Here is a 288358-nt window from a genome sequence, read left to right as displayed (position 1 = left end):
GTGTGAGCACTGAGACAAGAATAAGTCCAGTATCTTTGGGTTTTTAGGTTTATTGAGAACTTGGATGGGAGAAGGGATGAGTGGGATACTCTTCTGGCTCAACTATGCACAATATTAGGGGGACAACTGAAAAAATGCCTGCTGATGCTGACTTGATGCTGGCTGAATGCCGGTCAACGCTGGATAGCGCTTATGAATGCTGACTTACGGTCTGTTAGCACTGAACTGACTCCTGTCACTTTCTTGTGGCACAAAGTCCATGTAGAAGCTCCCTTATCACGTTCCTTTGAGGTAGCTACTTGTACATCTGCTGCAACGCTTAACACTTCAGGGCCCGCACTGGCACCCTCTTTACACACACACTTCTCTTCAAGGCTTAGACTCTGGTATCCCCCCTTCTAAGCCTCCTCCTGGTTAGCTGGCTCCTGGATCCCTCTGACCTTCTGGAGTGGTCCCCTATCCTAGGCAGACCCCTGAGCAGTTTACAGTACTTACGACACTGCTTTCCTGGAAACTTCTGCCCCAGCAGCTCCACTTGGTCCACAGCACACTGGATCCCTCTCTGCAGCTCAGCTCAACCTTCTGTCCTCTAGGCCAACTGCCAAGGACACTTTCCTGACGCTGACAGGAGAAGAGACAGCTGTCACCCTCCTCCTGGGACTCTGCTTTCTGCCAAAGACACCCTGTCATGTGCTCCCCTCAGACTTATACCCCATCCCAGGATGCATTGTGGCATATTCTGCCCTCTGGGATGGATACAAGCCCTGGTGTGCTATTGGTCCGGTTTCCTCCACTGTCCAATGAGAGCCCTCATTAGAAACAGTGGGGAGACTCTCCAAGCTCAACAGGCACACCTGAGAACACATGACAGCCTAGCTGAACAATAAAGGCCCCCCCTGATAAGCAGACAGGGCCACCCATATACTTTTCCTAGCACCCACCTAGGAGGGTGCTACATGGGTATAATAGGGAATGTGCCACGAGGGCATACTAACAAGCTGCCCAGAAAACAAAACATGATTTACCGTTTGGGTCCACTAAACGTGATTATCATCCTATCCTCTGCCTGGAGGAGTATTGTCTGCTAGCTAATTATCTTGTGCTTCCATAGTACCACATCTGCATATCATCTGACTTAATTATTGTAAGTAATATGTAATATAATAATAATAATAATAATAATAATAATAATAATAATATGTAATAAAATGTGCAATAATAACCACCTTGCAACTGGAACCTTGATACCCCATGTGGCATAAAACTATTCACCTCAGAAGAGAGAGTACTGGCCTTATGCAAAGGCATTTATGTGTGAATTATATATGGTTATTATCATAGCACAGTACCATTCATGAGCAATTTGTTATGTGTTACTTTATATTGCTGTATTTTTATTAGCTTGTAAATACGGACCCATGAATTGTATTCTAAACAGATTGGAATGTGTATATGTTAACAACCTAAAAATCAATTTTTTTTTTCTTAAAGTGTTACTAAACCCAGGACCCTGCATTCCCTATATCTGGTCTCCCACAGTACACGGAACATGGAAATGCAATTATTTTAGTAAATATAAACTGCTAAATACCTTTTCTCATCCATAGCATATAGCAGTCTTGTGACTTCTATTGATGTCTGGTTAAAGCTTGTAGGAGGAGTTTTTTTATTCTCCTCCTACTGTCCTATGATGTTTTAGGACCCCTGACCCTCTGTCTGGACAGTGCTGATTGGCCCTGTGCTTATCACCTGCACCCTCCCAAGAAAAAAAACAAACTCTCTACCAATACACATCAAACTGAGACTGTACAGAGTGCCTCCTAGGGCTCTGTTCTATCAGAAGAGGGATTGGGGACGGTAAAAGAAGGCATCAAACAGCCTTTTTACACAATGTGGAGGATCAATCCCTTAGGTTCCACAGTGAGTATAACAAGCATGCTTTACTGCACACAGTTGGGTCCATATATATTTGGACACAGGCACAATTTTCATACTTTTGGCTCTGTATGCCACCAGAATAAAATAAAACGAAACAATCCAAATGAATTTGAAGTGCAAACTTTCAGCTTTATTTGAAGGGGTTGAACATAAATATCAAGTACACATTTTAGGAACTGCAACCATTTTATACACAGTCCCCCCATTTTCAGGGGCTCAAATGTAATTGGACAAATTAATATAATCATAAATAAAATGTTTATTTTTAAAACTTTGTTGAGAATCCTTTACTGACAATGACTGCCTGAAGTCTGGAACCCATGGACATTACCAAAGACTGGGGTTCCTCCTTTCTGATGCTTTGCCAGGCCCTAACTGCAGCTGCCTTCAGTTATTCTTTGTTTGTGTCTTTCTGACTTTAGTTTTGCTTTCAGCAGGTGAAATGCTTGCTCAATTGGGTTGAAATTAGGTGATTGACTCAGCCATTGCGGAATATTCCACTTCTTTTCCTTCAAAAGTTCCTAGGTTGCTTTTGCAGTGTGTTTCGGGTCATTATCCATCTGTACTGTGAAGCGCTGTCCAATCAACTTTGCTGCATTTGGCTGAATCTGGGCTGACAGTATATCTCTAAACATTGCAGAATTCATCCGGCTGCTTCTGTCTTCTGTCACATCATAAATAAACACCATTGACCCAGGGCCGCTGGAATCCATGCATGCCCATGCCATCACCCTGCCTCCACCATGTTTTACAGATTACGTTGTGTGCTTTGGATAATGAGCTGTTGCAAGCCTCCTCCACACTTTTTTTATTCCCGTCATTCTGTTACAGATTAATCTTAGTTTCATCTGTCCAAAGAATGCTTTTCCAGAACTGGTCTTGCTTTTTCAGATGTTTTTTGGCAAAGTGTAATCTGGCTTTTCTATTCTACAGGCTCATGAATGGTTTACACTTTGTGGTGAATCCTCCGTATTTTCTCTCGGGAATTCTTCTCTTGATTGTAAACTTTAACCACTTTACGACTGCTCACAGTAATATTACTGCGGCAGAGTGGCTCGTTATCGTCTGACGACGTAGTACTACGTCGTCAGACACTCCCCCTTCTGGGCGGCGCTTGCGCACCGCCGGAGGCTCGCTCCCGCTGTTTTCATTCACAGCGGGAGTCGGGCCAGGGGAGGAGCAGCGGCGATCGCCGCTGCTCTTACCCGATCGTCGGGGATCGAGTCTGGAGATCCGCCCGCTGTGTGTAAACACAGCGGCCGGATCTCCATAGTGACAGGGAGTGACAGATCGGACTGTTCAGCATAGCTGGAAATCCGATCTGTCCATGACTCACTCAGTCACCTCCCCCCCTACACGTCAGTAAGCACCAGGCATACATTAACCCCTCCCTCTCCAATAAATTTAACCCCTTCCCTGCCAGTGTCATTTTTACAGTAACAGTGCATATATATAGCACTGATTACTGCAGTAATATCACTGGTACCCCCAAAATTGTCAAAAATGTCAGTCAAGGGTCCGATCTGTCCGCCGCAATGTCGCAGTCCCGCAAAAAAAATCGCAGATCGCCGCCATTACGCGTTAAAAAAAAAACACCAAAAATGACAGGAATCTTTCCCTTTGTTAGTAAACGCAATAACTTTTGCGCAAACCAATCAAAATACGCTTATTGCGATTTTTTTTTACCAAACATATGTAGCATAAAACAAATTGGCCAAAATTTTTTAAAAAAATTGTTTTTTACATCTTTTTTGGGGGGAATTTCATATAAAAAAATGTTAAAAATATTGTTATTTTTTAAAAATAAACGCTCTTTTTTTGTTTATAGCGCAAAAAGTAAAAATCGCACAGGTGATCAAATACCACCAAAAGAAAGCTCTGTTTGTGGGGAAAAAAGGACGTAAATTTCATTTGGGTACGGCGTCGCACGACCGCGCAATTGTCAGTTGAAGTCTCACAGCGCCGAATCGCAAAAAGTGTCCTGGACGGAAGACAGCAAAATCCTCCGGTGGTAAAGTGGTTAACAATGATTCACCCACATCTTGGAGGGTTTCCTTCACTTGTCTGGATGTTGTGAATGGGTTTTTCTTTACCATATAGAGGATCCTGTGATTATCTGCCACTGTTGTCTTCCGTGGACGTCCAGGCCTTTTTAAGTTGTTGAGCTCACCAGTGCGTTCTTCTTTCCTCAGAATGTACCAGACTGTTGATTTGGCCACTCCTAATGTTGCTGCTCTCTGGAATTGTTTAATTTTTGAAGCCTTACAATGGCCTGTTTCACTTGCATGGACAGCTCCTTTGAACGCATGATGCAGGTTCACAGCAAGAGATTCCAAATGCAAATACCACACTTAGAATCAACTCTAGACCTTTTACCTGCTTAATTGATGAAGAAATAATGAAGGAGTAGCCCACATCTGACCATGAAACAGCTTTTGATTCTATTGTCCAATGACTTTTGGTCCCTAAACAAAAAGGGGGGTGGCTATTTTTAAGAGCTGTAATTCCTAAACACTTCCTCTGATTTGGATGTACATAAACTCAAATTAAAACTGAGAGTGTGCACTTTCAGCCCACATGCGTTATATAACTTGAATATGTTTTGGTAAAGACCTGAAAAATATAAAATAGTGTCTGTGTCCAAATATACTTGGACCTATACATATAGACTAATTTTACTGTTGTGGGTTTAGTAACGCTTTAACCTCTTGCCGACCGCCCACCATAGTATTACTGCGGCAGGGCGGCTCCACTGCGAAAAAAAGCATGTAGTACTACGTGATTTTGTGCGGCAGCGTGAGCTGCCAGAGCCGCGCTCCCGCTGTGTTTAGACACAGCGGGAGGCGGGCCACGGGAGGAGTGACGGCGATTGCCGCTGCCCTCCCACGATCATCTGATAAACTGACAGAAGACCTGCCTGCTTATGTAAACCAAGCAGGCGAGTCTTCTGTCAGACAGGCAGGGAGAGATCAGAGGTTTCAGCTAAGCTGAATCGGCGATCTCTCTGTGCCTGTCACAGATCATCCCCCCCCCCCCACAGTGAGCAAGCATATTTAGGCACGCATTAACCCCTTAGATCACCCCCAGTATTAACCCCTTCCCTGCCAGTGTCATTTATACAGTAACAGTGCATAATATTTAGCACTGATTAATGTATTAATGTCACCGGTCCCCAAAAAGTGTCAAAAATGTCAGTTAGGGGTCAAATCTGTCTGCTGCAATGTCGCAGTCCCGCTAAAAAACGCTGATCGCCGCCATTACTAATGAAAAAAATAAAATAAAAAGTCCAAAAATCTATCCCGTAGTTTGTAAACGCTATAACTTTTGCGCAAACCAATTATAATACACTTTTTGGGATATGTTTTACCAAAAATATGTAGCAGAATACAAATTGGCCTAAACTGATAAAAAAAAACTAGTTTGTGGGAAAGAAGGACATCAATTTTATTTGGGTACAGCGTTGCACGACCATGCAATTTTTAGTTAAAAAGGTTGTAAACCGAAAAAAATATATATATTTTTTTTCTTTCCATCCTGAAAGAGAAAGACATAATGAGCTAGTATGCATCGCATACTAGCTCATTATCAGATACTTACCTTAGAACAAGCCCCCGCTGTGCCGCTCGCTTACCTCTATGACGGGCGACATGTCCAGTCGCCCGTCTTCCGGGATCGCGGCATCCGGCCATCTGATTGGCCGGAGCCGCGGTGACGTCACTCCCGCGCACGCGCGCGGGAGCCGACGGTCACGGCACGGGGCTCTGAAGGAACGGCACGAGCGTCCGTTCCTTCAGAGCGCATGCGCCAGTGACGTCACTGGCTGCATGTAAGGTAAATATCTCCTAAACGGTGCATGTTTAGGAGATATTTACAGTACCTATAGGTAAGCCTTATTATAGGCTTACCTATAGGTAAAAGTGTCAGAGGAGGGTTTACTTCCTCTTTAAAGTAACACAGTGCCGAATTGCAAAAAAAGGCCTGGTCATTAAGGGGGTAAAGCCTTTAGGCTTTATCCATTAAAGATGAATTGGTGGGCAGCCAGCATTTGCTATAATGTAGAAGTATGCACAGCAAGACTTTGCATGACTATTGCTCTACTTTTCAAGCTGTTGGTAATCTGGCTGTCTCGCAGAATGTCCCACCAAGCCGGGGATTGCAGAAACGTCGCTGTGGTAGGTAACACATAAAGTGCATGGCCATTTTTTTTTCTTATCAAAAGAGATTCATCAGACACTTGTTTACTTAACTTGTTTGTTATCTTAGTCCTGGGTTAACGAATGTGTGCCCTGCTAATGTTGAAACATTTTTGGAATTTGGCGATTTGGAGCAGGCTAATAGTTAGGAATACATACGTACAGTTTTTCTTTTAAACCAGAATTCAGTGTAACTTTAATTCCCACACATGTGATGGCCACGTGTCGCAGTGCTTCCAAATATCTCACTTTATATAGTCACCCTAATATAATCTTAGGTTTTTTTATGATTCTTTCACAGAGCAAGTTCAAAGTGATGTAAATATTTTACATTTTCTATTGGCAAAATGGTCAACTTTTTGTGGCTGTTAGTAAACTTTATATTTATCAGGAAAATCACCACCCAAATGGTTATGTAATATGTGCCTCCTGGGGTGTCAGGGATAAATTCCAGTTCCATTTGCTGCCAAGAACCCTTCCATATAACTGTTAATGCACGACCTCCCTGGCGAATAAGATGTGTTAAAGTATTTCTTTTCATTATGTTATAATAGTGAAATATTGGTGCCAAATGTATGACATCACAGTACAGCTATAGTCATTGCATGCTGTAAAATCTCTAAGTAGGAAAGGGATACCACAGAAATACGGCTGTATAGTCGTTGTTGAAACCTGCTAATTGCATGGACCATACACAAGAATAAGGTAGCAGCGGTATTTTTGCTGAGTCATGTTAAGCTGAATATGGACTACAATAATTGTCTAAGTTGATGTATTAGCTGTCATTCATGCCAGGGAAAACAATGAGCTTGTGCAAATTATATGGTACATTTTAAATTTTATTTAAAGTGTTACTAAACTCAGGACCCTGCATTCATTATATCTGGTCTCCTACAGTACACAGAACATGGAAATGCAATAATACCTTTTCTCATCAGCAGTATATAGCAGTCTTGTGACTTCTATCAGTGTCTGGTTAAAGCTTGTAGGAGGAGTTTTCATTCTCCCCTGATTGTCCTATTAGCCTGCAGGACCCCCGACCCTCTGTCTGGACAGTGCTGATTGGCCCTGTGCTAATCACATGCACCCTCCCACCAAACTGAGCATGTGCCGCTAGTCCCCTAGCCTCTGTATTATCCAGAGATGGATTGGGGACTGTGCAAGAAGGTGAGGATTAGAGAAGACAGGATCAAACAGCCTTTTTTACACAATGCAGAAGATTAACCCTTTAGGTTCCACAGTGAGTATAACAAGCATATGTAAAAAGAGAAAAAGTGCGCTGGTCTGTGATAAAGCTGCTACCAGATAGTAATGAATAAATGATGTATAAGGTGAATGGTGCGCTAAATCCAAGTGAATATGAACAATTCAACGTGCATAAATTATATACATAAAAGTATAAAAAGTATAAATACAGATGTGCATAAATCAAATACACAAATTAATAGTGAACTAGAACATAAAAGTCCCTCTCATAGAGGCTCATAGAGGCTCAGCAGCCAGGCAGGCAAGAAAAATCAGAGGAGCTTTCCCGACCTACTGCAGAGACCCCCTGAGTGAGCCCCAGCTTAGCTGTGCAACAGCTGATAAGATTAACCCTGCTGAATCCTGCCAATTGACCGCACTGATTCACCTGGACAGAGACAGTTGGACTATCTCCAGGAGTTTGCAGAGTGCCTTTTATATATACCGTTCTGGTAAGAGGCTGAGCTGGCTTTTGCATGCACGGTGAAGAGCACTAGTTTTCTTTTGTGTGGGTACAGGAATTGATTTTGGAATATTACAATGATCAGCACTTACTTTATAGCCGTCCGGTAAGGAGGAATTTCACCAGGTGGAGGGATTTCAAAGTCACCTTTTGAATTTAGCACCATCTGGCAACATTTGTGATCACTTGAACATTTATTTAGAAGTTGCATCACGTTGTGTTTGGGACTTTTACGTTCTAGTTCACTACTAATTTGTGTATTTGATTTATGCACATCTGTATTTATACTTTTTATACTTTTATGTATATAATTTATGCACATTGAATTGCTCATATTCACTTGGATTTAGCGCACCATTCACAGTATAACAAGCATGCTTTGCTGGAAATACAGACTGAATTTAGGCTGCATTCACACTTGAGCGTAGCGTTTTTTACCGCGATTTTACCGCGATTTTTACCGCGATTTTACCGCGATTTTTTCAGGGGTTTTTCATTGACATCTATCAAAAACGCTGGTAATCAGCCCAAAAAGAAGCTCATGTACTTTTTTCAGCTACAGGCGTTTTGCAAAACGCTCAGATGTGAACAGGGGCCATTTAAATGAATGGGGTTTTACTTGTTGGGCGTTTTGGAAGTGTTTCTTTTGAGCGTTTTTGGAGCTGAAAACGCCCAGGTGTGAATGGAGCCTTAGGCTGCATTCACATGTCAGCGTTTGGATCGCGGGCAGAACCGCCGCGGTTCCGCCCGCGATCCGGAGATTATTGCAAATCGCGGGATGCCCAGCGTTGCCCGTTGATTTGCAATAGCCCCCCAAACGCCAAGCGATGTTGCCGCGATTTCCGCCTGCCGAATCGCGGCAACATCGCGCAAACAAAATCGCGGGACGCAATACGCTCCAAAGAAGCTCTTGTACTTCTTTGGAGCGTATTGCGTCCTGCGATTTTGTTTGCGCGATGTTGCCGCGATTCGGCAGGCGGAAATCGCGGCAACATCTCTCGGCGTTTGGGGGGCTATTGCAAATCAACGGGCAACGCTAGGCGTCCCGCGATTTGCAATAAATCTCCGGATCGCGGGCGGAACCGCGGCGGTTCTGCCCGCGATCCATACGCTCACATGTGAACGGAGCCTTACTGTTGTAAGTTTTTGTAACATTTTAAAGCAAAAACATTTGTTTTTGTTTTCTATAATGTGATAAGGGGTTCAACTGCTGTCAAGTTTTTATTGCTGTTTGTGTTCCCATTAGCCAGGCTACCTTCCTATCTTTCCTGATGACCACTGTCATTGGGTTAGAAAGTGGGGGAGAATCAAACATTTTGAGTGGTCACTAGAACAGAAATAGAGGGTAAAAATTCCAAATGGGGACTATGGTCTAAGAGGGCATTTCCCTTACTCTGGATTGTTTGCTTCTTACATGCTGCTTACAGAACAGATAGTGAAGGTAAATCTCCACAAGACACTCTTAGGGCTATTTCACACGGTCCGCCTCCGTAGGCGGATCCGTGCTGCTCAGCGGGGATCGATCCGCGATCCCCGCTGAGCCGGCGGATGACAGCTCCGTCTCCGCTTGCAGTGCGGAGAGGGAGGTGTCACAGCCCCCGCTGCTCTCTATGGGGAATCGGATGAGAGCGGACCGCCTGTCCGCTCTCATCCGATCCCATCCGATCCCATCCCCAGGACGGATGGAAAATAGGGTTTCCATCCGTCCGGATTTCACGGACAGGATCGGATGCGGATGTCAGCAGTTGTCAGCGGACATGTCACCGCTGACATCCGCTGCTCCATAGGGCTGAATGGGGCATCCGATCAGATCCGCCTAAAAAACTGACAGGCGGATCTGATCAGACCGCCCGTATGAAAGAGCCCTTACAGTACCTCCAGCAACCACACTTGTTCATCTTAAGCCCCGTACACACGTACCGATCGTCGTCATACAAACGTTCGTCTTTTCTCCCCGGGATGTCGTTGTCTGTTGAAAAGTGCAAAGACAGCACAAGAATTTTGTCCGCCGACTTCAGCTGACTGCAGAAGTGATGTCATGTAATTGTTAACTTTCCCTGTGTTTTTTCTTTTCTGAGCATGCCCAGTCTTGCAAATCTGCGGTCTGTCGGCTGATTTCTGTACTGACTGGCGAACAATCGTCCGTTCTGGTGTCGGCATACAAAAATTTTTATGTTTGCAAGAAAGACTCTTGTCCGCAGAATGTGCGCAGACAGCTGTCGGAGGCACCATACTAACAAGCGTACAATCGGCAGATCTTTCGTCCACCGACGTTTGTATGACGACGATCGGTACGTGTGTACGGGCCTTTAGGGCCTGGTCTGTCCTGTATGTGTGCGGTGTGTCATGTTCTGAATCTGCTATGGCCGTTTGCTTGCATAGGCATGAGCATGACAGGGTTCGTTAATCAGTGTGCATTGGTGCATGTGCATTAGCATGCATTGTGTGGATCTCTGGCACTAAACATAAATACTGTAGACTGTTCACTTTGCAAGGGAATTTTCCCCAGAGCTTAGTTAATGAGGTGAAGCTCTTCTGACTTTCATCATTCAGTCATGACCAAACAAAAATGCATGTTTTTTTTCTTTCCTTGCATGGGATTGGGTATTCTTTGTAAAATGAAAAATTAAAATTTCTTTGCAGAGTACCTTGACCTCTGCTGAGACTTCTTGCTATAACACTATCTGTCTCCACAGCATAACCACCTTGTTTCTGCAACCCTTTAGTCCATTTCCCCCCTCTGCTTGATCTGCAAAAACAGTTGCAACTGATTACAGTTTTCTTTCTTTTTTTTCTTTTTTTAAGTGTTTTCTAAGGCCAGAAGGTTGAACTGGAAAATGAAAAAAATAGTTTTGAGGCATGTCTGTGATAGTTTTTTTTTTTCTACACAATTAAACAATTGAATGAACATTTTCCAAGAGTGGTGATTCCGTACTTTTTGCCAGGGGTTGTAGCAATAAAAAACCCAAGAGTGGTTTTGATTCATCCTAAACTATTAAACTATACGAAATGAATAAAAAGTGTCTTTAGATATATTTTAACAAGCTTTAACAGGTAGGCATGTGCATGTTTTTTTGGTTATCACTTTTAATGAGAGACTGGCCACCAATGGTAATGGATATTGTTAGGGGTGCTAAATAAGCCACTGTCCACCAATGTCTATAGCTATTATCAGGCATTCTATATAGGCCATCAGTGTTAACATGGGCTCCAATTAATTTTTAAAAAGTGGTCACTGGGCACCAATGCAACAAGCTGGGTGCTACAGAGAAAGGTTAATAAATTTGGGGACCCAATTAAATATTTGCTATGGAGCTCCTGACTGAACCATACATATGTCTTATACCAAAGAAACATATACTTTTTGTTGCATATGTAGCACTGCCCCTTTGAGAACTGCTGGATAATACACTCTCGGGCCCCCCTGGGTTACCGTTAGAAACACTGGCATTCACAGATTAGCACTTTACTTCTTGGCTCAGTCAATGATCAGTCCAGGGGTATGTAGTTGTTTTTGGTGTTTTATTTTAAATAGGGATGGGAGAAGGGAAGAGCGGGATACTTCAGATGAAACTATTCACAATGGATGAGGACTCCTGTCTGAAGATGCAGCCAGGCTACAGATTCACCTTGCCACTAGATGAATTTAGGTTAAGTCTCTTTACAGACGACTCAGTTGGGTAGATTATCTTCAGGATACCTGTGGCGGCTGGTGCGCTCAAAATTTTTTTTAGGGGGGGGGGGGCGCAAACAGAAAAATGTAATAGGCATGGCTTTGTGGAAAAAAACGCTGTAAAAAATTGCGTGACTTTGAGGTCGCAAAAGTGTGAAAGGGGCCTTCAGTAAATAAGGTATAGTGTGCCCCCTTTCAATGCAGAGAGACCAGCGTGCCCCCTTTCAAAGCAGAGTGACCAGCGTGCCCCCCTTCAATGCAAAGAGACCAGCGTGCCCCCTTTCAATGCAGAGAGACCAGCGTGCCCCCTTTCAATGCACAGTGACCAGCGTGCCCCCTTTCAATGCACAGTGACCAGCATGCCCCCTTTCAATGCAGTGACCAGCGTACATGCCCCCTTTCAATGCAGTGACCAGCGTACATGCCCCCTTCAATGCAGTGACCAGCGTACATGCCCCCTTCAATGCAGTGACCAGCATACATGCCCCCTTTCAATGCAGTGACCAGCGTACATGCCCCCTTTCAATGCAGTGACCAGCGTACATGACCCCTTTCAATGCAGTGACCAGCATACATGCCCACTTTCAATGCAGTGACCAGCGTACATGCCCCCTTTCAATGCAGTGACCAGCGTACATGCCCCCAATGCAGTGACCAGCATACATGCCCCCAATGCAGAGATCAGCGTGCGTGCCCCCTTCAATGCAGTGACCAGCATACATGCCCCCTTTCAATGCAGTGACCAGCGTACATTCCCCCAATGCAGAGATCAGCGTGCGTGCCCCCTTCAATGCAGTGACCCGCATACATGCCCCCTTTCAATGCAGTGACCAGCGTACATGCCCCCAATGCAGTGACCAGTGTAGATGCCCCCTTCAATGCAGTGACCAGCGTACATGCCCCCAATGCAGTGACCAGCGTACATGCTTCCAATGCAGTGACCAGCATGCATGCCCCCAATGCAGAGATCAGCGTGCGTGCCCCCTTCAATGCAGCGACCAGCATACATGCCCCCTTTCAATGCAGTGACCAGCGTACATGCCCCCAATGCAGTGACCAGCGTAGATGCCCCCTTCAATGCAGTGACCAGCGTACATGCCCCCAATGCAGTGACCAGCGTACATGCTTCCAATGCAGTGACCAGCATGCATGCCCCCAATGCAGAGATCAGCGTGCGTGCCCCCTTCAATGCAGTGACCAGCATACATGCCCCCAATGCAGAGATCAGCGTGCACTGCTCTGCGCCCCGGCTCCACCCTTTGCATCACCCTATTAGAGCCTCTGGCTCTAATCAGGTGATTAAAAAAAAAAAACCCATTAAGCTCCATGCGTCCGGCGCCCCTGCATGCAGATTAGGGGGCCGGACGCATGGATGGGGGGGTGGTGCCCCTGCACCCTCAATAGACCGGCTGCCACTGCTAGTATCTCCTTTCACTCCACAGACTGACACCCGTCCTCTGACTATCGTCACTGTGGTGGCCCCCCTCCGGTCATGCCCCCAGACACCATCCCTTGTATTCACGATACTGTTTTTCGAGGGTCTCCAGTGTCTCTACAGCTCCAGTCAGTTCTCCTGGACCTCTGGGTTCAGTTCCTTTCCTCTGGTCCCCAGGCCGACTGCCTGTAACCAAAACCACTGCTACAGATTTGGTGGCAGCCACCACCCTCCATCCAGGACTCTGCTCACCAGCCAAAGACCCCGCAGCACATGTGCTCCTGGCTTTTATACAGTATCCCATAATGCACTGAGACAGCCAGTCTCTACCAATCACTGGGACTGTATCAAGGCCTGTGTACTCATTGGTCAGGTTTCCTCCCACTGTCCAACATGCCTCCCTATTGGACCAGTGTGAAAACACTATCTAGACCCAATGAATCACAAACTGAGCACACTGAGCAGACCTAACTTACAGATCCTACTCTCTGGTAGGCAGAAAGCAATATAGATTTCCCTGCTGCTCCTCTGATAGGCGGACAGGGCCAAAAACTATACTAACTCACTAGCACCTACCTAGGAGGGTGCTACACATATCATTCATATAGGGTATGAATAATGTTTTATGGTCCAATTTGTAGAGGTGGGGGACTCGAGTCACATGACTTGACTTAAGTCAGACTTAAGTCACCAGTTTGAGGACTTGAGACTTGCTTGACTAAAATAAAAAAAAAAAAAGACTCGACTTGACTTTGACTTGGTATTCATGAATTGAGACTTGACTTTGACTTGAGACATATGACTCGAAATGACTTTACTTTTTTAAGTTATTAAATATTTGCATTTTCTCAAGATGTGTTAAAGCAAAATGAATGTGCCTGTTATGTTTCTGACACCACAGTCACTTAAAACCCCTCAGTGTGTTCTGATTGTTTGTTTAACAATGGAAATACTTAACATGTTTTTAGTGACTGTGGTGTTGAAACATGACCGGACGAAGGATTTTGAGCTGTTTGGGCATTCAAAGTGTTTCTTTAATATGCCAAGCAAAAAGCACTAAGCTGTTTTGTTAATGTTGAAAATAAAACAAAATCTTTCCTAACCACTGACTTTTAACCAATTTAAAGGTGAAAATTGGGGTAGATCAGTATTTTGACTTGATCTGTGACTTGACCAAAATAAATGACTTGACTTGACTTGCTTGACTTCTAGCAGGGACTCGACTTGACTTGCTTGCTTTTCGCCACAGTAACTTGGGACTTGCTTGAGACTTGAAGGTTAAGACTTGAGACTTGCTTGTGACTTGCACATGTGTGACTTACTCCCATGTCTGCCAATTTGTCCAAGATTGACTGACATTGTGCCTCACTTTGGCAAAACACAGGTTTGTTTTATTGCTGATAACTGTTTCTTTTGGTATGTAGTTTACCATGGTGTGTCTAAAGTTAATGGTATTTTCTTTCTATTCATTTAATCCATAAAACATCTGTGCAATAAAGTTTACAATACATGTTTTGAGTAGGCATACTGATTCATTGCCATGTCTTTTGCAATTCATGCCGTAAATCCCAACTGATTCTGCATGGAAATATTATAAAGATTAGCAGGATAATGTGTGTGACAGGTGTATAGTGGGGGAATACAGGTTTACTTTCCAGATGCAGCTATGGATCTCTGCACACCAATTAGTCTTTTTCCTGCTGAGTCATAGACTGTGTAAGAACAGCCTGCAAAGGATAAAGGGTCAATGATACCAGCACAGTACACTGACGGACAGCTGCTTACAATCACCAAAATCCCTTTGGTTTTAAAAACATTGATGAATCATTAGGAACATTTTTATTATTTGCAGTAAACTTTAACAATATAATCAGGTATATACAGTATCTTACAAAAGTGAGTACACCAATCACATTTTTGTAAATATTTTATTATACCTTTTCATGTGACAACACTGAAGAAATGACACTTTGCTACAATGTAAAATAGTGAGTGTACAGCTTGTATAACAGTGTAAATTTGCCGTCCACTCAAAATAACTCAAAACACAGCCATTAATGTCTAAACTGCTGGCAACAAAAGTGAGTACACCCCTAAGTGAAAATGTCCTAATTGGGGCCAAAGTGTCAATATTTTATGTGTCCACCTCTATTTTCCAGCACTGCCTTAAACCTCTTGGGTGTGGAGTTCATCAGAGCTTCACAGGTTGCCACTGGAGTCCTCTTCCACTCCTCCATGACGACATCACAGAGCTGGTGGATGTAAGAGATCTTGCGGTTCTTTCACACCGGCGCTCCGTATGCCTGTATATCATCCCATCCGTTTTCGGGTGATATACGGACATAATGCATGTCAGTGGGATTGCGGATGTCAGCAGATAACCATCCGCTGACATCCGATTTGCGTCCTTTCAGTTCTGTTCCATTTTTTGGAATGGAACAGAACCCTATTTTTCTTCCGTTTAAAAAATGGAAGGGACGCAAAATCGGATGTCAGCGGTGTCATCCGCTGACATCCCACAACAGAAACTTTAATAATAAAATAGGTTGAGATTTTTTTAGTAAACCCATACATCTTCTTAAAGCACATCTCTTAGGAGTTTCTGCCTATGCGTGTGCCTCATGCCAACTAGCATTACGCACCATAGGCCCTTTCCCCTATCTGAGCAATGATGTTGTTAGAGACTTCTTATACAGTGTATATAATCACATTTATTACTAATGTAGATAGATAGATAGATAGATAGATAGATAGATAGATAGATAGATAGATAGATAGATAGATAGATAGATAGATAGATAGATAGATAGATAGATAGATAGATAGATAGATAGATAGATAGATAGATAGATAGATAGATAGATAGATAGATAGATAGATAGATTAAAGTCAAGGTCAAAAGATGTGATTCATTAGACTCCCCCAGATTTTCTTTTTATTCATTCTTAAGTGGTGAGTCTTGCAGAATACCAACATCCCCCTGTGGTGTGAACAGAGGTTTTAATGTAAGAACAGCTAAGCTTTAGGCGTTTAAACATGCAGATCTTCTGAATGAGGTCCCAGAGGTCTACAATAAAATAACATATTCAAACAGCAGGCCAGCTATATATTTGAATCACCCAGGAATCCAACACATTTAACACATAAATCTTTCCAGATCAATACTGATTGTGACTTAATTCTTCTTACCAAAATATTTGTCCTTCTATTCATTCAAACAGAAAATATATTGTGTGTGGGAGCGAAGTGTTTAAGACAATCATAACTCTTTGGAGGTATCATCTCTTATATAATATATACAAAAACTACAAGGAAAGTTGGACTTTGTATATTAAACTTCTTAGGTGTGATACAAACAGAAAATGTGATAGTATACAAAATCTTAACACTTTATTGAGTGAATAACAAACATTTAAAAGTTATTCAAATCATATGCGCAGGTTAGCCATCATAAGTCTGTGTTCGTATGGCCTTAGGATCAGCTCTATAGGGTTGACGCGTTTCACAGGAAACCCACAAAAATTCATCAGGGCCTCAGATCTCAGTACAAGGATACTGTAACAATACACATAGACATGGAATCATTAAATAACTTCTCAAAGAAAAATCTCATATATCACATATCAAATATCAAGCAAATATGAAGCAATTTCATGTGTCATAGAAAAAGGATTTAAAATGACACAAATAAAGTAAGGTAATACATCTATACATAGCATAGTAGGGACAAAAAATATATATCTATTTATCATCTTTGACTATGTTCATAAAGAAATTGGTGGTATAAGGCTTCCGGGCCCGTTGGGAGAAAACAAATCCCAAAGCCGCTCCACATCCAACAAGAAATCTGTATAATAAAATCCAATTTTTATATATAAAAATAAGAAAAAGGAGAGAAAAACAAACACACACACAAAAACACAAATAAAACTTGAAACACAAATGGAAAACCGACAGCACAAGAGGCAAACCAGACAAACAAGAAGGGGGAGGGGGATGGGCCCTTGGCATTCTCACTTACAATGTAGGACTGCTGGTCCTGCATTTTGTGTGATAATGTAGGAGTTATATTTATCTAAACAATAATATATATATTTTTTTCATTTTTATTAGTTTTGTTTGTTAATTATCTTGGTCTCACATTAAAAAGATGTGCAAAGAAATTTACAATGCTTTGCATCAGAATTATAATTTTAGTGTCATTTTACAGGACTGTAATACCATTATTTTTAACACCAATCAAAGTAGAAAAAAGTAATTTTTTTTTGGTTTTGTCACTCATTGCCAATGTATTGCATCATAAATAAAACATTATTTTTGCAAGGCAATATCACAAAAAAAGCCTGCATTATTCTGTTATTGCAACAAAACAGAGCCTTAGCATAAATTGCTCTAGTCCGTGGCTGAAGTATACAGAAATGTATTTTATAAAAATAGGTTTTTGTTTTTTCACAAGTAATGCAGCTTTTTACTACTCACAGACTGTGAAAATGGATAGACAACTCCTGGGACTATAACAGTAAAATCTTTTTATGGAAACAGGCCTATATTTAGCACAGCATAGCTTTTTGAAAACAGCAACATCATTTGTTCACATAAAATTCTATTTTTGGCCCCCAAAAGTGTATTTTTTTTTCTAGAAAAATGTTGCTTGACATTGATGGTCAACTTACGAATTTATGTGCTTTTATTCAGCCTGCCTAAAGCTGGCCATACATTATACAAATTTACTTTAGATTTACCAAAACCATATAATATGAGTTCAAACCTAAACACTTTCAATTTGTATGCAATCAGGCAGGCCCTTGCACCACATAGTTAAAAGGTCAATCTAAAGGAAATTGAATATAAAAATTGAATAATGTATGGCTAGCTTAACACACATTGCCCTCTCCATCTTCCGATATTAGACATGAAATGCAGTCTGAACCGTACTGGGTTTGTATTTGAGAGACGTACCCTTTACTCATGCTAATTGGCTGTTGCAGGAGGAGGCAAACTGTTTTCTGGGTCAGAGATGATGTTAGGGTTTATGAAGCTGTCCACCAAAGTGACACCAAATAAACATGTACACCTGCCATGAGTCACAGAACCACAGACCTCTTACAGCTGTGACAAAGCATAGACAAGATACCCTCTGGTGGGATTTTAAGGGGCATAAATATAATCAAAATGTAAAAAGTTTACATAATACTTTATTATCAATTGAACAAAAAAATAAAAACACAGAACATGTCATACATCATAAAACATGAGCGGTTCAACAAGATAATGTGACAATATCAATGAGAGCAACCTTATGCCACTGCGAAAGATACTTATGACAGAAGAGAACCCAACGCGTTTCGAAAGTTTATGTTATTTTCTTCTTCAGGGGTAGATGGTTACTATACAAAGTTCATCTACAAATGTAGAAAAATTACAATTAGATAAGGTGACATTTTGGTCAAAAAGATATAGACGTTACATAAGCATAAAAATACTGATAGGTCACATTCATAGGAACCGCATTAATTAAAAACATCACAGTGAGATTGCCGCTGCATGCCACCAAAAGTCCCACCGACAATGGTGCTTGAACCCCTGTCGTTCCACCCACAAGGGGCTACAGGGAAAAGAACCAGATGATGAATAAACAAACAGGTGCCTTCCCAGGGATGATCCTGTTGTGTATGCCTTTTTTTTAATCTATCTATGGGTTCCCTTGATTGACCTTTGATAGCACATATCTGTTCAGGTTTGCAAAATAGTTTAAGGTATAAGCCCCCAGCATGGCACCTGTTTGTTTATTATTACTATTTATTATTAATACATAAGTGATACTGACCAATCTGCCTAATTTTGGCAGACTGGTTTGTTGGAGGCCAATGGTCATCACTGGTTCTTTTCCCTGTAGCCCCTTGTGGGTGGAACGACGGGGGGGTTTGAGTACCATTGTTCGGGGGACTTTTGGTGGCATGCAGCGGCAATCTCACTGTGATGTTTTTAATTAACGCGGTTCCTATGAATGTGACCTATCAGTACAGGGTCAGTATTTTTATCCTTATGTAATGTCTATATCTTTTTGACCAGAATGTCGCCTTATCTTACTGTAATTTGTCTACATTTGTAGATGAATTTTTTATAGTAACCATCAACCCCTGAAGAAGAAAATAACGTAAACTTTTGAAACGCGTTGGGTTCTCCTCTGTCATAAGTATCTTTGACATTGGAATATGGTTGCTCTCATTGATATTGTCACATTATCTTGTTGAGCCGCTCATGTTTTATGATGTATAATATGTTCTGTGTTTTTCTTTGTTTTGTTCTTTTGATAATAAAATATTATGTAAACTTTTTAAATTTTGATTATATATTTTGCCCCCTAAAACCCAGAGGTGGGGGACTCGAGTCACATGACTTGACTTAAGTCACCAGTTTGAGGACTTGAGACTTGCTTGACTAAAATTTAATAAAAGACTCGACTTGACTTTGACTTGGTATTTATGACTTGAGACGTGACTTTGACTTGAGACATATGACTCGAAATGACTTTACTTTTTTAAGTTATTAAATATTTGCATTTTCTCAAGATGTGTTAAAGCAAAATGAATGTGCCTGTTATGTTTCTGACACCACAGTCACTTAAAACACCTCAGTGTGTTCTGATTTTTAGGACACTGGCTGTTTAACAATGGAAATACTTAACATGTTTTTAGTGACTGTGGTGTTGAAACATGACCGGAAAAAGGATTTTGAGCTGTTTGGGCATTCAAAGTGTTTCTTTAATATGCCAAGAAAAAAGCACTAAGCAGTTTTGTTAATGTTGAAAATAAAACAAAACCTTTCCTGACCACTGACTTTTAACTGATTTAAAGGTGAAAATTGTGGTAGATCAGTATTTTGACTTGATTTGTGACTTGACCAAAATAAATGACTTGACTTGACTTGCTTGACTTCTAGCAGGGACTCGACTTGACTTGCTTGCTTTTCGCCACAGTAACTTGGGACTTGCTTGAGACTTGAAGGGTAAGACTTGAGACTTGCTTGTGACTTGCACACGTGTGACTTACTCCCATGTCTGCTAAAACCCCACCAGAGGGTATCTTGTCTATGCTTTGTAGCTATCAGGGATGTGGGCATTTTTTTTAGACCTTTTAATGGCTAAACTAATTTACTTATTACAGCTGTGACTTGCACAAGTTGATTTACTCAGTATTACTAAGCACCCCAAATACAGTAAGAGCGTCATTCATTTATTTGTGTCTATAGACCCTAAGTTCTACAAATCACATATCCAGCTGACAGTTTCAAGGGGTGATTGATATTGATATTTAGAAAGGAACTTCTTACAATGAATGTCTTTTTCATTAAATGGAAATTGTGACATACTTTCATTGAGCAATTTATTTCGTTTTTTTTTTTTTCAGTGTTTACCTTTATTTTTTTAATCACTTTAATTTTACATATTTGATCTTCCATATTTAGCCACTAGAGTGAGCAAACCTCATTCTACACTCAGTAGAACTCATAATGAATAATGAGTCAGTGCTTACCCAGAAAAAAAAGCAACAATAGTGTCAAAAAATGTATCAACAAAGTATAACACTGTTAAGACCCCGCTGAGACAGGGGCGACGCTACTTGCTGGGGCGACCTCGGCGCGACATGCACGGACTTCATATCATTGTAGTCAATGCAGGTCGCCTCCAGGTCGCCCCAAAGTAGTACAGGACCCTTTTTCTAAGTCGGAACGACTTGTGTCGCTCCTATTAGAACGGGTCCTGTGCTAATCAATGGCAGGCGACCCACCGCGACTTGTCAGGCGACCAAGTAGACTGACAAGTTGCGCTAGTGTGAATGGGGACTAAAACCTTTGTAACAGAAAATATATACTGTTAAAATTAAAGTGTAGCACAGTCCACATTTGATGAATTAACCAAGGATAAAAAAATCTTATTGTACCTTTACTCGTTCCTCTGTGCATGACATCTTGCAGTTAGATAGCCATAACATTTTCCATCTTGGTGAGCGTCCTGTTGGCAACTGTCCAGCACAGTTAACATAAGTAGAACAAGAATGTTGGTGGTGATGAAATTGTAAAAGCCACTAAACCTGCAGAGAGCGCTCAATGTGACAGCTGTTTGCGTCTCTTCGAATATAATGACAATCTTTGTCACTCAATATACCCTTCTTCATAGAAACTGTTGGGATACTGGGGTTATTTTACTAAAAGCAAAGGGACTGGTTACTTTGCAAGGGAATTTGCCCCAGAGTTCAGTGAATGAGGTGAAATTCTGCCGACTTCCATAATTTAATCGTATGCAGGCAAAAAAAGTTATATTTTTTTATTTTCCTTGCACTTGATGGGTAGGGTTGCCACCTCCTCCCTTTAATCCAGGACACACATTAATTACACAGGTTCTGTGGCTGATTAAGGTGGTAATTAAACTCGCTTAGTGCCTTATGTGCATTATATCAGCCTCAGAACCTGTGTAATTCATATGTGTCCTGGTTTAAAGGGATGAGGTGCCAACCCTAATGATGGGGTATTCTTTGCAAAGTAAAACTTGATCACATTCACTAGTCTCTGGGACAAGTTTCCTTGCAAAATAAATAGCCTATTTACCTTTAGTAAATCAACCCCAATATATCAACCACACTGGAAGTGCACTGTTTTATTAGGGTTGGCTGACTCACATGGGTTGATTTACTAAAGGCAAATAAGACTGTGCACTTTGTAAAGTGTAGTTACTCCAGAGCTTAGTAAATGGGGTAAAGCTTCACTTTGGAAAGAAAACCCAATCACATGCAAGGAAAATAAACAAAAAATATATATTTTTGCTTGCGCATAATTGGATGATGGAAGTAAGCAGAACTTCTGCCCCGAAGCTCTGGAGCAACTGCACTTGCTGCGACTTGATGATGTGATCGTTTCCATTGCCAGCAATGGGGTGCAACCTGTCATGAGATTCTGTCAGAAATGCTTGGCAAATTGCACCAGTGTGAACCAGGGCTAACTGAACAAGGTGAAGTTAAAAGCTGATTGGTTACTATGCACAGCTGCACCAGTTTTAGTAAATCTCCCCCATTGATAACCTAACTTAGAGCAAGCTGATCTCTTTTGCATGCTGATAGATTACTTCAGGCTGGCCCCTTTTACAGGTATACCTATGTAAAACATTAAAAATGTGCCCATACTGTTTAAAATCCAGTAATGCGTGGACTCATTCTGCTCTGCACAGCCTCAGTTGTTTTCAATTCTCAGCACTGTGCCGAAAAACTAGAGCCACTAGAGCAGGGATCTCAAACTGGCAGCCCTCCAGCTGTTGCGGAACTACATGTCCCATCATGCCTCTGCCTATGGGAGTCATGCTTGTAACTGTCAGCCTTGCAATGCCTCATGGGAATTGTAGTTCTGCAACAGCTGGAGGGCCACTAGTTTGAGATTCCTGCACTAGAGGCAGATTTGCTGACAGACTAAAGCTTTACTGCTGCTCAGGGTCTCTGGGTTTTAGCAAAATAGCAGCTTTCAGCAACTAGAAGCAGAAACAATGCTGGAAGCAATTTACAGCATGCACTTATTTTGGTCGCAATATTAATAATGTGGAATGTATGTTCCTTGATAAAGAACATTATATTTATCAAGTGGCTCTGAGCTTTAGCAAAATGGCAGCCTCCAGTAAAAAGAAACAGGAACAATACGAGACAATTAACAACACACACTAATTTTGATAGCTTTTTTATTGATGTGGAATGTATTTTACCTACTAAAGAATCCTTCTTGGCTGGTGGACATCTTTTCTGATCTGGCAATTATCCTGACATTCTCTTATGCCAGCTAAGCCACCTTCCTTCTTGGTTTTTCTGTGTTCCTTTATCATGGACAGTCCAGTCCATCACACAGCTCCTGGCCTGGACTGACATTGCTAGGTGGTGCTTTCCTGTCACATTCCATGTATTTGAGCTAGCATCATTTTGTTACCCGATCTTTGTTGTTATCACTTACTTTACACTGCACTTACAAGTTCTCCCGTCTCCTAAGGAAGTGAACGTTGTTTCATGAAATGCATTGAGATTTATCAAAGATTTTGACTATTTTAATGTGTTGAATATGGTAGATTGTATTTGTTATTGTTCCCATTTCTATACACACTGAACGTGGTATGTCTGTCTAGTATAATTTGCATACTGACTTTCAATGATTTTAATATGTTCATGTTTGAATAAAAAAGAATATTTTTAACTATTGTATGCGTGACTTCTAAAGTATCTTGGGCATTTCTCCTTTTTTTTGTATAAATTGTATTTTTGGGACGAGCCACGCTTATGTTCACACATACCAGCCAAAAAAGTTTTCATTTACCTGTTTCCTACTAAAGAATATATTTTCATCAAGTTGTTATGGGTAAAGTTCCACTTTAAGATGTCCACAGGAAGGGGATTGTGGTAAAAGGATTTGACTATGGAATATTTGTCTTTTTATAATATGGGTCTTTAAATTACTGGACCTCTAAAATGGAAAATATTGTATATTTTAGGTGAGCAAGTATTTTGGACTGGTATTATTATTATAGAGTTTACCCCAAATTCATTTTTTATGTGACTTTTACATTTATTCATGCTCACTCCATATTTTTGCTGCTGTACTAAATATTCAACGTTTTACAGTTGTCACTGGAACAAGCGATGAGAGTAAAACAATTTACAGAGGTTCCAATGACTTCCTACTCTACCCAAAATTAAACCATAGGGCAGGTCTATAACACCCTGGGCCCACAGCAAGTACTGTAGTTTGAATGATGCTAACTGGCGTTCAGCCCAGAAGATCAGTGGCATCTAAAGGCAGAGAAGAAGCACTGTTGGAAAAGCTTGCTGGGAAACAGACTTAGGCCCCTTTCACATGGGCTGTCCTATCAGGTCCGCCTGTCAGTTTTTGGACCCTCCATTAACTCCTTTGGAGTGGAGGATATCTGTGGTGATATGTCGGCTATCCTATTTTCCATCCGTTTGGCAGATCTGATATAATCGGATGGAAACGGACAGGCGGTTCGTTTTTACCCAATCTCCCTATAGAGGAGAGTGGGACTCTGCACAGTGAGCGGAGACGGTCCTGTCATCCACCTGCTCAGCTGGGATCAGCAAAGCGATTACCCCGCTGAGCAACAGAGTCCGTCTAACGTAGGGTGACCAGATGTCCCAGTATCCCCAGACTGAGGACACTGTCCCCGGGCCATGTCTGCCCCCAGTTTTGTCCCCTGATTGGATTTGAATTTTGCCGCCCCATCCCTCATACCTCCCTTTTCAGCCTCACCACAATGGCGCCCACTGTCACAGGGATCAGAGCCTTGCTTGCAGTGCAGGGTCCTCTTTTGCGGCAGGGAGCAGGCCGGCTGTAACTTTAAGGGAGGAGAGCTGAATCCTGGTCCTCCTGACTCTGACACACGCTACGTTTCCACGTGATGATGCTCAGTAGTAGCGGGAAAGTAGTAAGTGAGAGAGTGAGAGGAAATAAGCTGCCTGTCAAGTGTTTGTCAATCACCGACCCGTACCTATTCCAGAGGTTAGTAGTCTGCAGAGCTGTTAGCTGACGCTCTAAGCCATTCAGTGACTCCCATTCATAAAACAGTGTCAGCTGACTGCTTTCAGCCAATTAGAGGCGCCGCTGGGAGATCGACGTTGGAACACAGACTTTGCGGTTAAACCATTCGAGAGCGGTTTAATCCCATGAGGTAAGACAGCGCTCAGGGACCTCCTGACACCATAAAAACTTCATTTTGATGAAGTTGTTGTGGTGCCTAACTGTTCCTTTAACATTTGTAGTCTTATAACAGTTAGCTATTAATATTTGATCAATTATGTTCGAAGGTATCCTATGTGTTGCAATCTTTTACTGTTCTGAATTGTTAATTTATATTGTTACTAGAAATTAAGCCCGTTAAATTAACGGGCGCTAGAACTTGTGTATGTATGTATGTATGTATGTATGTATTTTCAACTGCCAGGCACTGGCATTTATTAAGTATTTTTTTTTTTAATCTTTCCATTTAAATAAGTAGTTAAATATCTATCAGTAGTGTTAACCATGCTGCCGATTTTATTTTTTTAAAATCCTTTATGTATATAAGCTCCAAATTCGGGCGCTACATCTTGCCGAAAACTCCAACTATATGCACCTGTGCACGAACATTGAAGAACGTGTGGAAGTGACGTGTGTGGTTGAAACTTTCGGCAGGGCGCTGGGTGGGCGTGTACAGGAGCGGATACCCGCCCACCTTTCAGCATCCTATTCAGGATTGGCTGGCGTTCCGATCCAGCTGGGGAAGGAGATGTACTTCACCTCGGTGGCGGAGAAGAGCGCGGCTCCGGAGGAAGAGGCCTGCCGGATGATGCCTCTGTCATGTCGGATAATGCCTTCGAGGCATCATCCGACAGGCCTTTTCCTCCGGAGCCGCGCTCTTCTCCGTCACCGAGGTGAAGTACTTCTCCTTCCCCAGCTGGATCGCAATGCCAGCCAATCCTGAGGAGGAGGTGAAGTGGGCAGGGATCCGCTCCTGTGTAACACGCCCACCCAGCGCTGCCCCGAAGTCTCTCTGCGTCCCAACGGCTGTCCGTGGGGCACATGCGCAGTAGCGCAATCCCACAGACACAGGGACGGACGCAGAGACACATGGGTTTTATTAATATAGATAGGTACTTTGTATGATTACAGAGGTAGGTGTACACCGTATTATTATAGTGATAGGTACTTTGTATGATTACAGAGGTAGGTGTACACTGTATTATTATAGTGATAGGTACTTTGTATGATTACAGAGGTAGGTGTACACTGTATTATTATAGTGATAGGTACTTTGTATGATTACAGAGGTAGGTGTACACAGTATTATTATAGTGATAGGTACTTTTTATGATACTTTGTATGATTACAGAGGTAGGTGTACACTGTATGTTTACAGAGGTAGGTACTTTGTATGATTACAGAGGTAGGTGTACACTGTATCATTATAGCGATAGGTATTTTGTATTTTGTACACGGTATTATTATAGTGATAGGTACTTTGTATGATTACAGAGGTAGATGTACACAGTATTATTATAGTGATAGGTACTTTGTATGATTACAGAGGTAGGTACTTTGTATGATTACAGAGGTAGGTGTACACAGTAGATGACGGTAGGTAGGCTGCAGGGCTGCTGTTAGAAATCGTGGGGCCCCATACAGACTACCTGGCAGGGGCCCCCCAAGAAAATATTAAAGATATATTTAGCTAAAATTACAACAAAATCACTATTAGCAGACACAAATATAACATAACTCACATAATTCCTGCTAAATCTAAAAAAAAAAAAAAAAAAAAACTATGTTAATAAATAAAAATGAAGATGAGATGAAAAAAATATACAGGCTGGGCAGTTGGAGCTCCTGGATCAGAGAGACAGAGGGAGAGAAACAAAGTTACAAATAAACTCCTGAGCAGAGATAACATTAGAGCCAGTGCTGGGAGGGGGGCCACACAGGAAGGGGGATTAGTGAGGGACAAATGTCTTTCTCAGCAGATAAAAGCTGATAGCAGGGAGAGGGACAGAGATCATATTCAGGTGCTGAAGGAAGATTTCTGTATTTGTTGTCCATCACTAACCCCCTCTGTGTGTGGGCCCCCCTGTGTACTCGGGCCCCCTACAAGAGGGCTGGTGGTCCCCCCCTATCAGCGGCCCTGGTAGGCTGTACACTACTCTATCATCTATGACTGGAAGGCTCAGCTGACCACCCTGTGGTCACATGACTGGGTGCTGACAGTCTGGGCTGGCCGCGGTGGATGCCGGGATTGTATTTCGCTGGGCCCGCTCTGCTCCTTGTGCAGTGAAGGGAGGGGGAGAGTGGACTACATTTCCCAGCATACTCTGCGGCCCCTGCACTGAGAGTACAGAGAGCTGAGCACAGCACGTGAGCACCCGGGACACTGTCTGCACTGTATGGTGTCCGGGATTGTAGTTCGCTGGGCTCGCTCTGCTCCTTGTGCAGTGAAGGGAGGGGGAGAGCGGACTACATTTCCCAGCATTTTCCGCAGCCCCTGCACTGAGAGTACAGAGAGCTGAGTACAGCACGCGAGCACCCGGGACACTGTCTGCACTGTATGGTGTCCGGAATTGTAGTTCGCTGGGCTCGCTCTGCTCCTCATGCAGTGAAGGGAGGGGGAGAGTGGACTACATTTCCCAGCATCCTCCGCGGCCCCGGCACTGAGAGTACAGAGTGCTGAGCACAGCACGCGAGCACCTGGGACACTGTCTGCACTGTATGGTGTCCGGGATTGTAGTTCGCTGGGCTCGCTCTGCTCTTTGTGCAGTGAAGGGAGGGGGAGAGCGGACTACATTTCTCAGCATCCTCCGCGGCACGCGAGCACCCGGGACACTGTCTGCACTGTATGGTGTCGGATGATGCCTCTGTCATGTCGGATAATGCCTTCAAGGCATCATCCTGCAGGCCTCTTCCTCCGGAGCCACGCTCTTCTCCGCCACCGAGGTGAAGTACTTCTCCTTCCCCAGCTGGATCGGAACGCCAGCCAATCCTGAGGAGGAAGTGAAGTGGGCGGGGACGCTCCTGTGCATCACGCCCACCCAGCGCCGGCCGACCGCCCGAAGTCTCTCTGCGTCCCATTGGCTGTCCGTGCGGCACATGCGCAGTAGCGCATTTCCACGGACACAGGGAAAGCGGACGCAGAGACACATGGCTTTTATTAATATAGATTGTTGAACCTAAATTCTTTGGTAAGAAAAAAAAGAAAATATGCATTGAAAAGTTTTTTCTCTGTCTTATCTTCTTAGTATTTGGTTATATCCCAAAAAATTCTAAGAAGTATAATTTTCTTTTTTTTTTATCTCATGGATGAAATGTGAGAAATAATGTGTATATCATACAATCATTCCATAAACACATACCACATACACTACATATATTAATTGAGGAATACATGCTTGAAAAATAGTTTACCATTTGCAAATAAAAAAAAAAAATATTTAAAACCTGGTCACCTTAGTCTAACGGAGGCGCCCGTGTGAAAGGGGCAAGTAAGTGTTTGTTACCCCGACATTTCTTATTTCTGATATAAATATCACTTTGCAGCACAGCTATCCATTACCACACCCACTTCACCGAAGCTCCGCCCACTCTGCATAATTAATTTCGCCTACTTATCAGATTATAGAGTCTACTCAATATGGAGAGAATTACAGGAAATTAAAAAGGGAATTTTAAAATTTAAGGCCACAGTAGCAGAGTTGGAACAATTCTTTTATTCAGCTGCACTACTTCTGTGTAACCTTTATGTGCAGCCCGATTAACGGGCGCTTCCAGGGACAATATAAATTACCTGGGACAGGCTCCTATTTGCAGGGACTATCCCAGGAAAAAAGGGACAGTTGGCAAGTATGTATGTGTCTGCTGTACCCTGTACTTGTATGATAAAGTATACTGTTCTTTTTGTATTGCTTCATTTGTGTGAAACCCCTGTTGTTCCTGCCCGTCCCTCTGCTTACCTATTAAAAAATGACCACACCAAGCAGGGGAGCACACCATGCTCTCCTCCAATGATCAGACTTGTCCTGACATGCCCCCGCTGCACAGCCATTCACTGGGAAGCTCAGTGTGATGTTGCTTCTCCTCCCTCCAGCTCTTATGCAGCTGGGAACAGAGGGAGTGTGATCACTTAGAAATGCAAAACATTTTTGTACAGGTAAAAAAAAAAAAATATATATATGTATAAATACCTTTTTATATTTTAAACTGAATGCGTTGTTTTACAAGGTGATCATTTACAATCACTTTAAATATAAAAAAAAAAAAGAGTTCTGCTTTAAAGTGCACACAGAAAACTGATCTCTCTCATGGGCACAGTTAAAATCATTGAGAAGACTACACTTTCCTCTAAGGAGGAGGGAAGGATTCATTCAAGCATTGGCATTCATGCTGATGAGTCATTGTCTCTGTCACCTGTAATTGTATTTAGTTCTGACTAATAAACAAAGGAAATGTTACCCTAACAGTTTAAAGTAGTCTATCACATTAGGGCCTTTAACAGTTTATTCCAAACAAGTCTTGACTTGCTGCACGTTGAGTTTTGAGCTTTCTGTCATCAGACTGGAGTGAGAAACATAGAACTTTTACATTTTGCAATGTCTACCAATTCTCAGCTAAACACAGACAGAGCTGGAGTTCCCGAAATCCCAGGTGTGTGTGGCCTTAAAAGGACGCTCTTTTCTCTGGCAGACATAAGACGTGGATTTTCCACCACATGCTAGAACCATCCAGATTATTAAAGAAAGGCTAACTCACCTTCAGTGACGCTGGCCCCTTTATAGGCGGAAATCTCTCCTGTAGGATGGAAAAGTCATTATTTTTGCTGGCTGTGGGGCACATGTTATGTGCCGATTATTATTGTGGAGCTCCAATCTAATCTAACCTTGTTCATAAGACATATGGATCTATAATGTTCAGCATGTATTAGCATAACCGGGTCAAAACTTATTTTGAGACTTCTGTGAAATATTTCAAAGTTTTCATAATTTATTTATTTTGGTTACATAGTTGGTAAGGCAGAAAAAAGACACTGATCCATCCAGTTCAACCTGTGCTGTGTGAGTGTGCTTGTGTTTATGTTAATAGTACATTGTAAATCCCTGTATGTTGTGATCATTAAGATGCCCATCTAATAGTTTTTTTTTTTAAACTATCCACGCTCTCTGCTGATACCACTGCATGTAGTAAAGAATTTCACATCCTTACCGCTATGACAGTAATAAACCCTCTACGTTTAAACTTATACCTCTTCTCTTCCAATTTCAGTGAATGGCCATATATCTTTTTAAACTCCCTTTTACTGTAAAGTTTTTTCCCTATGCTAAGGTCACCAGTACGGTATTTGTACATCGCTATCATATCCCCCTCTCGGGCTTCTCTTCTCTAGCCACTTAAGCCCCGGAGGATTTGGCTGCTAAACGACCAGGGGTTATTTTGCGATTCGGCACTGCGTGACTTTAACGGACAATTGCGCGGTCGTGCGACGCTGTATCTAAACGAATTTGGCGTCTTTTTTTTCCCACAAACAGAGATTTCTTTTGGTGGTATTTGATCACCTGTGCGATATTTTGATCATGCGCTATAAACAAAAAAAGAGCGTCAATTTTCCAAAAATAACAATATTTTTTACATTTTTTTATATGAAATTCCCCCCCAAAGAAATGTAAAAATCAAAATTTTTTAACATTTTCGGCCAATTTGTTTTATGCTACCTATGTTTGGTAAAACAAATCGCAAAAAGCGTATTTTGATTGGTTTGCGCAAAAGTTATCGCGTTTACTAACAAAGGGAAAGATTTTTGTAATTTTTGTTGTTTTTTTTTTAACGCGTAATGGCGGCGATCTGCGTTTTTTTTGCGGTACTGCGACATTGCGGCGGACAGATCGGACCCTTGACTGACATTTTTGACACTTTTGGGGTTACCAGTGACATTTCTACAGTAATCAGTGCTATACATATGCACTGTTACTGTAAAAATACACTGGCAGTGAAGGGGTTAACTTTTTTTGAAAGGGAGGGGCTATGTGTGTCCCTAGGGGCGTGCTTTCTACTGTGATTGGCTGTGGCTTCAGATGTATGAAGAGTGATCAACGGTTCTACATAGTAGAACCGTATGATCATCCTTCATACACAGGGGAGAATGACAGGCAGCTTGTTTACACAAGCCGCCTGACTTTCTCCCTCTCCCCCGCCGATCGCAGAGTGACCAGCGGACATCGGGTCCGCCGGTCACATGCGCGGGGGGGTCCGTGACCTCGCTCCCTAGACCCTCACAAGCTAGTGACGTAGCCCTACGTCACTTTGCCTGTGAGGGGCTGACTGCCGACGTAGATCGGCGTTAGGCAGTCGGCAAGTGGCTAGAGAGAATAAGTTCAATGATTGTAGTCTTTCCCCATAGCTGAGATCCTCCAGCTCCTTTAGTTATTTATTTTTTTCCAAAACTCCAGCTCCTTTAGGCTCCGTTCACATGTGGGCGTTTTTGGGCGTTTTTGGAGCGTTTTTCTGCTCACTAATCAGCTCTCAAAACGCCCAACAAGACAAATCCCATTCATTGCAATGACCCCTGTTCACATCTGAGCGTTTTGACGCCCTAAGGAAAACGCCCAACGCTCAAAAAAGTACTTGAGCTTCTTTTTGGGCAGATCACAGGCGTTTTGTCCCATAGACCTCAATGTAAAGTGATATTTGGCATTTCACAGGCGTTTTACAAGCGTTTAGTTGCTCCTGATCAGCTCAAACAGCACAACTCTCCACCCAGCTCTCCACCCAGCTCTCCACCCAGGTCTCCACCCCCTTGGCATGCCTCTGCTGTGAGCACATTTTCCTGAAACATGGAGAACAGCAGTTAGGCAGTTTAGGTGACCAGACCCTGCCATACCAAGGTGACCGTAGCCTGCTGCCATACCAGGGTGACCGTAATGTAGTTTAGGTGAACTGACTCTGCTATGCCAGGCTGACCAAACTCTTCCATGCCAAGGTGACCGTAACGAAGTTAAGGTGAACTGACTCTGCTATGCCAGGCTGACCAAACTCTTCCATGCCAAGGTGACCGTAACAAAGTTTAGGTGAACTGACTCTACTATGCCAGGCTGACCAAACTCTTCCATGCCAAGGTGACCGTAACGAAGTTTAGGTGAACTGACTCTACTATGCCAGGCTGACCAAACTCTTCCATGCCAAGGTGACCGTAACGAAGTTTAGGTGAACTGATCTGGATTTAGTTTTAATTTTAGTGTCTGGGGGGTCTAAAAAGTGTACCTGTGAAGTTTCAGCTCTGTAGCATGTCCAGAACCATAAAAAAAAAAGATCATGCAGAAGAGGAGGTCCCTGGGAGGTCCAATGCAGAGGAGGAGGTCCCTGGGAGGTTCCTTTGCAAATGTTGTAAAAAAAACACTCTGCTTTTCCATTGGTCACCAAAAACACCTGTTAAAAACGCCTGTAAAACGCCTGTAAAACGCTTGCAAAAACGCCTGTAAAACGCCTGAAAAACGATAAACAAATGCCTGAAAAACGCCAACGCCTACATGTGAACGGAGCCTAATTAGCTTTGTTGCTCTTCTCTGGACTCTCACCAGTTCCAGCACATCCTTGAGGACTGGTGCCCAGAAATGGATGCCATACACAAAATTCGGGCCGGACCAGAATCTTGTAGAGTGGGAAAATGATCGCTTTATGTCATTTAATTTGCTTGCTTCACCAAAAATATATTTTAACAAGATTTATGATTCTGATTGGATGCAGGTGCTGTTTGACTAACAATTTTCAACCCAGCTCCTTTAATTAAAGATGATTGATTAATCAACTTTTGCCAAGGCAAGTGGTGCTGACAGGGGGACCTACGACTCGAATTTCAGTCAATTAGGCATGAATTGGCTAAATTTTGGCCATGTATGGCGGCCTTTACTTCATGTACTGGGGACAGTTATACAATTTTGTATTGCCCAACACTTTCTTTTCTAGAGACAATGATCCCAAAACACTAAGAGAGGGCAATTCTCCTTAGTGGGTACCAGGGAGGGGACAAGGGGTGGGCAGGAAGGATGGCTGCCCTGGGCGCTGTGGTATCATGTGAGGTGGGGGGATGCCACAAGGAGATTGGGTCAAGGGGATTTGTGTTGGAAGCATTGCTCTAGGAGGGGAAATTTGGGGGGTTATAAGGATGCTAAATCATTAGGGGGATTTGTGCTGGGAGGGGGGCAACGATTTGTGCTAGGAGGGGGATTTTGATTTTGGGAAAGCATTTAAACTGGGGGGATTTGGGGGATGAGGGTACCAAAGATTTGTGCTGGGAGGGGGGATTTCAGCATGGGGGCAGATTGGTACTGGGAGGAGGGGGAATTTATGCATAGGGAGTAAGCATGCAGATTATTGCTCAGTATTTTTGTGGGGGGATTTTTACTGACACATAATGTTCATCCATCTTTGGGGGGGGGGGGGCGCAGTTTGGTATGTTTACCCCAGGATCTAGGTGACCTTGTCCCGGCACTGGTGGATACAATGATAGAAGTAAAAACCTGACGAGGAAATCTAACCTTTCCCTACTCTATGCAAAATGAAAAAAGTTGGCTTTGGATATACTTTATGTAGCAGGTTTTTCAGGCCTATGGCCTGCTGTGGGTCTGCCATTGTTACCGGTTACCTTTCCATGTGTGCTGCGGCCCTGGGTGTTAAGATTAGACATGAACAACTCCAGCATCTTTGTTTTGTTGTTTTATTGTAGATAAAAGGGGATGGGAGAAGGGAATGAGTGGGATACTCCTTTAGACTTCAACTATGTACACTTGGGACTTTGTTTCTGAAAAATGCCTGTTGGCGCTTCCTTGACGCCAGCCAGCGCCAGCCAACGCTCACTAACTTTGTGAACACTCCGTAAGTTAATAGAAGTGCTGAATCCTCGACTTGTAGTCAAAGAGAGCCAGAACTGTGAAATTGTAGATCCACTGACACAGTTATACTGCAACAAGTCACTGAATACTTCCCTCCCGCCTTGCTCTGGCTTGAGGTAGTATGTCGTAGAATCCTAGAAAGCTGTAAATCCCTACTGGCGCACTCTGTATAATTCAGGGCCCAACTGCAGGCGCCTCCTTTAACCTTGAACTCTTCGGGGTTCCCGGTCTATGCACCCCCATCCGTAACTTCAGGGTCCTCAACCTAGGTACCCCCTTTCAGCTAGCTGGCACTGGATTCCAGAACCTCTTCCGGAGTGGTCCCCTTTAACTCTGGAAGACCCCCAGGGGCAATCCTCAGTACTCAGACACCCGCTTTCATCAGACAGGAGGAGAGACAGCCACACTCTCCTTCCTGGGACTCTGCTCCCGCCAAAGACACCGTGCCACGCACTTCCCACCAAACTTATACCCACTCCCAGAATCCTTAGCAGCATAATCTACCTTCTGGGGTACTTACAAGCTTGGATGTGTCCCCTGATTGGGCTTCCCACACTGCCCTATGAGAAGCCTCTCGCAGGAGCCAGTGAGGATATTTTTCCCCTCAGCAGGCACATCTGGAAGCCCTGACACCCTAACTAAATAAATCACAGCCCTGCTGTTAGGCAGACAAGGCCCACTATACTTTACCTAGCACCTACCTGTAGGGTGCTACATTTAATTAACTGATTAACTTTAATTAACTCTATATTGTTTCACCTAGGTTGGAAATAGATTCTATACAAACATTTTGTGTTAATAAAGTTTTCACAAAAGGCTACTTGAAGTACTTAAGCTCGATTTACACCTTTGCATGTTGCTTTTGAGCATTTCAGCAGTGCTTTTTGCTGTGCTTTCCGTTTTTTTGGACACGTGTTTTCGGTGTGTTTTAGATGCATTTTTCGTATTTGATATGCTTCTTCATTAAAATCTATTGAAACAAAAAACCCAGCGTTTTGCATTTAAAAAAGCCCCTGACCCTTTCCAAAAATGCAGAAGCACAACAATGCATTGATGTGAGCGTGTTCCATAGAAACCCATGTTAAAAATAATGTCCTGCATTTCTGAAAAAGCAAAAAGCAGGAAAAAATGCTTTTGTGTAAACCAAGCCTTAGATACACGTGTAGGCCTGGTTCACACCTATGCAGGTAGCAGTTTGCATATTCCAGGTGCATTTTGCATTTTTCAATACAAGTTTTTGATCAATTGAAGTCTATGGAACCAAAAACACAACCTGCTGGTCCCTGGCACTTTCCATGAAATGCACAGATGTGAACAAAACCAATAGGAAACCATGCTAAATGGGCTGTAGTGTGTTTCTGCAAAACTGAAAAAGCACTAAAAATGCATAGGTGTGAACCAGGCCTTGAATAGGGTTTTAAATATGGTGTATTGATATTCAGACTAGTAAATTGGTGTCAAGATTTGTTTTCACAAGTAAGATTTGCGTGCAGTGTTACACCCGCACCCTGCTAGCATCCACTCCAGTCCAAACAGACATCTGTCCCGCATGTTGAGACAAAGGAATTTAAATCCATTAGAATGTAAATACTATTAGACAGTGGAACACCTCAATTAGCTAATGTTTCAGCACATTAGGAGCCATTGAGAAGTACTCTACCAGACCCACAATTCTACTTATCTACTCCCTGCAAATGGCTAATCCCCTGAATCTCTTGACAAGTCTCAACCAAAAGCTGTTATCACAGCAGCACCCACAGCCGCTGGAGAACTAACGTCTTTATGTAAACAGTGGTTTCCTCACATATTTATGCTAGCAGCATTGTAACCATACTGCAGCCTGTTCCAAAGATCTAATTGGAGCCTATTCCAAGCCTGGTCATTGTTGATGCCACTTTTCCTCAAAAGAAAAGTCTTGTAATGCGTCTGCCAGTGTTTCTGTTGGCCATTATGTGTGTGAATGGGATTGTACTGTTGCCAAGAAAGTTTGGAGAGCAAAAGAGAAGTTATTGCATGTTATTATTAATTGCATGGAAGCCTCCATTATTATGTTTAACATTATATAGAAAGTTATTTCACTATAAAAATTGTATTAGTTGGTTTTTTAGTATTTTTGGTTAACTTATGAAACTTTTCCATTTAAATCAACTTTTTTACCAAAAAACAGAAATGTCAGGGAGATGTTAGAACTCCAACATTTGAATGTGGTGAGAAAATATGTAGGTGGGGCCAGTTGATTGGTACCCGAGATTAACCACTTTACCACCGGAGGATTTTGCTGTCTTACGTCCAGGCCACTTTTTGCGATTCGGCACTGTGCGAATTTACTGACAATTGCACGGTCGAGCGATGCCGTACCCAAACTAAATTTACGTCCTTTTTTTCCCACAAACAGAGCTTTCTTTTGGTGGTATTTGATCACCTGTGCGATTTTTACTTTTTGCGCTATAAGCAAAAAAAAGCGTAAATTTTGAAAAATAACAATATTTTTCACATTTTTTTTTATATGAAATTCCCCCCCCCCCAAAAAAAAATGTAAAAATCAAAATTTTTTTAAATTTTTGTCCAATTTGTTTTCTGCTACCTATGTTTGGTAAAAAAAAAATCACAATAAGCGTATTTTGATTGGTTTGCGCAAAAGTTATTGCGTTTACTAAGGGAAAGATTTCTGTCATTTTTGGTGTTTTTTTTTTTAACTAATAATGGCGGCGATCTGCAATTTTTTTTTGTGGGACTGTGACATTGCGGCAGACAGATCGGACCCTTGACTGACATTTGTGACACTTTTGGGGGTGCCAGTGACATTGCTACAGTAATCAGTGCTATAAATATGCACTGTTACTGTAAAAATGACACTGGCAGGGAAGGGGTTAATTTTATTGGAGAGGGAGGGGTTAATGTATGCCTGGTGCTTACTAACGTGTGTGGGGGGAGGTGACTGTGTGACTCAGGGACAGATCGCAGGTTCAGCTATGCTGAACCCTGCAATCTGACCCTGCCTGTCACTTAGGAGATCCGGCCGCTTTGTTTACACAAGCAGGCGGATCTCCAAACTCGATTCCCCAACTGGCCCGACTCCCGCTGTGACTGAATACAGCAGGAGCGAGCCTCCGGCGGTGCGCGTGCGCCGCCCACAAGGGGAGGAGTCCAGGTCTACGTCGCTGGACGGGAACTAACCACTTTGCCGCAGTAGAGCTCCAGTGAGCGGTCGGCAAGTGGTTAAAGGCACACAGAGACCAAGGAAGGTGATACAATTATTATTTAGTAAAGTAGAAGTAACAATTAACATGTGGAAGACAATGGCAAGGGGCTCACTTACAGTTCCAAACACTATGGCAACGGAGCCACAATATGACGGGTACCTGGGTATAACATCTCTTAAGGAATATGTAAACCTAATGTTTCATATTCCTGATATGTGCCTGATGTACCATTTACTTTCATGAAAAAATATCCTGTTCTCTTTGTATTGCTTTCTTTGTGTGAAATCCCTGGTGTTCCTACCAGTCTCTCTGCTTTCCTATTAAAAACTGACCACACTAAGCAGGTAAGCACATTGTGGTCTGTTGTCTAGCTATGCTAGGAACTCAGTGTACTCTCCTCCAATAATCAGACTTGTCCTGACACCCGCCTGCCTGCACAGCCTTTTACTGGGAAGATTAGTGTGTTGCTGTTTTTCCTCCCCAGCTCTTATGCAGCTAAAAACAGAGGGAATGTGATTACTTATAAAAAAGGAATAAAAGGTATTTAAAATGTGTTTTTTATTTTTTATAACTATACACAAAGTTTTTGCATTTCATTTCTATTTTAAACTGTAAGGGTTGTTTTACAGGGTTAGAGTTTACAATCACTTTAGCAACAGTGGTGGTACTCTAACACAGTCTTTATACTTGAGAGTGTACATGTTCGCCAGCACACCGTGGATCTTGCATAGCAGTCCAAAAAACTTTTTATTGCAAAAGGATCACATCACATCAAGGGAAGTGCAACGTTTCGGAGCCATGCAGGACCCCTTCGTCAGGCATGTGATGATCTTGATGTGATGTGATCCTTTCCCAATAAAATGTTTTTTGGACTGATATGCAAGATCCATGGTGTGCTGGCGAAGATGTACACTTTTCTATGATACATCCAGTGTCTAGCTGGTAATGGCTGCAGTACCCATAACAGATGTGAACGTGTGCAATGGGAATATGAACTATTCTTCATACTTGAGAGGACACTTTTGTGGGCTACGTAAGCAGAACAGTGGTGCAGGTGCCTTTAGTAACCAGATAGGAAGGTCTTCATTCCAACTCTAAAGGGTTCCCAGATGGCGTACTATACCTCCGTTATCCCTTCTTGACAGGAATCTCCCCTAGTGCTTAGTGCATTGTCTCTAGCTAGCCAGTATCCTTACCCTACACACTACCCAATTGGCAAATGCTCCAACTGTGGTTTTACATTACAGATAATACAGCAGGTGAAGTGACAGTGGCAAAAGGGGACAGATCCTGGAACAATAAAATAGAAGTCTTATTGTGGGGGTTCCCAAGAGTGGAAAGGGGGCGATTAATAACTAAGATTGGCCATACATGGCTAAAATTTTGATTGAACCCCATGAATCGAGCAACATTTGAGCTATGGATGGCCCTGCTCACATTACCAGACTCAACAAATTTTGATTGAGAAATCAAAGGTGCCAGATGGAAAAATGTTGACCAAACAGTGGCTGTAGCCGATCAGCTGCAGTCACTGTTCAGGTATTCTGACAACCGCGAGGGCTGGCTGCCAGAGTACAATAACCATCAGCAAAATATTAATTTAGCATAGATGGGATTATCTATGAATTTCGTGTTCAGCCTGCTGGACTGAATGAGAGAAATATTTACATGTTACACCTCAAACCTTCTAACTAATAAAAAAAAAAAAATGTTCATTATGACAGACACCACACTGGACATTTAAATTAACTTTACTTCATCAGATCATAACCACTTAGTACTAAAGGTGGCCATACATGGATTGAAATTTGGTCAGTTCAGCAGCGACTGGCCAAATTTTGATCCATGTATGGGCACTACTGATTGACTTCTGCTTAACCAGCCTGTTGGAAAATTTCCACTCATTCAATGCTGATCAATGTATTCTGACAGCTGGGAAGTCTCCCCTCGAATTTGAAAGTGTGGATGGGGAATAGGATCAGTTTTTCATTCAACCAGCTAGTAGACTAATGTGTGGCCAGCTAGAGTACCTTGTGTACCAATACACACCAAGCACTCGCTGGTGGGAAAATCAGTCTGGCAGTGGTACTGAATACTAATGGGCCGTTTGGTAAAGTAAACCTGTTACAGTATGGTCAAAACAGTGTTTTATTTTAAGCTTGACATTTATCTTAAGGTAAACCTGTAATCTCATTCAACATTTTAAATTGACATATACCAAAAAAAAGAAAGCACATACCAAGGATGTATCATTCTTATCTTCCAGAGTGTCATGGCAGCCTCTGAACCAGGTTCTCTCAATATCCAAACAATGTCTTCCAGCTCCAAAGTCAGAGTTTTTCACACGGGTCCACGGCTGCGGTAAAGACCATCCCACGATCTAGTTCAGGATCCTTCACACAGCCCTCCCTGGCACTGACAGTCTTCAATTTAAACTCTGTGAGTTCAACCTGTAATTTTGTTTTTTCATGTTTACTCATTAAATAGTTTTACACAATTGGTTGCTTGGCGCATTTCTCTCCTACCCCTCTAGAGTTTTGCACACACCCCATGGTCCCAATTACCGAGTGCCATGTTTCTAAAACTTCAAGTAAATTGGAGCACCAATGTAAGGCGAGAAGAAAGTCTGTGCTCCAACCTTAGATCTGGAAGTCATTGTGACCCAAAAACCTGCACCGTGTTCTGCTCAGGTTCACTGGAAGAGGTTAAAGTCCTAAACGTCCACTGCTGGGAGTGTTGGTTTCGGGAGGGAGCTTGTGCCGGCTCCTGCAATGGCTTGAAGTGAAGAAACGTCTCCCTATGGCTGTACATCCATACTAACCCTAAGATATGTGTGAGTGGAAACCTCAGCCTGAACTCCAGCCAGGCCACGCCCCAACACATTTTGCTCCTCCACTTAGAAGCTTAGACATGGGGATTCCCAGGGGCAAAGAAAAACGCATTGGGAGTGTGGCCTGGCTGGAGTCCAAGCTGAGGATGCCACTTACACCTATCTTAGGGATGGTATGGATGTGTGGCAGGGCCGGTGCTAGACTATTTTACGCCCTAGGCAAGACCAGCTACCTGCGCCCCCCCCAAAAAAATAAAAATAAAAAGGGAATGCTCCTCTATGTTATGCTGTCATACACAGTGACCCCCACATTCCTCCATGTCACACCTGGGGACCGTAATGTCCCTCTATGCCACACCAAGGGACCCCGATGATCCTCCATGTCACACCAGGGGCACCTGATGTTCCTCCATGTCATACCCAGAGACCCTGATGTTTTTCCATGTCACACCTGGGGACCCTGATGTTCCTCCATTGCACACCTGGGGACCTCAGTCCCCCATGGCACACCCAGGGACCCCAATTTCTCATGGCACACCTGGTGACCCCGAAACCCTGTTACACCCGGTGACCCCTATCCCCCATGGCACACCTGGTGACCCTGATTCCCTTTCACAACAGGGTACCTCCATGTCACACCCAGGGACCCTGATCCCCTGTTCTGGGGACACTCACTGGGCGGTATGAAGAGAGTGGCCTGCACTCTGCCCTCCTTCACCGTGATCCTGCTGATTCCTTCTCCTAGGATGCTCCTCTTTTGGACCACAGTGCTCATCACAGCTCCAACCGGCTCCTGGTGAAGGGAGAAGCAGCAGTCAGAGAACTCCACACGTCCCTAATCCCCAACCTCCTCAGACCATTCCGGTGCCTCGTCGTTTCTGCTCCAGTAAAGGTGCCGCCCTCCAGTGCCAAGCTTCGGGTCAGGTTCAGCTCTACTCTGCTCCCTGCTTAATACTGACCCAGGGAAATGAACGGCTGCCCACCAGCTCAGTGCAGAGAGTCACTTCCTGCCCAGGGTTTACACCACTCAGCTCCAGCCAAAGAGGATCATCATGCAGGCAGCACTCCTGTGGGCTCCCTTCCTGCCTCTTGGGCCCCCCCCCCCCCAACAGTGGTGGAAAGCCAGGGCCTGGTAGTTCAGCCACTGCTGCCCCAGACACCTGGAATCTTCCTCTGTCCATTCTTCCTCCACCACTGCCACCCCCTCCCCTCAGCTCACAAGGATCATTCATGATGGACAGAGAGTGCCGACTCATGGCTGCGCCCCTAGGTTGCAATGCGCCCTAGGCGGCTGCCTAGTTTGCCTAGTGGAAGCACCGGCCCTGATGTGTGGCCATAGGGAGACTTTTCTTCACTTCAAGCTGGGAGTCATTATTTACATATTAATCACTCAGCATCTGAATGCTCCTAATCCATTTTGGAAAATGAAGAGAGGTAAAAACACCTCTACCTGCCTACACCTGTCTATAGAGAACATAGAATCTCAATACAATCCTCCTTTTGAAAATTCTAATTGCCTGTCTATCATGCCAATGCTCTGGCTTCAGTATTTTCTAAGATAGTTACCAAGGACAGCTCAGCTATTCGATTTTACTTGCTGCATAGTTGTTCCATGTCAGTGACTCAGAATTGATGAAAGCCAGAATATCTGAATGTCAGCCAGGCAGCTTGAATCCCTAAATACAACTATATAATTATAGGTTCAGGTTTTGACAGTAGAGGGATTCTAGTAACTATAGGAAATGTTGTATGTAGAAGATGATGGCCTAAATGAACATGAAAGTTGTTTAACCAGGCAGAGGCAAAACTAGAACCTTAAGGACCATGGTGCAAGAAACCATGAAGGGCCCCCCAAACCCCCCCCCCTTCCATCCAAGCTCTGGGCTTCCAGTTCTTGGAAGGCGTCCATGAACATCCCTCCAGAATCCCACATGCCCACTGGGTTCGCATCCAGCATGCTCTGTGACTGCTGTGTTCTTAGAAAAATCACAGTAGCCTTTTACCATGTGATCAGCTGATCACATGTAAACAGACTTGTCGGTTATCAGCATTCCTTTCTTCCCACGCTGTGTCTGTGTGAGAAAAGGAGAGCCATTAACCAGCAAGACTGTCAGTACATTGTTTAGACTGATAATCAGGGCTCTGATCATCAATGTCCTGATTATCAGTGCAGCCCCATCAGTGCTGCCTATCAGCGCTACCGATCAGTGCTCATGAATGCCATCTATCAATGCTCATCAATGCCGTCTATCAGTGCCCGTTAGTGCTTCCTATCAGTGCTCATAATTACCGTCTATCAGTGCTCATAATTACCACCTATCAGTGCTGCCTATAAGTGCTCATCAATGCTGCCTATCAGTGCCCATCAGCGCTGCCTATCAGTTCCAGCTATCAGTGCTCATCAGTTCCGCCTATCAGTGACGCCTATCAGTGCTCATCAATGCTGCCTATCAGTGCCCATCAGTGCTGCCTATCAGTGCTCATTAGTCTTGCCTATCAGTGCTGCCCATCAGTGCCACTTATCAGTGCTCATCAATTTGGTCTATTAGTGCCACTTGGTGCTCATCCATGCCGCCTATCAGTGCCCATCATTTCCGCCTATCAGTGCCCATCAATGCTGCCTATCAGTGGTTATCAATGCCGCCGATAAGTGCTCATCAATGCTGCCTATCAGTGCTCATTAGTCTTGCCTATCAGTGCTGCCCATCAGTACCACTCATCAGTGCTCATCAATTTGGTCTATTAGTGCCACTTGGTGCTCATCAATGCCGCCTATCAGTGCCCATCATTGCCGCCTATCAGTGCCCATCAATGCTGCCTATCAGTGCCACTTATCAGTACATATCAATGCTGCCTATCCGTGCTCATCAGTGCTGTCCATCAGTGCCCATCAGCAGTACTCTGAGCTGAGAGTGTCTCTCTCATACAGCGCAGACTCAGAGCCTGTACTGACAGTCCCTCCTACCTTGCACAGATAGAAGACAGCCAATCTGCTCCTTCTCCTTCTGCCCCTCTCCTGTGTGCACTGAGGGAAGGGTAAGGCTAAGCAGCTGAATGTGATCATTCAGGTGCCGGGCTTCACACTTCCCACGGTGTACCCAGGAGAGGGGCGGAAGGAGAAGATCGGTTGTCTACTAACCGTGCGAGGTAGGAGATACTGTCATTACAGGCTCTGAGCCACTGACAGAATGGGCTTGCAGGGACGACCCCCTCCTCTCTCAGTGACCGCCCCCTCCCCTTGCAGTGACAGAATGGACCAGCAGGCAGAGTGGGTCCTCTCCTCTCGCAGTGACCGCCCCCTCCCCTCACAGTGACAGAATGGCAGGCCCCCCCAAACAGAGGCTGAACTCAAGTGTGACTGTTGGGACCCTGGTAATTCCACCACTGAAACAATAGGCTTAACTCTAGGCAGGTATAAAGGACATAAACTGATGCTGGTCTGTAATCATTATTACAAAATCACATGTATTTTCTTTAATGTGATTGTTTTTTGTAATCCTTGTATGTACCTGTATTTGACCTGGTATCAGCCTCTTGCAGCCTCCATACAGCAGAGCTAGGGTAAGGGGAGGAAGAAGCAGAACAAGGTGCCAATCACTTCATGTGATGACAGGAAGCATTCTGATAGGATGAGAAAGCAGAGTGACAGAAAGATGAGCTATGTGTGTTGATTAATGCTGGCCATCTGACTGAGGACATTTAGTGGCAGGAAAAATATACTTTTAAAAAATCATGGGACTGAATGTGAATTTTGCAGTAAAAGCTAGTTTTTACTTTATCAATTAACAGTTTTAGATTTTTGTGTTTGTTATTTTTGGCTGGAGTTTTGCTCCACTTTCATGGGGAAAAAAAAAGTTTGCAAAAAAAAAATAGAGTGTATACAATTGCGACACAAGTCATATTGTAATTGAATGTTATAAACAAATTACCTTTTATATTAACTCTGCACTATAATCTTCTGTAAAATGCAATACAATATGGCTACATGGAGATGTTCTGTACACAGATGGTGTACAGAACGCATCCCAGATATGTAATTTCCTGTTTGCGTGATTGGCTCACTGATTTTCTAAGAAGTCTACACTAAGATACATATTAGATTTTGTGCATCCCCTGCAACAAAAATTAAATTTTTGGTGAGATAGGCTGGCCATACATGTTCAATTCTCTTGCACAATTTTCCTTTAGATTTAGCAAAAACCATATAATACGAGGTAAAAACTAAACAACTTTTAATTGTATCCAATTAGACAGGCCCTTGCACTACATATTTTAAGGTAAAGCTAAAAGAAAATCGTACAAGATAATTGAACATGTATGGCCAGCCATACTCTCAATGGTAAATCACGTCTAAAGGGAGACAGACCTTGCGCGTTTCCTCATTAGAGCCCTGCAGGTGCAGCAGCTGATTGAATTATAAAACCACTCCCATTAGATTTACTGTGCACATGGACACAGACAAACAAACAGTTATTTCTTCAGAATAACAAACGGTAGGAATCTGCAACGGAGTTTGTTAAAATCCTTGCAATGTACAGAGATCGCCCAGAGGGGAATGCTTTTTCCTCAACAAAAGTGGAGTTCTTATTTAAGGAGAACCTACTGATGGCATGAATTGGTTTTGCTTTGACTGTTAGTGGTTACACTGTGTATGTTGCTGATGCGTGACAACTAATTTGCCTAGATAAGTTAGTGACAGGGTACATCTCTGTAATAAGCAGGTTCTACCTTATAGATGTATCATTATGTGTATGTTAGCAGCCTTTGTACATCCTAGACATCACATTCATATCTCAAACAGACATACACTAAACTCATGTGGGTCTGTGATGCTGTAACTGCTGCTGGTGGAGGAAGAACAAGAGTAGAAACAAAGACAAATAGTGTCTGAGCCATATAGATTCAAGCAGAGCCCTGGCTCATTTCAGACAACGTGTGGAGTGAGACGTCTCATTGGCCCAAAGGTACACAGCCCTAAGTGTGTTTTTTTGGTGACAGTGCTGACAAGGGCTAGTTTATGTGACACTTGTTTATTGCTTTCCAGTGCTTGCAAAAGTAAGAGCTTTGCTGCTGGAACTATTTAACTTGGATTATGTTCTAAAGCAGCCTCTGCAGTCCGTATTCTGGAGAACTGTCACAGAGGTGTAACGTTTTTGGCTGGAGTATAATATTATTTCAGGTAAACACAAAATTAAATATTAAACCTTGAGAGTAGCTGAGTAGTATCTGCTCAGAAGACAGTTTGAGTTTGGCATGGACAGTAAACAGTTTGACTGCACAGTTTGATTTTGGCGCATTGTTTTTAATGTTGATCAATGTAAAGTTATGCACTTGGGGGCTAAGAATATGCATGCATCATACATACTAGGGGGAGTACAACTGGGGGAATTCATAGTGGGGAAGGATCTGGGTGTCCTTGTGGATCATAAGCTCAATAATGGCATGCAGTGCCAAGCTGTGGTTTCCAAGGCAAGTACAGTCCTTTCTTGTATTAGCAGAAGCATGGACTCCAGAGAGAGAGATATCATTTTGCCCCTGTACAAATCATTAGTAAGACCTCCTCTGGAATATGCAGTTCAGTTTTGGGCACCAGTTCTCAAAAAGGATATGGGGGAACTGGAGAAAGTGCAGAGAAGAGCAACCAAACTGATAAGAGGCATGGAGGAGCTCAGCTATGAGGAACAATTAGAGGAACTGAATGTATTCTCTCTTGAGAAGAGGAGATTAAGGGGGGATTTGATCAACATTTATAAATACATAAGGGGTCCATATAGTGAACTTGGTGTTGAGTTATTTACTTTAAAACGGAGCTCCAGTCCCTCAAACACTTTTTTTTTTCTCAAAGACTCCTCTGTATTTGTCTAGTATATTAATATATATTAGACAAATATATTAACATTTGCAACAAGTCATATGTGTGGTAGTTTATTTAAAAATATTTTATTACTAACCAGATCTCGGAAGCAGGCAAGTTCCATGTTAGCTGTGGGCATCTGAAGCCCTCCTGTCGTCATTTCTGTGATTTCCGTGCAGTGGCTACCCAGCATGCACCTCCTGATCTCGATTCTGCGCAGTAATGTCACTGCACAGCTCTCCCTCTTCCTGACAGGTTGCTATAGCAAAGTTGGCGTCGGTTGAAGTTCCCGCTCCATTGCTATAGCAACCTTGTCAATCAGAGGACAGGAGACGAAGATAATGGAAGTCTGTTAACGTGAGATTTCGTCGGTAGGCGATTCTCAAGGACTCCTGGGATACATGACGCCGCTATCCCAGGTGCCCTTGTGAATCGCCTAGTGACGCAATCGCCTAGGCGGCCGCTTCTGTACTATGGATGAAATGGGAAGAAAAAAGGTATTTACATACCAAAAAAAAAAAAAATTACACTGGGAAAAGCATGCTCAAAGGGGAAAAGATAGAAAGTGACTACATAAAATGGGTGGAACTCCGCTTTAAGGTCATCATAGAGACCAAGGCACTCTTTATGTCTGGAGGAAAAGAGATTTCATCTCCATATATGGAAAGATTTTTTCACTGTAAGAGCTGTGAAAATGTGGAATAGTCTCCCTCCAGAGGTGGTCCTGGCTAGCTCAGGAGATTGCTTGGAAAAAGGCTTGGATTGTTTCCTAGGTGTACATAATATAAATGGGTACTAATATTTATATGTAAAGTTAATCCAGGGAATATCCGATTGCTTCTCGGGAGATCGGGAAGGAATATTTTCTCCTGCTGTAGCAAATTGCAACATGCTTTGCTGGGGTTTTTTGCCTTCCTCTGGATCAACTGTGGGTATAGGATTGTGTATATGGGATTTTTTCAACCTGACTAACTATGTAACTATGTTCCATTTTCTGGATAGCATTTGTTTCTCCCCATATATTTTCACTTTAATAATTGTCTTTAATAATGTCTTTTTATGTGTTTGTCCTGTCTGTATTATCAACCTTTGTAACGCTTACGCTGGCCTGAGATGGACAAAAATTTGGCCTGTTCCGTGTGTGACCCTCCCTGTTTAAAAGAATTTGGTTGGTAGATCAACTTCTGTCGAACTGACATGTTGGCTGCAGCCACTGATCGGTGTATTCTGACAGTGCTGGGTCCCACTGTCAGAATACCAGAATGTCAGAAATGTCCAGTGGAGGGAGGATTCCTCCATCCACCCTGCTTGTGGGGTACAGGGATCTGTTCATATTTTTTTTGTTCAGCCTACTGGCTGAATGAGAAAAACACATCTCATTTATGGCCAGCTTAAGGCCCCTTTCACACACGGAGTCTGTCAGGTCTCCATTCTTCTCTATGGGGGAATCGGATGGGAACGGACCGTCTGTCCGTTCTCATCCGATCTGATCTGCCAGATGGATGGAAAATAGGGTTTTGACGGATCGGATCGGATGTCAGCGGACATGTCTCCACTGACATCCGATGCCCCATAGAGATGCATGGGGCGTCCGTTCAGATCCCCCGAAAAAACTGACAGGCGGCTCTGAACGGACTCCGTGTGTGAAAAGAGCCTAACTTTGTAAAGTGCCATAGGGGATAATAACAATTTTTTTAATTGTGCCCCGCTGTAGTGATCTGTGTATGTAGTGCTAATGAATAGTAAAAACAATAAATAAAAAAATATATACAGTATATCTATATATATATATATATATATATATATATATATATATATATATATGTGTGTGTGTGTGTGTTTAAGTAAATGTGTCACTTACCACAACCCAAATATTACACGTGACAAAGAGATAATTACATAAAATAACACTTATTAAATGCAATTCCAGTGCTTATACTTATAAATATATTAATCAAAACGTGCAATTCAAAAAGTACAGTCCATGAAAGCTGTGATACAGCCCTGTTAGCCAGTCACCATCCACATAAAGTGCTTCTTACTCTTGCTTCTTAATAAAACTCCAATAGTGGTTATACCTCTAAAAACTTTTGCTTTATTGTAAAACACAAAAAATGGTGATTGCCTAAATAAATAAGCCTGTAAGTCTGCACGTCCAATAGAAATCCCCCTGAGGAAGACACGTGACCCTGTGTCGACATGCGTTGCCACCCGGAACCAAGTGTGGAGCAAGCAGCCCGCAGGGTGCCTTTGTGGCTTGTGCGAACTAACGGAGACATTGAATGGAGTTCTTAGCGTGTATAGCCTGAAGCGCTGGAAGCACCAGGGAAATGTGAGTATCCAATCTTTATACAAAGGGACAGAGGGGGAGTTTGCTGCACTGACATCATTTGTGTTAGTTCGGGCAATCTCTCTCTTTTTTTGCTCAGCCCACTGAGTTGAATGAAAATAAAACTTCTAGTGTGTACCAGGCTTTATCAATGTCCATACAATGGTTAGGGAAAGAGGGGGAGAAAGGTTCTACTTTACCAGGGGCCCCAATCGGCCCAAATCTGTCTCTGTGTTCATGTGGCAAAATCGTCTGAACACTCTGATTGCCTGAGTGTGAACGTTAATGCCTGTGGAGGAGAAAAGGGGTAGACAGAAACTCAGGGGCCAACCTTATACTAAGTGAAATTATACCGGTTGCTGAAAAAAAAATTCAACATAACTGATGACTACTCTCTGCTAGAACAATAGGCTGGGGGCTGTCTCCTCTTACTCATAAATAAAATAAAAATGTTGTGTCATCTTTCCACAGTCTGCGGGGATGGTTAATAGTCATCTTGTGTCTATGGACCCTTCACAACTCTGAGCCACAAAAGTAGATCATTACAGTATAAAAATGGAATTCTACAGAGATATGCAAAAAAAAGCATGTCCACTTTCAATAGTTATTTTATTGGGATTTACAGTGTAATGGAGTAAATTTCAAACAAGAAAAAATACTGTATAGGGTAACATCACACATAGAGAGCCATAGGATATACACTGAAGTAGTATTGAATTGGTTCTGAAATTCCTGAAAGGGAAAAGAAGGGTTGGAGTCTTCTGGGTGGTTTGGCTAAGTGCATCCAGTAAACTCTGGGTAAGATTGGTGTTAGTGTTAAAACCGCAGCATTAAAAAAACAAAAAACAAATTATCCCCTACAAGGCAATGGTATGCATAACATACTAGCACATCATGAAATACTTACCTTAGAACTAAGCCATCCAGCAGTGCTCTGTCGCCATGATAGGGCTTCGATCTTCACCCGGTCTTTCTTCCGGGTTTGTGAGCTTGAATGGCTGAGCAGCAATGACATCACAGTGATGGCAATGCACTCTGAAGGAACGGCATGGGTATGCCATTCCTTCAGAGCGCATGTACCGGTGACGTCAGTGGCTGCCAAAAGAGCAAATGTCTCCTAAATAGAGCATGTTTAGGAGATGTTTATTTTACCTACAGAAAAAGCTTTATTATAAGCTTACCTGTAGGTAAAAAAATCACAAAGTGGACTTTCGACTGCTTTAAAGTGTTACTAAACCCACACAAGTAAAATCTAACTATAGATGCAGAATAGCATGCTTGGTATACTCACTGTGTAATCTAAGTGATTAATCCTCTGGATTGTGTAAAAAGGCTGTGTGATCCTCAATGCACAGATCCTCCCCCTCCTGAGAGTTCACTCTTGACAAGTCCAGATAAGCACAGTAAGTGTAGTTCAGCTGCACATGCTGTTTGGTCTCTATTGCTCAGAGAACAGTTCCTGGATTGAGCTGAGTTATTCAGGTCACATGGTATTGACATCACACATGTTGGCATGTCAATTGCCCAAATGAGGAAAAAGGGAGGTGCCAGGCTTGCCCAAAGCACAACAGACTATAGGTGTTCTATCTTGTAATAAAGCAGCATGTATCATGTGCAGGTTTGTCCTATTGGCATCCCCCATGGCTCCAGCTGCAATTGATATTAATATACAGCATCAATTGATATTAATATACAGCATTTTCCTTCTATGGCTGCTTGAGTACCAAAAATGTCAATAGTAACAACTCTAAATTAGAAGTAAGGACTCTTATTGATAGACAAGGACCAAGCTTATATATTAAAGATTTGGGCAACACCTCTCCTGAAGAAGCCGCTGTTGGTGAAACATGTAGAGGAACAACAGTGTAGTCTATACGGAAGAAACAACTAACTGTAATGTTTTGCTGTATGTGGATAATGTACTTTTAACATGTTTTTAATGTGTGTAAAATAAAATTCATATTTTTGTTTAAAGGAAAAATTGTGTTTTGGCACCATAAAAATACCAATATGTTATTATTAGAATGAAATGTGAATACTTTCATTAATGTATTTAATTATTTAACCTAGCAATAGCTATATATATATATATATATATATATATATATATATATATATATATATATATATATATATATATATATACAGTATCTCACGAAAGTGAGTACACCCCTCATTTTTGTAAATATTTTATTATATCTTTTCATGTGACAACACTGAAGAAATGACACTTTGCTGCAATGGCAAAGAACTCTCTGAAGATCTGAAAAAAAAGAATTGTTGCTCTACATAAAGATGGCCTATAAGAAGGCTATAGAAGATTGCTAAGACCCCGAAACTGAGCTGCAGCATGGTGGCCAAGACTATACAGGGGTTTAACGGGACAGGTTCCAATCAGAACAGGCCTCACCATGGTCGACCAAAGGAGTTGAGTGCACGTGCTCAGCGTCATATCCAGAGGTTGTCTTTGGGAAATAGACGTATGAGTGCTGCCAGCATTGGTGCAGCATTTAAAGGGGTGGAGGGTCAGCCTGTCAGACCTCAGACTATATGCTGCACAATGCATCATATTGGTCTGCATGGCTGTCGTCCCAGAAGGAAGCCTCTTCTAAGGATCATGTACAAGAAAGCCAGCAAACAGTTTGCTGAAGACAAGCAGACTAAGGACATGGATTACTGGAAGCATGTCCTGTGGTCTGATGAGACCAAGATAAACTTATTTGGTTCAGATGGTGTCAAGCGTGTGTGGTAGCAACCAGGTGAGTGCAAGTACAAAGACAAGCGTGTCTTGCCTACAGTCAAGCATGGTGGTGGGAGTGTCAAGGTCTGGGGCTGCATGAGTGCTGCCGACACTGGGAAGCTACAGTTCATTGAGGGAACCATGAATGCCAACATGTACTGTGACATACTGAAGACGAGCATGATCCCCTCCCTTCAGAGACTGGGCCGCAATGCAGTATTCCAACATGATAATGACCCTAAACACACCTCCAAGACGACCAATGCCTTGCTAAAGAAGTTGAGGGTAAAGGTGACAGGCCAAGCATGTCTTCAGACCTAAACCCTATTGAGCATCAGTGGGGCATCTTCAAACAGAAGGTGAAGGAGCTGAAGGTCTCTAACAACCACAAGCTCCGTGATGTCACCATGGAGCAGTGGAAGAGGACTCCAATGGCAATCTGTGAAGCTCAGTGAATTCCATGCCCAAGTGGGTTAAGGCAGTGCTGGAAAAAAAAGGTGGCCACAAAAAATATTGACACTTTGGGCCCAATTTGGACATTGTCACTTAGGGGTGTACTCACTTTTGTTGCCAGCGGTTTAGACATTAATGGCTGTGTGTTTAGTTATTTTGAGGGAGACAGCCAATTTACATTGTTATACAAGTTGTACACTCACTACTTTACATTGTAGCAAAGTGTCATTTCATCAGTGTTGTCACATGAAAAGATATAATACAATATTTACAAAAATGTGAGGGGTGTACTCGCTTTTGTGAGATACTATATATATTATATAAGTGAAGCTTTGGAATAATCCAGTAGGCTGGAAAATCTTCACAGATTCTCAATTGTTCTATGCTTACACTGCCAGTACCTGAAAGGTACTGAAAATGGATTTGCCTGAAGGATGAAAAGAGTCCAATCGTCTGAAAATAAATAATCAGATGAGCCCAGGATAACTATACTTTGTATATACAAAACCATAACAAAGCAATGACACATTAATCACAATCAGTACAAAGATATACAGTCCTTTTGTTGATTTAGCTATGTCTCGACAGAAGAAATCATGTCATTTGTATATATCTCACATTAGGATGGCAGAAACAAAGCTTTTCTGTCCACAAACTGCTGCCAAAGGATTTTGCTTTGTATTTAGCTAGGAACTCCCTTAAAAAGTTACACAGCAGCCACATGAAGACCCCACGTGATGCCTAACAATACATAGGCATTAGCTTGTCAAAATCAAAAGGCTTAGTCCTTGGATCATCATTATGAACTTCTATAAACAATTCTAATCCCAAGTACTTTTCTGAAGCAGCTCCTAACCATCCACAAATGTGATTCATGAAAGAAAATAATATTCACACAACGCTTTGCAGTATGATTTATGTAGTGTAGGAAAGAATAAGAAATAAAATAAGCGTGGGCTGGTTCAGTAAATTAGGAATGTTTCTAGATATTGACCAATTATTTGGACTGTAAGCAGAGTTAGGGTTTGGGAATTTGACTGGTTTCTCAGGAGCTACCATTGCTGGCACAGAGGTAAGTGCAGGCACATCCAGCACTGAATGTATGTAATGGCAAAAGGTGCTGGGGTGCGCTGGAGGCTCCATTGAAGCTGGCTCCTGGGGGATCTAGTGTTCCTGGAAGAGATCTATTTTTGCATGGCAATCTATTGTTGTTGGGGAGGTCTATTATTATTGTTGCTGGTGGGGGATCTATTGTTGCTGGGGAGCTTATGTTGCTGGGGGGGGGGGGGCAATTGTTGCATTTGGTGGAGGGTAGATTATGGTGTGGGGTTGTTTTTTCAGGGGTTGGGCTTGGCCCCTTAAGAGGTCAGCATACCAAGACATTTGGGACAGTTTCATGCTCCCAACTTTGTGGGAACAGTTTAGGGGTGGCCCCGTCCTGTTCCAACATGACTGCGTACTAGTGCACAAACCAAGGTTCATAAAGACATGGATGAGTTTGGGGGGGAGGAATTTGACTGGCCTGCAAAGAGTCCTGACCTCAACCCGATAGAAAACCTTTGGGATGAATTAGAATGGAGACTGCGAGCCAGGTCTTCTCATCCGACATCAGTGCCGGACTTTGCAAAGGCACTTCTGGAAGAATGGTCAAACATTCCCATTGACACACTCCTAAACCTTGTGGACAGCCTCAACTCAATATTGAACCTTACGGACTAAGACTGTGATGCCATTAAAGTTCATGTGCGTGTAAAGGCAGGAGTCCCAATACATTTGGTAATATCTGCAGTCCTCTACTGCAATTCAAATACACAGGTCAAATGATATTTCCCAGCTCCAGAAGGCAGGGGGTGGGGATCTGATGTCACACACTGCACAGAATAGAGCAGGGAGCTGGGTATAATCTGAGACCTGAGTGGACACACCCCTAAATGGAAACATTTAGAACTAAATGAAAAATTAAATGTGTATAATACACAAATAAAAACAAATCTAAATATAAAAGTAGGTGCTGGTTCAATAATATCAACCTAAAATAAATATATAAATCCTAATTTCTTTGAATTAATTCAATAATACATGGTATGTGAGATTATGTGCAATAAATCAATAATTAATAATCGGTGATCACTCAAAACTATTTGTTTTTATAGGAAAACATGCACAGCTCTGGCCGTCAATCACCTTCTATGTGCTGGGGGGGGGGGGGGGGGGATTAGGCAGAGCCAAAACCTGGATTCTGTGATGTTGAGAGAGCTGAAATGAACCATACTAAGGGCTTATGCACACTGCATCTCAAAGAAGCTCAAAGAAGTGGCTCCTATGGGCTTTTGAGCTCTCATTTTTTTCTGCCTGGAATCTTCCCTCCATGTTAGCCAATGTGTCCATGCACATTATGGCTCTTTTAGGAGTTTACAGGCATATGCTCTCACAGGCAGAAAACCTCCCCACCAAACTCACATTTTTAAAAAAGTGTAAAAAAGCACAAAAAAGTGTGAAAAAGCTCAAAGAAGTTCGAAAACACACACAAAAAAATGAAAAATGGGCTGAGGGGCGGGTTTGTGAAAAAAAAAATGGTTATGCTCAAAAAAGCCCAAAGGAGCTCAATAAATCACAAGTTTCTTCAAGCATTTAGGCAGAAAAATAAAAGTCTAAATGCCTGTAAAACAGCTTTTTTTTGAGCTGCAGTTTGCATGAGCCCTAAGTATTTGGATTGAGGCTAGTACACACTTTAGGTGGATATGTAAACCCTTTAACGTGGAATAAAAATAGGCCTTGAGCACTCCCACACAGGACGCTCAGCCCAAACTTTTAATACCACACTGGCCAGTGGAAAGGGTTTTTCAAAGACTCAAGGTTTCTAGGCAAGTGCTGCTTTTAGTTAGAACCCTCCCTTAATATTTAAGCATGGCCACCCTTTGCCATCAAACCAGCATCAATTCTTCTAGGTACACTTGCACACAGTTTTTGAAGGAAACCTGCAGGCTGCTCCAAACATCTTGGAGAACTAATCACTTCTGTGAATGTAGACTGCCTCAAATCCTTCTTTCTCTTCATGTTCTCCCAGGCAGACTAAATGATTTTAAGATCAGGGCTCTTTGGGGGCAAAACCATCACTTTCAGGGCTCCTTGTTCTTCTTTACGCTGAAGATAGTTCCTAATGCTATTGGCTGTATGTTTGGGGTTCTTGTCCTGCTGCAGAATTAATTTGGAGCCAATCACACGCCTTCCTGATAGTATGACATGATGGATAAGTATCTGCCTGTATTTCTTACCATTGATCGGGCAATGATAAGGACCATAGATGTAGCGGGCGGCCAAGGAAACTTAATGCAGCAGAGGAAAGACACATTACACTCACTTCCCTAGTGCCTTCAGCACAGAACTGACGTAAACCAGTGGGACCCAAGTACACCCATCTATTATCCAGAGATGTCTGACCAGAAGTGATCATTATGGAAGAATTGTTGCCAAAAACCATACCTCCCATTCGGAAACAAGGCTAAGCGACTCAACTATGCACAAAAACATAGGAACTGGGGTGCAGAAAAATGGCAGCAGGTGCTCTGGACTGATGAGAGCGGTGCAATAATGAGTGTTTGCAGGCAACAGGGAAGCATGGTGGAGGTTCCTTGCAAGTTTGGGACTACATTTCTGCAAATGGAGATGAAGATTTGGTCAGAATCAATGGTGTTCTCAATGCTGAGAAATACAGGCAGATATTTCTCCATCATGCCATACCAATAGGGAGGTTTGTGATTGGCTCCAAATTTATTCTGCAGCATTACAAAAACCCCAAACATACAGTCAATGTCATTAGGAACTATCTTAAGCGTAAAGAAGAAGAAGGAGTCCTGGAAGTGATGATTCCCCCCCCAGAGCCCTGATCTCAACATCTTTTTCTGGAAATAGTTGAGGATAAAGAAGAATTTGAGGCAACCTACATCAACAGTAGATCTGTGGTTAGTTCTCCAAGATGTTTGGAACAACTTACCAGCTGAGTTCCTTCAAAAACTGTGTGTGAGTGGAAGTGTATCTAGAATAGGGATGGACTGTATGTTCAAATCGAATGTAAGTTTGACTCGAACATCAGCTGTTGGTGTGTTCGCTGAACACACGAACAAATGCGGCGCTCAGCAGGAAGTACGTAATTATGTGCACGCGATTTCATTGGCGTGCACACACCGCCGGGGCCTCGCTCCCACTGTGATTAGACACCTCACGCAATCTTCCGCAAAACTGACAGAAGAGCCGCCAGGAATGTAAACAATGTAAGACGGCTCTCCTGTCAGAGAGGCAGGGAAAGATCGTGAAAACCGAAGAGCGGGCATGCGCGAAACGTTTTTTGCAAATTTTATTTTTTCGGGTCGGCGGGCGTCGTGTTTGACGATGGATTTACATAGAGGGACACTATATTTTTTCTTTTTATTAAAAGATTTGTCAAAAACTGTTTCCTGTGGTTTTCACTTTTTTACACTTTTTTGGTGGGGGGGCCGGGATCTGGGGGCCCACTTGTTAAAGGGGGCTTCCAGATTCTAAAAGGCAACCATTTGCAGACCTTGACAACCACAGCCCAGGGTTGTTGGGAAGAGGCCACTGTCCCCATCAAAATCGGAACAAGGTGCTTTGGGGCAGGGGGGGCAGAGCCCCCCTGCCCCAAAGCACCCACTCCCCCATGTTGAGAGCATATGGCCTGGTATGGTTCAGGGGGGGCACTTGCTTGTCCCCCCCTTTCCTGACCTGCCAGGCTGCATACTTGGATAGGGGTCTGGTATGGCCTTTGGGGGGGACTCCACACCGTTTTTTTTTTCAAATTTTGGCATGGGGTTCCCCTTAAAAACCATCCTGGTATGAACTTGGGGGCCCCCATGCCCTTTTTTCATTTTTTTATCTGTATTATCGGGAGCTGGCAATACATTACAGCCACGAGCAAGTTTAAATTACATTTTTTCCTTTAGAAACGTCAGTATTGCTGCAGCAGACTCCATATATCGTACAGATGCGCCACTTTACAGGCACATTAAGTGGACCCCCCAGGCACGATATTTAAAGGAATTTTTCATTTTTATTTTTCACTTTAAGCATCAATAAAATCACTGCTCCTTTAAAAACGATAATTTAAAAAAATGTTTTTTGCATTGATACATGTCCCCCAGGGAAGGACCCAGGTCCCCATACACTTTTTTTTTTTCAATAACTTGCATATAAGCCTTTAAAATGAGGACTTTTGATTTTTTATGTTTGTGCCCCATAGACTTTAATAGAGTTTGCATGTTCGCTAGAACTTTTTTCCTGTTCGAGATGTTCTGGTGTGAACCGAACAGGGGGCTGTTTGGCCCATCACTAACCTAAAAGAATCAATGCTCTTTTGAAGGCAAAGGGTGGTGACACTGAGTATTAATTTGATTTGGATTTCTCTTCTGTTCTTTAACTTTCCATTTTGTTAAAGAGGTTGTAAACTCAAAATTTTTTTTTTTTTTAACCTGAAAGAGAAACACATAATGAGCTAGTATGCATCGCATACTAGCTCATTATGAAATACTTACCTTAGAACGAGCCCCCGCCCTGCCGCCCGCTTAACTCTATGACGGGCGACATGTTCAGTTGCCCGTCTTCCGTGATCGCGGCATCCGGCCATCTGATTGGCCGGAGCCGCGGTGACGTCACTCCCGCGCACGTGCGGGAGTCGACGGTCATGGCACGGGGCTCTGAAGGAACGGCACCAGCGGCAGTTCCTTCAGAGCGCATGCGCCAGTGATGTCACTGGCTGCATGTAAGGTAAATATCTCCTAAACGGTACAAGTTTAGGAGATATTTACAGTACCTATAGGTAAGCCTTATCATAGGCTTACCCAGTGGCGTAGCGTGGGTTTTCAGCACCCGGGGGAAGGCAAGTAATTTGCGCCCGCTAACCCGTGGGATTTTAGCACTCTAGTCTCTTCCATTAGATTAGTTAAATAAACCCTTACCACCTAAGCACATGTATTGTTTATTATGAAAATATTGATGTAATTAAAGTAAAATGCATCTAAATACAAGTTTGAATGACCAGCGTGCCCCCTTTCAATGCAGAGTGACCAGCGGGCCCCCTTTCAATGCAGAGAGACCAGCGTGCCCCCTTTCAATGCAGAATGACCAGCGTGCCCCCTTTCAGTGCAGAATGACCAGAGTGCCCCCTTTCAGTGCAGAATGACCAGCGTGCCCCCTTTCAATGCAGACAGACCAGCATGCCCCCTTCAGTGCAGACAGACCAGCGTGCCCCCTTCAGTGCAGACAGACCAGCGTGCCCCCTTCAGTGCAGACAGACCAGCGTGCCCCCTTCAATGCAGACAGACCAGCGTGCCCCCTTCAATGCAGAGAGACTTACCTGCAGCGGCGGCTTCCCCTCAGTTCCCCGCGTCTCTTCGAGTCCTCCGGCCTCCTCCTCGGCCAATGGCATGCTTTTGCCTTTGGGCCAATCAGGAAGCGGGTCTCGGACCCGCTTCCTGATTGGCCAGGAGGAGGATCCATGTGACAATAGCAAATTTTCATTCGCTATTGTCACACAATGGGTGGGCTCGGGGCGCAGAGCAGTGCGCCCTGGGTCCACCCTTTTTTGAAGCCTATTAGAGCCTCTGGCTCTAATCAGGTGATTAAAAAAAAAACCCCATTCTGTGACAGCGCCAGGCTGCTGACTCACTCGCTGCTAAGCTGACTGAGCAGTGAGGAGAGGGGGCATAGGCGGGGCTTGGCTTGCAATGCCACCCCACCCTAAACCAATGGACAGGTGAGGCACAGTACAGCCCTGCCCCGACCTGCCATTTTCAGCCATAGGTAGGCCGCGCTGGACATCTCCCAGCCTAAAGATGGAGGCAGCCGCAGACAGTGTGTTAACTGTGTATGTCAGAGTCAGACATACAGAGTGACACTGCGGATGCGCCCCCCCAGATGTTGCGCCCGGTGCGGCCGGCCCCCCCTGCACCCCCACGCTACGCCACTGGGCTTACCTATAGGTAAAAGTTGCAGAGGAGGATTTACTTCCTCTTTAATTGATAAAAAAACTATTAACAATTCTATTTCTGAAAACAATCTTAATTTGCAGTATTTTTCACACCTGCCTATAACATTTGTACAGTACTGTATGCAAACGCACTTTTATTTTATTTTAAACAGATCAAAAGGAAGAAGAAAAGTTCATTGTTTGGGTAACATACACTTTGAATGTGAGTCTGTATTCCAGAAACAAAGATAAAAGGAATCCCCACCAATAAATCAGCATTCCTGTGCTGCATGCTGTACATGTGTTCAGATTTACAGGCCTGAACATCTAGTACGTATAGAAGAAAACAATTTGCACTTTACGTAACTCTGATCTTGAATGTTCTGGAAATGCACAGATCTCTGTTGTGCATAACTGGAATGATAAAAGCTCTGGTTATATGTGCGGATCTGTAACAGGGGTCAGATGTGTAAAGAAGAGACTGCTTCATCCTTTCTCCAAACAATAGAAGCGGTAGGCTCAGTTTATCTTATTTAGAGAATATGATCCCTGAGTAGGGGGTTTCACAGACTAGCCAGACTATGACTTCATCTTTCTTCTTACAGCCAAGATTTTTTTAACCCTACTTTTAGTCTAGCATACAGAAATCTATATAAAATTCCCTTAGGCGATTGTGGGGACAGAAGTCTGGGTTGGCTTGGCACTCTTAAAATTCATCAAAGAAGATCACTGAATGATAATTTTTGCCTCACATGAAGCAAAAGAGAATAAATAGGAACTTATATATTTGCAGTTTACAGTGGAGTAACTACTATTGGAACAATGACTGTGGTCTGATCTACTGAACTGAGCAAGGTCCTAACTTGTGCTGCGTTATGTGAGAAGCCACTCAAAAAATCTTTAGTATTTCCACTTTTGCAGATAAGCTGGAATAACACCTACTTTATATTTGTTACATTATAGTTGTCCCCATTCCCATACAGAGGAGGACTGGGCCAGGGGGCAGGGGGGCAAACTCCCCCCGGGCCACTCTGATGCCCTGTAAAAAGGCTGCACCCCTTCTGCCACAGACATGCCTAAATGATTCCTGGTGAAGAGAAGTAAAAAGTCCCCACCGCTGACCTACTGAGTGCGGGATAAAGACAACGACAGCACGCAGGCCTCCCCCCTAACATGGATGGTGTAAACTGTGTCTGAGTTGAGGCCGGTTCCATGCCCCATTGGAGACTCTCCTGCCCTGGCCAACTCCGACCGAGCTGTCCCAGCTCTACCCTGGTGGCCAGGTCAGGAACCTGGATTCGGCCAGTGAGTAGAGAGTACCTGAGGGGAACTTCAGCCTGGAATGGGGGTCAGGAGGAGGCCAGGAAGAGGCACCATGGGCCTCTAGTTTGTACTTGCCCCCTGGGCTGAAAGTTGCCAGTCAGCCCCTTTTCCCATAGCATAACCTAAAAAAAAAATTAAAATTGCAGCTTACCCCTTTTAGATGCTCTATCCTGGCCCTCCAGTGTAAAATCCTACAAAGTTATCTTTTTTCATGAGGGGACTAGGCAGATTTATTGATTAACCATTTGCCAACCGCCTACCGCATATTTACTGTGGCAGGTCGCCTGTAATGCACAAAACGTCGTACCCATACGTCATTTCGTGCAATAACCACTGGGGGGGGGGGGGGGGCGCGCACCGACAGCGGCGCGATCACTCACTGATTGGACACAGGGGATGCCAATCAGTGGGTCTGGCAGACCTGATGTCCGTCAGCCACCCGCGATCATTCCCGGGAAAGGCAGAACTGCAATATGCCTATGCAAACAAGGCAAATCGCCGTTTTGACAGGGGAGAAGATGGAGATTTTGTGTTCCTGCTAAGCAGGAACACATATCTCTGTCTTCCCCCAGTCAGAGCAACCCCCCTCCACAGTTAGCAAGTCCCCCTAGGGACACATTTAACCCTTTGATTACCTCTGATGTTAACCCCCTTCCCTTGCCAGTGTCATATATCTATGTAAAAAAGGCAGATTGCCATTCTGTCAGTATGCAAGGCATTGATCCTTTGCTCATGCAAAGACATGGACACGGATCTATGCCATCCATTAGTAAAAGCACCTCCCCCAAGTAAGAAAACACAGGCTAGGCACATATTTAACCCTATTGATCGCCCCTAAAGTTAACCCCTTACAAGCCAGTGTCATTAGTATAGCAACAGTACATATTTTTAGCACTGATCACTGTATTAGTGTCACTGGTCACCAAAAAAGTGTCAAAAGTCAGTTAGGCGTCCGATTTGTCCGCCACAATGTCGCAGTCTCCCTAAAAATTGCTGATCGCTGCCATCACTAGTAAAAAAATAAATAAATAAAAATTCCATAAAAATATCCCATCGTTTGTAGACGCTAAAACTTTTGCGCAAACCAATCAATATACACTTATTGTGATTTTTTTTTTTACCAAAAATATGTAGCAGAATACATTTTGGCCTAAATTGATAACCAAATTATTTTTCAATATTTTAATGCTTTATAGCAGAGAGTAAAAAATATATATTTTTTTCAAAATGTCCGCTATTTGTTTGTTTATAGCACAAAAAATAGAAACCCCAGAGTGATCAAATACCACCAAAAGAAAGCTCTATTTGTGGGGGAAAAAGGACATCAATTTTATTTGGGTACAGCATTGCACGGCCGCGCAATTGTCAGTTAAAGCAACGCAGTGCCATGTTGCAAAAAATGGGCTGGTCATTAAGGGGGTAAAACCTTCCAGGGCTGAAGTGATTAACCATGTCTGTACTGTGCAGGCAGATCTTCATTATCCGTTGTAACTAGATTTGAACACTGTCTGTCCCAACATAGGCTTCTTGTATTCTAGGTTAGAACAGACTTGGGACAGACTCGCTTTGACAAAAAACTTACAGTCAGCCATGACACCTTCTCCAAAGAAACTAGAGAAAGGTGTTATAAAATGAATATATTAATTTAAAAATATTATAATAAAAAGTAATATTAAAAAATAGGCATGTTGTGTGAATAGGGAACACAAAACAAACATATAGTGGGGTTTTCTCAAATTTGACTGCAATAGTGGAGGGTCTTATTCTCTACCTACCTAGAAGAAGATCTAAGGAAAGGACCTCATCCCCTACCTGAAAATTACTGCTCTCAGTGATTTGCCCTTATGAAGAAGACCCAGAGAAAGTGAGGGTCTGATTCCTTACCTGACAATTACTAATCTCAGTGACCTTTCCCTATGAGGGGGTTCTAAGAATAGGGTCTCATCCCCTACCAGACATTTACTGCTCCTAGTGACCCTTTCCTATGAAGAGAAACTGAGGAGAAGGTCTCATCCCCTACAAGACATGGACTTCTCCTAATGCCCCTTCACTATGAAGAAGATCTGGGTTGTTGGAATTGATTATGTATTTTGTGCAACAACCACATCAACCGGTAGATAGCAGTGTTCATAAGTTTGTCGCTGCTCTATTGTAAACTCTATGTCTTTTCTCTATAATCAAGTTTCCTATTTCCCTTTCCTCCAATCAGCTATCACACAGTGTATAAAGGCTATAACTGCAGCTCTCTGCTCCTGACAGATGTAGAAGGATTTTATTACAAATCTGCACATTTTTGAAGGAATGTAGTGAAGAGATGGCTGCAGATAAACAAGTAAAACTTATGTGGGAGGATTTGTTTAATCTCTGTGTATCACCTGAGGCTATTTACTTTCGCCGGCCATATGTAAGGGTTTACAACCACTTTAAGGGGCAAAGCCTCAACTGGATGTTCTGGTCAAAAGTAGCTCACAGTAAGCTTTTTAACCTTGTGGCTTGCTAAGTAAACAGTTTAAAGTGTTTATTACCCCAACACTTTATATTCCTGAAATGTGCCTGCTGTACCATGTACTTGTATGAAAGGGTATTCTGTCCTCTTTGTATTGCTTCTTTATGTGAAATCCATGGTGTTCCTGCTTGTCCCTCTGCTTTCCTATTAAAAACTGACCACACTAAACAGAAGAGCACAGCGTGATCAGCTCTCTAGCTATGCTGGGAACTCAGTGTGCTCTCCTTCAATGATCACACTAGTCCTGACACTCCCCTGCTGCACAGCCATTCACTGGGAAGCTCAGTGTGCTCCTGTTTCTCTTCCCCTTAGCGCATAAGAAGCTAAGAATGTGATCACTTATAAAACATGAAAAAAGGTATTTATAATGTTTTTTTTATAAATGTTTTACATTTAATTTCTATTTTAAACCAAATGGGTTGTTATAAAGTACAAGGGGATCATTAGCAATCACTTTAATCTGAAAATTTCTGACTATGCTACCCCATTGTATAATACTGGCAGATGCACGAAGCTCTACAAGGATATATTTTTTTTTAATTTCTGAACTGGACGTCTATGACACAAAATTGTCATAGTCCAAATATCTTTTAGTTTTTTCTAAAAAGTTGCAATAAAATGTCTTGAAGTAAGCAAGTGCTGCAACTTTCTTTTCCCTTTATGCTGCATCATCTATGATGTACAAAGGAATAGTCACACATATCACACTTCTATGTTACTGTTAGAGTCACTTGGAGTCCATGAAAAATAACTGCTTTTCGCACAACGCATTTTGCCTTATGAAACTGCAGTAGGGTTGTGTTATGTGAATAGTTTATATACAATGAAAAGGCCAATAATTCAGTGTAGGTACTGTAAGAATATATACAATCCTATTCAAATGCTAGATGCAATTCACCAGACATGGGAGTAAGTCACACATGTGCAAGTCACAAGCAAGTCTCAAGTCTTAACCTTCAAGTCTCAAGCAAGTCCCAAGTTACTGTGGCGAAAAGCAAGCAAGTCAAGTCGAGTCCCTGCTAGAAGTCAAGCAAGTCAAGTCAAGTCATTTATTTTGGTCAAGTCACAAATCAAGTCAAAATACTGATCTACCCCAATTTTCACCTTTAACCACTTTACAACCGGAGGATTTTGCTGTCTTCCGTCCAGGCCACTTTTTGCGATTCGGCGCTGTGCGACTTCAACTGACAATTGCGCGGTCGTGCGACGCCGTACCCAAACGAAATTTACGTCCTTTTTCTCCCACAAACAGAGCTTTCTTTTGGTGGTATTTGATCACCTGTGCGATTTTTACTTTTTGCGCTATAAACAAAAAAAGAGCGTTTATTTTGAAAAAATAACAATATTTTTCACATTTTTTTATATGAAATTCCCCCCAAAAAAGATGTAAAAACCAATTTTTTTAAAAGTTTTTGGCCAATTTGTTTTATGCTACATATGTTTGGTAAAAAAAATCGCAATAAGCGTATTTTGATTGGTTTGCGCAAAAGTTATTGCGTTTACTAACAAAGGGAAAGATTTCTGTCATTTTTGGTGTTTTTTTTTTTAACGCGTAATGGCGGCGATCTGCGATTTTTTTTGCGGGACTGCGACATTGCGGCGGACAGACCGGACCCCTGACTGACATTTTTGACACTTTTGGGGGTACCAGTGACATTACTGCAGTAATCAGTGCTATATATATGCACTGTTACTGTAAAAATGACACTGGCAGGGAAGGGGTTAATTTTATTGGAGAGGGAGGGGTTAATGTATGCCTGGTGCTTACTGACGTGTAGGGGGGGAGGTGACTATGTGATTCATGGACAGATCGGATGTCCAGCTATGCTGAACAGTCCGATCTGTCACTCCCTGTCACTATGGAGATCCGCCCGCTGTGTTTACACACAGCGGGCGGATCTCCAGACTCGATCCCCGACGATCGGGTAAGAGCAGCGGCGATCGCCGCTGCTCCTCCCCTGGCCCGACTCCCGCTGTGAATGAAAACAGCGGGAGCGAGCCTCCGGCGGCGCGCAAGCGCCGCCCAGAAGGGGAGGAGTCCAGTCACGTTAATACTACGTGACTGGACGGGAACGAGCCACTCTGCCGCAGTACTATTACCGTGAGCGGTAGTAGAGTGGTTAAATCAGTTAACAGTCAGTGGTCAGGAAAGGTTTTGTTTTATTTTCAACATTAACAAAACTGCTTAGTGCTTCTTTCTTGGCATATTAAAGAAACACTTTAAATGCCCAAACAGTTCAAAATCCTTCGTCCAGTCATGTTTCAACACCACAGTCACTAAAAACATGTTAAGTATTTCCATTGTTAAACAGCCAGTGTCCTAAAAATCAGAACACACTGAGGGGTTTTAAGTGACTGTGGTGTCAGAAACATAACAGGCACATTCATTTTGCTTTAACACATCTTGAGAAAATGCAAATATTTAATAACTTAAAAAAAAGTAAAGTCATTTTGAGTCATATGTCTCAAGTCAAAGTCAAGTCTCAAGTCATGAATACCAAGTCAAAGTCAAGTCGAGTCTTTTATTAATTTTAGTCAAGCAAGTCTCAAGTCCTCAAACTGGTGACTTAAGTCTGACTTAAGTCAAGTCATGTGACTCAAGTCCCCCACCTCTGCAATTCACAATAGTTAGACCAAAACTAATATCTAGGGTTGTTATTGACACTATCTCTATAAAACAGAGAAAGCTGAGCAGATCTTCACATGAGTCATCACATTGTTTGTCAAATTGACATAATGATGAGGCGTGGGGGCAACTGAAGTTGAGAGCACCCTGAGGGGAATCCTGGCGCTGAGACGCAGCTCTCATGTGATTGGAAACTACCAAGCAAGACCATAGCTTTGGGTAACCCAATGAGGAGGAACTTTGGAAGGTCTATGGGCATTCCATGTCATTATAGCAAATCTTTTGGCAGTCAGCTAACTCTGACTGCATACAGGCAAAGTAAGGACAGCCTTCCCATTTGTTTGCTCCTCTTGTGTTAAGTGGATCTTGCTGTGCCATTATGGTGGGTAGTTTTGCTCAGATGTGCTAATGCATTGGCTCAGCCAGTCATAAAGCTGTCTCAGCCAATGCATTGACAGTATTTAATAATGTTTTGTTTTAGTGTCATTCTTTTTGCTTGAATTTTGTTGTCCACTACAGTTGTCCCTTTAGCTCATCCTGGAGTACCATATCATTAGTGAGTGAAAAATGACACCAACCTGGTGTTGTACAGGTTTTAGTACCTCTCTGCCAAGCCTCCGCCACTAAAGGACCGTACACATGGGCCAAATATCAGACAGCATCGACCAGTTCAATAGAAACTGGCCGAAATTCGGCCCATGTGTACGGCAGTGCCGGCCAATTGACTGGCTTCAGTCGAAGGGTCAAGACCAAAAAAGGTCTGTCGATCGGCATCCGATCAACACTCTCAGCCAATGGCTGAGAGCGCTGACTGGTGTGTTCTGGTGGTGTGGGGGGGGGGGGGGGACGGGGTCCGTCGCCTTGTCAGAACACAATAATGCAAAGTTAGAACAGTGGCTCCTCCCGAGCACTTCCGCTTTTTTTTTTTTTTTTCGTTCAGCCTGCTGGGTTGACAAAAAAAACAAACAAATAGTGTGTACTAGGCTTACGGCTACTCCTGGTAAGATAAATCCCCATTTTGTAAAACAACTGACACAGCTCAGTTTCTGACCATAGACCGCTCACCTTTCGCCGTGTGCACGCTCTTCAATGCCCAGGACCAGATGGGGACTGCCACCATGTGAGAATCAAACATTAAGGCAGTCCCCCTACTTAGAGATGAGCAGTGTCACAGTGTGCAGTAATAAAAGTACGGAGTTCCCCTGAAAAGTACTGTCCCGTGTCACTGCATACTGTTGTCTGATGTATGTTGCATTTAGGAGGGACGCTGCCAACGAACCTCTGTCACCCCACTCTCAATGACAGAATGGGGTTGCGCCATGCACTTACCATGGACGTCATTTGTGCACTTGTCAACTCTTTCCTTCCCATACCATGTGGCCAGATTATGGGTCTCTGTAACGCAAGTTCAGTCCTGATTGCGTTGGAAAACTGACCACTGGGGAGGGAGCCAGTACACAGAACCATTGGCTACCGGAGGACCCCGTACAATGCCAGGTACCACACATCATGCCTGGCTGCAATGTACCTTGCACTAGTCCTTGGTTACTCATAGCAACTGTAATGGCTTTGCTTCATACCCCACATGTGCTTTACTGACCTTAGTTCTTTCATACGCCCGGTACCATCATGCAATGCAATCAGGCACCATCAAGAACTTCAAACCAGGCTTAGAACAGTTCATACAACTTTTACTGTCCCTTAACTATCTCTATTTGGCTGCCCAGGCATACCTCCATAAGCTATGTATATTAAAAAAGAATAGCGCGCAAATGCAAAAGAAATTACTACCAAATCTGAAGAGAGTCCATAAATAAAAATGGGGGTTTGGTCCCAGCATATGGCCATATCGTGCTCAAGCCCACTACTGCATCAAAGTACCCCATTATCAGTGGGTCCTACACTATCCATGAAAAAAGAGATGAATCCAGCCTTTCTAACCCTTGGAGATAATACTCCTTGCTGGGAGAGATGTGCAAATGCACTACAGGGGACTCCTCCTATATCTACTTGATGGTGGACACTGATTGAGTACAGGTGTGTGTGGGGGGTGGGGAGGGCTGCTCAACCTCGATAGTCTGGTCAGACCGAATACATAATAAACAGGCAAAAAATTTGGGGGAGCATACCCATGTATTTCCAAAGCTGCTGCAGCTATGAACCAAAAGACATGTATATTAAAAAAGAATAGCGCGCAAATGCAAAAGAAATTACTACCAAATCTGAAGAGAGTCCATAAATTTTTAATATACATGTCTTTTGGTTCATAGCTGCAGCAGCTTTGGAAATACATGGGTATGCTCCCCCAAATTTTTTGCCTGTTTATTATGTATTCGGTCTGACCAGACTATCGAGGTTGAGCAGCCCTCCCCACCCCCCACACACACCTGTACTCAATCAGTGTCCACCATCAAGTGGATATAGGAGGAGTCCCCTGTAGTGCATTTGCACATCTCTCCCAGCAAGGAGTATTATCTCCAAGGGTTAGAAAGGCTGGATTCATCTCTTTTTCATGGATAGTGTAGGACCCACTGATAATGGGGTACTTTGACGCAGTAGTGGGCTTGAGCACGATATGGCCATATGGTGGGACCAAACCCCCATTTTTATTTATGGACTCTCTTCAGATTTGGTAGTAATTTCCTTTGCATTTGCGCGCTATTCTTTTTTATTATACATGTCTTTTGGTTCATAGCTGCAGCAGCTTTGGAAATACATGGGTATGCTCCCCCAAATTTTTTGCCTGTTTATACCTCCATAAGCTAATAGTCTATGTTTGGTGTTCCCCAGGGACTGGCAGATCTCTGGACCCCTGGTGATCTCTTATGGACTGCAAGGTGCAGCAGTCCTTCACTGCAGTAGTCATGACATTCTCATGAGCAGGAACTCTTGGATCCCAGCATTCCCCCTTTTATAATACTGAGTGGATAGGCTTGGCCCAAAAGCCTGGGAACAGCAAAGTCCAGCATTAACTCTTTCCCAGCCTGGGTCAGCCACTGTCCAAATACCCCGTAGACAACCTGCCTACACTTTCCTTGACCAAAAACCTGCTTTTGTGAAGGAAGTGTGCCTGGCAAAGTCTTGAGGCTTTACACCGATATATCATGAGCACCAAAGCAGTCAGTTTGCTGTACTACTAAATAGAAGGCAGAATAAAGATATGTCATCAGCAAATATCGCTGCCTCCGTATTTAACATGTGCTTATAATTTATTTTTCGTCAAGAACTCTGTTTAGTCAAGGAATCAGTCAAGTATGAGAAAAAGAAAAATTTGTGGCCATGAAGTGATACAACACATACAAATCAGATTTATTTACAATAAAAAAAAAAAAAGAAAACACTGTAAACCTTGGCTGTCCCTTCTAAACTGACCGATCTGTGTACATTGGCAACATATCTTTAGATTGCCTTCCTGTTGCTTTCCAATATTTTATCTGTAGAGTGTCAAACTCCAGAGACCAGGCAGATGAATTTACAGCTATACTAAACCACCTAATATGGCTTTTAGCAGCATTGTTACTGGGCCCAGGCATTGTGTGGGTGGGTGAACCTAACTCCCTTACAAGAACCCACCAGATGTAATAAATAACTGGAAAATCTCAGACTTCATGTAACAGAAACCTCTGTGAGTCAGTGGCTGGAACTATATCCTGCAGTTTGGAGACAGGCCAAGCTCACGTCACTGGACATTTTCAAGCAACGTCTGAGATATGCAACTACAGCAATGTGTATTTCTCTCTGAAAACAGAAGATGTTGTTGTCTGATATATTATTTTGAAATCATTGTGGATTTCCTTTGGATCCAGTGAATTCTTAGAGAATGTATTGTGCTTAGACACATCATTTTGTCCCATAAAAACAGATGATGCAAATCTCATCATCATTACTGATTACATCAGCAAAACTGTGTGGGTATGCGCATTTCCGTTAAAATGTGGGCTTTAATGAAAAAGCCATATGGGACAGTTAAACAAAAACTCCATACGGCTGACATAGACTCACATATTTTTTTCTTACCTCTTTGTCATCTTATACTATATAGTAATGACGTAAATTGGCCCTACTGTGTTATGTATGTGAGTTAGGGACCTTAGATTGTAAGCTCCTTGAGGGCAGGGACTGATGTGAATGTACAATGTATATATAAAGCGCTGCGTAAATTGACAGCGCTATATAAGTACCTAAAATAAATAAATAAATAAATAAATAATAGATACGTTTATTTATTATCAGTGTATATTTATCAAAAAGTAAAAAAAAAGTTTCTTAGGAGGTCAGCAGACCTTTACTGACCAATGATCCGACCTTAGGAAATTTCCTTTTTTGGCGAGTTTGCTGACCAATCAAGCACAGTGATACATTGATCATTAAACCAGGTATTGGTACTTGAAATCAGCATCTCCATAAAGCTGGTCAGCAGAGGGAAGCATGAAGTGCTCTAGAATTTCCTGCAAGAGGGCTGCACTGACTTTGGACTTGATAAAACACAGTGGACCAACACACCAGCAGATGACATGGCTCCCCAAATCATCACTGACTGTGTAAACTTCGCACTGGACCTCATACAACTTAGATTCTGTGCCTCTCCACTCTTCCTCCAGACTCTCGGACCTTGATTTCCAAATGAAATGCAACATTTTACACAGTTCGTGACGATTTGGGAGCCATGTCATCTTCTGGTGTTGGTCCACTGTGTTTTATCAAGTCCAAAGTCAGTGCAACCCTCTAAAAGAAAATTCTAGAGCACTCCATGCTTCCCTCTGCTGACCAGCTCCATGGAGATGCTGATTTCATTCTCCAGCAGGACTTGGCACCTTCCCACACTGCCAAAAGTACCAATACCTGGTTTAATAATCATAGTATCACTGTGCCTGATTGGCCAGCAAACTCACCTGACCCAAACCCCACAGAGAATCTGTGGGGTATTGTCAAGAGGAAGATGAGAGACACCAGACCCAACAATGCAGATGAGCTGAAGGCTGCTATAAAGCAACCTGGGCTTCCATAACACCTCAGCAGTGCCACAGGCTGATCGCCTCCATGCCACGTCGCATTGATGCAGTAATTCCTTCAAAAGGAGCCTTGACCAAATATTGAGTGCATACTATACTGTACATGGACATACATTTCCGTAAGCCAACATTTCTGTATTAAAAATCCTTTTTTTTTTTTGGTCTTATGTGATATTCTAATTTTCTAAGATACTGAATTTTTTTTCACTAGCCGTAGGCCATAATCATCAACATTAAAAGAAAGAAATGCTTGAAATATATCACTCTGTGTCTAACGCATCTATATAAAAATGTCACTTTTTGATTTGAATTACTGAAATAAATTCACTTTTGATGATATTGTAATTGTATGACATGCACCTGTACACGTGAAAAAGTGCTGTGTAAATTGATGGCACTATATAATCACCTGTAATACATAAATAAGACAGCAGGTAAGTGTATGCCGCCCACTTTTAGCAGATTAAAAGTTGAACTATAATGAGAAGGCACAAATGGAAGCTATAAGAGAAAATGTAATAGAACCGCGCTGAAAGCTAAAAAGGAAAGCAGCAGCTTTACAGTGAGACAACACCAAGCACAAATGTAGATAGAAAAAAGCTGCGCTAATGAGAACCAATTGTCAATTATGATATTGTGCAATCCACCAATCTCAATAATGTTATGTGACTACTTGTTAAATAACATGGATGCTCATTGTGACAACTAGAAAAATGTACAAAAGCTAATCAAATATATATAAATAAATGAATTAAAAATAGTCCATGAGTGATTAAGACATATAATAAAGTCCCAAAGTTGAAAAATCCAAAATAGGAAATGAGTGAAGTGAAGGAAGATATGAAGCCAATATCTGTTGTCACCACGGTGCTCCAACGAAAGTGACATACATGTCTTCTTACCAGATTCTGGTGTACAAATAGCCTGTATGTATAGTTCCTCACAACGCCACTCTAAATAAGGAAATCCTTACTTCAGTAAGCCCCCATGAATGGCCAGAGAAGGATGAACTGTTCCTGGTGTACACAAGTGGGAACTCCAGCGGTATCATACAAAGAAAAGATGGGCTCGATAGTGTAATATCATCAAGACCATTTATTAAAGGAATAAAAAATTACACTCACATAAATATGAAGAAATACGCTCAAGAATCAAAGAAGCCGGACGGCTCTCATGTATCCCGTCCTCCGGGCAGCGCGGTGACGTGAGCACGCCGTACCTTACGCGCTCCTCTACAAAGACTTCTGATGGGGAAGCTGCCATTCTCTAAATTGTGGGCTGAATTTTCAAATTGAAGTAAGGGTATTTTGTTTTACCACCTACTGCCATGGACATGCTATGGAATTATCCATTTCATCAGGTGATTACAGTCTAGTCATTTTGCTTGTCACCAGTAGTGAATTGGAGAGGCCTGCACTAGCCTCCCCCATCTAGTATGCGTTGACCATTTGGCCTTATTGTGGATGTCATTTTGTTATGTCCTTGTGGCCACTTATGCAAACTACTAATCTTTTGCAGTTACTTTTATATACACACTTTTCTGAGTTCAACAAAGGATCATTCAACATTATGATAGTTGCACTTGCTTTTAACAAACCTAAATACAGCATGCAATTATGGTAAATGCATATTGATTATATATTGATACCCAGCTAAACCTTTTTTTAATAGAATCGGGAAGTAGAAGAAAGCGGTATTAAACTCAAAAGCAAACATTTATTGTATTGCAGCTTACTAATTCTTAGATGTGATTTCTGCATTCATTTTCTTTTTTAGGCTTTCTTTCTGCTATTTTCACCTGGTGGTAAGTCGCTAAATAGAGATGGGCTCAGGTAAGTATTAGGGGGGCTACTGCACACAGAACATAGAATGCATTAAGACAAAACCTTCTGACTTTACAACTCCTTTAAGTCAATGTGGGATTCACCAAATGACACAACCTTGCCATGCCTCCAGTAACATGGACCATAAAGATTAATGCGCAAAAAATGATAGTTTTAAACCAGTTTTTTCTCACTCCTCTTTCTGGTTGACTTTTTCAAAATAACAAGTAAAAAAGTTAAATAAAAAGCTTAGTACAGTCAAAAAAAAGTTTGGATTAAAATAAATAATACACTTTGTTACAGGGATCCTTTATCAGGCAAAAAGGAGGAACAACTGAGAAAGAAAGAGGGACTTGGTTCCAAAAGAGGGACAGTTCTTCCTAATGAGGGACAGTGGTGACAGGGCCAGTGCTACCACTAGGCAAACTAGGCTCCCGCTTAGGGCGCACTGTCGCCTAGGTCCAGACTTGTATAAAGTACTCAAAATTTCTACTTGAGTAAAAGTACAAGTGCTCGATCAAAAAGTGACTTGAGTAGAAGTGGAAGTGCTCGCAGAAAAAGTTACTTAAGTAGAAGTACTAAAGTATTCAACATTTTTTTTACTTAAGTATTGCAAGTAGTTTTTTCAAAAAATTTGCTACTTAAGTACTAAAAGTAAAAAGTACCAGTAGTTTTGAAAAAAAATTTCTACTCAAGTACTGAAAGTAGAAGTACAAGTACTGTGTTATGTAGTTATTAAAGAAAGAAGTCAAAAGTTTGAACATCATATTGTTTTTTATTATTTCAAATGATTTATTCAAATGATTAACCTGTGTTTGTTAGTAGCTTCTTGATGCACTTTAAGCGCTGTAGCACCATTTATTTGTTTGTTTCATATTTTCTTTTTATTGGAAAGATTTGGTATAGCAGCTTTTATTATACACAGCCTTTATTTTCGTATGCGCTGATTTACAAATGACATTATACACATTTTTTTGAGCTTTATGCAACCTGCCATCTACTGTTCTGGCAGTGGTAATTTTTTTAAAAGTAACGAGTAACTATGCAGCACAAAAAAAAAATACTTCAGTAGAAGTATCGAAATCATCGAAAAAATGTAGTGAAGTAAAAGTAGAAGTAGGAGAAAAAAATTCTACTCTAGGAAAGTACAGATACCGCATTTCGGTACTTAAGTACAGTACTTAAGTAGTTCTCCTTCGTTACTATACATCTCTGCCTAGGTCGCAGCGACAGCCACCTGGCAGGGGCTGATTGGGCCGGCCACCACAGACCTGCCTTAAAGCAGGACGTGCCAGCATAGTAGGAGGTGCAGATGGAATTCGGGAAAGATTTCTCTAGTGACACACAGGAAGCGCTGCCTGCAGGGGACACACACCTCCCGGGCAGACCGCTGGAAACACAGCTGCACTGAAGGAACACAGTTGGCTCTCTCCTTCATAACACCGGCTGGAACACCATGACAGCTGCACTGGGGTAGAGAGGGCCCGCTGTCACGCAGGAAGGAAGGTGAGTGCACTGAACCCTACACTGATCAAGTGTCACAGCCAAACAGTTCTGCTCTGTAGCAGCGGTGCATGGCTGCTGGATTAGGATGTCTCTTTGCTGGATTTGGCTGTCTCTTTTCTGTATTAGAATGTCTCTTTGCTGGAGTGGGATATCTCTTTGCTGGATTTGGCTTTCTCTTTTCTGTTTTGGAATGTCTCTTTGCTGGATTTTTCTGCCTCTTTGCTGGATTGGGATGTCTCTTTTCTAAATGGAGATGCTTTTTTGCCAAATGGGGATGTCCCTTTGCTGGACTGGGCTGTTTCTTTTCTGGATTGGGATGCCACTTTTGCTATATGGGGATGTCTCTTTGCTGGATTGGGCTGTCTCTTTGCTATATGGAGATGTCTCTTTGCTGGGTTAGGCTGTCTCTTTGCTGGATTGGGGTGTCTCTTTGCTGGATGGGGCTGCATCTTTGCTAAATTGGGCTGTCTCTTTGCTATATGGGATGTCTCTTTGCTGGATTTGGATGTTTCTTTGCTGAATGGGGATGTCTCTTTGCTAAATGATGGTGTCTCTTTGCTGGATTTGGGCTGTCCCTTTGCTGGATCGAATGTCTCTTTGCTGGATTTGACTGTCCCTTTGCTATATGGAGATGTCTCTTTGCTGGATTGGGCTGTCTCTTTGCTGCATTGGGATGTCTCTTTGCTGGATTCAGCTGGCTCTTTGCTATACTGGGATGCCTCTTTGCTGGATTAGGCTGTCTCTTTGCTTTTGGTGGATGTCTCTTTGCTGGATTGGGCTGTCTCTTTGCAGGATTGGGATGTCCCTTTGCTAGATTTCACTGTCTTTTTGCTATATGGAGATTTCTCTTTGCTGGATTGTGCTGTCTCTTTTGATTGGGCTTTCTCTTTGCTGGATTAGGGTGTCTCTTTGCTGCATTGGGATGTCTTTTTTCTGGATTGGGCTTTCTCTTTGGCATTTTTTGCCACTTATTTTTGCAAATTAGCACTTTCATGTTTAGATATTTTAATATTTTCTCCTGTTTTTAAAAATATAGAAGTTTACATTTTTTTTTCTTTTGGGTGGGGGGTATAATTAGCTGGTCTTGCCTAGGGCGCAAAATAGTCTAGCAACAGCCCTCATTTGGAATGTATGCAAATGAGGTCCTGCATATTAATGAAGTATAACAGCACATCTTTATTGACAACTAGAACTTACATGCCAAGTAAACTTGAATTTTTAATCCTTCTAAACAGTTATGTGGTAAATAAATGTCTTTTCCTACAAATGTTGTATTTACATGTCTGGCACACTAATAATATAGTCAGCAAACCATAATATTCTGCAGCCAAAATTTCCACTTTAAAATGGCCGCTTGTGGTTTCCATATATAGGTAAGGTGCTGTAGCAGTGATGTATCCAAAAAAGAGTGAATTCAGAAAAAATATCTATTAACTCTTAACCTTTGGAAAAATCATGTAACTTTTCCTGAAAATATTGCCAGAGTAAGCGGCATGGTTTTTATACTCTTTAACAGTTGTATGTACTTTAGTCCCTACTTGTCCAACCTGGAGGCCTAACTGATAGTCAAAACAGTTTCATTCCTTCACGTCCATCCTGTCTCTACCTTCCCGCAAGCTATTCCAGTCTGACTCTCAGTTATGTTAATGACCACGCTGTATAGAATGTTAACGCGATTTGCTGTTCCCAGAATGTTTTATGCAGCAGACGACGGTATACACTAACCTCTCCCTAAAATTCAACATCCACCTTCTTCTGCTGCTGTGAGTCAGGCCCTCGCATGGAGCGACAAGACAAGAGCGTCATTGTCCCAGTCCGTCTTATTTATTTTTGCTCTTTTTTAGAAAACAAATCACCGCAATGCTGAAAATAAAAGCCAACCTTTCCAGAGAGATATCCATAGAGGGAAACATCTCTAATAGCATTTGCAGGAAGGTGAGAGATGGAGGTGGGGGTTAGTAATATCCTGGCAGATGCGTAGGGAAAAACATTGTTTCCCAGCATTGAGTGATTAAGTGTTGAAACTTATTTGCCTCCTAACTCTTTCTCTTTATGACATTTCTATGAAGGAGATTCAGCCTGTCACTTTCACTCCGTTCCCCGTGGGAAGGATTTAGGTCATTTTCATTCTTTATCTTTGCCTCCTGCACTGACTCACACCCTTGGAATCTCCCATTTGTTTTCTATTTCACACTACAGTAATATCAATAAATGAAAAATATTCCAGTAAGACCCCGTTCAGACAGGGGCGACGCGACTTGCTGGGGCGACCTGTGAAGTCGCAGTGCACAGCGTGCACCGCGACCTCGGCGCGACATGCAAGGACTTCATATCATTGAAGTCAATGCAAGTCGCCTCCAGGTCGCCCCAAAGTAGTACAGGACCCTTTTTCTAAGTCGGAGCGACTTGTCTCGCTCCTATTAGAACGGGTCCTGTGCTAATCAATGGCAGGCAACCCACCGCGACTTGGTGTCCTAAGTGTCCATTCACACTGGTACGACTTGTCAGGCGACTTGGTCAGCCTGACAAGTCGTGCACCGTCGCTCCCACTGTGTAGTACAGGAGCCGTTCTAATAGGAATGACACAAGTCGCTCCGACTTAGAAAAAGGGTCCTATACTACTTCGGGGCGACTTGGAGGCGACCTGCATTAACTTCCATTATGTGAAGTCCGTGCAAGACGCGCCGAAGTCGTGCTGCACGCGACTTCACAGGTCGCCCCCTAAGTCAGAGCGACCTAATGTGAACGGGGACTAAGGCTTTCCTGAGTGTTTATTTATGCTGTGTTCCCAATTCATCCAGTTCTAACCTCATGCACGCCATGTCAGGGGTGCACCAACGGGGGGGGGGGGGGGGGGCGTCCCGGAAGCCACACATTGGGGAGGTGTCAGTGGCAATGCTATAAGGGATGCATTCCGCACCCGGTTCGGGTGACAACAGAGTTGTATAAAGTACTCGAAACCCATACTTGAGTAAAAGTGCTTGATCAAAAAGTGACTTGAGTAGAAGTGGAAGTGCTCGATCAAAAAGTGACTTGAGTAGAAGTACTAAAGTATTCAACATTTTTTGTACTTAAGTATTGCAAGTAGTTGTTTTAAAAATTTTGCTACTCAAGTACTGAAAGTAAAAGTACCAGAAGTTTTGAAAAAAAAATTGCTACTTAAGTACTGAAAGTAAAAGTACAAGTACTGTGTTATGTAGTTATTAAAGAAATAAGTCAAAAGTTTGAACATCATATTGTTTTTTATTATTTCAAATGCAGCTTTTATTTATACATACAGTAGCTTTTATTTTCGTATGCGCTGATAATACACATGTTTTGAGCTTCATGAAACCTGCCATCTACTGTTCTGGCAGTGGTAATTTTTATAATAGTAACGAGTAACTATGCAGCACAAAAAAAAATATCGGAGTAGAAGTATTGAAATCATTGAAAAAATGTAGTGAAGTAAAAGTGGAAGTAGGAGAATAAAATTATACTTTAGGAAAGTACAGATACCGCCTTTCGATACTTAAGTACAGTAGTGAAGTAGTTCTACTTAGTTACTATACATCTCTGGGTGACACCCCCCAGAGATGGGTGCTGGCTGCTTCCTTTGGCAGTTTTTTTTAGCCGGGACACCCCTGGCGCCGCGGCCGAATTAGCCTGGTCTGGTCTGTGTTTTCCTCCTCACTCCTCCCACCGCTGCTGCGCTGCTGAGCCAGGCCGGTCACTATTCGGGACGTTTTTATAGCGGCTGTTTTTGGCATCAGACATTTTTTTCTACAGCCAGTAAACTCCCCAACATGTTAATCTATGTGTCCATCAGTGGTGGCCCATCCATTTGGGGCGCAGGGGTGCTGCCCCCCCCCATCCATGCGTCTGGCCCCCTAATCTACATGCAGGGCGCGGGAGGCATGGATTCCAATAGGGGATTTTTTTACTGTATAATAGGGGAATATTTACTGTAAGGCAGGCTATACATGGTGCAAATTTCTTTCCTGCAACCATCGGTTGCAGGAAAAAGATTTGCAGGATTGCCCCATCAACACAGACAGTTCTGACAGGGGAATCCCTCCTGTCGAGCAATTGTCTGCTCCGATGCGGGGGCGGTTGGGGAAAGCCGTCCCAGCCAGGAGAAGACACTGAATATTGCTAGCAGCTATAGCAGCTACTAGTGATAATCACAAGGGAATCCGGCAGGCTTGTTGTACCCAAGTTGATCGATTGATCAACTTGGCATATTCAGCCTGCCCATTAACAGTTCAAAACTCGGACGGTTCAGCAGGGTTCAAACTGTGTATGGCTGGCCTAAGATCTTTTGCTTCCATTTAGAATGCATGTGCTCCCACTGTGGAGACTCTCATAAATTTGGAAGGGTTAGGACTGCAAGTGATACAGGGTGCTGTGAAGGGGCCTTGCAGTTTACGCATGAGTTTGCAAATGTGTGCCAACTAAACCCCTGTTTTTAACGCATACTGATGGACAGGTTAATTTGGTTGGCAAGCAGATTGGTTGGTGAGTTGAGCTGGGAATTTTCTCTGGTTTTGTCTTTCATGTGTTGCCCTTCCATGTGCTCCTTGCTGTGAAGGCCAGTTATAGATGGGGGCAGGGGACATTTCTCTGTTACTGACCTTAGATCTCTTCCTTCTTTTACAGACTTCTCATTGCTAGGTATGTGGAATCCTTTTACAGAATTTTCTTTCTATTATTTTCAATGTCTACTGTTACAGGCATTATAATAGTACTTGCCATTGCCATATTAAGATGATATACTTGGCAGATGATGGAAAGGGAATGAGAAGTTTTTTTACCCTGTACAGTGATCTTTATCTCATCTCAAGTTTTTTCTTTCAACATTTTTATTGTGTAGCACCCTCCTAGGTAGGTGCTAGAGAGAGAGAGTATAGTTTTTGGCTCTGTCTGCCTATCAGAGGAGCAGCAGGCAAATTCTATATTGCTTTCTGCTTAACAGAGAGCAGGATTTGTGAGTTAGGTCTGCTCATGGTGCTCAGTGTGTGATTCATCTAGTCTGGGGAGTGTTTCACACCAGTCCAATAGGGAGGCATATTGGACAGTGGAGGAAACCAGGCCAATGGGTAAACAAGTTTTGATACAGCCTCAGTGATTGACACAGACTGGTTGCCTCAGTGCATTCTGGGGATTGGTATAAAAGCCATGAGAACATGTGCTCTGGGTCTTTGGCTGGTGAACAGACTCCCGGGAGGAGGGGGGCGGCTTCCTCCTCCTCTGTAGCAGTTTGTGCGTGGTCGCAGACGGTCGGAGTGGTGGATCAGAAGGAAGTAGCTGAACCCAGAGGTCCAGGGGAACTGACTGGAGAGGTTTGAGACACTGGAGACCCTGGAAAAACAGTATCGTGAGTACAGGGGATCGTGTCTAAGGGCCTGACCCGAGATGGGGCCCCCCCTGGGTTCGAATAATCAGAGGTTGGGTGTCAGTTGGTGGAATGAAAGCGGGTGCTAGGCGAGTACCCTGAAGATAGTTACTCAATCAAGTCATCTACTCAGAAACGTAATCCTATAATTCATCTAGTGGCAAGGTGAATCCGCAGCTTGGCTGTATGTACAGACAGGAGTCCTCATCCACTTGTGAATATTTCAATTGTGGAGTATCCCACTTTTCCCTTCTCCTATCTCTAATTTAAATAAAACCACAAAAACAACTACATCCCCTAAACCAGTGATGGTGAATCTTGCCACCCCAGATGTTTTGGAACTACATTTCCATGATGTTCAACAACACTGCAGAGTGCCTGAGCATCATGGGAAATGTGGTTTCAAAACATCTGGGGTGTCAAGGTTCGTCGTCACTGCCCTAGACTGTTTATTGACTGAGCCAAGGAGTAAAGAGTTATATGTGCATGTTGCAGTTGCTAACGGTAACCAAGGGGGATCCCAGGGTAAATAATCCAGCAGTCCTCAATGGGGCAGTGCTACAGTTGAACAAGATTTTACAGAAAAAATGAGGTAACATTTAGTAAAACAATCCAAATAATGAACTGTGGGTATTTGTTAACAACAAACAGTGTACATACAGTATCTCACAAAAGTGAGCACACCCCTCACCCCCACCCCCCTTTTGTAAATATTTTATTATATCTTTTCATGTGACAGCACTGAAGAAATTACACTTTGCTACATTGTAAAGTAGTGAGTATACAGCTTGTATAACAGTGTAAATTTGCTGCCCCCTCAAAATAACCCAACACACAGCCATTAATGTCTAAACCGCTGGCAACAAAAAGGAGCACACCCCTAGGTGAAAATCTAAAAATTGGGCCCAAAGTGTCAATAGTTTTTGTGGCCACCATTATTTTCCAGCACTGCCTTAACCCTCTTGGGCATGGAGTTCACCAGAGCTTCACAGGTTGCCACTGGAGTCCTCTTCCACTCCTCCGTGACGACATCACGAAGCTGGTGGACGTTAGACAACTTGCGCTCCTCCACCTTCCGTTTGAGGATGCCCCACAGATGATCAATAGGGTTTAGGTCTGGAGACATGCTTGGCCAGTCTATCACTTTTATCCTCAGCTTCTTTAGCAAGGCAGTGGTCATCTTGGAGGTGTGTTTGGGGTCGTTATCATGTTTGAAAGCTGCCGTGCGGTCCTGTCTCTGAAGCAAGGGGATCATGCTCTGCTTCAGTATGTCACAGTACATGTTGGCAATTATGGTTTCCTCAATGAACTGTACCCACCTCAGTGCCGGCAGCACTCATGCAGCCCCAGATCATGACACTCCCACCACCATGCTTGACTGTAGGTAAGAAACACTTGTCTTTGTACTCCTCACCTGGTTGCTGCCACATACGCTTGACACCACCTGAACCAAATAGATTTATCTTGGTCTCATCAGACCACAAGACATGATTCCAGTAATCCATGTCCTTAGTCTGCTTTTTTTCAGCAAACTGTTTACGGGCTTTCTTGTGCATCATCTTTAGAAGAGGCTTCCTTCTGGGACAACAGCCATGCAGACCAATTTGATGCAGTGTGCGGCGTATGGTCTGAGCACTGACAGGCTGGCACCCCACCCCTTCAATCTCTGCAGCAATGCTGGCAGCACTCATACATCTATTTCCCAAAGAAAACCTCTGGATATGACTCTGAGCACGTGCACTCGACCTCTTTGGTCGACCATGGCGAGGCCTGTTTTGAGTGGAACCTGTTTTGTTAAACCACTGTATGGTCTTGGCCATTGTGCTGCATCTCAGTTTCAGGGTCTTGGCAATCTTCCTATAGCCTAGGCCATCTTTATGTAGAGCAACAATTCTTTTTTTCAGATCTTTAGAGAGTTCTTTGCCATGAGGTGCCAAGGGTGTAGACAGTGTTCTGCTTCACACCCCCATACTGAGGGAAGATAGTGACACTGTGTTATGCTTAGTATAATCACACAGAAAACAGTGAACTTCAATAGTAGTATTACCAGGAGCAACAAAGGAGAAGGAAAGGGAGAGAGAAAGGAAATTATCCAATCCTGAATTTCACGTTAAATCTATTAAGTACAACATCAAGTTTTCAGGAGGGGAGAGTGTAAGAAGAAAAAGGAAGGAGCAGTTAGCATGAAGCGGATAGAAGAGAAATGAAGTAGAATACCGATGTAAAAAATAGAGCGAGATGCAAGTGAAGGAGACCAGGGGGGATTAGGCCTTTTTGGAAAGGAAGGAAGGAAGTACTTATGGGGAAAAGTTCAAAAATCTTGCCCATTGCTCCCAAATTGCTTCAAACTTGTCCGAGGAGTTTTCAAGCTTGTTGATCATCTTCTCCTGGGTCATAATCCATGAATACTTTCTTTTAGCTCTAGTAAAGGACACGGGGGGCCGGATTTAAAGAAACTGCAGCTTCAAACATCTATGACGTGTTTCAGTTTCGCCGCGTTCAAATCAATTAACTGGCGCTGCGGCGAATTGGCTAGTGAAACAGCAATAATGAATTCCGCCGTCAGCGGGATTCACTTACGATCGCGGCTTCGCCAATTCGCAAACTTATGTCTTCGTGCTTATAGCAGTTTCACATAGCGATGTGGATTAGTGCACACATCACACGTCTGTAATTCATCTCCCTCTGCTGTAGGTTCGAGGCTTACCATCTCCACCTACTTTTTTTATTTTCTTTTTTTGTTTATATTGCTAAAATGTAACGGATTACATCATATATATTGCTAAATAATGTTACACTCAGAAGCGCTTGCAAGCTTACACCATTTTAAGTGTTTTTTTGATCTTGTCTGTGTGTCAAATCGATCTTATGATTGAAAGTACCAAAGGCAAGTGACCAAACCCCTACCCTACTTCAGGGCAAGATGAAACCTCACAATTTTACCATGGTCTTCTTCCCACATTCCATACAATGTTTAGTTCTTTAGCTATATGTGCTTTTTAGCCTTAACACACTCCTTTTTTTCCACCATACAGCTTTATTCTGCACAATAGCTAAGTGGTTTGCAACTTCACTGCAGTTAACAACGTCATGGGTTCAAATCACATCACTACACTTGGGATCTCTTTTCACTCTCATTTTTTTTAACAGTTTTTTTTAACTATCTTGAATTTTGGGGGGGGGGGGTGTCCTACCCAAATTTCAAGCACATCAATGGAAACAACACAATTTTGATTTTATGAGTGTGGTCCTAGTTTTATCGAGATGCAATTCTTTACATATTTACCATGGTTCTTACAATTTCTTGACCAATAAACATAGGTGTCTGATATTGGACTCTCTCCATATTTCAACAACACAGACCCTCATAGTCCAACACTACATTTGCCTCACACCTCAACACAACACTGTCACATCCCTACTCTACATTACAACCCCTCACATCACCAGTACAAGCAGCATGCAAAGTGCAAAACTCCGGCCTTGGCAGCTTAATGGGCCATACACTAACAATTTGTCTAGACTTTTTCCTGTAGACTTAACCAAACCATATAATATAAGCTCAAACCTCAACACTTTCAATTTGGATGCAATCAGGCAGGCCCTTGCACTACATAGAAAATGTCAATCTGAAGGATAAAGTCTTCTCTAAATCTTACAGTGTGGATGGCCCTTTTGTCTGTAGGCACCCACACAAAACAAAAAAACACATGTTCAATTCTAATGTCTTTATTTATTTGAGAATGACAGCAGAAGGAGGGATGCAGCAAAATAATATTGTCACTCTCCAGTCCGTGTGCCTTTACAGCGCCAGACCACGATCTTTGCTCCATGGCTACGGGATTCTGATGTCTTCCACAACTTCCGGCAGAGTTCAGAATCCATTCTGCACCTCTACCAGCTCATAGGGGACAGGCATGGCCAGGTTGCTGGTCAGCTTCCAAGCCACTTTCGAAGTTCCAGGGTGTTCATGTTGGTCATTGGCCATGTGCCTTACCAAATATCCACTGACCACAAAAGAAGATGAGTGGAGTCCATCAAGGTGGGTTTCTACCACCTACACCCGCAAGCAGTACCACTCCTGGAAAAATAAAACAAAGGATAAGACATTTCATTATGAAAATCACATCTTAATGCCTGTTTGCTTCATTCTGAACTTCATTTAATTTCGACATCACGAGTGAAATAACACATTTTATGCCAACTTACACAAACCAGAAATCATTAATGTAAACATTTGAATACACACCTGTGACGCCAGACAGCCCATCACCACAGGCTTCCCATGGTACGTGCCATGATTCCAAGATGTTGATGTTCTGGAAAATTAAAACACCATAAGATACCAAGCAGCCGTTCATGTTATCAATAACTACACAGGTGGCATAGACACAAATAAACACCTGCCAGCTCTTCTCAGCCCTTTACACTATTCACAATACCAACATGTTTATGGTTAGAGGTGCATGTTTTTGCTCAAGTAACACAATTTTACCAATGTTGACTACACTTTATCTACAATGGCAAGTGTCATTGGCAGATGATAATGACCCTCTGTCTCCCTGTGAGTGGCACCTCTGCTAACTAGCTAATTAATACACATGCCCTATCTTGACCGGTTACAGTACTTACATGTAAAGTGGCTAGCAACCAGGGTATTCCGGGTGGCCATACCGGCAGCGGTGCTCCGCCGCCTGGGGGCCGCCGGCTGACGGACCTCTGGCTCCCTCTCCTCCGTCAGCTCCCAAGATTCATCCCGGGCAACGCACATGTTGTGCAACACGCAGCACGCCAGGATGATCTTGGAAGCCTTTGTAGGAGAGTACAGGAGTTCACCCCCAGGCCGGGCCAAGCAGAGAAACCGGGACTTGAGAAGACCTATGGTCAACTCAATGATACTCCGGCTTCTCCGCAAGGCCCTGTTGTAATTCCTCTCTGCTGGGCCCTGGGGGTACCTGATTGGAGCCATCAGCCACGTCAGCTGCGGGTAACCAGCATCCCCTGAAAAATAAGAAAAATATACATTAGTTCTTCCTATCATGTGACTTTAGATGACTCCTCAAAATGGGAGACAATTAGGCATTTTACTAAACAACCTGCTCGTCTGTTTGCAAAAAATCATATGAAACATCTCAACTCTGTCTAACTGCCTAAATCACTAATACAAATGGGAAAAAGGACACACAAAGTGGTGTGTTTCTCTTGCAAGTTACAACTTGGCCCCTATTTTGTTACTATTACATTAGCCTAGGTCTTACTTCTGGAATATATCTGCAACTAGAGTGAGGAAACCAATATTGACTCACTTATGCAAAGTACTTTGGGGATATGGCAATACCATTGGAATCATTTGTAGGTTTTCTTTGGGTGGCTAGAGGACACCATTTACACATTGGTTAACCACCTTCATTGGACTCAAAGACAACTTTGCAAATCTTTCTTTTGTGAGCTGCTAAGCTGCTGATCTGGTTGTGTGTGAACAGCCTGACAACTCCTAACACATCCATTTTAGGTAGGCTTTGCTTAAATCAGGGTGTACACCGATGTAGCTTATTCCTATGTCTATGTAATCTTACAGTTTATGTTGTTAAGACAAAATACTTTACCAATAAGCCACCCTTCGGGCATTTGTCCACTTTCAAACACCTCGTACAGAGTACTGGTTCTTAACATACTGGAATCATGGCACGACCCTGGGTGACCAGTGTTGACACTCATGATGCGCTGTTTGGCGTCACACACTAATTGGACGTTCACAGAGTGGTACTGCTTGCGGTTCCGGTACTCACTTTCGTGGCTCCTTGGTGGCCTAATGGCTATGTGGGTGCCATCGATTGCCCCTAGGATTTGCGGCATGTGTGCCCGCAGGTAGAAACCCAACTTGACTTCATTCCACTCATTTTCATTCTGTGGCCAGTGGATAAAATTGGGCACTATATCCACTATGGCATTAATGACCAACATGAACACCCTTGAAACTGTGGGCTGGCTAATGCCCATGATACTTCCCGAAGTGGCTTGGAAGCTGCCACGCCCTAAAATATACAAAGTGGCCAGCAATCTGGCCATGCCGGGCACCGCATGGCCGCGCTGTGTGTCCGGGTCAATTTTGTCTGCTATGAGCTGGTAGAGGTGTAGAATAGTTCCTCGCTCGAGCCGGAACTTCCTCCTGACATCAGAATCCCGCAGCTTGTCCAAATAGATCCTTGGAGCAAAAATGCGTGGCTGGCGAGGTAAGGGCACACGGACTGGAGGTGCTGCTGCTGGAGGTGCTGCTGCTGCTGCTGCAGCTTCCCCACCTTCTGCTGCAGCTTCCCCACCTTCTGCTGCCTCCTGTGCCAGGGCCTCCTCAAACAAGGCACCGATAAATGCCAGCATTGCACCATCTAATGCGTCTGGGATATCGTCCTCCATTTTGAACGTGCAAATTCGCGAATGCGCAGATATATATAGAAACGGCCGCTAATTATCACACCTGTGAGCCAGCTATAAAAGGAGCACATGGCCAATATGGCTGCTGGATGTTATAGATCGATGTTTCTTATGTGCTAGCAAGACCCTGTGACCCACAACCTACATTATCTGGAGGTAAGACAATTGTATCTCTCTCTCCCAAAAAAAAGGAAGGAGAGAATTTGTACTTATCTTGGGTGTGCTTAAGTTGTCTATGGTGAATCCCCTCCAACCCACAATAGCTTGGGAACCCCTCAAGTGTCTTTTAATCATTGGCAGTTGGCCCCATGTGCATGTGGTTTGGACATGTGTTTTCTCATGTTTGTTAAAGGTGTGCAGTCTAGATTTGGCATCTAAACCTGCCCCCTTACCTTCCCAGCTTCCAAAGACACCATTTTTGCTTTCCTGATAACTGTAATTTATTATGTGCACGTATGTAGGTCATGCGATTTCTCATGTATGTTTAATGTTTGCAGCCTCCTTTTGCCTATAAAGGATTACACCACCCCCCCTCCACCAAGTCTGTTTGTGCCATTAGGTAACTGTTTGGAGGGCCTTGTGTGATTTGTACCCATATGCGTTTTCTTATGTGTTTTTTTTTTCCATTTCTTTGCAGCCTCTTCTGCTTTTTTTGCCACCACCACCACCACCACCGTGTTTGTGCCATTAGGTAAGTGTTTGGAGGGCCTCGTGTGATTTGTACCCATATGCGTTTTCTTATGTGTATTTTTTCCATTTCTTTGCAGCCTCTTCTGCTCTTTGCCACCACCACCACCACCACCACTGTGTTTGTGCCATTAGGTAAGTGTTTGGAGGGCCTCGTGTGATTTGTACCCATATGCGTTTTCTTATGTGTTTTTTTTTTCCATTTCTTTGCAGCCTCTTCTGCTTTTTTTGCCACCACCACCACCACCACCGTGTTTGTGCCATTAGGTAAGTGTTTGGAGGGCCTCGTGTGATTTGTACCCATATGCGTTTTCTTATGTGTATTTTTTCCATTTCTTTGCAGCCTCTTCTGCTCTTTGCCACCACCACCACCACCACTATGTTTGTGCCATTAGGTAAGTGTTTGGAGGGCCTCGTGTGATTTGTACCCATATGCGTTTTCTTATGTGTTTTTTTTTTCCATTTCTTTGCAGCCTCTTCTGCTTTTTTTGCCACCACCACCACCACCACCGTGTTTGTGCCATTAGGTAAGTGTTTGGAGGGCCTCGTGTGATTTGTACCCATATGCGTTTTCTTATGTGTTTTTTTTTTCCTTTTCTTTGCAGCCTCTTCTGCTCTTTGCCCACTACTACCACCACCACCACCACCAAGTCTGTTTGTGCCATTAGGTAAGTGTGTTCTGTAACTGTTCACTAATTATACTGTATATGAAGAGCAATCTGCAAATCCTGTTTTTTCTGTTTTCTCTTTTGTCATTTCAGATTTAGGAGTTTGGGGCTCTTTGCTGCTGCTGGACAGCCAGATTCTCTGCCCACCTCGTGCTCCCATGGCCCCACCCACTGGAAGGATGAGAAGGGGCAGGGTGGCCAGGGTGGCCAGGGGGGGCAGGGGGGGCAGGGGGGGCAGGGTGGGCAGATCGTCTGGCTCTGGTGTGAGGGAGGCTCCAGCTGTATCCATGAGGGAGTCCACCATCCCCATCCCGGAGGAGGAAGCCGGGGGAGGTGGTAACACACCAAGTGGACAAGCTGGCTCTTCTGACAGTAGTCCTGGAGCGGGTCCGTCCACCAGAGTCAGCTTGTCCACATTATCCCGGCTTCCCCGTTTCAACCACAATCAGTGCTGTGCCCTGGTCCACGCCTATATGGCCAGATATCAGGCGATACATGGGACCAGGGCCGCGTCTTACTCAGTAACAGAGAAGAACAGATTGTGGGATGAAATCCGGGATGCTGTAAATGCACTGGGTGAAGCACCTCGCCACCGTGACAGTGTGCGGAAGAAGGTCAACGACATCTGTGGGTCCGTTCGGAAGAAGCTAATTGCATGGGCTGCGGAGGGTCTTTATGACCGACAAGGTCGGCTGGATGAACGTGCACGAAGTTCTCTCTGGGATTATCAATTACCTTTCTTGAACATCATAGGACCTGATACCATCTTTACCAGAGAGGACTTAGATTCGGATGCTTTGCACCGAGGTAGGATATTATCTTGGATGTCAATTGTGTGAGTTGTTTGGAAAAGATTAACTACTATCCTATGTGTGACATTAATAGAATGTGATACTTGCCCTTCCAATTGTCCTTTTTTTGTTTTCCCCAACCTGCAATTTGTTCATCTGTAGCACGGATCTCAGCCCCTCCACAGCCCATGCAGCTTGGCGAACCAGACGGACTCACAGGTGTTGACATCAGTGCTGACCCTCCTCCTGGTAGGTCCAATATCATACTGTGCCAAACAATGTAGATGTTTTTTTTTTCCAAGATAGCTCATATTGCTATGTCCTTTACAGAAGATCCGCAGCAGGGAACACACCCAGTGCAGCTAGGCCTGGAGGAAGGTGTTGGTATGTCTAGCCAAATAATGTTTTTTGGAATCTTATTAACCCCATTAACACACATGTTTTTTCTTATGAAAGAGTGTTGCCTTTTAGATGTTTACCCTGCAAAACACAGTTGACAGCATTAATGGGTGCCGTCATTAGTAGGCAGACCAAGCCTTCTTAACCTTTGGGAGGGTTTAGCAAGTGTCCTATGAGCCTAGGAAAGCACTTTTGAATGTTTGGCCTCAATGCTTCATTCATGAAGCTAGGAGGGCAATCTGGCCATAATCATTACTGACTAAGGTTATGTACTAAACATGTTTTTTTTTTTTTGTTTTTAAAAGAACATCAGGCCCCTCTTGACGTTGCAGCTGGAGTTGGATCAGGAGCTGGCGACGATTCTGCATCCAGTGCTGTGGTATGTGATATAAGGGAACAAGGTGCACATGTAACATTTCAATGGTAGCATTGATTTTGGACTAGATGTGGCTTACATTGTGTGTGTTAAATTAGTGCTATGACATTCTGACGATGCACCAGCACAACAAGAGTTCTATCTTGAACATCAGGGAATTATGTTATAATTTGGTGTGCCACTAATGTTCCAAAAACATCCAGGATCTTTAAAGTCCGGCCCGTCTTTGATTTTCCAGGTCCAAATTCATGGGTATCGTTTGGTTGGGTTGTCCTCTAGCCGATTGATGGCAAGATTTTAGACAACATACGTAGATGTATAAAGTCATTGGTGTAGTAACAGATTTACCAAAAGCATAAACAACCTACCACACCAGGGTTAATTGGGAACACCTTCATGTTGAATCTTTTTTGCCTTTGTCATATTAGTCATACCAATATAATATGTACCCATTATCAGAAGTGTTGCTAGCTTGGATAATCTTACAATGAACAAGTACTCATTAGAAGCACATCAAACTTTTCAACGTTCTGCTTGGGGTGTTAAGTTGTCAAACTAATCTGAAATATTTAGTCATGATGTTTGATAATGATTTGGTCTATTTCTTCTGCTTTCAGGTAGCCTTAGATGCAGAGGGATTGTCACCTACCCAACTTCGTCCATCTATGCTGGATGTAGCCGAGAGGCTGCTTGATGAGTATCAGGTCCAAAATGAGTTAAGGAGGCGTACTCAGCAATCTACTGAGGCAGTATGTCTGCTCGGGCTCATACAGGAATCTGTAGCAACAATGGTACAGGTTCACCAGGATATGTTACAGGTTCAACAGGATATGCGTAACAGCTTGGTAAGTTTAGCAGACCAGCATCAACGGGATCGGCAAAGTGTTGCACTCAGGTGCTGGCCACACGCCAATGCCTGTTTGGATCTGAAGATGCCCCATTGGCAGAGCCCTCCCAAACATCTCACTCACCTGCCACTGCAGGTTGTGGTAGTGGGAGGGTAATGCCAGTGTTGGCCACTTGTCAGGCAGCTGGGGATGGGACAATTCCTCCTGTAGCCACTCCTAGCACTTCACACTCCGTTCGGACTCCCACACCCCTCAATGAGCAATCCTCCTGCACAACCTCAATGCGCACTGGTTCCACAGTACCCCTTCCACCTGACTACATTCCCTCCACACCTTTATCACTTCACTCCTCCCCAGGCCGTTCTTCTTTTTTGTCACCAATGCGACATGTCGTTTGCCCCCGCACCGTGGACCACAACAACCAATCAACCACCACTCCCCACACATCTTCACAACCCTTGCACCACCAGCAGCATCAAATAGCCTTGGAGCAGCAACGATCCCATCTCATGTTAATGGCACACGTTGCCCAAATTCTTAAGGCTGACCCCAGAGCAGATGAGACTATTGGCACAACATCTTCTGTCTGGGACATTTCCAAGGTTCAACACCCTGCATCATCAGCAGCCTCAGACACAAGATCTGATCCTAATGGGCCACTTGACCACAACTCTACAGCTAACCCCAGACCAGATGGAACTATTGGCCCACCATTTGATGGCAGGAACCTTAACAGTGCTCACCACACTGCTTCAGGCACCACCACCAACTTAATTTTTTGTTTTTTTGTTTAATTTGGTTTCGTTTTGTTAATGATTGTTACATTGGCCAATTTGTTGGGCCATTTTTTTTTTTTAATTTGAGGGTGTCACAATATGATTTATTATAGTGCTTCTTTTGGGGATGAAATAAAATTTTATGCAAAATGATTAGTTTGTGTTTGCTCTTTGGTTTTTTAGGAGTGTTGGTGGCCAAGTAATGGCCCTGGTTAATGTAGGCATTTATACACACGTGCTTCTCGATCTCCAAACATATGATTTCATGTAAATTTAGATAACTCAATGTTCACATAACGACCCAAGAAAAGGTCTCCCTTCAAATGTAGCTTCAAAACAAGTCTCAAGGCTAACATAAACCAAAGCCAACATACTAACAATTACAGACCACACCACTCGACTAAACAAATACAACACAAAAGACATTCGATGTGTACACCAAAAAGAAAACTTGGGTAATAAAATACATTTTTTAATAACACATGTGGGTGTCTACCAACTGTAGCGTACAAAAAATATATTACAATATATAATAGAATGAACTAAATTGCCAATGTAACATTTGTGTTGTAAAGAGCAACATACTTTAATTATATTTAGATAAACATATTTTGTGTTCCAAAATTTTTTTAGAGGTTTTCACTAAAACAAGTCTTTTTTGTAAACATTTTTGGTTTAGTTTGTTACCAAAAACAACAAGGCTTTTTTGTAAACATTTTTGGTTTAGTTTGTTACCAAAAACAACAAGGCTTTTTTGTAAACATTTTTGGTTTAATTTGTTACCAAAAACAACAAGGCTTTTTTGTAAACATTTTTGGTTTAGTTTGTTACCAAAAACAACAAGGCTTTTTTGTAAACATTTTTGGTTTAGTTTGTTACCAAAAACAACAAGGCTTTTTTGTAAACATTTTTGGTTTAGTTTGTTACCAAAAACAACAAGGCTTTTTTGTAAACATTTTTGGTTTAGTTTGTTACCAAAAACAACAAGGCTTTTTTGTAAACATTTTTGGTTGAGTTTGTTACCAAAAACAACAAGGCTTTTTTGTAAACATTTTTGGTTGAGTTTGTTACCAAAAACAACAAGGCTTTTTTGTAAACATTTTTGGTTTAGTTTGTTACCAAAAACAACAAGGCTTTTTTGTAAACATTTTTGGTTTAGTTTGTTACCAAAAACAACAAGGCTTTTTTGTAAACATTTTTGGTTTAGTTTGTTACCAAAAACAACAAGGCTTTTTTGTAAACATTTTTTTTTTTGGTTGCCAAAAACAAGGCTTTTTTTGTTTTTTTGGGTCCCAAAAAAAGGGGTTTTTTAAAATTTTTATATTTTTTTTGGTTGCCAAAAACAAGGCTTTTTTTGTTTTTTTTTTGTTTTTTTGGGTCCCAAAAAAAGGGGTTTTTTAAAATTTTTATATTTTTTTTGGTTGCCAAAAACAAGGCTTTTTTTGTTTTTTTTTGTTTTTTTGGGTCCCAAAAAAAGGGGTTTTTTAAAATTTTTATATTTTTTTTGGTTGCCAAAAACAAGGCTTTTTTTGTTTTTTTTTGTTTTTTTGGGTCCCAAAAAAAGGGGTTTTTTAAAATTTTTATATTTTTTTTGGTTGCCAAAAACAAGGCTTTTTTTGTTTTTTTTTGTTTTTTTGGGTCCCAAAAAAAGGGGTTTTTTAAAATTTTTATATTTTTTTTGGTTGCCAAAAACAAGGCTTTTTTGTTTTTTTTTGTTTTTTTGGGTCCCAAAAAAAGGGGTTTTTTAAAATTTTTATATTTTTTTTGGTTGCCAAAAACAAGGCTTTTTTTGTTTTTTTTTGTTTTTTTGGGTCCCAAAAAAAGGGGTTTTTAATTTTTTTTTTTTAATTATAATTTTTTTTTAAGGGAGAAATGTCACATTGCTGGGTACAATAACAAAACCAATGAAAAAAAACTATGATCTTTTTAACGGGGTGACATTCCGCACAAATGGCTCCTTTGGGTCTGGAGCAACCCCCGAAATGTTTTCTAAAACTAGAATTCGGTCAATACATCATGTCACATACTCCAAAAGATCCTCATATGTGAGGTGGGTGTGCCCTGGGTAGAAAAAGACATAACAATTAGTTTTAGCCAAAATGATCCAAACAACGATTGTAATTAATGTGCCTCAACAAATATGCTTAGGAGTCTATTGTTTGGCTTTTATCAACACTCTGAAGCAAATATGCTAAATTGCTGTTGTAAACCTTGAACTCAAACTTTCACAGCAAATTGGTCAAAAGGTTACATAAGATGGCTTGGAATGTTAGTAGCAGTTCCACCAAAGCTAAGTAAAAGGCTTTTCTTCATGTCAACACAAGCAATCATTTAGAAGAATGTAAGGTGTTTTGGGTTCAATTGGTCAACACGATACATGTGCACACATTTATCTCTATCACCATTGGAGTTTGTGTAGCGTTCTCTCTCCCTCTTACTGTCTATAGATTGAACCTGACACATAGTAGAGACTTACCCTTTGGAATTCGGAGGGCCAGTTCTGGCCGGAGGAGATATGTCTGCTCCCCTTTATGTTTTTCCGCCATCCCAGCTGTGTTAAGAGAAAATAAAAAATGTATCTAAAAATCGAATCACGCTAACTGTAGGTTACGCAGTCATGAAAACGCTCTAACACCCACTCATTACCCCTCCACATTTCCCTGACAGTTAGATTTAGACTTTGATATGGTGGTGATGCAGATTTGTACAGTGCAAGCGTCATTCTACTGGGTGAAGCTTGTAGCGTTAAGGATACGTACTCCCTGCTTTGGTGCTGATTGTGTTTTTCGGATGTTTTTTGTGCCTCAGCCCTGCCTGTTCTAAGTGTTGGAAACATATCATTTTGGGAGGGCTGCGGAAAACTAATCAGGTTAGACTTACACTCTCTAGGTTTTTGGGGACAAGAGAAATAACAATCCTCCTTTTTACATGGCCCCTGTACACACCTCTAGGCACCTCCCTCCTGTTGTTTGACCCCACAGCAGGCAGCTTGCTATGGAGGCACATGAGATGAAGCCAAGCACCCTGTGCCTGTTCAGGCACTAGGCTGTGAGCCAGCCTTGCCCCCCTCCCTTCCAATGGTCTCAATGATTAGGAGTGACAGCATCAGGAGGCAATATTGGCATGCTGTCACCTCAGTTAAGGAGGAGGGGGAGTCTGTTCCAGACAAGTATTAGTGCAAAAATTTGGACCGTAAAAAATGGTCCCAGTAAGTCTTAGGGGGAATATGCACACCTATCACTTGGAATACTAATGCATAGAATGCATTCACATAAAGAACCTGCTGCCTTTAGAACAACTTGAAGCCTGAGCGGGGACATACACAGTTAGCATTTCTCCACTTACTAAGTAGACACATTACTGGAAAAGCACACAACTTACCATCATCAGGTTTTTTTGGGGCCCCTGAAGTGGATGGCGTGGCTGGCGTGGCTGGCTCTGGAGAAACTGCACAAAAAGAACACAAATTGTGAACTGGAATGTGTTACATTACCGAGGAAGAGTATTTATGAAAGATTGACAAACACACATTTTCAGTGTTGACTAAATCAGGACATGATTAAATTACAATGTCCACAAAAAATTTACAAGTACAAAGCACACCATTTCCAATGTAGAGAAACTAACACCAATTTAGAATAGGGTGGCTTGAGATAACTTACAAAAGATAACATGTCCTGTAAAGCTCCCCAAAACCACCTTTCAAACATGAAGGTTAAGCAAGAGTGTTTCATGACCAACCTTCCTGTCACATATAGCAAAACTACACTTGCTTAGACTCCAACTTAGATTATCCTAGATACACATCATCCTAGCACACACAATTCATGTGAGAATCTAATTTTAGGTACTTACAGACTAGTTCAGGGGAGCCTGGAGTGGGGGAGGATGGGGGAGACCCTACATGGGGGGATGGTGTCCCTTCATGGGGGGATGGCGTTGTATCTCCTAGAAACACAAAGACACAAATACAATCCTTGAACCAAAGCTATTTGATAAAGGCACACAGAAAGTAGTTGGGAAACATTGAAGGTAGTAGTTACTTTGGACTGGGTAAGCAGCAGCCCCTCTTCACCAGTCCTCCACAACTAACATCCTCAATGTCAGCTGCTACATAACCCCAATGGCAAAATATAGATATTACAGCCCTTAGATTTCCCAGGACACATTGAACACACAAACACATGTAGAATACTTACTTCCCATTTGAGGAGAGCCCAGGTCCTCATCCGGTTCAGACCAATTGGCCTCTTCTTGGGCACCAATGTGTTCCTGGCCCGGATCCAGGCGACTTGGCCCTGCCTGAGGCTCCTCTCTTGCTGAAGTTACATCAACCACAAAAGAAAACAAAACAAACAATCATTCCTCCAAGTTCGACCTAATACACAACACACCAGCACATCCACATTACTTACAGGGGGCCTGAGAAGGCTGAGCCTCCACATCCTGATCACTGGTTTCTAAAATAAAAGAAAAACATTATATATTATTTATGGACACAAATAGGCAGTAACCTCTCATCATGCTAGCACCATACTCAATGCCCCTACAATTCAGAACATAGAAGTGCACTTACACCAATGAGATGCATTGACCATGTTTTAAAACAGGAGGGCACCATGCACATTAAGCGGGCGCCTAAGGCCTCGCACCTACAGGGGCCTTGCGGCCAGTGGCGGAGCACCAACATTTCGAAGGGCGCAGTCAGGGAAATCTCCCAAGTAAAAGATTGCTTTCAATCCTCGGATCAAAAAGTTGCAGCAGTGTGCTGCAGTCCCTTCACTGCGTCTGCCAGGTGTCTGTTGTCCGCTGACACTTACTCCTCCTTCTCTGCCTGGGGATTGGCCGTCTGATCATGTTATCCTAAGATGTGGAGGAATCGGTAGGTGTGTACCTGCACCAGTAGGAAGTGACTGGCCGGTCAACTCACTCTGCTATCATCAGTTGTTGCTCTGGGAGGAGAGCTCCGCCCTGGACCCGGAACATACAGGTAACCAGGCCCAGACTTGATATTTTGCAGGCTGGTCATAGATTTGTTGTGTCCACTATGCAAAGTGGTTGAGTAGCCCCAGGGAAGTTGGAAGAGTCTGAAAATGGTTGGTGGAGGAGGAGGAGAAGAAGGCCCTGGGTGGCTGGGGGACAAGGAGAGGGCCCCTGGGGGTTTTCTAGAGGAGGAAAGATCCACAATGACGCCAGAGTCAATTGCCAAGGAAGAGAGTGGAGCTGAGCAAGTCCTGCCTATCTGACATGAAAGCCAAACATGGTGTAGATGGAGCCCTTTGCCCTACACAATGACAGCACCGGAGGTGGAAGGTGAGTGGTAGCGGGTATTTGACATTATAGAGCATATGGACTCTGTCCATTATTGGTAGTTTTGTTTGGAGTTGTCCTTTAGATGTTTAACTGTGTTGTTTTTGACCCGAGCTGTGAGGGACTGAGGTATGACAGCCCACTATGCTGAGACTTATAGTGCCCTAGAATGTTGAGGACTGAGGAATCCTTAGTCACTAACAGAGGGCACTACAAGTCTTAGCATAGCAGGCAGTAGTTCCTCATTCCCCTACAGAGAGCATTACAAGTCCAAGCAGGTAGCCTTCTGCAGTGGGACTTGTTGTGCCCTTGACTGTGGTGGACTGAGGAAGGGAAGTGTAAGAGGGTCTCTGTAAGCTCAGATTTATGGGGGAGTTTTGGGGACCACAGAGTTCCCTTTTACACCAGAGTCCACAGCTTCCCCCCTCAAATAATGGTTCCCAGAACTCTCCTTACATCAGAGTCTTCACACTTCCCTCTTACAGTGTAGTAAGTCTGGAGACTCCGATGTAAAGGGGGCTCTGTAAAATGTGATTAGAGATTTGAAATTTCTACCATTTTTATTTTCTACTTACGATCCACAATTTTCAGCTGCTCAAATGGCTCGCTGTCTCTGAAGGCATATTGGAGTGTGGCCGTCCTCCTCCTCCCCTTCTTCACCAAAAGCACAAGAGGGTGCCGGCCGTCCGCTTTGGCTAGAAGCAGAAGAAAAAAAAGAAACATAAAAAATACGAATGTACATAGTAGTATTAAAGGTTGTGAAGAGACACTTGATGGAGGTAGGAAAGGTAGGAGCGAGAGGGAGGGGGGGGGGGGTGTGTTGGTATTAGTGTTGTTGCATAGCTAAACACATGTCCACCTACCCAAAAAATTGTAACCTATCTGGTCACATGTAATGTATATTTTTACTTACCGGAGATTTGCTCCACAGCCTTTATCAGAAGCCTGGGTGAGCGCCTTTTGGCATCACTCCAGGCCCGCTGCAGATCCACCAGATCAGCCTGGAACTGAAATCTCCGCTGCAGCCTCATCTGGACACGACACATCATCTTGTGCTTTTGGTGAAGATGCATGTTCACCTTATCATACCCCCAGAGGAGGAGGAGCTGTGGAAAGAGCAGTGTATGTTTGAGTCCAAGTATGTCCAAAATAGTACAGTCTTCAAATAACATGCTAGGTCGTCTTTGAGATATTGTAGAACAAAGAATTCCATTTCTGGTGATACATATACATCGATGTCCAAATCTACCTCCATGACATAGGTTGCCCCACACTGGTGATTTCCTCTACATGATATAGCCATTTTCTCAATTGGCCTTTCATGACACACCCAGGGCCGCCATCAGGGGGGGACAGGCAGTCACTGTATTTACAACCTTATTGCTGTCCATTTAGCAGGGTGAAAGTAACTTTACACACATGTAGCATAGGTATCAACTTTTGTCACCATGTTAAAAGGACAGCAGTATGGGTAGCATTACAGTGACTGTTATTAGTCCAGGCTCACTAAACTAGCCAATGCTTGGAAAAGCAAGCCATGCAGATTGCTTTTCAGGTCCCTTTTAACATGAGCTGTCTGATTGGGTGTGGCTGTTTTTGACGCAGACCTGATAAGCCCCTCAATTCTCCTTTATGGAGTGTTATATGTAAATGGGATTGCTTCATTTGAGATGCAGATTTAAACTATGTATGGCCAGGCTGAAGGTACCCAAGTGGATTGCTCGATCACCTGGAGGACAACGTACAACCAGTCTGTCAGATTTTACACACACTTATCGCTAGCATCTCTTGTAGCCACTAGCAATAATCACTGTGTTTTCCTGGCAGGGGCAGCACCGGGTGAACACAATGGCTCCGCAGGAGGGTTTCCCCTGTCTGTGTTGATGGTGGAATCAAGGCAAAATGTTTTTCCTGCAAGCCACGGGACAAACAAAGATAGTTTTGTAATTAATCCATGATTTTGCCAAAATGGAAAAAAAAGAGGTTTGCTTTGTATATTCTTAAGTTTGCTACATAACTAGAACATGTAACAGTGTTATATCATTGCATGAGATTTCCCCTCACTTCCTGTCTTGGTGTCACCACGACAGGAAATGAGGGAATCTCCCGTGGGGATATAGCCAGCAATTCTTTCCTTTTATATATACTATGGACATTATAAGGCAACAATTGCAAGCTATTTCCCCACAGTGATATTCCCCTCACTTCCTGTCTTGGTGACACTAAGACAGGAAGTGAGGGGAAATCTCATGCAATGATATCACCCTATTAGAAATTGGAGTTCCGTCTAAAAAGTATACATAAAGTAAGCACTTGGTTTCCAAAGTGGCAAAATTATGGAGGAGTTAAAACCCCATAGTGTGATTGGGGAATCTGACGCTGTGCTCCTACACTCCTCAATGTGTCTGTTCATTATGCTGTGCTGAATTATCCTTGATTCGCAATTCCTGCAAGAGTTGCACATGGTATGTGGGAGATGCAAATTTAAGGTGGCATAATTATCCACACAATCACACATAATCCTTTTTAAAGGTCCCCAGCAGAATTTGATGGCATAGTGGTTCACAGCAGTGCCATCAAATTCCAGTTAGATCTGTAAATTAACAAAGCAATGTGATCTGGGGGTGTATTTAACTTGCAATGGACACCCCCATTCATTATCATATGGCAGTGTGACATGGGTGTGTTGGGAATGTGATCCATTAAGAAAAGTGATTATACACTCATGTGTTTCTTTTAGAGGTGATTTGTTCAAGGCAATCCTTTGAAGACATGACCATTCCAGATTTTTGGGATCACTGATTCCATCTCAGGTGAACCAATTAGCTGCTGTGTGCAGATCCAGCTTATGATGGTAAGAGTGTCAGACAAGACAAACGGGGCCGAGCTTGCAGTGTGTATGGATGTATGTAAGGCAATAATTTTTGGCATTATGCATTTAGGGAATATAATAATGTTTCTAATCTTGCATATATGAAAAGGGTCAATACATTTGTCTTTATCTAGACAGATTCCAAAGCGTCAGAGCAATCTGTCACAGATAATTGTGTTTCATTTTGTGTAAACGTTGAAACTAATCAAATCTATCTATATACAGGCATAGCCCACTTTAAGTACACAATGGGACCAGGGCATGTATGTAAACTGAAAATGTACTTAAAGTGAAGCAATCCCTTTTTTCTTTTCTCAATGCATGAAAATACACCAGCTCCATTGTAAATTTTGGCCACATTGACATAGCCTTACTCCGAAACCATGTGGGAGCATGTTAAGGGGATCCAGGACTATGACATGATAGATTACCTAGGCAAGCTGCCCAGCCACAAAATGGATATGGTGTAGTCCTGGGTACCCTCTCGTTGCTCCCTAAGTTTGTTATCCCTGTCACTTATGGTTTGTGAGCAGTGTCATGGCAAGCTGAACAAGCTGTGTCCTTACTCACGATTGTATATAAAGTGAGTGTACTTAAAGCAGGGTATGCCTATCTATATCTATATAGAAAGATCAGAGATGTGAACCTGTTCCCTATTATATACACTAATATATGGTATATAACATATTCTATAATGTATATATTGTATATAATGTATATATTGTATATAATATATACATAGTATATATATTGTCTCGAATATATATATTTTCTATAATATATATATATATATATATATATATATATACACATACACATACACACATACATACATTATATATATATATATATATATATATATATATATATATATATATATATATATATATATACACACATACATACATTATATATATACACATACATACATTATATATATATATATATATATATATACACATACATACATTATATATATATATATATATATATATATATATATATATATATATAGGGAACAGGTTCACATCTAGGAAGTTTCTATAACAGGAAGCTTCTAGATCACGTCTAATAGGCAGAAAGTGCATGCGCAGATCAGCAGACCAAAAGTTTCTTGCACACCCGCTAGATAAGCGACCCACCCACCCACCCACCCAGCCAGCCAGCCAGCCACCCACCATCCCCCATCCCGCACATTCACACCCCCTCCTTACCTTACACACAAATGCCACAATTTCGGACGTGTAGAGCGCAGGAGCCATGATTGCGATAAGGGCCGGGACAATTTCCGGAAACGTGTGCACGCACCAAAAGTTTCGTTTCCGGTTTCATGTATAAATGTGAGAATGTGGGTTTGTATATTCGCGAATTCGCGAATAGTCACCATACACAACCATTAAGCATATTTAACTTAGAAAAAGAAATACAAATACATACATTTGTGGACACCAGAAAACTTTATTTAGACACATGAAGACATTTGTAAAAAAGATTGTAAACATGCTGTTTAATACACAAATACACAGCTCAAACATTTCACATGACATATTTTTGGCACAGTCTCCACAGTATCCCATTGAAGCCACAGATTTGTATTTTTCAAACAAAAACAACCTTTGTACAACATTTAGACCATATACATCGACAAAGAGCCCATAATCAACAGATGCATGTGCAGATTGACAGAATTATGTTAACAGCAATAAATACTTACAGAGAGTCAACACACAACACAGCCAAATCTCACCTCCATAAATAACAAAGGGCCACAAATGTGAACCATAAAGCATGTGACACACAAATATTTTGGACCTCTTCGTAGGTCAAATCTTTCTGATGTCTGAGTGAGCTATATATAATCCAAGCAAACACACACCCAGAATGGTAACGCCCAGTCCAAAAAATTAACTGTGTGTGTCCTGTGTGTTTTGGAGCATGCTCAGTTGCCAAAACAAGGGAAATAGAAATGAGGAGGAGGAGAGAGACCTAAACTGCCCAAATCCATGTATGTATGTATGTAGGTGTGTATAGTATATGTGAATTGATAAAATTCTCTCTTCAAGTTTGCTAGTCATTATTTAGAATGTTTAGATACAGGAATACATACATATATATACAATTACATGAGAGAGCGAGAGAGAGAGAGAAATATATATTTAGGGAAACAATTGAAACACACCTTTTGGGATTTGGGAAGTGAGATTGTGACGATTGAACAGATATGTAAGCCAACAATCTGACTCATCACTCATGAACATCCCTAAATTTGGCGTGGCAATTATATCAGGCGTTCTTATGTGCGTTTTGGCTGGCGTTTTCACAGGCGTTTTGACATGCATTTTTTGGGCAGGCATTGTTATATGAAATCACCTAAAAAAGCCCCAAAAACAGACCACAAACACCTACATGTGAACGTAGCCCGTTTGGGGGCGTTTGAGGGGGATTTGTCCAGCTCAAGGATCAACTCCCAAAACAGGCAAAAAATCCAATCCTATTCAGTTCAATGGCCCCTTTTCCCATGTGAGCATTTTGCCGGCATGAGGAAAACACCCAACGCTCACTGAGAAATAGCACAATGATTAGGGAGTCTGCCTTCCTGCTGTAGGTTTGTAAGTTCGAATCCGGAAGGAGCCCTCTGTATGGGCAACACTTGGATATCTCCAATTCTCCAAATGTTGACATCAATAATTTTGTTCATGTTTGAAAAAGGCATGTGTATCAGCAAACTTTTAATCTAAAGACATGAACAAAATACAAAAGATGCCAGTCAATATGTAGCAATATCGTGAGCTAAAGCTCTATTTGTTTGTTGGGCATACTTGGCTAATTAGCCAAGTATGAGATATATATATATATATACCTTCAGTTAAATGTGTATTAAAATGGTAACACTTGGCCATACCCATATGGAAGAAAATGTAGTATTTGCAATATATTTCTAAAAAAATTCTTTGGAAACACATAAAATATTGTCAAAATTGTGACATTTCCTTGATATGTGTGAAATGCTAATAATCTTTCTTTGAAATATGTTTTACATCTATTTTTTTTATATCTGACGACCAATTCCCCAATGTAATATTTTGTGGGTTTTTTCCGATAATGTGGAGGTTCTATATAAACACTGTAGATTTGACTGCTATGATTTCTGAGTTAGCAGGAAAGGTGTATGGAATGTGATGGTGTTTACTAAGGGATCCCTTGTTGGAAGTGTGCATGTTTTTCCAATTCCGCCGGTTTTTGCCATTTTCTATGGGCGAGACAGCGGATTTCCAAGCGGTATTCAAAAAAAATTTGACCCAAAATCGCGCTGGCGAAATTTTTGGAGCCTATTTGGCGCTACGCATGCGCACATTCGCGCGTTCGCAGCTCGAGGCTGGAGGAGCTGTTTAACCTTTCTACACTTTCGCAGATATCTCTCTTTCTAAGTCAGTTTTTGACATTTTTTAAACGCAAGTCATCTCCAAATTGACTTCCACACCTTCCACAGTGATTTGGGATTTTTGGGGGTACAGGGGAAAATTTGGCTAAACTTTAGTCGAGCTTTTAGCTGGCGTGGTTTTAAGTCGCGCTCTGACCATATTGCATCTTAATGAATCTCACACTAGGCGCTATTTTCCGCCCGCCGTTCTTTGAATGCCAATTTCAGACTTAAATAATCGCCGGTTCGCAAAATCCCGCCGAAACGCCAATTCGCCGTACTATGAATTAGGCCCATAGTGTTGTTTCCCTGAACTAGCAATGGTTAATTTAACACCCGCTAGTACAAACAGGATGAGTTGTTGGGTATCTTTAGGGGCAGAAGCTACTGGGTAGTTGAGCAGGGAAGTTTTGGGAGATTTAGCAATAGGAATGTCTGTGACTTTGCAGAGCATGTTAACACCACGTATGTAGTATGTCACCATGGAGTTTGCATCCTCTGAAGCAGGTTGGAATAGAAGAGGGATAGTGTTTAGCCAGTCTTAAAGGGACAAGGTACCATCGCATCAAGATTTTTAGGTTGGCTTTGGCTAGTGTCACATTTAAAATGCCCTTATTGGCCCTGACTGCGGACTTATGCCACTCCTCAGGAGTCCACTCATACAGTAAGCCAAATCAGTCTCCCACGCTAATATATAAGAAGTTTTGGTCTAGTCAGAGGAAAGCGAGCTGTATATAACCGATATTCCATCCCTCTGCTCCATGGCTTTACCATACCAGCTTTCATAGGGGGTGATGGTTGGGGGTGAGGTTTTGTTTTCCAGAGTTTATGTAAAGAGTAAGAGATTTGAGCAAACCTGAACTTCTTTGTTGCCGGCATGTCGAGTTTGCTAATACAGTAAGCTTCAGGCATAGGGCTGGATGGGAGAAAATAAGTGGCCAATTCTGTATAACCCTTTTTCTAGCCACAACTTAAAGGCTTAGATTTCTTCGCCTGGGGTGAATTGAGGATTTCTAAAAATATGAGCCAGAGGCCTAATAGGGGAAACAAATATGGTATGATTCCTGAGGGAGTCCCATAATGAAAAGGAATGAGAGAGGGTGCACGAAACTGGGGTCTCAACTTGGGAGAGCACCATAGAAGGTCATCTAAGGTGTGGTGGGGGATAGCTTGTCTCTCCATATTAAACCAGTCAGGTTTAAACTTATTCATTGAAAGTACTTTTTTTATGTTCACCTAACACTGGATTTTGCACCTATTTCATTATATCACTTTCATACGATTGATTTTTTAAATTTTATATTTTGCTCATAATTTATTCACTACATATTTAGTTGTTTTCTTGCCACATTGTTTACCATATGATTATTTATGATTGCACTATTAAGGATTTTGCGCCGCTCCTTATTTTTTATTAATCTCTTACAGCTGGTATCATAGTTGGTTAAGTGGCTGCTTACCTTTTCCATCTTTTTGCTTGACCTAGCGTGGCTTTTTTCCTGTTTTATACTGTGAATAATTGTTCAGTTAGACATCAGATCTTAGAACTAGGAACACTCATGGTTGCACATTCCCAGTTCTCTGCTGCAAGGTTAATGTTTTCTTGCAAGGGATATTTTTTATGTGGACTTAGAAAGGTGTATTTTGGCCACAAAGCTATAGTTATAGTCAGTCACTATGCACTCCCACACAATGACCCAGCTGTCACAGACAGCTCCCAGTATCTGATGATGAAATGGGAGCAGGAGGAATCGCTCTGTCAACAAACATAACAGAACATTAATAGAATGGCAAGGCTAAACTTTAATCCATAAAGAAGAATAAAGCAGAGGTTGGTGTTGGTGTATCCTCCCTGATATTTTCTTGTATGGTCCCTCTGAGAGGGGTGGTCATGGTCATTGCCTATTTTGATAGGTTGAAGATGCAGGGGGGTGGGGGAGATTGCAGTCAGGTGACTGGGGATGCAGGGGGGAATGATGGTGGAATTGGGTGAGGGTTCAGGAGGAAAAAGCTGTTGGTAGGAGGATAGATGGTGAGCATGATGGCAATAACGGTGGTGGTGGTGCGGGAGATATGGCCTGGTAAGATTTGGAGGGGCATCAGAGTAGTAGGCGCTAATTCACTTTAGCATATCATGCCTCAGGACTATCATTTTGACATCTGGAACTTTATCAAAAAGTAGAATGAAGGACATGGCCAGATGGTAATTTAGGCCCCTTTCTGCCCTGTTCTCCTCCATAAAAGTAGCAGCAAGTCATCCTGTGTTTTTTGTTACCTTTGGGTGGATGGATTCATGAGACAAAACCTTTCCATGGAGTGACTAGTAGGCTACCCCCAGGTACCTTTGGGGAATTATGGAACAGTAGATTTGCAGGACAAGGTACAGGAGTGTACAGCCCTTTATTCCCCTAGCTCATCCCTCTGATGTAAATGGTCCTCATCAAAATTACTCATAGTCTGGTTTAAAAAACAAAAAAAAAAACATAAATAGGGGTACTCTTGCTTGGGGAAAACATTAAGAAAACCTTAGCTATGTTACTGACAAAGCTCCATAAAAGAATGCATTTCACAAGTCCCTCCCCCATACAGTTAGAAAACACTCCCCTAGGCTCACACTTAACCCTTTGATCACCCCTGGGTTAACCCCTTCCCTGCCAGTGTCATTAATACAGTAACAGTGCATATTTTTAGCACTGATTACTGTAGTAATGTCACTGGTCCCCCCAAAAGTGTCAAAAATGTCAGTTAAGGGTCCGATCTGTCTGCCGCAATGTCGCAGTCCCGCTATAAAATGCAGATCACTGCCATTACTAGTTAAAAATAAATGAAAAATAAAAATGACATAAATCTTTTCCCTAGTTTGTAGACGCGATAACTTTTGCGCAAACCATTCAAAATACGCTTATTGTTATTTTTTTTACCAAAAATATGTAGCAGAATACAAATTGGTCCAAAAGAATGAAAAAATGTTTAATTTAAAATTTTTTGGGGGGAAATATTTTATAGCATAACATGAAAAATATAGTTTTTTTTCAGAATTGTTGCTTTTTTTTTGTTTATAACACAATAAATGAAAATTTCACAGGTGATCAAATACCACCAAAAGAAATCTCTATTTGTGACCCATCGGACATCCCCCCTCAACTGAAAGTTAGTAATTTTGTAAAAAAAAAAAAAAAAAAAAAAAAGGTGGAAATACAGTGAGCACTATTAGTATCATTCTTTTTTGGGTGAACTGTGATGCTATTCCCATGGATGGCTAAGGATGAAGGTGGATTTAGTTCCTAGATAGTAGTGAAGCAAAGCCCAGTCGAAACTAATAAACCCCTTTTAAAGGGGAAGACGTTTTAGACCTGATTGATTTTGGGTCAAATAAAAAAGATGAGAGCAGTAGAGTGAACAGTGAGGGGATTGCACTGGGTATGAACATACTGACTGTATGTGCATAGAATTCACATGGTACATGGTGGATTTATGAAAGAGAAAAATTGTGCTGCACCAGGGCCGTAGATAATTTTTTGTTCTGGCGGGGGGGGGGCTTGGGGGTTTTGCAGTAAGTACTAAGTAAAAGTCTTTTTAAATAAAACAAATTGTGCCGAATTAAAAAAAGCTGGAAAAAGGAAAATCTATGTGTTGCTTATAGTAAGCAATCACATTCTTAATTCTATTTTCTCAGATCCTCTTGAAAGTTGAGCATGATTTCAGTTTTGTCTTCTTCCAGTTCTTATGAACATTGCCTAGTTTGGTTGGTTATTTTCTAAAGCTGGGTACTGGCTGAAGGAAAAAAACTGACAGATCACTGTACTAAAACACTCTGTGTTAGTACAGCAATCTCCCCAGCTGTGCTATTGTGTCCCCCCTTCACCAGAACACAGTGGACAGTGCTCTCAGCCATTGGACTGCCCACAGGGTGGTGCACTGTAATAGCCAATCTTACTGGGCAGGTGCAAAGGGCACCATCTTGTGGAAGGAAGCACTCACTGTTTTTTTGCTAACCTGGCATACTAGACAAGAGAAGCGACACTGTGCATTGTTCATACATACAGAACATACCGCAGCAAAAAAGTGGGTGTGGAAAAACATTAGAGTGGGAGGGTCTAAGGGACATGGTTAAACAAAACCTGGGCTTCCTTGTACCTATAAAATACATTGAGGCCAGGGCCTCCATAATTGCTGTTGTGTTAGCCTTTTAGGCCCTGACTTTTCACAAGTTGCAATTTGGGATCTTTACTGGGCAGACACGGCAGAGTCCATACATACAGAAAAAGAGAAGATACTTAAAATGTGGTGTACCCGGGAAACACAACAGTATCACAACAGCAATGGAAGACTCAGCCCATCCTTAGTCATTAAGGCCCTGTTCACATGTAGTGGATATAGGATCACGGGCTGAAGAGAGAGAGAGAGAGAGAGAGAGAGATGGTGGTTTTTAGTTACCTGTCCTCCTGGAGTTAAGGTTAAGGTCCAGACTCCAGCACTGCACAGCACAGCAGCACTTCAGAGAAAATTGAGCTGATCCTTCCACGTGGTACTGGCAAGCAGGCAGGCAGGCTCGGCTGAGCTAACAGCACTCAGACTGAGGCTCAGGCAGCTCTTTCCCTCAAGAGACAGCCAAAGGCAGGAAGTGGCAGCTCGAAGAGAGGAGGAGCCAATCTTTTGTGTCAGTGGGCAGGATAGGTGCTACCCGCTCCCTCCCACTCTATTCTCACTGCTGCTGTCCTCCTGGAAGCTTCTGTAACTGGCTGGACAAGTCAAGACATGTCTCTGGAGTCTCAGTCTGGACTAGAGAGGAAGTGCGGAGCCGGAGCAGACAGACAAGAGCACTGTCAGCCAGAGCCTCCCTCATCCCAAGCCAAGCCTACAGCCTGGGCGCCGCTCCAGGTGATCAGGTGGAGTAACAGCAGGCAGCAGCATTAAAATAACAATGCATTAGTGCCTGGTGCATTAGTGCTCTGGGGGGGGGTTCAACCCCCTTAAACCCCCCCTTTTCTACGCCCCTGTGCTGCACATGCAAAATAAAAATTGGATATATATTTACTGGCACAATGAATTGATATTGCACAGAAGGATACTGTATCTATTGCATGACTTATGATTAATGATGTTGTGTTTTGTAATATTTTTTGTGTTTATCAGTTTTTTTTTGCATGTTGCACAATAATAAATATAGTAGAAAACACCTGTAGTAATTTCCCAAGGTGGTGAGGGGTCAGTGCACTGGCCTGTAGTGTCCTCCTAGCAAACATAAGGATAAAAGAAAAGCCGTCAGCTCAATCTTCCGCAATTAATACATTTATAAATGTAGGTGTGGTACAAAATAATAGAGGGCTTACGTGTTTCGGCATGTAGCCTTAGTCAAAGCCAATGAAAGAGAAAAGGAGGCGCAAACACCTAGTGCATTACACTTGGACACCTTTAAAAAGTTTATTAAAATGCCAGAAACATACTCACAGACATGAAGAGCAAAATGAGTCCACCACATGTGGACACGAACATGTCCCTGTAATTGGACGGCTGACGCGTTTCGGGAGGCACACTCCGTTCCTCAGAGGACATGTTAATTTCCACATGTGGTGGACTCATTACATGCAATTTTTGCTCTTCATGCCTGTGAGTATGTTTTTGGCATTTTAATAAACTTTTTAAAGGTGTCCAAGGGTAATGCACTAGGTGTTTGCACCTCCTTTTCTCTTTCATGTACATTTTTTGGAGTTCCCCGCCTGAGGAGAGCGGCACACCTGACATTCCCATCGGAGTGAGTGCTTGGGTGATTCAGTTGTTTAGTCATAGCCAAGGCTTTATGACTAAGGCTACACGCCGAAACATGTAAGATTTTGTACCACATCTGAATTAATAAATGTACAGTATTCATTGTGGAAAATCGAGCTTCCGGCTTTCCTTTATCTGCAATATACTATAGTGGAGATCCTGTTCAGCATTGTTTGATATAAGTACAGTCCTCGGTCCACCCATCTATCATGGCCATTAAAACAGGGTCTCACTTTCCCTGTTAAATTTTTATTTTTTTTCATATCGCAAAGAAAATAGTTGAAGGTGTAATATTCTATTGTAGAGGACTCAAGTTGATCATCCGCACTGTGGAAATCACACTACTACTCCCTAAAAATAATGGTGGGTTGCTTTACTACTTTACTTAGCAAAGTGAAAGATGTGAAGTTGTGCTGACTTTCATCATCCAAACGTGCTAGCAAAAATCTTTTTTTTTTATTTTTCATGCACACATTTGGGTATTCTTTTCAAAGTAATTTTAAGTTAGCTTTACCTTTTTTTACTAGGATAAGTGAACATTCACTTTACAAAGTTGTTATGCACTACTCCTTTAGTAACCCAACTCTAACAAATTAAAGCCCATTAGCATTTATTCATAACTCGAATATCAGTTTTGAGTGGATTGACGCTTTTAGCACATAGTTGCCTTGGCTAATAGACAAGGATGCTTCTTTTTCTCAACTAGAATGCCCAGATTATATCAGGTATACCAAGTTTTCTGCCTCTAACCTTTACAAATCTATCGTTGTCAATGTTACTTACTACTCATCCATCATATGGTAATACACTGCAACATACCATTCCTGAAGTTTGTGTATCCAATTGCAGGTCTCTTTTTCCTTGTGAAACATCGTCACTGAGGTGTGAACACTCTGTAGTGTATTGTGGCAACTGCATTCTTGGCACAAGAGGAAAGAGAATTAGGCTAATAACCTTCCTACTTAGGAATAAGATATGGCTTGTTACTTCACACGTTTAAGTGCCAGGTGTGAACTAAGAGACTCTGTTACTATGCACAAAAGACATCCTTAATCTCTGCCCCAGCCTGGAGGCAGGCAAGCTAGACATCCACAAGTTACCACGCAACATAAGTCCCATAGATCATTTGAGGAAAGTATGGCAACAACTGCATTTTTGGATCTGAAAATACACTTGGAATTTAAGTAGCTGGTTTTACTCAACCTATGTCAAGTTGGAGTGACAGATTTAACTCTTTTGCTTACACAGAAATGACATTTGTTGACATAAAATGCAGATTATATTTGCCTACTTGCAATATAAAACAGAATATATTTAATCCGGATAGAAAGCCAACAAACAAGTGAACTACTGTAGGAACGTAGCTAAAGAGAAACCACTGTTTGCACCTATTGCAGCTACTATGGAGTCCAGACACAAGAAGGCCTCTTCATAACCACCACTTTTCCTTACAGGGCTTCCTTGCCAAGTCCTCTGGTTATATAATGAGCCCTATCAAAAGAGCCACCTACATGGTGGCATTTTGCTATGCATAATCTGCTCTTTAATTATACACCGATCAGCCATAACATGAAGATCACGGAGAGGTGAAGTGAATAATATTGATTTTATTGTTACAATGGCATCTCAAAGTCAGTGGGTAAACATGTTGTCCATGAATTTGATGCATTGAAAGCAGAACAAAATAGGCATTGCAGTTTGTTGTGTATGGATCTATGTAGTTGTAGCCCAGTCAGGGTGCTTATGCTAACCTGTGTCCACTAGCAAAAGTGCCTACAATGGGCATGTGAGCATCAGAACTGGACCATAGAACAATGGAAGAAAATGGCTTTGTCTGATGAAGCACATTTTCTTTTACATCATGTGAATGGCTGGGTGCATGTGCATCACTTACCTGGGGTAAAATGGTACCAGGATGCGGTATGGGAAGAAGGCAAGCCGGAGCAGGTAATGTGTCGCTTTGGGCAGTGTACTGCTGGGAAACCTTGGGTCCTGCCATTCATGTGCATGTTACTTTGACATGTACCACCTACCCAAACAATGTTGCTAACCAAGTACACCCCTTCATGGAAATGATATTCCCTAATAGTAGTGGCTCATCAAGCACCTATGGGATGTGCTGGAAAAACAAGTCCAATCCATTGAGGCTCCACTTCACAATTTACAGGACTTAAAGGATCTGCTACTGAAGGCTTAGTGCCAGATACCACAACATACCTTCAGAGGTCTAGTAGCACCTGTGCTGCGACAGGACAGAGCTGTTTTGACAGCAAAAGGGACTGTTTTGGTCACAAAGGACCAGACTCCAAAATGCTGCCTTCCAGCAAAAATCCTTTTATTATATCATCTTAAGGCCCTCAGCCCAGCACCTGCTGAGGCCCAAACAGCAACTCCAGTACACAGTTTGCATCCCACAGGCAACAGCTCCAGGACAAGAAGACTCTGAACAGGCCTCCCAAATATTTATCACCTCTCCAGCCACCTTCTGAGCACCCCCTTCCCAGGCATTGGCTGGGGTGTGATAAATATTCATAAAACACTGGCTTAGTGGTCAGCATTTCTGAATTGTGGTTTGTATCTTGGTCAGAACATTATCTGCATAAGTCTTTCAAAAGGGGGAAAGGGGGAAAAAGGGGGAGGATAAGGGAAAGGGACATTGGGGGAAGAAAAGGAAATTGGGACTTTAGATGAGACCTGTACTATGGGGTCTCCACCCCTAATGTATACAGTTAAAATGAGAACACATAGTGTTCAAGGCTAAAAACGTGGGACTTTTAGGGGGTGTGGCCAGTGCAAACATGATGATATTTTGGTAATACATACACAGCTGCTGGTAAGCAAAACGGAGCATATGATAAATCATCACGTGTTTATTAAAATATTCCATAGCACTTAAACATATGTACATTGAGTATTGATAGAATAAAACGGGGAATATAAACAATATACATAAAGATAACTTGATACAATCATAGGCAATAGTACATAAATTGACACAATATACCAAAAAATAGGCAGTATAGAAATGATTGGATGCTTGCTTGTACAATATCTATCGGTTGAAAAAGCCTCTTAGGCTCTACGCGTTTCGTGAAGCATAGTTCACTTCCTCAGGAGCAGGCAATTTCGGTCTCTGGAAAATATAAAATATTTGGTGTAGCATCCAAAAAGAAAGGGTCGGGGATGCAAAAATATGGGATAGGACTTACAATAGGATAATATACTGCCAAACAGGGTTGGAGGCCACCCGAAAATACGTCCACACCGGGAACTGAGGGAGCAAGAAATCCGCATGCGGCCTGGGCGCTAGGTCCATATAAAATATGTGAATACCCATTGAAGGTCATGAGGGCTAAATTAAGATAAAAATAAGAAAATAATTAATGATGTGGTGATCCAAGTATTAATAAGGTACAATATTGAGCCCAAAGCAGAGGTAATCTGGCGTATGATGGACCATATAAAAAGGTGTTTCTGCTCACACTTCCAATGTTGGGTCTTCTCTTTACCATTGTTGGTCTTTGGCTCAGTATTTTTAATCATTACTATATACCACCCCCCAGTATCTATTACAGATCACCCCATTACCCATTATATTTTTGTACCGATTTCCCCATATGGTCCATCATACGCCAGATTACCTCTGGCTTTGGGCTCAATATTGTACCTTATTAATACTTGGATCACTCCATCATTAATTATTTTCTTATTTTTATCTTAATTTAGCCCTCATGACCTTCAATGGGTATTCACATATTTTATATGGACCTAGCGCCCAGGCCGTATGCGGATTTCTTGCTCCCTCAGTTCCCGGTGTGGACATATTTTCGGGTGGCCTCCAACCCTGTTTGGCAGTATATTATCCTATTGTAAGTCCTATCCCATATTTTTGCATCCCCGACCCTTTCTTTTTGGATGCTACACCAAATATTTTATATTTTCCAGAGACCGAAATTGCCTGCTCCTGAGGAAGTGAACTATGCTTCACGAAACGCGTAGAGCCTAAGAGGCTTTTTCAACCGATAGCTATTGTACAAGCAAGCATCCAATCATTTCTATACTGCCTATTTTTTGGTATATTGTGTCAATTTATGTACTATTGCCTATGATTGTATCAAGTTATCTTTATGTATATTGTTTATATTCCCCGTTTTATTCTATCAATACTCAATGTACATATGTTTAAGTGCTATGGAATATTTTAATAAACACGTGATGATTTATCATATGCTCCGTTTTGCTTACCAGCAGCTGTGTATGTATTACCAAAATATCATCATGTTTGCACTGGCCACACCCCCTAAAAGTCCCACGTTTTTAGCCTTAAACACTATGTGTTTTCATTTTAACATTATCTGCATAAGGTTTGCATGTTCTCCCTATGTTTCTATGGGTTTCCTCTGGGTACTCTGGTTTCCTCTCACACTCCGAAGACATGCTGGTAGATTAAATGGATCCCATATAAATCGGCCCTAGTATTGGTACAAATGTATGTGAGATAGGAATCTTAGATTGTAAGCTCCTTGAGGACAGGTATTGATTGTTGGCGTCATATAAATATCTGAAATAAATAAAGTCCTCACAAACAGAATCAGTGATTTTTATTTAATGATAAGGAATACCCTAAAGGTCCATTCACATAATGCACTGTGTTGGTGCATGTAATAAATTACAGTTCATTTAGGTGCAGTGTGTTGAAGCAACCCATTCATTTTCAATAGGCTGACAGTGTACACTGATAAAAGGAAAAAAGGCATGCCTTTCGTGATGTGATAATGTGAATGGACCTAAGTATTTTTGCTGGGAAGTAGTGATAGAAATATAAAAAGAGACTTTCAGGGAAATTCTGGATGATTTTGATTGTCTGCTGACCTGTGAAAAGGTCAGGGCACAGGACAGGCTGTGTGTGGTGATTACTCAGTGTACGTGAGCATTATAAAAGGGGGTGGCTTTGATGGATGAGAAGCTATCTAAGGAACACATCTGATAATAGGTAGATATATATTCTGCCAGATAAGGATCAGACCACTTTATTGTATCTTCCCTATGACCTCAGCTGTTGTGTAATGACTGTGTAATGACTTTTTCATTTTCTGAAGACTTTCTCTGAATTTTTGCACAACAAACAAGTGACAAGGATAAAATAAAGGGAAGTTTACTGCAATCCAACTTTTGATCAGACTGTGTCATTTTACTTAGTAAACCACGCTTTACCTTACTAACTGCTTTGCAATCCTAAAAATGTGTAAAGGTTGTGGTACCCTAGGACTTGGACACAACTTTTTAACAAATTGTATGTAGCAAGGTTTCCAGGCCTGTGGCCTGATGTGGGTCTGCCATTAGTACCGGTAATCCCTCCAGCCCACGTGAGCTGTGACCCTGGGTGTGACAACTGAAGCAGCGACAACTCCGGCATCTTTGTTTTTGTTTTTTTTATTGGAATTAGGGGATGGGAGAAGGGAATGAGTGGGATATTCCTTGAGGCTTAAACTAATTACAATTGAGACTTTTACTCCTGAAATGCCAGTTGGCGCTTCTGTGACGCCAGCCGGCGCCAGCCAATGTTCACTGAGACTGAGAACACTCTGTAGAACAGAAGAAGTGCTGAATCCTCGACTTATAGTCCAGAAGATCCAAGACTGAGAACTGTAGAACTCCTGACACTGTTGTACTATGAACGTCACTGAATACATTCCCCTGCCTGGCACAGCTTGAGGTAGTATATTGTAGAACTCTGTATAGCTGTCAATTTAACTGGCACGCTCTGTACAATTCAGGGCCCAAACTGCAGGTGCCCCCTTTAACCTTGAACTCTTCAGGGTCCACTGACTATGTACCCCCTCTGTAGCTTCAGGGTCCTCAACCTAGGTACCCCCTTTACAGCCAGCTGAAACTGGATCCCATAACCTCTTCCGGAGTGGTCCCCTCTAACTTCAGGCAGACTCCCAGGGGCAATCCTCAGTACTCACGACCTGTGTAGGCTTTCCTGGGACTGGACCCCTCTCTCTCTCTGCAGGCTCTCGGCACACCGTATCCCCTCGGCTCAACTCAGCACTCTCTGGACACTCAGGCGACACCCTGAGACATCCGCCTTTCTCAGACAGGAGGAGAGACAGCCGCACTCTCTTCCTGGGACTCTGCTCCCGCCAAAGACATCGTGCCACGCACTTCCCCCCAAACTTATACCCACTCCCAGAATCCTTTGCAGCCTAATCTGCCTTCTGGGGTAGTTACAAGCTGGGATGTGTCCCCTGATTTGGCTTCCCACACTGTCCTATGAGAATCCTCTAACAGGAGCCAGTGGGGATACTCCTCCCCTCAGCAGGCACATCTGGAAGCCCTGACACCCTAGCTAAATAAATCACAGCCCTGCTGTTAGGCAGACAAGACCCACTATACATTTACCTATATACAAGAAAAAAACAAGCCTTCTAAGTAATAAGCTAGTCGGGGTGATGCAGGACTGCTAAAAGATTTACACTTGACAAAAAAGCGCGCATGTCCGGTGGGAGCCGTGCGCGAGCTCTGAAACACGTCGTGTCATCCCATAGCCTCCGGTGACGTCACGCAGCGTACGCTGCATTCCAGCTTGGTCCTCTGGCGCCCAGCCGCATCCGGAAGACTGACGATTCCCAGGACAGAGTCGTTCCACCTTTCAGACCGGCTTTTGGCATCTCCACTCCTCGGGACCCCTGGATTTCCATCAGCTTACCACCGGAGCTTTCATAGCTTGTCTTTTTCCTTCAACATGTGAGTTGCCATTACTATGTGTCTGATATTGTTCAATAAATGCTGCACTTAGAGGCGCTCCGTTTCTGTTTTCACTATACATTTACCTAGCACCTACCTGTAGGGTGCTACATGTACATTTCATATTGTCTTCATATTTATATGGGCTATATATATACACCTTTCACAACCAAAAACCAACAAACCAGACCCATTACATTAAATCTTCCATTGATACATCCTTTTCTTCTGGTGTCATGTCTTACATTTTAGACTAGATGAAAATAATAAAAAAAACTGTGGACAAAAAATTTAGCATAGTTTGAAAAAAAATGTGTAAAGGATTTTTTTTATATATTATTATTTAAAAATAGATATATTCGATTTGTCTTATTAGTTGTAAAGCACCCTGAAATAAGGCATCACCACAGTGGCATCCTGCTTTGATGGATGAGTAGCTATACAACAAACTCATTTGACTATGGCTAGAAATTCTAGCAGATAAGGATTAGGCCACTATATATTGTACCTCCTGCTAAAACCTCAGCTGTTGTGTAATCACATTTCCATTTTGTGATGACAAGATAAAAAAAACAAAGGGAAGTTCATTGCAGTTCAGTTTGGGCACAGGCTGTGTCATTTTACTTAGTAAACCACACCTTACTTTACTCACTCCTTTGCAATCCTTAAAATGTGTAAAGTTTATGGTTCCCGATGACTGAACTTGAACACCACTTTTCGACAAATTGCACATTTCATATTACCTTCATATTTATGTAGACTGCATAGACACCTTTCACTATCCTTATAGAACAAAATAGTCTCATCAATTTTCAAATGTCCCATTACCACATCTTCTTCTGGTGTCAAGCCTTACATTTTATACTAATTTTAAACAATAAAAAAACTGTGGACAAAAGAATGGAAAAAGTGAGTTTGGAAAATGTGTAAAAAAGTAAATCAGATTACTTTTCATATTACTGTTCAGTAATAATTACGGTATATTCTAGTTGTCTTTTAAGCTGTAAAGCCCCATGTACATCAAAACATCAACATCAACATAATAAAGGAGATTGACTTTGAAGTAGAAAGAGAAAATCCCAATTCCAAACAGACCTGCAAATGTGAGTAACATTGGATTATCCTTTTTACTAAGGTTTGTCAGTTAGAAAATTGATATGTGTACTTCATAGTAACATGAGCCAACTAATTAAATCCCAAGGAAGCCAAATTGTACCAATACTGCAGAGATGCATTGGTCCAAAAAACCTGAAAGATCATTTTCTAAGAACAAAAAAAAAAGTCTTCCAAACACAATCTACAAAGTCAAACTGTTTATAAAGATTTCACAAATAATTCAAACAAATAATTCTTTATGTCATAATTTTTTTTCTACCATGTGATACTATCATTTCTTTTACTATCGCAACTATTTAAAACTGCACTCCAAATGAAGGACATGTGGCCTTTTTGGTTAACTACAGTAATTTTTTTGTTTTTGTAAACTAGAGTTTTTTCTTATTTTGATATGTGTTTTTAGGTAGTTATGACGTGGAATCTGTAATATGGGGGGCCTCCTTGTCTCCTGTAATGACCTAAAAGTAAATAATTCTACACCAACTTCACTATATGAACCACCTATGTATTTATACATGGTGACCATACCTTCTTCTCAAGAGAGAATACATTTGGTTTAGCGAACTTTTCCTCTTAGCTGAGCTCCTCCATGCCTCTTGTCTGTTTGGTTTCTCCTCACTACACTTTCTCCAGTTTTCCAATTTGTGGAGAAAGGACACATGGGGGAATATTTACTAAAACTGGGGCACACAGAACCCACTGCAGCTGTGCATAGTAACCAATCAGCTCCTAACTTCAGCTTGTTTACTTAAAGCTAAACTCCAGCTTTTGATACACTTTACACAGTTCGTTTGGCCCAAGCTAGCCCAAACAAACTATGTCCCTCACTAACCCGTGAGGCCGCTGGGTGTGCAGTATAAACTGTACGTAGCTGAGCTGTGTTTCAGGTTAAAGCTGAGACCTTCCTGTCTTATACCCAGAACACAATAGAGTCTATCTGATTGGCGCTCAGCTTTCAGAGAAAGCGATTATTTCTAGCAATGAATACAAAGCTTCCTCTGATGGGCTGAGTCTTAGGTTGTGACATCATCTGCCCGCCTCTTTGGCTCAGCCAATCAGTGGAAGCTTGGTATTCATTGCTAGAATATTTGAAAAGCAAAAATCAGCGCTCAACTCCTTGATGAGATGAACCACTCTAACTACATCCAAACGTGAAGCACAATTGAAGATTTCTAAAATACTAAAAAATGCAAAAAAATAGGGAAATCCAAAATAGATATTCTGTAGATGAGTATAACACAATCAGGAATAGTATAAATCTAAAAACTTCCAAACACAACTCTTTAAAATCTCCAAAGATGTCTAAAAACACAGAGGTGATATATAAAGGCGATGATGAAGGAAATGATCCCAATAATATTCTAAATATAATAAATCAAAAAACTTAATATATCTTGAAATGATATAAAAGTGATGAGCAGTGAAAAAACAAATACTTTTCAAAATGTGCAGAAATAATCCTGATTAAAATAATATAACATACAGTGGTAAACCATCAATGAGATAAATTGCAGAAAAAATTAATGATCAGTGTCAATCTAGGCATAAAATTGTGAATAAACAAAGTAGGTATATATAAAAAGGTGCTATAGTGCTAAAATAAAGTGCATAAATGTCCGTAAAGTCCATCAAAATATCTTTAAGGTGATTAAAGTGCGGGGTGCTCAGAAATTCAATAACAAATTCAGGTGAATAGAAGAGTGAGATCAAGCTTCAAATCACAACCAGGTGGGTGTGCGCAGGTGAGCTAGCAATCCGACATTAAGTGAAATGGCCGCTCACCTCCATAACACTCAAAAAGAGCGTTTTTATGATGTAATCTTAACTCTTCTCAGACATCTTTGGATGTTTACTGTGCTGTGTTTACTGCTTTCTAGTAAGTGACCTGTATCTTTTAATAAATAAATATATACCCTTATATACTGCACCATGAGAGCTTCTCTTGTTTGAGCACCTGATAGAACGGATCGAGGGAATTTTGCATATACCTAAGCTGGGACCAGTTTATTTCTTCCTGAACATAAAGCCATAACCATTGGAGACAGAACAAGTATATTTCTGAAGATTGAGATGTCTGAGAAGAGTTAAGATTACATCATAAAAACGCTCTTTTTGAGTGTTATGGAGGTGAGCGGCCATTTCACTTAATGTCGGATTGCTAGCTCACCTGCGCACACCCACCTGGTTGTGATTTGAAGCTTGATCTCACTCTTCTATTCACCTGAATTTGTTATTGAATTTCTGAGCACCCCGTACTTTAATCACCTTAAAGATATTTTGATGGACTTTACGGACATTTATGCACTTTATTTAGCACTATAGCACCTTTTTATATATACCTACTTTGTTTATTCACAAGTTTATGCCTAGATTGACACTGATCATTCATTTTTTCTGCAATTTATCTCCTTGATGGTTTACCACTGTATGTTATATTATTTTAATCAGGATTATTTCTGCACATTTTGAAAATTATTTGTTTTTTCACTGCTCATCACTTTTATATCATTTCAAGATTAGGGTTGAGCGGACACCTAGATGTCCGTGTTCGACGGGTTCGGCCGAACTTTAAAAAAAAGTCCGGGTCCGTGTCCCGGACTTTTACCGAACTTTTCCCGGACACCGAACCCCATTGAAGTCAATGGGGACCCGAACTTTAAGGCACTAAAATGGCTCTAAAACACCAAAGGAAAGGGCTAGAGTGCTGCAAATGGCAGCAAAACGTAATTAAGAGCATGGCAAGTGCTCTGCAAACAAATGTGGATAGGGAAATAACTTAAAACAACAAAAAAAAACAGAAAAATAAAACAATGTTCTTCTTCATCTCTGAAGGACGAGGCCCATATGGAGTAGGAGGGAGGTTGAGGTGGTGGTGGATGTGGCGGTGACATAGGCGTGCGCACAGGATGTGCTGGGTGTGCCTGGGCACACCCTAATCACCTAGGGCACATAGCATTGCCAGTGAGGAGATGGGAAAGATCTCCCTGGGACCTGCTCTGCTCTATTTCTCCTTGCCTACAGGTACATGGCCCCGATACATTACTCTCCCTGCTGGCAAACACATGCATGTGTATTTCAACTTTGGGGTGCACACCTTAATGCAATAGGCTGCGCACACCTATGGGCGGTGTAGGTGGAAGCGGCGGTGGAGGAGGACCAGGGCCGGATTAACAGCATCATGGGCTTGGTGCTGAGGATTTTGAAGGGCCTTAAGGGCCGTGCCTTGCCATGCACCCAGAGGAGGAAGGGTGCAGCCATGCATGCCTAATTCAACATGGGATGCTGTCTCTGAAGCCCATAAACACATCCATGCATCGCCAACTGTCCCTCCTTGTCCGGCCTTCACGCTGTGTGGGGAGGTTCTGAGGGTGCTGCCTGGGGAAGCGAGCATAGAAGCCAGACTTCTGTGTTTACAAGTGACAGAAGAGCGGTAACAGTGAATATGGCCAACCCGGGGCCTATATAAAAGGTAGGGGCCTGGAGCTGCAGCTCCAATAGCCCCTACATTAATCTGGCCCTGAGGAGGAGGACGAGGTAGCCAACACTGCTTCTTTTCAAAAATTTTAAATGAGGGTACACCCCAAAAGAGTGAGAAAGAGCAAAAATGGAACAATGGGTGGGTAAGGTCGGTATCCATTGCTATTCTGCATAAGGTACGGAAAAGTCCCGTGGGATCCATGCCTGGTTCATTTTAATGAACGTGAGCTTGTCCACATTGTCTCTGGACAGGCGGCTGCGCTTGTCTGTTATAACGCCCCCAGCCGTGCTAAATACCCGTTCAGATAATACACTGGCTGCAGGGCACGCCAGCACCTCCAAGGCGTAAAGGGCAAGCTCAGGCCATGTGCCCAATTTGGAGACCCAGAAGTTGAAGGGGGCAGACCCGTCATTCACTACATGTAGGCGTGTGCACACATACTGCTCCACCATGTTGGTAAAATGCTGCCTCCTGCTAAGACGTTCCATCTGAGCTGCTGGTGCTGCTGTTTGTTGTGGCGTGCTGACAAAGCTTTTCCACATTTCGGCCATGCTAACCCTGCCTTCTGAGGTGCTGGCGGTGCCCTGGTTGCGTTGGCGACCTCCTCCTCCTCCTCCTCTGCCTTGTGCTTCCACTGTGGCCCCGCTGTCAGATGGGAATGCCAGCAGCATGGCGTCTACCAGCGTGCGCTTGTACTCGCGCATCTTGCGATCGCGCTCCAGTGAGTGAATTAAGGACGGTACGTTGTCCTTGTAACGGGGATCCAGCAGCGTGGCCACCCAGTAATCAGCACAAGTTAGAATGTGGGCAACTCGGCGGTCGTTGTGGAGACACTGCAGCATGTAATCGCTCATGTGTGCCAGGCTGCCCAGAGGCAACGAAAGGCTGTCCTCTGTGGGAGGTGTATCGTCCGTGTCCTCTGTATCCCCCCAGCCACGCACCAGTGATGGCCATGAGCTGGCCTGGGTGCCACCCTGCTGTGAACATGGTTCCATCTCCTCCTCCAGCTCCTCCTCCTCCTCATCCTCCTCATCCTCCAGAACTGTGCCCCTGCTGGACAATTGCGTCCCTGGCGTTTGCGTGTGCAGGAACCCACCCTCGGAGCCCCTTGCGAATGACTGCCCTGAAAGCCTTGGAAATGTTACCTCTTCATCCTCCTCCTCCTCCTCATCCTGTGCCACATCCTCTTCCATCATCGCCCGAATTGTTTTTTCAAGGAGGCATTGAAGTGGGATAGTTAAGCTGAGAACGGCGTCATTGCCACTGGCCATGTTGGTGGAGTACTCAAAACAGCGCAACAAGGCACACAGGTCTCGCATGGAGGCCCAGTTAAATTAAATAGCGGAATAGAAAATATGATCCAAAAAAAGTGTATGTATATCACACGTACACAACCACACTGGGCCCCAATTACTATTGTTTGTACCCCTAAAAGGCTAGATGAGGAGTAGGGGGAGTATGGAACAGGCAGCACCCTCAAACCTTCAGAAGTATGAGATGAACCCCAACAACTTGGAAAGGTGGATCTCTCTCACACGTACCAACACAGACTATCCCCCAATTTAACTGATCCCCAAAGGTTTTTGATTAAATAGCGGAATAGAAAATATGATCCAAAAAAAGTGTATGTATATCACACGTACACAACCACACTAGGCCCCAATTACTATTGTTTGTACCCCTAAAAGGCTAGATGAGGAGTAGGGGGAGTATGGAACAGGCAGCACCCTCAAACCTTCAGAAGTATGAGATGAACCCCAACAACTTGGAAAGGTGGATCTCTCTCACACGTACCAACACAGACTATCCCCCAATTTAACTGATCCCCAAAGGTTTTTGATTAAATAGCGGAATAGAAAATATGATCCAAAAAAAGTGTATGTATATCACACGTACACAACCACACTAGGCCCCAATTACTATTGTTTGTACCCCTAAAAGGCTAGATGAGGAGTAGGGGGGGTATGGAACAGGCAGCACCCTCAAACCTTCAGAAGTATGAGATGAACCCCAACAACTTGGAAAGGTGGATCTCTCTCACACGTACCAACACAGACTATCCCCCAATTTAACTGATCCCCAAAGGTTTTTGATTAAATAGCGGAATAGAAAATATGATCCAAAAAAAGTGTATGTATATCACACGTACACAACCACACTAGGCCCCAATTACTATTGTTTGTACCCCTAAAAGGCTAGATGAGGAGTAGGGGGGGTATGGAACAGGCAGCACCCTCAAACCTTCAGAAGTATGAGATGAACCCCAACAACTTGGAAAGGTGGATCTCTCTCACACGTACCAACACAGACTATCCCCCAATTTAACTGATCCCCAAAGGTTTTTGATTAAATAGCGGAATAGAAAATATGATCCAAAAAAAGTGTATGTATATCACACGTACACAACCACACTAGGCCCCAATTACTATTGTTTGTACCCCTAAAAGGCTAGATGAGGAGTAGGGGGAGTATGGAACAGGCAGCACCCTCAAACCTTCAGAAGTATGAGATGAACCCCAACAACTTGGAAAGGTGGATCTCTCTCACACGTACCAACACAGACTATCCCCCAATTTAACTGATCCCCAAAGGTTTTTGATTAAATAGCGGAATAGAAAATATGATCCAAAAAAAGTGTATGTATATCACACGTACACAACCACACTAGGCCCCAATTACTATTGTTTGTACCCCTAAAAGGCTAGATGAGGAGTAGGGGGGGTATGGAACAGGCAGCACCCTCAAACCTTCAGAAGTATGAGATAAACCCCAACAACTTGGAAATGTGGATCTCTCTCACACGTACCAACACAGACTATCCCCCAATTTAACTGATCCCCAAAGGTTTTTGATTAAATAGCGGAATAGAAAATATGATCCAAAAAAAGTGTATGTATATCACACGTACACAACCACACTAGGCCCCAATTACTATTGTTTGTACCCCTAAAAGGCTAGATGAGGAGTAGGGGGGGTATGGAACAGGCAGCACCCTCAAACCTTCAGAAGTATGAGATGAACCCCAACAACTTGGAAAGGTGGATCTCTCTCACACGTACCAACACAGACTATCCCCCAATTTAACTGATCCCCAAAGGTTTTTGATTAAATAGCGGAATAGAAAATATGATCCAAAAAAAGTGTATGTATATCACACGTACACAACCACACTAGGCCCCAATTACTATTGTTTGTACCCCTAAAAGGCTAGATGAGGAGTAGGGGGAGTATGGAACAGGCAGCACCCTCAAACCTTCAGAAGTATGAGATGAACCCCAACAACTTGGAAAGGTGGATCTCTCTCACACGTACCAACACAGACTATCCCCCAATTTAACTGATCCCCAAAGGTTTTTGATTAAATAGCGGAATAGAAAATATGATCCAAAAAAAGTGTATGTATATCACACGTACACAACCACACTAGGCCCCAATTACTATTGTTTGTACCCCTAAAAGGCTAGATGAGGAGTAGGGGGGGTATGGAACAGGCAGCACCCTCAAACCTTCAGAAGTATGAGATGAACCCCAACAACTTGGAAAGGTGGATCTCTCTCACACGTACCAACACAGACTATCCCCCAATTTAACTGATCCCCAAAGGTTTTTGATTAAATAGCGGAATAGAAAATATGATCCAAAAAAAGTGTATGTATATCACACGTACACAACCACACTAGGCCCCAATTACTATTGTTTGTACCCCTAAAAGGCTAGATGAGGAGTAGGGGGGGTATGGAACAGGCAGCACCCTCAAACCTTCAGAAGTATGAGATGAACCCCAACAACTTGGAAAGGTGGATCTCTCTCACACGTACCAACACAGACTATCCCCCAATTTAACTGATCCCCAAAGGTTTTTGATTAAATAGCGGAATAGAAAATATGATCCAAAAAAAGTGTATGTATATCACACGTACACAACCACACTAGGCCCCAATTACTATTGTTTGTACCCCTAAAAGGCTAGATGAGGAGTAGGGGGAGTATGGAACAGGCAGCACCCTCAAACCTTCAGAAGTATGAGATGAACCCCAACAACTTGGAAAGGTGGATCTCTCTCACACGTACCAACACAGACTATCCCCCAATTTAACTGATCCCCAAAGGTTTTTGATTAAATAGCGGAATAGAAAATATGATCCAAAAAAAGTGTATGTATATCACACGTACACAACCACACTAGGCCCCAATTACTATTGTTTGTACCCCTAAAAGGCTAGATGAGGAGTAGGGGGGGTATGGAACAGGCAGCACCCTCAAACCTTCAGAAGTATGAGATAAACCCCAACAACTTGGAAATGTGGATCTCTCTCACACGTACCAACACAGACTATCCCCCAATTTAACTGATCCCCAAAGGTTTTTGATTAAATAGCGGAATAGAAAATATGATCCAAAAAAAGTGTATGTATATCACACGTACACAACCACACTAGGCCCCAATTACTATTGTTTGTACCCCTAAAAGGCTAGATGAGGAGTAGGGGGGGTATGGAACAGGCAGCACCCTCAAACCTTCAGAAGTATGAGATGAACCCCAACAACTTGGAAAGGTGGATCTCTCTCACACGTACCAACACAGACTATCCCCCAATTTAACTGATCCCCAAAGGTTTTTGATTAAATAGCGGAATAGAAAATATGATCCAAAAAAAGTGTATGTATATCACACGTACACAACCACACTAGGCCCCAATTACTATTGTTTGTACCCCTAAAAGGCTAGATGAGGAGTAGGGGGAGTATGGAACAGGCAGCACCCTCAAACCTTCAGAAGTATGAGATGAACCCCAACAACTTGGAAAGGTGGATCTCTCTCACACGTACCAACACAGACTATCCCCCAATTTAACTGATCCCCAAAGGTTTTTGATTAAATAGCGGAATAGAAAATATGATCCAAAAAAAGTGTATGTATATCACACGTACACAACCACACTAGGCCCCAATTACTATTGTTTGTACCCCTAAAAGGCTAGATGAGGAGTAGGGGGAGTATGGAACAGGCAGCACCCTCAAACCTTCAGAAGTATGAGATGAACCCCAACAACTTGGAAAGGTGGATCTCTCTCACACGTACCAACACAGACTATCCCCCAATTTAACTGATCCCCAAAGGTTTTTGATTAAATAGCGGAATAGAAAATATGATCCAAAAAAAGTGTATGTATATCACACGTACACAACCACACTGGGCCCCAATTACTATTGTTTGTACCCCTAAAAGGCTAGATGAGGAGTAGGGGGAGTATGGAACAGGCAGCACCCTCAAACCTTCAGAAGTATGAGATGAACCCCAACAACTTGGAAAGGTGGATCTCTCTCACACGTACCAACACAGACTATCCCCCAATTTAACTGATCCCCAAAGGTTTTTGATTAAATAGCGGAATAGAAAATATGATCCAAAAAAAGTGTATGTATATCACACGTACACAACCACACTGGGCCCCAATTACTATTGTTTGTACCCCTAAAAGGCTAGATGAGGAGTAGGGGGAGTATGGAACAGGCAGCACCCTCAAACCTTCAGAAGTATGAGATGAACCCCAACAACTTGGAAAGGTGGATCTCTCTCACACGTACCAACACAGACTATCCCCCAATTTAACTGATCCCCAAAGGTTTTTGATTAAATAGCGGAATAGAAAATATGATCCAAAAAAAGTGTATGTATATCACACGTACACAACCACACTAGGCCCCAATTACTATTGTTTGTACCCCTAAAAGGCTAGATGAGGAGTAGGGGGAGTATGGAACAGGCAGCACCCTCAAACCTTCAGAAGTATGAGATGAACCCCAACAACTTGGAAAGGTGGATCTCTCTCACACGTACCAACACAGACTATCCCCCAATTTAACTGATCCCCAAAGGTTTTTGATTAAATAGCGGAATAGAAAATATGATCCAAAAAAAGTGTATGTATATCACACGTACACAACCACACTAGGCCCCAATTACTATTGTTTGTACCCCTAAAAGGCTAGATGAGGAGTAGGGGGGGTATGGAACAGGCAGCACCCTCAAACCTTCAGAAGTATGAGATGAACCCCAACAACTTGGAAAGGTGGATCTCTCTCACACGTACCAACACAGACTATCCCCCAATTTAACTGATCCCCAAAGGTTTTTGATTAAATAGCGGAATAGAAAATATGATCCAAAAAAAGTGTATGTATATCACACGTACACAACCACACTAGGCCCCAATTACTATTGTTTGTACCCCTAAAAGGCTAGATGAGGAGTAGGGGGAGTATGGAACAGGCAGCACCCTCAAACCTTCAGAAGTATGAGATGAACCCCAACAACTTGGAAAGGTGGATCTCTCTCACACGTACCAACACAGACTATCCCCCAATTTAACTGATCCCCAAAGGTTTTTGATTAAATAGCGGAATAGAAAATATGATCCAAAATAAGTGTATGTATATCACACGTACACAACCACACTAGGCCCCAATTACTATTGTTTGTACCCCTAAAAGGTTAGATGAGGAGTAGGGGGGGTATGGAACAGGCAGCACCCTCAAACCTTCAGAAGTATGAGATGAACCCCAACAACTTGGAAAGGTGGATCTCTCTCACACGTACCAACACAGACTATCCCCCAATTTAACTGATCCCCAAAGGTTTTTGATTAAATAGCGGAATAGAAAATATGATCCAAAAAAAGTGTATGTATATCACACGTACACAACCACACTAGGCCCCAATTACTATTGTTTGTACCCCTAAAAGGCTAGATGAGGAGTAGGGGGGGTATGGAACAGGCAGCACCCTCAAACCTTCAGAAGTATGAGATGAACCCCAACAACTTGGAAAGGTGGATCTCTCTCACACGTACCAACACAGACTATCCCCCAATTTAACTGATCCCCAAAGGTTTTTGATTAAATAGCGGAATAGAAAATATGATCCAAAAAAAGTGTATGTATATCACACGTACACAACCACACTAGGCCCCAATTACTATTGTTTGTACCCCTAAAAGGCTAGATGAGGAGTAGGGGGGGTATGGAACAGGCAGCACCCTCAAACCTTCAGAAGTATGAGATGAACCCCAACAACTTGGAAAGGTGGATCTCTCTCACACGTACCAACACAGACTATCCCCCAATTTAACTGATCCCCAAAGGTTTTTGATTAAATAGCGGAATAGAAAATATGATCCAAAAAAAGTGTATGTATATCACACGTACACAACCACACTAGGCCCCAATTACTATTGTTTGTACCCCTAAAAGGCTAGATGAGGAGTAGGGGGGGTATGGAACAGGCAGCACCCTCAAACCTTCAGAAGTATGAGATGAACCCCAACAACTTGGAAAGGTGGATCTCTCTCACACGTACCAACACAGACTATCCCCCAATTTAACTGATCCCCAAAGGTTTTTGATTAAATAGCGGAATAGAAAATATGATCCAAAAAAAGTGTATGTATATCACACGTACACAACCACACTAGGCCCCAATTACTATTGTTTGTACCCCTAAAAGGCTAGATGAGGAGTAGGGGGGGTATGGAACAGGCAGCACCCTCAAACCTTCAGAAGTATGAGATGAACCCCAACAACTTGGAAAGGTGGATCTCTCTCACACGTACCAACACAGACTATCCCCCAATTTAACTGATCCCCAAAGGTTTTTGATTAAATAGCGGAATAGAAAATATGATCCAAAAAAAGTGTATGTATATCACACGTACACAACCACACTAGGCCCCAATTACTATTGTTTGTACCCCTAAAAGGCTAGATGAGGAGTAGGGGGGGTATGGAACAGGCAGCACCCTCAAACCTTCAGAAGTATGAGATGAACCCCAACAACTTGGAAAGGTGGATCTCTCTCACACGTACCAACACAGACTATCCCCCAATTTAACTGATCCCCAAAGGTTTTTGATTAAATAGCGGAATAGAAAATATGATCCAAAAAAAGTGTATGTATATCACACGTACACAACCACACTAGGCCCCAATTACTATTGTTTGTACCCCTAAAAGGCTAGATGAGGAGTAGGGGGAGTATGGAACAGGCAGCACCCTCAAATCTTCAGAAGTATGAGATTGTGTTCACTGTACCCCACAAAGATTGAGTTCACTGCACCCCACAATGATTGTGTTCACTGTACCCCACAAAGATTGAGTTCACTGCACCCCACAATGATTGTGTTCACTGCACCCCACAAAGATTGTGTTCACTGCACCTCACAAAGATTGTGTTCACTGTACCCCCCAAAGATTGTGTTCACTGCACCCCACAAAGATTCTGTTCACTTTACCCCACAAAGATTGTGTTCACTGCACCCTAAAAGGATGTTGTTCACTGCACCCCACAAAGATTGTGTTCACTGCACCCTAAAAGGATGTTGTTCACTGCACCCCAAAAAGATTGTGTTCACTGTACCCCCCCAAAGATTGTGTTCACTGCACCCCACAAAGATTGTGTTCACTGCACCCCAAAAAGATTGTGTTCACTGTACCCCCCAAAGATTGTGTTCACTGCACCCCAAAAAGATTGTGTTCACTGTACCCCCCAAAGATTGTGTTCACTGCACCCCACAAAGATTCTGTTCACTGTACCCCACAAAGATTGTGTTCACTGCACCCCAAAAAGATTGTGTTCACTGTACCCCCCCAAAGATTGTGTTCACTGCACCCCACAAAGATTCTGTTCACTGCACCCCACAAAGGATTTTGTTCACTGCACCCCAAAAAGATTGTGTTCACTGCACCCCAAAAAGGATTTTGATCACTGCACCCCAAAAAGGATGTTGTTCACTGCACCCCAAAAATGATTTTGTTCACTCCACCCCAAAAAGATTGTGTTCACTGCACCCCACAAAGATTGTGTTCACTGCACCCCAAAAAGATTGTGTTCACTGTACCCCCCAAAGATTGTGTTCACTGCACCCCACAAAGATTCTGTTCACTGTACCCCACAAAGATTGTGTTCACTGCACCCCAAAAAGATTGTGTTCACTGCACCCCAAAAAGGATGTTGTTCACTGCACCCCAAAAAGGATGTTGTTCACTCCACCCCAAAAAGATTGTGTTCACTGCACCCCACAAAGATTGTGTTCACTGCACCCCAAAAAGATTGTGTTCACTGCACCCCAAAAATTATTTTGTTCACTGCACCCCAAAAAGGATTTTGTTCACTGCACCCCAAAAAGGATGTTGTTCACTCCACCCCAAAAAGATTGTGTTCACTGCACCCCAAAAAGATTGTGTTCACTGCACCCCACAAAGGATTTTGTTCACTGCACCCCAAAAAGATTGTGTTCACTGCACCCCAAAAAGGATGTTGTTCACTGCACCCCAAAAAGGATTTTGTTCACTGCACCCCAAAAAGATTGTGTTCACTGCACCCCACAAAGGATTTTGTTCACTGCACCGCACAAAGATTGTGTTCACTGCACACCAAAAAGGATTGTGTTCACTGCACCCCAAAAAGATTTTGTTCACTGCACCCCAAAAAGATTGTGTTCACTGCAGCCCAAAAAGATTGTGTTCACTGCAGCCCAAAAAGATTGTGTTCACTGCAGCCCAAAAAGATTGTGTTCACTGCAGCCCAAAAAGATTGTGTTCACTGCAGCTCACACACAGAAAAATGGATGTGGATCACTGACACCTGCCTATCTCCAATCCCACACCACACAGCAATATCGATTGTAGTTTGTAGAACACAGTTTCCCTAAAATTCAGCAGACTCTGTCCCTAACAGGATTGAGAAGAGATCGTAGATCAGGATTGAGTGCAGATTCACCCCACCCCCCACACAGCAATATCGATTGTAGTTTGTAGAAGACACTGACCCTATAATTCAGCAGACTCTATCCCTAAAATGCCTACAACTCGCCCTGCCTAAACACTCCGACCTGTCCCTCAATTCTATCCGGACACAAATGGTTTTTTCCTGCCTATCTTTCCCTAATCAGCAGCCAGCACATTGATGTGTGCTCTGTCCCTTAGCTAAGCAGCAGAATGACGCTGCTGCGGCGGCTGCCTCGAACTTATAAAGACTTGGTCACATGCTTCAGACGGCCAATCACAGCTACTAAGACATTTGCAGGCATGGCTGGGATGGCTTAAGGCACACCAGTTAAACGATTGTTGATTGGCTGTTGAAAGCCCGCCATGAAAAGAGCGCCAAAGCATGCAAAACCCGGAAATAAAACGACCGAACACGGATTTTTACCCGAACATACAGTAAAGTGTCCGTGTCCGTGTTCGGGTAAAAAAAATCCAATTATTCGGTACGAACACGAATAATACAGTCCGTGTTCGCTCAACACTATTCAAGATATATTAAGTTTTTTGATTTATTATATTTAGAATATTATTGGGATCATTTCCTTCATCATCGCCTTTATATATCGCCTCTGTGTTTTTAGACATCTTTGGAGATTTCAAAGAGTTGTGTTTGGAAGTTTTTAGATTTATACTATTCCTGATTGTGTTATACTCATCTACAGAATATCTATTTTGGATTTCCCTATTTTTTTGCATTTTTTAGTATTTTAGAAATCTTCAATTGTGCTTCACGTTTGGATGTAGTTAGAGTGGTTCATCTCATCAAGGAGTTGAGCGCTGATTTTTGCTTTTCAAATATCATTGGGATATGTGGTGACACTACCAAATCGGCTGCTCTCTCTGTGTTGTTCCACGATTGCTTTTATTTATCTATTTTTGTAGATCTAGGGTTTCGTATGCCTTATTTTAGTGCACAAGTTTGCTATTTTAAACATTGCTAGAATACATTGCTTTCTCTGAATGGCTAAGCACTGATCAGATAGACTCTATTGTGTCCTGGGTATGAGACAGGAAGATCTCGGTTTGAACCCGGAACACAGTGTTGTATGCTGTATGTAGCCTCAGCTACATACAGTTTGTACAGCACATCTAGCGGCCTCACATGTTAGCAAAGGACATAGTTTGTTTGGGGCAGCTTGGCTTCAACATATTATGTAAAGTGTAGCAAATGTTGGAGTTCAGCTTTAAGCTTGGACAATAAATCCTAGAAGCTGATTGGTTACTGTTCATGACTGCACCCGATTCTGTGCATTGGTTTTAGTAAATCGCCCCCATGATGTCACAATTGCTATTTATGGCTATAGATTTTGTTCTGAAATTGGGGAGAGGGGGTGATTTTGAATTAGGAAACGAGAAGTAAAATCGATGAATAATTAAAACATATTACAACTAATAGGACTTAATATGGATTCTGATCTACATTTATGTTTGTAAGTGTTGTAGGGGTAACATTTTAAGCTATGCATTTTGATTCCATAGATGTACAGTATATAGCGTCTGGATTTCTTGGGACACAATCCACCTTTTGCCACACCATGACTACTATAAAGAGAATAAATGATGAATGGAGGGTTAAAATGGAATTGAATACCATGTCATTTATGGTTTATAAATTGATTTATGGAACACTATTTTCATTTATTTGATATTTTGGTTTGTGGATAGATTCTAGTTGATGGTATACAGCACAGAAATATTGAAAGGGCAGTACTTCTTTTGTTGATTTATTGTAATAATACAGTATATACTGTATAAACAGCATATCCAGGATGTGTGCAAATAGCAGAAGATATGACACATATAAGAGTACTGAGGATTTTAGAATGGTAATGGGTATATATGGAAAACATAATGGGAAAGCCTTAGTGATTAAAATTAAAATTTAGATGTAAGATATTGTTGATTTTCCTTATGCTTTGGAAAATTTGGAGCATTTTAAACAGGCTGCTTAGCCTAAACAAAACAAACTTTGTCAGTCATAGTCAGTCATATTATGACAAGATTAATGTTTAGGGTGGTCTATTATGGTTTTGTGACCTTTTTGTGAATCCTAATTGTGCGTGTGCAATATACTTGACAAAGGAGCAAGTCATGCATGACTTTTTGATTCATCCCTTTCATTTGCTCTTTGTGCTCACATTTCATGACCTAAAGTTGCCAAACAACAGAGGGAATTAAGACAACAAATGGAATGGAGTTTCCTCAAGTGATGTGTATATTTATTCTTTTAATTACTGTGCATTTCAGTGAGCACAAGTGCAAATAGATGTCATTACCTATGCTTGTATGTGCAAACAGTTTACCATTCAAATTCTAACTTCACACTCCTGTGGATTGCCTGATAAGCACTTCTGCCTGGGTCAGAAAAAAAAAATCACAGAACAGTCTAGATGACTTTTTTTTTCAAGTTATTTAAATTAGCTAAACAACATAGGTGTCTGCAGCTGCTGATCGACAAATGTTTTTTTCAGCATGTCCCTTCGACAGGAGTTGATCAAATAATTGACTTCTGTTAAACGGGGATGACCACAAACTGATCAGAATTAGAAAATCCCTGCTGAACCGGCCAAATTTCGACTTGTGTATGGCCAGCTTAAAGCCTAGTACACATGCAACGATTATCGGCCGACCGATCGTCCATATTTTGTCCAGAGTGGTGTTTTGTTGGTTGGAATGTGCCTAGACTGCACACGAATTTTCTCGCCCGATAAAATTCTACTTCAGAAGTGATGTCATGTGTTGGTTTGCTTTCTTTGTGTTCTTTCTTCTCTGAGCATGCCCAGACTTGCTCATAAGATTTTTCCCTGTCGAAATCTGTACTGACTGCACAAAAATCGGCCGTGTTTTGATGGTGGACAAAAATTTTATAGCCTGCACACCAGATTTTTTTCGGCCGAAAAGTCTGAGTCGGTTGTCTGAAGCATCATACTAACAAGCCGAAAATCGGCAGATCGGTCGTCGGACGAAAATTCCCTGCCGATTTTCGATGCGTGTGTACGAGGCTTTAGTGTCCCTCTTCTGCATTATCTGATCCTTCTGCCCAAAGCTGTCAACTCCTCTGATCCATCCCTTACAACCCTTTCTTTTACTCTCTCCTTTTTCATCTTCATATATAACGGTTTACATGGGATTTATGCAGGCATGCTAATGATGTGTGTTATGCTTAGAACACTTCTTTCATGTCAAAAGCCAGAATACAGAACCTCTAGCTACCATAAAGGAGCAAGAATCACTGCTTCTTCTTTCCATTGTTCTCTAGCCTCCTCTATCCTCACTCGTGTCATGTCTCATGTCTTGTCAGTCTGCTCTCACTACCTTCCCTTGCCAACCTCTCAGGCATGATTTACCCCTGGCATCACTGTTCAAATGAACGTGGGAGCATTTAATGCATTTCTTTATTATCAGCCCTCTCTCTCCCTTGGGGTTCCAGCATAGGACTCTTGTGTCATTATTTATTACATGAATCTGTTGGAATTTTTTAGCTTATTAAGCAATGATCCCAAACAGAAATGAAATTGTGTTTATTCACAGAGCAGCCACATAGTGGGCAGGAAGCTCACAAAGAAATACATTGCTAGCAGTCACTGTTTGTGTCTATTGATTACTCAGCCTTGCCAGTCTAGACTAACCTTTCTGGGCCTAGACACTGAGAGCACAGTCACAAAGTAACACATACTTTTCCCTGTCTGAATCTTATTTTGAAATGACCAACTTTAGGTGATAAAAAAGGTACCTAGCAAACTTTGTGTCATTGATGGCAGCAATAAAATCTCATAAGACTTCAAAAAGGAGTAAATCATGAACCTAGAAATAAGTATCACTAGATAATGGACTGTCATCAGTTAGTGTGTTATGTGTGGGTGAAGCAGACAGATTTGTTAACTTTGTGTTTTTTCAAAGGTCTGGAGTGATATTCAAGTGAATGAATCATAGAAATGGGAGATCATAAGGTTTAACGCTTACACAGTAAAAATGAGAACTAGGTTACGTTATTCAGAGGCAATGTAAAAAACAAACAAAAAAAAACAAAAAACAAAATAAAAAATAGAAAACCCCACTATCATTTAACATGAAACAAAAGTAAAAAGTATAAAGGTGAAGATCCCAGGTTGGTGTGAACTAAGACCAATGACTGTGCCTGCTATCCCCCTCTTTCTGCATAACTCTTTCTGCTTCCCCCTTTACTGTAGACCAAATTGGTAAACAGATGTTCAGATAGTGTGTGATAAAAAGAACACTGAAAAAGTTGCTTAGGTAAGTTACAAAGCACTACATAAAGCAAATTATCGTGTGCTATCATGGACCTCATGATCAAGTACAGGCAACTCAATGGAAACTAACCCTGCCCCTCTGATTTCGATAAAGAAGAGAAAGAGTAGAGAAAAATGTGCCTGATTCCGGGTTGCTGATAGGCCAAGATAGCTGTGATATTCAATAACATATATAAGCGAGGCAAGGTTTCCTGCCCCATAGAGGGAAAAAGGAGCGGTATCACTGCATCCAGGTGTTCAACCCTATTGAGGGGGGAAGAGATGTTTCTATATATACATCAATGTGTTCCTCAATATTCCCCTTCAGGACCAGATCCACATCAATATATAGAAGAAAGGATGGTACACCCAAATACAGCCTCTCATAGAGATATGTATATTATGGAACTATCTCATAGAGATAGCTCCATCAGGATACAGCCTCAAGTATCTATACAGACCTTGCTGAATTTCAAAAGATTAATGATGTGGAGCTGGTCTTCTTCTTCTCTCTGGTTTTCTCCCTTACGTTTTTATACATATCTACACTGGGGTGATGGTGCATGACCTGATTGGTTAGAACTAATATATTTCTCATGTTATATAAATTATGAACAATAACAGTCATAATAGCAGCCAATTGGATGCTAATGCTATTATCTAACTTGAAATCCAAGCAAAATAGTTTTTTTTTAAATATGTTTTATTAACCCAAACCATTTATTTTCTCAAAAAATACCCTTAGCTAATCAGTTTCCACCAGGTACATAATAGAGGCCTTACCAAAATAGGATGTTGTGATTTTTCTACAAACGTTCAAATGAAAATCTAAATTGTGTATGGTCAGCCTAAAGCGGAGTTCTGGCCATGAAAAAACGTTTTCAATAAAAATACCCCCGGGACAGTCAGGGCTAGTACATTCCACAATGGATAGCCTCTGTACTCTCCCGGGTCGCACTTACCTGCAAGAAGAAATACTTACCTTTAAAATTTCTTCTCCAGCGTTGCCATCTCGGATGTGGGCAGCTGAAGCCAGCGCAATCCTCTTCTGTGTCCTCTTACGTGTCCTCTCCTCCCAGATTGCGCTGGCACCGGCCCCGCTTGTCACTTCCGGTGCGGCGCCACATTCCTCCACAGCTTCTGGGCATGCCCAGAAGCTGTTTAGCAGGGAATGAGGTGCAGCACTGGAAGTGATGAGCCGGGCCGGTGCCGGCGCATTGATTCCTGGGAGCGATGACGTTCAACTCCCAGGAATCATTGCAAACCGGAAGTGACGGCCACCGAGGGAGGAAGTGGAAGAAAGGTGAGTATATTTTTCTACAATAACAAGGTAAATAAAAAATAAAAAAATTTGTAACTATTCATTTCTTTTTCAGGTGACAAATTGAAGCGGATGGCCACAAAATCGATTATGTAGATTTTGTGGCCGGAACTCCGCTTTAAGTTTCAATTTATCTTATGTCTGTGCTGGCTCCTGACTCAGCTCAGGGCTATGGTCTAAACTATCCCAGCAATCTCAGAGACAATATCAGAAAGACATACACTGCTGGAAGATGTACTATGAACCAAAAAGTCTTGATTGTGATTTTCACTATATTGTATTTTCCTTTAGAAAAGATTACATAGCATCCGGGATGTCTCCTGGCAGGTATGAACATGATACTGGATAGCAGACCAGTCACCCTCAGCTGTCCCAGTTTGTCAGCTAACTTCTTATCAGTCTGAACATCAAAGGAGCAAGCTTCCTGACACAGCTGGAATGAGATGACCTCATCTGTGATGTAAACATGGGGGAAGGGAGTAGCTTTGTCACCCCGTTCTTAGGACCTTTCAGCTTTTAAACAAACATGGTCTAAAAGCTTGTAAACAAATGGAACAATATAGGAAAGAGACAAAACACACATCTCTACTTTTATGTCTTCCATTCCTGTGAGTATGTTCTTATGTCATAATTTAGACATCTCTATTGGTTGTAGACATCCTAGAATGGCCAGACGTGGTTGACTGCAGAACTAAACAGGAAAGCTCAGGAAGAATTCCTGTTTAAGCGATGTAGAAGGAAAGGTGTAGAAGAAGCATGCACACCGTTTTGGCTAGTACAATTGGGTGTAGACAAGATTTTCTATCCTAGCAAGTTATATGGTGCAGCGCTTCTGAACCTTTATATATTATATTATAGTAAATAATATAAATAATATTATATATTATTTTTTATAAATAATATTATATATTATTGTAATCCGATATTTTACAAATCATAAAGTGTCACCGACTCACCATAAAACAAATATGTTGTGCACAATAACTGCATAAAAAAATATAAAAGTCTATTGTATATATTAATCCACTGCCCTGTACATCTAAATTCTTCTTTTAAAGATGAAATAGTGCAGCCACCACTACCAGGTGAATTGTGAGCTCACCTCACTCCTGCTAATTACAGGCTCTATTACAACTACCACCAGTCCTTCTGGAATGGATGTGTAATAAATGTAAAACAGCGCTAGCATTTCATATTAGCAAATAAATAAGATGCAATAATATTATTAAAAAATATTAAAAAAACATACAAATATTGCAAAAAATATATAACAGTCCTTATTTATGATGTATCCAATAAAGTGCTCAGGTGCAGCAAACGATAATTCAAACGGTGCTCAAGTGAGTGGCCAGACCCTCTAGGTTCCCTACTCACCACAGATATGAGTCTCATACGCTTGATAAAATCCTTATAGCATTGGTAACCAGGCCCTTTAGTTGGGCTAGATCCAGGAATGGGGATGCCTTGTGAAGGATTGCTCCGAAATAGGTCTCCGTTAGTCCCAGGTAAAAAAACAGAAAGGACCAATAGTGTAGTATGTAAGGTAATTTAATTCCCCAAAATCAAAGAAACATACTCACAAAATATATGAATAAAACCCGCAGTAAGAATAAACATCAATGGTCTTGGGGAATTAAATTACCTTACATACTACACTATTGGTCCTTTCTGTTTTTTTACCTGGGACTAACGGAGACCTATTTCGGAGCAATCCTTCACAAGGCATCCCCATTCCTGGATCTATCCCAACTAAAGGGCCTGGTTACCAATGCTATAAGGATTTTATCAAGCGTATGAGACTCATATCTGTGGTGAGTAGGGAACCTAGAGGGTCTGGCCACTCACTTGAGCACCGTTTGAATTATCGTTTGCTGCACCTGAGCACTTTATTGGATACATCATAAATAAGGACTGTTATATATTTTTTGCAATATTTGTATGTTTTTTTAATAATTTTTTAATAATATTATTGCATCTTATTTATTTGCTAATATGAAATGCTAGCGCTGTTTTAAATTTATTACACATTTTATTCTAAGATTTACTTAGATGCATAGCAGCTGCACTTAACCTATTTATAAATTTTAGTAGTAGTGCGGGTTTTAATTTAATTTATTACACACTTCTGGAATGGATGTCTTTTTCTCCTCCTTGTTGGATCTAATGCTCCCAACTGCTTCAATACTTCTCACACGAACCACATGGAATACAAATGCAACTTATAGTGTTCCCCATAAAAACAATTTTTTTTTAAATGCCCCAATTAAACACACTCACAAGAATTAAATTGATAAAACAGCATGTCTCAATGGCTCGTCAATACGCTCAACACACCATTTGGCTGTCAGAGCCTGTATGACGTCACAAATTGAGCTCCTCCCTCCTATACGCTTATCGCCGTACGATAGACTTCTTCAGAAGTTCAGTAGCGCTGCACCATATAATTTACTAATATTTTTTTTAGTGTGGTAAAATCACTAATAGGTATACAGCGGCAGCTGACATTTTGATTAATGAATGATTTTACACCGAATTTGTATCACGTTTTAAAGTGTTTTTTTAGAGTGAGTGAGAGATTTATTTACAGGTGGCGCAGATTGTACATGTAGCAGGATTCCCAGCTGTTTTGTGGGATATGGGTCCCCCTGGGCCACTGGGTGCAACAAAAGTACCCTTGTGCATATTCCTCCAAGTGTGTTCGCTGAGACAATGATCAGTCCAGTATCTTTGGGTTTTTAGGTTTATTTGAGATCTTGGATGGCAGAAGGGAATGAGTGGGATACTCCTTTGGCTCAACTATGCACAATTTGTTAGGGACAATTGAAAATGCTTCTTGGCGCTGACTTGACGCTGGCTAGATGCCAGTCAACGCCGGTTGACGCTGATTAAAGCTGACTTGCTGCCTGTTAACTCCAAACTGACCTTGGACTGCTTTCTCACTCAAAGAAGTCCTTTCTTTAGCTCCCTAAGCACCCCTTGCTGAGGTAGTTCCGTGTGCTGCTGCTGCGCTGCTAAACACTTCAGGGCCCACACCGGCACCCTCTTTCTCTCACTTATCTTCAGGGCTTCAACACTGGCACCCCCTTTCTCTAAACCTTCTCCACAGGTTAGTTGGCTCCTGGATCCCCTTGACCTTCTGGAGTGGTTCCCTCTCCTAGGCAGAACCCCAGGCAGTCTCAAGTACTCACAATACTGTTTTTTGTCAAAACTTCTGCCCAGCAGCTCCACTCAGTCCACAGCACTCTGGTTCCCTCTCTTCAGCCCAGCTCAACCTTCATCCTCTAGGCCGACCGCCTAAGACACTCTCACTTGTGCTGACAGGAGGAGAGACAGCCGTCACTCTCCTCCTGGGACTCTGCTTCCCGCTAAAGACACTGTGTCATTTGCTGCCCTCAGACTTATACCCTATCCCAGGATGCTTTGCAGCAGATTCTGCCCTCTGAGATGAATACAAGCCCTGGTGTGCTATTGGTCAGGTTTCCTCCACTGTCCAATAAGAACCCTCATTGGACACAGTGGGGAGACTCCCCAGACTCAACAGACACCCTGGGAGGCACATGACAGCCTAACAAAATGAGCAGGCCCTCCTGATATGCAGACAGGGCCACCTACATGCTTCTTCCTAGCACCTACCTGTAGAAGATTTTCTATCCTGCCTCTTTGGACTAAAGCTGGTCATAAAAGGATTAAAATTAGACTGGTTCAGCAAGGATTGTTCATCAGGAGTCAATCGTTAAGCATTGCACACACTACTATTTTTTTTTTTAAACCCAGCGGGTTGAATGGAAAAAAAACTGACCGCTCAGTTTGGAGCCGCTGTACTAACAATCCAATGTTAGTATAGCCATCTCCCCTGCTGTGCTTTTGTGTTCTGACAGGGGGATGCACCTGCCCGCCAGAACACTCTGATCAGTGCTCTCAGCCACTGGCAGACCTTTTTCGTTCATGACTCTTTGACAGAAGCTGGCCGAGCGGCCGGCTTCTGTCAGACCAGCTGCTGTACACAGGGTCCAAATGTCTGCCGGTTTCTATTGAACCAGCCCACGCCGACAAACATTCGGCCAGTATGTACTAGGCTATAGACTGCCTTCTGTTAAAAGGGAGTGTTGGAAAATTTTTGTCAATCATTGGCTGCAACCAATCGCTGACAAGTGTTTTTTGACAGTGGAGGAGTCTTGCTGTCAGAATACAATGTCCAAGCAGGCAGGATTCCTCTATCCACCTTGCCTGTGCGGATGGAGGAATCCATTTGTTTTTTTCAAATAGCCAGCAAAAAAAAATGAGTAATTTATGGCTTTAAGCTTCGTACACACAATCAGATTATCGGACGAATTTTTGTCTGTTTTTTGTTACATGCTGGTCTCATAGCGAAAGTGAAAAAATTACTTTATTATGAAAATTCTCATAGGACATAATTCAACTTCAGAAGTGATGTAATGTGTTGAATTGTTTTGTATGTATCCTTTCATTTCTGAGCATGCATAGTCTTGCTTTTACGATTTTTTCGGGCGAAAACTGAACTAAACAAACGAAAATTGGACGTTGTGTTCACATACGATAAGAATTTTATAGCCTGCACAATCAGCTTTTGTTGTAAGAAAATTAGTAATCGGCTGTCGAAAGCACTGTACTAACAATCCGAAAATCGGCAGATCGTTCACCGGACGAAATTGTACTTCCGATTTTCTTTTTTTTGTTTATGGACCTTTAGACACACAGGTGCGGAATTTTAACACTGCCTTTAATGTGTAATAATGCATCTACAGTATAGCTCCTTAAAATGTCCCACGTGCTGTGTTTTTTTCTCGCTTATCCTGAGAACTGTTAATGCTTTTCAGTTACACAATAAATGTGCCATAAATGCTATAGGCATGTTTGTGATGTGTTTAGGGTGCACTACAATAAGCCTAATATATGTGATTATTGGATGAATGATCGTCCATTTTTTTTTTTTGCATGCTAGTCTCCATATCGAAAACTAATAGGTTACTAAGGTACAAAAACTCTTGTACTACAGAATAACATTTGGAAGTGATGTAATGTATTTGTATTGCATTTTTGGGGGAAAACTGTACTTTATAAACGAAAATCATACGATCTAGTATCGTAGAAGAAAAATGTTGTGTTTGCCTCTTCAGTTTTTCGGACAAAAGCTGTGTACTAATGATCGCTTTGAAAACTGTTCGAAAATGTTTTGTTTGATATTCTGATTGTGTTTACTAGACAATACTGTAGAAATCAATGGAGGCAGTTGCAAAGCTACATTGCCTGCTGAACCCTGCAAGCAGCATTATCTGTGCCCTGTCTAGATGCAAAGCATGCATGTGTGCAGCTCTATCCACTCCCCATTTTAAAATCAATGAAGAGCATTTATAGGTGGTCAAGAGCTGCAGCTCTATCAAACAACCATGGCCAAGCTACCTGTTTATGCAGCCTGTGAACAAAGCCTTAAGGCCCATACACACGTACCGATCTTCGGCCGACGACCGATCTGCCGATTGTAGGCTTGTTAGTATGATGCCTCCAACAGCCGACAGCGCACATTCGGCCGAAAAGAATCTGTCATGCAAGCATTAAAATTTTTGTATGCCGACACCAGAGCGGCCGATTGTTCGCCAGTCAGTACAGAATTCGGCCGACAGACCGCAGATTTGCAAGACTGGGCATGCTCAGAAAAGAAAAACACAGGGAAAGTTAACCATTACATGACATCACTTCTGCAGTCGGCTGTAGTCGGCAGACAAAATTCTTGTGCAGTCTTTTGCACTTTTCAACAGACACCGACAGCCCTGGACAAAAGACGGCCGATCTGTCGGCCGACGATCGGTACGTGTGTACGGGGCTTAAGAGATACAGCAAAGTCAAGCATTTGTTACCTATTTTAAAGCTCCCATACGGCCTGCCTATGTGCTAGGTAAATAAAATAATGGCAGGCAGATGGGACAGTATACACAAGCGAGTTTGCATTGCTTCACTTTGTGCTCCTTTAAGAATTTTAGAGCATGTTGCATTCCTATAGGTGTTTCTGCAACTTGATGCCTTAAATTCAACTGCAGCAAGCCGAAATTTGTCATTAGCTTTTGATGCATTCAGTGCACATTTTTGAAGAATTTATGGTGTGTTGTTGAAGCGTTTGCAGTGTTCACTTCCCCTTGTAAAAAAACTGAAATCCAGAGGTGACATATGGCCAGCATTTATTAACATGTTGTAATGTGTATAAAACACAGGTCAATGCTACAACAGAGTTAACCCATGTTTGTCATGTTGCTGGCCTGCAAATATTAGAACAACAAATGGGGGGAGGGGGGGGGGGAGTAGAAAACTTTCATCTAATGTCTGCATTTTCTTTTTGTCACTGACATGAGAAGTTAATTAGATGTTCTCACCTCTGAACAGTCACGCTGATGAACAACTGTTGCATTAACGGGTTTGTTTGAATCTCCTAAGCATACTGATTAATTCCTTTGGCTATCCCCACATCAGGCTTGTCTTTTGTGAAGCAAAAAAGGTTGGCTTTGGCTAAAAAAATAAAAATAAACCTAGCAAATCACATGTTTCCCATATGTCCCATATGTAGCACCCTGCAGGTAGGTGCTAGGTAAATGTATAGCGGGCCTTGTCTGCCTAACAGCAGGGCTGTGATTTATCTAGTTAGGGTGTCAGGGCTTCCAGATGTGCCTGCTGAAGGGAGAAGTATCCCCACTGGCTCCTGTGAGAGGCTTCTCATGGGGCAGTGTGGGAAGCCCAATCAGGGGACACATCCCAGCTTGTAACTACCCCAGAAGGCAGATTATGCTGCAAGGGATTATGGGAGTGGGTATAAGTTTGGGGGAAGTGCGTGGCACGGTGTCTTTGGCGGGTGCAGAGCACAAAGAAGGAGAATGCGGCTGTCTCTCCTCCTGTCTGAGGAAGGTGGATGTCTCGGGGTGTCGCCTGAGAATCCAGAGAGTTGAGCTGAGGGGATCCGGTGTGCCGAGAGCCTGCGGAGAGAGAGAGAGAGGGGTCCAGTCCCAGGTAAGCCTACACAGGTCGTGAGTACTGCGGATTGCCACTGGGGGTCTGCCTAGAGTCAGAGGGGAACCACTCCGGAAGAGGTTCGGGTTCCAGTGTCAGCTAACTGTAAAGGGGGTACCTAGGTTGAGGACCCTGAAGTTGTAAAGGGGGTACATAGTCAGTGGACCCTGAAGAGTTCAAGGAGTAAAGGGGGCACCTGCAGTCTGGGCCCTGAATTGAATTGTGTGTGCCAGTTACAGTGATAGTTATTCAGAGTTCTACAAAATACTTCCTCAAGCTGTGCCAGGCGGGGGAAAGTATTCAGAGACTTACACAGTGAAACAGTGTCAGGAGTTCTACAGTTCTGTCTTGGATCTACTGGACTATAGGTCACGGATTCAACACTTCTTCTGTTATACAGAGTGTTCTCAGAGTCAGTGAGCATTGGCTGGCGCCGGCTGGTGTCAAGGGAGCGCCAACGGGCATTTTTAGGATCGAAGTCCCAATGGTAATTAGTTCAAGCTGAAAGGAGTATCTCACTCATTACCTTCTCCCATCCCCTTAATTTATAATAAAAACCACAAACAAAGATGCCGGAGTTGTCCCTGCTTCAGTTGTCACACCTGGGGACTCAGCTCACATGGGCTGGAGAGGATTCCGGTACTAATGGCAGACCCACATCGGGCCATAGGCCTGGAAACCTTGCTACAATGACTGGCTAAGGGTTTCTGCTGCTGAAGATTGGTGGCTAGGCTGGACCAAATGAATGTCATGTTGCTTCTTTACAACATAAAAATCATTATCTTCCTATGTCCAAATTCTCTTCTTCTGTATGAGTATCCTATCACAGATGAATTAAACCTATGTAAAAAAGGACAGTCAAGTAAACTGTAAAAATCCAGACTTCCTAACCGAACATAAATCTAGTGTATTTTTAAAGTATAAGTATGCCCTAAAACTAAAATCCCTGCATCTATAGACCTCCACAATCTAACACTATTGTCAAGGTAACAGACACATGTTAATATTGCTAAATATGGCCTGAGCACTGGGACTGAATAAAAGAGTTAGAGCTCAAGCAAAGAGAAGGCAGTAGTGTTTATTTCAAATTAGAATGTGTGCAATCCGAAAAAACAACAACAACAAAAGTGGATAGACTAAACCAGATAAACAGTATTAGAGAACTGCTCGCAGGGCACATTTTGATATACATATTTGTTCATCTCCATGTGACAATCTGAAGGAGGTCATTACAGAGAAAGACTGCTACTTTTTGCTCAGGTTTTTTAAAAAACCTGTAGAGGGAGGGGATACTGCATCATTATCCATTGCTGCAACACCCTTCATGGCAAATGAGTGGTGGTATTATGTTTACTGTGGTCAAATTATTCCAAAACTATTGGAATTATACTATAGCAATTATTCCAATATACATCAGACATATTAATTCAATTAGAGAAAGTCCTTATGACATCAGGGTAATAGAAGCGTTTCTTCAAATCGGGATGATTGACATAGTAAATACAGTAATCCTTCCAGTAATTCTTTGGTTAGGTTGTTACAATGTAACTGTAAGGCATGCAAACCGCAAAGCTATAGTTATGTAGTCATCTTTATAAAGTGAAATGATGGGTTACTTATGATTTTTTGGCACATGCATATACAGTAATTCAGTCTAGAGAACACAAGTTCAAAGCGAGAATTCTGCTAGCTGAAGTCTCCAGGCAAGTTGATGTCATCTAACACTTTGCCTGCTTATCAGTTATGTCACCTGATTCTTCATGCAGCAAAAATGAGTGCATTGTTTCTGCAGTGGATTTGATTCAATCGCTACTCAGTGAGATCTAATTAAATCATGCCTTGGAGAGTCTGAACGCATGACTTGTAATTTTTCTTCTTTTGATCCTCTGCCGCCCCTCAACACCTGTACAAAATCTTAGACTGCAGCCAACAAACAGTTTTTGTTTCCAGATCAGCCATGATGTGTGCATAGGTCTACAAGTATCAGAGTATGTCCTGTATGAGTTTGGTCTCTGAGTATGATTGATTGCATTTTGTGGAGCTTTTCTGGCTAAGGCTGGATAAAAGACCCCTTTCTGGCCTGTTTTCAGTTGACCATATCGTGTCTAAGTTGTGTTTCCTCTAATACTTCTTGGCATACTTCATTTTCTCTTATTAAAGGCCAGGGTAAACCCTACTTTAAAAGTAGCCTGTAAATAACTTCTTGTTGACCGAAGTCTGAAAGCAAGAAGTGTTCGTGTCAGACAGTGGAGCAGGGTGTGTGCTCTATAATGTACAGCACGTTCTAATACCAGTGATCATCATCCTGCAATGTTTATTAACCTCGGAACTTGAGGAAGTTTGCCCACTGCACCAGACAGATGTGAGCTGTCAAGGAAGAGTTATGTTGTTAGTCAGGAAATATTCCATTCTGCCTATCAATTATACAAAGCCCCCTCCTGCCACTATACTCATTACAGGTTTAGAGCTCTGACTCTAAACTTCAAAGCCAGAGGCTATCTAAAGAACAGGTCAGCATCACTTGGAGCTCTCAAGCGCTGCTAATAGCCCTAACCTTTTCAAGTGACATCTTATTCTATACCTGTACCTACATGTCTAACTTTAAAAACCACAAACATCCTAACAAGTATTTAACATCTCAATGTAGGAAACTGTTGTTAATCAACAATGTAGTTTTTCTTATGAATTCCAAAAGTTATTTAACCTTTCTTTAGGAATTTCATCCAAACAGATAGCCATGATATGCCAACCAAAGATTCCTAGGGGGAAGGATGGTGATTGTACATCTTAGAAAACAGTCTAATTGCTATTATTTTGATCAAAACTGCTCCCAACCCAGTCCTTTAATGTCTATAACTGAATCCCACACATCTAGAGGGTTAAAATACATACAACAAACACGATGCGTCTCTGGTGGGAAGCAAGCTCACAATCTTAGCGCTGCAAGGCCAGGGAATGTCAGTTTATTTATTCATGCCCTCTCCCTCATGCCAAAATGCCTAAGTTGAGTTAAACTAGAATATCCCTTGGGGAAAACATTAGTAAACAAATAACAGGGTGTTAGGGCTCCATTATATACATCTGGGAGGATGTATGTTGTAGTTTCTGCAGGCACAGCTGGATGTGACTGTTTGCCCTGGTTTTGCCTTGTGCAGATATCTGAGGTTCCTTTTGTGAGTAGTCCCCCATCCAGTGGTTGCTAGGCAACCTTTCAACCATGCTCCCTTAGAGGAAATAAAAGGACCTGGTGGGAGAAGTCAAGGAATGGCTTGGTGAAGGATGGTCTGTCTGCTTGGCTGTGGTAGGAAAACTTTCCCTGGGTGCACACATCCAGCAACCTGAGCCCCCATGTCTCATGGGCCTCAGGTGTTTAGTGGGACCCCCTGCAAACTAAGCCTAGAACCACTGGAGTACGAGAGGCCTCATGTAAGTGTGTAAGAGTATAATTCCCGATATGTCCCTAAGGCCAAAGTGAGTCAGAAAGGTGAAAAGTGGTGAACCTGAGGGATGGTTACTAGAATATTAATCCTGCCATCTCTAAAAACTAGACTGGAAATTGGGCCTCAGCTTGGGAACTGGCTTAACAAACAGCCATAAAGAGGTGCTACAAATTATTTTATCCCTGGCTTTCATCTACAGTGCCTGTAGGGGAAGGAGGATGTCACTATCCTTTTGGCAAGATCCTCTGAATGCTGAGTACCCCAAAATCTTTTAGAACAAAACCTGTCTTGACTTTCCCTACTACGGCCTAAGCAAGGTGGTCTCCATCAACTGTACCATATGTGTGGCTGATATCTTAAATATCATTATTATTATACAGGATTTATATAGCGCTAAACAATATTATGAAAGGTGTCTGAAAATCAAGTCCATCAATGGAACATAAGTCCAATCAACTCATAAATCCAAACAGATGACGATATTCTGTGTCAATGTAAATTCAATACCGACACCAGCTAGTAAAACTAGGAAACTAGGAAATAATAATGTCCTTTTTAAATTGCAACTTTACCAATTTGCTTAGATACCGTCTAGCCACTATGCAATATTTGTGGCTATTGTCTCTGAAATAATTTTTATTTCAGGTTAAAGCTTGACTTGTCTCCCCTTCTTACATTGCAGCATAACCAAGGCAGACACATGCAGTCCAGCCACTGTAAAATATGTATAGCTATTGCCTCTGAAATAATACAATCATATTTCTCATTCAGGATAGGACCTGCCCCACCACTCCCTCTTGCATTGCGGCTTAACCAGATTATTTATGTACTCTTCAGCCACTGTACAAAATATTTAACTATTATCTCTGAAATAATACACTCTGATTTTCATTTCTGCATAGAACCTGTCTCAACACTTCCTTTTACACTGCAACTTTAACAAGCTGCTTACATACTGTCTATCCACTGTGCAATGTGTGTGGCTTTCATATTTGAAATAATGCACTCTAAGTTTAATTTTAGGATATGATCTGCCCCATCCTTACCTCTTAAACTGTGGCCTAAAAACGTGCTTACGTAATGTCCTGCCACTGATATGTGTGGCTATTGTCTCTAAAATATAATACACTGTAATGTTTATTAGATTCTAAAACCTGCCTTGTTTCTATATTACATTGTGGTCTAATAAAGCTGCTTAAACACTCTCCAGCCGCTTTACAATATTTTGTGGTTAGTATTTAAAAAAATACACTTTAATGTGTATTTCAAGATATAACTGGCCTTCTCTCTCTCTTTTATATTGGTGGCCTAAGCAAGATGCTGAAATACTGTCCAGCTACTGAATATTAGTTGTGGCTATTGCCTCTCAGATTATACACTCTAACTTTTATTGCAAGATAAAGCTTGCCTGGTCTGTTTAAACTTTCTACCTATTCAAGTGTGGATATACTGTCCCAGCGGTAACCAATTTCAACCAAACACATGCTTAAAGTCTAAATTTTGAAAATTTGGGGAATACAGGGATAGGAGGGAGTTCAGGGAATGTGGGGTTGTGGTTATAAAGTATTTGTGTACACTCTTTTTTGACTTTTTATTAAACCTTTAGTACAATACAGTGTTGTACTGTGACAAAAGTCAACTAATTATATTATGAAACTGTTTTACCACTGACCAATTGATGGGAAGTTTAGAGGGAGGAGGGCTTTAGCTTTATTTTTTTAAGAATACACCTTTTTGATCTGTTATGGTGGTTATTTGCACTGTTCTATTCATAAACTATCCACAAAAGACTTTTTCAAGTTGTAATGAATCAGATTGGGGTGCTGCTACTGTTTTAAAGCCAAGAAATAATGTAAAAGTAAAAACAATTGATCGCACATACTATAATTGTAATGTCAAAATATGGTGTTGCTGAAACTGTTCACGGGAATTGTACTGTATTGTTGAAGGGGTTTATGACCAAACAAGTCAAGCAGTGAAAGAAGGGTTCCTCAAATGTAGTTTATATTTAGCAGTGGCATAGAAAATGGGTAGTCTAGTGGTCTATAACCCTAGAGCCATTACCACCTCACACTGAGATACTTCATAAAAACAACAACTATTAGAGTTCTTCCGTACTAGTACTATACTATACTGGGGAGTAGGCATTTTATACTGTTTTTGAAGCCTAATATCAATAAATAAGTTCAATAAAAAATGAATACTTTATTCTCTGTTGGAGACCAGAATATTAATTAGCCTAAAGCCTAAATGAACCCTCTCAGTTTATTGTGTAATGCAATCAGGCTGTATAAAGAGTAATAAATATTCTACTTTTTGTCTTAGTGCTGTATCCAGGTTTAAAATAGCCTCAGCTGCCACTGCCCCCCCTCTGAGACAGCCCCACACTTGACCTTACGTTTTTTCCACTCGCCAAATGCGAGCAGGCAAGTGAAAATTTTGAGGGCTGTAGAGTGGTACCTCTTTTTGGTCCCATAGACGACTATATTGTTTTTTTAGTTTTATGGTCCCCAGCTGAAGGCCATCCTTTTTGAACATGAAGCACATCGCAATTACAGCATGGCTCTGCTATTTGATTACTTAATGATTTATGTTGCTGAGCTTGGTTATTTTTTTGTATTTCTGCAGCATTGCCTAATGTTCAACATTTGAGGAGAGAAATTCCTTTTGAATCTGTTTCTGTTATTGCATAATCCTCTTGCACTGTGTAATGTAAGTGTCCATTTTCCTTATCATTCCTAATAAAATTCAAGTGAAAGAAAAATAAGAATTACTGTTCTGGGTGTGTCTTTTAGGATACAAGATCTATTTTCCTCTTACTCATGCAAAGAGATTATTATATGTTTTATCTTATTGGTATAGTGGACTGTGCTGCTGCTCACCTACCACCAGGTCAGAGGCTGAGGGCAGGGAAGTGACTTTATTTTTTAGTTACAAAAGTGAAGCATCAGTTCACCATCCTGGCTTTACTGACTGGCAAGAATGGACTGACAGAAATACAATGCGTACAAACCACGAGGCAGGAAAAACAGCTCCAATATATGAATTTAAATTTTGTATTTAGCTATTTACCTTAAGTTTAGCTTTAGGTCTTAGAAGATGTGTTGCAACTCCATATACGGTAACTCTAGTAATTATTCTAGTCTTGGAAAATTATTTTCCTAATGAAGAAATATGAAAATGAACAAGCTGTGTTTCATATATTTGCCTGGAAATGTTTTTTTTTTTGTAATGCTTATGTGCAGTTAGGTAGGTAGAGAAATACATTGTCTTGTAAGATTGCTTTTCTAAATATGTTTAGACCATAGTCAATCCCTTGATTGATGAATTTGAAAAGGAATTAGTGATTTTAACAGACAAATGTTTTCTGCAAACAGGGAATGTGTAGTAGTTGGGCTGTCAATGTGAGTCTTCATTTGACGACACTCATTGGAAGAGGTTGATAGTTTCCATGAATCACCAAGTGAAGGGAGGAAGCTGAAGTCCGTGAGCGGATGGAGAAATTGGCAGAAAAATAAACCTCATAAACCAGAAAACATTTCATAAAGAGAGGTTTCAGCAAGTTCTAAAAGGGGGGAGGACCTGTAAAACATGACCAGGGAGCTGGGTTTGAGCCATAGAGAAAAGCCGAGATATTTATGCCAAGATAATTTATTCAGAAGGAACAAAATACAGAAATCTATGGAACCATTTTTAAATATGCAGATTAGAACTCATGATCTACATTATGTTCCAAGTTTTACATTTACTGGAGTTTCATTTTTCTTTGTTTTATTAGTTGCCTCTGCAGTTTCCTTGGTGACATAGTGCAATATGTAATTGCTGTTCAACCACTCTAAACCTACATCCATTTCTCTCTCTGCAAACCTGTTTATTTACTGGTCAGTATGGTTGTGATTCTGTATCTTCCAACTTAGTTCTGGTTGGTAGTAATGTCAGTATGGTATCGATCTTTTGATTTGGCAGAAATTTATCATACATATTTGTAGGGACCCTGCCCTAAGAAGTAGTATTCCTAGCCTAAATTTAGTGCTATTGGGCTGTAGTTAGACCAGTTATGGATTGAGATAGAGCTGCTTTGGTTAGGTTTCCCCTTAGCTTAATTTCATTGTTTGCTTCTATCTGCTATTGGGGAGTGTCCCTTGCAATAAAATGATAACATAGAATAATCCTCAGTTATGAACATTTTCGTTTCTATGGCCAACCACTAGGTGGTTTATTGCCAGTGATGAATGCCGGGTTAGGGTATAAATATTTTGGGTGACCTGGAGGTGTTTTTGCCACTTGGACTTATGCCAGGGGAGAAGACAGTGTGTTTGAAGTCAGTGCCTTGGAGGCCTGCAACCTGAGGAAGGCTTTTGTTAGAAGAGAGGCCTAGCTCAGGCCTAAGAATCTCAGGCTACATTGCATGGAGTACTAGGGGAAAACTTTGCTGACAAAATTTCATGGAGTGCCAGAATCTACTGTCAGATTACATAACTGGGCATTCTGGAGGCTCATCCATAGGATACATGTGCTAATTTAAAACTGCAAAACTGTCTGGAGAGTACAGAGTGCTAGCACTTGCTTAAAGTCTCTTTTTCTCTATTGATCGTAAATAGAGTCAGGAGTCTGCATTTCTGGCATCCTTTGCCCTAACGCCTTTCTCTCTGAGTTTATGGTAAATGATAAGCTCTGTTAAACTTCCTAAAGTGATTGGTGCCCAATTTTGTCCGCCCCACAAAGAGACAAGAATTCCACCCTGAGATGAATTGCTAGTCCTCTAAGTCACTATTGGGTCCTCCAACTAAGGGAGTGTTACATATTTTTTTATGATACTGATCCTTCTAATCCGAATCTAAGGCTACACAGGAGTTGGAAATTATAAATCTTAACCCCACTGAACAAGGGTTTTACAGAATAACAATTTTATAAACAAACACTATTATTTCAACTTAGAGTGCATGTTTATAAAGTGAACAGACACCCCTTCAGATAAACTTTAAAATGTGTTAGGTGCACAAAACACTCAAAAGTAAAAAAAAAAGCAGTGGCATAACTAGTCTAGGAGTACAAAACTATAAATATAATTTGTGGTTACAGGGCGAAAACAAATGTATCCCTGATTAGGCTGTTTCATGCATGTAGTACGTGCAATAAGGGAAGAGTTCTTTTTATACACAAAAAAGGGAACAGTTGTTGAATAACTGCAGTGATTTTCCAACGTCTGTTGCCACAACTGCTCATTATTGCCGAGTAAAGTTCTTCACAGTCCATTTGTTTTAAGCAATGGTTATGCTGGTTGCAAAACTTGAAAATGTAAGTCTGTCAATGGTCGGTTTTATTGTTGGGCTATGATTCACTGAGAGAGAAAACTTGTGTCAACAACATGACCACAGCAATAAATGGGACTTAAGGCAAGAACTAAACAGTATTGACAACCAAAGCTGGACTCAGAGATGGAGCTATACTTGTACATAGGCAATTCTGCAATCCAGATGGGCCCTGCAAACTTGATAATATGATCTTGTACGGCAGTGGTTCCCAATCTCAGGCCTCAAGTACCCCCATCAGGTCATGTTTTCAGGATTTCCTTCACCTTTCACAGGGGCTTTAAATAAGTCAGTGGCTTGATATTAGTGACAGCTATTTTATCTAAAATCCCAAAACAAGGCCTTATGGAGGTACTTGAGAAGTTTGTTCAGGAAACATTGATGTATGGAATAGGCCGTAAACAAATCTTGGATTTTTTAAACAAGCCTATGGTTTTATTCCATGTGAAAGCCTTTTAGTTTGCCCAAAAATAGTGCAGGAAACATGTACTAAAAGACATAAAGAGGCCTACCCCCTCATCCTCTCCTACTGAATTCTTGTTGACAAGGCCTATAAAGAGGTATACCTGTTAGGGAAACTTTAGGTAATGAATGCTTCTTTATTTAAATTGTGCATATAGTAGCTACAATGGTATGAGACATATTGGTATACCCATCCACACTTACCAAGATATTGTGCAATTGCATACCTACTGAACCTGGAAAGTACATATTGTACAGTGAGTATATTGCATGTTTTTATGAAACTTAATAAATAATTTTACCTGGTAAAGAAACAGAAATATGGGGGCTGCTATTAATGCACATCTAAGAACACCAGTTCTGAAAGTCTGCCTCTAACTTTAATACTTTCTGAATCACTGCCCTGGGATAAGCAAGCTGGCTGCAAAATAAAGTAAGGACTCCTGAAAACGTATTCCCGGTCAGTTCTTCAGATAGTACTGAAACCAATGGATTATTGTGACAGCAAATCAGAAAATGATGCTGGAAGCAGGGCTTTTTTTTGTCAGAAAACAGGTACAGGAACTCAACCACGACCCCCCCCCCCCCCCACACACACACACACTCCAAACAGCATCAAATAGTGGGCATGGTCAAATTTCACTAACAGTGGAAGGGTTTTAAAGAGGCATTATATACCAGAAGTGCATTACGTACATAGCACAGAGTTCAGCCTTCTTCTACAACTGCTTACCTCTGCATCCCCCATCCACTAGAGCTGCACGATTCTGGATAAAATGAGAATCACAATTTTTTTGCTTAAAATAAAGATCATGATTCTCAGCGTAACATCATCTTTTACATTATACAAACATATTGGGCCAACTCTCCTGTTTAGTTTTTTTAAAATTCATTAAAGTGTATTTTTTCCCCAAAAAAGTGCGAAAGACTTCTGCTCAAATACAGTGTAACATAAAAAATTTCAACTATCGCCATTTTTTCCTCAAGGGGCTCTGCTAAAAAATTATATATCTTTATATATATATATATATATATATATATAATGTTTGGGGGTTCTAAGTATTTTTTTTAGCAAAAAATACTGATTTTAACTTGTAAGCAACAAGTCTCAGAAAAAGGCTTAGTCATTAAGAGGTTAAACTGCCCTCATTTACAGATGGAAGTTCATTCCTTTGATCTCGAAATTATACATGGTAAAACATTGTATTCATAGTCATCTCGCAGCCTTAACAGTGTTGATAAACATTTGCTGGAGGCTCTTTTTTTTTTTTTTGACAGCTTTGAGTGAGCAGAGAACCGCTCTGTAAGAATCGAGGACATACCTTTTTAAGATCATGAGGGGGGGTGAATTGAGATTGCGATTGAATGATTCATTGTGAAGCTCTACCATCCACATCTCACTTTCACCCCTCTTCAGTTCTGGCCTCTGCACGCAACCCCCCCCCCCCCTCCAATGCTCCATCTTCTTCCCACCTCCTTAAAGCTCCACCATCTTCTACATGTCTTACTTTTGTTGCTGTATTAAGCAGAAGCACTCAGCCGGCTCTAGTTCTTCCCCTGCACACTGCAGTTGGCTCTGCCCCTCTTATTGCAGGGAGATCAATCACTGGGGGAGTTGGCATCTGCACTGTACCCTGAGCACCTGCATCTCCCTTGTCCCCATTCTGCACTCAGTGGGTAACACTCAGGAGATCTGTGGGAGCCATTGGGAGACAAGCTGTCACTTGTAAACACAGAAGCCGGATTTCTGTGTTTATAAGTGATAATGATGAGCAGGGAGAAGAGGGCCTGAGCCAAAGGTGGTGGAACTGAGTTCCACCAAGTTTCAGCTGAAAAAAAAGCCCAGCCTGGAAAGAGAGGATAGCAATAGCAGTTTCCATATTGTCTCATGACAGGTATTGTAATAAAAGGGTAGGTGTACTTTCAGACCAAGTACACTTGCTCCCTAGCCTTCCTCAACTAAGCAGACATCCTTCCACACAATCCCCTAAGACAGATGAACCTGCCCTAGTGTTTAATTCTTTGATCCAAAATATTCTTCACAGTTGTCCATTCCTGTTCTATCTCTCCTAATAGACTCTTATAGTTCTATCTCCTGACTTCTGAGACAATACCTTTAGAACAGAAGAAAATGCCTTTATAATGTTTAATTACAGTACCTGCAGCTATATTGGAAGATTTATTTCCAGGCATAACTTGATGATCTTGCATACCCTAATTCCCGCGTCATAAATTATTTTCCCGTTGTATGATAAATGATGTTGTGAAGTACCCTATTATGTTGTATTCTTTTGTGGTTTATTGTTGATGTAAAAATGTTTCTATGAGAAAAAATTATATAAATTGGTTATTGAATTGACAACATTACTTATTATTTTGTCACACAATTCTTGTTTACTGTATATGGAATACTGGATTTGTAGTTGCAAATTACCTTACATAACAACCCCTTTGCTATTGTGTAGAAGTAATTTCAAGAAGCAATACAGTATATTATGCAGAAACTGTGCTCATCCCTTACTTTGAAAAATTAAGCTCAGTCAAAAGTATGTCACCATGTACTGCAAGATCATGCCTACTTTCATCATGTACTGTAGGATCATCTCTATTGCAAGATCCTGTCTGTTGCCAAGGATTTATTTTGTTAGAAGAGTTTTGGACAGTTTACTGTCATTTCTGCTGAAACAGAAGAATTAAGCAGAAATAACTTGGTGACACAACATTCTGCATCATAGTAGATTTTCTAACTTATTCCTTCAATCATTGACATATCTATTTTACACAAGTGCTATTGTGATTTAGAATTAATCTCTGCTTTAGGTAGGCAGATGGAACTCCCCATCCTCACGTTTGTAGGCTGAAAGCAAGAATCCACTTTGATGTTCACCTGACCTTATACTTCTGATCTTCTACTTTCCAAAGAAGAATGAGGGACCAAATTCCATTCACAGGGAGATTTTCCAGTGAATGTGGCAAAAAGTGCCTAGATCTACATTTGATGCAATTGTTACTTATTTAGTCAACATACTGCAAATCATACTACATTTGGCTGTTTATGACTATGATTACCTCTATTCAATTACATATAAAACTTGTGACTCAAGGTATTAGTGGCAAATCTGTTCAGTTGGCAGTAATAAAGGATCTCCAAACATACACTGAATAGTGTGTGTTGATGTCAGGTAAAGATACATTGCCATGGATCTGACCAGTGCACCCTGAAAATGTCCAGTTTAACACTTTGATGGCCCTTTCGCTCTTATGCATTTTAACATGCACATTTTAGTATGCATTACATACTACTTTTATTAAGATAAAAAAATCCCCTCTGAATGATCAATAAACATTGCAAGAATTAAAAAAAATCTTTTTTTTTTTTTTTTGCACATTCAAAACTTATTTTATTCTGGATAAATAGTTGTTTGTTTCACCATGCCCTTCTAGACTGATTCTTGAATGTGAGGGTCTGTATAAACACATGAGCAGATCTCAGAATGGATTCATAGCGCTTTCAGCCAGTGCCTCACAATACAAACTAGACATCTTATAACCCAACATTAACACAAATAATGATTGCCTATTGGCACTCAAATCAATTTGTTGCTTATTTGCCATCCAATAGAGCAAAATATTAGCATAACCTATTCTAGTAAGACAGTTTGGTTGTTCCATATGCCTAAGTCTCATTCTCAACATCCCCATGACATAATTTTAGTACTGGCAGAAAAACAAGTCATAAGCAATTATAACACCACTGTAGATTCCATTTACAAACAGAAGTCTCCACCTTTATGAAGGATGTAATACACCTATCTACTAATATATTAATTTTTCCAGATGGTAATTCTAGTAATTAAAACGTACCACTATGCTATTGATAATCTCCAGGCTTTCACTGTTATTTTATTTGGTGATATAGTGCTTGTAACATACAGTATGTCACAATTTTTCTCTCATTTAATGGCCCTTGTAGATTTGACATTGGGAATGAGTTGGGTGTAGTGCCAGCAGTTATTGGCATGTGTTTCTTTCCATGAATGAGCACAGTCTTTTCCATGTATGAGTGCACTTACCACACCCAGCTGTCAATTTCTTGTCCAGGCTTTCACAAGTACAGAATGATCTTAGAAGTCTTCAAATAAAAATACCCATGGGAACACCATGAACTACTGTATAATGTTCTTTGCACTCATGGGAGTTTCTGTAAATCAGTATTAATGGACAGTGACATTTTTATATCATTCCCAGCTGTTACAGGTTCAAACCCAATTTCTTGGACAACCATTTTTGAAGCCTCTACATATCACTACTGTACAAAAGAGGCTCTTAATGACCTCTGCTGGTCTAGAAGGTGTACTGAAATCAGCAGGTCACAAGAGTTATCAGGAATGCCAACCTATTCAAGGCAGGAGATACACTTTCTTGCCATTTGCTGTTTCTGCCCGGCTGCTATGACCCAGTATTGTGCTTGTGATTTCCTTTAGAATTGTAACATTTAGCCTAACTTAGTTCAGCCTGGGCTGGATGGTCGTTTCTGGGTAGACATTGGGCTGTTCCTAGTTAAAGAAGTGTCATATCTCTTGCAGGCCAAGGCCTGCTTGACCATGTCAGCGAGTGTATGGGTCATGGAGCTTGGAGTAAGATTTGGAGCTGATTTTCAGGAGTTAGTTTTGCATTAGCTATCATTTGGGTGCCTTAGTTGCTAAGATGTGACCTTCTAGCAAGGCTGAGCCCAGGTGATAAGCACATGCACAATGGTGTTAATCTATGGCTGCTACAGGAAGACTATAAGTAATTCGGTCCCTTCCCTTAAATTATATTTTCAAGCAGAGATTGATTTCAGAGAACTTTGACAGAGTTCTCCTGCTAGGAATAAATTACTGTCTATACACAAATGCCTATCTATTCATGGTTAAACAAAATTAGGCTGACAATAACCATTTAACAAAAAAGACATGCACAGCACTGGCTGTAAGCTGTCTAAGCCCCTTCGCCCAGGCTGCTAACCCAGTTAAGCTAGCCATACATGATTAGATTTTTGTATGAACATTGTCAGAACATTCTTTCTTGCAATCATTGAGTCTGCTAAATGTGTTCAAAAGACCTGAAAATGTTTTACAGACCTGCTTTTTGAATGAAATTCCAGACCTATTAAGCAGGTTTTATTATATTTATAATATGCAATTTTTCCTGAACAAAAACCACATTCACATGTAGACTTTTGTCCATTCAAGAAAAATGTTCCAACCAGCTCCCTCAAATTTTCTCATCACTACAGTCAAAAACAAATGTTGATTTTACCCCACTAACTGCTAGAAAATGGACAAACGTTAACAAAAAAAAACATTATCTAATTAAATTCTACTTGTGTAAGGCCAGCTTTAGTCTTCCACCACCATTTTTTTGGGATGGATTCCTGCCATTTAGGGAATCCCTTCCAAACCTGTCAGTCAATAAGGCTCCATTTACACTTGTGTGTGACTTGTCATGCCACTTTGGGCATTAAAGTTGCATTACAAGTAATTTCCCATGTGTTTCAATGATACTCATTCATATATGCACGACCTACAGTTGCAGCAACTTCATAGTAGTTCATGCACTACTTTGGTCCGACTTTCATGCAACCTGATGGCCATAGACTTCAATGTTAACCTTCAGAAGTTGCATAAAAGTCGTACCAATGCAACTTGTGTGCAACAGCTGTCCATTATTACTGGTCAAAGCCAAAGTCGTATCCAAGTTGCACGCATCTAAAGTTGTGTTAATGTTGCATCAAAGTTGCACCAAAGCTGCATTCCAAATTCAGCTACAAGTGTGGATAGAGCCCTATGCTGGCCATTCATGAATAGAAAATCATTCGAAAAAAGCATTCGATACGCTCAATTGTTCGACTTTCGAAACTCTAGTGGCCTAATTTTGATTCTGGAAATGCCGATTTTGATGCAAAAAAACAAACCGGCATGTTGGGTTTTTCTTGAAATGATTAGTTTTTGAAAGCTCAGTAGTAAAATCGGTCCAAAATAGTTTGAAAGATTGACAGCGCATGCATGGTAAAATATAACCCCGGAAGTCAATGCAACAAGCAACAAACAGAAAGATCTTTCTCATTGCCGACTTTCTATTTACATAGGCAAATTAAAAATCTTACACATATTGAAGCATGGGACCTCAGTAAATAGTGCCAGGAAAACAGTTGTTTACAGTATACACTTTGCCCAGTTGAGAACATGGGTGGTGATTTCCTGGAACTGGAGCACTAAGAAACTGGTGCATCTGGGCATGGTAACCAATCTGCTTCTAATCAACTTGTTAAATGAAGCTGTGAAAATAAAACATTCTGTGATTCTGTGTGCACCTGTTTGAGAAAACCTCGCCCATAATCTGCTGTATTTGCAACCTGTGATGCACCTGCACACAAATGCAAATCTTAAAAAGAATGTGTTGAAAATGTCTCTTCACAATGTAGAGGGATTTGGGTTCCTGTTAACAGGCCCTCCCTGTTAGTGGAAGATGGAGGCATATAGTTGCTGGTTTGCCAATGCAGGAAATTGTGCAGCACACCAGAACGGCATTCCACTATCACATTGATTTTGTGAAAACTCAGATTGATTGATATATGAAATATGCGGAACCGATTTGACAGTATCCCGAAGGCATTCTCCACCACACGCGTGGCTCTTGAGACTCTTTAATTGAAGATTTTTTTGGTTTGGGTTAAGTTCCACATAGGGTATGGCTTCATAATATTGACCAGCAGAGAGAATGCTTCATCAGCCACAAACACAAACTTTAAACCATCCACATTCTCCTCTTCAGGTGGTCTTCGGAATTCTGTCCTGTCAAAAAAACTCCACCATCTAAATTCCAACCATTCCATATAAGTCTCTGCTCTGGGCTGATCGCTTTCCTCATTAAAGAATTTGTCTTCTGTATGTGAAGACCAAATTATTCAAGTAGGATGTTGAAAGCTTCTTGGGACATGCTTCTTTTCCCTCAAGACTTTAGTAGCATGTTCGTTGGGGAAACTGTCCAGGTTGCACCCTTTGCCAAGCCCCAGTTATGTCTCCCTCCATCTCAACAGCCAGTTTTATTACATGATGAAGGGCTTGTTGATACCTTTCCAGGTGTTAATGTAGCTCTTAGAATATATTTGAACATGATAGTTGTTTGGGAGGAACGTCGTTCAGCAAATGGCATTGATAAAGAATTATCTGAGAACCATGAAGACTACGCCTACTGGCTGTCGAGAGCAGTGTCCTCAAGACGATACAGTTTTGATGAGTTAGAGTGGCCATACATGTTCAATTTTCTTGTACAAATTTCCTTTAGATTTACCTTAAACTATGTAGTGCAAGGGCCTGCCTAATTGGATACATCACTAGCCTGATCTCAAAATATCAACCAAGCCGCTCTCTTCCGTCCTCCCAAGACCTCCTGCTCTCTAGCTCCCTTGTCACCTCTCCCATCCTCGCCTCCAGAATTTCTCCAGAGCTTCTCCCATTCTTTGGAACTCTCTACCCCAATCTGTCCGACTGTCCCCTAATCTATCCATCTTTAGACAATCCCTGAAAACCCTTCTCTTTAAAGAAGCCTATCCGGCTACTAACTAAAACACTGTTTCACTTTCTCCATCAGCTCATCCCCCCCACAGCTATTAACTTTTGTATCAATTGACCCTCCCTTTTTAGATTGTAAGCTCTAACAAGCAGGGCCCTCTGATTCCTCTTGTTACAAATTGTATTGTAACTGTAATGTCTGCCTTCATTTTGTTAAGTGCTGCGCAAACTGTTGGCGCTATATAAATCCTGTTTAATAATAATACAATTTAAAGTTGTTTAATTTGGACCTCATATTATATATGATTTTTAGTAAATTTAAAGGAAAATTGTACAAGAGAACTGAACATGTATGGCCAGCCTTAGTTAAAGATTTTGCAGATTCTAAGTGCAGGAAGAAAGCTTGCAAAAGCTCAGAACAGCATTTTTGTTTTCCAATCTAAAATGCAACCCATTGTTTATAATGTGTCTGTACATATAGGCGCATAAACAAGTGCTGCGTATTCATGAGTAAAAAAATAGAAAAATATGCATTCTCAATCAGTATTTTGCACCAGTACACGCAAATATGTGCATAATGAACACAACATACTGGGATCTAAAATGCAAGAATGCGATTACATGCAAACACGCACAAATACATGCGAATTTAAACATACATTAAGGCCTAAAATTACGTCCAAAAAGCAGATGTTCAAACATTAGTATCATGTATAAGAGGCCTATATTCTTACAGTCAATAAAATTGGTTCTTCAGAACCTAACATTTTTTAGAACAAATGTGGTTTATCATTTTTTTCAGTTCACTTTTTTTTATTTCTCACGCAATTTAATTTCTGTGTTAAGGGGAACTTGAATAGCCCCGGGTCCCCATGGTCTAAATCCAGCACTGATATTGCCAATTGTAATCATATTTTTGAAAGCTTGAAAGCTTAAAAATAAGCATGCTTTTTTGTACTGGCTTAAAGTAGATCTAAACCCTGACTGGATGACTGCATTAGTTTGCTAAAGCACTGTGCATCATAAACAATGTAAAATACAATTTTCCATTTTTTTAAAATTATTTTTGGCATCATATTGCTGCCTCTTTCAACATCTTCCTGTCCTTACTTCAGTGTTGGGTGCACATTGATGCTTTGAAACAACTTTTTGTTGGAGACAACAGTGGGCCATGCATGCCAAATGTGTACCAGCATAGTCTCTATTGGGGGAGCATGTTACTGTGTAACAACACAGAAGGACATTAGAAGACAGGTGTCACCCCATAATAAGAAGTGTCTGAACAAGGACCTTCACAAGACCAGCAGGTATTACTAAAGAATAAAAACTTAAAGCGTTTGTTACCCAAAAACCTCATATTCCTGATATGTGCCTGCTGTACCATGTACTTGTATGAGAAAGTCTCCTGTTCTCTTTGTATTGCTTCCTTTATGTGAAATCCTTGGTGTTCCTGCCAGTCACTCTGCTTTCTTATTAAAAACTGACCATACTAATCAGGAGAACACACTGTGGTCAGTTCTCTAGCTACGCTGTACTTTCCTCCAATGATCAGACTTCTCCTGACATGCCCCTGCTGCACAGCCATTCACTGGGAAGCTCAGTGTACTGCTGTTTCTCCTTCCCTCCAGCTCTTGTGTAGCTGAGAACACAGGGAATGTGATTACTTATAAAAAAGGGAAAAAAGTATTTATAATTTTTTTTTATATCTATTGAAAAATATTTTGCATGTCATTTCTGTTTTAAAATGTATGGGTTATTTTACAAGGTGTACAATTGCTTACAACAGTTTACAATCACTTTAAACTTTGATCGTCTTGGCTCTTTTCTTCAGTCTAAATGTAATATTTATGGAGTTTAGTAGACCAAGATAGAATGAAATGTATTGTGCTGGTTACCTACCTGTTCACATTTTACCATGGAGTTGATCCAGTAGATATCAATCAGATGTCACAGATTCAGAGCTGTATATTTGGAAGCTTATGTAGTAAAGGCAAACTTTAAAGCGGCATATGTTTTATAGATGCTGGAAAAGCAAGGTAAAAATATATATTAGAACTGTGACAAACAGGTCAAAGTCAATTAAAATCATTTTCACCCTCTTCATCTAAACTTCTGACACTTGTATGTATTCTCTGTTCTATACATCTTGCCTTGTTTGTTTGACCATTATTCCCGGTGTTTGTGGAATGTCTGGGCTACTCTGCACCAGTTTTCCATTCTGCAAGAGATGAAGCACAGATTCTTGCTTTGTTTCAGAAGCCCTGCCAAGAATTCAGACCTGGGATGTTATTTTGTATGATTGAAATGGCTATTTATTTGATGTCATCATAAATTCCATCCTGTTTCTACATATGGTTTACATGTTATACTTTATAAAATGTACCCTAATACTTAAAGTGGTTTCAATGAATGAGTCTGTGTGATGGAATGTATCTAAGTATCTACAACCATAAATCCAGAATGTGGTTGTCTTTCAGTCCTCCTGGGCAATAGGGGCAAACCAAGGGCTGTAGGATTTAGTGCATGGGTAAATCCCCTTTGCTGTATTCATTAAAGGGAATTTTAGTCTTTTGCATGATATTTTAGATATGTAGTACACATAAAACAGATGCGATTAATATGAATATTCTTAAAGGTTTGTGTTATTTTTTTAAGTTTTTTATGTATAACTTGAAATTCTATTTGTATGTGGGGCAGCCATATTTACTCATTGCATACTCAGGTTTGGTGGTTGTGTTTTAGCGATTTTTCATGCAATAAAAGTGAGTCCGCCACTCAGTGCAAATTATACTGTGTTCTGGCATCCTATGACAACAGTTGTCGAGCAGGGGGGGTTAAATAACAATAAGGATCCCGCGAGCAACCTCCCTACCATAAGTTGATATATTGCTGCAAGCACTCCACTTCTCATACCAGTGTAGTAAATCTAATTTAAATAAATAGTGCTGCGCAAATAAATAGAAAAATAATTATTATCTACCAAGCAGTGAGTAATAAATAATATGTACCAAAAAATATAAATACGCGAATAAATAAAGCAAAATTAAAACATGCAATAAAATTCGTACGAATACAAAAGTGCAAAGTGATTCAATGTGCAAAATACAAAAAAGTGCAATAATAATAGTTCCCGTAAAACTTGGTGGCAAAACAAAAAATCCTAAAATAGTGATCAGGCCACCTTAAAGTGGCTGGTGCTTCCCACTAGTGAGTAACCAGAGTGTCACAGTTAAACGGCAACCGTGCACCCCCTTGTAAGTGGGTGCTCACCTTAAAATGTATATGATAAAGCGTATATGCAGGGGATCTCAGTGTGTGCCCATCTGGATCTGTATGGCTCCTCCCAGTGGAAACAACTTTGGCTGGTAAACCGTATCACTCAATGCAGCGCCATATGCAGATGTAAGAAAACTCACAATATGGTTGAAATCCTTAATAAAATTTTATTTATAAAAAATAAGTAAATCAAACTCACATGTACAGGTGCATGTATGCACCTTCAGAGGGCCACAACTGTGATTACTCAAACCTGAGAATGATGATATCGTGGTGGTATAGAGAGAGAGACGCCGTTCCCGTCTGCTTGCTTCGGCTGCCGGGTTATTGAAGCAGGCAGACGGGAACGGCGTCTCTCACTATACCACAACGATATTATCATTCTTCGGTTTGAGTAATCACAGTTGTGGCCCTCTGAAGCTGCATACATGCACCTGTACATGTGAGTGTGATTTACTTCTTTTTTATAAATAAAGTTTTATTAGGAGTTAAACACTATTGTGAGTTTTCTTACATCTGCATATGGCGCTGCATTGAGATTGAGTGATATGGTTTACCAGCCAAAGTTGTTTCCACTGGGAGGAGCCATAAAGATCCAGATGGGCACACACTGAGATCCCCTGCATATACGCTTTATCATATACATTTTAAGGTGAGCACCCACTCACAAGGGGGTGCACAGTTGTCGTTTAACTGTGACACTCTGGTCACTCACAAGTGGGAAGCACCAGCCACTTTAAGGTGGCCTGATCACTATTTTAGGATTTTTGTTTTGCCACCAAGTTTCACGGGGACTATTATTATTGGACGTTTTTGTATTTTGCACATTGAATCACTTTGCACTTTTGTATTCATATGTATTTTATTGCATGTTTTACTTTTGCTTTATTTATTTGCGTATTTATATTTTTTGGTACATATTATTTATTACTCACTGCTTTGGTAGATAATAATTATTTATCTATTTATTTGCGCAGCACTATTTATTTAAACTAGGGGGGGGGGGGGGTTAAATAATCTGGGTCAAATACAGAGCTCCCTCTAGTGTTTAATCAACAAAGCTCTATATTTATTTCAAAACCAAAACCTTAATAATTAAAATACTGTGAGAATAATTCAAAGTTAGGTTAATTATTGTAATAATATATCAAAGCGTGTCTTTACCAAAAATCCACTATTTTTTACCTTTCCTGTTCTGGATATACAGGGATAAATAGATAAGCAATATTGTAAACATGCCCAATACCTTCATTTTGCACCAGTTCCTTTTTGTTTCCTTTTTTCATATCTGTATAAGAATTATAATATACTCAGTTAACGTTAACATGTTAATATGTACATCTATCCATAAATGTGCTGAAATATGCTGAAAATGCTGTTTATCTGGTTATCTCTAGCTTCATTACTTTGAATCACAGACTTGGAACAAGCAGCCAGTGAAGTCAGAACCCCTGATCTAAACACTTGTTCAGTAATTTAGTATTGAGGTCATTGGATTAAGAATCAAGCTAATAGTATTTTCAGAAAGGGGAGTTGGCAGTGGTAGACTACATATTACAGCACTACAACTTTACTTTAACATAAATAGCCAACTGGGAGCAAATTTGACCTAATGTTATAATGTGCCCATATTAGGTCAATGATGTCATGAGCATCCCCACCCCTTGGCGTATGTCAGCTGGCAAGTGGGGAATCTCCTGCCCACAGCTTATTGCCCAGCTATAACAATTTCAACTAACTAGCTTTGGACAAACCTGGCTTCAGACTGAATTTATGGCCAAATAAAACTCATTGCTATTATTTAACTTCTGGAAGTATTATGCTACACTAAACCCTTTGTCCAACTTCTTTTTTTTATTATGAAAGGCAAGTATAAAGAAAAAGCACTAGTGGATTTAACCAATCATTTCTTCTATTTCATTATTTTTTTTTAAGTTTTTCACAATAACAAAGAGAATTTAATGATATAACAAAGAATACGTATCTTCCACAAATGCCCAATACACATTAAAGGGCTGAAAGCCCACAAAAAAATGAAAAAGGAGTTTTCTTCCTCTCTTTCTTTGTTTCTTGTGTTTCTCCCTTTTCCCTTTATTTTCTTCTTTTAAGAAAATAAAAGCCTTCTCAATCTATACTAATCATACTATCTCTGTGGGCAATCCCCTAAAATTGCATAAATTTATGATGTCACATGAGTAAGGCACGTCACAAGCTCAATATACAATAAAAAATTATACAATCATGTGTAGTGTCTCCAACCCCATGGGCGGCTACAACCCCCCACAGGCCGGATGTGCGCCGACCATAATCTCACATCCGCGGGAGGGGACCTACCCCTCTAGGAGGCGAGAGACACCCCCCCCCCCACATCGTTTGATAAACTGTGTTCATTGTTTAAGAGGGTATTTCCTTATCTAGGTTTATACAGGACAGTCGGGAAGAACCAAGAAAGGTGATATCAAAGATAAAGAAAAGAAAAGAAAGAAAAGGTAAAGATTAAGGGGGGAAGTTGGATAAGACCCTATGCTGCGAATCCCATTGCCCTGGAACTTATTTCGTTATGGATCGAGCATCACCAGTTAGGTATCTGACCCCTGGCTCCCATAACCAATCATTTCTTGCGTATCAGTTCTTTTGGTTTGTATAACTGGGGACATGGCAGGTGTATGTTCACAGAGTACAGAATGTATTTAATGTAATTGTACCAAAATGTGTGCCTCTTTCTCAGCTTGGAAAGTTGGGATGTATACTTCAGGGTCTTCATCTTTTAACTTGGAACAGGAAACAGAGGCTACATTGGACAAGTGATCACCAAAACCGCACAATTGAACACTGAACACTGGTAAAAAATGGTCTTCTCCAATGGATCCCAATTTCTGCTGTGGACCACAGATGATAGGGTCAGAATTTGCCATAAATAGAATGAATCCATGAATCTACCTTGTCTTGTTTTAACAGTTGAGACTGCTGGTTGTGCTCTAATTGTGTTTTTTTTTTCCCCACAGATAGCCTTAAGCATGCTTAGATGCTGTTACTGCCGATGTGCAGTGTAGAAACTGAAAACATGCTCCATGGCAAGAGTTTACCTAGAGCATTTGCTTTCTAACATCATTATTGAGTGTATGTATCTCTTACATAGGATGTACGGTTTCAGTGCTGATTCTTTTGGCACCAATACACCAATACCAGTACAAAATTACAAGATTGAATTTAACATTAGGTAGTAGGATAAGGATTGATTTACTTAGGGGATACATTTTATTGGTTTGTTAAAAGTAGTAACAAACCCCCAGCATTTTTTTAGCTTATTACATAGAGAAAAATAAAGTAAACATTGCCTATTTACTAAAATTCTTACCTCAGCACTTGCAGTTTACAACTTTCACTTTTAATATGTTTCTATTGAAGTTTTGTAGGATACATATTGTGAAATAAATGTAAGTAAATAACACATGAGAAAATTTCAGAGTGCATCCTTAAAGCGGAGTTCCACCCTAAAAATGAAGTTTGCACCATTCGTTAGCTTAAAAACACCTGAAAAAGAATTGAATAATACATTTTTTTTTTGTTTCACTTACCTTGTTTTTAATGAAAATATACTTACCTTCCTTCCTCTTCCTCCCTCTGTGGACACGGTGCACAATGTCACTTCCTCCTTGCATTGACTCCTGGGAGATGAGCGTCATCAATCCCAGGAGTCAATGCGCCTGCACCGGAAGTCACTCACCACTTCCGGTGCAGGCGCGTCATTCCCTGCTAAACAGCTTCTGGGCATGTGCAGAAGCTCTTTAGGGATTACGCGCCTGCCCCGGAAGTGACGAGCAGGGCATTCTGGGACTCCGACGTCACCGAAGAGGACACGAAGAGGGACGCTCCAGCTTCAGCTGCCCACACCTGAGATGGCAGCGCTGGACAAGACATTTTTCAAGGAAAGTATTTCTTCTTACAGGTAAGTGAAACAGGGGACAGTTCGGAGGCTATCGTTGCTTAAATGCACTAGCCCTGACTGTCCCGGGGGTATTTTTAGCCTAAATTTATTTTTTTGCCCGGAACTCCGCCTTAAGTCATAGAAAACAATAGAGGCTATAAGAGGAAAGCTCAATGACATGTATGGCATGCTGCATGCCAGGTTTGCAGAAACAATACAATTTGGAAAGGGAAAGTTGGGGGGGGGGTTAAGGGTAAATTGTGCATTAACTGTAAACTAGGAGAAACGCATTGATTGGATGTGAGAATCAGGCCCTGTAGAGAGGATAGTCAAGCAATATGGTAACCAAGGCCTTCCAGTTCAGGGGGCCGATAGAAAATGAGAAGGGAAGGAGATAGAACAGGATTGAAAGAGGAACATCCCACCCAGTAACTCAGGGCTTCAGTTTACAACATTCAATGTTGCTGGCTTCTGCTCTCTTAGTGCTGCTTTTCTGAACTTTCTCTCCTTACAGGAAAGAGTTAACAGTGGACTGTGCAGATTGGAGCCAGTCTGTTAACTTATAGAAGGGAAGGAAGGAGGAGCAGGGGGTTGCTTTGCCTTTCTGTAGGCTGAAACAAAAAGAAAACTACTAGATTCCACCCTCCATGCTAAAAAGCACAAATAGACAATTTACTATGCTGGGCTATTGTATCCTGACAGTCATTGCCAGAACAGTGGCTAATCGGATGTAGTTGATGTTTAGCCTAAAATTTTCCAGCAGGCTCCTTTCAACAGAAGCTGATCAAACAATCGACACTTGTCAAACAGAGAGGGGCTGGCAGGGACACCCACTGAGTGGATTATTATTCACTAGGAACTGGCTGAAACTTGCTTAGTGTTTGGCCAGCTTAACATATGCATTAAAGTCTGTTGTAATTTGTACATTTAATAACTAATATCAAATAAAATTTTTAAAATTCATGAAAGAAGGATGTTGAAGTATGCTGGGATTTATACCAACCTTTAAAGTGATTCTAAGGCCTCATGCACACTGGACGTTTTTTGGCATCAGAAATTTTTTTCTACAGCCAATAAACTCCCCAGCATGTTATCCTATGTGTCCATGCACACACAGGCTGTTATCAGCAGTTTTTTGCAAGGGCTTTTACTGGGTGTAAAAAAAAAAAAAAAGGAAAACGAATGGGTTTTGTCGTCAATAAACGCCGATAAACACCAAAAAACGTCGCTAACTGGCGTTTTTTGACATTTTTGATTCCATTGCTTTTTGAAGCCTGGGTTCTGTTTCGAGGTGTCGTTCATGGAACATAGCCTGGGTTCACACTGGTGCATGCTGAACACCGGATGTGATTTGCACCAAAATGCACCACATTCCTATGTACATCACATGTGATGTCTGTGCGATGCGATTTAAGCCATATATTTTGTACGGCTCAAATTGCATCACATTTGCACCAAAATGTTGTAGGACCCCTTTTTTCTGCACACCTAATCGCTCCTGAACAATGCAGTGCTCCTCTCTGCTTTAGTGCTCTCTCTGCTCTGACAGAGGCGAAAAAAAATTAACGAAGGCTATGCAAAGATGAATTGTGGGAAAGTGGGAGTTACTAAAATAGCAGAGAGGTGGTTTTTAGCTAAAAACGACAAAAAACGCTAACGCCAAAAAACAGTAAAAAACGCTGAAAAATGCCAATGCAAAAAAGCTGAAAAACGCTGAAAAACTCACTACAAAGCTACTGGCGTTTTTTTAACGCCCAGTGTGCATGAGGCCTAAAGATTGTGATTTAAAAACAAAACAAAAACAAACATGTTATACTTACCTATTCTGTGCAATGGCTTTGCACAGAGCAGCCTGATCCTCTTCTTTTGGGTCCCCCCTGGCGGTCCTGGCCCCCCCCTACTGAGTGCCCCCAATTGCAAGAGTTGCGTTCCTGTGAATGGACACCCTCCCCTGCTCTCTGTTCATTGGCTCATTGGCTTTGATTGACAGCATCAGGAGCTAATGACTCCTGCTTCTGTGTGAGCCAATGTGGAGAGAGAGTCCCGAGGGAGCCGCTGCTCTTATGCACATCGATGAATCGAGATAGCGCTCAAGTAAACATAAGGGGGTGGGTAGCATTCTAGGCATTAGGGTTAAAAACCATCTGCCTGTAGAATTACTTTAAGTAATTACTTTAAGTCCAACTTAATAATTAAAACTACTGTGTGGCTTATCTGATTTTGATTTCAGTGTGGTTGACAATTACTGATTAATTTCCAAGTTCACTGTGGTCCTTGTTTGTAATGCAAACATACGGACAACTTGCTGTAATTTTGTTTTATTGGATGTTTTTGTGAGATCATTTGGCAAGCTGTAACATGAAGATTTAGATTCTAGGTTTTTTAAGGATAAGGACCTGAAGTTCTCTCATTTACCTAGATCTGAAAACATCTGTTTGTATAACTGAAATGAAAAACAAAGCAAAAATACACCATAGAAAAGATGGAAAGGTTAAAATATGTGGTTAAATAGATGCATATCTCCCAACTTTTTAAACACCTTTTAGCACACAGTGCTGATTTACTAAAACTAGTGCACACAGAATCTGGTGCAGCTGTGCATAGTAACGAATAGCGTGTTGAATTAAGCTTTGACAATAAACCCTAGAAGCTGACTGGTTACTGTGCGCAGCTGCATCATGTTCTGCATACATCAGTTTTAGTATATCTCCCCCAAAGTGTAGGCAAAGGACATGTCCCAGTCACAGCCCCAGTTACATGGACCACAAGGATCCAAAATGCAGAAAATGATTGATTAACCTCCCTGGGGGTATGGTTATTTCAGATTTTAGGTGCTGAAAGCGGTACCATTATTTTGCATGTAATTCTTAAGGATGAGCAGCCCAAACCAACTATTTACATATGATTTTTTTTTTTACTGTGCGTTCTTTATTACTTCTTGTGTATGATAAAGTTTGAAACACAAAATCATAAATTATAATATAATAAATAACTATAAATAAGTTAAAGTATATATATAAATATATATATATATATATATATATATATATACACACACACACACACACACATATATATATATATAGTTCAGTAAATCTGCAGGCAAGGGCACTGGAGAAAGCACTGGGTGGCAAACTAAGGTCAATTTATTTTATTTAGTAATTTATCAGTGTGTTTGTGTGTTTTACTTTTTGAATTTGCCGCCAGTTCCACCCCCCCTGCAATACGAAGCTCGCAGGGAACGGAAGCCGGGCACACAGCATCAGGTGGAATATCACTGACAGAATACATCGCGGGATCCCGGGGACAAGGTAAGTAACCTCTTCCAGGATCCAGCGATTCTCCCTGGTGGTACCCCGAGTGTGGCTCGGGGTTACCGCTAATGGTACTGAACTTTCACTCCGAGCCCCACTCGGGAATACTGCCAGGGAGGTTAAAGGATAGGTTCACCTTTGGGAACATGTTACATGCGCCACCCATTTTATGGGTGGAATATGTAACATGTTCTCAATGCTGCAGCCGCTGCCTGATCCCTCCCTCCCTCTCATTGTTTCCACAGTGCCTCACCTGGTTACCATTAACTGCCTTATTAGTCCAGCCTACAGCCAGCCCCTTTCTGCCATTTAAACTGCCCTGCTCATTCCATCTGTGCCTTTGCCTGGTCAACCTCTCCAGTGTGTCTCTGCTGTGTTCCTGTTAGGACTTTTCCTGGCTGATGTCTCTGATCCTGATCTTTGGCTTCTGACAACACTGATTCCTGGCTTCCTTATCCTGGCTCATCTGATTATTCGTTTTGGCTTCTTAACCCTGCCTTATGTTTTTGACTACATTCCTGATCTGTATTATTTTTACTATTACATTAAAGGTGTGATTTTATCTGTATTTTCTGTCTCGAGGCACAGAATACCTACGGAGCAAGCCTGGAGTCACAAAGAGAGGGAGAGAGATGTGTTGGGTACCCCTGTTGAAGAAAACAAGCATGTCGTTATAAAGAAGCATCTTTCCTGCATCCATTAGCAACCTATGGAACATTGTCACTGGGAGGGAGGGATTGCTGAGCTGATGGACCAGTGGCGGCCGGTGCATAGGGGGCGCCAGGGCGCCGCCCCCCCCTAAAAAAAGAAAAAAAAAAGGCACATTGCTTGGAAACCCCCTCCTGGCTGTGATTGCTCCAGCCTCCAGCCTGGACCAATCACAGCATCCAGGACATCCGACGCTGACCCCGCTGAGCGCCGCTGACGTCACTCGCGTGCGTCATTCTCAGGACCCGGACCCGGACGGACGATGGAGTCGGGTGGACACCGGACGGGAGTGACGGCGGCACCGGAGAGGAGACCACCAGCATCTGATCCAGACGACCGGACTGGTCACCTCACCAGGCCGCAGCTCGAGGAGTGGAGGTCATCTGCTGGAAGAAGAGAAGACATCACCACCGGTAAGTGAGTCCTCGTGGTCCTCCTGTCCTGTCAGTCCTCCATGACCATCCATCCATCCAGCCTTTCCACCGCCGTCCCCCTCTGCTCTGCCTCATCCCATGACCATCCATCCATCCAGCCTTTCCACCGCCATCCCCCTCTGCTCTGCCTCATCCCATGACCATCCATCCAGCCTTTCCACCGCCATCCCCCTCTGCTCTGCCTCATCCCATGACCATCCATCCAGCCTTTCCACCGCCATCCCCCTCTGCTCTGCCTCATCCCATGATCATCCAACCATCCAGCCTTTCCACTGCCATCCCCCTCTGCTCTGCCTCATCCCATGACCATCCCTCCCACTGCCATCCCTCTCTGCCTCATGCCCTCATCCCTCCCACCGCCATCCCTTTGCCTGATCCCATCTCTCCCACCACCATCCCTCTGCCTGATCCCATCTCTCCCACTGCCATCCCTCTGCCTGATCCCATCTCTCCCACCGCCATCCCTCTGCCTGATCTGCCATACCTCTGCAGGGGGCCTGTAAGCTTGTCACTGCATTGAAAGGGGGCCTGTATGCTGGTCACTACATTGAAAGGGGGCATGTACGCTGGTCACTACATTGAAAGGGGGCATGTACGCTGGTCACTACATTGAAAGGGGGCCTGTATACTGGTCACTACATTGAAAGGGGGCATGTACGCTGATCACTACATTGAAAGGGGGCATGTACGCTGGTCACTACATTGAAAGGGGGCATGTATGCTGGTCACTATATTGAAAGGGGGCCTGTATACTGGTCACTACATTTAAAGGGGGCCTGTATACTGGTCACTACATTGAAAGGGGGCATGTACGCTGGTCACTACATTGAAAGGGGCATGTATACTGGTCACTACATTTAAAGGGGGCCTGTATACTGGTCACTACATTGAAAGGGGGCATGTACGCTGGTCACTACATTGAAAGGGGGCCTGTATACTGGTCACTACATTAAAAGGGGGCATGTACGCTGGTCACTACATTGAAAGGGGGCATGTACGCTGGTCACTACATTGAAAGGGGGCATGTACTGTGTGGTCTGTGCTAGGGGGTCTGTACTGTGGGGTTTGTGCTAGGGGGGTCTGTACTGTGGGGTTTGTGCTAGGGGGTCTGTACTGTGGGGTTTGTGCTAGGGAGCCTGTACTGTGGGGTTTGTGCTAGGGGGTCTGTACTGTGGGGTTTGTGCTAGGGAGCCTGTACTGTGGGGTTTGTGCTAGGGAGCCTGTACTGTGGGGTTTGTGCTAGGGAGTCTGTACTGTGGGGTTTGTACAAGGGGCCTGTACTGTGGGGTTTGTGCCACTCTCAGTCAGTGTATCCCATAATAGGGTGTCTCTCACAGTATATCCCATAATAGGGCCCCTGCTCCCTTTTATGGGATATACTAGTACTGATGGAGCCCTTAATATGTGATATATTGGGAGAATTGGTTCACGCAAGCAAAATACAGGGGACAAAATGGGTGGGGTCTATAAGGGGTGTGGCTTCTTAGAAATGGGAGGGGCCAAAATAGAAGGGCGGGGTCTTGTGCCCCCCCATCTTAAAACTTCACCAGCCGCCACTGCGATGGACACTGGTACAAACTCCGCTTTACTGGCTTGTAAATGCTCCAAACCTGGGGAGGGGTGACCTCTAACAGAAGTTGTTTCTGTAGTGCATTAGTGTCAACAGTGTAAGAAGTATGGCCATGGATCACAAAGTGTTTACTGTGTAAGTGCTGTGCTCGCTTCTGGAGTACTGCCTGATTTTAGATGAATGGATCAGTACCAAAAGCATTACAAGGAAGGATTTTCAGTGTCATATGGTCTAAATTAATAATAAAACTTGATATAAAGCCACGTGCAGCCCTTCAGCTGGGCTAAGAGAGAGAGCAGGCTGCTGCTCTTAATGTTGCCTCTCCTCTCGATCCACTAAAGGACTGTGTGTGACACTTTGGTACACAGAACAACCTGCAGCCGGGATGTCTGCTCTGTGTCCTCTTGCATCCCCCATCCACCTCCACTTGGGATCTGTGTAGAGTGGGTTCTGTTAAGAGATTCCTGTTCATTCTCTGATCTCAGGGTTGGATCCAATCAACAGCAGGGGGAGAACATGGCAAAGGACACTGGGGCATGTCGTTTCTTAAAGAGGAAAAGCTTAGTGCCAGTGAATGGAGAACAGATGACTGCCAAACTACAGAGATCACAATCCCCTGCATCAGAGGAGCAGAGTTTCCCTGCTTTTCCCAGGCAAAGATTGAGAGGCTGTGATTTTTGGGAGAGAGGACAGTGTGCTTGGAGGATCTGCTGTGAGATGTGCTGCAGTTGCTTCAGAGAAAAGAGTGCCTGCATCTGACTAAGGATAGTTCTGCAGCTACAGCATACCAGAGCAGAGTGAACCTGACATCTGAAACCGCCAACTGAGTGAACCAGGACCTGTCACCTGCCAGGAGTGGTGAAAGTAAGACACACCTTAAACCCCCCCCCCCTCCCCACTAGATTCTGCTCTGCTTAGATTGCTCCTTACCTTGTAGACTGCAGCTACACATTCACAAACTTTTGAAAGGACAGACCATCATGCACTTTGATTATAAGGGCCCCACCACAAGCCAGCCAAAATTAGCAACAATGTGCCAGAAACTATGCATCATATTTCAGGGGTACCCCACTTAGAGAAACCTTCACATACCGATACCCCTATCTGGGGTTTCTTAACATAGTGCACTCAGGAACTTTGTTATTGAGCAAGTTAAAGAGGTTGTAAACCTAGAAAAAAGAAAAAAAAACCTGTGAGACAAAGTCATGAGCCAGTATGCTTCGCATACTAGTTCATTATGAAATACTTACCTTAGAACGAAGCCCTCCAGCAGTGCCCGCATACCACTGAGACAGCTGACTTCTTTCCAGGTGTTTCTTCCGGGTTCCCGGCTTCGGCACTGTGAGTTACCAGAGCCACGATGACGTCACTCTGGCACATGCGTGCGGGAGCCGCCATTTGCGGCATGGGCTCTGATGATCCGGCACGGTAAGCCAGACCTTCAGAGTGCATGCGCCGATAACGTCATCAGCTGCATGCACTCTGAATATCTCCTAAACTGTGCAAGTTTAGGAGATATTCACAGTACCTATAGGTAAGCCTTATTATAGGCTTTTCTGAAGGCACTATTAAACAAGAAGACTTTACTTCCTCTTTAAATAGTGGTTAGTTTGGTTAAAACGTGATTTAATACTTTCGTATTACAGATAGGCCTTCCAGTTAAAGGCCGGTGTTCAAGTTATTCAATTCTGAAGCTTAGAAGTGCTTGTTTGCTACATGTCAAATATTGTACTGCCACCTACATTGAGAAAAATACAGGGTTCTGCACTCTTTTAAACTAAGATATATATATATATATATATATATATATATATATATATATATATATATATATATATATATACACATATATATATATATATATATATATATACATTTATTTGACTTGCTATCTGGTAATCTGAGTTTAGTTTTCTTCTGCACTGTGTACATTGCTTTGAATGACTAACACTTAAGCCGCCTAGGTGTACATGGTTCTCTACCTCTAACCAGGTGTGTCAGTGGGGACCAAGCGGGTTTAAGAGCCGTGGTAGAACAGATGACCAATCAACATCAGTGGCTCCTGGAGGGAGTAAGCACTACAGATAAATTAGGTAAGCTTTATCTCTGTTTTTGTAAAGAACCAGTCCTGATAAAAACAGCTTTGTGAGTAAGGAAATGCTCAAACAAATCTATCATTAACCTACATTATAGCAGTTCTTATTTTGAAAGCAGCAGCCCAGTCTGTACAGTCAGAGATTCTAATGCATTGCCAGACAAGCCCTTCTGTATGTTTTTAGAGTGTACAGCCTGGGCAACGGGCTATTCAAACAATTACAGAGAACATTAATTGGTATTTATTTACTTTTTCGCATTAAATTAAAAAGAATGTTAGCCTGGGAGGAAATTTCCTTTAGATATTTTCAACAGCTACACAGAAAAGTGTGTGTTCTGTAGGATAAGATCGTGTTCTGCCTTTAATGCTTATGGTAACCGTTGCAATATGGCAACGGCTTTGGAAAAATTAAGTTCCTCAGCTATGACCTGACCAAAGCATAAACTTTAAACAGTTTGAGTGGTTTATTTTATTGATATTTATTTAATGATCTTGAGAAAACTTACATACAGTATATGACATACTGTATAGGACACGCTGTATATATTTTGAAGTATTGGTATTGGCAGTGGTGAACCATGCAGGAGACAGGGACACATAGGAAAAGACCAAGCAGCTAAAAGGTCTGGAGTTGATTCTCCAGACCTTTCCAGGAGGTGGACACATTATTGTCAAAGTCTACAATCAAGAAAGACTTCACAAGAGCAAATACAAGGTGTTCATCACAAACCATGGTGCAAACCATTCATAAGCCAGAAAGAAAGAAAGAAAGAAAAGCCAGATTCGACTTTGCCAAAAAACATCTAAAAAAGGCAGACCAGTTCTGGAAAAGCTTTCTTTGGATGGATGAAACAGAGTAATCTGTACCAGAATGACGGGAAGAAAAAAGTGTGGAGAAGGCTTGGAACAGCTCATGATCCAAAGCACAGAACATCATCTGTAAAACATTGTGGAGGCAGTGTGATGGCATGGGCATGCATGACTTCCAGTGGCACTGGGTCATTGGTGTTTATTGATGATGTGACATAAGACATAAATATTAAAAGTGAACATTTATTTATGTTTATATTAATTTGTCTAATTACATTTGAGCCCGTGAAAATGGGGGGACTTTGTAAAATAATAGTTGCAGTTCCTAAAATTTATACTTGATATTTATGTTCAACCCCTTGAATTAAATCTGAAAGTCTGCACTTTAAATTAATTTGGATTGTTTTGTTTTAATTTTAATCTGGTGGCATACAGAGCCAAAAGTATGATATTTGTGCCTGTGTCCAAATATATATGTAGCACCACCCCCGCAGGAGCTGCTGATTATATTATTGGGTCTACACCCTGCCTAACAACCCAATCAAATTGGCTCGATCCCTCCTCAGGCACAACTGACCCAGAATAGGACTGGACTATCAAATAGATACACAGGTTGGAATACAATACTTCACTATGCAACAATACCTTGTTACCTTCTTGAATAGTAGTCCTTCTGGGTGACACAATGGAACAACGCACAAGATTGTAATTAACCAAACTTAGTTTACTATGTATCAAATTGAATAGGGGAGATACAATACAATACAATACAAGTCCATAAAAGGTTATTTAAAACAGCTTTAAAAAGGTAAAAGAATACCCCCACACTCCTCCTGCATTAAGGCTAGACACAGTACCAGGTAGGTGGGCCTATCTGAGTCCCTCCCCCAGAGTTCTCTTCTTTCTTGTTGATCTTCGCTAGCAAGGTTATTGAATAGAGCTCATTTGTAATCCAGATTAGGAATAAAGATCAAGAGAGAAAAAAACAACGAGCTGTTAGTTGTCACCGCAGGGTGTCTGCGCAACTGAGCAATAACTTCTGCGAGAGAGATAAGCCTCTGGCGACTCCTTTACAGACCTTATTGTTTGTCTATGAGTCTCCTGAGAGAGTATGGTGATAAACCCCGGGGTTTTATCACCTCCTGCTGCGCTACCGCTATCTGTAGATAAAACTGTCTCTTCAGCAGATAAAGTCAGTTATTGGGCATGTGCCCTCTCACCAACAGAAGTTTCTCCTTCGCGCGCTTCCACTGCGGTCTCAGTCCTTTGGCTATATGCCAGCCGCGCGGGGTCCTTCTGGCGGATGACTTCCGGTCTCGGCAAACAGCAGTATGACCTCCAGGAATGTGCCTCGTGCTTGAGATGGGACGGTTCCACGTCGTCCCTCCAGGCTAAAAGGCTCTGGCCCAATATCCAGTGTCAGTCCTTCACTCTCGCTCGCTGGTTCCTCAGAGCCCAGCGCAGAAAGGCCCCCCCCCTTCGCGCGCTTCGCTCTTCCTTTAAATAACCTCCCCCATAGTGCCGTGCGGTGCAGCCGTGCACCCTGGATCTTGCAAAGCAACCTGGGAGATGTAGTTTCTTCATCTTGTGAAAAGGAAGTCACAGCCCGGGAAATTCCATGCAGCTACCACTAGAGGGAGCCTAGTTCCTGGATCTTGCAAAGCAGCCTGGGAGATGTAGTTTCTTCATCTTGTGAAAAGGAAGTCACAGCCCGGGAAATTCCATGCAGCTACCACTAGAGGGAGCCTAGTTCCTTCCCACATATCAAACAGTGTCTTTAGGCATGTTTAACCCCGCTACACACTCCCCCCACTTGAGAAACTTTGGTCCCCAAAGAGGTCAACAGTATGTACCCTAGTGCATAGGTTGGCATTATACAACAAAAACATTAACATTTTGCTGAAATAAGTCAATCTGAATACATCCAATTTTGTATTCTAATAGCAGTGCAACAGTAAAACGATAAAGTGCAATTAATAAACAAATAAGTGATTTCTACAGTGTTAATATAGTGCTGATTTCTAGTGCTTTTATATAGTGCTCCTTTAAAAAGCACATGTGCCTTTGCAATTTCTTAAACACTTACATCTTAAAGTTTGTGTTGAAAAAAAAACATCAAAAGGTGAGAAAGAGAAAAAAACATATAGTGAGGTCAGAGCAACAAAATGTGCGCAAACATTAACTCACAAAGTAAACCAAATTGTGAACATCAAAAACTGTGCTTATTATAATGGCCAAACCCAATATCCTTATGTACAAACTTAAATGCAAACGTTTTCTACTTCAATACTTTGTTCTCATGATCTCTCACAGACCCCCCAAAACTTGGGTGGCTTGTACAGTTGTGCCTGGGGGTGAGCTAGGGTTGTCCCCCACCAAATCTACAGTGGAGGAACTAGGCTGGTCAGGAGATCTTTTGGAGGTAAAAACAGCTTCTTCCGAACATTCACCCAATTGATCATAGGTCAGTCTCTTAGGTGGGTGAATGACTCTCCTTTCCCTCTGTTCCCGTGGAGGCATGCTCTCAGAGGTGCTAGGATCAGGCACTTCTGAGGATTCTTCAATGTCCCCCTCCTCATGTTCCAACACAGAAGAACCTGATGGTTCAAGAGAGGTCAGTTCTTCTTCAGAGAAGGGTGCAACCTCCTCCTCAGGATCTTCATCCTCAGCTGCTTCTTCTGGAAGCATATGAAAGGGTATGAATTCAGGGGCTTCTGCCCGAAGGGCTCCTCTATCAGCCAAGTCAGATGAAGACAGGGAGGCAGGTGTGGGTTCTGGCAACTGAGATGACCACAACCAGTCGGGTACCTCCTCTTCATCTTCCAAATCTTCAGATGGAGAACTTCCCTCTCCCTCATCTGGGAGCGTCGTCTGAGATCTGGTAACTGGTCTGGACCGGCGAGAAGTCGAAGGGGCCTCTGACAAGTCTTCCACAGGGCATACGAACCGCTTCAGAGAGAGGCAGCAAATGGTTCCGATGCCAAGCCTTCAATGGACCCACACTTCCTTCAGGCCGAATTTGGTACACAGGAAGGTTTGGCAGTTGCTTGCAGATAACATAAGGTTGGGACTTCCAGCGGTCTGCCAACTTGTGTTTTCCCGGGACACCCAAGTTTCTCAACAAAACCCTGTCCCCTGGTTGCAGGTCATGGATCCGAACTTTTAGGTCGAAATTTTTTTTATTCCGCAGTCCACGTTGATCAGATGTGGCCTGAGCCTTGTCATAGGCCGCTTTCAGACTCTTCCGCAGTCGGTCCACATATCCTCTATGCGATGCTGAAGAGGTATGATCAGGCGAAATGCCAAAGGCCAAATCCACTGGCAACCGAGCCTCCCTTCCAAACATCAGCCGATAAGGGGAATATCCAGTAGCATCACTGACAGTGCTGTTGTAGGCATGCACAATGGCAGCTACGTGCTTGCCCCAATGCTGTTTCTTCTCTGAGCTCAAAGTCCCCAACATATCCAAAAGAGTCCTGTTAAATCGTTCAGGCTGGGCATCCCCCTGTGGATGGTAGGGAGTGGTTCTAGTCTTTTGAATGCCTAACATATCTAACAGTCTCTTGATCAGTCTGCTTTCAAAGTCCCTTCCCTGATCAGAATGGAGGCGTTGTGGTAACCCATAATGTACAAAGAACTTCTCTACAAGAACTTTGGCTACCGTTGAGGCCTTCTGATCCCTTGTTGGGAATGCTTGAGCATATCTGGTAAAATGGTCTGTTACCACAAGGACATTCCCCTGGCCACTCAGATCAGGCTCTAAGCAAAGGAAATCAATGCACACCAGCTCCATGGGTCCCTGACTTTGTAGATGGCCCATTGGGGCTGCTTGACGTGGCAGAGTCTTCCTCTGTATACACCGGACACAAGAATGACAGTATCCTTCAACTTCGGCCCTCATACAAGGCCAGTAGAACCTGTCCCTGACAAGCTGAAAGGTTCTTTCGGGCCCCAGATGGCCATGATTATCATGAAGAGCGGCCAGAACTCCCTCTCTGTATTTAGCTGGTAAGAACAGTTGCCACTTCTCCTCCAGATCTTCAGATGGACCTCTCCGGTAGGCCACTCCTTCTCTGATCTGTAACCGGGTCCACTCTCTATGCAACAGACGGGCCCCCTGAGGGGAGTCAGTTAGAAGCAACTCAGGGCTCTGGATCTCCAGAGCTTCCAAGAGAAGTTTTCCCAAAGGGTCTTCCAACTGCTCCTTCCGCAAGTCCCTTTTGGACAGCCGGGGCAAACCCTCCCCTTCAACTTGGGTCACCTGGCAGTAGCATTTGGGTACTCCGATAGCCGAAACCCCAATCTCTTCTGCTCTTGACCCTCCTCGGGATCGAAATTCAGTTCCCTGATATAGGGCACGCACCCCTTCTGGAGCCAAATGAGTCCATTCTTCCGCAGGTTCCTGTGGAACATGCAACCTTCTGGATAGGGCATCTGCATCCCTATTTCCGATTCCTGGCCGATACTTCAGGCTAAAATTGAAGCTAGAGAGGGCAGCCAACCATCGATGTCCTGTTGCATCCAGCTTGGCCGTAGTCAACAGATAGGTGAGGGGATTATTATCTGTCTTGACAATGAATTCAGCTCCGTACAGGTAGTCTTTCAATTTGTCAACCACTGCCCACTTCAAGGCCAAGAATTCAAGTTTGTGAGTAGGATAATTCCTTTCAGCAGGCAATAGGCTTCTGCTCACATAGGCAACAGGTCGCAGATGACCCTCATGCTCCTGATAAAGTACCCCCCCCAGCCCATCTCGGCTGGCATCAACATGCAGTTCATATGGTTTTGTGGGGTCCGCATAGGCCAACACAGGGGCAGTGGTTAGGGTTTCCTTCAGCTGGACAAAGGCCCCTTCGCATTCCGGGGTCCACTGATCCTGGATGGATTCCTTAGCCTTCCGGGGGCCTATGGTGGACTTCGCCGGCTTTACCAACTCAGGGACATCATCTTCTTCATTCTTCAGGAGCTCATTTAGGGGTCGGGCAATCTGGGCGAACCCCTCCACAAACCTCCTGTAATAGGAGCAAAAGCCCAAGAATGACCGGAGTTCGGTCACATTTGTGGGTCTCGGCCAGGAAGCAACAGCATCCAGCTTGTCCGGGTCAGTGGCCACCCCTTCTTCAGACACGATATGGCCCAGGTAATGGACCGAGGACTGATAGAATTGGCACTTCTCAGGAGAAAGTTTCAGACCTTCTTCATGTAGCCTCTTCAAGACCTTTTCCAACCTCTCCTCATGTTCTTCTAAAGTTCTGCCAAACACGATAACATCATCCAAGTATACCAGTACCTCTATCAAATTCATATCTCCAACGGTCCTCTCCATCAGCCTTTGGAAGGTAGCAGGGGCCCCGGACAACCCCTGAGGCATGCGATTGAACTCAAAGAACCCCACAGGGGTGATGAAGGCTGTTTTCTCCCGATCTTCAGGGTGCATGGGGATCTGATAATACCCACTCTTTAAGTCCATCACACTGAACCACTTCGCCCCTGACAGACTCTGTAGGGCATCTTCGATTCGAGGAGTGGTATACTGGTCTGGGATGGTTCTTCTGTTCAGCGTTCGGTAGTCGATACAAAGCCTCAAAGATCCATTTTTCTTCCGGACTACCACTATCGGGGAAGCATACGGGCTCCTGGATTCTCGGATAATCCCGATCTTTTTGAGCTCTGCCAGCTGTTGACGTAGATCTTCTAAGTCACCTAAGGGGACTCGCCGGACTCTCTCCCTGAAAGGCTTGTCCTCACTCAGGCGGATCTTATGAGTAGCGCTCCTGGCACATCCCACGTCAAACTCGTCCTTAGAGAATATTTCCCTACATCGAGCAAGTTGTGCCTTGGCCCTCTTCACCCATTCCGGCGGGAGGGCAGCGTTTCCAGAGCAAAGCTCCTCTATAACCGCTTCACCCTGTTCCTTTTCTTTGAAATCAATGGGGGCAACTGGGGTAGCCGGGTTGACTTGGCCCAGGAGCACTCTGGCCGGTACCTTCACTGGTGTAATAGAGGTGTTTCTGACACTCACTAAAACCCTTCCACGGTTTTCCTGTAACACCTTCAAAGGGATCACCTCAGGGATCACTTCTATCCCTCTCTGTCTCTCCTTTTGACCTGATTCAAAGATAATGAAGGGACCCGGCTGTTGCCATGTGAGTTTAACAGAAGCCTTAAAACAGGCCACCTCTCCTGGCTGTAAGACCTTTTCTGCTCTATCCAGCTTCCAGAGTCGTCCAACTCCTTCTGCGGGGGTCTCTTGCTCCAACACTAATCGTTGGTAGGCCTGCCGTAGCATGGGATGGATCCTTGGCGCCTGAGCATCTTGTCCCTGGACCAGTTGTATCAGAAGGCGCCTTACCAGGTCAGTGTTTGTTCCTACGATGAGAGAGCTTTTGTTGGCCCCTGGTGGACGAGGACAGACCACCGCTAAGGTGTCGAAGGTTTCCGCTTCACCAGCCACTGATGGATCAAAGGTCAACTTGATTGGCAGATACCCGTCATAGGGAAAACTTTGGGTCCCAATACCCCATATCTCCAGATCTTCCAACTTCTGCAAAGGTAGATGGGTAAGATATTTATCATAGAAGTCTCTATACAAAAGAGTCACCTGGGCCCCTGTGTCAAGGAGGGCTCTTGTGTAAATTCCTTCCACCTGAACCGAGACCACTGGGGAGGGCCCGACCAAGTTAGTTGGGAATTCTCTTGATGTAGCCTTGTTATCTGATTCAGTTCTCTGTACCCTGGCCCTCTTCTCCTTTTTCTTCCTTGATCTAGGCCCCCGCCGAATCCGGTGTGCATTGACTTTCCTTCCCTCAGTAACCCGGAGTCTAGAACTGGGGGTGTTATATTTGGGTCTGACCCCCTGACTCAGTTTCCCTGATCCTGCACCACTTCTGGAGTCCCTTAAGACTGGCGGACACCCGGTTGACTCCTTCACCGGTGTCCTCTGAAGTTTCCCGCTGGCTCGCGAGGTTTCGCGGCAGCATTTCCTGAGCTGGGACATACCCTTCTAACATGCCCAACTCCCCCGCAGTTGAAACAAGTTAACAATCTTGCAGGCCGTGGCTCTGGATCTGTGCTGAGACTAACAGGTTCATCTGGCCTCTCCGATATACTCCCCTTGGGTAGAGTGGATACCTGACCAGTCAGGATGGACACCATTTCTATCAACTGAGACACTTGGGTCTTTAGGAGTTCAACTTGAGAGTCACCCTCTTCCACACTTATCACTCCAACCCGGGCAGTTGAGTCAAACTGCCGACTTTTCTTCTTGTTGTCCAACATGACCTCTTCCTCTCTGACCATTCGAATCAGATCGGGGTATTCTAGAATGCCGCCATCTCGACGAGTTCGTAACAGTATGGCAATGGGATCTAAAGGTTGAGCCCCTTTCAGAACCTGTCGTGCACGAGTCTCATCTATTTTCCGGGGGTCTATTCCTTTCTTTAACAGAATCTGGTGGATAATCCTATCCAGACGTTTAATGAATTCGGACAACTTCTCCCCCTCTTCTTGATAACAGTGGTCCAACTGGTAGAGAAGTTCAGCCGCGTTCTCCGTCCGACCAAACACATCTTGCAGAATGTCCAAATAATCCTGTGCAGTGCAGTTCTTCTTGCTAAGCTTTAGATTACGTACAGCCTCTAATGCAGGTCCCCTTAAACTCTCTGTGATCCTCTGCTTCTTGTGCTGTTCTGGTACCTCCCATTCCTCCAAAGCCTGAGTGGCGGTATCTAGCCACTCTTCGAACCCATCTTCTGCTGAAGGCACAGGCTGTTTCCCAGAGAATGTCCGGAGCTTCCTATATCCAGTCATCAGATAGCTCGAGGAGTCCCTGCTACATTTTGCCACAATCTCCCCAAGAACAGCACACAGTTCTGAGCTAAAAGTCGACAAAGGTGATGACTCAGGATGCCCTTCTTGGACACCTTTTTCTTGGCTGGATACCCCAGGGGTGGTGGATGAGGGACCCGCAGTAGGAACTCCTGGATGTATCAGGAAAAGTTCTGTTTGGTCAATAGTTTTTACACTGTTTCCATTGAAATAATCAGGGACCCCTTTCCTCCACTCACACAGTGCATACGTGTGTGGGGCAGTGGTGTCAGTTTTTATGTCAATCACCCAGAATTTCCTGTCTGTGGATAGTGCCCTTAAAACAGGGAGGAGCTTTTCTTCAGTCCAGGCTTCTCCCTTGATTTCAACCACCAGGCCATTTTCCACTATGACATTCTCTTCCTTGCACCACTCAGCAGCAGCGACAGGATCCATTTCTGCGTGGGAGGGGATTCTGGGGCTGAGAGGGTTGTGTTGCAGGACTGTAGAAATCCCGGACGAGCCCCCACGTGTAGCACCACCCCCGCAGGAGCTGCTGATTATATTATTGGGTCTACACCCTGCCTAACAACCCAATCAAATTGGCTCGATCCCTCCTCAGGCACAACTGACCCAGAATAGGACTGGACTATCAAATAGATACACAGGTTGGAATACAATACTTCACTATGCAACAATACCTTGTTACCTTCTTGAATAGTAGTCCTTCTGGGTGACACAATGGAACAACGCACAAGATTGTAATTAACCAAACTTAGTTTACTATGTATCAAATTGAATAGGGGAGATACAATACAATACAATACAAGTCCATAAAAGGTTATTTAAAACAGCTTTAAAAAGGTAAAAGAATACCCCCACACTCCTCCTGCATTAAGGCTAGACACAGTACCAGGTAGGTGGGCCTATCTGAGTCCCTCCCCCAGAGTTCTCTTCTTTCTTGTTGATCTTCGCTAGCAAGGTTATTGAATAGAGCTCATTTGTAATCCAGATTAGGAATAAAGATCAAGAGAGAAAAAAACAACGAGCTGTTAGTTGTCACCGCAGGGTGTCTGCGCAACTGAGCAATAACTTCTGCGAGAGAGATAAGCCTCTGGCGACTCCTTTACAGACCTTATTGTTTGTCTATGAGTCTCCTGAGAGAGTATGGTGATAAACCCCGGGGTTTTATCACCTCCTGCTGCGCTACCGCTATCTGTAGATAAAACTGTCTCTTCAGCAGATAAAGTCAGTTATTGGGCAGGTGCCCTCTCACCAACAGAAGTTTCTCCTTCGCGCGCTTCCACTGCGGTCTCAGTCCTTTGGCTATATGCCAGCCGCGCGGGGTCCTTCTGGCGGATGACTTCCGGTCTCGGCAAACAGCAGTATGACCTCCAGGAATGTGCCTCGTGCTTGAGATGGGACGGTTCCACGTCGTCCCTCCAGGCTAAAAGGCTCTGGCCCAATATCCAGTGTCAGTCCTTCACTCTCGCTCGCTGGTTCCTCAGAGCCCAGCGCAGAAAGGCCCCCCCCCTTCGCGCGCTTCTCTCTTCCTTTAAATAACCTCCCCCATAGTGCCGTGCGGTGCAGCCGTGCACCCTGGATCTTGCAAAGCAACCTGGGAGATGTAGTTTCTTCATCTTGTGAAAAGGAAGTCACAGCCCGGGAAATTCCATGCAGCTACCACTAGAGGGAGCCTAGTTCCTGGATCTTGCAAAGCAGCCTGGGAGATGTAGTTTCTTCATCTTGTGAAAAGGAAGTCACAGCCCGGGAAATTCCATGCAGCTACCACTAGAGGGAGCCTAGTTCCTTCCCACATATCAAACAGTGTCTTTAGGCATGTTTAACCCCGCTACATATATATGGACCTAACTGTAACATATATCATGTGCATCACAAGGGAGTTCATTAACTGTCATTGCCCACCGCCTTATCATCAGTGCAGAGGGGCGGTGGGGGAACCCCTTCTGCCACCTGTAAACACAATCCAGTGGTTAAGTAGCCACTAGGATTGCTTTTACAAAAGACAGCATAATCCTCCCCAGAAAAACAATACTGTAAGGATCATACCACTTTAAACCGGCAACATAAATTTATGTTAGCCGGTTTAAAAGTTGTTAAAGTAGAATTCCAGCTTCAACCTAACTAGACTTAAAAATGCCCCGCCTAACATCCCTGCTGACTATCCTATTTTCAGGCAGCTCCAAATTGGTCACGTTATCTCAGCTGTGTAAACCAGTGGTGTTTTTTGGGAAGAGCACCAACAATGCCCAGGACATGCAAAGCTATGGATGACATCACCGCTCCAAATTTTACCAGCCGTTGTCAAGCGCTCTATACACTGCAGCCACCACCGGCTGATACAGGGAGGATCACATGACCGGCCAGGGCAGGCTTAAAATAGGTAAGTATATAAATATTTTTTACAGTGACATTTGTATATATTTAAAGTTATAAGGTTTATAAGGTTTTCTTCATTTTTGATCGAGAGAGAATCTTCAGCTTTGCCTACATGACACCCTTTTTACTGGGGCCTTGCTAGGTAATTTAGTTAAAAATGAAATAAAAGGTAGATCTCCCCCTCTCAAAGGTTGCCTACCCCTGCTCTAGTTCTTTCACCATTTGACTTTTTTTTTTAGCACACACGATCACTTTTGGATTTTGTTATATATTGATAGTACTTTATATATTTTATATCACATTTATAGGCATTAAGGGTATGTATTATGTGTTCAGGCTGTATAATTATTTATTTTTTTTTTTTACGCTTTGTAGGGTATTTAAATATACTGTATATCTGCTGTCTATTTACACATTTTTTCACACCATATAAGTGTCCATAGTGCCAAATGGTTTATTTGTTGATCATTGTTCTATGTCCAATGTTTCTTGTATCTTCTTCAATCTTCTGGTCCCTGGAGCAGGACCCTGGGAGCGAGATGACAGTGGTGTTACTATTTCTAAGAGCAAGCTACACTGATATACATGTGTGAGTTGCCAATTTTTGTGTGCTTTAATCAAGGATGCACATTGTTAGTATACTTATGCTTAGAGCACATGAATAGGAAAATTCCCCAAAAAATACTGCTTTCGAAGCAATTTTATAATGATCTGATTGTTAGTACACAGCTTTCGAGAGCCAGTTATGTAAGTTTATACAAAATTATCCGAAGGGACAAACACTAACTTTTTTCTTGTACGTTACCAGAATGAACAATTTTTGTTTAATCAGTACAGTATTTGTCCAAAAAAAAAAAAAAAAATGGAAGACCAAGACCATGCATGTTTAGAAAAGACAGAATACATTACAATACAATACAACACATTATATTACTTCCGGAGTTGTGTTTTGTTGTACGAAAATTTTCGCAACTTTAGTAACCTATTGGTTTTCGATATGAGACTAGCATGCAAAAAAAACAGAAGGTCATTCGTCCGATATTCTCATCATGTGTACGAGGTTTTAGATCGTGCTTCACCACTCTTTGAATGGCTTTTGGTCCAACACAACAAACTCATTGTTCTAAAATAGGTAATAAAGCCTTTATTTTTTAGATCTGTGGTTGAAATGAGACCCATAAATTACTTCTGTTTCAGGAAGGTACTACTGGGCTTTTCACTAGTTACGTGTGGGCTTTTGCTTTCCTTTAGCCCACCTCATCATAACATATCTAGTCATGGTGTTTAGAACTATTGGGAATAAAACCAGACATCATCACATTCAGAAGAACTATTGGGAATAAAACCAGACATCATCACATTCAGAAGAAGGCTATTAGACTGTGTGTAAAATACGCTTTTCCAGCATATACTGTAATTTGCAGGAATATGGGAACCTTAAAGGAAAAGTAGGACCAAAGCTCTTTTGGCCCTACGTCTCCTGTGGGTCACAGGAGTCCCCTTAGTTCTATATACTGTGACGGGCATTCAGCTGACAGTGGGCTAAAGTCCAATGTTGGCTCGCATCACTCAGCCGGTCCAGGCTCTGGAGAGATCCAAACTTTAATGTTGGGATCCACCAAGATGCCTGAGTGGAAGCAGCTCAGCCTCTGAGAGCCTGAGCCAGCTGCTCCCGCCCCTTGTACAGCTCAACATTCCAGTGAGCGCTGGAGGAGCAGAACAGAGAGTCAGTGACTGACAGTTATGCTCACTGAAGACCAAGATGGCAGAGGGGAGGACAGATGTAGCATTAGACCAATACTGCATCCATGTAGGTGAGTATGTGTGTGTGTTTTTCAAAATCTTGTACTTCTCTTTTAACACTTAGCATATTAAGTAATATGTTTTTTGGTATGTGATATTAATGTATTTGTATATTAGGTCTGCTTTCCTTACCTATAGCTATTCAACATTTTTGCTTTTATAGGTATTTGATAGAAAAGATTTTCAGAAAAATCAAAATTCTCCTTTGACTTTAGCTATGTGTAGTAACATAGAGAAGTCTTGAACAATATAGGCTGTTTGGGACTTTAAATGAGGCACAAGCAGGTAATGCTTAGCGTCTCCATCCCTGTATCAGAAAAACTGAAAATTGAGGGGATTAAGAGAGGTGCATGAAAACCAGCCAGCCCCCAGTCCTTCTGAAGCCCACATATAAAGATTCTATCCCCGTTTCTCTTAGTTATTTAGAGGGCTTGGCACACTGAGTACCAGGCATTCGCTGACATAAATTCTCATAAAGTCAGACAAAACCACAAATGCAAACAAACAGCAGTAATTAGCATCGCCAATTTACTTGACTGTTGAATTAGTCAATTTGGTTTCCGCTAGCCTAAGGATCAACTGTGAGCCAACCCTGTCCTCAGCCTAACCCCACTTAATTCCTTCCTGAGATTATTCTACCCCCCCCCCCCCCAATCATGCGGCTCCCCAGTTAATATTATTCCCTGTGTCTGTCTTTTTAATTTGAAGGGGAAAACCTGAATTCTGATTGGTTGATCCCTCACTTTAGGAAAGATTACATGATCAAATGCCTAGGTGTTCCATGATACAGATGAGTTTCATCTGTTTCATGCTGTTCATTCTATATTATCTGAAAGCAAAACTCTTGCCTATTGCGTATAGAAGTTTGCTTTTCTTTGACATGATCGTGCTTGTAGTTGGCTGTGTATTCTGTGTTCTCTGTATAGACATGGACATATCTAAGAGAAGAGCTGAAACTCTTAAAACCCTTCACACTATCTTGAAGTGTAACACTTTGCTATTTGAAATCAGGGGTTTGGTGTGACATTATTACACAATTAGGCACCTCATTCTTTTGTTTTTATTACTGTACTTCTATATGGTACCACTTGTAATTCTGGCTAGAACTTTTGACAAAGCAATTTCAAATAGTCATGCCACTTCAAATACTAAGTGGTATTTATTTTAAATCAATAAATTAGTCTTAAAACATTCCTTATTTTGAACAATCATGAGAGCCTGGAGCAATGTTCCCATTATTGTTAGATGTATGTGAAAAAGGGTTCTGATTAAATATCTTTAGATGAAATGTACTTATTTCAAGCTGGTAGTCTCTATCTCCAGAAACCAAGAATTTCTATGGCCCTGTTGCCTCTGTTTGTATTAGTGCTGTACCCGTAGACACATCTACACTGGACTTGCCTTCTTTGTGACGCTTAATTTGCGAAATCTAAACAATTAAGTATTTTCTATCTACAGTGCCTTGGAAAAGTATTCATATCCCTTAAAATTTTTCACATTTTGTAATGTTACAACCAAAAACATAAACTGTATTTATTGGGATTTCATGTGATAGACCAACACAACGTGGCACATAATTGTGAAGTGAAAGGAAAATGATAAAAGGTTTTCAAAATTTTTTACAAATAAATATCTGAAAAGTGTGGCGTGCATTTGGATTCACCCCCTTTACTCTGATACCCCTAACTAAAATCTAGTGGAGCCAATTGCGTTTAGAAGTCACCTAATTAGTAAATAGAGTCCACCTGTGTGTAATTTGATCTCAGTATAAATACAGCTGTTCAGGTTTTTTAGAGAACCTTAGTGAACAAACAGCATCATGAAAGCCAAGGAACACACTAGACAGGTCAGGGATAACGTTGTAGTGAAGTTTAAAGCAGGGTTAGGTTAAAAAAAAATATTCTAAGCTATAAACATCTCATGGAGCACTGCTCAATCCATCATCTAAAAATGGAAAGAGAATGGTACAACTGCAAACCTACCAAGACATGGCCATCCACCTAAACTGACAGGCCGTGCAAGGAGAGCATTAATCAGAGAAGCAGCCAAGAGGCCCATGGTAACTCTGGAGGAGCTGCAGAGATCCACAGCTCAAGTGGGAGAATCTATCCACAGGACAACTATTAGTTGTGTACTCCACAAATTTGGCTTTTATGGAAGAGTGGCAAGAAGAAAGCCATTGTTGAAAGAAAGCCATAAGAAGTCCCATTTACACTTTGCGAGAAGCAAAGATGTGGAAGAAGATACTCTGTTCAATTGAACTTTTTGGCCTAAAAGCAAAACGCTATATGTGATGGAAAACTAATACTGCACATCACCCTGAACACACCATCCCCCACCATGAAAACATGGTGGTGGCAGCATCATGTTTTGGAGATGTTTTTCTTCAGCAGGGACAGGGAAGCTTGTCAAAGTTAATAGGAAGATGGAAGGAGCAAAATACAGGGCAATATTAGAAAACCTGTGAGGTATGCAAAAGACTTAAGACTTGGGTGGAGGTTCACCTTCCAGCAGGACAATGACCCTAAACATACAGCCAGAGCTACAATGAAATGGTTTAGATTAAAGCATATTCATGTGTTAGAATTGTCCAGTCGAAGTCCAGACCTAAATCCAATTGAGAATCTGTGTCAGGACTTGAAAATTGCTGTTCACAGACGCTCTCCATTCAATCTGACAGAGCTTGAGCTATTTTGCAAAGAAGAATGGGCAAAAATGTCACTCTCTAGATGTGCAAAGCTGGTAGAGACATCCCCAAAATGACTTGCAGCTGTAAATGCAGTGAAAGGTGGTTCTACAAAGTATTGACTCAGGGGACTGAGTACAAATGCACGCCACACTTTTCAGATATTTATTTGTAAACATATGTTGAAAACCATTTATCATTTTCCTTCCACTTCACAATTATGTGCCACTTTGTGTTGGTCTATCACATAAAATCATAATAAAATACATCTACATTTTTGGTTGTAACATGGCAAAATGTGGAAAATTTCAAGGGGTATGAATACTTTTTCAAGGCACTGTATATCCAGAAGCACAGCTAAACAGACTAATATAATTCTCTGGTATTTGTTAGCTTAAAGATAGAAACGTGGAGTAGAAATTATGCTGTGCTCTTCGTAAATTTACTGTATATACAGGACTTCTGGTGTAAGTAGGAGAAGGCAAGCAAGAACACAGTAACACTAAGTAATCAATTTGTGAAGGCTACTGGATATTGCTATCCACTCTCTGTTACCAGAAGGTTACGCCACACTGCGTATAAAATACTAGATCTGGTGTTGTGATGTCTAATGCTTCTCTCACTGCTTAACACAGCAGAGAGATCTCAATGGTTAGAAGCAAGCCTGATCACATAGGTTTGACAGCTCATATGTCCAGGTCCTCCTTTTGTTTTGTTTTTTTCTTGATGCATTTAAATGATACCCAATGAAATGTTAAGTCACCTAAAGATCCCATTACCATTTCACTTCATGAGTCAACAAATTACAAATATTAGATCCAGCAAATGGATTGCAGGGCAGGATTCTGCAGATTATTTTAATGCAGATTTTGATAGATCCACTTATCTTTAACAACTGCAGTAAAATTAAAATCACACTTCTGTGATACTACTGTGAAGCAGGCAGACACACTTTAAAGAAATATATTTCCTTAGCTACCCAGTAGCTACATTAAGAAAGTCCTAGACTTTCTTACTTGGTGCAAAATGTACCCACAAACATTCCTCTTAGGTCAACGCTCTTTTCCTGGTTACAACGAGGGATGCCATTCTCTGGTTTTCTTGCTTGTGTCTCTAGCTTTTTAGGCCTCACACCCACTGAGCTATGTTGGCTGGGCACTGAGTTTTCAGGACATCTGTGGCTCATGTGGTTACTTTGAGGTTCAGGGCAGGACAGCAGTAGGATGGTTCTTGTGTTTATTCCCTACTTAGCAATCTTTCACTACCTCCATGTGAGGGACCTTTTCAGTCTGCGTCTTCTAGGCATTTGTAGCACATCATTGCAGCAAACATCTTATGGGAGGCCTCCCAGCTTAAGGGATCTCCACTCCTGGCCTCCCTGAAGCATTCCAAACCCCTAAAAGCCTAACAATAATTTGATATTACAACAATCTCCCCTCAAGGTGAGGGCCCTGTGCAAGGAAGTGCCTCAGTTACTTAATATCTCTCACAGCATGCACAACAAGCCTCCCAAGTCAACCCATTGGCAAGGTAATTAACATGCTTAACATAGAATTCTACCTCTAGCACACCCTGCTGGAGCAAGCTGTTTTCGGAGAAAACACCAGACAACACACAGCTAGGCCGAATAAATATCTTTAACAGGTCACAAAACACAAAAAGAGAGTTTAGAAAAATAATACATATCTTCACTTAAATAGCTAGAGATATGCTACCAAAATCAAAGTGTGCAATGAGGACCTTTATTAATACATGCTTGTATATAGCAGAACAGTATACTATCTGTAGTGACAATAGTAGTTTCAGACACAACCATGTAGGAGCCAAGAAGTTTGAAAGCCACCTTTCCAAACACCTGCTTGACTCTTGTAAAGAAGATGGTTTATTTTTAACACATCTGCATATTGCCAACTTTTTAAATCAGGATAAGGAAAGAAGTGGAAAAATCCATGTAAGAGCTGATGTGCAGGGCATCATACTTGGAAGCAAGTCATGCTTCTGAGCTGCTTATACATGCATTCCAGTTAATGGTATGCCTTCAAGCTGCTTATGAGTTTCTTTTGAACTCACAATAGGGTTGCTACCTCATCCCTTTAAACCCAAACACATGTAGCTCTATTTTATCACTCTTGGCGGCTACTGGGGTATGATGACGCCACCTGTGTAGTATTTAGGAGCAGAGTCTATATAATCTGTGTGATCAGGACAGGATTTATAGTAAGCGCCAGTGCCTCCACTCAATCAGGGCTTGTGATTAGCAAGTGAAATCCCAATTGAGAAAACATATCCATATACAGTAGACAGTAATCCACACCACATAGTGTTTAAATGTCCATGTATTGAAGAAATAACATTCAGTGAACCATACAACATAAGATTTTTTCCTCATTGGAACATGAAATCATTAGCAGTATCTCTGTGTGTCTTAGTGAGGGGATGTTACAGCACTTACAGTCTGTTCTCTCAGCAGGACATTTCTGTGTCTCCTCATGTGTTCGCTTTTGTCCAGTCTCACCCAGAAATCCTTGCTCTGCCCTTTTTGATGACCTCATCCTTCTTAAAGAGAGAGAAAGAAAGCACAGCAGCCATATTGACAAAGGGCAAAACAAACACTGCATAACAGGAATACACACTTGAAAGATTGGCAAAGAAATTATCACATCACTACACACATATGAATTACACAGGTTCTGGACTAATTTAATGCAGATAAGGCACCATGCAAATTTAATTACCATCTTAATCAGCCACAGAATCTGTGTAATTATTATGTGCTTGGGTTTAAAGGGATGAGGTGGGAACCCTAACCCTAACTCACAATAAAATAGGGAGAAAAAGCAGCTCAGGCACAAACATGAGGCTATGTACATAAACTTTAAAACATATGTAACAGGCATTCTGTCATTGGACCATGCACAACATGCATATATTTTAATGACCATTTCTTATGCAGTTTCTCCTTTTGGCCACAAGATGCAGATAGAGAGATACTGATCTTTCCTTCCTGAACATGAGGAGACACAGAGAACACCGGGAAAAAGGGGAGTTTCAGGAAGGGCTAAGGAGGCTGAAGTGATTTTGACGGAAGGAGAGAGAGAGAATGAGAGTAAAAGGGAGTATGAAGAAGAGCTAGAGAGGGGACAGAGTGAGGAGAGGAGAACTTTGCCCAAGATTGTCAGCCAGAGAAAGAGAGAGCCTGAGCTGGCAGAAATCCAAAGCCATTTGGGGGATCTCCTGAGTCTGCAGCGTATTATCAGGGCCAGTGTGGTGAGAGGATGAGGCATGGGGTGTCTTCTCCAGAGTCCAGAGATAGAGGGAGGCCACGCCATTGGAAGCTACTACAGTGTAGGGAAGCAGTTCAGTGACCGGATAGTAGAGAGACAGAGCCACTGCTGGGATTCTGTCTTTGCCCTGCTGCCTGCCAGAGTCACCCTAAGCAATCTAAGGGAGTGGACACCTGATCGAAGCTGCAACTAACACAGTGTTGCCAGGACTGGTGAGCGGGCATTGCGGCCACTACTTGCTCCCACTGCTAAGGATTAAGCCACTAGGAGCTATTTAATCAGCTACTTAAGCCCATAGCTCCAATAATACCTGCAGGCCTTACTGATGGCTGCAACATGAGCCATCGAGCTCCAAGAAAACTTAGGACTAAGGACTGTCCTTAGGTGTAATCACCCTGAAACTCTAACCGCTGGCCAGGTGGTATCCCCCCCCCCCCCCCCAGTCTATAACTTTGAGTGCACTCAAAACCAGTAAACCTTTTTACTTTTACCTTTTCTACTTGGGTATAGTTTTTTACCCTGTTTAGCAGCCTGTGTGTGAACTTGCCTGGTCATTGTAAAATCTGCATTAATAGATTAAGCAAGTTTACCCCTAACCTGGTGTGTGTGTTTATGTACTGGTAATACCTCACAGCTAGGTAAAAGGTATTTACATTTCTGGTCTCAATTGTGCTAGCAGAAGGTGTGTCAGAGGGGCAGAAATTATTCTTGGAGTTGAGGTGTGGAACAAGGAACCCAAAGTTACCAAACAGCTCCTTCGGGGGTTGTGCTACACATATTTTAAAACATACATTATGGTAAACAATGCATACACAAATGTATGTACTAGGTATGTGAATAATGTATGCAGTTTTTAACAGCAAAGGTGTGAATGGGCCCTATGTGAATTCTAAAGGGAGTGAACATCTTTTACATAAAGAAACAATACAGCAAAGAAAAGATGTCAGAAACAGGCTACCTTACAGCAATGGCGATCCTAGGCATTACTTTCTGTGCTTAAAGCGGAGTTCCAACCGTTTTTGTGTTTATTAAAAATCAGCAGCTACAAAAAAATGTGTAGCTGCTGACTTTTAACCACTTCAATACAGGGCACTTCCCTCCCTTCCTGCCCAGGCCAAGTTTTCTCCTTTTAGCGCTGTTGCATTTTGAATGACAATTGCGCGGTCATGCAACACTGTACCTACACCAAATTTATGTAATTTTCCCCCCACAAATAGAGCTTTCTTTTGGTGGTATTTGATCACCTCTGGGTTTTTTCCTTTTTGCTAAACAAATAAAAAAAGACCGAAAAGTTTGAAAAAAAAAAAAAAAGTTTTTTTGTTTATGTTATACAATTTTGTAAATAAATAATTTTTTTCCTGCACTGATGGGCAGGACTGATCGGCACTGACGGGCGGCACTGATGGGCACTAATGGGCACTGATAGGCGGCACTGGTGGGCAATAATGGGCACTGGTGGGCGACACTAAAGGATGGCAATGATGGGCACTCCCTGAGCCCTGATTGCCATCCCTGGTGGCCATAGTGGGCATCCCTGGGGTCATAGTGGGCATCCCTGGGGTCATAGTGGGCATCCCTGGTGTCATAGTGGGCATCCCCCCCGAGGGTCTGCACTGGTAATCAATGATCTGATTACCAGTGCCGACCCTCCCCCTGTCAGGGGAGCCGCCGATCGGCGCTCCTTTACTCGTGCCTGTCAGGCTGTTCCTGTTTACGATGTGACCAGCCGTGATTGGACACGGCTGATCACATGGTAAAGAGCTACGTCAGTAGTCTCTTTACCGAGATCGGAGATGCAGGGTGTCAGGCTGACACCTCGCATCACCGATCGCCGCTCTGCGCGCCCCCGGGGGGCACCCAGAGCTGTATTACCCTGCCGCCATCATATGACGTCCGGTCAGGATAATACAACCACATTCCCGCCGCCAATTGCCTATAGGGCGGGCGGAAAGTGGTTAATAAACATACACTCACCTGTCCTAGAATCCCGTGTTGCGGCCGCCCGAAGCTTCGGTTCTCTCGCTCGGCTTTCCCCGGCGCTGGCACAACTAGTGTGGGCAGCTCATAGCCGGGTGAGTACTTCACATCGTGAATGGCCTGGCAATCTTCTGGGACCTGTGACGTGTCCCAGAAGATTGCAGGGAAGGAGGGGGAGAGGTGAACTTCTGCTCAAACCACCTAGTCGGCCCAAGCAGAAGTGGGAGTGGAAACCTGTTAAATCTAGGTGCCTGCTCTCCCACCCCACCACCAGAAATGGTGGCATGTCAGGGGGTAAGGAATCCTTAAAGTGGAAGTTCCACTTTGGGGGAAACTCCGCTTTAATAGTAAAAGAGCAAAGGGAACCAGTTGTCCACTTGGTGTGAACACCAAGCCTTTGCTTTTCCAAATCCAGCAAAACATCCATGCTCCCAGAAAACAAAAAACACAGCCTTTGGTATTCCACCAGCCTCAGCCAAGCCAGTGCAGGCACATGAAACAATCAATTAACTAGATCTTTCATTTGCATTTCCTACATTAGAAAAAGACTTTGAAGTAGCTATTACCAAGACCACCCAGAATTACAGTCTTTCGTATTTTCGTTCTTTAGCAGCCTTACGTGTAACAATCCTTTCAATGTCTATCTGAGAGCAGAAATCACTAAGGAATTTCCTGCATATTGTAAGATCCTGGCCTGATAAGCTCAAGCAAATAAAATGTATTTCCTAATTTCCTAGACTGTGAAGCAGTTGATTGGTTGAGCTTGCTCCACAGGAATGAATATGTTTTTCTTTCTGATTACATATCACTAGAGGTACAAAGTGGAGTGACTATTGAAAAGCTATTTGAGGCAAAGGTGCATATGACCTCTCCAGTCAATCCTACCATTGGACATTTATAGTAATATGTAACAAGAAGGAGAAAATATTCAGTTTCTGTGGAGCCAGGTCGATAAATCAGATTCTGAACAGTGTAAGACCCACTTGAAAAAAACTGTATATTCTATTTCTGTGCATGAACTTATCAGGCCACGACTTTACAGTGTGCCTTAAACTTCCTTCTTGCTTCCCACCATCCCAGGTGACATTAACCGCTTCAGCTCCAGAAGATTTACCGCCCTTTATAACCAGGCAATTTTTTGCAATATGGCACTGCGTTACTTTAACTGACAATTGCATGGATGTACGACATTGTACCCAAATAAAATTGATGTCCTTTTCTCCCACAAATAGAGCTTTCTTTTGGTGGTATTTGATCACTTCTACAGTTTTTATTTTTTGCATTTTAAACAAAAAAAGGTAGACAATTTTGAAAAAAAAATAAATATATTTTTTACTTTTTGCTATAAATTATATCCAATAAATAAATGAAAAAATTTGAATTTCTTCTTCTGTTAAGGTTAATATGTATTCTACTACATATTTTAGTAAAAAAAAAATCCCAATAAGCGTATATTGATTGGTTTACGTAAAAGTTATAGCGTCTACAAACTATGGGATATTTTTATGGAATTTTTATTTATTTATTTGTTTATTTTCTTACTAGTGGCAGCTATCAGTGACTTACAGCGGAACTGCGGCCTTGCAGCAGACAAATCAGACAGTAAGTGACACTTTTGATACTTTTTTTGGGACCAGTGATCAGTGCTAAAAAATATGCACTGTCACTGTACTTATGACACTGGCAGGGAAGGGGTTAACATCAGGGGCGATCAAAGGGTTAAATGTGTTCCTAGGGAGTGCATGCTATCTGTGTGGAGAATGCTTTAACTGTGGGAAGACAGAGACCTGTGTTCCTACTTTGCCTAAACACAGGATCTCTGTCTTTCCTACTAAAAGAACAACGATCTGCCTTGTTTACATAGGCAGACCACCATTCTGCCTCTGTCAGGAACGAACGGAGGGTCCTGGCAGACATCGGGTACGCTGGAACCACTGATTGGCTCCCGCTGTGTCCAATCACTTACCTGTACGTGATTTTCTACAGAGGAGCCGCCTTCCCGCAGTAAATGTATGCGGGGCAGTCTGCAAGAAGTTAAAGTAAAACTAAAGGCAAAACCTTTTTTCTTTTCATTTTGGGTATGGAGGGTTATAACACCTGTCAGCATTTTTTGCTGTCCATTTCCCATTAGGGAGATTTCTCCTCACTTCCTATCCGATCCCAAAACAGGAAATTATAGAAATGATAGAAAATTCCTCCAAGTGAGGGAATCCCTGGTTGTCACCACAACTATTGTCCCCATAAAAATATTTCCCCTCTATTTCTGTTCGGTTGTCAACCCAAAATTTGGGATTTTCTTACAATTTCAGTCTTAGTGAAACTTGAAAGGGTAAATCTCCCTAACAGGGCACTTATACTTTGAGTCACAATCCTTCACATTTCAAATGCATAACAAATGAATGTAATGGAAACAGAACAGAACTGCATGCTGAATGCAGGGATTGACCGATGTTGCTAGATGGCCCGACCCCTTAGCTATTTAGGAAATGTGAGACAGCGGAGCAGGCAGATGGCGGCTTTTATGGGTCAGCGGTGGCAGTGAGCATCGTGATTGACAATGGATCTACACTGGGAGACATGGTTTTTTTGTGTTTTAATAAAGGGATTGTCAAAAACAGTGTGTGTTTTTGTTTAATTTTGACACTTTTTTTGGTGAATGAGTACAGGTACTAAGCACCCCATACTCATTCACCTGGGGGGGGTGGGATCTGGGGGCCCCCTTGTTACAAGGGGCTTATAGTTACACCCACAACCACCGGCTAGAACAAGAGGCCACTCCCCCCCTTTCCTGGTCTGCCAGGCTGCATGCTCATATAAGGGCCTGGTATGGATGGGGGGGACCCCCATGCCAATATTTTCACAATTTTTTTTTTTTTTGCTGGCAATAGTTTTTTTTTACATTCAGCTGTCAGCTGTCAACCCGGAAGGACACGGTGGCAAGCTTCCTGGCCGGCTCCTTAACAACCAGTTAATGTTAAAGATACCGATGGCCGCTGGCTCCAAAAATTTGCATCTAAATCACAGCTGAACTGCTGAACAGCTGCTTTGGAAATTCGCAGTGAATACTGAGGGGAAATTCGCACCAGACATAAGTGAATATAGTCTTAAGTAAAACTATAATGTTCCTGAATCATTTTTATGTTATTCCTTAATAAAGGTTTTGAATTCTTTAACTTCGTTTTAACAAGTATAGAAAATACTAGTCCACTCTATCCAAAACTAAACAAAAAAATGTTGCCTTTAGTTATACTTTAAAGGAATTGTAAAGTCAAAAGGTTTTTTATCTTAACGTGTTCTATGCATTAAGATAAAAAGCCTTCTGTGTGTAGCAGCCCCCCTTGGCCCCCCTATAATTACCTGAGGTCTCTCTCTCTGTCCACCGTTATCCAGCTGTCTGAGATTCTCCCTCCTGATTGGCTGAGACACAGCAGTGGCGCCATTGACTGCCACTGCTGTCAATTAAAGACAGCTAGCCAATTAGGAGAGAGAGAGGGGGGGCGGGGCCGTGTCGGGCACCGTGTCTGAATAGACACAGGGAGGGTTGACTTGGCTCAGGTGCCCCAATAGCAAGCTGCTTGCTCTGGGGGCACTGAAAAGGAGGGAAGGGCCAGGATCACAGAAGAGGGACCCGAGAATAGGAGGATCAGGGCTTCTCTGTGCAAAAACCACTGCAACAGAGCAGGTAAGTACAAAATGTTTGTTATTTTTAAAGGGAAAAAAATGAGACTTTAGAATCACTTTGTCATGGGGCTTTACTCCTCTTATAGAGGAAGTAAAAAACAAATTGTTCCATATTGCTTGGAATTATAGGTAGAATCCATAAGGTTGTCTTGATGCTAGATCTCGTTCAAATGGGTTTGCTGTGTAGCACAATTCCCAGCGGTTATTCTGGATATGGGTCCCCCTGGGTTACCGCTAACAACAATAGCACGTTTAGGCATGTTTCTCCAAGTGTGAGCACTGAGACAATGACCAGTCCAGTATCTTTGGGTTTTTTGGTTTATTTAGGAACTTGGATGGGAAAAGGGATGAGTGGGATACTCCTTTAACTGAACTATGCACAATTGGGCGGAGACACTTAAGAAATACTGTTTGACGCTGGTTAACGCTGGCTAAATGCCCGCCAACGCTGACTTGACGCTGGTTAACGCTGAACTATTCTTGTAACTGAGCTTCAACTAAAGAAATCCTCTCTTAGTTGCCTTAGGTACCCCTTCCTGAAATAGCTACTCGTACACCCTTGCTGCACTGCTGAACGCTTCAAGGCCCACACTGGCACCCCCTTTCACTCCCTTATCTTCAGGGCTTAACACTTGGCATCCCCTTTCTATGCCACAACTACTGGATCCCTTTGACCTTCTGGAGTGGCCCCCTCTCTTAGGCAGACCCCTGGCCAGATTTTGAGTACTCACAACACTGTTTTTCCCGGAAACTTCTGCCCAGCAGCTCCACTTGGTCAGCAACACTCTGGATACCTTTCTGTAGCCCAGCTCTACCTCCAGGCCTTCAGGCCGACTGCCCAGGACACCTTCACTCGCTCTGACAGGAGGAGAGACAGCCGTCAGCCTCCTCCTGGGACTCTGCTTCCCACCAGAGATGCTCTGTCACATGCTCCCGCCAGGTTTATACCCAATCCCAGGGTGAATTGCAGTGAACTCTGTCCACTGGGACAGCTATAAACCTTGGTGGACTATTGGCCAGGTTTCCTCCACTGTCCAACAAGAGCCCTCATTGGATACAGTGGGGAGACTCCCCAGACTCAACAGACTATCCCTGGAAACACATGGCAGCCTAACTAACTGATCAGGCCACCCTGATAAGCAGACAGGGCCACACATATACTTTTCCTAGCACCTACCTAGGAGGGTGCTACACTGAAAGGGACATTGCCCTGAAGCAGAATAATAGACAGATCATGTGACTGCTGGATGGTGGTGGGACATGCAGTATTTTGTGTGGCTGATGACCTTAGTTGGAAACCTTCAGCTCTTCACTCTGGCTTTCGAATACACTCTTTTCAAATGTATTTTTATCAGGCCATTAATGTGCGACTTGTGGTAAACCAGTGCTCTGTACGAACAAGCAAAAATAAACTACGATGCTATCTACGATTTATCACTCTAAACCAGTAAAATATCTGGCAAGAGCCTCTGCTGAAAAAGATTTAGCCAAAACCAGCAGTTGTGTTATTCAAGATGTGTACTGCAGCAGAAAATACAACATACATTTGGCACGTAGATTGCTTACCCTGCCAAGAAGCAATTAACAACATAAACATTATGAAAGCAGGTTATTATGAAAGAATTTCTCAATTAGTAGCCCATGAGGGCAATGTTGAAAGATATGGAAAGAAGAGCATAAAGACAGGCTGCTCCAAGAGGTTAAAAAGCAGGACAATAACAGTCACAGAATTGATCACTTGTTTTCAGGATCTAGATATTTGTCTAGACGGCTTTCAGAAAATATACCATTTCAGGGTTCTAAAATGCTTTTAATGTCATCTGTGTCCTGTTAGAGACACCCCCCTTATTGACTGCCCTAGTGTAAGGTGACCATATTTTTAAAATAAAATCCGGGGACATATTTTTTTTTCTAGTAATGGAGGCAATTAGCGACTTATAGTGGGACTGCAATGTGTCAAAAAGTGACACTTTGTGGGAACCAGTGGCACTAAAAATATGCACTGTCACTGTACTAATGACATTGGCTGGGAAGGGGTTAACATCAGGGCAATCAAAGGGTTAAATTCGTGCCTAGCAAGTGTTTTCTTACTGTGGGGGAGGTGCTTTTACTAAGGGGAAGGCATAGATTCCTGTCCCTATTTGCAGGAACACAGGATCAATGTCTTCCATACGGACGGAATAACGATCTGCCCTGTTTACATAGGCAGACTGCCAATCTGCCTGTTTACAGAACGATCCGTGGGTACCAGCGGACTGGAGTCCGCCAGACGCACTGATCTGCTCCGATACCCAGAAATGCAGGATTATGTATATATACATGATTCTGCACAGTGGGACTGCCCTGTAGCAGTAAATCTGCTCTAAAATGATTGGAAACTGGTTTAGATCATCAGCATTATGATAACTCACAGGCAGTAGGCACTCTATCATGGATCTGGCTGGCTCTGTCACATGACATGGCTGCTGGGTGCTTATGGTGGGCTATTGACCAATAAGTTAGCAAAATCAGCACCCAGCAGTCATCTTATGTGACACATTGTGACAGTGCACTGCCAGCCAGAGCCATGATAGAGTGCCCGCTACCCGTGGGTTATGATACCATCCATTATGCCAGAGATCCAGACTCAGTGTCACACAAGTCTCACTCTCCAGGCCGCGGCTACTACTCAGCCAGGGAAGGCAAAGCAGGCAGACTTGAGCCATGGCAGAAGAAAATGTGAGCGGGAGCTGAAAGGGCATGTGCCCGAAACTGAAGAAATTGTCCCTCTGCTCCAACCAGCACATGATCATCAGAAAAGGTAAAAATTACACCCCCTAAGCTAGTAGGAGTGGCAAAGAGGGGGTGTGTAATTCAGATGTTTTTTAAAATTCTGCACTGACTGTCTTTGGAAATGCCTGGATCCCTGTTCAAATCCAATCCAGGGACAAAACCAGGGACAGACTTGGTCAGGGGACAGTGACATCTTGTCACCTTACCCTAGTGACCACAGAGGCAGAGCTGCTGATAAGACAGCACAGCCAGCCATTCTGTACTCGGCCTGGGCCCCATCAGTTCAAAAGGGGGGCCTTGGCACCTGCTGAGCAGGAGGGCCAGCTATATTGTGTTATTGGAGACACTTAACCTCTGCTGCCTATCTCTGCAGCCCTGCCCGCTTCTCCTCTGCTCCCTCCCTCCAGCTGTGCTGCAGGGGGATCAGTTCTAGCATTCGCGCCCCCATCCCCTGTTTTCAAGGACCCCCTCTGCTTCCCTTTTCCTGCAGCGTTTCCGGTTTACCTCCTCTCCCGCCAGCAGCTGAGATGTTTCAGGGTGAAGAGCAGGGGAAGGGTGGATTTTTTTAGCCAAAGTATAATTTTAAATTTTCTGGGGGGGGGGGGGGTAGCAAGGCTCTGTCAGGTAGGCAGTATCGGGTAACATATTTCTAATGGGGACATAGGAAACAAAAAAAAACAAAATGTACTAAACAATCCTCACCTGAAGCTAAAAGGATTTTAAGGAAAAAAAATAAATTATTTTACAGTTTGAGAATACTAAATCATTGAGTGGGAGGCACTTTGGTCACTCAAATATATTTTGCAACTGGATCTGTTTTTATGCTGCTAGAACAATATGTTCAGTGCAGTTTACTATTTGCTTAGAGTTCATATCCAAACCTTTTCCCGGGTCAAAGGCCGCAGTTATCAGCTGTCTCTATTTGCTGACACAGGATAAAGTCCTGATTTGTAAAGACCCTGTAGAATATTTTCCATGAAATTAATAACATTCACATCTCATGCTAATTAAGTACATTTACTGGACTTATTTCTTTATGGATTACAGATACTGTGTATGCCAAGGCTGTAAGAGTTTAAGCCTAACACTAGCTATTCTTAAAATTGTTCCATCCTCCCCATCTTCTACCTATCATGCCTACTGTATGTACAAAAGATCTGTATACCTATTTTTTTTTTTTTTTTTAGCCTGATCCGGTCCAGTCACATGATTCTGCAGCTCCATTCTCTGTGTCATTGAGCACTCGACAATGGCTGGGAATTCTTGGAGCCATGATGTCACTCATCGACTCCCAAAGCTCAGCCATTGCCAGTGGTCCCTCCTATCCCCTGCAGCCACCACTCACTGACACAGGGGAGCTGGAGCTACAGGATTATAGTCCATGACCGGACGTTAGCAGACTAAAAAAGGTAACTATAGACACCATTTTAATACAGGGTATGCAACAGAGCTTCACCCAAAAGGAAAAGTTCCACTTTAAGTCCTCCTCCTTTGCTACGTCATTTTTTTCAAGGGGGGGTTGGTGCCTAGATTTGACAGTTCTTCACAGTTTTTAAAGTACTTCTCTCCCCCTCCCTCCCCACAGTCTTCTAGGACAAAGAAGACTGTGGGACCACTGCTCTTGTGCACCATGCTGGATCGGGATCGGGCTCAGGTGAGTATAAGGGGGATGTTGGGGGAGCTGCACACTGAAGGTTACTTACCCTTATTCATAGAATGCATGAGGGTAAAAAACTTTTAGCCTTTTCAAACATTTTAAGATGCCGGCGCCAGGAACCTGAAGGCTAATGAAGAACTAGCCCGGATGAGGACAGCACTGGATCCCTGGAGTATCTGATTATCAAAAGTCTTTGTTTATAAAATTTGTAGCTGCTGACTTTATTTTTTTTTTCCAGAGTAGAGAACCACTTAAGGAATAGTTAGTGTTAGGCTTTAATTCCACTTTAACTATGGCCCAGGAAAACAAAGCTAATCATCTACAGTACTTACAGAACTTACACAGTTTTCTTTAGGGACTCGTTTACACCAGATGCAGTTGAATGCATTTTTAAATGCAGTATGTAATGTATATGCAAGTAAAATGAATATATTTCAATGAGGTTAATATACAATATTGTGGTGCTTTCATGTGCAATTAACAACTTCTGGACTGGAAGATTTTCCCCCTTAATGACCAGGCCATTTTTTGCGTTACTTTAACGGACAATTGCGCGGTCGTGCGACACTGTATCCAAATAAAATTGATGTCACAAATAGAGCTCTCTTTTGGTGGTATTTGATCACCTGCACGATTTTATTCTTTTGTGCTCTAAACACAAAAAGAGTGACAATTCTGAAAAAAAAAAAAAAAAAAAAAAAATAAATATATATATATATATATATATATATATATATATATATATATATATTTCACTTTCTGCTATATACCATTCCCAAAAAAAAAAGAAAAATTAAAAATCTAATTTTTTCATCATTTTAGACCACTTTGTATTCTGCTGCATATTTTTGGTAAAAAAATCCATACAAGTGTATTTTGATTGGTTTGCACAAAAGTTATCGTGTCTAAAAACTAGGGGAAAGATTTATGTCATTTTTATTTATTTATTTATTTATTTTTTTACTAGTAATGGCAGGGATCAGCTATTTTGAGTGGGATTGCGACATTGCTGCTGACAGATCGGGCCCCTAACTGGCATTTTTGGGGGGACCAGTGACATTACTACAGTAATCAGTGCTAAAAATATGCACTGTTACCGTAATAATGACACTTGCAGGGAAGGGGGTTAACCCAGGAGCAATCAAAGGGTTAAATGTATGCCTAGGGGGTGTTTTCTAACTGTGAGGCGGGCGGGGATGTCCCACAGGGAACTAAATAGGAGGAACACAGGTGCTCTGTATTGATTCCTGAAAGAACAACGGTCTGCTGTGTTTACAACAGCAGACCACTGTTCCCTCGCCACGGGGAGCGATCGCGGGGGCCCCCAGGATCGTTCCCATGGATCCCCATACAGGTATGGCGATTCGTGCAGCCGAGCCAGCCTGCCGTAGTATATATGTGGCTGACGGTCGGCAAGTAGTTAAGCAGAAGCATAGCATGCTGAATTTTTTTGCACATAAATCTACCATAATGCACGTAAACAAACATGAACACTCTGCATAGGCATGTAAATGAGACTCAGTAAACAAAAAAAAAAAAACAAAAAAACATAAATAATGTGGTGGAAATGAGCCCAAAGGAAAATACAATAGTTTTGAGTAAATTTTATGTTATTTTTTAAAAAGGTTTTGAGCTTTTTGACTTGTTTTTAACAAGTACAGAAAATTCTAGTTTCTCTTGCCAGAAAGGCAAGGTCCTGAAGGTCTATTTCCACGTTTGCAGCCAAATTGTGATAACACCTACTTCATATTTGTTACATTTTCCCATTGGCATAGTGTGACAGTGTTCACCGCCACTGGGAGTGAGGGACAGATACTTGGGGGATGATGAGAGAATGGTTTGGATGGCTTCAGATGGGAGAGTGATATTTTTTGACAGTGTCTCTCAAGAAATGTGGAGATTTGATTCCACTTTGAACTGTGAGACCTGTGGCCTGTTTCCATGGAGTCTGTGACACCTAGATGTGTATTCCTAGTGTTTCAAATCCAATGTAGATGGACAGACTGTCATTGGCAGTCTTGTTCTATTGTCTATCTATTGAGCTGGGGTGTGGATTGTGTTAAGCCTGCCTGTCCCATTGTTAAATGTTAATGACCTCACATTGTTCTGTCCAGATGGCCAGATAATTAGTTCAGGTTAATTCTGTTTCTGTATACAATTTAATCTGCATAGGATAATGTAATCAGGCAACCCCTGACCTGTGTAGGAATTTAATCAGGAGGTGGATGTGCTCATGTGTGAAACTGTTCAATAAAGGAGAAGGTTCCTTAACTTGGACAAGCTAAGTTGTTGGCTAGCTTTGTATGGGGGCGGCTAGGATTTGATATCTATGTTCATGACTGCGAGGAAGCCGTATACTGACGGAAGTCCACAAGTACAGTGTGGGTCGGTGGTTCCGTTACACATAGTATACCTAAAAAGATTTCAAAATAGCTGAACACCTTTTTACTTGCCTAAAAATTCTCCACAGTTTTCATGTGATATTAAGAAGGGGACTTAAATTTGCCATAATTTGCCATAATTAACCTTGTCTTGTTTTTTTTTTTTTTTTTTATGGCCATACTTCTCTTGTGGGTCACAGGAGTGCACTTACTTTTGCTCTCCAGTGACCCAGAGTGAGTTGATATTGCCCGCTATCTATCAGCTGACTTGTTAAAGCCACTCCAGGCTCTGGTAGGATCTTGACAATATTGATTGACAATTGGCTCCACTTCTCAGCACATGGATGCACCAGACCCCTCCCCAGCCGGGCGCTCCGCTGAGTGCTGGAGGAGGAGAGCCGTGACTGGCAATCAAAGCTCTCTGTCCAAGCAGATCAAGACCTGAGCAATCAGTCATGTGATTGCTCAGTTCTCAGGTCTAAAGCTGACATTAAATGGCTGCAGCATCAAACTAATGCTGCAGCATAGAGGCGAGTATGTGTGTTTTTTTTTTTTTTTTTACAAACCCATACTTCTCCTCTAAAGATCTCAAGGCTTGGGTGGTACAATATATGCTAGTGCATCTAAAAAAAAAAAAAGTGTCTCTTTAATTTCAATTTATAAATGTTCAGAATAGCTTGCACATTATCTGCGGAGTGTAAGTAAATACCATTTCCAAATGTATAACTTGAAAGGTTAAAAAATATTTATTTTTAATTATTTTAAGGTATCCTTTGTGAATGGGAACACATAAACATACTGAGATGGGTTTCCCAAATTTGACTGTAAAAGTTGAAATACACTTTAACATTTCCTGTGAGATGGACATAAAGTATAAAACTATCTTATCTTCCTTCTGTAAATTAATAATCTCCTTTTCCTCCATGTTACAGGGATAAAGAAAGGCAGAAACATTTAAACTGGCCATACACGGACAAAAAAATGAACAACATTTCGTACAAAAAAAACCCAAACATTCTTTTGATCCAACATTCAATAGCCCAATCATTGTAACAGAAATTTTCCTGCGAATTTTAACATTTTTTGTTTTCAACATTAAACATCTTTTTTTTTTTTTCAGATCAATTACTACTACTGCCCCCTACTGCTAATTTTACTTAATGATTTTTCTTTGAACGATTAAATACAAGCTAATAAAAATCACTTAATCGAAGAAAAAGTTCCAACATGTCTGTTCATTTTCAATCTTGAAATGGAAGTCGATTGTCGCAGTAAGCACACTGACCATTCGAGAATCAAAGGAGTGGTCTATGACAAGATTTTCCATTCATGTATGGTCAGCTTAAGTTCCAGTCTAGGTGGCAAGGTGACAGTGTGTGCAGGGAGACAACATAAGAGGCAAGGAAAGCTGTAAAAGGAATTAAACTTTAAAAAGACTCAGTAAGTAATGATATACATATGTTTTTCCTAAAATCAGTAAAGGCCACCAATGCAACAAAAATAATAAGCACACATTTAGAATTTATTCATTCTCAGTCACCTTTTTAAAATATTGAACAACGTGGGCGACATGCTTTTAGACCATTGCATGATGTTAAGTGTTTGGCTGTACAAGTATGATATTGTTGACATAAAATACTTGTCCTTCTTGAGAGGTTAACAGTTCAAGCATTACTCTCAGAAGTATTTAGAAATAATAAAAATGTTTGTTCGGTGCTTGAACCCTAAGAGACTGGTGATGTTTCAGTTCTGTTTTATGCTAATCCCCTGCTATTAATTCTGGGTGTGTCCACAACGCCTACCACCATGACTGTTTCCTAAATGTTTTTTTTTAAATTGTGAGCAATATTGTCCATTTTAAACATGATTATACAAGGTCTTTTTTTATTACACTTTGAATAAGAAGTATTTTAAGATCCCGTATTTTGGTTTTTTTTAAGTATAACTTAAAGTGATATTAAACCTTCAGGTTTTAAACACTTTCAGCAGTTGATTTATTTACCTATTGAGTATACAGCATCTTTATCTTTTTATCCTTGCCCTGTTTAAGCTGGTGCCATGGCTGCTGGCCCAGGTTTCCTAATTCAGAGTTTATAGACTTGTTTCTTCCTCAGTGTCCTGTGGAGCCAACCTTGCATGAAGGGACTAGAGTTGTGTCTCCCTACACTGTGTAAATTGAAACGCACAGAACCATAGCCTAGCATGGCCTGATTTATCCTCCTCCCTTCTCTAAGCTAACAGACTGACTCAAGACTGCACTTTCCAATTTTACCTCTTTCTTGTGAAGATCGTAAGTTCAACAATTAGAGAGCAGCAGCCAACAGCATTAAAAGTTGTAAAGTGTAAGTGCTGGGGTTAGCATTTTACCAAATAGTTTACAGGGACATTGTTCTGTTTCAAACACCACTTTATACATTGAGAGTATATAGTATTTTCTTTAGATCTCGGGTCATCTGATCAGTATGTAGGGTCACTCACCCTGCTTACTAAGCCACTGACACGGCAGTTTATTCTAACATAGTTTTACTTGTTAAAATGCAGTTTTGTATGTTAAAAACAAAGTCAAAAGGGACAATTATCCTGTACACCTTATGTTTACTAGGCTTGAAACTTACTAAGGGAACATGAAGAAGGGAGGGGTCTATCTATGAACTAAATCAACTAACTTAAACACATAGGTAAACTGGATTGCACTATTTCAAAAATACAATAATAAACAAATTGTAGTTATACTGGATGCCACTAGATGTCAGTACAAAGATATTATACATTACATAATGAGCCCTATGCAAGGGTGATGGATACATGATAAATGTTCCACAACAGAAACATTTATGTTATTGTGCTCAATATGGCAAACGAAAAATGCTGAAGTTTTATTACTAAGTACTCTAACATTTGCTGAAAAAAAAATCATTCCCTAGTAAACTATATAAACTGAGTTGTAAAGATCATTGCACAGTCCTAACTACTGCCATTTGTATTTGAACTCTGAAAGATGCCAATTCCACTTACTGCCACTTAACGAGTAAGTTGGAGGGTCTTCCTCTGATAGTTATGCAATCCATCCCTAAATACTAGGAAATAAAACTGGTGGAAAGGCACTGAGTCATTATTTGCGCAGGAAATTATATTTTAGGTGGGGACTATACAGAATACTCCAATATGAGGAAGCTATGTTTTTTTTCCAGTTTTTTGAAAATCATAGCTGGCTGCAGAATTTCAAAAGTACTTAAAGTGTTACTAAACTCAGGACCCTGAATTCACTATATCTGGTCCCCCACAGTAAACAGAACATGGAAATGTAATTATTTTTGTAACTATAAACTGCTAAATACCTTTTCTTATCAGCAGTTACGGCAGTCTTGTGACTTATATCAGTGTCTGATTAAAGCTTGTAGGAAGAGTTTTCATTCTCCCCTGATTGTCCTATGAGGCTGCAGGACCCCTGACCCTTTCTCTGGATAGTGCTGATTGGCCCTGCAGAGTGACTTCAAGGGCTCTGTACTATAAGCAGATGGATTTGGGACAGTAAAAGAAGGGGAGGATCAGAGAAGACAGGATCAAACAGTCTTTTCACACAATGCAGAGGATTAACCCCTTAGGTTTGGTTCACACAGTGAGTATATAAAGCATGCTTTACTGCATATACACTGATTTCCCTGTTGTGGGTTTAGAAACACGTTAAGCATTTTTTAACCACTTAAGCCCCGGAAGATTTTACCCCCTTCCTGACCAGGGTTTTTTTTGCGATTTTTTACTGCGTGACTTTAACGGACAATTGCACGGTCGTGCGACGCTGTACCTAAACGAATTTGACGTCGTTTTTTTTCCCACAAACAGAGCTTTCTTTGTATTTGATCACCTGTGCGATTTTTTGATTATGCGCTATAAACAAAAAAAGAGCGTCAATTTTGCAAAAATAACAATACTTTTCACATTTTTTTATGTGAAATTCCCCCAAAAAAATGTAAAAATCAAAATTTTTTAACATTTTCGGCCAATTTGTTCTATGCTACATATGTTTGGTAAAAAAAATCGCAAAAAGTGTATTTTGATTGGTTTGCGCAAAAGTTATTGCGTTTACTAACAAAGGGAAAGATTTTTGTCATTTTTGGTGTTTTTTTTTTTTAACGAGTAATGGTGGCGATCTGCGATTTTTTTTGCGGGACTTCGACATTGCGGCGGACAGATCGGACCCTTGACTGACATTTTTGACACTTTTGGGGTTACCAATGACATTACTGCAGTAATCAGTGCTATACATATGCACTGTTACTGCAAAAATGACACTGGCAGGGAAGGGGTTAACTGTATTGGAGAGGGAGGGGTTAAGTGTGTCCTAGGGGCATGCTTCTAACTGTGATGGGACATGGCTACTAGTGTAAAAACAGAGATCAACGGTCCTACATAGTAGAACCGTCTTATCTCCATTTTTACACAGGGGAGAATGACAGGCGGCTTGTTTACATTAGCCGCCTGCCTTTCTCCCTTCCCGGCGAACGATCGCGAGTGACCGGTGGACATCGGGTCCGCCGGTCACACGCACTGACTTGTTAGGGAATGAGCCGGGGCGGGCGCGCGCTCGCCCGCTATTGGCTCACAAGCCAGTGACAGGCTAGTGACGTACCAGTACGTCACTTTGCCTGGCCGGGGCTGACCGCCGCAGTATATGTACTTGTGGCGGTCGGCAACCGGTTAAATATAAGATCAATTACCTATCAAAGGGTTTCAAGATTTTGAAATGTACAGTAACCCTCTACGTGTAAGATTCTGGTACCTCCGGTACCCTTAATCACCACTTTCCTCTGTAATGCGTCCCATCTTTCTCTTTAGGTGGTACGCATATACCTTTAAGAACGATGATGTCACTGCTGAGCGCCGCAGAGCGGCTATTTCAACCGCCGGCGGTCTCACTCACATTGTTCGTTCAACCTGCCTTGTTACCCACATGCTTTCAAGCCTGTCTCTCGATCGGAACCTCCAGCCATTCCCTTTACCTGGAGCAGACCGGAACCTCGCTACTGATCCCTGTATCTCGCTACCGGATCATTCCTCATCTACTGGACCTCTCTAAACTACTAACATTACAAGTGATAAGTACCCCGCAGGGGAACCCTCCATAACCTTATTGCACTATCTACCTATGCACATTAAGGACTGTTACTACCTATCTATACTATCCTATCATCTGCACTGTTACATAGATTGCTAGCTCTTCAGCCTACTACCATCTATCATCTGCACTGCGGCATAGATTGCTAGCTCTCCTGTCTACTACTATCTATCCTTGCACTGGGTTAGTCTATCCTGTATTTGTCATCTGCTGCTCATATACATCCTATCACCCCAGGAACATCTCATTGAGTGTGTATATATCTGTATGTTGAAGCTGACAGGCCCATGGTGAAGAGGCTGGATCTGGTATTCAACACATCTCTACATGACTACTGAGTGGAGATTTTGCAGCTGCAAATCCAGCCTATAATAAAAACGCAGGAGCTTTACACTACGTAACATAAAGCTCAGTTCTGGGCTCTGGTTGTATATTCTCTGTGCTCTGGGTGCCCTGCACTCACAATATGTTCTTAGTCTTCTGACTTGAAGACCCTGAATAAAAAAGGGTGTGTGACTCCAACATCAACTGAATACCGGAATTGGCCTAAAGGAGCATCCTTTAATAGATTTATAGCTTTCTCCCTGTATACATTTCACAGACATGCCAACTTTTTTTTGAAAAGGGAAAGTTTAGAACTTCTGAAAGGCGTTCATTCCCAGCTACACTCTGTGCAGATATTTCCACCTTGTGGAACAACAATCTAAGTGCCAGCAGACTGACAGTGAACATAACTGGGGTCGATTAACTGCACAGTCACTCTTTGCACACACACAAGGTAGCCACCAAAACATGTTTTAATGGAAATATGCACCATTTGCAATATCCGCTGTGGCAATACTGACCTTTAAGAAATGTCTGTGGCACTCGCTGTAATGCCCACAATTTTAAGAAATGGTAGCCCTAACAGTGGTAAGTTTCAGTGTTTAGTTTTTGGTTAGAACATAGCGATTCAGCTCCTTTTTATTCAATATTGTTTTAATAAAAGGAAAAGAAGAACAGTTCAAGAAAATATTTTCAGAAAAGATGTTACAAGAAGAGACAAAAAGCAACAGCATAATAAAAGGAATCACCAAATGTAGAGATATGGCCGTACACTATCCATGCCAACCAGATAACACAGATCCAAGAATTGGCTTCAGCGCAATCTCCTCCAAAAGGCTACATGCCAATGAAGAATTTTACCCCGAGAGGGTTTGAACGTAGAGGACCTCTACCATTAAGCCCTATCAAGATGAAATGCGTCAGTAGGCGTGGCTTATGGGAGGGGATTTAGCTGAAGCCGATCCTAGGATCAGTGTTATCTGGTTGACATGGATTTTACATTTGGTGATTACTTATTGAGGTAGATGTGCTCTATTGGGGATTCGGCGGATATTAGCAGTTACATGAGCTGGTGGGTGAAACACACAGTGGCTTTTGAGCAGTGCTTTTTCCTACATGCCTTGAAGAAAAAGAAAAGGGCTTAAAAGTGAGAATGACTTAACAGAGTTTACCTGGTCATTGGTTTTAGTAAAGTCAAATTAAATTTAGAATAGGTCACTCGCCCTCATAAAGGACTATGAGCATTCTGGCAGGGTTCCATTGGGAATAAACAGCTCCTGTTGTCAATAGCAGCAGCTTTGTTTTTGGCCCTTGAGGAGGGTGTTGCGGAGTCAACAACTCAAAAAAAGGAACGAAGGGGTGTGATGTAGGAGTGTTGAAGTGTTTTATTATACTCATTATTATATAATTATTATATAGAATATATATAGTATATAGCACCAACAGTTTGCACCAATTATTCAAACCATATTTATATTTTTTTATGACAGTCTAACAACCAGCGTATTATTGAAAAGAATGAAATTATGATTTGATAAAGACCAAACATAATATACAGTACATTGGGTGTATATGGTATATTATCTAGGTGTAAGCATATTTGGTATCTACCTCATTTTTTTCTTGTATACATTAGTGAAGCCATGTTGTATGAATCCAATACTATCAAAGCATTTATTAAAGATTTAGTATACAACTTAGCTCTGTGTAGTTTAATAAACAGACTTGCAGATGTGTTATTTGGAGTTGTATATCAGAAAGGGCATTTTTCAATATAATCCAAATACAGGACTGTAGCTTAATAAATGTTTAGGACTGCTAGTAGCGGACTCTGACTTTAGGAACATCACAATGAGGTTTATGGCACTCTGCTAATAGAGTTTAATGGGATTTATGATAGCCTGCTTAGTTTTTTGAGCTGAATATGATGATTTGGTGTAAAATGTATTAGCACTCTCCCTGGTCAATACAAACGTAAGTTCTGATTGTTATTGGTTTGTTGCCAATTGCAAGTTCTGGGGAAATGGTGTGGTACTTTGTTCACTACAACACCGTATCAGTTTGTGGTTTGTCAGTCCTCATATTCATCACACTCAGTAATTGTATGTTATATTTCCCAGTTTATAACCTTCAGTTTTAATCATTTAAACATTTTCCTTAACTGTGGGAGATTCATATTATTGGTAAAATATCAACCAAATCATCCTCTCTGTTCCTCCCAAGACCTCCTGCTCTCTAGCTTCCTTGTTACCTACTCCCATACTCGCCTCCAGGACTTCTCCTAAGCCTCTCCCATTCTTTGGAATTCCACACCCAAATCTAACCGACTATCTCCAACTCTATCCACTTTTAGGAGATCCATGAAAACTTTTCTCTTCAGAGAAGCCTATCCTGGCCTCACCCAACAATTGTTCTTTTATTTACTTCATCAGCTCATCCCCCACCGTTATTACTTTTTGTATCACTTGACTCTCCTTCCTAAATCAAAAGCTCTTACGAGCAGGACCCTCTGATTCCTCCTGTATTGAATTGTATTGTAACTGTACTATACTGTCTGCCCTAACATTGTAAAGCACTGCGCAAACTGTTGGCACTATATAAATACTGTATAATAATGTTACCCCAACATTTCTTATTCCTGAAAAGTGTCTGCTGTACTGTGTGTTTGTGTTAAACAGTGTGTTGTTCTCTTTGTATTGCTTCCTTTGTGTGAAATACCCGGTGTTCCTGCCAGTTTCCCTGCATTCCTATTTCAACCTGACCACGTTAGGCATGAGGGAACATCCATCTCAGCATGGTCAGTTTTCTGCTCTAGGAGTACAGCCTGCCTGCCCGTCAATGGCCAAGACTTCTGCTGACATGTCCCCCTGCACAACCATTCTCTGGGAAGATTAGTGTACTGCTGTTTTTTTTCCATTTCCAGCTGCTTATGCAGCTGAGAACAGAGAATGTGTGATTACTTATTTAAAAAAAAAAGTATTTATAATATGTTTTTTTATATATACAGTATCTGCACAAATGTTTTGTCTTTAATCTCAATTTCAAACTTAATGAGTTGTTCTACAAGGCATTGGTTCACGTATATTTTCAATTTACTGGAAAGGTTCTTAGACTTTTTTGTTACCTATAATTAGAAGGATAGCATATATATTTCAAATCTCAATGAGTTTAGATGTTCTGTATTCAGTATTCTGTTTAAGAGTGAAATTAAGAAGCAGACTCAGAGACTGTAATTTTTAAGACACTTTCCTGGTCTGGCAGTCTATGGCAGAGAACTGTGGGTTTAGACTTTGACTCATGGTTTATATTATCTGTATCAATATCTTTTTTTTTTTTCTCACAATATTGAACTTTATTCAAGAAAAAAAAGTGTAAATTAAGATGCATTACAATAGTAAAGTGCAATTGGCATCAAACAAATTGTGAAGTAACAATTAACATTGTAAATAAACAGTTGTATTAAACGCTGTACTCCAGATGTGGAGAGAGATTGATAGTTGTAAATAATATATATTAGCAAGTATTACATTTATATATAATATGTAAATAACAAGATACTCAGTTACATCTGACTGAGTATCAAATAGGATGAACAGATGAGTGTAGTTCATCCCTAATGTAAAGGAAAAAAGGAAAAAAGAAAGAAGAAAAAGAGTATTTAGAAAAGAAGGAACAGAAAAAGAAGGGGAATTGGGGATAGGGGGAGGGAATGTGGGATAAGGGTGTTTGTTGTCTCAGCAATTTCTGGTATGGTCAATTAATTAGATTGTGGATGTCTCATTTGTTCATAAGTTCATAATATTCTTTCGATACTGTGAAAAGTTGCCAAGGAAACCATCATTTTTGAAAGAGGTAATTTCTTTCCATTTTGATGGCCAGTGTCTCTTCCATCTCATAGATGGAGGTAACCTTAATGAGCCAATCTGAAATAGTAGGGATCTTTTTAGTGTTCCAGTGTGAGGGTATTAGCGATTTTGCCGCGTTGAGAAGGTGGCGTGTTAGTGATCGTTTATATTTTCTGTAAGGGTATTGGTTAATGTGTAGTAGGCAGCATGCAGCGTTTAAATGTAATTTAGTTTCTGTCATGTGAGTCACCCAACCAGTAACCTCTTTCCAGAATTTTCATATGGGAGTACATTCCCACCAAATGTGTAGAAAAGTGCCTGGAGAAGAGCCACATCTCCAACATCTGTCCGTGTTCTGTTTGGCCCAACGGTGAATAGCAATAGGCGTACGGTACCATTGCGTTCTAATTTTGTAAGAACTTTCTTGTATTCTGGTGCTCAATGAGCATTTGTGGGAGAAATAACAAGCTTTCTCCCATTGGGCCAGCGAAAAAGAACACCCCAGATCTTTCTCCCATATTAATTTATATGGATCCACAAACTCCGGAGCAGCTTCAATGAGCCTTTTATAGGATTGGGAAGTGGCTCCCCAATATCTTTGCCTGTAGTCATGAGGTGACAGAAGTTACGTCTATTTTTAGGATTGTGAGATTTATCCTTTGTGATAGAGCTAATAAGCCATTTGAGGGCCTAGGATCCCATTGGAGCAAAAGCACTGCTTAAATTTATGGGTACAATTTTGAGAGTATTTGACCATCTTATGCAGAGGCATACTGGCAGTCTATGGCGAGAGGAGAGCAAACCTAGAAAATGCTGGTTGGAATAGATCTTGAAGATAGGCATTTATGGATAGGGAAATGGAATTCTGGACTCTCAAATTTGCCTGCTTTTCCCAAGACACCTGTACTATATCATGGTATATTTCTAATTATAATCACATATATTGCAGCATAACAATTTTTCACGTGGCTTTTTCAATGTTGCATGCTTGCTCTTCCAGATTTTGTTTATTGTATTAACTAGAGTGATTTGTAAACTAACCACTAGATGGAGCTCTGTATTTCTCTCATCCAACCCCCCTCTTGAGATACGTAACATATCTGTCACTTTGACTGTGCATTCTTTTCAGGTTCAGCCAAGTAACATGAAATTGTTTAATGAAGGAGCCAAGTAAAAGATCCATTGGTTAAGTTGACAAGGTAAAGCTGGATTCATAGGAATTATCCAGATAAATGCAAGGAAAAACAAGTTTCTTTAACTTTTAAATTTCTTGCACATACCCCTTGCACATGATTGGCTAGTAAACTGAATACAGTTATATAGTGAATATTTACTAAACAAAGAAAGAAACTACATTGGTAAAGAATTATTCACTACACCTTTAGTAAATCAACCCGTTTTATGGAAAAAATATATAAAGCATTTGTTTGTTTTGCAACACTAAGCTGGAAGTAGAGCATAAGTATGTACAGTGAGAATCAAAAGTTTGGGCACCCCAGGTAAAAATTTGTATTAATGTGCATAAAGAAGCCAAGGAAAGATGGAAAAATCTCCAAAGGGCATCAAATTACAGATTAGACATTCTTATAATATGTCAAGAAAAGTTCGATTTTATTTCCATCATTTACACTTTCAAAATAACAGAAAACAAAAAAATGGTGTCTGAAAAAGTTTGGGCACCCTGCAGATATAATATCTTGTACTGCCCCCTTTGGCAAGTATCACAGCTTGTAAACGCTTTTTGTAGCCAGCCAAGAGTCTTTCAATAACAGAGGATATTGACATCTGAAAACGCTTTGCTATCTTCTTATAGCCTTCTCCAGCTTTGTGAGCATCAACTATTTTCAGTTTCAGTTTTCTAGACAACTGCTTAGAAGATCCCATGGTGCTGATTGTTGGGGCAAGGTCAGATGAGTCTGGGCATTTAAAACCTTTGAGATTGACATCACCTGGTCTTCCCAGACGATGATTGAGAACAATCCATGACACTGGCAGGTCTCAGCCTTGCAAAGGGGGCAGTGCATGCTATAAATTCTGCAGGGTGCCCAAACTTTTGCAGACGCCATTTTGTTGTTTTCTGTGATTTTGAAAGTGTCAGTGATGGAAATAAAATCTAACTTTTGTTGACATGTTATAAGACTCTGTAATTTGATGTATTTTGGAGATTTTTCCATCTTTCCTTGGCTTCTTTATGCACATTAATACAAATATTTACCCGGGGTGCCCAAACTTTCGATCCCCACTGTATTTGGGGCATTGGCACTCATGCAATATCAAGTTTTATCCAAACTACCAATCTTTAGTGTAAGTGTCCTTGCATTTTAAACACTTTAAGCATGGCTGCAGATCATGAATTCATCTTATTTCATTATCTCCCCTCTGCTTCATAACAGGCACACTAAATTTACTTTTACTTTACCAGCTGTCTGTGTACTATTCCTTAATATACTTTTCCTGTATTGATACATTGAATAAACCCTTGCTTTACTGGCTTTTTGGGTGAACTGGTACATTTACAGGAGAGCTTGTTCTGTTTAAAACCAATAGTCTTACTGTTTGGATTACAACAGGTGCAAAAAAGTAAAGAAATCCTAAAAAGAAAACGAATGCACCCATCACATCTGAGAATTGGTAAACTGTAATATAATACATGTTCACATTCCTCACCCTCCTGCTCTCCCAACTTCTGGGGATACTTCACTCATTCCTGGCCCACTGCTATCAAACTTTCAACCCCTTACCCAGCATTCTTCCTCTGGCAGTAGCCACAATCCTCACACCCTAATTTATATTCCCCTGCTTGGAAGAAACAAGCTCTGCCTTCCCTTCCCATGTACTCTCTGGAATGTCTGATCTGTCTGCAATAAACTCACCTCTGTCCATGGCCTTTTATTCTCCATCAATTATTAAAGCTGAAGTTTAGCTTAAAGTTATTGTAAAGGTTTATTTTTTTTCAAATTACAAGCATGTTATACTTACCTGCTCTGTGCAAGAATTTTGCACAGAGCAGCTCCGATCCTCCTTTTCTGGGGTACACCGGTGGTGCTCTTGGCTCCTCCTCTTCATCCAGTGCCCCCACAGAGAGTCGCTTTCCATGGGGACACCTATGCAGGCACGTTCATGAGTCCTTCTGCTGCGTCTATTGACACAGACAGCAGGACTCGTCTCCCGTGTCACTGGATTTTATTGACAGCAGCGGAAACCAATGGTTCCCGCTGCTATCAATCTATCCAATGAGGATCTGAGACAGCGGCTGAGGCCACTGGGCTCATGCTCATTGCTGGAATGATTGGGTTCAAGTAAGAAAAGGGGGGGGGGGGGTCTGGGGGGCAGCTAAAGCACAAAAGGTTTTCTACCTCAATGCATAGACTGCATTAAGGTGAAAAACTATGAAAGTTTACAACTCCTTTAAAACATATATGGAAAAAGGAGCACAAAGATATCGGACTTTACAGGCCACAGAAGAAGAAAGACAGTCAATACTATAAAATATTACAGTTTATCCAATAAAGAACTTTAAACGTCACATAATATATGCATCTGTATAGTTAAAAGCAATTGTGCTCAAAGGTTTCACTATTTTTGTTTGTACACTTGAAAGGTGAATAATGGTACATTAGGTCTTCATACCTCAACGCGTTTTTGCAAAGATTTGCTTCATCAGGGTTATGAAAACCATACAGCGTTCATCTAGGAAAGATAACATTTGCATACTGCTCATACATCACATTACATGGAATTCACATATATCAAGCATTTGCTGTAGTCATGTGTTTGCCATGTGGGACCCACCGCAGTGCTTAAAACATTTTTTCCTCTACAGCTGTAGGCTCCATCCACACCTGAGCGTATCGATTTACTGGCATTTTTTGGGCGTTTTTTTAACCTTTTTTTGCAGCTTTTAACAAGCTTTTTTTAAAAGCGTTTCAGAATGTATTACAAGCATTTTACAGCTTCAGGCATTTTTGTTTAGCCAACAGAAAGCACTGGGGGGAGGAAAGGGAGAAAATTAGGGGTGGAGAGCTGCTATTTTAGCATTTTACAAGTGTTTTTCCGCTCAAGTCAGGCATTTCTATTGAAGTCTATGGGGCCAAAAATGCTTGTAATCTGCCAAAAAGAAGCTTGTGTACTTTTTTGAGCTTTAGGTGTTTTGCTTCAGGCAAAAGAACACTCAGATGTGAACAGGGGCCATTGAAATTAATGGGATTTTGCTTGTTGGGCGTTTTGGAGCTTCAGTGCTGAGCGTTTTACAAGCTGAAAAATGCTCAGGTGGGAACAGGGCCTAAGTTACATTACTTACCTGTAATGAAGTATGTCTCACAATGTACTGTGAGGGGAAAAAAGTATTTGATCCCCTGCTGATTTTGTACATTTACCCACTGACAAAGAAATGATCAGTCTATAATTTTAATGGTAGGTTTATTTTAACAGTGAGAGACAGAACAACAAAAATATCCAGAAAAACGCATTTCAAAAAAGTTATAAATTGATTTGCATTTTAATGAGTGAAATAAGTATTTGACCCCTTCGCAAAACATGACTTAGTACTTGGTGGCAAAGCCCTTGTTGGCAATCACAGAGGTCAGAAGTTTCTCGTAGTTGACTACCAGGTTTGCACACATCTCAGGAGGGATTTTGTCCCACTCCTCTTAGCAGATCCTCTCCAAGTCATTAAGGTTTTGAGGCTGACATTTGGTAACTCGAACCTTCAGCTCCCTCCACATATTTGCTATGCGATTAGGTCTAGGACTGTTGTCACCCTCTCACCAAGCTGCTTGGCAGTGGTCTTGTAGCCCATTCCAGCCTTGTGTAGCTCTACAATCTTGTCCCTGACATCCTTGGACAGCTCTTTGGTCTTGGCCATGGTTGAGAGATTGGAATCTGTTTGATTGCTCCTGTGGACAGGTGTCTTTTATACAGGTAACAAGCTGAGATTAGGAGCACTCCCTTTAAGAGAGTGTTCCTAATCTCGGCTCGTTACTTCTATAGAAGACACCTGGGAGCCGGAAATCTTGCTGATTGATAGGGGATCAAATACTTATTTCACTCAATAAAAATATAACTTTTTTGAAATGCATTTTTCTGGAAATTTTTGTTGTTATTCTGTCTCTCGCTGTTAAAATAAACCTACCATTAAAATGACTGATCAATCATAGACTGATCATTTCTTTGTCAGTGGGCAAATGTACAGAATCAGCAGGGGATCAAATACTTTTTTCCCTCGCTGTACAGGCTGCTGGATTCTGTGTAAATATTCACTGAAGAGCTGCCCTGTCCTCTTCCTGCTGCTGAACTTCTGGCACGTGAAGGTTAACAGTTTTGGATCTCCAAGCTCAACTGCCCCATGATCCGATGAGGAAATACCCCTCCTGGCTTATGCTCCATTGAGAACAGTTCTTTCATTGATTATACTGCCTGTAACATGACCGGGGGAGAAAATTCCTTTGACTGATCAGACTGAACTGAAAGAACTTTTCTCAGTTGAGGAGAAGCCTGTTGGATCATCATTAGTGCTAAGTCCGGAGACCCAAAACTGAGCCCTGATCATTCACTAGAAGAAAGAGGACAAGACAACCCTGCAGTGAAGATTTTTGCAGAATGCAGCAGCTTGCACAATGTGGGACATACGTCATTACATGTAATTTATGTAACTAAATATGTAGATTTTTTTTTTTATCCAAACTTCAGCTTTAACCTACTAGTTGTTATAAAAAAATGGCTTTTGGAATCTGACTTTGCCTTTCAAACTGTCCTCTCCCATGGTGGCCTCCACTAGACTAACTCACCCAGACCCAGTGGATGAAAAAGAGGTGAGGTTGGAATCCTTTTATCCCTGCAACATATTTTTCATGTTCTAATAACAAGAAGATTCAGTCAGCGCTTGCCAAACATGCAAACATTACACAAAAAAAGAAGTTCATTCTGACACAAAGTATCCAGCTCAGCCTCTACACGGGAAATATATCTAATGCTGATTAAATAAGTACTGATCCGGTAGAGCTGCAGAGTCACTGAGAAATAACAAGAGCCGCACAGCCACTGAGGCTGCACTCGCACCTAAGGGTAGCGCCTTTGAGCATTTTTTCAGCGTTTTTTCATGTGCTTTTTGTACAGTGAATTTTTTTTATATTGTTGCATATGTGCAAAAATGTGAGACAAAACAAACGAAAGCGCACAAAACCACTCAAATCGCTTGTTTCCATTATTTCTATGGGTTTAAAAACATGCAAAAAACACACAAATCCGCTCAGTTTGAGCTACAAAAAAAGCTCCAGAACATTTTTTTAACTTTAGGCATTTGGCTTCAGGGGACTTAGAGTGGAAATGTGAGCCAACTCGATAGACAATAATAGATTTTTCCTCCTACAGCGTTTTGAGCTTTCGAGCTTTGAGCTTCAAGCTACAAAACGCTGAGGTGTGAATGGGGCCTGAGAAATTACAAGAGCTGCACAGCCATTAGGAGATGACAGGATCTACTGACTAGTTAGTTAGTTGTTACTTAGTTGTTCCACAGTGCTTGTATGATCTGCTTCCAGAGAGGTTCAAAGCTCCCAGTCTTCAAGATTAAAATCCAGTAAAGTCAATAAAGTTAGCTGGGAGGTGCCTCTTGGTCTAATATCCCAAATAACCTGACGGGTTGTATTAATATGCTAAAGATGATGATCCTTCCAAAATTTACAACATAAATATGTTTTCAGTAATTGTCCCATTTGGGTGCCAGGCTGTGTGAGCTCTTTAATATGGAGTTGTGTTTCCACGACTGGTGAGTGCTCCATCCTCTTATTAATTTTGTTGTCCTTTGCTGAACTTTACTGAGAATTGCTGACCAAACCTGAAATTCATATCAAGATGAGGCCGAACCAGCACAGTCCAGACAGAGGGTCAGGGGTCCTAGATCCTGACAGGACAGCCAGTGCAGTATGAAAACTCCTCCTATAAGCTTTAACCCGACACCGATAGAAATCACAAGACTGCTATATGCTGCTGATGAGAAAAGGTATTTAACAGTTTATATTTACTAAAATAATTGTATTTCCATGTTTTGTGTACTATGGGAGACCATATATATATATATATATATATATATATATATATATAGAGCCTGTGCATTGTGTAAAAAGGCTGTTTGATCATGTCTTTTCTGATCCTCCGCTTTTTCTGTTCCCAATCTATCTGCTGACAGTACAGAACCCTAGGGGCACTATGCATGTGCTCACTTTGGTGTGTATTGCTAGATAGTTTTTTTTTTTTTTTGGGAGGGTGTATGTGATCAGCACAGAGCCAATCAGCACTGACCTGACAGAGGGTCAGGGGTCCTGCAGCCTGATAGGACAGCCATTGCAGTATGAAAACTCCTCCTACAAGTTTCAACCAGGCACTGACAGAAGTCACAAGACTGCTACAGTATCTCACAAAAGTGAGTACTCCCTCACATTTTTGAAAATATTTTATTACATCTTTTCATGTGACAACACTGAAGAAATTACACTTTGCTACAATGTAAAGTGAGTGTACAGCTTGTATAAAAGAGTAAATTTGCTGTTCCCACAAAATAACTCAACACACAGCTATTATTGTCTAAACTGCTGGCAACAAAAGTGAGTACACCCCTAAGTGAAAATGTCCAAATTGGTCCCAAATTAGCCATTTTCCCTCCCCGGTGTTATGTGACTCACTAATGTTACAAGTTCTCAGGTGTGAATGGGGAGCAGGTGTGTTAAATTTGGTGTTATCGCTCTCGCTCTCTCATACTGGTCACTGGAAGTTAAACATGGCACCTCATGACAAAGAACTCTCTGAGGATCTGAAAAACAAAATTGTTGCTCTACATAAAGATGGCCTAGGCTATAAGAAGATTGCCAAGATCCTGAAACTAAGTTGCAGCACAGTGGTCAAGACCATACAGTGGATTAACAGGACAGGTTCCACTCAGAACAGGCCTCGCCATGGTCGACCAAAGAAGTTGAGTGCACGTGCTCAGCATCATATCCAGAGGTTGTGTTTGGGAAATAGGTGTATGACTGCTGCCAGAATTGCTGCAGAGATTGAAGGGATGTGGGGGTCAGCCTGTCAGTGCTCAGACCCTATGCCGCGCACTGCATCAAATTGGTCTGCATGGCTGTCATCCCAGAAGGAAGCCTCTTCTAAAGATCATGCACAAGAAAGCCCACAAACTGTTTTCTGAAATCAAGCAGACTAAGGACATGGATTACTGAAACCATGTCCTGTGGTCTGATGAGACCAAGATAAACTTATTTGGTTCAGATAGTGTCAAGCGTATTTGGTGGCAACCAGGGGAGGAGTACAAAGACAAGTGTGTCTTGCCTACAGTCAAGCATTGTGGTAGGAATGTCATGGTCTGGGGCTGCATGAGTGCTGCCGGCATTGGGGAGCTACAGTTCATTGAGGGAACCATGACTGCCAACATCTGCTGTGACATAATGAAGCAGAACATGATCCCCCCCCCCTTCGGAGACTGGGCCGCAGGGCAGTATTCCAACATGATAACGACCCCAAACACACCTCCAAGACGATCACTGCCTTGCTAAAGAAGCTGAAGGTAAAGGTGATGGACTGGCCATGCATGTATCCAGACCTAAACCCTATTAAGCATCTGTGGGGCATCTTCAAATGGAAGGTGGAGGAGATCAAGGTCTCTAACATCCACTATGGAAGAGGACTCCAGTGGCAGCCTGTGAAGCTCTGGTGAACCACACAAAATATTGAGACTTTGGACCCAATTTGAACATTTTCACTTAGGGTTGTACTCACTTTTGTTGCTAGCTGTTTAGACATTAATGTCTGTTTGTTGAGTTATTTTGAGGGGACAGCAAATTTACACTGTTATAAAAGCTGTACACTCACTACTTTACATTGTAGCAAAGTGTCATTTCTTCAGTGTTGTCATATGAAAAGGTATAATAAAATATTTAAAAAATGTTAGGGGTGTACTTACTTTTTTGAGATACTGTATATACTGCTGATGAGAAAAGGTATTTAGCAGTTTATATTTACTAAAAAAGTTGCATTTCCGTGTTCTGTGTACTACGGGAGACCAGATATAGTGAATGCAGGGTCCTGGGTTTAGTAACACGTTAACTTTATATTTCTAAATATTGAACCTCATCTGCCATGTATTGCCTAACCCCCTATTTTGTCAGGGTCTTTCTGTAATGATGCTACATCCTGTGCTGAAATTATTTCCCTGCATAATTTGGTATCATCGGCAAACCCTGAAATTACGCTCTTAATACAACCTCTAAATCATTAATAAAAAAAATTGAACAGCATTGGCCCCAAAACAGAACCCTGTACCCTGTACATATTTCATTTCTGTTCTTGTGGTTCAGCATTTCGTCATTGTCACATGTGTCCTCCATGGCATTGAGTAAATCACATTTACAGAGAAGTGTTGAAACACAAGATGACCTTATACTGTACAAACTAAAGGAAAATAAATGTATTCCCAATAGCAACTGCTTAGCTGCTGATACTTTTTTTTGTGTACTTAAAAAAAAATGACATTTAACTTACTGTTTAGGTTACTTTACAAAAGGAGAACAAGTATCCAAATGTTTACAATGGATGAGACCCCCATTTTTCACTATTCCCGGGTTTTTATTTGTTTTTTAATTTTTTTAATTTAGGCCAGACAGGATAATTTGCTAAATTAAACAGCTAGTATCCCCATAGCTGATTTATCATTCTTTTGAGACGTTGTCGTCATTGAGTTGTAGATTTGACTGTAAAACACTCAGGGAATTCTGTGTGCACTCTGCAAATAGGAAAATGACAAAGTACAGGAAATGACTGCGTTCTCTGAGCAGAATGATCCCAGATGGTTACTTGTTTCTTCAGGCTTTATTAGTATTAAACGTTGGTATATGACTACAATATATTCATTATGAAAATCTTTGGACTTTATTGGATATGTTTTATACAGCAGAAAGTAGAAGATATTGTTTTTTTTTTGTCTTTATGCAAAACATAAAAACCAAAATAAAGGTCTATTTGTGTGAAAAATCTTTGGACAATTTACTAATCATATGTACATGAAGCCTCGTACACACGCGTCGAAATTCGGCCGGGAATTCGTTTCGTGTGTACTAGGCTTAACTCCTATTAAAAAATTCTTTGTATCTAAACCAAAAAGCAAAAATGTAAGATGTTTCAGCTTACCATTTTAATACAGATTGTGGTGGCTGCAGTAGTTTCCTTTTTTTAAGTTTTTTTTTTTTTTTTAGGCTTTTGTCCTTTATTTTAACCTGTTAATCCAGTGTGCAAATATCTTATTTTTTATTTCCTTTAGCAGACCGAGCTGTCCAGCAAAAGTGGATGTTAGAGGGTTGAGGTAAACTATTCATCACTGACATGGAAGCAATAGTCAGCTTTTATTAATTTATGTAAAACGTTTATCCCAAAAGAAAAAGGAATGCTGCTATAATTAGCTTTAATTTGTCAAATCCATCTAAATTTGCTATTTCGCTACCCTGTCCACAGGTTAACAATGCTGCTGTCCAAGAGTGGCTCCATTGCTCCTCAATAGAGTGGAGCCACCCTAAGACAGGAAATATGCTACTGGCTGAATCAACAGGTGAAAAATAATGGGAAAAAACAATGGGAAAAAACAAATGCAGCCACCACACTTAGGGAATGGTAAGCAGTAATATAATACATGTATATAGGAGCAAAGTAAGGCACTCACCGATCCTTCAATAAAACTCCGCTCACTCGGCGCCAAAAAATATTTCCTGAACACTAAATGAGGTAAGCTGCAGCTATAAATTCATACATGTATATAGGTGCATCAAGATTCAAAAGCCCAACGCCACAGATTCATTCACGCACTAGCAGCGCTAAAGTCCATGAAATAAACATGAATCAATCTCTGAATATGAGGATGAATAAAACAGTAAAGGGAAGTCCATGCATGCAGTCCCAGGATGTAAGGAGATGATGTAAACGGGTGTATCCTTGCAGACACTCCAAAGCCTTCACCACACCGCTGTGTGCACCCTTAAGTGGGGACACTTACCAGAACCAGTCTGTAAGGAAGCAGAAAACAACCAGTGGGAATGCCTTTATTGCCTTACTCCTCTGCGTTGTAACTCCGACAAGGACCGCCAATGGATATCGCATGTAAAATCCCCTCACCTGGACGAATACAGCCCGGTACCTGGCCGTGAACCTCGGGGATCGCGTGTCACCACGGCTTCCTGCGTGATTGTGTCACCACGCCCTGGCGCGTTTTGTCATCAAGTGACTTCCACCGAGGGCGCCCTCGGTGGAAGTCACTTGATGACGAAACGCGTCAGCGCGTGGTGACGCAATCATGCAGGAAGCCGTGGTGACACGCGATCCCCCGAGGTTCACGGCCAGGTACCGGGCTGTATTCGTCCAGGACGGGAGAGAGCGGTAGGAACCAACAGGCTAACTTGCTGACATGTTTACAAAGATTTGTTATGTTGTAAGTGCAATGTTTGAAGGGTAAATTTTGGGAATAAAGGCACACGTGTTTTAGCTGGACTACGCTATGTTGCTTTTTCATTTCCCATATATACGCTTTCTATGCTGGTGAGGGGATTTTACATGCGACATCCATTGGCGGTCCTTGTCGGAGTTACAACGCAGAGGAGTAAGGCGATAAAGGCATTCCCACTGGTTGTTTTCTGCTTCCTTACAGACTGGTTCTGGTAAGTGTCCCCACTTAAGGGTGCACACAGCGGTGTGGTAAAGGCTTTGGGGTGTCTGCAAGGATACACCCGTTTACATCTTCTCCTTACATCCTGGGACTGCATGCATGGACTTCCCTTTACTGTTTTATTCATCCTCATATTTAGAGAGTAATATAATACACTTTTGTATTTGGGGTTAGGTACACTTTAATCTCATTTTATAGATGTCCACATTTCAATTTTCAGTAAACATTAGCCTTTAAAAAATAACAGCCTATTCATTTAACCCCTTCCTGCCCATGCTATAGCCAAAAGCTGGCTACAGTGTGGGCTTAGTTTCCCAGGAGGGTGTACATAGATGTCCTCCCATAATCACGCTGCCTGCGAGCCTCCTGTGGCACGTGGGCGGTGCGCTCTGTGATCAGCCGAGTCCTTTCTGACTCAGCTGATCACAGATCGGGGGTAAAGGGCCAATCACAGCGGCCTTTTACCACGTGTTTAGCTGTGTCCAATCACAGCTGATCACAGGATGTAAACACAAGCCAGTTATCGGCTTTTCTCCCAACACATTGACAGCTGATTTGGAGCAGTACAGCCATTGACATGTCACCATTTCTCATCCAGAGCAACAGTACATTCACAGAGCTTGTACTAGCTAATGGTAATGGGTAGAACATGTTTGCCTGAGTCTCTCCCCCAGCCTATATTACCAGTCTGCATTCAAAAAGTCAAATTCCTAAACAAAAATTGGAAATCAATAAATCAATAAAATGTACATATTTAACTCAGGGATGACATATAAAAAAATATATATTTTTTAGCTGCTGTTATTTTCTAAATGAATGGATGTTATAGTTAGCAGTTGGAAAGTGGGTTGTTGCAGGTATTTATACAGTTAGTTGAAATCAATGACACTTCCAGGGACAAAAACTGTAAATGTCCCTGAAAATCAAGGACAGCTGGTAAACATGAATGGAATTATTCTTTATTGACACTCCAAATTCCATCTTCATTTTAGCCATGGAATCGGGCTGCAGACAGCATATGTTTAGCTTGGTAAATAAGACTTTTTTGTAAACATATAACCACAATGCTTAGAGTCAAAATATGTTTCCCGTCTGTTTCCTGAGATCAGAATATAACAGTATTCACAAGAATCTCTGCCAATTATGAAGCTGCAGGGTTCTTTTTTTTTTTAGCTTAAATTTTTCCATAGTTAAAACATATTTATGTTTCTGGATGATGCATGAATGTAACTCAGACACTGGCTGTTATTCTGTTGCTGTAATAGGTTTATCATAGTTCTGCAGAGTACGGTAATTTAAAGGGAAAGTAAAGGGGCCTATTTAAAAATAATTTGCTTTGCAAATTTCTCACTCATGTAACGCATAAAATTAATAATATTCATAATGTTTGTTATACGATTCTGACAAGCCCCCTGCCTGCATACCCCCACAACCACCAGGCCAGGTATGACGGGATAAGGACTTTTTCTTAACATTTTTTTCACTGGGCTTTTATGCACCATTTCACCACTCACTTAGGTAGGTCGCCCTTTTCAGTGTGTCTTTTCAACATCTTTGATCATTTATGCTTTTTAATGTTGTATTGATATATATACATCTAATTTAATGTTTTACCTAGACTCTTTATATCTTTGGAATTCATGTTGTTCCAACATCTGGATGCTGCTATAATATTTGAAGCTGTTTTCCTTTTCCATTATTTGGAAAATGCATATCCACAGCTGGATCTTCCTTATGGATTTCTTCACTAAAGCAAGGGTGGATGCAGCACAATACTTCGAAGATGACAATTTATGTTTTTTTTTTTACCTATATTAACCCTCCTCTTATGTTAGAATTCCGTTACTATCCATGATGTTAGGGTCAGTTTTGACCCGTGTTTTAAATCAGCCATAAAATACCCTCTGAATAATTATTTATCATCAAATTTGTTTCTTACCTCTTGGTTACCTTGTTAGGCTTCTTTATCCTTGAAAAGATTGGTTTTAATATTTTTGGTGTGACCCCTAGACCTTTCTTTTGATAGCATACCTCTCATTGTCAAATTGAAAAAATGGTAAAATAAAGTCTGAAATGAATTTGTCCTATGTTTCTTCACTTTATTTAGAGAAGCAGACAAGCAGGAAAAGAGATAGGCCCCTCCCTAACTACAGCTCACAGGGTTGAGAGGGGATTGGCTGTCACTGTTACTAAGCAGAGAGAGTGTTTATGATTTCAGTTTTGGCACTTATTAGTGTCCCAAAATCCTATATTATAACTGGGTCAGAATTGACCCTAACACCATGAACGTCTTAATTTTCACCACAGTATTTTATAATTTAGTGAAAAGGATTATTTTTCTATTACATTGTTTAAATAGAGGTTCCTGACAAAGTAAAAAAATCTTGATGCAATAAACAAATTTATGTGATACTTATAGACATTCAAAACCTGAAAACGGGTCGGTTTTGACCCTAACATAAGAGGAGGGTTAATTAGGTAGTAGATTCTGTGATTGGGATATTACTTACCTAAGCATCACTTTGGAGATGCATACTTGGACCTCTGGAATTACTCACCTTAATATTATCCTAGAGAATTCATGTTGACCACTGGAGAGACTGGTATATCCATGGTCATATGATGCGGATCCTCATGAAATATTTACCACCTTGGAGTAGTGCATTATCACACATATTATTTGGAGAACTGTTGGGAGTAAAAACTTCATTAATGGACTTGCTATATTGAACATATCAGCTGTGCTCCCTATACTTTATGGATAAAAAAAAACCCTTTTCTTACTAGCTGATAGACACACACATATACATACATATTTATTGGGGATACAATGTGGGCATTTGCTTTCAGGCATTTAAAAATGGCTCATTTTCTTGGAGATATCTCAGTATCATGGGAGAGTGTTGTATACTGCAGAGATTATCTCCCTGCTCTTCTTCACTTCTGCCCTTTGGAATACAAGCTTGTATTCCAATGCACTTTTCATGTCACTTGCGCCACTTGCCTTTCATTTCCAGCTGGAAAGCTTCCAGCAAATGCACAGAGCGGCTTAAAAACTTTGGTTCTCTATTTCACAACATGACCCCTGATGAAGTGGTGGGAGTCCACGATACAGGTGCCCTCTCCACTACCGATGCCACACCTCCTCCATCCCCCGGGAGGTACCCTTCATCCATTATTCAGGTTATATTCAGACTATTTAGGGACTTGTTAGACAATATTTGTTTATGATCTTGAATATTTCATATTTGCATTTCAGTACTTTAGCTCATGTACACAGATTCTTAGCAGAACCTTTAGAATTCATATTCATATTTATGCATTGCTGTTGGCCCTTATTGTGCATTACACATTTTATATCACTCTGCATGATTTTATATTTTGGCTTGACTATATCGTAAATGACCCAGTTTATCCCAGCACAGGTCCATTTTAGACTCCTTTATTTGTTGGTATCACATGGCAAATTATTATTAGTGGCTTTTGTTTTTTTGCAAGATTTTAATTGTTTTAACTCCTTTTGCATGTACACTTTTGCTTACTCTTGTGCTCCTGTAAAATTCTGTGTGCTTTTTAACTGTTATAAAGCTATTTTTCATATTTATATCTGCTAATAGATTACTTGCAGTGGTGCAGACCTCTATTTCAATAGGTGATAATAATTTTTGATGGGGCTTTGTAGTGAGTCCCCTTATTGCCTGACAAGCTCAGTGGTGCTGGCCTACAAGTGTAGTATGGTCAGGAGTAAGTAACAAAACAACATATTGAGTGCAACAGCTATGATGAGAGCTATATTCACATCAGAATCCTCCCTTAAATCAAAGTTCCCAGCATTCCTTCTATAAATCAGAGTCCCACTTTACATCAGAGCCCCTTACATCCTCCAGAATGCCTCCTTACATCAGTGCCCCTTAAATCTTCCAGAGTGCTCCTTTTACATCAGTGCCTCCAGAGTGCCCCCTTACATTTTACAGTGTGCCCTTAAGTGCCTCTGAAGTTCCCCCTTACATGCTCCAGAGTGCCCCCTTTCATCATTCAGAGTGCCCCCTTATATCCTCCAAAGTGCCCCCTTAATTCTATCGTGGAAGAGGATATAAGGAGGCACACTGGAGGTACCAAGTTACTACCTCCAGAGTGCTCCCTTAGCGCCTCCTTACATCTTCAAAGGTGCCACCTTACATCCTTTCCCAGACTAGTAACCTCCTAAGTTAGAGCACCTTTACATCTTCTTTTAGAGTGCCCCCTTACATTCTCTTACAGAGTATCCCCTTACATCCTGTCCAGAGTGCCCCCTAACATCCTTCAGAGTGCCCCCTTATATCCTCTTCCAGTTATATCCTCTTCCAGAGTACCCCCTTATATCCTCTTCCAGAGTACCCCCTTTTATCTTCCAAAGTGCCCCCTTAGTTCTACTGTGAAACAGGATATAGGGGGGCACACTGGAGGTACCAAGTTACCTCCAGAGTGCTCCCTTAGTGCCTCCTTACATCTTCCAGAGTGCCACCTTACATCCTTCCCCAGATTAGTAACCCCCTAAGTTAGGGCCCCTTTACATCTTCTTCCAGAGTGCCCCCCTTCTGTTCTCTTACAGACTGCCCCCTTACATCCTTTTCCAGAGTGCCCCCTTATGTACTTTTCTTTTAGAGTGACTCCTTACATCCTCCTCTTCCAGAGTGCCCCCTTATGTCCTCCTCTTCCAGAGTGCCCTTTATGTCCTCCTCCTCTTCCAGAGTACCCTCGTTAACATAACAAGTTCCTGTCCTGGCTGCGTTTTGCGCCCGGCTGGCGGACAGTGTAGACGGTAAAACACTTAAAAAAGAATCCTTGGTGGCGACATTAAACTGCACACGCGTAGATGCGGTGACAGCTGATTAGTAAACTGCCAAGCTTGGCCTCTACTCATGCGGTGGGTGTGTGAATATGTGCCACACCCCGCTGGCCAATCCAAGGCCGAGCCTTGCAGTTTTCTAATTGGCTGTCTCCAGAACCACGCATGCACCGTTCAGAGTCTTGCCGACAAGCACATTATTTACAGGAACTTTTCTGCTGTTCATGGACATTTACAGACAGCTGAAAAGTGCCTTTTTTTTTTTTACAAACCAGACATAAATTTTCAGACGGTTGGCCACACTGCTTGTTTTGCAGCTGGAAGCAGGCTATAAATAGTGACATGGACAACAAGAAATTTTTCAAGCATTAATCTTTCATGCATCCAGTTCCTGGGCATCTATAACACAGCAAAAAAATTGGTAAATTGCGATATATATTTACAGTATATATTCAATACCGCAGGAATCAGTAAGCTATTATACCAAAATATATTCAATATCAGTCATTTTAGGTGGCGTAATGTTGTATTTTGTTTAAATGATTTATTGGCAAGATTATATCGTACAATGTAGTGCCACATGATTTGTACACCAACTAGAAATACATCAGAGTTTTTTTCTGGCTAAATCTACTCTTTCCATTTGGCTTTTATTTGGAGAAATTAAAAAAACTGGAATGATATACTTTAATATGAATCACTGTACTTTGCCTTAATAGGCAGTAAAAATGTATAGTGGAAGTCTATTGTGTCAGAAACATACACTCTCTGCTTTATTACTTAAGGCAAACAGCATAATTCTCAATGACAGTATTTTTCAATGGAACATTTTTCAAAATGTAGTACTTTACTCTGAACAAAAATAATATGATATTAAGTGACTTTATTTTATTATATGGCAGTCCCGTAGGAAGTGTATTACTTTACTCTTGGCTTGCTTTTCAGTATGTCATAGCTTTCAGCCATTGAAAAATAGAACTGTGGTTTGCTGACAACCAATATATCTATTTCATCACAAGTTTGGCTTTGCATTTTATAAACTGCTGGTAGCTGAGTACATCTTCACCACTGAATATCTCATTACTGTTGGCTAAAATGACCTATCACATGGCTGAAATAATGTTTACTATTTTTAGATTGCAAGCTATTGTCTGGATTTTTCTTTATTGCTAGAACACTTTTTAAAGTAGTCCCCAGCCAGTTTGCTGGTAATTCATTAGGAAATTCGTGCAGGACCTACACGGTGCAGATTTATTTCCTGCAGCCAATTGTCTGCTCCTGGTGGGGGCGGGTTGGGGGAAGACAGAGTTTATCACTAGTGGCTATAGCAGCGGCTAGTGATAAGTGCTAGAGAATCCGGCAGGCTGGTTGTACCCAAGTTCATCGATCAACTTGGTACATTCAGCCTGCCCATTAATGGTTCAAATTTGGTCCGGTTGCAGCTGAGATTTTGAAACAGCTGAAATTCAAACTGAGTATAGCCGGCCTAAGGCCTCTTTCACACGGCCGCTCCATATGTCCGTATATCACCCCATCCGTTTGCGGGTGATATACGGACATAATGCATGTCAATGGGATTGCGGATGACCATCCGCTGACATCCGATTTGCGTCCTTTCAGTTCTGTTCCGTTTTTTGGAACGGAATAGAACCCTATATTTCTTCCGTTTAAAAAATGGAACGGATGCAAAATCGGATGTCAGCGGTGTCATCACCATAGACATGCATTATGTCCGTATATCATCCGCAAACGGATGGGATGATATGCGGACATACGGACCGGATGACACTTGTGTCATCCGTGTCCGTTAAAAAAAAAAAAGTGCTGGAGCGGAGATAAAAAACTGAGCTGCCCTGTGAAAGAGGCCTAACTGTTATAGTCGCAGCATTTCCGGTCACCAAAGCTAGCTGTGTGCTGGATGGCGTGTCTTCTCAATGCCCCCTTCCCTTATCTCTTTCGGGCACTTCTATGTGATGTAGCCCTATAGACTCCCCCCCCCCTCTCAGTGCCACTAGAGCAGAAAGATTTTGATAACATTCTGACCTGAGTGAAGATTTTGGAGCTTCAGAAGCATGGTATGAATAAAAATAAAATTAAGCTTTCCCAAGGGGTGTGAGCAGCTGTGAAGAGTAAAACAATTGGTCAATGGTAGTCCCATATTTCTCTCAAAACAAGTTTAGTTTAGTGAACCAATAAGGAGAGAGGGGTCGGGGCTGAGCCATGGCTCTGTGTGTAAATGGACACGCAAAGCCCCAGCTCGTGAACAAGCCTGCTTGGGTGCCCCTATTGAAAGCTGCTTGCTGTGGAGGGAGGGGCCAAGAGCGCCAACAGGGGGCCTGAGAAGAGGAGGATAGGGGCTGCTTTGTGCAAAACCACTGCACAGAACAAGAATGTATGACATGTTTGTTATTTTTTTGAAGAAAAAGGGAAGCCTTTAACTAATATTCCAGTAATGGATGCATGTTAGGCGTTATTGTGCTGTCATAGGGTTGCTTGGCATCCATGCCCTTATAGTCTAGAATATTGCTGCAGGGCTGAGATATCTATGAAATTGATGGGATAGTAGAGCCAGTCAGATAGCAGTGTGAGAACAAAGTATTTCTTCCTGTTCTCTGTATAGGACTTGTTCAGTGGTAGGATGTAGTGAGAAGCATCTAAATGTCAGCTGCCCCTCGGGGAAGTATATGGACTTTGCCTATTTTTGGAGGTAAGCCTGATTGTATTTCTCTCTGGGAGAATATCTGTAGATTCTTGAACCCACTTCAAGGATTCAAGTCTCATCTTTCACTATCTATACAGCTTGCACTAGGGGCACCCGAGCTGATCCGCAGGCCCCCTGTGTCTATTCAGACACTGAGCCACAGCCGGCCTGTCCCCTTCCTCTCCTCATTGGTTTTCTGACTTAGATTGACAGCAGCAGGAGCCAATGGCGCCGCATTGTTGTCTCAGCCAATGAGGAGGAAAATCCTGGGCAGCCGAGAAACTCCTGCAACATCGCTGGATCTAGATGGATACCAGGTAAGTATTTGAGGGGGGATGCTGCACAGAATAGAATGCATTAAGTTAAAAAAAAACTTCTGCCTTTCCATAATGGTGTTGCAAAAATAATTTTTTTGCAGTCTGCCCGGTGTCTCCAAGTGTGTTCCCCCTCTTTTTGCTCCACTCACCAGAAATCTCTCCCGTCGTTGGGGTAGCCAGCATTCACAGCACCGCCTGGCTGGATGTGGATATCCAGGGCCCAAAGAAAGCTGTCTCTCCTTTTATTTATTTAAACTGCCCCAGCAGTCTCATACATGTACAGAAATTTTAAAAACAGGCTTTATAGCAAAACACCGTAAACCATGATTTATTAAAAAGTAGTTAATATTGCACTTACATTTATTTAAAAGTCTTACAAGCATGAAAAAACAGGAAGTCCGAGATGCGATGCGCTCCACCGACCCGAAACTGGAAGTGATGCAATGATGCTGTAGCTCCGCCCCATAGACTAACTGCAGGCATTGCATTTATATATACTTTTTGTTTTGGTTTAAAACACTTTTTTTTCTTTTGCACAATTTCCCATGAGCCAAATCCACTTCCTACTCTTAGATAATGGTCCTGTTGCAGGGAGAGGAACGGACTAAATCCCAACAGGCAGAGTGGGCTACATAGAGGTTCTGAGTTCTAGCCAGACCAGTCTGGGTCACCCACAGGGTATCTCAGAAGAGTGAGGTCTGTAGGCTTCTGCGTGGGGTGCAATTTAAAAATCTTGGCAGCACCTTTTTTGCGTGTTTCATGAGCATAGAGTAGACTATTAAAAATCACAACACATGAAACACACAAAAAAGTGCTCAAATGCACTTCATGTGTGAACAACTTGCCAGACTAGTGTGCCACAGGATTGTGCGTGATTCTAAATGGTACCTTGATTGAAAAAAAGTTGAAAAACTCTGCTCTAGAAGATATGGAAGTAAACACCAGTATCTTGTCCCAGTCAAAGTCAACTGTGGGGGTATTTAATTTCTTTATTTTCCAAAAACTTGTGAAAAAAATTACAACTTCAAAAAACTCATGCATCTTACTAAATTTAAGTAAACACCAGTATCTTGTCCCAGTCAAAGTCTTCACTGGGGATTTTAGGTTCCTGCTCCCATTTGATGATCAACTGTGGGGGAAGGCCTTAAACAAATTTTATTTAATTTCTTCATTTTCCAAAAACTTGTGATAAAAAATACAATGTCAAAAAACTCATGCCTCTTACTAAATACTTTCCAAAAATGGGTCACTTGGAGGATATTTGTACTGTCCCGACATTTTATGGCCTCAAAAAATGAAATAGCCTGTCAGTATATCAGGGTTGATCAATTTTCAAATATAAACCATAGTTTGTAGATTCTATAGCTTTTACACAAACTAAATAATATACACTAAAACCTTCTGCTAAAAATAATATATACTAATTTGTTTTTTTTTACCAAAGAAATGTAGCAGAATACATTTTGGCATAATTATTATTTTTAAAATCAGAATAAAGTTTATTACCAATTTATAACAGTACAAAAAACAATGCACATTCCAAAGTATTACATTATACAATACTTTCGCAGAATACAAAGTAGAATAATGTTCTTGTACAAAGACAAAGCAGCTTTATAAAACCAAGTGAAAGTGAGATGTCATTAGTCGTTATATCTCACAGTGTATGCATCCCTAGGTATGGTTTAAGAAGACATTCTCATCATATCTCTTCCCCAGTACTTTAAATTAAACTCACTCCAAGGGGACAAACAGAGCGGTTGAGTTCCCACTTTAAGTTTATAGCCTTTAAAGAATTCGATCCAATGGAGCCAAGCCAGGGGTAGCTAGCCAGCATCCCCAGATCTTATTGAACTGGGTCGGGCTGCATGTATGCTGATATATAAGGCTCTCATATCTCAAAGTTAATCCCATGTTGGCTGACCACATCTCTAAAGTTGGAGAGGTTTGAGAGATCCAATGTTGCAAGATCAGCTTTCGAGCTTGGAACAGTGCTCTGGACACCGCCTCTCTGACATATCTGTCCATAAAAACCTCATCTAGCATACCCAATAAGCAAGGTTTATGGTCAAGAGAGACGGTTACTTGAAAAGTATTGTTGATGTTGTTTACTATGCCAGTCCAAAGGCGGTGCAACTTAGCTCCCTTGCATCTCGTACACAATAGGTCTGGGCAAAGTTCAAGAGTAAACAATTTAAAGCGGAGTTCCGGGCACAGAAATGATTTTTTGCTGAACATACCCCCGGGACAGTCAGGGCTAGCACATTCCACAATGGCTAGCCTCTGATCTGTCCCGGTTCGCACTTACCTTTTAGAAGAAATACTTACTTAGAAAATTTCTTCCACAGCGTTTCCATCTCTGTTGTGGGCAGCTGAAGCCGGCGCGGTCCTCTTCTCTGTCTTCTTCCGCGTCTTCGTGTCCCAGAATGCACTGCACCGGCCCCTCTCGTCACTTCCGGTGCGGCGCCGCATTCCTAAACAGCTTCTGGGCATGCCCAGAAGCTGTTTAGCAGGGGAATGCGGCGTCGCCCGGAAATGACGAGCGGGGCCGGTGCCGTCGCATTGATTCCTGGGAGCGATGACGTTTAGCTCCCAGGAATCATCGCGAGGCAGGAAGTGACGGGGTGAGCCGCGGCTCCGAGGGAGGAAGCAGTCAGAGGTGAGTATTTACGATCTTCAATAAAAAGGTGAGTAAACAAAAAAAATAAAAATAACTATCCAATTCCTTTTCAGGTGAGCTCTACCTAGCGGAGGGGCACAAAAAAAAAATCGTTTTTGTGCCCGGAACTCCGCTTTAAGTGGGGAATGATGAACCTGCAATAATATATATAGTTGGGACAGTCTTGTGGAACAGCCATGGACAGATTCTAAGGCCTCCATTTTTACAGTAACAGTGCATATTTTTAGCACTGATTACTGTAGTAATGTCACTGGTACCCCCAAAAGTGTCTAAAATGTCAGTTAGGGGTCCGATCTGTCTGCCGCAATGTCGCAGTCCCGCAAAAAAAATCGCAGATCGCTGCCATTATTAGTAAAATAACAAAACAATAAAAATCACATAAATCTTTTCTGTAGTTAGTAAACGCAATAGCTTTTGCGCAAACCAATCAAAATAAGCTTATTGAGATTTTTTTTTACCAAAAATATGTAGCAGAAAACAAATTGACCTAAAATGTTAAAACATTTAGATTTTTACATTTTTTTTTGAGAATTTCATATAAAAAAATGTGAAAAATATTGTTATTTTTTCAAAATTGTCGCTCTTTTTTTGTTTATAGCGCAAAAAATAAAAATTGCACAGGTGATCGAATACCACCAAAAGAAAGCTCTGTTTGTGGTACAAAAAGGACGTCAATTTTGTTTAAGTACAGCATCGCACGACCGCTCAATTGTCCGTTAAATTCACGCAGTGCCGAATCGCAAAATAGGGCCTGGTCATTGAGCAGCCAAAACCTCCGGGGCAAAAGTGATTAACGGACAATTGGGCGGTCGTGCGACGCTGTACCTAAATAAAATTGATGTCCATTTTTTCCCACTAATAGCGCTTTCTTTTTTGATCACCTGTGCGATTTTTATTTATTGCGCTATAAACAAAAAAAGAGCAACAATTCTGAAAAAAAACCCCCAATATTTTTCACTTTCTGATATATAAAATTCACAACAAAAAAAATGTAAAAATCAAATTTTTTTCATTCTTGTAGGCTTATTTGTATTATGCTACATATTTTTGGTACAAAAAATCCCAATAAGCATATTTTGATTTGATTGCGCAAAAATTATCACGTCTACAAATTAGGGGAAAGATGTATGTAATTTTTATTTTTTACTAGTAATGGCAGCGATTTGCGGTTTTTAGGGGGACTGCGACATTGCGGCAGACAGGTCGGACCCCTAACTGACATTTTTGACACTTTGAGGGGGACCATAGACATTACTACAGTAATCAGTGCTAAAAAATTGGATTTTTGTAAGATCTTACCGTAAAATCCTTTTCTCTTAGCTCATTGACAGACGTAGTCCTCTTTGATTCTCATCAATAGGGTTATGCTGCCTCCACAGGAGTAGGACTAGGCAGAAAGAAAAACGTTCTGGCTCCACCCTAGGGGCAGTCCCAGAGGGTATATCCTCCCTCTCTCTGCTACAGGATGTCAGTTATGTCACAAAGCAGTGTCAGAGAATTTAACCCAACCCAACTCAATGATAGAGGGGCGGGTACTACGTCTGTCAATGAGCTAAGAGAAAAGGATTTTACGATAAGATCTTACAAAAATCCAATTTTCTCTGTCGCTCATTGACAGACGTAGTCCTCTTTGATTCTCATCAATAGGGACGTCCCAAAGCAGTGCCACAAATGAGGGGTGGGATTGACAGAAATCAAAATCCAATCTAGAAGGCCCAACCGGAGCCAACCAGAAGTATCAAAGGACTCATCAAGCAAACAGATGAGACCTACCCAACAAACCCTCGAGGTAGACCAACAGTCTCCTCAAACAGCGGCCTGCAGGAACCTTGCGGCCAGAAGAGGCATCTGACGATGCCCTCACATAAACCTTATACAATCTTGTAAAGGTATGAACCGACGACTAGGTAGTCGCCTTGAAAACCTGAACCACTGACGCCTGATGGCGGAAGGTCCAGGAAACTCTAAGCGCCCGAGTAGAATGCGCCTTAACAGGGAACGGGGGATCCCGACCCTTAGATAGAATAAGCCTATACCACCGTCTGTCTGATCCATCTAAAGATGGTCGCGGCAGAAACAGGCAACCCCTTCCTAGCGCCATCCGTGATCACAAACAGTGAATCCGTCTTACAAAATGAATCCGTAGTATTCAAATATATCCTGATCGCCCGAACTACATCCAAGGAATGCAACGCAATTCTCGAGGATGATAGGGCTTAGGACATAGGAAAGACAATACAATGTCCTCATTCAAATGAAACTTTGAAACCACCTTAGGAAGGAAGGATGGATTCGGATGAAGAACAACCTTATCCCTATGAACCACCAGATCTGGGGAACAACAGGATAATGCAGCCAGTTCTGACACCCTGCGTGCAGAAGTGATAGCCACCAAGAAGGCCACCTTCTGGGATAAAGTAAGCTAGGGAATCTCCCTGATATTTTCAAAGGGAGGTGTCTGAAGAACCGACAGCACCAAATTAAGATCCCAGGATGGTAACGGCGCGCGCACTGGCGGAGCCAGGTGTCGCACCCCCTGGATGAAATTCCGCACCAAGGAATGAGTAGCCAAAAACTTCTGAAAGAAGATAGCTAATGCTGAAAACAGACCCTTGATAACACTCAAGGCCAGCTTCTGCTCAACTCCCTGTTGCAGAAAAAAACAATATTCGGGCCACCGAATAAGAACGTGGAGGGAACCCAAGGGATTCACACTACGCAATATAAGACTTCCATGTGCGATGATAAATCTTTCTGGAAGTCGCTTTCCTTGCTTTAACTAGAGCAGGAATAACTGAAGCTGACAATCCCTTGTCCTTCAGCACCTGGGTCTCAATAGCCAGGCCGTTAAAGCCAGCAATCGTAAAGCATGATGGAAGATCGGTCCCTGCGAAAGCAGATCCTCCCTAAGAGGAAGTCGCCAAGGAACGTCTGCGACCAGCCTGACCAGGTCGGCGTACTAGACCCGACTAGGCCAGTCCTGATCTACCAGGATAACTGGGATTCCCTCCACCTCTATCCTGCGAAGAAGCTTCGGCAGTAACTTTAGAGGAGGGAAGGCATACAGTAGCTGATACTGCCCCCCCAGGGCGATCAGCATGTCTGCGGTGTCTGCTAGAGGATCGTGGGAGCGAGCCACAAACCTCCGCACTTTCCTGTTGAGCTGAGATGCCAACAGCTCCCATTCGGGGTGCCCCAACGGAGGCACAGTTGGTGGAATATCCCTGGATGAAGAGATCATTCCCCTTGATCCAGAATCTGACGGCTGAGATAATCTGCCTGCCAATTCACCCCCGGAATGAATACCGCAGAGAGAGCTGGAACAATCGTTCCGCCCAACGAAGAATGCTGGCCACTTCTATGGCCGCCAGGACACTCCCGGTGCCCCTTTGATGATTGACATAAGCTACTGCTGTGGCATTGTCCGACTGGATCCGAACCGGGCTGCCCTGGAGCTGCTTGGTCCAGTGAGTCAGACAAAGTCTGATCGCTCTCAGTTTCAATACTTTTATCGGTAACCTGGACTTTTCCAGGGACCCAAGCCCCCGAGTCGAGAATTTCTCCTCACCCGGATAGACTGGCGTCCGTGGTGATAAGCGTCCAAATATTGGTAGGAATGACCTCCCCTGGCTGAGCATCGGAAACCGAAGCCACCAGACCAGGAACTCCCTGGTTCGCTTGCTCAGCCGGATCCGATAGTCCTGGAATCTGGATTCCGGTTACACTTGAGAAGAATCTCTCCTTGAAGGATTCGGATATGGGACTGGACAAATGGTACTGCTTCAAAGGAAGCCACCATCAAACCCAGGACCTTCATGCAAGCCTGGATGTGTCTAAAATTAGACCCAAATATTCCAGTCTCTTGGTGGGAACCGAAGATGACTTCTGCAGGTTCACCAGCCACCCGAACTCTTGTAAAAGAGGTCATGGTGATCTCTAAGTTTAGTAATAGAGCCGCACGGAGCAGAAGATCGTCTAGGTGACCTAGAATCGATATGTCTCGTTGTCGTAACAACGTCAAGACTGGGGCCATCACCTTTGTGAAGACCCGGAGAGTCGAGGCGAGACCAAAGAGTAACGCCACAAACTGATAATAATACTCTTTTTACGGAAAAACGCAGGAAACGCTGATGTCCTGCATAAATAAGAAAGTGAAGATAGGCATCCTAGATGTCTATGGACGCCAGAAAATCCCCCTGATGCCGGGAGGACGCTACTGTGCGAATGGACTCCATCTTGAATTTTTGTACCCTGACAAAAAGATTAAGTGCTCTTAAGTCCAGAATTGGACGCACTTTGCCCTCTTTTCTGGGTATTGTGAAAAGGTTTGAATAGAACCCTTGAAATGCTCTGTCCAAGGAACGTGGACCACCACTCCTTGTTGCATTAAATCCGTGACTGCCCCCCATAAGCTCTTAAGCGATCCGGGGATAGTCAAATATTGGAAAGGAGGAATCGCACTGGGAGAGATTGACATACAATCTTGTAACCTGACCGTATGACCTCGCAAACTATTTGTTCGAGATTCTGGAAAGCCATGGATCCGGAAACCGGCGAAGACGTCCCCCCAACCCAGTTATGGGTGGGGGCGCACCTTCAGGCTTTAGTAGTCTTATCTTCAGGTCTGGAAGAATCGGACTTTTGCTTGCCCGACCAGCGTCCCCTGAAACTCCCGAAGGAGCTTTGGAGGACTTTGTTTTCTCACCCGTGGACGAAAAAATTTCTTATGAGCGGAGAAAGAAGGCCCCCGTCTTTGACGAGGTCCTTTACCCTTAGTACTTTGTGGTAAAAAAGTGCTCTTTCCCCCAGTGAGATCCTTTGATGATCTCATCTAAGTTGGCTCCGAATAGACGCTCTCCTAAAAAAAGAAGATTAGCAAATGCTTTTTTGGAACCTTGGTCAGCTGACCAACAGTTTAGCCACAGTGTACGCCTGAGGACCACTGCTGAAACTGATGCTCGCGCCAATAATGGAGTGGCGTCTAACGCTGCGTCACAAACAAACTGTAACCCTTGTATCATCTGTTCCAACAAATCTGATACCGCCTGAGGGACATCTTCTAAGTCCCGGCGTAACCACTTGGTCCATTCAGTTACAGTTTGCGAAACCAGCCCAATAGCAATTATTGGTCTGAAAGCTGATCTAATCAAGGAAAACATGGCGCGAGACATAGCTTCTATCTTGCGATCCACCGGATCCTTAAAAGACGGAGCGTTTTCCAATGGAATGACCGTAGCTTTATTTAATCTAGAAATTGGTGAATCCACCACCGGTGGTACTGTCCATTTCTTAAGGAGGGCTTCCTCAAACGGATAACGCCTAATAATGCGTTTGGAAATAGCAGGAGTGCGTTTTGGCTGACTCCATTCTTCCTTGATCGGATTACCGAAACATTTGGGCAATGGAAATACTTTCGCCACTTTGATGCGTTTTTTAGTACCAAAGGGAATTTCAGTCTCAGCTACTTCCGACGGTGTAACCTGTAATCTTAAGGTTTCTCGGACAGATACAATTAGTGCGTTTACCAAAGCTTCCTCTCGGGCTATGGCTGATGCCGAAACATCCTCCTCACTGTCTGAAGAGACAGTACCCGAGACACAAATCCCAGATGAGGTACCTGCAATTGCAGGAATAGGCTCAGACTCTGAATCCGAAGTTTCAGATAAAATAGGGGTAGGCGGGGGTCGCTTCCTTGCGCCCTGTCCCTGACAAGCCACTTCCACCCGGGATACAAAGGTCTCCATAACTGCTGAAAATGACTCAATAGTAAGCGGGGTGCTGGAGGATCCTGCAGTCACCTCGAGGGGATCAGGTGGAGATACATGTGTGGCAGGGTCCATGTTAATCCAGGACACTTGCCAGAAAAAACTTTTTTTTTTTTTTTTAAATAAAACTTTTTTTTTTTTTTATCTGTATCCCACTAGCGCAATAGCGCCCCCCAGTGTACCTGCTTCTTGACCCCCATAGAGAGAGAGAGGGACCCCAAAGGCTCACCACCCGATGCAGAGAAGTTTCCTATCAACTGCAGTCAGCGTTTGTCTTGTGCAGACTGGGAAGTCCTGTGCTAGGTTTCCCGGGTAGAAGGAAGTGGCTCCGCCCCCTGTGTACGCCTTCCGGCGTTCCCAGCTGCTCCTCGAGGTTAGCTGGGCACCTCAAACATGGCCGCCCCCATGCAGGAGACAATAGGCTCCAAAAAAATGGCGGCCGGCGTGACTTGTGGACGCTTGTGTACCTGGTCTACAGCAAAATGGCGGCGGACTGCCGATGTAGCGTTCTCAGCACAGCAGCCTGCATGCTCCAAGCTAATGGCGGCTTGTCGGCCTGCGGGAGTCTGACGATCCACTACAGTCAAGGTAGGCTATACCTCCTATGTATGCTATAGTACTGAAGTCAGTTACAAACCAAGCCTGCTGGTTTAGAATGTTAGCTTTCAAACCAAGTCCGCTGCCCACCGAGCACATTATCACTGAGGATATGTGAACTTAACATAGGTTACAAGGGGGACTTTAGTGTCAGAAAGAATCCGACCATGTATAGAGGGGCCCGTATCCCAAAACGCCTCACAGAGAGGAAAGGGAAACATTTACTCACCAAACCGGACTGACAGGCACCCTCTCTTCACAGTACCCTCTCCACCGAAGTGGGGGGCTGTCGACCAATCCGGACGCCCTGACTCTCTGGTTCCTGGCGTCCAAGCGAGACGTTTAACTCGCAAGGTCAGTCCCTCCAATGGGACTCTGTCGCGGCCGACCCAGCGCGGAGCTATGGTCTGCACGCACTCGTAGGCTGAACCGGGGTGACCACTGGATCTCAACATCCAGCCCGTCGCCCGGTCCCGCATACTTACTTGAATGTGTCGCGGCCGACCAAGCATGATGCTATGGTCTGCGCGCGCTCGTAGGCCGGCTGGGGTGACCACTGGATCTCAACATCCAGCCCGTCGCCCAGATCCGGCGTAATTTGCTTGAAGATCTCACAGGAAAAAAACTGGAGAAACTACCTAAAAAAATATTTTTTCTAAAAAATCTTGCCAGGACCAAAAAGATCCCAGCAAGGAACTTAGGTCCTTACTCCTGACTAGACAGAAAAAAACTGACATCCTGTAGTAGAGAGAGGGAGGATATGCCCTCTGGGACTGCCCCTAGGGTGGAGCCAGAACGTTTTTCTTTCTGCCTAGTCCTACTCCTGTGGAGGCAGCATAACCCTATTGATGAGAATCAAAGAGGACTACGTCTGTCAATGAGCGACAGAGAAATATGCAGTTACTGTAATAATGACACTGGCAGGGAAGGGATTAACCGAGGGGTGATCAAAGGGTTAAGTGTGAGCCTAGGGGAGTGTTTTCTAACTGTATGGGGGAGGGACTTGTGAAATTAACACAGAGACCTGTGATCCTATTGTAGCAGGTTTTCCAGGCATAGGGCCTGAGGTGGGTCTGCCATTGTTACCGGTAACACTCCCAGCATATTTAAGCTGTAACTCTAGGTGTGAGAACTGAGACAATGACAATTCCGGCATCTTTGGTTTGTGTGTTTTATTATGTTTTGGGGATAGGAGAAGGGAATTAGTTGGATACTCCTCTGCCTCAACTAGGTACAATTTGGGGACTCTTCTAGAAGAAAATGCCTGTCAGCGATGTCTTGTCGCCAGCCGTCGCTAGCCAACGCTTCCTGACGCTTGGATATATTGTAACACTGAAAATTGTGCCAGAACCTCAACCTTAATCAAGAAGATCCAGGACTGTAGAACACTTGACTCCTGACACTGCTTTGCTCTAAAGTCACTGAATAGCTCCCTCCAGCCCTGCGCTGGCTTGAGGCAGCTATTTGTAAATTCCTGTGCAACTCTCAACTGTTACTCTCCACACTGTACAATGACTCTTCAGGGCCCAAACTGCAGGTACCCCCTCTATACTTCAGGGACCTCAACCTAGGTACCCCCTCTTCTACTTAGGGGTCCTCTGACCAGGCACACCCTTTACAGCTAGCTGACTCCTGGATCCCAGAACCTTCTCCGGTGTGGTCCCCTCTGACACTAGGTAGACCCACACGACCTTTGTAGGCTTTCCTGGGACTGGACCCCTCTCACTCTCCACTGGTTCTCGGCACACCGGATCCCGTTCAGCTCAACTCAGCACCCTCTGGATTCTCAGGCAACACCAGAGACATCCACTTCCTCTGACAGGAGGAGAGACAGCTGTACTCTCCCTCCTGGGACTCTGCTTCCCGCCAAAGACACTGAGTCATGCAAACCCTCAAACTTATACCCACTCCCAGAATCCTCTGCAGCAGAATCTGCCTTCTGGGATAGTTACAAGCCTGAATGTGTTCCTGATTGGGTTTCCTCCACTGCCCTATGAGAAACCTCTCACAGAGCCAGTGGGGAGACTCCCCTCTCAACAGACACACCTGAGAGCCATGACACTCTGACCAAAAAGAAATCATGGCCTTTCTGTTAGGCAAACAAGGCCCACTATGCATTTACCTAGCACCTACCTGTAGGGTGCTACACTATATAGAAGGATCACAGGTGCTCTGTGTTCATTTCAGAGAGAACAGCAGAACGTCATTCTCTAAGCAGGGAGCGCTCCCGCGAACCGACTTACCCATACTTCAGTTCACGCAGCTGAGCCAGCTTGTCGCAGTATATCTGTGGTAGGCGGTCAGCAAGTTGTTAAAGAAGCATGTGTAGCACCCTACAAGGTAGGTGCTAGGTAAAGTGTAGTAGGCCTTGTCTGCTTATCAGCAGGGCCATGATTTTCAGCTAGGTTGTCATGGTTCCCAGGTGTGGCTGTTGAGACTAGGGAGTCTCCACACTGTGCTCAATGAGGGCTCTCATTGGACAGTGGAGCAAACCCAGCCAATGGCACACCCAGGCTTGTATCTATCCCAGCAAGGCAGATTCTGCCGCACAGCATTCTGGGAGTGGGTATAAGTTTGAGGGGAGCACATGATGCAGCGTCTTTGGCGGGAAGCAGCAATGTCCCAGGAGGGAGAGCACGGCTGTCTCTCCTCCTGTAAAGAGGAATCGGTGTCCGAGGCGGCTGGCCTGAGGGGACAGCGGGCTGAGCTGAGCTGCAGAGAGGTTCTGGGGTTTAGAGGACCAGTGGAGCTGAGAGGGGTCAAGTTTCAGGAAAGCATTCCCAGTCGTGAGAAACTGCCCCTGGGGGTCTGCCTAGTGAGAGGGGACCACTCTGGAGAAGGTCAGAGGGATCCGGGAGCTAGCTAGCTGGTGCAGGAGCAAAAGGAAAGGGGGTGCCAGTGTTGACGCTGAAGAGTAAAAGGGAGTGCCAGTGTGGACCCTGAAGAGTTGAGAGGGTGCAAACGGTTGGGCCCTGAAGTGTTAAGTGTGCAGCATGCAGTGTACAGTAGAGTAAAGGGGGTGCCAGCGGTTGGGCCCTGAAATGTTAAGTGTACAGCATGCAGTGTGCAATGTTGAGAGTTGCAGCAGAAGCAGTTTACAGAGGCTACCTCAGTCAGGAAGGACTGGAGGGAGCAGTGCTAGACTTTTGACCTACTTAGAGTGTCAGAAGTCAGTCTTCAGTACAGTGCTTGACTTTTGAGCTAACCAGAAGTGTCAGAAGTCACACTCAAGTTCACAGATAGCAAGTCAGATTCACAAGCGCCAACGGGCGTTGACCGGCATTCAGCCAACATCAAGGCAGCGTCAGTAGGCATTTTTCTTCAAGAGTCCCAATTTGTACCTAGTTGAGCCAGAGGAGTATACCACTCATTCCCTTCTCCCATCCTCATACAAAATAAACAAAACAAAACAAAGATGCCGGACTGCTCATTGCCTCAGATCTCACACTTGGGTATTCAGCTTAAATGGGCCGCTGGCGCTTCCAGTAACCATGGCAGATCCACATCAGGCCCAATGCCTGGAAATTCTGCTACACATGGTACTTAAAATAGATAATTAGGTCATTTGTTTTAGAGGTCTGTATATAAAAAAGTAACAACTGAGTAAGAAGAAGTGCAGAGAGATTTGGTTCCAAAAGAAATGCAATATTCCCTACGCACACATTAAAGAAACTGGCTGTTCAGTGATGCTGGGTGCTGTAATGACCAAAGGCTGGAAACTGTGAATGATCAAAGTCACGCAGGGGCACGCAGGGCCCCATCGTCAGGCAAGTGACATCACTTGCCTGACAAAGGGGCCCTGCGTTGCTCCGAAACCTTGCTGTATGTTTATCATGTCATCAAGCTTTGGATCCTTCGGGGAATCCTTGGTGTGCTGATGACATTTTCTTCACTTGGTTCCAAAAGACTGGGACAGTTCCATCAAATGGAGGACAGGAGGGATCTATAAAATAAACATTTGAAGATATAAGGGGCCATGTTCTGGTTTTAAACAATTACAAATCCGGAGAGCACGTGAGAGCAGTAGTGACAATATAAAAAGGTATCCAAAGCCATTGATAAGGTTTGCCCGCATGTAATGTTTGTCAGCAGCAGGGATTCGTACAGAACAATGAAGGGTTTGAATTACTCATTCTGTATTTGTAGAAAATGTAATAACGTTCCCTCCATTACATTAATGCAAACACGTGAGACAAGTTCACCTAAATTGTAGTTGCGTTTATTACCACAACTTTGTTCATCTTTTGTCTGAGCATGGTAAAAAGTGATGATATCAGCAACCATCTTGAGACTGTTCATATAAGGTCCTGATGTGGTAAATGAGTCAGGGGTGAGCTGAGGCCATATAAATATATACATTTATAGACATGTATGTAAGTTATTATGTTTGCATATAACATAACAAGCCAGAAAGCTCTTTAGTTGTCTGTAAGCATCTGACAGTGGTCTGTAAATAACAGAGAGCTGTGGGTTAAATATATATTGCTGCTCCATCTCTCTGTGTTTGTTCTGCTTGATAATATCATAAAGCAATGCAAAGAAATGTGTCTGTCAGGACAGAGCACACTTGGCAAAGTCTCAGCTTGTCGGAGCCAAGGAGTGCAGTCTAGAGGTTCTCGCAGAAAACTTTCCTGAAATCACCTTATTTGAACATGTCCAACTCTGAAATCCAATACCAGGGGGTGAGGAAATGCATGAGTTCAGTTCAAAACAGCCATAAAGATATTTTCTTATTACAAATGCATTCTCAATAACCCACCAAAAAGGAGACGTCTAATTAGAGAGGGAGGTCTGCTGAAGCTTTTGCCGCAAATTCTCATGGGGAGGTTTGTTATTGCAGCCAGAAAGTGATGGCTCACATTTGACTCTTTACCAGACTTCATTTTAACTTAAACATTCAGGCAGTACAAACTGTATGCTGTAGTATATATGAAGCTCGAAGGCGAAGGCGAAGGTTAAATTGAAGATATTAAAATCAGTACAAGCGATATAATTTCTGCTGAGGGTCATATATTCACCAGTAAAATGCTGCCTCTTCTTAGGAATTCATATACGTTTACCTTTAATGTTTAATTGTTAATTTGGTGCTTCAAATTATATTAACCACTTGACTACTGGGAGATTTATCCCCCTTCATGACCAGGCCGTTTTTTGCGATACGACACCAGATTATTTTAACTGACAATTTTGCAGTCGTGTGACACTGTACCCAAATAAAATGTATGTCCTTTTTTCCCCCCACAAATTGAGCTTTCTTTTGCGCTATAAACAAAAAAAAGACCAACAATTTTGAAAACCATTTCTTTTTTTTACTTTCTGCGATTTTGGCTCTGAGGAAGAGGGTCCTCCCTCGAATCGCGTAAGCCACATCAGGTTTTGAGGATGCCATCACGCTATCCAGCAGCAGAGAAGTGTCCTGGAAGCGAGCGGTGCCCATTTCCTATATACTTGTTCATATGCTACGTTTGTGAGTATATTGTACGCTACCCTTCTTTGATTTTAATAAACTTTTAAGTGGTAATGCACAAGGTCGGTGCGCCCTTCTCTTGTTGTTTTCTTGAAGTGCCTTTTGGATACCCTTGGTCCTGAGGGGGGCAGCAAAACCACTCCTTTTGTGTCATAAAACCGCCTAGAAGATTCACCTTCCCGCATACCACTTGAGCACAGGAGAGATATTGTTGTTTTTTGGAAATCAGTAGCACAGGCTAGCCTGAGGTGCGGGGTCTGAGCACCCACCGGTCTTCACCAGAGCCTCTGATGGTGAGGATGAATTTGGCTGCAGGTGGATACCAGGTCGCGGTCCCCAGGGTCGCCCCACCAGGGGGTAACCGGTCAAGGTCCGAAGATGGATGAGCCGACAAGGAGAATCCAGAAGAGTAGTCAAGACGAGCCGAGATCAGGACAGGCAGCAAACAAGCAAGGTCAGGGACGAGCCAAAGGTCAACAGGTATCAAACAGGAATTAAACAGGAAGCAGGTTCAGAACACAGGAGAGCTGAAGACAACACAGCAAAGTGCAAATGCACCAGCTGCCTTTAAATAGGCCTCCTTTGGCGCCAAACGTCCGGAGAACGTGAAAACGCATAATGTGCGTGGGGTCACGCACGTTAGCTAATGCGTATTAGCCAGGCGCTAATTCGCGCATGCGTATTAGCCAGCCGCTAATTTGCGCATGCATATTAGCCAATTAGCATCTTCTAACACCCTTGCTATAGACCCTTATAAACACAAATACCATACCGCCATACAATCAAATATCATTACCACCAGTCCCTGATAATCAAGAAAAAAAAATCAGACATAGTTCCGGTACTAAACACAAAACTGACCATTCAGTATTAGATATAATTGCCTAAGATACAAAAGCAAAGTAACTGAAGAAAAATGAAATAATAGTTTGTTCCCTAAAGCTAAATATGCCTATAAAAAGTACATACAGCTGAAAACCAATTAGCATAAAAAACATGGCAAAATCCCAGGCAGTTCAGTCAGTGCAATGGATGAGGCAGGGCCAGTGGGAAGGATGCTCAATGCTTAATGCGGTTAATGGCTGCTTCCTCGTGAGTTGATAAAGAACATTTGTTTGTCATGATTTTAGAATTATAAAAATATCTGAAACTACCAAGGCCTTGCCATCTCTACAGGGGTTTTCAGTAGAAAACTGTTCAAGGTTTGGCAATAAAGCTTGTGTTTATTAATCTAATAATCATCAAATAAATTATGTGCACGTAGTACTATTGTGGCAACCAGCCAAGAATACATCAGTGATAAAGGAATTTAACTTTATTAGTAAATCAGAAATGAGAAGTTTCATAAATTTTCCTGTATGACTGATTTCTGGAGATCTGTTTTTTTAAATAATAAATGATGTAAAAGTTAGTGGGGCCTCATATTTCCCTGGAGACTTTGCGAGGTGGTAGCCCAAGGTAGGCTTGGGCTTGTTCCAAAGTCAGGTGATTTGTCTGGTTGCCATGGTGAAAATAGACACCGGTAAAATAGAAAGCAGATGTGAAGGGTCAGAGATCCCTTGCACAACTGTATCTGAGATGGAAAAACATCTGAAGATTATTCTACTGTGAAAAACAGAACTATTAGCTATTTCATACCATGGCACATTAGTAAGCAATATAAATATAGGCACTTCAGCAGTTGCTGTAGTTAGGTCAAGTAAATAATGATGGATATAACAGTCTTTCTTAAATCAAACCCGTACAAAGAAAAAAGCCTAAGGGTCCTATTACACGAGAGATCAGATCAGATCCGCCTGTCAGTTTTTTAGGCGGATATGAGCAGATCCCCCATGCATCCCTATGGGGCAGTGGATGTCAGCAGAGACATGTCCGCTGACACTCGCTGCCATCCGCATCCGATCCTGTCTGTGAAATCCGGTTGGATGGAAACCCTATTTTCCATCTGTCCCGGGGATCGGATCGGATTGGGATCGGATGAGAGCGGACGGGCGGTCCGCTCTCATCCGATTCCCCCATAGAGATGCATGGGGCTCTGACACCTCCCTCTCCACACACAGATCTGAGAGGGAGCTGTCACCTGCCTGCTCAGTGGGGATCTGTGTATCGATCCCCCGCTGAGCAGCACAGACCTGCCTACGGAGGTGGACCGTGTGAAAGAAGCCTTAGCCCCGTTCACATTAGGTCGCTCCAACTTAGGGAGTGACCTGTGAAGTCGCGTGCACCACGACTTCGTCGCGACTTGCACGGACTTTATAAAATTAATGTCTATGCAAGTCGCCTCCAGGTTGCCCCGAAGTAGTACAGGACCCTTTTTCTAAGTCGGAGTGACTTGTGTCACTCCTATTAGAACCGTTCCTGTACTACTCAATGGACCCGACGGTGCGCGACTTGCCAGGCTGACCAAGTTGCCTGGCAAGTCGTAATAGTGTGAACCGGCTCTTAGGTTGAACTTTCTATAATTAACAGACACCTCCAACTGCCAGCATGCCACTTTTTCTCCCCTGTAGCATTGCAAGACCCCCAAAAATTATTATTTACACTTCCTGATAGCTAGTGCTGGCCATACCTATCCTATCTCACATGTTTCCCTATTATTCCATTCCTTTGATGAACAATAGTTAAACATATACACTCCCTGCCACTTTATTAGCTACACCTTGCTGGGCCCATTTGCCATCAGAGCTGCCTTAATTCTTCATGGCATAGATTCAACAGGGTGTTGGAAACATTCCTCAGAGATTTTAGTCTATAGTGACATGCAGTTGCTGCAAATTTATCGTCTGCGCAGCCATGATGCAAATCGCTCGTTCCACCACATCCCAAAGTTGCTCTATTGGATTGAGATCAGGTGACTGCGAAGGCCAGTTGAGTACAGTGAACCCATTGTCATGTTCAAGAAACCAGCTTAAGATGATTTGAGGTTTGTGACATGGTGCATTATCCTGCTGGAAGTAGCTACCAGAAGATGGGTACACTGTAGTCATAAAGGGATAGACATGGTCAGTAACAATACTCAGGTAGACTGTGGCATTTAAACAATGCTCAATTGGTACTAGGTATGCAAACTGTGCCAAGAAAACATCCCTCACACCATTACACCACCACTAGCCTGCACTGGATGGATCCATGCTTTCATGTTTTTTTACGCCAAATTCTGACTCTAACATCTGAATGTCGCAGCTGAAATTCACAGTCATCAGACCAGGCAACATTTTTCCATTCTTCTATTGTTCAATTTTGGTGAGCCTGTGCGAATTGTAGCCTCAATTTCCTGTTCTTAGCTGACAGGATTGGTGCTTAGTCAGCTATTATCTCAAACTAGTCTGCCCATTCTTTTCTGACCTCTGACATCAACAAGGCATTTTCTTCCACATAACTGCTGCTCACTGGATATTTACTCTTTTTCGGACCATTCTCTGTAAATCCTAGAGATGGCTGTGCATGACATTCCCAGTAGATCAGCAGTTTTTTAAATACTCAGACCAGCCGTCTGGCACCAACAACCATGCCACGTTCAAAGTCACTTAAGTCCCCTTTCTTCCTCATTCTGATGCTTGGTTTGAACTTTAGCAAGTCATTTTCACCATGTCTAGATGCCTAAATGCATTGAGTTGCTGCCATCTGATTGGTTGACTAACAATTTGTGTTACCAAGCATTTGAACAGGTGTATCTAATAAAATGGCCGGTGAGTGTAGTTGAAAGGGGTAGGCCAGCACCAGTCACTAGAAATCTTTGTTGACACTTAATCCCCTGAGGAAGACACGTGATCCCTGTGTCGTCACGCGTAGGGGAGGGGCAAGGACGGACGGAGCTATACACTATTGTCTAGGTGAGGCTGTCAGCTATCGGCGCACGCTGTGGAGACTGGCGGCGCTGTGCAGTCTCTCCCACTATACCACCATGATTTCCACCATTCACTTGATGCTATTGTCCAAGTGCATGTGTTGCACCTACAAATGTGAGTGAGATTTATCCACCTTTACTTAATAAAAGCCGATTGTTTAAAGGATTTCATACACTATTGCAAGTCTCTTTGTTTGGATATATAATGCATTGATTGATGCTGCAACTCCTGTGAATGAGAGGAGCCCTAAAGGACATGGATGGATGATCTTTTTGGGATAACAATCCATGCGCTCTTTTTAAGGATTTGAGGTGAGCACCCATTCACAAGGGGGTGCACGGCTGTCTGTCCACTGTGACACTCTTGTCACTTCTCTCTGGGAGCACAGATCACTTTAGGATTACATTTTGGACTTTATTTATTGGCTTTTTTTGCACTTTGCACACTGGACTTTTATATCTATATATTTTCTCTTTTCTATGAATATTATATTATATATTATATTTTACTACTTTATTAGCACTATTGGCACTTTAATATTATGTCACATATGAATATTTTGGATTTTTAATTATTTAAGCACAAAATTAATTAATTTAATAATTTTTTATTTGCGCAACACTATATATTTATTTCAACTTGCATTACATAGAGTCCCAGATTTTAGGGGCTCAAGGGTTAGAAATTTCCACACACAGGATAATACAAGGCATTTTGTTTCAATATTATTCATGAATGCCAGGAGATTAATCTCCAAAATATGGAAGACCATCAGAATTCCAAATTTGGAAAACAAGTTGTCTTAGACAGAAACCTACTTTTAAAAGAATAAACTATCTGAGCTTTTGAAAAGCAAGAAAAGTTATTTTAAGATTTGACAAGCCTTTATTTGTTAATGGTGAACACTTGTTTAAGTCTAGCTAATATAGACTGTTTGGGGTGCACTCATTTAACTGCTGAACTGCATTATGTTATGTATTTTTGCTATAATATTTGTGTTTCTTTGGTATATCTTTTATTATTGTGACCAATTAACACTGCATACACCCAATATCAAAAATAAAATGTGCTACCCAAATCCTAATAACAAACAAAAAATGCAGCACTAAATATGCTGAACAAATCTTATACAAATGTAAATGATCAATTACAATTACAATATAAAAAATACACATGTGAAAAACAAATCCAGTACATATAAGTTCATAGCTACCAGTTATATGAATGAAAAAAAAAAACGTTATTTATTTCTTTACAATTTTTCCAGTAATGTCACACACTACACAAGTAAAGATTTTCTTATTTTTGTACTACTGGAAACTTTGGACTTTTGTATATATGTTTATTTTTACAAGTCTATATTTTGTGTTGTGATTTTGATTGATTCTTTAAATTTGTTTTTTTAGTATATATAGCATTGCCTTTTTGTTTGTTTTATGTCCCCTAATAATTTGTCATTATTTTATTTGTTTTCATAACTACTTAACATGATGCAAAATACTGTAAGTCCCGGTTCACACTACCGCGACTTGTCAGGCGACTGGTCAGCCTGACATGTCGCTGTCCATTCTGTGCTACGGGAACCGTTCTAATAGGAGCGACTCAAGTCGCTCCGACTTAGAAAATAGTTCCTGTACTACTTCGGGGGGACATCAGAGCGACTTGCATTGACTTAAATTATGTGAAGTCTGTGCAAGTCGCGCCGAAGTCGCGGTGCACGCAACTTCACAGGTCGCCCCTGAAGTCGTGCCGCGGTAGTGTGAACGGACACTAAGGCAACTATGACCTCTCTAGGGTAGATCCTCCATAGGTGCGTTTTTTGGCATGGTCAGTCAGCTAGTAGAGAGGATGAATATAAACACCTTTTTTCACAATGTTACATTTTGACATAAGAAAGTCAAAATGTTTATTGCTCAGCTATTTTAGATTGGTTGCTTTCAATTAATTCCTGTCTAACAAACTTTAGTAATAGAGGACAAATAAAAAAAGAAGCAGGTTATACGCTGGGTCTTATAATGATTTACAAAAGTATACACTTCCATTAATTGCTCATTATGCAAAATACTAAAGAATAAATAATGTACTACATTGAAAGAAAATACTGAAAGGTCAGAAATTACAAAAATGTTAGTGTGGAGTTGATGAATGGCTTTGTTCTAGTACATTATGCTGATACTGATGACTGTGGTTTAGTAAATATGATAATCACTTGCAGAGTAGCTCCCAGATGTCTCTGTGACTTTCCAGCCTCAGCAGCTATAACAGTGGGTTTAGACTTTAAGTATGGGGTAGGAAGAAAGGCAGTAAGATATATTCAATTTTAGCACACTCCTAATATCCTGATGTACAAGGCTTTGGTTGTCAGACAAAGCTTGATGTAAATTGTTGTTTTTGGATGTAGTAGGACAGAGACTACTTAAATTAAAGTCAATTTGGGGAATTTAAACAGGCACTAGTACATTTTAATCCAGGAATATTTAAATATTTGATTTCTGAGTATGCATTGACTAATACTATTTAAATAGAATACCTGGTAAATGGTCACATATCCCCTTTGCTCAGACTTGTAGGAAGAAACACATTTTGACAACATACAGTGGGTGCTTGACATAAAGATTCTCCTACATGGTCTTACAGAGCCAGAAACCATCTTGTGACCCTTGCATGGTTTCCTTTGCTCCAAGCCAACATCTGTAGCAGAAAATGATCTGTAATTAATTGGAATTGTCTGCTTAAAAGGCAAATCCTCATTGACTTTAGTGCCCCCTTTATGGTCAGACACTCCATATCCACTATTGAAATTTTACCTCTCTGCAAGAGTTAAGCCTAATACACATGGGCAGAATATCCGGTGACACGGGTGGTTCAATAGAAACTGGCCGACACTTGGCCCGTGTGTACTGCAGTCGGTCTGACAGAAGCCGGCTGGCTTCTGTTGAAAGGGGCATGACCTAAAATAAAAGTCTGCCGATCAGCTCCCGATCAGCACTCTTAGCCAATGACTGAGAGCGCTGACTAAAGTGTTCTGGTGGGGGGCCGTCCCCCTGTCAGAACACAATAGAACAGCAGGGGAGATCGCTGTACTAACGTTGGATAGTTGGTACAGCAGCTCCTCCTGAGCTGTCAGTTTTTTTTCGCTCAGCCCTACAGGACTCGGGTTGCAAAAAAATCCCACAAATAATTTCATGTGAAATATAGGACTCTCTGAAAACATGTGGTGTGGCTGTTTCAAGATGCACAATAAGGAGGCACTTGAAGAAAGATGGGCTTGCATGGGCCAGTCGCCAGAAGAAAGCCACTACTATGCAAATGCCACGAAGTATCCCGCTTACAATACGCCAAACAGCACCGAGACAAACCTCAAACCTTATGGCACAAAGTAATTTTGAGTGATAAGACCAAAATTTAGCTTTTTGGCCACAACCATAAACGCTACATTTGGAGAGGAGTCAACAAGGCCTATGATGAAAGGAATAACCATTCCTACTGATAAACATGGAGGTGGATCACTGATGTTTTGGGGATGTGAGAGCTACAAAGGAGAGAGAGAAGAGAGAGAAGAGAGAGAAGAGAGAGAGAAGAGAGAGAGAGAATTGCTGGCAATAAAAAAAATTGTTGTGGGGTCCCTCCCCCCAATCCATACCAGGCCGCATGCCTTCATGGGGGGTGCTTTGGGGGTAAGGGGGGCTCTGTCCACCCCACCCCAAAGCACCTTGTCCCAATGTTGATGAGGACAAGAGCCTCTTCCTCACAACCCTGGGCTGTGGTTGTGGGGGTCTGCAGGAGGAGGGCTTATCGGAATCTGGAAGCTCCCTTTAACAACCCCTACCCATTCACCAAAAAAGTGTAAAAGTGAATAAAGACAGTACAAGTCCTTTATTAAAAAATAAATAAAAAATGTCCCCCGAAATGTCCAGGGGACATTGTTTCTTTTAATTTTAATAATGGAATCGTCAAAAACATTTGTACTGTATTTATTCAGTTTTTTACTTTTTTGGTGAATGGGTTGCCCCCAGATCCCAGCCCCCCCTATGTAAATGAGTAGGGGTAAAAAGTACCCCTACTCATTCCCCCCCCCCCCAAAAAAAAGTGTAGTGTAAAAAAAGACACTAGGCAGTTTTTTACAAGTCCTTTATTTAAAAAATAAATTTCCCCTGAAGTAGATCCATTGTCAATCATGATACCTCTCGCTCGCTACCACCAATCTGAAGTAAAAAAAATAAGGGGCCACCCTCAACGACAGCTTCCACCATCTGCCCACTCTGAAGTCTGACAGTTCATAAAAAAGTAATGGGCAGAGCCACCCGCTTACATCCCTGGGTGACCTTGCCCCCTTGCAACATCATTGACCCAACATGCCATGGTCAGTGATGTCATAAGGGGGCAGTGCCACCCAGTGATATCACCAGGTGGCCCCGCCCCTTAGTTATTTAAGAACTGTCAGACAGCAGAGCCGGCAGACAGCGGGAGCCTTCATTGGGAGTGGAGCATTTTTTTTTCCGAGTCGGGGATAGCAGCGGGCATCATGATTGACGATGGATCTACTTTGGGGGACATTCATTTTCATTTTGTATTTTAAATGAGGGACTTGTCAAAAACTGCCTACTGTCTGTTTTTTACACTACGCTTTTTTTTGGGTGAATGAGTAGGGGTAATATGTACCCCTACTCATTCACATGGGGGGCAGGATTTGGGGGTCCCCTTGTTAAAGGTGGCTTTCAGATTTTGAAAAGCCCCCCTGCCCGCAGACCCTCAAAACCACAGGCCAGGGTTGTGGGAATAGGCTCTTGTCCCTATCAACACGAAGACAAGGTGCTTTGGCCCATGTGGCCTGGTATGTTTCAGGAGATTTTTTCGCTCACCCCCCCCCCTTTCCTGGCCGGGCTGCATGCTCGGATATGGGTCTGATATAGATTATAGGAGAAACCCCATGCTCTTTTAAAGAAAGAATTTGGCGTGGGGTTCCCCTTAAAATCTATACTAGACCTGAAGGGCCTGGTATAGATGGGGGGGGGGGGAGACACACCCCACATTGTTTTTGTTTTGCATTTTTCATTGCCAGCATTTTTTTATTTACATTTCATCTCTCAGCAGGGAAACCTGCTGACATCTGCCCCCCCCCCGAAAAAGCATGTTTTTGACACTTTTTTTTTTTCAATGTATAACAAAGTAAGGTGGGTGGGAGCAGTGGCAGTGGTGGTGCGGGGTGTGGGATCAGAGGCGGTAATGGTGGTGCGGAGGGTGGGATCAGTGGCGATGGGGAGGGAAGTGGGATCAGTGGCAGCAATGGTGGGGAGGGGGGTGGGATCAGTGGCAGCAATGGTGGGGAGGGGGGTGGGATCAGTGGCGGCGCTGTGGTGGGGAGGGGGGTGTGATCAGTGGCGGCGGTGGTGGGGAGGGGGGTGTGATCAGTGGCGGTGGTGGTGGGGAGGGGGGTGTGATCAGTGGCGGCGGTGGTGGGGAGGGGGGTGTGATCAGTGGCGGCGGTGGTGGGGAGGGGGTGTGATCAGTGGCGGCGGTGGTGGGGAGGGGGGTGTGATCAGTGGCGGTGGTGGTGGGGAGGGGGGTGTGATCAGTGGCGGCGGTGGTGGGGAGGGGGGTGTGATCAGTGGCGGTGGTGGTGGGAAGGGGGGTGTGATCAGAGGTGGTGATGGTGGGGAAGGGGGGTGAGATTAGTGGCGGCGATGGTGAGGGGGTGGGATCAATGGCGGTGGTGAGGGGGGGGTAGATGGTGGGGTGGGGGGTGGATGGTGGGGTGGGATCAATGGCGGTGGTGAGGGGGGGGCGATGGATTGGAGGTGGGTGGGATCAATGGATGTGGTGAAGGGGGGGTGGTGGAGAGGGATCGGTGGGGGGGTGGTGGAGGGGTGGGATGTGGTGTCACCACCACCTCTGTCTTACTGATCCCATCCCCCCACCACCGCAGATCTCATCCCTACACCCCCAACAGCTCTGTTGTAGAGGATGAGATCTGTTCTGTGCCAGGCATGAGATGGGATCATTAAGAGGCAGCATTCCAGTAAGCCAGCAAGGGTGGAGTTTGGGATCAAAAAGGCAAGTTGAAGTTCACTTACGATTAGCAGTCAGTCGAGTCGAGGCTCGGCAACTCCAGCCAGGCAGACACAGCATGTAGTCTCCTCGCACTTGTCTCGCAGGGGAGAGAACTCCTCCCCCCCCTGCACTCTATTGGTGTCAGCTGGTCAGCTGACTTTCAGTGACTGTCCACCCCTGCTGCCTCACTGCATCAGCCATCTCTCGGATTGGACGATCGGCAGGGCTGAGGGCGGTGCAGGCAGCACAGCAGCAGAATGCAGGATTGCAGGTACTCGTAGATTGCTTTACACTGCACACATGACATACCGCTGTACCTCTCCGGCCCCCCCAACCCCCCCCCCCGCACAACGATCGGAGAAGGCGGCATTCAGCCCAGACTAGTCTCTCACTCAGCTTAGCCACCACTAGCGAACAGTCATCAGGCGGATGGACGGGCCCCCTCACGCCGCGGCCGCTGTAAGAAAACTGGGGCTGGCGGGCCCCCCCTCAGGTAGCGGAACTCCAGGGCCCAGTCGCAACCGTGACCGCTGCGACCCTGATAGTTCCGCTACTGTTCAGACCGAAACAAATTGCTGATGTCTACTTGCAATGCTCGTATTGGAGATGCAGAACAGCTCGTATGTGCTGCTGTAGAGATAGTTTAGCTTGTTGTCCCTCTAAGGAGGCCTGTTGGGCTTCAGTCAGCTTTTGCATCTGTTGGGCATTTAATTGGTTTGCCTTTTGCAGTGGTTGATCAGTCTGCTGTTAGTCAGTATTTACCATTTTATTCAACAATAGGCCTGTCCCCTTAAGGTGCTCCCCACACACAAGCACCAAGTTGTAAGGGGGGCAGGCTCAACTGATAGTGACAGTAAACCATGCATGAGCCAGAGACACCCAGGAACACTCCAGACATTTTTTTTTTATTTTATTTTAGGTGAAATTTACAAAAAATATTTTACTGATTAGCAAAAATATGCTATTTTTTCTTTCTCTTTTTTAATAGGAACATTACTTGTTTTCTCTTATCTCCCTGCACTGTTCTCATACATTGCACTCCACTGAACAGCCAACTTCTTATTTTGGACTTTGGCTCAATGGAGAATGAATGACTGTTCTGAATTATTCACCACTGTCTGTAAGCCATTCCAATGTGGCCAAATGATGTCATGTCACACATCCACATTCGTACGCCAAAGGTGTTTAGACCATGTCTCCTGACACATATGATATCACCACAAACTAGGTTTATCACGCCAGGAAAACAGCCTTCAGAAAGTTCACATATAATGTACTATGATGTAAATGTGATACTGCTTCAGATAGTAAATACTGTACTATGAAACATACAGTGGTTACCCAATCTTCTTTGTCTGAAAAAGCTAGTTTCTTGGCTGCTTCTTACTTATTACTTTTTGAGTCACTGAAACAAGAAGAAAACAAAAAAGACAAAATGAAATCAAAACATTGGATTTTTATACTTGCAATAGATTTATGACTCAAATGGTATTATTGTCTTTTCATCAGCATGACAGGCAGGAAAATAACACTTTAGCTAACTAACTAACTAACTAACTAACTAACTAACTAACTAACTAAGTCAGGCACCGGTCCTCAGGAAGGATGTGCTGGAACTGGAGAGCGCCCAGAGAAGGGCAACACAGCTAATAAAGGGACTGGAGGATCTCAGCTATGGGGAAGACTAAAAACATTGAACCTATTCTCACTGGAGAGGAGACACTTGGGAGGGGATATGATATTAATGTACAAATACCGTACTGGTGACCCTAGCACAGGGAAAAAAACTTTTCTGTGAAAGGGAATTTAAAAAGACACGCGGCCATTCACTGAAACTGGAAGAGAAGTGGTGTAACCTCAAACTGCGTAGAGGGTTATTTACTGTCAGAGTGGTAAGGATGCGAAATTCTCTTCCACAAGCAGCGAGGAGCATCAATAGTTTCAAAAATCTATTAAATGTGAACCTTAATGATCACAACATACAGGGGTATAGAATGTACTATTGACATAAACACACACACACACCACAGGTTGAACTGGATGGACTGGTGTCTTTTTCCAACCTTACCAACTATGTAACTATCTTTTAAAATAAGAGTTTGGCAATGACAATGTACACACTCTCTGAGCACATGCAGCCAATAAAGTCAGAAAGGGAAATTTGCATACTTAGACTAGGCCACTGACTAACAATTGAAGCCAGAGGAACAGCATGACATCCAGACAGCTAGCATTTTCAAAAGGAAAGGTCAGGTATGGCAGTCCACATATTCTCCTTTTTCCGTTAAGGTGTGTCCAAACCCAGATAACCAGTCCTTGGATGTGGTGGTTTAATTTTTAATTTTTTTCAGTTTAATATACAGTTTTTTATTTAGTTTAGTACACTTCCTGTCCTAGGGGTGCCAACATTCATTTTCTCCTCTCTCTTCTCATTTCCATAACATGGTTTGAGGGATTCTGTAGTCAAGGGAATATTGTAACTGATAAAAATGCAACACAGGCAGAGTGCACAGGAAGTTATTATCTGACAACATTTAAGTAAATTTCTGTAAAGATCAAGGTTTTTTTTTTTTTTCGCATTTATGGAACAGATATAACCAAACGCATTCCATTGTATTTAACAAACCAAGGCAAGCAAAATAATAGAAGTTCATTGTTTGGGTTAGGACATCCTTAACCCCTTCACACCTAAGGGTAAAACAAATCTTAATGCCTAAGCCCAATTTTGCAACTTTGACATGTGTTAGTAAACCTGTACATATCATCACAACTACTTGTACATCCAGTTGAATTATACCTTGTTTTTTTTTCAGGACAAATTGGGCTTTCATTTGGTGGTAAATGGTAATGGATATTGCCTGATGATTTTTTTATCATCCTAGAAAAATTGGCCCAAAAGAGTAAAAAAAAAAGAAAAAACATTTTTTTAAAATGTAACTGTATATTAATTGCTACTACCATAACCTACCACCAAAGAACAACCCAAAATAAATTCTCCTTCTTCTGACGATCGCTTCAATCCCACATATGTGTGTTAGTTGTTGATTGTACCCATAGTACAGCCCAGAAACAATAGTGCGCATTTTGCTTTTTTTTATCCTGCCTAAAACACATTGACACCGACACTAACTGGCTCTGATACTAATTAAAAAAAATCCAGTCCAAAAAAATACTGACCCTGACCTTTGACCCTGACCTTGACCTTTGACCCTAACCTTAATCCAAACACTAACCCTGGGGCTGACCTAGATCAAATCTTGATCTAGGTGTTTTAATTTTTTTTTAATTATTATTTATATTTTTTCCACACACACTTTTTTTCCCCGCTATCTCTCCAAGGACAGAAAAGATACAATGTATCTGTCTCATCCATTCACAGAGATAGAAAACATGGGGGCGGGCTTCACAGTGACTGTTCACTGTGATAGCCAATCAGAGGCTATCAAAGCGATCAGGTGACCCAGAATTGGATGTTCCAGGTCCTGATTATTAGAATGGGGCCTGGGGCTCTCAGAGGGACCCTGGTCTCTGTGCTAAGAGCGCACCGTGCATGTGCCAGCACAAAGAAAGATTTACGCAAATATGCGGCCCCTCAGAGAAAAGCCCAGGCCAGTGGGCCACATATTTGCGTACGGTCGGTGTGAAGGGGTTGAAGTTGAAGTTTATGCACTATAACGCCTAACTTTTAAATGCTGCTGGCCCCATTTCCCCATCACACTGCATACAATTATGCAAAAATCTAAATTCCAATATTTTTGTTTTGCTTAATTTTCTATGCAGTCGCATGGCCATAAAGCCTTGACTCCTTTGTGTGATGTGAGACTAGTGGGAAGAGACTATCTCACCCTCCAACACCTACAGAGTGGAAGTCAGTGCTCTGCGAAATTTCCCATGTTGTTGGTCCTGCACATTGCACAGGTGAACTGGGCTCTGTAGTCCAATGACCGGATAGAAAATAAATAAAAAAGGGTATAAACATGCAAGTTGTGTTTCACTGTATGCAGCATGATGAGGGGGGTTATTTAAAAAGTTAGAGTTAGAGGGCCGAAATCATTAATTTAAATGTATACTGGACCTGTAATATGATTTCACCATTCGGAAATGGCATTGGCTTCAATTACTTGCTTTTACATAGTAGATTAGGGGTTATACAGTATGTATATTTAAAGGAAAAGTGTCTTTTGTGTTAAAAAAATGTAAGCTGGAAACTGACTTTTTTGGACAACTACAATTTTTTTTAAATTATTTTTTAGTGCTTTGGACTGAGTTTTTGGAACTAAATGTAATGAAAATAAGGGTCAAAATGTAAACCAGGGGGACTCCTCGGATCCCGGAGCTGTGGCGGAGCTGTTTGCTTCGTACTTTGGCGAGGTTTATTCCTCTAAGGTGGATTATGACCCGTTGGATCTGGCAGGTTTGCTGGATACCCTGGAGTTCCCTACACTGACACCTGAGCAGGTTGCGGTGCTTGAGGCCCCGATTTCTCGGACTGAAATAGTCTCTGCCATTTCTTGTTTTGCTAGGGCTAAAGCGCCTGGATCTGATGGCCTTCCCATCGAGTTTACTTGCAGTATTCGGAGTCATTGACCTCCCGTCTGCTCGCTGTGTTTGAGGCGGCATTTGAGTTAAGCTCTCTACCTGCCTCGATGCGTGAGGCACTGATCATTTTGCTCCCCAAGCCTGATAAGGATCCCCGGTATCCGGAATCCTACAGGCCCATCTCACTGTTACAGTGCGATGTTAAAATCCTGGCTAAGGTGCTTGCCCTCAGACTCAACGTGGTGATCCTCTCCTTGGTACACCCCGATCAGACGGGATTCATGCCAGCCAAGAATACGGCCTTCAACACCAGGCGCTTGTTCATGAACATGCAGGCCCCTCATGACTGCGTCGGTACCAGGGTGGTTGTGACTTTGGATGCCGCCAAGGCCTTCGATTCTGTCGAGTGGTCATACCTGTGGCAGTGTCTCCGCAAATTTGGGTTCGGCCCGAAGTTCATTAAATGGCTTACAGTATTGTACAGTCAACCTCGGGCCCGGGTGGTAGCCAATGGCTGGACTTCTAGGTCCTTTCCTCTTTCTCGTGGCACGCGTCAGGGATGTCCCATCTCCCCACTGCTGTATGCCCTGGCGGTCGAGCCACTTGCGATGGCCCTCCGGGCGGACCCAGGCATTACTGGTCTCCGCCGTGGGGACCTTGAGGAGCGTGTTGGGCTGTACGCAGACGACATGATCCTATACCTGGCAGACTCCGGACCCTCTTTGAGGTGTGCCCTGGAGATCATACAGCGGTTCGGGAGATTTTCTGGTCTGACGGTCAATTGGGACAAGTCCCTCGTCCTTCCTATAGACAGTTTCCCTCCTGCAGCTGACCAAGCGTCGCTCCCCCTGTCGCGGGTGTCGGAATTTAAACATCTTGGTGTTCGGGTGACTAGATCCCTTACTGACTATATTCCGTTAAATATTGAACCCCTCTTTGCCTTGGTCAAGAACAAAACGCAAGTTTGGGCCCGGTTACCTTTGGGCGTCATGGGCAGGGTGGGCCTGGTGAAGATGATCCTGCTCCCTAAAATCCTATACCTGCTGTGGCACTCTCCAGTTTATATTCCGTATAAATACTTTATGACTCTAGAGAGCTTGCTGCGATCATTTATTTGGGGCTCCTCTAGACACAAACTGTCCTGGAGGCACACCCAGAAACCCACCAAGTTAGGGGGCATGGCGGTTCCAGAATTGGCACGGTATTACCTAGCCGCCCAATTATCGCATTTCTTTCATCTGGATAAACAGGATTCGGACAGGTATATGGCGCTGGTCTGCAGAAGTGTGGAGTCACGGCTCCCCCACCCGTTCTGTGATGTTCTTAGAGGTGTTGCCGGGTCTACGCCTGTGGCTCCTCGGGGAAGTCTCTCGTTCCATCATAGACGGGTCTGGGACCTGGCATTATCCAGAACCGGGGATGCGACTTTGCATTCCATGACTCCCTTGTGGTTCAACCGTCAGCTGCTGGAGCTCCTCCATATCCCTGACCCTGGGGTGTGGATACGTAAGGATATATATTTGTTGTCTCATGTTGTATCTGCTGGGTCTGTTAAGTCCTTCAGCCTGCTCCAGGAGGAATTCCAACTCCCGGCATCCATGCACTTTTATTATTTGCAGTTGTCCCACGCTTTGAGAGGACAATTTGCCCATGCACTCCCGGACTTACCGACAGTTGACATACTTGAGGTGATCAGGGGCCAGGAACACCACAAACGGGTGACTGCTCTAGCATATGGGGTACGGGGGTCCTGGGTGGGCGATGCTGGGGAGCTGGGGGGCGAGGAGTGGGACGAGGCCTTGGAAGCTTGTACCTTGGTCTCTCCTAAATTGTCGGACCGGCTAACTCAAATCTACATTGTCCACAGATCGTATCTTACTCCTGTGCGACTGGCTCGCTTTGACTCCTCCCGCTCCTCGGCATGCCCTAGGTGTTCTCACTCCCCGGGCACCTTCGGGCACATGATTTGGTCCTGCTCAGGCGTGCAGGGATTTTGGACGCAGGTTGTCCAGTTCCTGCATGACCGCATGGGATGCCCGACTACCCTGGACCCCAAGCTGTGCCTACTTGGGATACTTCCCGAGTCTGATGCGGACAAACATATGGTTCAATTTCTCCGGGAGACTCTGTTTACCGCCAGGAAAGTGATAGCCTTGAAATGGATGCAACCTGTGTCCCCTACCCTTTCGGCTTGGAAGGCAGCGGTGAGCGCCACTCTCCCTTTCAAGAAAGTCATGTATGCTAATAGGGGTTGCCCCAAAAGGTACAACAAAATCTGGGATAGGTGGCTGGAGGCCCCTGACACAATGGAGACTTAGAAAAAAGTGGATAATGTATGTTTATGTTTTGACACAGCGACTGGTTTCTGGGCCTGCGCCCATGGCCTCTACAATGAGTTGGACTGAGATGGGTAGTCCGGTTCTGCTTACAGTTAGTCATGTGCATCGTTATCTTATTGTTTGACTCTTATATCTTTTACTATTTGCCCAGTGTGAGGTTTGCATTTCTTGACTATGTATTCCTGTACTTGTGCAAATGTCTGACGATATTCCTTTTGTATAATTATATGTTATGCTTAACTCAATAAACGTTTGTTTGGTTCAAAAAAAAAAAAAAAAATGTAAACCAGTATTGAGGTCTCAAAGTGAAAATGCAGTCAGAGTATGCAAGTATTAATAAGCAATACATTCACTTTGTGGCCCCCTTGTCCTAAATAGGGGCTACTATGTCAATTTCATTTTTGGCTGGTTTGTAGTTAGCTCAGACTGTATATTTTTTCACCTTGGTTTTCCCTAAGCTGAAGTTGTCTTATGATTTCTCACTGTCTCTGGTAGATATCACTGGTATCATTGGCCATGGTATGAGATTTCACAAAGTGACGTTCTGAATATTTATTTATATTTTTTTCACCCAATACAATAGGAGGTTTAGGTCACTGTCGCATGCTGGGGGGAGGACATAAATATTTTGGGACAGGCCATGTGCTCTCTCTTGCCTCAGGCTGAGGCCTGAGGAGGTGCTGTCGGATGGAGATCTGCTGTTAGGCCCAAAAGCCTGTTTTGGGGCCTAACGTGTACTGAAGTGGTCCTGACGCTGTTCTGCCTGCTCTGGAGGAAGCTGTGCCAAGGAGGAGACCCAGTGGAAGCCCCTGGTGACTCACTTGGAGGAAGCAATACAATTTGGAAATGTGCTTACAGTGTTGCCAGGTCAGCTTAAATGTTCTGACACTGTGAAGCTGGAAATTGATCTGGTTGGATCTGGAGAGTCTGTAAGTGATCTGCTTCCTACATTTGGGACCCCTGACCCTCACCTCCTTAACTATTCTGCAATAACATTTGACATAGCTGACTTCAAAACAAGCCCCCACTGGATTGAGCTGGGCTGTTATGAGAATGATTTAAAATACTTCTACAAAGGTTGAAATGCTACACAGTGCCTGAAGCTACAGAGGTCAGTTTTGGGTTTATTAGAGCTCATTTACTGCTTGTTAAGAATATGTTAATACTTGAATGTGCATAGCCTGGCCAATTTCTCTGTCACTCTGCTGTTCATTCCTGTACATAACAAAATATGAGACAGGACTCAAGTGAGTGTGGCACCACATACCAAATAATAATTGATAGAAACAGAAAAAACAGGAAGGTGGGACTTTCTAGGTAGCCACAAATAACCCCATGTAAAGACTCAAGTAATAAATAAAAAAATAGTTTATTATAACATCATAAAAATTTATATTATAAAATCAGTTCATGAAAATACATATGTAGAATATATAAAGCAATGTCACCCCATTGATACAAAGTCTCTCCCGGTGATAACAATAGTACACCAGGGAGACCTAAGAGAAGATATTCCAAATGTATATGCAAATCTTGCGATAATTTTAAGAAAATATATCCACGTCTCACGGTTATCTCAAAGGGTCACAGGATCGCTACGTGTTTCGCTTGTAGCTTCATCAGGGGATCCTGTTATTGCCAGGTCCCACAAGAGGGAAGAAAAAGAAAAGAACGCGGAGCACCCAGAAACGGCGGGGGGAGAATCCCGGACACACTCACTCCAGCCGAAAGATGGAATATGAACACACACCGTGAATGTCTCTCTGGGTTTACAGCTTCTGGAGTGTCTTACGGGAGCCAAAGACATTTTTCGAAAGTATATTAAGCTTGAGATAAACAAGTTGCAGGCCCACAAAGGGTGAGTAGTCCTATGGTGGTCCTTTAAAATATTTCCCTCTGTTAAAGAAGTGCTGATCCCTTGTGCCGTAACTCCCCTCCCTCAGGTAATCCAAATGTATTTTGGATTCCCTGAGGGAGGGAAGTTACAGCATATTGTGTATCCATTTGCGTGTACATTTGGAATGGGTGTATTCTCTCGGGTCTCCCCGGTGCACTATTGTTATAACCAGGAGAGACTTTGTATCAATGGGCAGACATTGCTTTGCATATTCTACATAGGTATTTTAATGAACTGATTTTATAATAGAATTTTTATGATGTTATAATAAACGATTTTTATATTTAATACTTGTGTCTTTACATTTGTTATTTGTGGCTACCTAGAAAGTCCCACCTTCCTGTTTTTTCTGCTCTTTCTTCCTCTGCATGCCTCTTGTTAGTAGAGAGGTCTACAGCACAACTGACGGCTTCCTTGAGCTGCTTCTGACATTCCTAGTCTTGATTTCAGTTAATATTCAGATACTTACACTGCTTGCATTTGCACTAAAAAAAAAATAATTTAATGATGTTCTTGTATTAATGAATACAGACCTTTCTTATTTTTTTTTTTTTTAAAGCTTTACCCACTTGACCTCTGGAAGGTTTTACCCCCTTCGTGACTAGGATATTTTTTGCTATTCAACACTGTATTACCTTAACTGGCAATTTCTCGGTCATGCAACACTATGAAAATTACATTTATATTATTTTTTCACACAAATAAAGCTTTCTTTTGGTGGTATTTAATTACCACTAGGTTTTTAATTTTTTGCTATATAATTTAAATACAGAAAATTTGTAAAAATCATTTTTTTAATTTCTGTTATAAAATTTTGTAAATAAATAATCTTTCTTCATAATTTTAGGCAAAATGTATTCTGCTACATTTCTTTAGTAAAAACCCAAATCAGTGTATATTATTTATTTTGTGGAAGTTATAGAGTCTACAAACTATGGTATATATATTTAAAAATGGATTCATTCAGATGTACTGATGGCCTATCTCCTTTTTTGAGGCCCTAAAATGTCAAAACAGTACAAATACCCCAATTTAGTATAAGAGTTGCCATGCTGTAATGAGGATGGCTGTGATATGTATAAAAAAAAAAGTGTGGAAACTTTTTAAAAAGCCCTTGTTTTTGAAAATGAGTAATTCCTGATGTACAGACTACATTTCTCATTTGCCAAGGCCCTGAAATGCCAGGACAGTTCAAATACACCCCAAATTACCCCTTTTTGGAAAGTGAGCTTTTTGAAGTTGAAATTTTTGTCACAGTATTTTGAAAAATAAAAAAATTAAATAAATTTTTTTCATGTTTTGGTTTTTTTAATATACTGTCACCAGTGAAGTACAGCGCCATCATGACTGGTGTGGCAATGATCAGGGATGCTGACTGGTGACAGTATAGAAAAAAAAAATGTTATTCAATTTTTTAACATTTTTTTATATACTTTCCTCAGAGTAGTTTAGTGCCACCATAGTGACACTGTACTACTCTGAGGGAGGGGGGAATCAGGGTTTTTTCTTTTTCCTCGTTTTGTAACAGCAGTGGTTTCAACTGTCATTAATGGTTTTCCATTCATGACAGCTTGCTTTCTGTTAACATGCTGTGATTGGCTACAGCTAATTACATGTTACAAAGTGCTGTGATGGGCCCATGTACCAAGTGATAGCTGTGGGCAAATCACAGCATCACTACAGAAAGCGCAGCTGTTATGAATGAAACTCATTCATAAAAGTTGTGCATTCATTGTAATTATGTGATCCCCCAGCTGTTCAAAGAGGCTGAGTACTGGACTGGTAACCGTAATCCATTATGTTCGATGGACACAGCAGTTACATAGTTACATAGTTAGTGAGGTTGAAAAAAGACACCAGTCCATCCAGTTCAACCTATAATGTTATAGTTATAGCTATGGGAGCAGCATGCCTGTGTGCATGTGCAAAGCAACATAAATTTGCGTTTCTGAGTCTGTCTGTGCTGCCCACCCACAGTAAGTACTGTGGCTGGTCTTAAAGTGGTTAAAGTGTAACTCTAGCCTCATCTTTCTGTGTTTTAGCTTTGTTGGGGAAGGCTTAGAACCTTATTTCGGATTTTATTGTTGTCTGAGGCTCTGTTAAGACAATTTCACTTTACCTTCTGTCCTAAAGACAGCATACACAGTATCTTGCATCTGACTCTTAGAAATAATTTATAATATGTTTGTATCCAGCACATTCATTGGCCCATTAAAGTATTAGCTATTTTTTTTAGCAAACATTTCAGAATGTAATATTTTTTTATGGAAATAATGATAATTTAACTGAATCTGATCTTTTAACTGGGATTTGCAGTTTGCTTATTTTAATCTTTTGGCACAACTTTGGGCTCCCCCCCCCACAAGTTAAACAGTTTGTATTCCAACAGTCAGTATGTGAAGACATATTGGGTGATCTGTTGGGTGTCTGTAATCAAAAAAAGAACCTCTCACAACTCTTTTAAGAAAGCTGCTTAGAAGCTTCTTGACATCTTAACAAACATAGAAGAGTGACAGCAGAAATAGCCCATGTGATCCATCGATCGAATCTGCCCCATTTAAATATATAGTACTATGCAAGGGTTTTAGGCAGGTTCTTATGTTTTAGTGTATAGTATGTGGAAACAAGGCTAAGTGACTCAACTATGTAGAAAAACATAGAAACTGGGGTGTAGAGAAATGACAGCAGGTGCTCTGGTCTGATGAGTCATAATTTAACCACTTCAGCCCCGGAAGGTTTTACCTCCTTAATGACCGGGCCATTTTTTGCGATTCGGCACTGCGTTGTTTTAACGGAAAATTTCACGGTCATGCGACGCTGTACCCAATTACAATTGATGTCCTTTTTTCCCCACAAATAGAGCTTTCTTTTGGTGGTATTTGATCACCACTGCGGTTTTTAGATTTTGCGCTATAAACAAAAAAAAAGCAACAATTTTGAAAAAAACGCCATATTTTTTACTTTCTGCTATAAAACATTCCCAAATAAAAGTTATAAAAATATTTTTTTTTTTTATCAGTTTAGCCAATTTGTATTCCGCTACATATTTTTGGTAAAAAAAAATCCCAAAAAGCGCATTTTAATTGGTTTGCGCAAAAGTTATAGCTTTTACAAACTACGGGATAGATTTTTGGACATTATTTATTTATTATTATTAATGGCGGCGATCTGCGATTTTTAGCGGGACTGCGACATTGTGGCGGACAGATCGGACCCCTAACTGACACTAATACAGTTATCAGTGCTAAATAATATGCACTGTTACTGCATAAATGACACTGCCAGGTAAGGGGTTAATACTGGGGATGATCAAAGGGGTTAAATGTATGCCTATATGCTTACTGACTGTGTGTGTGTGTGTGTGTGTGGGGGGGGGGGGGGGTTCTGTGACTGGCACAGATAGATCGCAGTTTCAGCTTAACTGAAACTGCTGATCTGTCCCTGCCTGTCTGAAAGAAGATCCGCCTGCTTTGTTTACATAAGCAGGCGGGTCTTCTCTCCAGAGGATCGCAGGAGGACAGTGGCAATCCTCCCGCGGCCCGCCTCCCTCTGTGTCTAAACACATGCAACCACATGCAATTCAGTCACATAGTACTATGTGACTGGACGCAGCCGAGCCGAGCCGCCCTGCCACAGTAAAAAGGAGGTGGGCGGCAAGTGGTTACAATATTTGGCTTTAGCAGGAGGAAGTTTGTTCATGAGGGGCTGGAGAGTGGTAGAATAATGAGTGTCTGCAGGCAATAGTGAAGCATGTTTGAGGTTCCTTGCAAGTTTAGGGCTGCATTTCTGCAAATGGAGTGTAAGTTTTAATCAGGATCAATGGTGTCCTCAATGCTAAGAAATACAGCCAGATACTTCTCCAACATGCCATACCATCAGAGAGACATGTGATTGGCCCCAAATTTATTCTGCAGCAGAATAATGAACCCAAACATGCAGCCAATGTTATTAAAGTGGTAGTGTCATTAATGTCATTAAAGTGGTAGTGATAATGTCATTAAAGTGGTAGTAAACCGCAGAAAAAAAATCACCATGCAAGACAATGTCATAATGTGCTAGTATGCATTGCATGAGTGGCCGAGGGAGCGATGATGTCAATCCCACACATGCGTCGCCATTTAAGGCACTGGCTCTAAAGGTTCGGCACAGAATGCTGGATCTTCAGAGCGCATCCTTCTAAATATCTCCTATACAGTGCACGTTAAGGAGGTATTTACAGTACCTACAGGTAAGCCTTATTACAGGCTTACCTGTAGGTAAAAGATGAAAAAGTGGGTTTACTACTACTTTAAGAACTATCTTCAGTGTAAAGAAGAACAAGGAGTTCTGGAAGTGATGGTTTGGTCCCAGCAGAGCCCTGATCTCAACATAATCGAGTATGTCTGGGATTACATGAAGAGAAAGAGGGATTTGAGGCACCTACATCCACATCTGTGGTTTGTTCTCCAAGATTTTTGAAACAACCTACCTGCCGAGTTCCTTCAAGAATTGTGTAAGTGTCAGAGATGTATAGTAACTAAGTAGAACTACTTCACTACTGTACTTAAGTACCGAAAGGCGGTATCTGTACTTTCCTGGAGTAGAATTTTTTTCTCCTACTTCCACTTTTACTTCACTACATTTTTTCAATGATTTCAATACTTCTACTCTGATATATTTTTTTTTGTGCTGCGTAGTTACTCGTTACAATTATAAAAATTACCACTGCCAGAACAGTAGATGGCAGGTTTCATGAAGCTCAAAACATGTGTATTATCAGCGCATACGAAAATAAATGCTACTGTATGTATAAATAAAAGCTGCATTTGAAATAATAAAAAACAATACGATGTTCAAACTTTTGACTTCTTTCTTTAATAACTGCATAACACAGTACTTGTACTTTTACTTTCAGTACTTGAGTAGCAATTTTTTTTTCAAAACTACTGGTACTTTTACTTTCAGTACTTGAGTAGCAAAATTTTTAAAAAAACTACTTGCAATACTTAAGTACAAAAAATGTTGAATACTTTAGTACTTCTACTCAAGTCACTTTTTGATTGAGCACTTCCACTTCTACTCAAGTCGCTTTTTGATCGAGCACTTGTACTTTTACTCAAGTATGGGTTTCGAGTACTTTATACAACTCTGGTCCCGCTCAGCTCCCAGGCTTCACAGCTCGTATGCACATCCTGGTTGGTGTCTCTCCAGCCCATCCTAGTGATCGTCCAAAATATTTAGGTATGCTGACTCCTTAAGAGTTCCCTTCACTAGAACAAAGGGGCCAAGCCCAACCACTGAAAAACATCCCCACACCATAATCCCCCCCCACAAAATAATGTGGACCAGTGCACAAATCAAGGTCCATAAAGACACAGATGAGCGAGTTTGGGGTGTAGGAACTTGACTGGTCTACACAGAGTCCTGGCCTCAACTTGATGCCTGCAATCCAGGCCTTTTCATCAAACATTTGTGCCTGACCTCACAAATGCGCTTCTGGAAGAATGGCCAAACATTCCCATAGATACACTGCTAAACCTTGTGGACAGCCTTCCCAGAAGAGTTGAAGCTGTTATAGCTGCAAAGGGAAGGCCAACTCAATAATGAACCCTACAGACTAAGACTGGGATACCATTAAAGTTCATGTGTGTGTAAAGGCAGACGTCCCAATACTTTTGACAACATAGTGTGTATATATTTTTTACAATTTTTGTCTGAGAATATGTAGTTGTTTATCCTAAGCACAAACCTGCTGTACACACTGCTGCTATACAATCTGAACTTCACGTACAAGGCCTTTGTGAAAAAAGTCAGAAGAGATGGCATGAAACAGATTTGAGCCCTGGTAAATAAAGCAAGTAAGTGTAGCAGGATTCCCAGACATTTTGCTGGATATGGGTCCCCCTGTGTCACTGGGTGCAACAAAAGTACCTCTGTGCATGTTTCTCCAAGTGTGAGCACTGAGACATGACCAGTCCAGTATATTTGGGTTTTTATATTTATTGAGAACTTGGATAGGGGAAGGGATGAGTGGGATACTCCTTTGGCTCAACTATGCACAATTTACAGGGGACAACTGAAAAATGCCTGTTGGCGCGCTGACTTGACTCTGGCTTGATGCCGGTCAAAGCCGGTTAACGCTGGTTTGCTACCTGTTCCTTTTGAAGCTCTCTTTGGCACTCCTTGCTGAGGTAGCTACTTGTATCACTGCTGCACTGCTGAACACTTGAACACTTCAGGGCCCACACCGGCACCTCTTTCTCTAAACCTTCTCTACTGGTAAGCTGGCTCCTGGATCCCTCTGACCTTCTGGAGTGGTCCTGGCCCCCTCTCCTAGGCAGACCCCTGGGCAGTTTACAGTACTCACGACACTGCTTTCCTGGAAACTTCTGCCAAACAGCTTCATTCGGTCCACAGCACACTGGACCCCTCTCTGCAGCTCAGCTCAACCTTCCGTCCTCTAGGCCAACTGCCAAGGACACTTTCCTCACAGTGACGGCTGTCCTCCTCCTGGAACTCTGCTTCCCACCAAAGACGCTGCGTTGTGTGTTTCCCTCAGACTTATACCCTATCCCAGGATGCTTTGCGGTGGATTCTACTCTCTTAGATGGATACAAGCCCTGGTGTGCTATTGGTCAGGTTTCCTCCACTGTCCAATAAGAGCCCTCATTGGACACAGTGGGGAGACTCCCCAGACTCAACAGACACCCTGGAAACACATGACAGCCTAACTGAACAATCAGGCCCTCCTGGTAAGCAGACAGGGCCCCCCATATGGTTTTCCTAGCACCCACCTAGGAGGGTGCTACATGAGAATGAAAGGAGAACGGGTTTCTAATCACTCTAAAGATGCTCAAATTTAAGGTGTACTTCTGCATCATTAGGGATCTGCTATACAGTATGTAGTTCTATGCGTGCTGCAAAATGTCAGGAGCAGGAATTACCTTGAAAATGTTCACTTGCTGTAAGAGTTTTGAAGCTAAGCTGCCACTTAAAGTGGACAGCCACAACAGGCATGGTTAAATGTTTGTCCTATATTTTCTAAATTCATATGTTTCTGTAGCTTGGGAGCAGTTTTTGGTACTATGTCAGCTGCATGAAGACTTTCCCTAAGTGATTTTCTTTTATTCTTGTATTTATTTATTTATTTATTTCAGGTACTTATATAGCACTGTCAATTTACACAGCTCTTGCGGCCCCGTTCACACTGGGGCGATCCGACTGGGGGGGGCGACCTCCGAGGTCGCGGTGCGAGCAGCGCGCCGCGACCTAGGAGCGGCCGGCACGGACTTCATAACATTGAAGTCTATGACGGTAGCCCCGTGTCGCCCCAAAGAAGCTCCGGACCCTTTTTCTAAGTCGGAGCGACTTGTGTCGCTCCTATTAGAACGGGTCCGCAGCTTCCCTATGGAAGGCGACCTACAGCGACCTGTGAGGCGACCAGGTCGCCTCACAGGTCGCCTTAGTGTGAACGGGGACTTACATATACATTGTACATTCACATCAGTCCCTGCCCTCAAGGAGCTTACAATCTAAGGCATTGCACATAGAAGTAGTTATTCTGGATGCTGGGCATTGTAACAGTTAACATATAAAGAATTGTTGGACCACACGGCTGATTCCTGCCCTGTGGGGTGATTATATCAGGACCAGATGTGTCAGTTCTTGTACAGTTATCATCGTGTAATCTGCTTTTAAACTGTTAACATGTGGAGTTAAACAAACAAACACGCTGCATAAAGGTATTTCTATTTGGACAGATTTGTATATAGAGAGCACAATTTAGCAAATTGTCTCTCCATGACTAAGCTTTATTCCATGTCACAAATACTTAATTTTTGCTGTGACACACTATTAGAAATTCAAAACTTTGTATACACAAGAGCCAGCAAGGCAAAGCAAGCACTTAACTCAGCATTTGTCAGAACAAGCCTTAAAGGTACCCCGTAGGTCAGTTTTAAACATTAACAGTATTACCTTGGGGAGATGCAGACTAGAGTACTGCAATCACTGAGCAGCAAATGATATCACCTGGGATGTATTTCAGTTATCTTGAAAATCTGGCCTGGTAGTGGGCCCTGTAGGCCAGGGTTGAGGACCACTGGTCTATCTGGTTCACTTCACAAGCTTCACAAGCCCATTCAGCCAACGGTAGGGCCTCAACATGATGCCAGTGTCTGGTAATTACATATTGGGCCACTGTAATAAAGTGCCTAATTAAGCTCTTTTTAATTTGTTTATAGGAGCCTGGCAGCATGGATAACACAGTAATCTAAGGTTCATTTGGGAATGTATCCCCAACCAGCTTATTATACAAATGTAAGATTTTATCCAAAAATTGAAGAATTATCGGGCAGGTACACCAAATTAGTGTTCTATTGCCAGGACCCCATAAACAGCGCCACCAAGTATCTGGGAAAGAGGGATTGATTCTATGCATAAGCGTAGTATCAGCTATACCACATAGGTAAAATACAATAATTATGCTCTTGCGCAAGAAGAGATAGACATCTTGTATGTAATGTTAGTATGTTGTTCCATTCCATATTGTCTGATGATACATGTAATTTCCAATCTCATTTTAAAAGAAATGGAGGTGGGTTTGGGTATGACTCCTCCCAAGAGAGTCACCAGGCCCTATGAGAAAGTCTCTTCCAGGTTCCTTACTCCAGCAAGGTCCTGCTCCTGGCTCTCAATCTTTGTACAGCTTCCTCCTTGACTAGACAGAACAGCTTCTGAGAACCACTTCTGACCTAACTCCAGCTCTAAGCACAGAGCACATGCTATGCCCCACAGGCTAAGGGCATACAAGAGCAGACAATTCAGCAGCACTTCCCCAGTCTGCAGCCTTGAGGAAGAGAGTGTTCACAAGGTCCACCCCCAAAATGTATGCTCTCTCCTAGCATGCAGCAGTGGCAACAAAGCCCCTACTGGTTGGTCAGGAGAAAATTAACTATTCAGAACTTGGGATTACTGCGGCATCTCACTCTATCACCCTATCTCTATCTATCAGAAATACCAGTGGCACCTACTGGTAGCAGAGAGAAACAGAGCAACACAGAGCTTAGGGGAATAATAAATGAACAAATAAGCTATAAATCAGCTTAGGCTGAATACCACCAAGCAAGACTAATTTAAACCACTTTAAGACCAGACCTTCCTGCCCAGACCATTTTTCAGAATACAGCATTGTCCCACTTTGATTGACAATTACTTATACAGGTAACAATCTACCCAAGTGAATTTTATATCACTTTTTAACAACAGATAGAGCTTTGGTGGTATTTAATCACCACTTGGTTTGTATTGTTTGCTTTATAATTACATTATGCTTTCTTTTTGCTATATAAAGAAAACAAACATTTTGAAAAAACATTTTTTTATAAAATAATCTTTCTTCATACATGTAGGCCATAATGTATTCTGCCACATTTCTTTAGAAAAATAAAAATCACAAATCAGTGTATATTATTTAGTCTGTGTGAAAGTTATAGCGTCTGCAAACTATGGTGTATATATTTTAAAATGAATCATTCCTGATGTACAGACTGCCTGTCTCATTTTCCAAGACCCTAAAGTTCCAGGACAGTCCAAATACACCCCAAATGACCCCTTTCAGGAAAGTAGACAGCCCAAGGTATTTAGTAAGAAACATGGTGAGTTTTTGAAATTGTTATTTTTTTCCTCACTGTTTTTTGGAAAATAAAAAAAATGAAACAAAAATGTTTTTTTCCAGAACGTTTTCATTTTAAGGAGAAGCTTCAGTCATTTATATGTTTATTAAAAGTTAGTAAATAGAAAAACTATAACTGCTGACTATTAATAAACAGACACTCTCCTGTCCCAGGATCCAGGGATGTGCTCACCCGAGCCATTCCTTCCCTTGCTCTTCTGTCCCCGGCGCTGGCATCTCAACAGTGGGCACCCGGCTGCGCATGCCCGAGTATGTCTCAAAAGACTGTGAGGAGGGAGTGGAAGAGAAGAACTTCCGAGGGGAAGTGGGAGAAGGTACTGGTCAAAACCAGGTACCCGCTCCCACCTCAAAAAAAAGTGCCATTTGTTGAAGAGGAGGGGGAGGAGGCCTAAAGCAGGACTTCCCGTTCTTGGTGGAGCTCCGCTTTAAGTTATTTCTTGCATACAGTATAGTCATACTTACAATTACAGCATAAAACACATTCTGCTTTGCCTCCCGAGTATGGGGATATCACATGCGTGAGACGTTTTCACAACCTAGGCACATAGGTGTTGATTTACTAAAGGCAACTAGACTGTGCCCTTTGCAAGTGCAGTAACTCCAGAGTTTAGTAAATGAGGGGAAGCTCGACTGCCTTCCATCATCCAATCGAAGCATGCATATTGCAAACACAGAACACACAGCTGTGCACCCCTTGAGTGAGCGCACGAAGCACGCGAGTGAGAGGGTGTACCCGTACGGCTTCCCAGTATGACTCTTGTCCTGTCCCATCGTTTTTATATAGTGGCCGGGAGGGAGTGATTAAATAATGCAGGGCAGATACACTATCTTTAAAAGTGGACCTTTTTCAAAAGGTGAAGATTGGCTATGTTATAGGATACATGTAGAATTGTTAATTGTTCTTAAAGCGGTCTTCCAGCATCACCTCCACCTGCTGACTTTTAATATTAGGATACTTACCTGTTCTGGAGTCCAGCGATGTCGGCACCGCAGCCGATGTTTCCATCAGCTGTCGGGTGCTGCCGCCGCCATTGCCGGTGAGGGAACCCGGCAGTGAAGCCTTGCGGCTTCACGGGCAGGTCCCTAATGCGCATGCGCGAAGTGCACTGCGCATTTGGATTGGCTCAGCGGCGGGGGAAAGAGGAGGGGGGCAAACTTCAGAGGGTGGGGAAGGGTACCTGTCAAAAACAGGTACCAGTTCCACCCTCCCCCCTGAAAGGTGCCAAATGTGGCACCGGAGGAGGGGAGGAAGCAAATGAGCGAAAGTTCCACGTTTGGGTGGAACTCTGCTTTAAGCAGTACCCCCAAAAATGTACCTTTAAAGTGGAAGTAAACTCTCATATTGTTTTCAGCCAAGGAAGCTGCCATCTTGGCCTCTGTTTGATCTTCAACTGCCATGATGCTGCACATGTGATCAGTTATGACACCAGCTATTGGATGGTTTGACAATTTGGTTGAGAGCACAGCCAATGTGACAGTTAGCCTTCCCGGCATGCCAGAAATTTAACTGTGCTTTGAAACTGTTAAAACAATGGGTTAACCTCCGCTTTAATGTTGAATTCTACCTGCAAAATAAAAGTGTAATTCCTGGTATGTGAGGTTGTCTATGCACTTATTTTCCTATGGCCTCATATCTATATACCTGCAGTATGTGATGTAAGGCATTACTTTTTCTGACTGCTATAGTCACATAAGACTTGATTTAGTGATGTTACTACTGTGCTGCTCATTTGCTGTAGACTTTGACATAAGTAAGCAACACCTTGCCTCTACCAAGGTGGTGGCCTCCACACAGAGACACTGTGTAAAAAAAAGGTATCGTAAGTGAGTTTTGGGCAAAAGATCAGCTGCTTGTGAACCAAACACAATACTAGTGGCAAGTCAAGTGGGCCCATGGCAGAAAAAGAAAAAAGAAAGGGCTCAACTTTTTATGACTGTGGGATAATAACTTTTAAAAAAAACATTTTTTTATTCTTCACAATGCAAGTAAAGCAAATATAAAGCCTTTAGTTTAGCAGCATCATTTTCTGTGGCCACACATTCAACAATGATTTAATGATGGACTACATAGCGAAGACTAAGTGATTACTGCATCATGGGGGCTTTTTCCTATTTAGACTTATTCATATCTTATTCGTATTTCCATTATTACAACATGGTTATGTTAATTGGTCATTAGAGATACATTTTGTTATTGATAAAGTTCCTCAAATAGCATGACACCTATTTGTATGCACTTGTTTCAGCCCTAAAGAACTGGACAAAAACATAACAATATTGTTAGGGCTTGTAGGCGTTGGCTGGTTACCTTCCCAAGTGGCTTGCTTTTGGCTGCTTGACCAATGGCATCATAAAGTGCTTTATATTTTCCAGACTCTTCAGTACAGGGTTCATCATTATATTTTATGAACTGCAACATTAATTTACTGTTTAAAGTGAACCAAAGTCTTAGACATTGCCAACCCACCACCACTGTGCTAATATTTATCTAACTCTCTCACGAAGAACAGTTCTGCCACAAATGTAGGCTGTAGTCATGGTTGTGGGGTGGGAGGGGTGGGGTGGAGCTGTACTGTAACCACTTTTATTTAAAAGGTTTTCATCGGCAGAGGTGCTGATTGAGTGGTACACAGAGCCAGCCAATCAGTGACTCTGCCTTAAAGCTGATCTTTGGGATTCTTGCTCCACAAATGCTGCCATATACAGTATGGAAATCTTCTAAAGTATTTACATACAAATGTAGTAGAAAAATTAAAAAATATCTGTGACATTATCACTTTCATTGAAAACTGTAGCTTTGGATGGGGCTGGACAACTGGAGGAAGTATTATTAAGAGTAGATACATCACATCTGCTCTTTGTGCTGTGCCCATGGGAGAAAAGACAAATTTTAATCATGCAAAGGGAAGCGTAGTTGTGAATGGGCTGAATGTGGTTGGAATTGTAGGGATGGATATGCCCCAATGTAAATATTGCCATTGTTGTCATGGTCAGGTAGAAACCAGGAGACTTCTGGCCAGTCATTCAAAAAGCACAATTTGAGTGGCAGGTCAGACCCGGAGTCTGAGATGCCCAGGCCTGCCCACTACACTAAGCGAGGTCTTAATGATATCACCCCAAGAACAAAGGCCAGAGAATAGCAGACAAAGCGGTCACCAGTCTTATATATTCGAAAACGAATGGTCGTAGCCATTTTTATGTCTGATTCCAGCATGAGCATCTGAGTCTACACACAACTGTATAAAAAAGGTAAGAAATGACCTAGATAATTATAGTGGCCATGATAAAAAATGAAGGTGCGCTATAAATCAACAATCAACAACAAGTATGTGACAAAACATATACAATAGTGATGTTAAATAAAGGTAAATACATAAATCAATCTATGTATAAATAAAGAATCAAAGTCCAATTGTGATAAACGTCCACTCTGTGCTTTATCACCACGTGTGTGGTTTAAGGTGAAAAACACATTCCAATAAAATCCAATAAATCAATTCCGTGATGATCTCCACCAAGTGTTAAAAAACAAAAGTGAACTACAAGTGCTGTATCCAGTGCTCTGAAGTAGAAAATCCCATCACCAGTTAGCTTCCCTCCTTACCAGAGGTATTGGAGTTATAGGCAGAAAAGGTTCTGACTGCTAGATGGTAGACAGAGATATCTAGGAAAGAATCACCCCGCAGTAAAGATCTTACCAGATACTGGGAATAAACAGGCACATATGGGATCCAGTGGTAATCGATTGCCCGATTGTATATCCCGCTTCCTGCTGAAGGATCTAAATCTCTATTCCCTCTCACACAACATGCGTGGGACAAATAGAAAAGGAGACCATAGCGTATTATCCCCGAGATATAGTTTATTAAGCAAGTAATGCACTTACATGTATCAGGGGAACTCAAGCGTGGATGACAGGCAAATACACAGATCCCCGCTGCAGACCGGGCTTCTGTGTGACGTCTGTGGCGGCGCGACTCGCCTCCTCTCTTACGGCGTTTCTTCTCAACAGGCTTCTACTGAGACAGGAGGGAAGGGCGCGCCGCCATGTCCGTCCTTAAGAAGCTCTATGGTGATTGCCACTTCCGGTGTCCGCAATGAAGGTCTGAAGGAGTCAATTCCAATCAATAAGGCAAATTCATATAAAAAGGATGTCAAACTTCACCATAATTGGTATTACCTCATATAAGAAAGTATCCTAATCAATCAATGAAATTTGGCCCAATCTAAAAGACTCCTATTCAGGACTCCGGAAGTATGCAAATCCCCAACTTCCTGTATTGGTATACATATATGTAAGTACATATACAGCTTCAAAAAAGCGGAAGGGGGGAAAATTATAAACCATGGACAATAAAAAGTCCTGATTATTTAACAACACAGATGCATACATTATTTAAAAAGTTAAAATCTATAAATAAATAATATAAAATATTAAAATATTAAAATATATTAAATACTAATTACATCTTGTCTTTATTAATGTTAAAAGGTTAAAATCTGTAAATATGATGCATAAAAGACTAAACAAGGTATCAACTATTATTTATATGGGCGTTGATATCCCATTCAATGTTGTGTCCCCAGGGCCTGAAACATTTCATCTCATAGATCCAGAAGGTTTCCCTTCTTGAGATGGATCTTTTCATGTTACTACCCCTCCAGTGTGGCATATATTTCTCAATCACCACAATTTTCAGATTTTTTGGATTTTTGTGGTGACACTTAGAGAAATGTAGGGAGACCCTGTGACCTGGGAACCCTTTTCTAATGTTGGCAAGGTGTTCCCCTACCTGAATACTGGCGGTACGTATGGTTCTCCCAACATATTGTTGGCCACACCCACACTGGAGTAAATAAATAACTCCCTTAGTGTGGCAAGTAATAAATTCTTTAATGGCGTACTCCTTTCCAGTGGTAGTTGATGTGAACTTATTGGTTCGTATCGTCTTAGCTTCTCTGCAAATCTGGCAATTTTTACATGGATAAAATACTTTCATGTTCGGGAAGAATTTAGATTTTATTGGTTTTTCTACTGGATTAGTGGCAATTAAATCTTTTAGATTTCTTGCTTTCCTGTAGATCATATTAGGTTTTTCCGACAAAGAGGGTCCTAAAATTTTGTCTCCTTGGAGGATGCTCCAATGTTTCTTAAAAACATAATTGAGCCACCTATAGTTGTGAGAAAAACGGGTGACGAAGGCAAACTCAAATTTGGACTGAGGATTGTTAGTTTGAAGGGCCAATTTTGGTGCAATGAGATCTTCTTGAGTCTGTTGACAAATTTGTTCTATTTCTTGGTCCAGTATCTGTGGCTCATATCCTTTTTCTAAAAATCTTTGTCTCAAGACATTGGCTTGTTCCTTAAAATCCGACTTTTGTGTGCAGTTGCGTCTGATCCTTTTAAATTGTCCTTTCGGGACCGATCTCAACCAATTGGGGTGATGGCAACTGTCCATGGTTATAAAACCGTTCTTGTCGGTAGGTTTAAAATACGTCTTAGTAATAAAACCTGAGCCATGTCTTAAAATCACAAGATCTAAAAAATTAGCAGATTCGGGGCTCGCTTCATATGAGAATCTAATTCCCCAACTGTTGCAATTTAGCTGGTCCATAAAAACTTTTAACGATTCTTGGCTACCCTTCCAAATAAACAGCGTATCGTCTATGTAGCGCCTCCAGAATACGAGTTCCCTAGCTCGATTAGAGAAGATGTTGCGATCTTCCCATAGAGCCATGAAGAGGTTCGCTACACTGGGAGCGAACTTGGCTCCCATAGCTACGCCAGTTCGTTGGAGGTAGAATCGTTGATTGTAATAAAAATAATTATGTTCCATGCCAAAGGATAAAAGGTTTAAAATAAACTGTTTTTGTGCCACAGGTATAGTGGCCATGTGACCTCCCAGCCTTGATTACAGCCTAAAACAGGTTGAACAGAATTTTACATTTTTGTCTCTAAGACAGTTCACAAAAATGTGCTTCAACTGTGTGTTTTCTGTTTGCTTACACTTACATTTTAATTTGAAATGGGATACTATTTACAGATCATATTTATATTTGATCATTATACTAGGTCTGTTTTCATTGGAAATGCCTAATAGTACAGCACAGCGAGTGTTCTCTGTTCTTTCTTAGTGAAAATCTATTTGTTTGAAAGGACTGAAAAAAGTTATAAACTCTTAATGCGGCTTATCCTGCAAGTATGAGGACTACTCTGATTGATTTTTGGTTAATCAAGAGAAGTAGACTTAACCTGTTGGAAGCAGTGAGCAAGTTACAGTGCAAAAATCACACCAGAAATGATTTTAAAGAATATCCATCACAATGTTAAAGAAAAAAAAAAAAAAAAAAGGTCTCCCTGCACCTACTGTACACTGCTCACCCAGACTCTCTTGAAGAACTAAGCTCCATTATGAATCTTCAACTTCTCAGAATTCTGGCTGTGTCAGAGGCCTGATCCTTGCTGCACACATGCTGTGGTTCCTCCTGCTTGATTCTACTGTATCAGGGAAAGCTTTTATTTCCAGAAAGAGTGAACCCACAGGGGGGACATGTATGTAATAATTCTTTACTATGTAAGAAGACATCTTTTTGGACCTTGCTTTGTACATGGGTCCAAATCATTTGGTGGAGGGGGGATTATGGTGTGTGGTTGTTTGGCAGGGGTTGGGCTTGGCCCCTTAGTTCCAGTGAAGGGAACTCTTAAGGTGTCAGCATACCAAGACATTTTGGACAATTTCGTTCTCCCGACTCTGTCTGAACAGTTTGGGGATGGCCCCTTCCTGTTCCAACATGTCTGCCATTAAAGTTCAGGCGTCCCAATACATTTGACAATATAGTGTATGTAACCGTCTTCTTCTGCCAATCAGTTCAACCAAAAACAAAATAAAGCTCTTCTTACTATTTGGTTTGGTGTTTTTCTTTAAGTCTATAATTGGGTTAATACTGCAGACTGATTTTAGTTCAGAAACAATTCCTTTAAGCAGCCCAACAATCTAGTTTAAACACTTAGTTCGCTCTTTCTAGTTTCTGTCTCTTTGTGGTGTTTGATCATTGGCCAATTCCCAGGATAGCCCCAATTACTTCCCTGTTTTTCAGAGTTGTTCCCCCACTGTTCCCACTCCTACACACGTGACACCAGTGACTATCAAGAGACCTCTCTGTATTTAGGGCACACAATGTTTCCATTCACAAACTATGCCGTTGCCCAGTGTTTTCCTAACTCACCCCTGATACACCTCCTATATGAGACAGCAAACTTCCTAAAATAGCCATAAAGTTCCCGCTGGACATGTTAGTCAGGGCTGTGGTATTTTTTCTGAAAAAAAAAAAAAAAAAAAAAAACCTTCAGTGTTCATTAACTGCTTTCTTTCCTTATTTCTACATGACATGTTGTTGAGTGTCCACTGACGTTCTGTCACTGATTTTCAGACAGTATTCACAAGTCTTTAGACAGTATATAACATTTCTACGTAAAATATAAAGCTTCAGTCTTGTTAAAACAAATATGATTAGGCATAGGGACTCGGGAGTTTTATATCTAATTATTTGAAAAACATATAAAAATAAAATGGTTGACAGAAGTTTTTTTTTCTTACTACCGGTGAATGGAATTGCTTGAATCCAAAAGCATATGCATTCCTGGATTAATTTATCACATCCACTGTCCATAGATTGAAAGAAATCCCTTTTTTTTTTTTTTTTAAATCTGGTAATTGCAAAGTAGTGAGGGAATAGTTTCAAATAGTATGTGACAATGCTGGGATCAACATCCAAAGGATGATTCTTAAGCCCCGTACACACGCACAGATTGTTGGCCGTAAATTGTCGATTGTAGGCTTGTTAGTATGATGCTTCCGACAACCAACTGCGAATTTTCGGCCGAAAAAAATCTGGTGTGCATGCTATAAAATTTTTTTTGGCCAACAAAGAACGGCCGATTGTTCCTCAGTCAGTACAGATTTCGGCAGACAAAAATCAGATGAGCATGCTCAGAGAAGAAAAAACACACGGAAAGTCAACCATCACATGACATCACTTCTGAAGTTGTTTTTTGTTGGCCAACAAAAGTCCAGTGCAAGTCTAGAGCACATTTCAACCAACAAACAACACTGGACAAAAGACAGGCGATCGGTTGGCCAACAATCTGTGCGTGTGTACGGGGCTTTAGTTCCAATTGACAGATATCCAAAAATAAGATTTGCCACATCATTGTAATTTAACCACTTGACGTCCGCCTAACTGTAAATCTACGTCATTACCTAGCTACCATAACCCCGGTATCTTTAATTACAGCAGGTGGCCGGCTTGTATATAAAAGTAGTCCCAGCAGCGGATTCACAGCGAGATCACTTTTATAGACCGCTGGAGAGGTGCCCCCCCGTGACTTCCCGGTGGTTCCTGAGCTTACCAGAGCTGTTGGTAAGCCAGGAACCGATCTGGTGCAGCCGATGACTAGGCAGGAAGCTGAGTGATGGCAAGATAGCCCCCGCTCAGCTCTGTGCCCTTGGGGGACCGAAGCAACGTCTGATGTCACTTCTGCCTCTAAGGCATAAAGGAATGATTTTTTTTCCCTTCAAGGCAAAATGTCATTTTTGTTTTTTGTCTTTTTTTTTTTGCTTCTAAAGGTAGATGAGAGATCTGGGGTCTATTTTTGACAAAAAATATTGCAATGACTGCATTCCCTAGGGTCTCTGCTGAAAAATATATATCATGTTTGGGGGTTCTAAGTGATTTTCTTGCAAAACATACTTGTGAACAATAAATGTCAGAAAAAGCCAGGGTCAGCAAGTGGTTAACCACTTAAGCCCCGGAAGATTTTACCCCCATTCCGACCAGGGGGTATTTTGCGATTCGGCATTGCGTGACTTTAACGGACAATTGCGCTGTTGTGCGAAGCTGTACCTAAACAAATTTGGCGTCCTTTTTTTCCCACAAACAGAGCTTTCTTTTGGTGGTATTTGATCACCTGTGCGATTTTTTGATCACGCGCTATAAACAAAAAAAGAGCGTCAATTTTGCAAAAATAGCAATATTTTTCACATTTTTTTATATGAAATTCCCCCCCCCAAAAAATGTAAAAATCAAAATTTTTTAACATTTTCGGCCAATTTGTTTTATGCTACCTATGTTTGGTAAAAAAAATCGCAAAAAGCGTATTTTGATTGGTTTGCGCAAAAGTTATCGTGTTTACTAACAAAGGGAAAGATTTCTGTCATTTTTGGTGTTTTTTTTTTTAACGCGTAATGGCGGCGATCTGCGATTTTTTTTGCGGGACTGCGACATTGTGGTGGACAGATCGGACCCTTGACTGACATTTTTTACACTTTTGGGGTTACCAGTTACATTTCTACAGTAATCAGTGCTATACATATGCACTGTTACTGTAAAAATACACTGGTAGTGAAGGGGTTAACTTTATTTGGGAGGGAGGGGCTATGTGTGTCCCTAGGGGCGTGCTTTCTACTGTGATTGGCTGTGGCTTCAGCTGTAAGGACACTGATCAACGGATCTACATAGTAGATCCGTGTGATCAGTGTCTTTACACCGAGGAGAATGACAGGTGGCTTGTTTACACAAGCTGCCTGCCTTTCTCCCTTTCCCCCGCCGATCGCCGAGTGACCGGCGGACATCGGGTCCGCTGGTCACACGCACGGGGGGGTCCGTGACCACGCGGGAGCGCGCCTCCGGGGGCGCGCGCTCGCTCCCTAGACCCTCACAAGCTAGTGACGTAGCCCTACGTCACTTTGCCTGTGAGGGGCTGACTGCCGACGTAGATCGGCGTTAGGCAGTCGGCAAGTGGTTAATGCAAGTCAGTAAATCTCATCAGATGTGATTGGCTTTTAGAAATGCAGTGCTCTGTGACACAACGAATAATGAAAAACCATACGACCGCGTTAATATATAGAAATAGAACACAATGTTTCAAAACTCCTAACAGAGACCGACTATGACCAATAAATATTTACAGACTGACTAGACCAATAAATCCAAAGCAAAAATTAGTAATTTTTTTTCAGCCCTAAATTTCCACAAGCTGTTTTTTTTTTTTTTTTTATAACTGCTGGTCAGTCAAGGGTTCATAAAGGTTTGCATCTGTGCCTAAATAAAAAAAAATAAAAATAAAAAAAAATAACAGGAAAAGTGCTTCTGCTAAGATTAATTTAAAGCTGAACTCTTGGCACAAAACAGTCATTTTGCCTCACTATCCCCAACTTATATAAATGCATTTTGCGTGCACCAAATGCCTTTGCAAGTTTTTACTTTGCAAAAGCAGCAGTGACATCATCAATCAAGGAACAGAGCTGTTGAAGGCCCACCCAATGCAGGCTCCCTACCGGGACCCTGTAACAAGGAAGGGGGGGGGGGGGCAGTGACCAGTCTTTATATAAGGAAGCTCCTGCACAGAGGCAAAGTTTCACACTAGATTACTGCAGAGATCTATAGGAAATGCACAAAGCACACTAAGAACACACATGCCTCTCGTATTTATACAATATTTGTTTATAGCGGAGCTGCAAAGAATTAATGCTTTATGAATGTGAAGATCCAAGGTAGATCTTCTCACTGTTTGCAACTCTTGTGCTTAATAATTTAACAGAGTTGTAATTACAGTGGAAGTAAACCCTCCTATCGTTTTCAGCCAAGAAAGCTGTCATCTTAGCCTCTGTTTAATCTTCAACTGCCATGATGCTGCACATATACTCAACTATGACACCAGCCATTGTATGGTTTGACGGTTTGGATGATGAGAGCACAGCTAATGTGACAGTTACATTCCCGACACGTGTCGGAAAACGAACTGTTTTTTGAAACTGTTAAATAGATAGGTTTACTTCCGCTTTAAAAGCCACACGGTCCTGATGACCCCTGCAAATGCCATGGAAATTGTTTATGATTATCCTGTCCAGCACTTGAGGTGGTAATATTTTATATACTTGGTACATACATATACTGAAGCTATTTTACGTGTGAATATTGTGGATATGTATTTCTTTCCATCCATTTCAGAGATTTATACAACTCTGCCACACAGCACAGTCCAAATTGTCAGGGCAGAAGACCTGAATTATCTCTGCTCCTATTAATCTATATCTAAACCCCCCCCCCCCCCAAAAAAAAAAAAATTGAATATATTTGCAGCCTATCAGAACTTAGATATGGTGGCTGCATTGGTTTTCTTTCTTTTAGGGGTGAATACATTTTCTGAAAGTATAGAAACCTACCTGTTGCTCTCGTTAAAAACCCAGTATACTTGTAACATCCTCTGAAGTACTCTAAAATTCCAAACAATGTTTTCAGCTTAGTAACCCTTAGCAACCTCTGGAAGAACCCTGATTACAAATGGCTGTAAAAGAGGCTTAAAATATAGCTATCAGGACAGAAAAATGTTTAAGTAATGTGCACATAGTGTATTGGTTAGTAAACAAAAGAAACAGCATCTATGTTTTTACCCCTTTTACCTTAAGCAGGGATGTTCTTGTTGTGCACTATGCAATACAGTAAGTATAGCAGTCAATTGCCATTTAGTACATGCCAGCTCATCAGTAGGTTAGAATAGCTAGCTAGGTGTTGTCCCGTGCTCTTTTCTTTTTGGCGGTATCTTTGGGTCCTACCCACTGGTCCTGTTATAAATAAAGGGGACCATGGTTTGGGTGGGAAGAAGGAAGAGAGGAAAGAAGCAAGGGAGGAGAGAGAGGTCCAAGAAAGAAGAAAGGAAGGAAGAAAAGGAAGGGGAGAAAAGAGAGAGAGAGAGAGCTGAGAATGTACCCCTAAGGGGGTGAGACTGAGAACAACACCCATGTGGAGCAGAAGAATTACTATCTGGATGTAAAGTCATCGGAACCTGGGGTTCGCCCCAAAGACACCAGCACTGGAGAATGCCTCTGAAGGACTTTGATAAGGACTTTAGTAATTGCTTGGACTTCACCTTTGCAGGTATGTGGGGGGAAGCACAAGCCTGTAGTTAGGAATAGGGGCATAGGAAAAATCCTGTTCTTGTATGTTGGATTTTGAGATGTTAACTTTTGCACTTTTCTTAAGTAAAGTATTGAAATGTTGTCCCTGCCTGGTCTGAAGCTACTGCAAGTGGTTACCTAGGGTAGTTGAAGTCTAATAATCAGCCTGTCCATAGCGTATGCCTGTTGTAGGTGGTATGGCCTCTAGCAGCAAGGAAGATGACAGTGGTCTGTCTCCCAGAGCAACTGGACCAGATTTGTGCTGCAGACATTCCCATTCTGTACAAAGGTTCAAGAGTTATGTTAAGTGCACATGTGGCGTTCACACAAGGTGCACAGTAGGTCCCACTTTACTAGTGGGGAATGGCAGTGGAAAACGCTGGACAGGTGGACAACACGGACAAGGTTTAGCATGTCCCTCCTAAATGCAGTCAACAGAAAAGGTTGTTAATGATTAAGCACGCTTGCTAGTGTGTGAAACGCGTCTACCTGTTGTTTGCCACATTGGGATGTTCAGTTAATAAACCAGATGTCAGGGTCCGGACTGGCGGCAGGTGACTGCACTGGAGTTGGATCCTCTGTGTCAGTGAGGGATTGGCGTGGACCGTACCAGGGGACCGGTTCTAAGTTACTACCGGTTTTCACCAGAGCCCGCCGCAAGGCGGGATGGACTTGCTGAGGCGGTAGCAACCAGGTCGTATCCTCCGGTAACGGCTCAACCTCAAAGACAGCTGATTTAGGTGCGGTACAGAAGGACAAGGCAAAGGCAGGGTCAAACGGAGCAAAAGGTCAAGGCAGGCGGCAACGGTTCGTAGTCAGGGGCAACAGCAGAAGGTCAGATACACAGGCAGCGAAAATACACCAAAAGCTTTCTCAAGGCACAAAAGGCAACAAGATCCGGCAAGGACAGGAAGGGGAAGTGGGTTTTTATGGGATTTGGACTGATTGGACCAGGCACCAATTAGTGGTGCACTGGCCCTTTAAATTTTAATGCAGCAGCGCGCGCGCGCCCTAGTGAGGAGGAAGAAACCCGGCATGCGCCGGGAGTCCGACAAGACAGGACCCGGCGGGTGAGTACCGCCGATGCGGGGGAACAGCGCTCACGGTCGGGGACGCCGACCGGAGCGCTGCAGCCCGCAGGACGCCTCGAGTGCTCCGGGGAAGCCACGGGACCCGGAGCACTCGGCGTTACAGTACCCCCCCCTTAGGTCTCCCCCTCTTTTTGGAGCCTAGGTACCTGTGGATGAGCTCCTTGTCGAGGATATTGGACTCGGGCTCCCACGACCTCTCCTCAGGACCACAATTCTCCCAG

This window comes from Pelophylax lessonae, assembly GCF_965119305.1.
Source record: "Pelophylax lessonae genome assembly, chromosome: 6".
In the NCBI taxonomy this organism is placed as follows: Eukaryota; Metazoa; Chordata; class Amphibia; order Anura; family Ranidae; genus Pelophylax; species Pelophylax lessonae.
Note: the sequence above shows the minus strand (reverse complement) of the source record.